The sequence below is a fragment of the Bidens hawaiensis genome, unplaced genomic scaffold (assembly GCF_021521415.1).
Source record: "Bidens hawaiensis isolate Kalapana, Puna unplaced genomic scaffold, B.hawaiensis_p1.1 tig00005663_1, whole genome shotgun sequence".
NCBI classification, from domain to species: Eukaryota; Viridiplantae; Streptophyta; class Magnoliopsida; order Asterales; family Asteraceae; genus Bidens; species Bidens hawaiensis.
In genome coordinates this window covers 77,803-366,160 of record NW_027491369.1, presented here as the reverse complement: position 1 = coordinate 366,160, position 288,358 = coordinate 77,803, and the positions used below count along the sequence as shown (strand labels likewise).

The following is a 288,358-nucleotide window of genomic DNA, read 5'->3' as shown; positions in this document are numbered from 1 at the left end:
CCAGTCACTTTTTCTGCCAACCAATGGGGTTGGTGCGCATGCTTCGCCGAAAGTGACTATTCAGACAGAAGATAAGATATCACAAAAGTAAACGGGCTGGCTAAAACAGAAAAAGACTTAAGGTCTAGCGCAAGAAAGCTGCGCGCGAGAGGCTGCGCGCGCGAGAAGGCTAAGGCGCGCCGCGGGAAGAATTACATTTCTTAGCGCGCCGCGGGAGGAACTACAATTCCTAGCGCGCCGCGGGAAGAACTATAATTCTTCGCGCGTGTTGGGAAGAACTACGATTCTTAGCGCGCTGCGAGAAGAACTACAAATCATTAGCGCGTCGCGGGAAGAACTACCGTTCTTAGCGCGCTGCGAGAAGAATTACAATTCTTAGCGCGCTGCGAGAAAAGTTCGTCTCGCGTATCGCAGGAACAGTCGGTCTTCACGCAGGCTTCCTTGTAAGGAGTCTGGCGCGTGGAGCTGCGCAGACATCCTTAGGCGGGAAGAACCAAAGGACAAGCAAAGAGTTAAGAGAAAAGGAGGTTCAAGGCGTAAGGGTTAAGCAGAGGGGCGGGACGGCAACAAGAGAGAGAAAGAGGCGGGACGGCGACAAGAAAGAGAAAGAGGCGGGACGGCGACAAGAAAGAGACGGGTCGGCGGAAAAGAAATTATTATTATTAGTAAGTAATATAAAAATATATATATATAATTTATTTAATGCTAAATTTACAAAGATTAAAAAAAAACAAATTTTAAATCATAAAAAGATTCGGATTCGAAAACGGTACATGGGTCGGGTCGGATCGGGCAGTTGTCACACACGTTGTGCCCTAACTCTATTACTAGACCCCTATCCACTTCTATCACACTATACTTCTACTTGTCTATAACCCACTTCCTATCAGCACATTATTTACATACTAAGCAAGTAACATCAACAATCGTACACACATAATAACGATGGCACGTACAGGCTTTCCCTATCACGCGCTCACGTTATGCCACTAACACCCTTACTAGACTCTTGCCACTTCTAACACACTCTACCTCTACCTGCCTATATCACACTTCATATCAGTTCGGTATTTACGTAATAAACAAGTCACATCATAACATTCATACACACTATCAACCACTTGGAATTTACTATCCTTGGCGATACGTGCAATATCCGAAGATCGTTCACGTACCGACAAGCATTATAAAATATATACCTCATATAACATCTATAGCATACACTTACCACTTAAGGTAAGTGTATTCACACTTCACATCGAGTATGCACACAGCCCCGAAAACATAGCAAGGAAATGGGGCTAGAAACTCACCTGAATTCTGCTTCTTTTTCTGATAGCTGTAAATCCCTTCTCTATCTGAGCTCGGCTGACTGTACAAGTTACACGTATCAATACTCGTCTGATCTAATCTGGTGACCTAGTATGAGCTTACTTTAACTTATCGCTTTATAATTTATTTTCTAATCAAACTTGGCTTTAGGCGAAGTTAACCCTCGGGCGAACTTAGCTTCAGGCGAAGTTAAACCTTAGGCGAACTTAGCTTCATGCGAAGTTAAACCTTAGGCGAACTTGGCTTCAGGCGAAGTTAAACCTTAGGCGAACTTGGCTTCAGGCGAAGTTAAACCTTAGGCGAACTTGGCTTCAGGCGAAGTTAAACCTTAGGCGAACTTGGCTTCGGGCGAAGTTATCCTTAGGCGAACTTGGCTTCAGGCGAAGTTATCCTTAGGCGAACTTGGCCGTAGGCGAAGTTATCCTTAGGCGAAGTTACGCTTGAAGGCGAAGTTCATCAGGCGAACTTAATCTTGCAGGCGAAGTTATCGCGCTGCAGATCTGTTTGCCCATAACTCCTTCGTTTCTTAGCCAAATAACTCGATTTTGGTACCCACAGAATCGTATGATCGGCGCCTACAAATCCCAACCATTAAATCGGCCTAAAATCGACGTTTTAGGGGTCCGATTTGGGCAGTTTGGGTTTCGGGTCCGGTTAACCCATCCAATCCTAACCATTTTCAGTAATATTAGCTTTGGTGGATTTGTTCTTACCTTACCAACTCAGATCTATCAACAAAATCTCGGGTCTCGGCTTCGAATCTTGATCGGTTAGAATGTGTGTGTTTTGAGTGTGTGAAGAAATAGATGTAAATGAAAGATATTTTGGGTTTAGGGGATATTTATATCCCTGGAATCCCATTCTCATTTAACCCATCTCAATTAATCCAAATCCATAACCAACACTAGCCCGACCCATACCAACTCATATTCTATTACTTATTTCCTAATAACCCGAGTAAACTTTCCCTCTATTATTAAGTAATATAATTAATATTATCTTGAAATTTCGGGATGTTACAAGTCTTCCCTCCTTAAAGAGGTTTCGTCCCCGAAACCTAACTTATTCCCTATAAAAGGAAAACTTCTTATATTTACACGCTTTATTGAATCGCCTTCGCTTTCTGAGTTATCCTTCTTACTCCTGACTTGTAGTCATCGAGCGGTGATCATGTGTTTTAGGTATTACGGTAGCTTGTCCATGAAGCCCTCGATGTACCAAGTCTCGTATCGCCTTCCCGAGGAACCTTGTTTTATATAATAACGCTAACTCCTAAGGCGACGCTTTACCATCACACAACTATTTATTATAACCAACATGCATTCAAGTTAAATTCATAGATCGTTCATACAAAAGCACAAGAAGTCACAAGTACCTCATAACATAAAAGGAAATCATTCAAGCTTGCTAAACAAACATAGGTTCAAATGTAACATAAAACACTCTTTAACTACTAAACATAAAACAACTGTGACATGCCACTTATTCTCCTGCAATCTCCTCAGCAGCTAATAGACCATCCTTTCACGCGTTTCCTCTTCCTTCCCCCACTGCCACGGCTTCTCCACACTCCCTAGCTATGTGACCTGACTTACCACACTTGTAACACTTCTGGTCCTCGGTGAATTCACGGGAGATGTGCCCCTTTCTCCCACATCGGTAGCACTGATTTGGACCAGCCTTGCATTCCCCCAAGTGCATCTTCCCGCACACCTTACATGCTTCCCTTCCTGCCATCTTCTGTGTCTTTCTCCCTGCACGCTCCACGACATCCCCAGCTCTTTTAGTTCCCTTCCCTTTTTCCTCATCTTCCACTTCCACATCATCTGCCGCCAGACTCAAAGGTAACAGGTTTGTTGGCCCTGACCAACATGCGGACCTTCTGGGGAAGTCCTCTAACGTAGCACTTGATCCGTTTCGCCTCGGTGTTCACCATGTCAGGTACCAACCTAGACATGCGGTTGAATTCAGTGGTGTACTCACGATGTGTCATCTTGTCCGCCTTTAGATTCAGAAATTTCATCTCGGCCCTCTCAACCTCAGCATCAGCACAGAACCTTTTCATCACCATGTCCTTTAGGTCATTCCAACTCATCGCCTTGATCTCTTCACGGGTCTTCCTCTGCTCCACACTCTCCCACCAATACATAGCCTCATCTTCAAAAGATTGAGTGGCATAACCGACAGCTTGGTCAGGACGGCACTCGCTAATGCGGATAACCTTATCCATGGCGGTTATCCACTGAAGAGTAGCGATTGCGTCTCCTAAACCAGTCAACTTAGGCGGGTCACAACCTTTGAAGGACTTATAGTTGCAACCGCCTCGGCCCCTCTTCCTATCATCATCTTTCACAGACTTTACCTCACTCGAGTCATCCCTTTCCCTCTCGTCATCCTTTCTATTATTACCACCTGCCCCTTCAACGGTTCGTTCACGGCTTCCAGCAGATCCTTCGGGATTCAGGTTCTTCACAGCAGCAACTACAGCTTGAACAATGGCTGCTTGAACTGCAGGGCTAAGTTGAACTTCTTCGTTGTTGTTCTGGTCTCCTCCAGCGGCGCTCCCTTCATCTTCGGTGTGGGAAGCTTCTTCTACCGAGGGTTGCAGGACAAGACGAGGCTTGCCACGACGTCCAGTGCGACCCCCAGTTCCCACATCTTTTCCAGCTCCAGCCATCAGTATTCTTAAAGGGACAACACAAACATCATCACTCAAGGAACTATCTAGTACAATGATAGCAAGGCTAACAGGTAATAACAGTGGCCAGCTGTGACTAGCTGATCACGTTGCTTTCCGTGTCCTATTCGCTTCCCTTTATGAGTCTATTTGTGCTGGTTCTACTTAAGCAGTTAGTCAAATCAAACAATCAATTATTCCTATCCCTATCGTTCACGTATCTTTTCTTTCTCATTAACATATATCATTTAATCATACACCTTACCCTTACTGATCTTGCTTGAGCAACACATGGCATTCTTGAACTGGCATCTTCTTTCATTTCTTACTTATATAACATACTCTGTTCGAGTCTAAGCATGTAGGATGCTTAAATCTCTCGAACTTTGCTCTGATACCAACTTGTAAGGCCCCGAACCCGGGAACCCTACTTTAGCGTCGGATTTACTCATAAACACAGTTCTTCAAATCAGAGTTTATTAAAACTTTTCGCGGAATATAAAACATCAATCATTTGTTACAAAACATTAAATCTTTTCTTTGATACCATAACGCAAAACTTTATATTTAAAACATCTTTACTTCTTCCTTCAGATGCCAGCCGTTCAATCCATGCCGTGTGCCTTCCTCATGCTAACTCTATAATCAGCTCACCTGCGTGCATACTAAAAGTCAGCTACGCTGAGTGAGTTCTAGTTAATCAAGCAACTTATCATACAACCACTACATGCGTCATATACGTGTCCGAAGACACTTAACCCACTGTCTAATCCGCTACTTCTCAACCACTTAATTATCCCTACAGGTTAGCCAATTAATTACCCCTACAGCTTAACCATTGATGCCACTTATGCCACTTTATGCCACTTGTGCCACTTTATGCCACTTGTGCCACTTTATGCCACTTGTTCCACTTTATGCCACTTATGCCACTTTATGCCACTTATGCCACTTGTGCCACTTTAATAACGAAGACACGCATAGACTCACTCTACCACGTGCTCACGTTATACCCTAACTCTATTACTAGACCCCTATCCACTTCTATCACACTATACTTCTACTTGTCTATAACCCACTTCCTATCAGCACATTATTTACATACTAAGCAAGTAACATCAACAATCGTACACACATAATAACGATGGCACGTACAGGCTTTCCCTATCACGCGCTCACGTTATGCCACTAACACCCTTACTAGACTCTTGCCACTTCTAACACACTCTACCTCTACCTGCCTATATCACACTTCATATCAGTTCGGTATTTACGTAATAAACAAGTCACATCATAACATTCATACACACTATCAACCACTTGGAATTTACTATCCTTGGCGATACGTGCAATATCCGAAGATCGTTCACGTACCGACAAGCATTATAAAATATATACCTCATATAACATCTATAGCATACACTTACCACTTAAGGTAAGTGTATTCACACTTCACATCGAGTATGCACACAGCCCCGAAAACATAGCAAGGAAATGGGGCTAGAAACTCACCTGAATTCTGCTTCTTTTTCTGATAGCTGTAAATCCCTTCTCTATCTGAGCTCGGCTGACTGTACAAGTTACACGTATCAATACTCGTCTGATCTAATCTGGTGGCCTAGTATGAGCTTACTTTAACTTATCGCTTTATAATTTATTTTCTAATCAAACTTGGCTTTAGGCGAAGTTAACCCTCGGGCGAACTTAGCTTCAGGCGAAGTTAAACCTTAGGCGAACTTGGCTTCAGGCGAAGTTAAACCTTAGGCGAACTTGGCTTCAGGCGAAGTTAAACCTTAGGCGAACTTGGCTTCAGGCGAAGTTAAACCTTAGGCGAACTTGGCTTCAGGCGAAGTTATCCTTAGGCGAACTTGGCCGTAGGCGAAGTTATCCTTAGGCGAAGTTACGCTTGAAGGCGAAGTTACGCTTGAAGGCGAAGTTCATCAGGCGAACTTAATCTTGCAGGCGAAGTTATCGCGCTGCAGATCTGTTTGCCCATAACTCCTTCGTTTCTTAGCCAAATAACTCGATTTTGGTACCCACGGAATCGTATGATCGGCGCCTACATATCCCAACCATCAAATCGGCCTAAAATCGACGTTTTAGGGGTCCGATTTGGGCAGTTTGGGTTTCGGGTCCGGTTAACCCATCCAATCCTAACCATTTTCAGTAATATTAGCTTTGGTGGATTTGTTCTTACCTTACCAACTCAGATCTATCAACAAAATCTCGGTCTCGGCTTCGAATCTTGATCGGTTAGAATGTGTGTGTTTTGAGTGTGTGAAGAAATAGATGTAAATGAAAGATATTTTGGGTTTAGGGGATATTTATATCCCTGGAATCCCATTCTCATTTAACCCATCTCAATTAATCCAAATCCATAACCAACACTAGCCCGACCCATACCAACTCATATTCTATTACTTATTTCCTAATAACCCGAGTAAACTTTCCCTCTATTATTAAGTAATATAATTAATATTATCTTGAAATTTCGGGATGTTACATTTTTTACCATAATAACAAGCGTTTTTTTATCTTTAATAATATCATATTGTTATATAAAAATAAAAAAAAGTTAGTGAGTGTTTTTATATTGTGTTATTTGGTTGTCCATTGGGTTTTTTAATTGAGTTTTTTTATGCATTGTATTATAGATTTGGTCATTGTGTTTTTCAATTAGTACTTATATTAAAGATAAAATTAAAACAAAGATTACATCATTGTGTCTTTTTGTTCGTTATTGTGCCTTTATGCTCAACATTTGTCTTTTTACTTATCGTTGTGTTTTATTTATTGTGTTCAACATTCACTTAAGTTGAGAAAAATAGTATTATGTTCATTGTGTATTACGTTAAATTCATTGTGTAATATGTAGATTCCATTATGTTTTACATTTCAGGTAATTGTGTTATATGTATTTATCCATATTCCATTTAAGCAATTGGGCCTAAACTAAATTTAAAATCTAAAAAAAATAAAAATCAAATAACTCGTCAGGGCCTAGGGGCCTTTTTATTTTAGCTCCGCCAAGGACCCAAGGTATTTAAATCCTCAGGACCAGTCGCCCGACCCTGCCCAAACATGCGTGTATGTGTGTATATATTAATTACTAGCTTTAGAGGTCGTATAACACACGAGATTATCCACATTATAAAATTACAAGGACAACAAATAATTACATAATGTATATGGAAAAAAGTATTACATATATGCTTGTATCCATACTATGTGTGCAAAAATTGATTTTATTTATATCACAAAATGATTTTTTTAAACGAACTTAATAATAAAAATGCACGTGCAAAAACGTACAAGAGAACGCTCATCTATTAAAAATTTCATTCTCAGTATCATATATGTATAATTGAAATAGTTTTGGTTATGAACCAATTTCGGGAATAAGACTTCTCATACAATATTACTTCTGACCACTCAGCCAAATACAGAAGATGCGTTACCTTTATTGATATATTTTATCAGTTTACCAACCATAGAAGGAAATGAGAACATTAAATTGTAACGGCGGATGTTCCTCAAAAACTATGTTTTTCTAAGCTACACCATGAAAAAAATTATGATAAGTTTCAGGGGGCTTCTTGACATTACCATGAAGACAACATAAAAATAGCATGTTACCAATTCGATTTTGTGAATATTTTGCTTCATTTGAGCATAGTTTTGCATGACATGCTTCTCATACAACTTTCCGATCAACATTGAAGGAAAAGTTAATGCTGACACAAATTTTTTAAATTTGATAAAAGTTAGTAGCATTGATAAGCATGGGGTGGCATGTTTTAAGTGTTCGCTATATTTTCTTAAATTTTAATAGTCGAGGAAAATAGCCAATTTGCCAAATGTTGAACTTTCATAATATTTCCAAAAAATGCCATTGAAAACAAATTTGAAACCCGAATCATGTCTAAAATTCTAAATTTCATCATTTGATATTTTCAAGTCAACACTTTGAACCCGTAACAAATTTGACGATAAATTTATTTGCATTCTCAAACTTTTAAAAATACTCAGATTTTCCATTTTTAGAACATAACATATTTTGATCCAAATGTAGTTAACTTGTAACAAACAGTCTACTTACCAACTTTTGACCCGTAAAATCAAATTTAAGTTTCTCAAAAAACCCGAGACACCCCTTAATAAAAAAAATTAAAAAATTAAATATGATAAACTTTGTTATATACTATCATTAGATTTTAGCACACGCACGCGCGCACGCACACACACACACACACATATATATATATATTACTAAATTGACCGGAAAAAATAAATGGATAGATTTAAAACATATATTTATAACTTATAAATTTATATGACAATTTACAATAATAATTAATAATAATAAGATAAATGGATTGATTTTTAAAAAAATGGATCAACTTTTAAGCATATATTTATAATTTAATGATTAAAAAAATTGCTTTATAATATGAAAGCACAATCGAGTTTTGTTTTTCTTTACAATCTTACACTACGTTAATGATTACATATGAAGTTATATTCTTTTCAAACTTTAACAAACATGCTTTGTTGTTTATTTTTGAATTTCACCAAGTATTTTGAAATATATAGTAAAATAATATGTTAATATTTGTTTTTATGTTAATGTAGTGATATAATATAAATATAGTGTAAAATGAAAGTGAATAATTATTGATTTTTGACATATATGAATTAAGATGTTAAAATTTTTTATTTTTTTTTGGGAGGGGGGGGGGGGGGGATTGTGACGTTTAACCACAAAACGACGCGTATCACAATTATTTTCTTTTATTAGAATTATAAGTAGATAAATCAATATATTTTTTTAGAGGATTCATTGACCGTTAAAAATATTGTTATAATAAAGTCAATAATACATTTTTAACTATAAAATCATACACATATATTGGTTTTTATTGTTATAATTATTAAAATTAAATAACTTAATAGAAAGTTATGAAACATGGCTATTTTGCAACTTTCTTTCTATTAAGATCTCAACTCTCAAGTTAAAACCTAAAAAGAATAATCACTATTTCGAATTTATTCAATATGGATTGTTAAATATTTTATAAAAAGTTTATAATCATAAAATAATATTGAAAGTGATTTTTTTATCGAAAGAAGTGATCAAAATTAATGGAAAAGTATGAAGTATTATATCAAATTAGGACGTGAGCTCAAAACTCTGTTGATTTTTTTTAATAGTGAATACACGTTTATTTTTTGAAGGTACTTATGTTAATTTTCATCTTTTACAACTCGAATATATGACTACCTAGTAATGTAAATTTTGGAAAAACCTCTCACACCATCCAACAAAAAATTTCTTAAAACAATATGAAAGGTAACCATTACTTTATCTTTTTATTAAGTAAAGAAGCATTACCAACTCAACAAATTCTCTTTAATTCTCCAATGCCCAGTTTATACCAAATTAAATAAATCCAAATAATGAAACAAAAGAAAGTAAAACCATTACCTGTATTTCAAGTCGTGCACATGATTTTATATTTATTTGTTATTGCTGCCTTGCCACCCAAATCTTTGACTTTGTTCTCATTTTCTATATTGTTTATTTGATTTTCAAAGTCCGGATCTCCGGTTCTCCATCTAATTTTTATACTTTTATAGTTTTATTACAATACTTTCGTATTAAAAATAGAATATTATTTATTTAAGTGATATAGAATATAATGCTTTCTAAAATACGATTTTAATTAAGTACATGTAATAACAGTAACCATATATCGAATACTGATTTAAAAAAATCATAATTTGAATTTTATTTTAACTAAATAACTTAATAAAAGATTAATACAATAACAAAACCAATATATTCACCTGTTTGGTATAAAAAAATCAGTGAACTTGTTTAAATACACACACTCACTAAATAAATAACATTATACATTTAAGATTTTAAGCAGCTCAAAAGTTTAGTAAAATTCAAATTATTCAAATATATGCATAATGATTTTTATATATAAGATAATCAGCGTTTTTATATAAATTGATTAAAACTGATAAATCTATACTTCACATAACCAAAAGAGTACATACCCCAACCATATTAACAAAAAGAGAAAATTATGATTTGCCTCCCTGTGTAATATGAGCAGGCGTGATTTAAACCACTAATTCTTTAACTGCGCGTATTGAACCCGTGTCACTTTTTAGAATGCCGTTAGTTGACTGTTTATAATAGCCTAAAATAGTAATAATAATGAATTACTAAAACTAAAAATATATTAAATAAATGGAATTCCACTAAATGATGAAGAGACGATAATAGTTTTTAAATAAAGTATAAATCATAACATATATTTATTAATTTAAACTAACTCATCACTTTTATACATAGATATGTTTTACATATCATAGTTAAACTTAACTATTTGAACATATACATGAAAACTGAACCATGTACAGTCAAAGAAAATTAATTTAGTTGGCTTCTAGGTAATAAAATAACAATTCTAAATATATTACCCACATACATATGTGGAAATGACGATATCTACAAATTAATAACAAATAAAAAATGGATAAGTTACATTTCAAAATGGTGAATCATATGGCTACGTGGAAGTCATACAAATTCCACTAACTTCTTTGAGAAGGAAAAATGACTATAAAATGCCAAATTAGAAAACTTTACAAACTCACATAAATCACCTACCACTCTGCAAGTTTTAGACTTCTTTCTATTCATACTCAATGGCATGAACTCTTAAGCTAAGGGGTGTGGGGGCTCTAATGGGGGCTCCAGTGGGGGCTCCAGCCAATAATATTATGACGTGTGGCAGAGAGAGAAACTGGATAAGGGGGGTGTTGGAGCCCCCGTTGGAGCCCCTGGCCCTGGTGTGGAGGGGCTCCAGCAGGGGCTCCAGCGGATTTTTTATTTTTATTTTTTTATAAATATATTCAAAAAACTCATAAATTATTAAAAAAACACACATTAATGAAAAAACACATTAATATCTAAAAATAAAATAAAAATAAAAGTACTAAAAAAAACATTATTCTTATTCTTCGGCTTGGTCTTCTTCGATCAACATCTTTCGGATACGTTCCTTTTGCTTTTCCATTAGCATTTGATCGACCGGATTTAGGTTACTGAAGTCTCTAGTAAGGAAGTCCAAATCTCTTATTCGACTTTTTTCCTTTTTGTCATTAGAGACCACCTCCATGGTTTTGTTGAATTTATTGAGGGATTCAACAAGATTGGCGATGTTTACGGCTTCCCCCTCAGCCGGTTTTTTCCCCTTGGCGTCCCGTCCCAATGGCCGCCTCCTCGACGGTGAAGACGTTTCCTCCCCCGCAATGTTTAGGTCGAATCCAACGCGGCAATCCGACCCGATTGAAGTGCTATACGCTCCGGACGAACTTGTTTTAGTCCGTTTCGGCCGTACTTCCGCATCAACGTCCGGCGCAACCAACTCAACCCACTTGGAACACCTTTTCAACCTCTCCCACAACTTTACATCGTCCCACGTCTTCACCGTCCCATACCTCCGCAAACACTCCTGCTTCCACTCTTCGACAGTGAAATTGTAAACCGCCAAATCATCACTGCCACTTGGTCTCATACGACCGCTGTTCCTGTTGAAAAGATTAGTAAACAAGCCGACAAATTTTCTGATTTCGGACCACCGACCCGAAATCATATCGGCGTTCCGCTCTGTACTCCCAACGAGCGTATAGAACGTCTCCCTAACCTTTGTCCAAAAAATCTTGCTCTTTTGGTAGTCGGCTGCAAAATGAATAAATAAATTTGTAAGTCATTTAACTTTTTTATTTAACTTTTTTATTAAAAATCATTTTTAAAAACGTTAAAACAATTACCGCAACGCCGATCCTCAGAAATGACTATCCAAGCCCGACACAAGGCTTCCTTCTCATCCGATGACCACGGAGTGGTTTTCCGTTTCGTCCTCGGAGTCGAAGCCGGTCCCGACCCGTCCGTTGCAACTTGTTTTTTCCGGTGGACGCGTCTTCTTTGTCCCGTAGCTTCACCGTGTGATTCTTGTGTCTCCGGAACAACAAAGTTAGGAGACGGTTGTATGTTGGATGGTTGAAAGCCGGATGATTGTTGCGGCTCCGAATAAAACATCGGTTGGTGCGGTGACGACCATAAATCGTCGTCAATATAATCTGAATCTAGGTTTGGGTACCAATTTCCAGCTATGTTTTTTAAAAAAAAGTTTGGAAGATGGGTTGATTTTGGGTTTTTTTTTTAAGTTGTGGTAATTGTTTTATGTGAAATGGGTTATATATAGGAAGAAAAAACTTTTTTTTTTATTAAATAAGAGCCCAACGGCTCATTTATCATGTCCAACGGCTCTTTCTCCCTTCCCAATGTCCCTTTACGCCAACTTGGTCCCGCTAACAGGCTTGCGCCTCTTTGTTTTTCGTGCTCGCGCCCCTCTCGCGCCCCGGTGGTGTGGTGCTCGCGCCTGGGGGCGCGAGCGGAGGGGCTCTCGCGCCCCCGTTGAAGCCCCACACCCCTCAGCCTTAGCAACCAATAACTCACCAACTGTTTTGAAAGGTATATTATTTTTTTACTATTTCAATATTTAATAACTTGGATATTGATTATAACTGAGAATATAATTAAACTTTATAATTATTATTTTCTGTGCCACGGGATTTTAGAAATTCTACTAAAAGTATTGTTATTTTAGATATTAGTTAACTATATTATTGACACCTTCAAGATTTATATATATATGCTTAAAGTTCTACGAAACAAGAATTTAAATGAACTTAAATTTTCATGTCAAAAGTAGAATTTATAGATTGCATGTCAAAAGTATAATTTTATAGTTTGCATGATAATGATTAATAAACTATTATTTTTATAGTCTTGACATATTACTAATAAAGAAATTAATAATAACAATAATAATAATAATAATAATAAAGTAAAATAATAATACGTAAACAATACTCTGCCTTTTTTGTTTTATTTTTTTTATATAAATGATGAATATTATTATATTGTACACACACTGTTTAAATTAAAACATAATCTTATTTCAATATAAAATTTATGAACATCATATATAATTATATACAAAGATAGAACTTTTATATGTTCTAAAAATAATAATAAATAGAATAGTTCTAGATAAATTATTAAATATAAATCAGTTTCCGTTAGGAAAACTTATTAATATACGAATGCCTTTGTTAATTAAAAATAAGTTAGTCTATTTAGTTAGGTTTTATATTAAATTAAAATATAATATTTAAATAGTTTAAATATTACCCTAATAAACACACATAAGTTATATGTAGATAACTAAAACGCTCGTGAACAAGTTATTATTGTCTTGGATAATTAAAGGTATGGATCCTTACCCTCACTCTTCATTGCTTTCATATTTAATTGATATAAACCCATTGAGTTAGTATAAATTTTATAACTCCTCACGTCCTTGAATTATCAATTCACTTGAATGTCCGTTGAATTCCAATTCTGATTAAACATTGAATTTAGCTTCCATGTCATGCGATATTATTATGTTTGATTATACTCATTATCGCATGTTCCGATATATATTACGAAAATATGTTTGCTATGAGTTATATGAATAAGTTCATTTGTATTCCGATACCCTGAGTGTCGCTTCTCGTGGAGTGTCCCACGAGCATGTTGTTGCGGCACCGACAACGTGTGCACCACCCGTGACGGTGAGATAAGTTCACGGCGTCTCTTAAGTACAAGTGGTATATATGATTATTAGGAGGCGTATGGATCGGTCCTAGGATTAATATTAAGGAGATGGATAGCGGGTATGCCAACTCGCCATTTCGTGTGATAAAAATGCAGGAGCAGCTACCTGTATGTTGTCACGTTTTATGTTCGCTCATGGGTACATCCGTATGATACGATTTATTTTATTTAAGTTACTTTGCATCGTATCATTATCATAAGTTCAATCTAAATTGCGTTTCATTGAATCATTTTGAGCCTATTATTCCGTACTGAGCATTCGGCTCATTCCATTGTTATTATTTTTTTTCAGGTACACAGGTTTCTATGGGCAGGGGTTAAGAGAGAAGAATAAAGCATCAGGATCATAATAAAATATCTTTTGATCGTACTAGTTTGTAAAATAAATAGCCTTAAGTTTACCTTATCTAATGTATTATAAGTTTGACAAGTAAATAAATTGAATCATGTCTTTTGTTCAGAAACCATGTTTATTGTGACACGCCAGCCTAATCCGGGCTGGGGTGTTACACTGTTGGTTGACCATTTAGTTTCAAGGTACTTTAGTAATTAGATAAATAATAATAATAATAATAATAATAATAATAATAATAACTGTAAAGGACATTCTAAAAAGGACAACCGGTCAATACTCGCAATTTAAGAATCAGTGGTTCAAACTGTGCCCACCCATATTACACAGAGAGGCTAATCATAATTTTCTCTTAACAAAATTATATACGTAGCTCTAGTCAACGTTTCTTAACAAAAAATCTAACAAGTATACGTATTTTATATTCTTATATGCTTCACTACATTAAAACTAGGTAGAGTTATATTCGAGAATCATGAATTTTTTTTTGTGTCAAAGGTGAAAAAAATTAGGCCTTAGTTGAGTAATTGAGTTTAAACATATAAATAGATATTTTAATATATATATATATATATATATAAAAATTCGGGCCTATTATGGTGTCGGGATGGGGTCAGTTGACAACCCAACCTTGCCTCATAGCCGGCACTGAAACTAGGTTAAGCAATTTGGAAGTTACATGACCACATTTTGCATGATTATGATGTTGATGGGTTGGATTCTGATTTTGGGTGTGATGAATGTTTGCACAAGTCCCTTCATCGTCTTGATCTTGATAGATTCATTAATAAAGGCACCACCCCATAAAGTCTAGATGCTTTGGTTTATCCTTCACTAGATAGTAGTGCTAGAATATCTTTGGGCTCCTCGTATTCAAGATTTATTGACTGTCATCTTGATAGCACATGCAACAGTAGAGAACCAGCCCATTTTCTTAAATATCGTTTAATGATTACTTTGTTTTCAGTTGATGAGCCATCAATTGTTTGCCGTAATTTTGTTTGGATAATTTCGGTGAACATGTGGTTCATTGCAAGGAGCTTTCGGGATTTAAATATAAATATGGTTGGCTGAGGTATGCCCCATGTGATGTGTTAAAATGAGTAGGGATCGCGTCAAGATAAAAGCCTCTTTTGAATTTTCTTTTAGATTCGCTTGAAGAGAGGTATGCTCTCCAGTCCACGAATGTTCTTGTGTTTAGATGGGTGAAAATGAAACACGCTTGTGTAAACCTTACTAGAAGGTTCCCCTTCCCCTTTTGGGCCCAAGGACAAGTTTGTTGCTGAAAATAAACATGTTTTTATTTCCTTTGCTTTGATATATTTTTGTCCCTTGCCCCAAAGCTATTGCAAACATAAATATAGTTTATTGGGTCGTGCGCAGTAATTCATTGATGCTAAAAAACCGTAACATTGTTTTTAGAAGGATCGCTTTTGTTATTCAAAAGAGAATTACGATGTAGTTTGCCGCGCACCTACATTCCTCTTTATCATGGTCGGATCCTTTATAAAATAGATTTAGAATTATGATATTTAAACATCACATTAGATTTTTATAATATTATTATATATTAAAAGGGATGTTAGATTTTTCTTGAAGGTCCAAACAAACAAAAGTTGCATTTTATTATAGTTGGGTGATGATGCATTTATGAATAATCCATCCACACCACCGGTTTCCTACTTCCCAAACCCACCCAACAATTTAAATAAAATAATAAAAGCTTTCAACTCATTATTTCTCTGAAAGTCAATTTAATACTTCCCTCGGTATTTGTTTTGTATTATTATTATTATTATTATTATTATTATTATTATTATTATTATTATTATATCCTTGTATTTGTTCCACTCTTCAAAATATTAAAAACCAGTTTCTCATTTTCTGTATGAATTCATGAAGCATAATCACCTCCCAAATGGGTTTTGTCTTTAACCCCTAAAGCTTACACCTTTATCTCAAATTCTTCTTGTCAATTAGTTACTAACTGCAATGGCTGTTAATGTTAAATCAAACATTTGGGTTCTTGTTATTGTTCTTTTATTCTACCTGCAAGATCCAGCTTTTGTGATTTCACAGAATGTTACATGCAATTCTGATGATCTCAAAGGGTTAAATGGTTTCTTGAATGGTTTAGAATCACCAATTGATGAATGGGGTCTTGTAAATTCATCATCTTTATATTCCAATTGCTGCAATTGGGTTGGAATTAGTGGTGATTCATCTTCAGGTAGGATTATTGGATTACAGTTATCCAAGAAAAGATTAACTGGTAACTTATCTGATTCATTTTCCAGTTTAACCCATCTCAAAACCCTTAATCTTTCACATAATTTCTTGAAAGGCTCTGTTCCAGTTTCTGTGTTAAATCTTGCTAATTTGGAGTTACTTGATTTAAGTAGAAATGGGTTTAGTGGGGTTTTACCAGTTAATATTAATCTGCCTGCACTCCAAGTTTTAGACTTATCTGATAATTTGATTAGTGGTTTCCTTCCATCTGGTTTATGTGTTACATCCACCCGAGTTCGGGTTCTTAGTTTTGCTATTAATTATTTCTCGGGAGTTATTCCGGTTGAGTTTACGAATTGTAGCTTTCTTGAACACCTGTGTTTGTCTTCCAATTTTCTTTCGGGTGGTTTACCGGAATTCGTATTCAGGTTACCGAGAATCCGAGAATTAGCTGTCCAGGATAATAGGCTTACTAGTATTTCTGGATTAGGTAATTCGTCTAGTCGTTTGGTTCGTTTGGATGTTTCATCCAACCGGCTTTCGGGAAACTTACCTGATTTCTTTGATAGTTTTCCGAATTTGAATTTTTTCTCGGCTCATTCGAATAATCTGTCCGGTGTGATCCCTCCATCGTTGTCGAATTCCCGAACCATTTCTTCGGTTAACCTGAGAAACAATTCTTTGAGTGGTGATATCAGTTTTAACTGTTCCATGATGGTTAATCTTACTTCAGTTGATTTGGGCACTAACAACTTTTCGGGAACAATACCGGAAAATCTTGTTTCTTGTAAAAAGTTGAAAGCTTTAAATCTTGCAAGAAACAAACTCGTCGGTCAAGTCCCGGAAGCGTTCAAGAACTTTGAGTCTCTTACTTATTTGTCGCTTTCAAATTGCAGCTTCAATAACCTCTCAGCATCTCTTGATATCCTCCAACACTGTCCGAATTTAACCGTTTTGGTGCTCACCATGAACTTTAAAAGTGAACAGCTTCCGTTTGATGACGGTCTGCAGTTCAAGTCACTCAAAGCTCTCATCATTGCTAATTGCAGGCTCATGGGCCGGATTCCATTGTGGTTAAACGGGTTAACCCAGTTGCAGTTACTGGATTTATCATGGAACAAGTTAACCGGAACGATTCCGGCTTATTTGGGCGATTTCAAGTCGCTGTTTTACTTGGATTTATCCAACAATACATTGTCGGGAGAGATACCGAAGAATCTGACAATGTTACCGAGCCTGATTTCACGGGATATCTCGTTAGAAGAACCAGCTCCGGATTTCCCATTCTTTAAAAAACGAAACACAAGCGGATCAAGGTTGACTTTCCGGTATAATCAGATCATGAGCTTCCCGCCATCGATTGACCTCAGTAGCAACCTTCTAACGGGCCCGATCTGGCCTGAGTTTGGAAACCTGAAAAAGATACATGTCTTGGATCTGAAACATAATAATCTATCGGGTACGATTCCCGGGTCTTTGTCGGGTATGAGGAGCATAGAGAATTTGGATTTGTCATATAATAGTCTGTCGGGAATAGTCCCGCCATCACTGGCGAATCTAAGTTTTCTATCCAAGTTTAGTGTCGCGTATAATAATCTTAGCGGGGCAGTCCCATATGGTGGTCAATTTTCAACGTTTACAAATGCGAGCTATGAAGGAAACCAAGGTTTATGCGGTGGAGGACGAGCAATATACACGTGTGAAAGTACAACAACAGCGTTCCCGGAATCAACAAACGGGAAACCCAAAAAGAAAATCGGAAAAATTGTCGGTATGGCTATCGGGATTTGTTCGGGATGTTATTTCTTCTCGGTTTGATGTTCATGGTGGTTATTCGTGCAACCGGGAGACAAGAAGTCGATCCTGAAATTGAAGACGGTTTTGATGATGATGATGATTACCACAAGAAAAACGATGATTGCGAGTCACAGTTAGTGCTTTTCCATAGCAACAGCGAGTCGTTATTGATAGACGATGTTTTGAAGTCAACCAACAGTTTTGACCAGTCAAACATCATCGGGTGCGGCGGGTTTGGTCTTGTGTTTAAAGCCACATTGCCCGATAACCAGAAGGTCGCCATTAAAAAACTCTCGGGTGATTGTGGTCAAGTTGACCGTGAGTTTCAAGCGGAGGTCGAAACGTTATCAAGAGCTCAACATCCGAACCTAGTCCTCCTTCAAGGGTATTGCAAGTACAAAAAAGAAAGATTACTTATATACTCGTTTATGGAAAACGGTAGCCTAGACTACTGGCTACATGAAAAACCAGACAGGCGGTCCAGACTTGACTGGACCACCCGTCTGCATATAGCTCAAGGAGCTATCAAAGGTCTAGCTTACTTGCACCAATCTTGCGAGCCACATATTCTACACCGTGATATTAAGTCAAGCAATATTCTTCTAGATGAGAATTTCGAAGCACATCTGGCCGATTTTGGTCTTGCGAGGCTTAGGCTGAGGGGTGTGGGGGGCGCGAGAGGGGGCGCGAGAGGGGGCGCCATCCAATAATATTGTGACGTGTGGCAGAGAGAGAAAGTTGAAAAGATGGGTGTTGGTAATGGTGATAGCGCCCCGGGGCATGGTGTGGAGGGGCGCGAGAGGGGGCGCGAGAGGTTTATTTTTTTATTTTTTTATAAATGTATTAAAAAAACGTATTATTAAAAAAACAAGTAATTATTTAAACAAACACACATTAATTAAAAAAACACATTAATATATAAAAAAAATTAAAGTACTAAAAAAAACATTATTCTTATTCTTCGGCTTCGTCTTCTTCGATCAACCTCTTCCGGATACGTTCTTTTTGTTTTTCCATCAGCATTTGGTCGATCGGATTTAGGTGGCTGAAGTCTCTTGCAAGGAAGTCCAAATCTTTCATTCTTTTTTTTTCCTTTTTGTCAACAGAGACCCCCTCCAAGGTTTTGTTGAATTTATTGAGGGATTCAATAAGATCGTTGATGTTTACGGCTTCCCCCTCAGCCGGTTTTTTCCCCCTGGCGTCCCTTCCCAATGGCCGCCTCCTCGGCGGTGAAGGCGTTTCCTCCCCCGCAACGTTTAGGTCGAATCCAACCCGGCAATCCGACCTGGCGGAAGTGCTGTACGCTCCAGACGAACTAGTTTTAGTCCGTTTCGGCCCTACTTCCGCATCAAGGTCCGGCGTCACCAGCTCAACCCACTTGGAACACCTTCTCAACATCTCCCACTCCTTTACACCGTCCCACGTCTTCACCGTCCCATACCTCCGCAGGCACTCCTGCTTCCACTCTTCGACAGTGAAATTATAGACCGCCAAATCGTCACTGCCACTTGGTCTCATACGACCGGCGTTCCTGTTGAACAGATTAGTAAACAAGCCGACAAATTTTCTGATTTCGGTCCACCGACCCGAAATCATATCGGGGTTCCGCTCTGTACTCCCAACGAGCGAATAGAACGTCTCCCTAACCTTTGCCCAAAAGACCTTGCTCTTTTGGTAGTCGGCTGCAAAATGCATAAATAAATTTGTAAGTCTTTTAACTTTTTTATTTAACTTTTTTTAAAAATCATTTTTAATAACGTTAAAACAATTACCGCAACGCCGATCCTCAGAAATGGCTATCCAAGCCCGACACAGGGCTTCCTTCTCATCCGATGACCACGGAGTGATTTTCCGTTTCGCCCTTCCAGTCGAAGCCGAACCCTCCCCCGCAACTTGTTTTTTCCGGTGGACGCGTCTTCTTTGTCCCGCAGCTTCACCTTCTGGTTCTGGTTCTTGTGTCTCCGGAACTACAAAGTTAGGAGACGGTTGCATGTTGGATGGTTGAAAGCCGGTTGATTGTTGCGACCCCGAATAAAACATCGGTTGTTCCGGTGCCGACCATAAATCGTCGTAACCGTAATCCGAATCTAGGTTTGGGTACCAATTTCCAGACATGTTTTTAAAAAAAGGCTTCGAAGATATGACGATTTTCGGTTTTGGGTGTGGTGTGTGAGAATTCTTTTGGGTGTGATATGTGTTATGTATGTGAATATGTATATGTAAATATGTATGTGATATATATAGAGTATATTTAAGTAATAAATTTTTTTTTTTTTTTTTATTCCAACGGCCAAACACCCCCAACGGCTATATTCACGTTTCCCAACCTTCTCTCACGAGCGCAACCTCCCCAGCGCCTGCCTCGGATTCCGCTCTCGCGCCCCTCTCGCGCCCCTTTCGCGCCCCGGTGGTGTGGCTCTCGCGCCCCGGGGCGCTATCGCATGCATTCTCGCGCCACTCCTAGCGCTGCGCACCCCTCGGCCTTATATTACCGTACGACACTCACGTGACAACCGATCTTGTTGGGACACTAGGGTACATTCCCCCTGAATACGGGCAAGCTTCGGTTGCATCATACAAAGGGGACGTTTATAGTTTCGGGGTGGTTCTTTTGGAGCTTTTAACGGGAAGGAGACCGATGGATATGTGCAAGCCGAAAGGCAGTAGAGAGTTGATTTCATGGGTGATGCAAATGAAGGCTGAAAATAGGGAAAATGAGGTCATTGATCCCTTGATTTTTAATAAAGAAGATGCTAGTGAGATGATACGGGTTCTTGAGATCGCGTGTGGTTGTTTAAACGGATCTCCAAAGTTACGGCCTTCGACTCAAGATTTACTGTCGTCGCTCGTTAACGTTGGGGTCCAAACACCGTAACAATTTTTGTTGTTTTTTTGTTTTTGGTGGTGGATGTGTAAATAGGAATTAGAATATTTGTTGTACAAGAAAAATTGCAAGTGAATACATTTGAATTTTGAGAATCTAGTTTTTTTTAGGTTTGTTTGGATTATTATTATTATTATTATTTATTGTTACTAAATGTAATGTGTTAAGATTTTGGTGGTGGGTGAACATAAAGTCCAATGTTGCAACTGGTGTTGTGAACTTGTGACTTGTGATTGAGATTGTGATACAATTTGGGATCACAAAGACAGACATGTTTTTTAATGTAAATCTGATCTCCAGAGGTAGCGGGTCAACGTGATACACCCTGGTTTGGCGGCAACCAACGTCAAAAGTCACATGCAATGCAACTTTCAAATGTCGACTCATATCCGCCTAATAAATATACTACTACTTTTTATTATGATAGCCAATTATTTTATGTGCCTAAAAATATGATTATTGTCAAGTTAGCTTACAAAAGTATAAAAACGTGTAGAGCCCTCATCCTTACAAAAAATGTTGAAAGATGCTACACGGTTTCAATAAAAAAAATATGTCAAAATAACGTAAATATCCCTGATTGGAAAGCTACTAAATTGACTCCTGTTAAGTTATCATCCATCATTTAATAGTACCCACTTTAGAAAGCTTCACACTTTGTCCCTTCATTCACACAAAGGGTTGTCCAAAAAGCTCCCACTTTAAGAAACTTCACACTGTTTAGAGGTGAATAAGTCAGGTATTTTAAGGAACCAGAACTTTTTCGAAAAAAGTTAAAACCGGGTCGGGTATAAACCGGTTACGGGTATAGTCGGGTATTTGATTGAGTTTTCCTGTTTCTTCGAGTTTTGGGTAGGGTTAGGTCGAGTTTTGATCTAGGTGCGACCGGTTCCGGTGGGTCTGGGTCGTTCCGGGTATGGGTCTGGGAAGAAACACAAAATCAGGCAGTACCCGCGGGTCACGTACGGGTAAGAACCAGTTCCAGTCCAAAATCGGGTATTATGTGCACCTCTACACTGTTTAAGTATTTTTAATAGATTTCTTTTTTAAAATGACCCAAACTAGATCGAGCCAGGCCTGAGCTCAGATTTTCAGCTTGGTTTGAAACCCTAGCCCAGACCTACCTTGGCTCGGCTTGGGCCAGCTTGTAAACAACCATACATTCACACACCCTTATTTTTTTCCGAAGGGAAGATATTATTGAACGAAAAAAATATCTAGACTACCAAGTGACTAGACTAGACACAACATAACACCCAAAAGCAATTCATCAAATTACAAGTAAATTAAAACGAAAAAGTGCACCAACTTTCCCAATTCATTTCTACAAGTTTCCCCTTACTCCTCACCAACAGAAAGCTAAGTCGTTTGATGTCTTCCTTGATTCTATTGACCAAAATTCTTTTATTATTAAAAAAGTGCTTCGTTTGTAGCCTTCCAAATACACCAACATGCAGTAAGGATTATCAATTGAAACGTCTTTTGTTTTACCTTATCTACTCCACATTTGAAATGAATCTTTAGGAGCTCTCGTATTTCAAAAGCATAAAACAAGTGTATGTTACACCCACTACTAATGAATTGCCATATTACCGTTGCCACATAGCAATATGTCAGTACATGAACCGTCGATTCCTTTTCGCCTTCACATAGTGGGCACCATTTTATTTTATTCACAACATTCCTTTTGATGAGTGCATCCGATGTCGTAATTCTACCCATCTCCGCCCATCATCCAAAAAGGCTAATCTTCTGGAACATACCTATTCCATTACAAAACCGACCCATCTATGGATTTTTAAATTTGGTCTTAGACTGATTTTGTTGTGAATCCGCCCTCGTTTTCAAATGCCCATTTCCACCTATGTTTCGTTACATCCAAAAAGTTACCAGACAATAATTCGAGACAATCCCAAAACATTAGTAAATAGTAAACGAGAATAACACGGAAGTTTAACAAAAACATTACATAAAAACAATATACTTAAAAATATTGACAACAAAAAAGGAAAAAAGAGGACAAGTAAACTGATCCTCAAAATATTAAAAGAACTATGTGTTGTTTGTTTTTACCCAAAAAAAAGGCTGCTTCGGCCTTTTTACTTTTTTGAAAACTTTGCGTTCTTGGAACCTGGGCCTTTAGATTTTTTTGGACCATGTTTTAGGTTTTCTTTGGGAACTACGTGGGGCCTAGTTGAGTTTTGAGAAATATTTTACTATTTTGGATCAAGTTGACTCGGCTAGAGGGGCCCAAGAAGACTAATCTATATAAAGACTTGCAATTCGAGCTTTTATATCATAACAGACTTTGGGTAATTCAGATTGTAAGTGGAATCAAAGTTTTATTTAGGTAATATTAGAGGTGCAAAGAAATCTGGAATCGGATCTGAAAAATATCCGGAACCGGTATTATTATACCCAGGTTTTTAATACCGAACTCGTACCCGACCCTACCCGTAAGGTATGGATAGGGTATGCATTTCGGTACCAAAATCCGTACCCGGAATCGGGCACGAATTATACCCGGTAATTCCCGAAAACCCGAAGTTACCCGAAAAATACCCGAAAATACCCTCTAAAAGTGCAACCTTTAAATAATCCAATTTATACCCGAAAAATCCCCCACCCCCCCCCCCCCCCCAAAAATATGGTTTTTTAAATACCCGAAATAAGGTATTCAAATACCATGTTCTATACCTGACCCGAACCCGAGGCATAGGGTATGTTTTTTAGAGACAATATTGGACCCGAACCCGACCCGGGTATTGCCAATACCAGGTTTTTTAATGCCCCGTCATACCCGAACCCAGTTCCATACCCGGAACCGGGTATTTGAAAAACCTGATTTTTGCACCTCTAGGTAATATGCCCGGTTTTGATTATGATGTTTTTTAAGTTGATAAACGTCGTTTTAGTCATGCAAAAACATAACTAAACCAATAGCTAGAGTAAGTAGTGTATATCGTATTTATAAGGAGCATGTGGCCAGTATTACACTTTTCGTTTGATTATTTGTTCTAATATTAATCTAAGTGAACAAACGATGTCGAACACTCTTTTAAAGATTTTGATTATTTGAAAAGCAAAAACTTAAATTCAACTTGATTTAAAAACAATTAATAAAAAGATGATCACACCCTGGTTTCAGGTTTACAAGCACAATGCTTAACCTAATTATATATCAAGTTCAAAGCCACATAGATATATTTTGTTCAATGATCAGGTGACGAGTAGTCATAAACTAAGTAATCCGGCCGTGTTGACCTAGCGATACATAACCAAATAAGAACACGTGCTGGGATGTTGTTTAAACAAATACCAGCAATTGCAAAATTAACGAATTTGGGCGAGTTACTTAACGGTACTAAACCGAATAAGGACCCCAGTTGAGATGTTATTTAAACAATTATCAATATAGACTCTATAAATTCACTTAACCTCATGCTTGTTAACGATTAATTTGAAAACCAATAACTGACATCTCGTTAATATAAATCCAGATAAGACGTGTTATTTTTCTAAACCAAAACAACAAACACATAAAGATAACAACTAGGTTGAATACAAATGGCTAACATAAACTAATACGATCAGAGCAGCCTGGCCCATCCAAACCAACTTGAGCCAGGTCCGTCGAATACAAAAATGAGATTAAAAAGCCTTTACGTTCCTTGGAGTAGAAGGAGAATAACCAATTGGATAAAACAATTTATTATTTAAAGTTCTAATCGTTTACTTTTTAAATCTCTATTAACTTTCATATAATAAAAAAATAAAAAATTATAAATAAAAAATATATATTAAAAACAAATAATATAAAACAACCCTCGTAATACGGGGAATAAAAACTAGTTACATGATATGTAGGGACCAAATTATGTTATTGTTTTAATTAACAATCCTACAAACAAATCATAAATCTCTAAACACTTTCTTATACACAACATGTGTATCTAATAATTGATATTTTTATACCGTCTCTGCACTTTTCCCTTGATAATGCAAGTTAACATCAAGAGAAGCCATCCTCGCAAATTATATCAAAAGACTCTGAAATTGAAAAATAAAAATTTAACAATATAGTTAATTTGTGAAAGATTATAAGTATTTAAAACCAATTAAAGTATTTGCAAACTGAAATATAAAGAAAATGTTACTAATCGATGCTCTGCCATTTTAGTGAACTGAAATTTTGTCTATCAATAGTATAGTAACATAATAATATGTGAATTACAAAAAAATAATAACTAGTATGGTTTGTAAAAATAATTATGAAGAATAAATATCAATAACTTACCACAATTCGGTTGATGATATTCATATATTTCTTCAGAAGCTTCATCCTGTTCATTCTTTCATCGTTTTGGTTGAGTTTCCTACGTAAGTTATCATTATAAATGTTAATTGACCAAGTTCACACAGAATGGTCAAACTTTTATATCTCAGGGTACGACTTGAAATACCGATCATGGTTTTACTTTCTTTTGTTTTATAATTTGATAACATTTTTTTATTCTTTACGCAAAATCATTAAACATTAAATAGAGAAACAAGAAAGACAAATCCTAACATTACTAATAACAAATTTAAAAGAGAGAACTTCGGTTTTGATCCCTGTGATTTCTTTAAACTATCAGTTATAGTCCAATAGTTTATTTTAAGCTTTTATGGTACAATAGTTTCATTTTACCATCAATTTTAGTCCAGGCCCTTAACGCCATCCACCGGATCGTTAGTTAACCTCACATGAGGGGCTTCTTTTGTCATTTTAATATATGAAGAGTTTTTTTTTGTCATTTTTACAATATTACTTTTAATAACTTGCAGAATGAATTCTCCTTAAATCATGAACCCTAAATCAATCCCGATTACGATGAAGTAGAACAACCGGTTTTTCAACTTCTTCCCTTGAACGATTCTTCAACTTCGTACACAATGGACACTAATCTATGGATGATACGCAGTGATTGGGAGCATTTTAATCCAATACGAGTATATGGTGAGTTTTTAGGTCGTTTTTTTCACTTTTTTTTTGTATTATGATCTATGATCTGTGTTGTTTCTTTTGCCTTTTAGGTGAAGACCCTACTATATTTTCATTGAAGATCCACCATGGTGGACGGTTTACGAAGGCCCCAGGTAGAAGATATGTTAATGGTCGGGTAAGCTATGTTGATATGATAGATCAAGATAAGTTTTCACTTCAGGTGCTTGATGATATGATACAACAAATTGGTTATTCGAAGGAAGATGTGGTAGATTACCATTTTAGGATTCCTGAGGGTGAAGAAATAGATCTTGATTTTGATTTAAGGGCTTTAGGTAACGACTCAAGCGTGCTTAATATGTTGAAGTATGTTGATAGGTTCAAAGTGATAGACATTTTCATTGAACATGGGGAGACAACATTAACAACTAGTGGTAGAGAAGTGGATGAGGAAGTGAGCATGCTTAATGTTGACAATAATGATGAAGGGACTGATGATGCTTCTGAAGATTCTGATTTCATTGTTGATGAAGATAACATACTTGTAGATTTTGAAGTTGATATGGAGGAATTTAGAGCAGCTGTTGATGTGGATGTTGGGGATGAAGATCTTGATAATGATAGTTTAGATGATGATAGTGACTTTGAATTAGATCTAGATGACTATGATAGTTTAACTGATGAAGATAATGAGTTTTTTTACTAAAATAGGGATGGGGGAAATTTTATTTACCAAAATAGGTGATTTCAAAAGTATTTACTAAATTAGGTTTTTTCCCTCTTTCTTTGTTTTTAATTTTAAACAGTTAAATTTATGGCTCTCTCCTTCAAGAAATCAATCGATGTTCAACTTTCTTTTCCAAATCACTGTTTCAATGGATTGAGTTTTCACTTTCAATTATTCCAATAGTAGCTTGTGATAATTTATTCACTTTCTATTGCAACTTGAATTGAGTTTTCAGAATTCAGAAGTGTAACATATTAAAGTTATTATGTGAAAAAAGAAGCATCTTTTAATATTTGTAGCCATAATTTTTATTTGATTAAGTATGGTTTCTGTCAGAAAAGCTTTTATTGAGTTTTCAAATAAGTAAAAAAAATAGTTTATTTTATCTTTTAAAGTTTTATTTAGATTGTTTTATTTAGTTGTGTTCAATATGATTTGATTATAAGTGGCATAATTGGTGTGATTAAACCAATAAGCTTTTTATGGGTTAATAAGTAGTGTAAAAAATCGGGCAAAATGGTCGGAGTGAACGTGGGAGAGGTGAAATGCATTTAGTTTTAACTCGTTGTAAGGGTGTAATTGGGTGTTAATTGGGGGATAGTTTTAATTCCATTTAAGGTTGTACATTATGCTACTAAGTTCTTGCTAGTATTGTGTGAATATGAATGTTGGTAGTTAAAAAATATGGGTGGATTACAATACGTAGCGACTCAAACAAGAAAAAGTTTGATAAAAAAAATAAAAGGGATAGAATCACTGAATATTATAGAACACAGATCACCGAGCAACCAAATTGATAAATGGTTTGATTTAAAAATATTAAAAGTTTATTAGATATTTGAAAAGTGCTTTATAAATATGTATTGCATATTGTTTCATAAAATGAAAATGTGAAAGATAGTGAAGAGAAAATAATTGGAATAAAAAATTGAAAATAAAAAAATATAGAATGTTATTTAAATTAAAGAGAGAGAAAAAAACTTAATTTGGTAAATACTTTTAAAATCACCTATTTTGATAAATAAAATTTCCTCAATCCCCATTTTGATAAAAAAAAACTCGAAGATAATGACCCTCCTATTAAAAAAGCACTTAAGAGATTTAGAAAGAAGAAAAAGAAAATTGCCAAGGATCCGGTAGCCGAACCCTTTTATGTTTGCCAAAAATTTCCACATAAAGAGGAAATCAAAGCACTTGTAAAGACCTATGCCATTCAAACTAGAAGACAACTGTGCATTGCTAAAAATGATATATCAAGATTTCGTGTGGAGTGTTTAGGTATAAATCAAGTGAGTCAAAAAGTCTCAGGTGGGCCCAAAGGAAAAAGAATCCAAAGCAAGGGTCATTCTGTAAGTTCCCAAAAAAACAACCATGTCAAAGACTTTAATGAGTAAACCAAATAAAAGGAATGAAATGCAAACCTGCCCTTGGGTATTACATGTGTCCAACCACAACTTAGAGTCTTCATGGGTTGTGAAGACATATAAAAACGAGCATACTTGTCTTCAAACTAGAGAAGTAAGGTTGTGTACTATGAGTTTTCTTGCCAGAGAATTTGTACCCAAAGTTGCAGTCGATCCTAACATAACCACAAAAACACTCCAAGATGAAGTCGAAAAGAAATACCAAATACAAGTGTCGGATCAGAAAGTCAGCAGGGCAAAGGCCATGGCGACTAAAAAAATTGAAGGAGATTATAGAGTGCAGTATGAATTACTAAGGGATTATTGTGCAGAGTTGATGAGATCCAACCCGGAAACAACTGTGAAGATTGACGTGGAAAGAGAGTTCAACCCATCAAGTACTACTAGACAGTTCAAGAGAATCTATATATGTCTAGGGGCTTTGAAAACTGGTTTCAAAATGATTGGAAGAGAGATTTTAGGATTGGATGGTTGTTTTATGAAAGGACCCTTTCCTGGGCAAATCTTAACCGCGGTCGGTCTGGATTTGAATAATGGTATCTATCCAGTGGCATATGCCTTGGTTGAAGCTGAAACTAAAGATTCATGGATTTGGTTCTTAGAGTGTCTAGGAGATGACCTAGATCTATATGCTAACTCCAACTTCACATTTATTAGTGATAGGCAAAAGGTAACGAATGTCACATTTATTTCATGTTTATAACAATCTATACTTACTAACTTATCTATCATTGTAGGGCATCATACTAGCTTTAGAAGATGTATTTCCAAGAGCTGAGCATAGATTTTGTTTACGACATATTCAGGAAAATATGAAGTCTAGGTGGAGGGGTCAATTGTTCAAGAACTTGCTTATGAGGTGTGCTTTTGCAACTTCAATTCCATATTTTGAAAAGGCTATGAAAGCGGTATACAATAAGGATAAAAGTTTACATGATTGGTTGAAACAAATTCCACCGAAGCATTGGAGTAGAGCCCATTTTAGTGGTACATCCCCTTTACTTTATGTCACTGTGTTGTATTTATGAATATTCAATATATACTAAATGAGATAATTTAAACTTATGTAGGGAGAGCAAAGAGTGACGTGCTTTTGAACAATGTTTGTGAGGTATTCAACCGTCAATTAGTAGGTGGGCGAGACAAACCCATTATAACATGCTTAGAGTACATTAGGGAGTATTGTATGAAAAGAATTGTGAATGTGCGCAAGTCAATTGCTAAGTGTGATGGACCGCTAACTCCCAATATTACTAAATTTTTGAAGCAATAAAGACCGAAGCCTCACAATATAAAGTGATTTGGAATGGGAGGAACAAGTACCAGGTTAGCGGGCCTTCTTTAAATCAATGTGTAGTTGATGTTGACCAGAAAAATTGTTCGTGTCGAAAGTGGGAATTGACTGGAATCCCATGTAAGCATGCCGTGGCAGTCAATTGGAATATGGTAAAAAATAGTATTGATGTTGGCAGCCCAGAATCTTAGGTATCTGAAGTGTACCTGTTAGAGACTTGGAAAAAGGTATATGAAAATACCATTGACCCAATAAATGGTAAGGAGATGTGGACCCCGTTTGAATGTCCAACAACACTTGTACCTCCAAAACACAACAAACAAATTGGGAGACCAAAGAAACAGAGGAAGAGAAGTGCAGAGGAAATGCAACTTGTCAACAAAGGGAAAATGACTAGGATTGCAAACACGGTGACATGTGGAAAGTGCAAGCTGAAAGGTCATAACCAAAGATCATGCACGAGTCAGGGTGCTATATCACAGCAGGCAACAATTTAAACTTCACAACCATGAACAATTATAGTTTTTTTTTTTTTTTTTTTGGTGGGAATGGTTATGTCTTTGGTTGGGTCATGAACTATGATTTAGGTCTTTTGGTATAATGTCGGATATAATGGTTTATGATATTTTGGTTTATGGTTTAGGTAATGGTTTGAACAATAGTTGAATGATGGTTTTAGTTTACGACTATTTTAGTTTACGACTATTTTAGTTTAATGGTATGGTAATGGTTTAAGTGATGGTTTTCTGTGATTTTTTTGGCATATCTTTATGGACATATAAAAGGCTTTGTTGGTACACTAAGATCTTTTGCTATGCAGTGAGCAATTTATCATGTTATTTATTTTATTGTAGAGAAATGATGGGGTTATAAAATGGTAATATTTGGCGGGTAGTGCTATGCATTTTCATTTTTTTAGCTCACATTTAGTTTCTTATGTATTGCTATAAATACAGATAGTGTATGTAATCTCACATTTAGTTTCTTATGGATATTATTAAACTGGTCATTATGGCTTGGCTATATATCATATACAAAGAAAGCATTTGATTGATTGTAGAAGTGACAACAACATTCATTTAGAACAAAATGACAATAAAATCTTATTAAATCGAAACAAAATTAATGACCTTTACAACATTTTAGGTCATTTTGGTGCGAAATAAGTCGGAATAAACTACTATCAGGTCATAATTTAACAAAGAACAACAAAGTGAAAACCTAACTAAGAACTAAAGCAAACTTCAGCCTTCAATTTGTATCCCCTGCTACATCATTTGTAGGAAATAAAACGCAGCAAACTGCATGTTTGACAGCATCAAAATCCAACAAAAACTGTGCGTTTGACAGCATCAAAATCTCGAACAATCCAACATAAACTGCACGTTTGACAGCATTATCAACACTTTTGACAGCATCAGTCGCGCTCTTGACAACATTAGAATCCAGCAAAATTGAATATAATAATACACACAGAGATCATGACCTACAATTGAATTCCAAATCTGAAATTGAATAAACAAAATGATAATAACCTGAATTCGGGAATCAAACCTTCGAATCAGAAAGAGCACTGCTGGAATCTACAATAAACAAAATCAATCGAAATTGTTTTTGCTTGTAACGTTTAAATCAAGAAACATCCATGCCTAAGTTTCATATGTCGTTTTTGTCTATGGTGATGGATCTACGTGGGAGGTTCGGTAAAGTTAGGGTTTGAAAGATTATTTCTTGTTCTGCTTCATCTGATTGATTTAGGGTTCATGATTTAAGGAGAAATCATTCTGCAGGTTATTAAAAGTAATATTGTAAACATGACAAAAAACATATATTAAAATGACAAAAGAAGCCCCTCATGTGAGGTTAACTAACGATCCGGTGGATGGCGTTAAGGGCCTGGACTAAAATTGATGGTAAAATGAAACTATTGTACCATAACAGCTTAAAATAAACTATTGGACTATAACTGATGGTTTAAAGAAACCACAGGGATCAAAACCGAAGTTCTCTCAAGTTAATAATATACTTATGGTTTGATGATAAATTGTTTCGCAAATAAATGAGATGTTATAACCCGGTTTAAAAGCTATATGAGTTTGATGAGACCCAAGACCCATTTACTTTTTTACTATATAATTGGTTTTTTAATTATAAATAGTATATATATTTTTTAAAATAAATCATATATTAAATTTTAGTATATCCCTACTTTATAGAATTTTTATATTAAATATTTGGTGAGATTGGTTTTTAATTTAATGAGATGTTATAACACATTTAAGAAATATCTGGGTTTGATAAGACCCATACCCGTGAATTCGGGTCAAATGCATGAGAAGCCTTCATTTAAAAATCAAACAAATCTAGTGACTCCAAAAAAAGGGGAAGCGACCACATCGCGACACGTAGGATTTTTATGTTTTCGTTTACGGGGGCTGTTTTACATTACTCTTTTTTAATATATACATACTTTCTAGGTTTAATTTTATCTATTGTAATGAAATTTATAATATACTTAGAGTTTGATGATAAAAAGGTTTCACAAATAACTAAAATGTTATAACCCGGTTTAAAAGTCGCTTATTTTTTTACTATAAAATTGTTTTTTAATTATAAATAATATTTTTTTAAAAAATCATATAATAATTTTTAGTATATCTTATTTTATAGGATTTTCACATCAATAATTTGGTGAGAATAATTTTAATTTAATGAGATGTTATAACCCGTTTAAGGAATATCTGGGTTTGGTAAGACCCATACCCGTGAATTCGGGTCAAATGCATGAGAAGCCTCCATTTAAAAATCAAGCAAATCTGGTTACTCCAAAAAAATGGGGAGCGACCACATCACGACACGTAGGATTTTTGGGTTTTCGTTTATATATATTATAGATACGTTGCTTTATAAAGTCATAACTCCCATAATTAAATGGTCAACTTGTGTTGTACACATGTACCTATCAGATGCTATTACAATTCACGCTCATCTTCTTTTTTGTTAACTAGTGATTGTGTTAAGTAGATTCCAGGACTTTTTCAACTTATCAGAGGTATGCTAATTCTAATTTAGGTATAAACCTCACAAATCACTTATACTACTTATTAAAGATTTCACGAGTCAAATATTTAAGTATTATCATTAATCCAACTTATTTGTATAATTATTTACATCATATAGTTTAACCAGCCCGTGTTACTCACATACATCTAACCAAGTAACATATTAAACCAAAATCAGTTCACGTTCAAACTTAGTTAACACTTTCAAATATTGAATTCATATATTATCAACACAATTGCAATATTTAGGCATCTCTTTATTTATAACCTACAATTATAAAAATAATAAAAGGCAATAAATTTATTAATAATATCGATGCACTTTAATAATAATTAATATGTAAATACGAGTACCTAACATGCACGGAGCACAAATCCCCATCTTAAAGCCTTTTCGTTTTGAAAAAGAATTGCAATGAAATCATAATCAGGAAGTGGCTTTCCAAAACATTTAGGTTACTTAATTAATATAGATTAACAAAAAACCACAATTGCCATCTCCACTTTGGTGGGATGGTAAAGGCTTAGGCCTTTGGGTGAGAGGTTCAGGATTCGATCCCTGGCAATGACGATTTATTGTAAATAGTAGGAGGCAAGCTTAAAACATTCAAAAAAAAAAAAAAAAAACCACAGTTGTCGGTGTTTTTATCCAATTAAGCCCAACCACTAATTTATCAAGCCTCCAATTGTATTAGCGTTTAAGTTTAAATGGATCATTAAATATTTGGGCTTCACACTTAAAGAATTACAAATCCCCTACCCCGTCTCAGGTATGTTTAATAAAGGGTCGAAATAGACTGGCTCAACCTATCACCGTAAGCCAAGAACTCTTGAATAGTAAGAACTAATAGCACTTGGGTGGAATTAGGGTGGATGATTGGTCAAATGAAGGTATTACAAGCATATCCAAAATATTAACGAACTATGCCCCAATAGTGTATCAACCAAGTCACCATCCATGAGGGTAACACGTAGTTTGTCGTCCCTTAATATCCCTAAAATAATTTTTAGTGAACCGGCCACAATAGAGTATCCTTCAAGTCATCATCCCGAAGGAAAACACATAGACTGTCAGCTCACATAGTATTTGCACATTGGCATCTTTTCTACTTTTTGTAATTTTTTTCTTTTGCCTTTTTTTTCCAATTTCACATGTTCTCATTGGCTCTTTTGGCATGCGTGTGCACTTAGGCATCTTTATCACATCCTAACAATATAACAATTTCTAAAGCTCGTGTTTAAAATGGACATGCGGGGCGCCACCATTCCTTATTTACTTTTATAAAACAGAGCGGAGTGCTGGTTTAAGTGCAATGAAGTCTTACCACATCAAAGTTGTCACTACGGTAATACTTTTCATATTCTATTGACTTTCAACTTTACCGGTCATCCTAAAATGAGAACTCACAAAATTTCATGATTTAACTAGGTATAACAAGAATATTTTCAAAAAACTTTTCAAAATCGGTTAGGCTTACCGACACACTACAAATTAATTGTGTTTATTTCTTTCTAATATCTTATATACGATATTAGTTTTGAAAAAACCAATGTCTAATTTTGTATCATTTTCTATTATTTGCAAAATTCTTATTCAGGGGAATGATGTAACTTATGTTTTTTATTAAAAATTACACATGACCTAATACTAAAATGCAAAATGATAAAATTAATCATTTTTAGCATAATTCATAAAAAGGAACGATTTTACTAGCTAGTCATCACGGCAAAATCTTCAATTGTGATGATCAGTCTTCAAAGTTTATCTCAATAACCTGTAAAACTCACGTTACGTAGCACACAAATTTTAAAAATTATGCATTTTTTCATTAAAGCTTTTTAAAAATTTTGAAACTTGAACCAAATAAATAACCCACATCCCCAACTTAAGACATTACATTGTCCCTAATGAAACATCTAAGTTAGAAATTAGAATTCGATCAAAAATAATTAATTTTAAAAATAAGATAAAATGTCTTAAACTCGCTTTTGTAGGAATCATAGTTTCATTTAGCGTATGCAACAAGTCCTTTAAACCCCTCGGTATTCCGGGTAGATGAGCAAGGTCTCGTAAGGGTTTCCAGGGAACTACACCAACAAAGTTCTCTGTGCTGCCTCTCAAATAACACTAAAATTTAGGTCCTCAACCAGACCATACTTGATATCCTTTCAAGGAGGTTGAAGTTAACATTTGCCTACAGAATTTCCCATGTAAGATCGATAGTTAAGGTGTCGAATCCACACCTTTTTACTTGCGGTCGGAGCGTTAACATTTGTTCAGGGGCGAAGTGAGCATTGTCCGACCGAGTTCCCCATATATGCTCGATATTTGACTTGTTGGGTCCACACTTTCTTTCTCATAATCGGGATGTCGGTTAAAGCAATGCGGGGTCGTTTCTTATGAGCTTGCCCAAGATCCTCTTCACTCACCTTCCTCGACCCATCATCCCCAACTTTGTCAATTTAAATAATATATAATAAAGGATGATCGAGATAACCTGACAATGCCCCACACTTTGCTTCTGTCGAAGGTGCTATTTCTTCGGCCGAGCCTAAACATTCAGCTCTTGTTCAAGAAAATCCGTAACCTTTTCTTCCACACAATTCTCATCACTCATAACCGCTGCAATAGTTAGCTCACCAAAACTTGAAGGAACTATTGTGGTACTATTCTCCACAACTTCGTCCCCAACTTGTGAAGAGATCCACATTTGTTTTGCCTGAGATTGTTCAATAACCGAACGACCTTACAAACCATTTCCTATATGTAATATATCATACTTCCAACTCAACATTTCCAAATGATATTGTCTTGAATGATGATGTTGCGCCAAAGCTCATTCGGCATATGATAGGCACACGTTTATTCGTTAGTTCTCAAGATGTTTAGATTGATATGCATTTCGATACGATCTAAGTTACCTATTTGAGCACTGATAAGAGCTTCATGATAATATTTACCATGATGATACTTGCTGTATTTATAAACTTGAGATTCCATATATGTCGGCTGAGGGTATTCATCGTAATAATAATCTTTATCTTCTCGATAACTTGAGAAAGTTGATGTCTCAGAGTCTTCATTCTCATAATCAAATTCATAATTCGATTCATATTCTCTCCTCCGTGCTTTCTCACACATTTTTTAAAGGAAAATTGGATTTTAATAATCCCAACTTAATGCAATTGGCCAATAATAATCTCAACTTTAAAAATAGCTGTCACTAATCCCAACTTTCACACTATTAGTTTTCATTGAACCTCCGTTAAATAAAACTTAACGACGTTAAGTTTTTTCCAAATTTCAAACTGATATTTTAGGACTTTTGACCGGAATTAGGATACGAGTCGATTGATGTAAAACTTACCATCAAACGGTGGTCCAAACGACTAAAGGATGCTTCAATTCCGATGTTTAAACTTTTAATTAACAAAAATCAAACTGTTTAAAGCGCCATTTTGAGTTAAGTTTTACATTTTTCGATTTATATTCTCATTCCGATCAAAAACACTAAAATATCAGTTTGAAATTTAGAAAAAACTTAACGTCGTTAAGTTTTATTTAACGGAGGTTCAATGAAAACAAATAGTGTGAAAGTTAGGATTAGTGACAGCTATTTTTAAAGTTGAGATTATTATCGGCCAACTGCACTAAGTTGGGATTATTATAATCCAATTTTCCTTTTTTAAAAGCTCTCAGCACTCATCACTCGTGTGAAACAAAATTCCACAAACTTGGTATGCTGAATGATCGTCGTTTTAGTTAATCAAAAACCTAATTAAACTATATAGATAGAGTAAGTAGGATATCGTATCCATGAGGAGCATGTGGTAAATATTACGTGTTTTGTGTGATTATTTATTCTAAAACATAATTTAAAACCAAATCCTAAGTGGACAATTGATGTCTAATTGAACTTTGAAAGTTGATTGATTTGATTAATAACTAAAACTAATTTATTGCGAACGAAAAAAAGAAATATGATCATCCGGAGTGTGAAGTTGTGCAAAACACGAATAACTTGGTCGAATGTGTCGAGTAAAATTACATAGACATAAATTGATAAACAATTGTAATGAAGGATAATCACAAGCCAAGGGAATCCGGCCGGGTTGACCTAACGGTCTGCAGCCGAATAGGAACACGTGCTAGGATGTTGTCTTAGTGAAAATCAATTTGAATAATATGAGATCCATAAAACAAATAATGTTAATTCTTTCTTAATAACCACAAACTAATAATTGTCAATAAATTCAACAAAGGCAAATTCTTTCTGCAATATAAAATTATCACAAGAACTAAATTAATCATTATAGACAACAATTTAACAGATTATTGTTCAAACACGATTAAACCAAATTCATGCATGTAATAGCACTAACCCTATGCCCGATTGTGACCACAGAAAAAATAGTCGCTCTTTTTTATTCTTGCTCGATGCCAAAAACCAACAGAGGCTGCCGCCTCTGCTCCTGTGCACCCCCCTACCATACTTATGTTCCAATCTAAAAAAAACTCCTCACAAGTAGGGGTGCACAAGCTAACGGGTTAAACCGATTTCTAACTAGTTAGTAACCGGTCCATCACTAACCGATTTATACCCGGTTCTAACCGTCGGTTAGAAACTGATTTATATTATTGATTTACAAAACCGGTTACAAATCGATTAACCGGACCGGTTAGCTGTTTTTTTTTTTTAAATTATTTTATAAAAAAACCAGTTTTTTTCACTGTTATTCGCCGGTTAACCGGTCTGGTTATACCCGAAATCAGATATACCAGGTAGGGGTTTCTTGTCTCAAACCCAATTAACCGGTTATTTCATGGCAAATAATTAACCGGTTAGAAAATTAACTGGAATGTGCACTTCTCGTCACAATTGCGTCTCCAAAGTTTTCATCCATTGCCGTCGTTATTGGGGTATTGTGGGCCAAGCCCATCAAATTAATTTGGCTCTCCAAGTTGTAACGCTCCACCACGTGAATTAAATTAATTTCACGTTACTATGTTGGATCCTTTTCTTTTAATTATCTCCATTTAATTAATTAAAATTCATTGCATTTTGCTTGTGCTGCGTTATCATACATATTTGCATATGAATTTTAAAGAATATCTTCACATTTCACTTTTGCATTTTAGCTTTAGAATAAACTTCTCAAACGTATAAATTAATCGTTCAAACTCGTTTTCTTCATTTCCTATATAAAAATCACTTAATGTAACTGCATTCTAACAAATATTTAAACTAAAAATGCAATAATCACCCAATGTCACAACCAAACACCCACTCATCAGTGGTGTAATAATAACAACCAATTCAAGACGATTCAAAAGGAAGAAGGAATGCTCTTTATTTCTTTAAACATTTATTAAATACATAAAGAAGAACATGGGAAACATGGCTTACTAAGAAAAAGGATTATGCAAATAAAACAACAGGAAATTGGTGCTTGACTTGGCTTCACTTGTGACTCATTCCAAGAAATGGTTAGGCTTCTTGACTCTGCGTTTGGACCGTATCTCAGCTGCCGGGCCGGGTTTATGGATTTGTCCTTGTCTCACCCTTCCTGGACCATGTTACGAGCGGGGTCTCACTTGACTACTTGCCACATCTGTTTTATGTTTTTGCGAGTTCCATCCAAAACCTGAAGTCCTAAATACCAAACCACTTGTAGCCTAGCAGTATCAAGGTTTACGATAGTATGTTCCTCCCCAAACGGTGAGGTTTTTAGTCTCATTGTAGAAAAAAGATGTAGAATTGGAAGTAAATTTAAAAGTTGTGTGAGTTACCTGATAAAAAAAATCTAAAACTTAAATCAGAATCTCGCTGAAAATAAAACAATCAAGATAATTAGATAATCTTTATAATAATTAGATAATAAGTCACACATCACCCTATTACATCACAAAGTTCTTGAAACAAACACTTTATTCCTAGAAACAGATTCAGCAATCCTACTTTATGTTATCAAAGGTAAAGATATTCTATCGTAGTAGTAGTTAACCGTACACAAGAATACAACACGATAATACCGTCTTATTACACAAGCATCAAAAGTTGTCGTCATCAGCATCCACTTCGTGAACGGCTTGAAGCGGACCCTTTCCCAAAACAGAACCCTCATTCTCAGAAATACCAGCATCCAAAGGCCAGTTTCCATTTAAACATACTTGCGGTTCTAACTGATTTAACCGCCTGTACTCATCGTCTGACAAACTCCAGTTGAAGATATCAAAGTTCTGCTTTATCCTCTCGGGATTCACACTCGACGGTAGCACACTCGTCCCTCTTTGTAGACCCCACCTCAATATAACCTACATAAATAAACCTCAATATATTAAGGTAACGTTTGGTATTGAGTTTTGAAGGCGGTTATAATAAAACAGGTTGTTGTAGAATTACCTGTTCAGGAGTCTTTTTATGTCTGTCGGCTATATCTGCTACGGTTGAGAGCTTAAGCATAGGAGCGTGTACGGATCTTGACCGTCTAAAAGACAAATGCGGGGTTTCGGGTTCATGTTGCTGTTGGTCACTCGATCCATTTTCATATAGTGTGAGTTTAGAACTAGAAGTCGAAGTAGAAGCTGGTACACCTAATGGTGTGTGAGCGGATACATGGATCGATTTTGATTGACAAAATTTAACAAGCTCATCTTGCCTCCAAAAAGGATGCAACTCCACCTACATAATAGTCACTTTATGTTTTAGCAAACTTGTGTAGTGCTTGATGCAATACAAGAAAACTAAGATATCATTAACATGTAAAAAATCAAACAAGCATAATGATTATAATTAGGCTTATAAACGAACAGAACGTTGTGGGAAGTTCGTTTATTAAAGATACCATAACAAACAAAATTTTCCGTTTATTATAACGAACTGGTTCATGAAACAACGAAGTGGAGGGGAGGAGCATAGGCAGAACCAAACTGACATGTGATGAGCGGATTAAGCACAATATGCTAGACTTGCACAACTCTAGTGACATGCTCGGAAACAAGAGTTCATGGAGACGTTGGATAAAGTTTTCTTAGAATTTTCTAAACTTCTAGTTTGTTTAGCCTTAGTTTTGCCTTAACGCACTCATGGCGTATAGATTTGTTAATAGGTACTTCTCAAGGGGATCAACTACTATAGTTTTCTCACAATTTTGTGTTATACTGTTATTCTTTTAGTACTTTTATTATGTTGTTTTGAGTCCCTGTGTCACACTTTAGTTTATCTAGATGCTATAGTTTTATCGAGATACTATACTATACATATGATCAAGAAAAGAGTCGAGGCGATATATTCCTCAAATCATTTGTGTTTGTGTGTGATTAGTATCGAAGGGACCACGTAATCCCACATATAGCATAAACAAATGAACCAATATATGAACACCAAAATCCATTCGTTCGGTTCATTTACAAGCCTAACTATGGTAAAACAAGAACAAAATACGAACCTGATTTACGGCAGGCACGATTTTCGCAAACTTAAGCAATTCATTCATCTGCTGTATATCGAAATTACTCAACCCGATGGCCCGAACAAGGCCCAATTCAACCAACCTCTCCATCGATTTCCACGTGGTACTCAGCTTACCCCAAATCTGCCTATACTCAGTACCCGAATTCGCAGGCGGGTCCGTGGCGTCACCGAAAACCGCACTTTTGGGCCTGTGCATCAAATACAGATCCAGATAGTCAACCCCAAGGTTCTTAAGTGAAACCCTAACATGATTCTCAATCTTATTCAACGAATTCATGGTACAATGCAACTTTGATGTCAGAAACAAATCCTCTCGTTTTAATGAACCGTTAAAAGCTTGAGCTAATGCTTCACCAACTTCAGCTTCGTTTCCGTACAGATGTGCACAGTCTATGTGTCGGTAACCGGCTTCGATGGCGGTCTTGACGGCTTCCACGCAAAACCCACCGCCGCTGTGCCATGTTCCGAGGCCGATGGCCGGGATCTTGCACCGGTGTTTAACCGGAAGTAGGTTTGTGATGGCAAAGACTTACCTTTTTTCATTGTAATGGATCAAGATCTGATATGGGTATTGGAGATCATGAACCGTAGATGCGAATAAATACAAGATTTGAAGTAATCAGGAACAGGGTAATGGATAAAGGTGAAGACTTTTGACTGATTCAAGAAACGAGAAGATGTGCACACCAAGTGTTTGATGAAACGCGGTAATGAGTTGAAAAATGTGGGTTGAAATAAATGACACACCAAAAGCCAACTAAGTGGGGCCCACCAGTCATTAGATTCAGATCCTTCCAAGAAGGTGGAATTGTCAACCAAATGCACCTTATTGAATTTGGCAGCGTGTCACACGTATAAGAAAACTATACTATAAAATATGAGTCAATAAAAATGGGCTTCGAAAGAAAAAATAAATAAGCTGGTCTGTTTTTCATATGATTTGTATTATGGAATAATTTAGTGTATCCTACCTCGTGTGTATACAATACTAGGTTTGAGGAGGGTCTTTGTTAAATAAACACTATATATGAGTAACGTGTCATATGGATAGTAATTAGTATAATAGGACGAAAAAGGTTAACTGCGTCATATGATAATTATATGACATATATAGGTCGTATAATATGAAAAAATGGTCATATAGTTTGTATGGTACCAAACTAAACGGGCTCATATATACTACGGCTAATATGATATGAAACCAAACTGGAGTAGGGTATGGTTTTTTATAACACTTGTGTATTCGATTAGCTAGTTGTGTGCTACGTAAGGAAAGTATTGATTTAATATATTAACAATTAGGTACATGGGTTTGAGTTAACCAAATTTTTAATTGCACCATGAGCATTACCACAATGTCTATGAGAATAAAAATAAAATTTGTGACAAAATAAAAATATACAATATTCTTAAGTGGCATGACTAAAATATTAAATTAGGTCTTACTTTGAGCAAATTTAAAGAATTTTGAATGCATTAAGTTAATATAGGATCATCTGTCAACTTTAAATAGCATTTTGTAAAAGGTTGTATTATTAGGATTCAATAAAGATGGGGAATTTGTTGATGATAATAAGATGCTTAGAATCTTACACTGAGGGTATTTTGTTTTTGTTCCCGTAATGAAAAGACTGCAAAGTAGATGAACATCGTCAAAATAAATTAATAGAGTGAGGTGTCATTAATTGCTGGCTTATGATCATTAGTTTTGTAAAATGGTTAGGGTTTATAATTCATATGATGCAAAATTATAATTCAAAACTATTTGCTTATAATTGTCACACTTAATATTCTTAAAAGGAAAATTGGTTTTAAATACTTCAAACTATCATGTGTTGGCAAATAACGGGCCCAACTTTATATTTGGCTGGTGATGGTCCCAACTAAAAACCTATTTGTTTTTAACATTCCGCGACTAACGGATTCATAACTCTGTTAGTATTATGCTGAGTTGGCCATCCAGCTGTTAAAAACCATCTGACGTGGAATGATTACGTGGCTGTGATCTCTTTATAAACTCAGATGACGTAGTTGATCAAAATCATAACCCTAAAATACCCAATTGAGTAACCTGAAGAACCCTAAAACACCAAATTGATGGAATTGAGCTCCCAATCGTCTCTTCATCTCGTTGGAAGAAAAACCCTAAAAGGTTATGCGACTAATGGATGGCTAAAATTCAGGTCAATTTTAGTTCTAGGTTTTCAATGGTGGGTTTTTTCATTAGAAGTCTAGAAACGGGCTCCAATTCGAATCCATAATTCGTGCTAGTTGATTACAGGTTGCAATTAAAATCTTAGGGCTTTTATTTGGTTGATAAAAACGAGTTGAATGATATATTTATTACCTCGAATGGTGTTCGAATTGATATCCCGAAGAGCCTAGCTGGAATTCAAACAACCCACCGCAAAACGATTGTTGATTTTTTTGGATTCAAACTACCCACTGGTGGTGGTGGCGATTTGTTTATTCGCCGGAAAAACGTGGGTGCGGGTAGGTATATGCAGTGGGAGGGAGGAGCCGGAAAAACGTGATGCAGTGGTGATTTGTTTTCCGGCGATTGTTGTAGGTGATGGCGATGGTGGTGGCTGCTAGTGGCGATGGTGGTGGCTGCTAGAGAATTAAACACGGAAGAGGATGGCAAGTAGACAACACATGTATACATATATATATATTACTTATTATATATTATATAATACTTTGATTGCCACATAAGCTGCCACATATGCAATATTTGACAACTAGGCGTGCCAACTCAGCAACCGACTAACGGAGTTAGTCATCCGTTAGTCACGGACCGTTAAAAACAAATACCCTTTTAGTTGGGACCGCCACCTGCCAAGTACAAAGTTAGACCTGTTATTTGCCAATAAAGTATAGGTGAGAGTATTTAAAACCAATTTTCCTTCTTAAAAAAAGTGTCTCTGTAATTACAGTGCTTCAATTTCCTGAGAATGCGTGCATAAAAACGTTAACAAAAATTGTTTGTGAGTTTCACATATTTATATGACGTCTAAAAGTATTTGTTCCTTGGACAACGAGTCGACCAAAGTTGTCTTACGTAGACAATTTCCTCAAACTGTTACCATGAGTGTTGTGATCAAGACTTAACAACGTTTCTATGATCGTCTCTCTTAATGTTCTAATGAAAAAAAACATCAAAGACAACTATGGACAAATATCACACGCTAGAACTCCAATCTAAATTAGTGTGACTAACCATGGATGAGGTGTGTTACTTCCGAATAGTACTTTCACATTGATTATGCTAGTGAATTAGAGTCAACCCCATTTCCAAAGACACTGTTTCCGGTGACGTGCAAGGTAAATGAAGGGGTAACACTTTGTGGATGGAGTTTACCAGTTTGGAGTCTGGTCTGTAACATTTGACTTTTCTCTATTAGTTTTCCATTTTTATTTTATTCTCACGGTTAAATTTGTTTCAATTGTTTTCGTTCATTGTTTTGTTAAATACTAGGTTATTAACCCGTGTATTACACGGTTGGAAATATTGAAATTTTCGAACAAACACATGCCATTTGAAAGGACATCATAAGTTGTTATATGTTATTCAAGACAAAAACATACTTTAAGTTGTAAATAACATTTGTACGAATACAAATGATTGTGAAATACAAAGATAAACCCAAATAACATTCAAATTACAGTCTTTGAAAACATAATCAAAAGTTAAAAATGTAAAATTCATAAGCTATTAAAAATACTTTCTTATAAACCATATTGATTCTTTATTTGTAACTTTATCTTCCTTTTTTAATAAGAATTTTAACACCACTCTTCGCTTTTGATAAAGCTACATAGAGTTGTCTATGTGTAAATACCGGGTATCCGAGATATATGCCAACTTTTGCTAGAGATTGACCTTGACTTCTATTAATGGTCATTACAAAACAGACTACAACTGAAAAAAACTACATTTTCTTCAATTTAAACGAAAGTTTCATATCTGAAAGTGTTACACCACAACGAATTATATAAGTGCAATAACCAGTATTAGTACCTGAAATAACATTTACTTCAACAAAAACACCTTTCCCAACTTAATTACTCGCAATCTAGTTCCATTACACAAACCGTTCTTCTGTTTCATGTTCCTTAGTAACATTATTGGCACGTCGACTTTTAGAACCAATCTATGAGTCAAAATAATTTTGGTCTTTTTGATTTTATTTAGCATAATGTGTTTTTGAAAATTTTAGTTCAAATTAAAATCTAAAAAAATAATTGGTATGATCTTATTAAAACCCAAAAAATTAATTTTTTTATATGGAGCACAACTAAATTTGTTAATTTTGTTGCCAATTATGGAAACAATATAAATTGAGTAAACTAGATATAAGTAAAAAATAAGGAATAATATCTTTGCGCCTCTAATTAACATAATTTATTCGTATACACATCTTAATTATAACATATATTTTAATTGGTTTTTAAGAAAATAAAATAGTATGGATAAATGAAAATTATGTTTTGTATCAATTCTAAAAAGAAAATAGAAAAAAGAAATATGTAAACATACATTCAATGTTATTAAAGATTTGTTTATCAAAAAGGTATAATGTATTAACAATAAAAATATTAAAAATCGTTTATAATTTTCTGTTACAAGTGCCTAATTTTTAGGTAATAACATATTAATTTTTATTTACTATATTTTAGTTAATAAAAAAAACTATACTTTAATACAATATAGTGTATTAACGCGTTTAAAATAAAATGTAACCATTCAAAATGTTAATAAGTAGTTCTCTTGGCGTTGAAGCTGCACGTTTACAAAAAAAAATGCATACTTAAAAATTTTAAAGGGTAACTAAAAAATATGAAAATAACTAACCGTTTGAAATCTTCTTATTGGAAGGCGTTGATTGACCAAAAATTACGTTTTCTTTAATTTTGAAGACATCTATAATAAAATATAATATGGTTAGCATATGAAAAAGATGAACAACATAAATATAAAAACAGAATTTTATAGAGCATGATGTGATGGTTGGGTATTTTGTATTTATATATATTAGTGTATTAATTATGTAGTTTTATTGAGTATACTGTTAGAATTTTGGTACTTCATACGTGCTTTTGTATTTCAGGTCATTGATCGTTAAAGATGCTAAATGAGAGACCTGTACGAGCATGGAATGATATCTCGGGAAGACCGAAGCATGATTTGATGTCTTGGGAAGTGTTACAAGGATTCGGGAAGAGTATGGATGAGAAATCATAAGCCGATGCTAAAACTGAACAAGATGGGTTGTCAAAATGCGACCCTGAAGTAAAACGAGCATATCCTTAGCTAGAAAATGAGTTACGAGCAAGTTCTAACTCTGTAAAACATACCGGTTTCCCTCAATCAATGGTGAGACATGTTTTATATCTATTATATAATATATGTATTAAGTATAGGGGGTCATCTCACAATATGTCTGGAATATTGGGATGCCGATATGAAACATGTATACTCGTCCCCTTGACTCGTTATCCCCGCCTAAACGACCCCATTTTCAACCTCTCTTTTTGAAAACATTTGTAAATAAGACTATCGAGAAGCTGAAAAACCAACCATGACCAGAAACCTATAACTTGGCATTAATGACAATAATTAACAGTTAACAACTTTTGTTTCCGAACACTCTTCGAGGTATTATCGGGCTAAAATTTTCAAATTCTCCCCATCCCCACACTTAAGGTTTACATTGTCCTCAATGTTAAAATATTTAAACAATTAATGAACATTTGAGGGACGGGGTTGAAATTGATTGTTTAACAATTTAAAAACTCGGGGCAAAATGTGATGGTTAAACTAAACAATTATATAATTACACTTTTAACATTGAAACTAATTAAAACAAAATAGATTATGAAACTGAAATCACCTGATATCATTGACAATAGAATGGAATAATCGGCTCGCAAACTCTTGTAAACACTCGTACACACTCGTCTCAACCAATTACCAAAACTGACAACCGAACCTGCAAAATCATGAGATGTGTAGAAGCAAGCTTCTCACAAGTGTAAGATATAGGTCTTTTAAGAGTTATGAACATGAATTTCTGTTAATTTTATTAAAACAATTACCGAGCCGAATTAAGTCGTTTCATAATAAATGTTGTTAAACAAGTTAAAAACGTTAAAAGACCTAACTCACTTTCGTAGGAATCACGATTGCATTTAGCGTATGCAACAAGCCCTTTAACTCCCCCCCCCCCCCGGTAGCCCGGGTGGACGAGTGAGGTCTCGTGAGGGTTTATAGTGAACTACACCCAAAAAGTTCCAAATACAACACAATGTACAATAAATCAAAATACAGCAGATAATAACTCAAATAAAAACAAATTGGAAAGATATTTACAAACCCCGGGTTGCCTCCCAGTTAGCGCTGAATTGATGTCTACAGCTCGACAATACCTGAATTCCTCACGGTGGTCGAAGTGCACACTTACCCACCGTGTTTCCAATATGCGCTCGATAGCTTACATGCCAAGTCCATAACCGCTTTACAGTGATTGGCATGCTACTTGAATGATTTTTGTGAGGCCGCTTATTAATTGTTTGCCCAATATCTTGCAAGCTTACATTCTTTTCATTCTTTACCAAGCCTTCATCCCCACACTTGTTGTTTTGAATAATAAGGATGGTTGGGTATTTTGTATATATATTAGTGTATTAATTATGTAGTTTTATTGAGTATACTGTTAGAATTTTGGTACTTCAAACGTGCTTTTGTATTTCAGGTCATTGATCGTTAAAGATGCTAAATGAGAGACCTGTACGAGCATGGAATGATATCTCGGGAAGACCGAAGCATGATTTGATGTCTTGGGAAGTGTTACAAGGATTCGGGAAGAGTATGGATGAGAAATCATAAGCCGATGCTAAAACTGAACAAAATGGGTTGTCAAAATGCGACCCTGAAGTAAAACGAGCATATCCTGGGCTAGAAAATGAGTTACGAGAGCCATAATATATGAATTTTGCGTTTCTCGACTAGAGGAATCTGAATATGAGGTTTTCTTAGGTCGCGATACGCGATGAGATGGTCATATGGCCATCGCGTATCGCGACGGACATAAAAAACGGGAAAATTAGGTTTATAACATCTTTTTCATCATAAAGAACCCTAACTCGTTTTGGATGAAGAGAGGCGACTTCCAGCAGTTCCTAAAGGCGATTTCATCATTGTAGCTCGTGTCAAGACCATATCTATGATCCATATTATCTATACTGACGATTTGATGATGTCGCGGCTCGGCTAATCTCCTAGAATCGCACCCGGTATGTATAGTTTGTAACCTTTTACAGTTTTTCTCATGTTATTAAGAATACTATTGTGTTATTATTGATGATTGATATATGATTATTGATGTTTGGTATTTCTGAGTGTTCGGTCGGTTTAGGCTTACGTTGGTCTGAACGATCTGTTACCAATTGCTAGATAATTAGTCATATAACTGTTTGGTTAGATTGAATACGATAAAACGTACAATTACCCTTAAGTGAGTCACACTGGCAAGGACTGTTTGATAACCAGTGCCGTGTGTAAAGTAATTGTTGATGTCTAAGGTTTTGTCTGATTGATCAGTTTCCAGTTAATCGTTAATAATTAATCTGTTAGGTTGCATGAGGTACTGTTGGTTGCTTACTTGAATTCTCGGGTGTGATTTTCTTTGTTAACAGCTTACAACTCGTTTATTTGTTCGTTGCTTAGTTCTCCACTTTTACTAAAATTGCTTGTGTGATCAGCACTAAAATTTAGTTACTTCATAATTAGAAATCTGTTACACGAATACGTTGACCACATACTCCTTGTGATACGATACCCTACTTGCTCTAACTATTTAGAATAATTAGGTTTTTGATTGACTCAAACGACGGTCATCATGATGTTTCAATTTTTCTTACATAATGAATGATTTTAAAACATAAAACAAAAAATTTAGAAAACCAGGAAACCAAATACTATTAACTTTAGTGACAATTGTAGGTTATTTATATTTGGTGTTCATAAATATATTAAAGACATGAAAATTAGAAATATTACACAAGAAACAACAATAACACAACTTACTCTACTGGATATGAAGACTATCAGCTAACTTGAATCCACATAGATGATAAGAAATTCATTTACGTAAAAGTATCTAACCCACCAATATATTTCTCTAGAATAGTAGCCCATGTTACACATGAGTTGAAAACATATAAACAACCATATACATATAGACAACCATAAAATTTCATAACTAAAATATTAAACCAATAAAAATATTTAACATAAGTTTGTAACCAAAATATTAAACATTTAGACTGTATACATAAAAAAGTTAATACTTACACAAACTTACTATATACCTAAATTAAAAAACCAAATGAAGATACGAACATGTTATAATCATATTAGCCCACCATTAACTTCTTCGATATTTTACAAAAAAAATTCGTTTTGCTTCACAATCTAAAAAACAAAATAAACCATAACAGCCTAATTAAATATACAGCTAAAGTTTTTAAGGTATTATAAGTTTCATTTCAACATTAATAAATAAATAAAGGTATATTTTATTATAAATTATTTTATAATTAAAATTTTGTTTTATTTCAATTCAAAGACCATTTAGTTAAATGTATTAAGTTAAATTGAAGTAATATAGTTTTATTCTACTAATTTCACTAATTAAGTCTAATTAAAATAATATAGAGATAATTAAAATTAAATCAGTTAATTTTAATTTTATTACATAGAAGTCATTCCCTAATTAAAATTTTGTTAAATTGACTGCAATCTAAAGTAAATTATGTTTCAAACTCTTTAACATCATTACTTTATTTAAAATCAATTTCATTATATAATTCTTTTTTCAATTGTATACATTAATCTGGACATTTACGTCTAATTAAAATTGTTCAAATATAAAAGATGGAAACTTTGTTGAGATTGGAGACTATTAAAAACTACAAAAGAGTTGTCAAATTCGTTTATTAAAGATGATGATTATTTAGCATAAATAAGCAATTATAGTGAACATCAGATTTTTTAAATATAAATTTGAAATAAGTAATTAACAACATATTAAATTGCTCAAAATTATGTGTATTTAATATAACACATATTAACTTTTCAGTATAAATCAAAAGTAAATTATTTAAATTTCATGTATTCATTAAATTTATTATTTATGCTAATTAAAAATTGGTCAAATATAAAAGATCGAAGTTTTTTGACATTGAAAACTATTAAAAACGTCAAAAGATTGTTGCAAGAGTGGTCAATTTCGGTTTTGAAAAACAAAAATAAATAAATGTAAATATTATTATAAAAAACTTTCCATTTTATTATAAGTTTACTAACTAAACAATATAATATTACTTATTTTAATTATCACGAAATTATTGTCAAAACTCTAGCATCATTAACTTATTTAACAATAAATTCATTAGATAATTCTATTTTCTATTTTATACATTAATCTTGACATTTATGCCTAATGAAAAATTAGTCAAATATAAAAGATGGAAAGTTTTTATTTTCTATTTAGTTTATTAGTTTATTTTTTAATTTCACCAGAATAATTTAGACGAATCGGTAATTCTTGACATTTATGCCTAATTAAAAATTGGTCAAACATAAAAGATGTAAAGTTTATTGAGATTGGAGAATATTAAAACTAAAAAAGAGTGGTTAAATTCGGTTCTTAAAAATAGAAATAAATTAATGTATAAATGATTAGAATGTATCATTAAATTAAAAATGATGAATATTTTAAAATAAATAATCAATTATAGTAAATATATAGGATTTTCTAAATATACATTTGAAATAAGTAATACACCATATATTAAATTGGTCAAATAAATTAATTTTTTTAATACAAAACTTATTAACTTTCAAGTATTATCAAAAGTAAATTATTTAAAATTTCCGGTATATATTAAATATGTCATTTATGCTAATTAAAATTTGGTAAAATATAAAAGAAGGAAAGTTTGTTGAGATTGAATACTACTAAAAACTAAAAAAAGATTGTTGCAATAATGGTCAATTTTGAATTTTGAAAACAAAAATAAATAATTGTAAATATTATTATAATAAACGTTCGATTTTTTGGAAGTTCAATAAATATTTGTTAAAACTTTCAAGATAAGATTCAAAAACTTTAACACGGAAAAAATAAAGATTGTTATTCATATAAAAATGAAATAATTTACATGAATTGTCTAAGCTACATAAAATAAAAAATGATAGAAAATTAATAACTAAAATACATTAGTAATGACCAAAACAAACATAATCAAACTACTCTCCATCAAATATTTTTTCCATGCAATTAGCCAATCTACCAATTTGGGCCGCCATAAACTGAAATTATTTAAAATAAATTAATGTTAGATATACTAAACTATTAAAAAACAAATTAGTAAGAATTATCAATGGATGTAATCGGAATAATTAACATAATAATTTCGATAAGAAAATAAATCAACAATATTTTCGTATATCTCAAAACCTTGGGAATGCAAGGCTTCCTTATATAGGCTTTCATTCTGTTGCCCTGCAAATTATTATTAAGATTAGTAAAAAGTTGTATAAATAATATAGTAAATTAATGAATGTGTTAACAATACCATTTCGTCTTGAACAATCATTTCGATGGACCAATCTTACCCGGACTTTGAGTTGTCCTTCAGCCGCCAAAGTTTCAAAATACGCACCTTTAGGATACACTCACTGTCAAGAACATCCAATTTGTTCAATATGGTGATATTTGTTGGCTCCATCTTGCTAGTGGTGAAAAAAATTAAAAAAACAAAAAAATCACTTAGGAACAATAACACTTTTAAGCAAAAATCTAAAAGATGAAAATGGAAGATATATAAACAACAAAAAGTAAAAACCTTGGCACAAAGCTAATCGTTTTTACTAAAGAGGTTTTGATGGTGTAAGAATTAGCCTCTCAAATGTACGTATTTATACGAAATGAATTAGGGTAGACTGAATTATAGAAGGAATGTATACATGTAATTGATTAGAAATATAAATTTAGGGAATTTCAAAAATTTTCAAAAAAGTTATAGTAAGAACGAATAAAAGGGAAATTGTAATTAATGGATTTTCAAATTTTGAATGTTCTAAAATGCAATGTTACATAATTAGATTAGAAATACAAATAATATATTTCCAAATTTTTGAATTTTCTAAAATGCCTAATTTCCTAAAATGCAATGTTACATAATGTAAAAATATAAGTTACTAATTATATTATTTACAATAATATAATTAATCATAAATTATAACACCATATATTATGTAATGTAATTCATATAATATATGTAACTCAATTGTTAATTAGTAAATCGTAATTATAAGTCAATGTTTACAATAATAAGTCAATGGGTCAACAACGGATTTGTAACTCAATTGTTATTGTTAAACAATAATAAGTCAATGAACTTGTATTATAAATGTTAAAGCTTAATTAATGACCGTAATTAAGTCAGTGGGTCAATGGGTCAATGAGTCAAATGAATTAATTATAGTAAAACTTAATGATTATTAATTAATTCAAATTTACATTCAAATTTACACCATAATTTGTACAATAATTAATTCAAAATTACAAATTAATTACATTCAAAGAATATATAATAATTAATTCAAATTTACAAATTCCGTAATTAAACCATTTTCTTAATCAAATGAGCCATCCTTTCCTAAATTTAACATGAATGGTACAAACCTTTACAACTTTATGAATTTGATAAATTTAAATAAATATAATATTTTAACAAAATTTTAATATTTTAAATCGGTAATCTCTCTATATTATATATATATATATTATCTGTAATCTATATATTAATTCCGTACTCTCTTCTATTGATGAAATATCAAATAATTATCTAAATTATATATTATATATTATCTAAAAAATTAACAAAGGTGGTGAATGAAATCAACCAAAAATAATAAAATATTCAAAATGAAATTTTGAATATTTGGTTTTCGAAACTATAGCTACGATTTTAAAATATTACATTAATTAGAATATTCAAAATGAAAAATTAGACATTAAATGAAAGAGGAAAGATAATACTTTAATAGCATTGATGAATCTTATTTTAATATATTATTGATTTATTTTATTAAGTTGAAAATTAGAGAAGGCATTGATATACATGGAAAGTATGAGAATCAACCAATAGGAAGGGATAATATGGATTTAAAGCCTATTGCTTTAATAGTATAGTTAAATTTTTCTTTTAAAAGTGTATTGTCGCACTAGACTTATTTTGTTCGTTCTCCACCGTCACATATTTCTTTCATTTATAGTTATTAGATATACATCTACATAACTTAATTTATGCATTTACTTTCTTTAGTATTATTTTAGTCTAAAATATTTTTTCACCAACGCTCATATATATATGTGTGTGAGAGAGAGAGAGTGTGTGTGTGTGAAAACCATCTCATGACCCCACCACACCTCCCCCATACCACCCTGGGGCGGTGTTCCTCGCCTATAATGTCCCCTTTAAAGCCCCCATACAACCCACAACATATAGTCTTAGTGAGTGTGACACTGCCTTTGTGGAGGTGACATGGCAAAGACCATTACACATTGCCCAATGGGACGTTTGATAAATATTTGTCTTTGGTAACTTCTTTTTTCTGGGCTTTTGATTCCACGGGAAACCGTTGCAAAAAAGTAACCTTGATATAGATAAAGTCATGTAATAATTTTGGAAGAAGCTATGATCATAAATGGTTTATGCTTTCAAGAATTCTGTTATTTTGTTTAGTTGAAATAAAATAAAATAGTAAATACTTTATTTTTAAAATAATGAAAGGTAAAATAAATGTCTGGTCTGGAACAACAGTCTGTTCTGTTTAACATGATTTTACAAGAAGCGTTATGACGTGAACAAGTTTCGATCAACCACATTTGCCAACAACAGATATAGTTGTACTTGTTATTTTTAGTTATTTGATACCTTTTAAAAAAGCCCATCTTGACATGTATCAATTTTGACCAAACTAGTTATAGTTATATAACCTGAGCCAAAATGACCGTAAACCCGTTACCCCGCCCTTTCTGCTATGTATAACACACACTTGATATTGCAGAAATGTAATTAAATAATAATTATCCCATTTGACAGTTGAAATATATGCATTTGCTAAAAAAGAAACGCATGATTGCCATTGATTGAATTGCTGAGTAGAGAATGGCAGAATAGAAAATGTAAAAATCTAGGAAAATTCGAATATAATTTTTATTAAGAAGATGCATTTATTTTGTTTGAGTAGAGAACACAAAGATCCCATTATTCTTCATCAGCCGATGAATCCTGTGAGCTCTCACTGAACACAAACTCCATAATGTTATATAAGAAAACATGATGGTTATACATAAGTTAAAAAGATCCCAACTGAAGAAACACGGATCTACTCCCCTTAACGGGTCCTAGATCCAATGAGTCCACATGGTAGGATACAGTTAACTGCCGATACGATATGAACTCAATTCTCAAAGTCCAGTGACGTGAACCTGCAAAACAGACACCGTTAGCTCGTTACGGGAAGGACAAGAGGGGGGTCTTCCCGTAACCACCCTCCGGCGTGAGAATAAGTACAATTCTGATGAAGATAATGCACTTAAGTAAATAGTGATAGTACAGTGGGAGTGAATGAGTACCTCATGAAGACTCATGAAGATTGAGACAGGTATTTATAGCCGAAGGGTGTGGGAAGGTGATTGGGCCAGCTGTCCCTTTGGAAGATGCTCTCGTAACCATCTGGACACGTGTCCTCATACGATAGGTTCAATTTATACGTTGCATGTGCATGTATAACAACCTGGACACGTGTCTTCATATGATAGGGTGGTAGACAACCCTGGCCATGTGCACGGTTATAACGGCCTTGCCAGGTGTTCTTTACTGATTGGACAAGAGGTCACGTATTGCTCAAGAAAGCATCTTGGTAGATCTTCTAGAATGTTATTGGTTAATGACAGCTGTCCCAGGGCATTACCTCACGGTCATTTATGTGGACAAGTATTCCGTCTTGCGGATAACTTCTGAGGGTGTCAGGATGCTTCCGCATGTCTTGTGAGGGTGCTTCTTCCTCACATAATTATGTGGGTGGTTCATATGTCCCGCGGGTGCCTTATGAAGGACTTCTGATTGCCCTGCGGGTGATACTTAAGGGTATTTGGGTCTTTTCAGTACCATACCTCTATAAGTCCCCCCAGTCCAGTGTTTCTTCCGCGTGAAGTACTTTATGCGGGTGAATTTTTGGACTTAATGCGTATTTGGGGATTTTTTTTTCTTGCAAGTTGGTAGAAAATATCTTCTTTTGTTGTGGATAATCATGAAAAAAGGACAAGTTGGCCACTCGCAGGCGCGTGGGCAGGTGACAGGACGTGTATGACGGCTGTCACTGTACCCGACTGTACACCTTTTTTGGCCACTCGCAGGCGCGTGGGCAGGTGACAGGACGTGTATGACGGCTGTCACTGTACCCGACTATACACCTTTTTCCCTTTTTCGAATTTCCCGCGTGACGTGGCGGCTGCCCATTGGGTAACCTTTCCTCTCTTCACTGTTCATATCCCATCACATTAATTGCGATGGGTATAAATAGGGGGAGTTAGCTTCTTTTCAAAGATTTATCGCCTTTGAATTCTAATTATTATCTTGCTTTTTTCTCTGAAATTTCTGATTAACCGTCCAAGTTTTTCTTGAAACCACTCGATATTTCATCAGAACTTATTGTAATGACGAGTATTCAGTCTGAAATAGATGAAGTGGAGGTTCAATGGGACCAATCTGAATATCAAAAACTCATTGAGACTTATGGTATTCAACTGGATTGGGGACCGGAATTCCCCTCTGCCGGATCTATAGCCAGTTTCCCACCTCCTGGAAAGATGGCTGTTTACTCAGACTTCTTTGTCTACGGAAACTTCCGTTTTCCTGTGACAAAGTTTTTTATGAGGATATTGGCTGCCTTTGGGATACATTTGTCGCAGTTGCACCCTCATGCTGTCATGCGAATTCGTCACTATGAATTCGTGTGTATAGCTCACGAAATGGTGCCCCGTCTTGACCGGTTCGTTTTTTTTGTATCGAATGGTCAACCGAAACGGGTGGTTTACCTGTCAGGCGATAACTGACAGGAGGATCGGTCAGGAGGTTGAGGGAGGCTCTAAAGATTGGAGGAACAAGTTCTTTTGGATTTCGGAGGATGTGATACCGGATACTATGGTACGCCGTCCGGTTAATGAGGCACTCCCCAACATTGCCCCAGCTGCTCATGAGGGGCAGGACTGGTTTAGAATATTTACTTCCTCGCCGACTCCGATGCGGGCACTTCCTGAGGAGGCCCTCGTATGGGCAGGCATGAGCCGTTTATGGCCGTCTGTTTACTTGGAACCTGTTTTTATTGGGCTGGATGATCGAAGTTGCTTCTTTTGTTTCTTTGTTTTGGAGCTTTATTTTTGACTTTCCGTATTTACTTCCAGGCCCGGGATCAATGCTGAATGCTCTGTATGACGACAGAGGCTGTGTGAGGAAGAGTATTCGTGATGCGAGGGACACGCCCGTCCTCGAGAAGACCGCGAAATACTTCCTCTTCCCGGTTAAGGTGCGCGCAGAACCTGTTGTTTTGGACGCCACCTTTGAATCAGGTGCGTATGTTTTGAACCCTCCTCCTCTTAATGCGCTGACTTCCGACGGGGTAATCGTCATTCTGTCGTCGAGTGACAATTCTGCCACCCACGAAGGTGAAAACTCTGATGATGCTACTGAGTTTCCATCTATCTCACATTTAATAGCAGAATTATACTGGAAAAGGTCTTTTCGTGCTTCCCAAGCAAGTGATGCAGGTGCTAGCACTGCGGGTGTCGGGAAAGAGCCTAAGGCCAAGAAGCAGCGGACAGGTCGTCCGATAAGCCGCAGGCCAGTCTTGCAGAACGTATGGGGACGGTTACTGGTACGTATTCCATTCTCTAACTTTTACTTCTTTAACATGTAGTTGAGTGAAGTCTTCTTTGTGCAGACCCGTCAATTTTTGGAGATGATGTAACTGAAAGGCTACCAACACCAACTCCTGTTTTTGAGAAACAACCATCTCCTCCTCCGGAGAAGGAGGCAGAAAACAAGCCTGCTACTCCTCCCGCTGACTCAAATGTGGAGGGGTCAAATGTTCAGCTGGAAGCTAATGAATCTTTGGATTACCTGTTTCAGGCTGGAGGGGCCACTGGTTATGATGGCAATAACCCAGCCGTGAATGAGGCTGGTTTCAGGACTCAAGAATCCCCGTCCCGATCTCCTCCTCAATTTTATTCTACCTCCTCACCCTTAACTATGGGTGCAGGGGTAGCTTCCAATTTGGACTATTTGTCCATGAGGTCGGAGGGGGTTCAACGCAAGGTGCCCCGCAACAATCCTTCTTGATCCCCGTTCGTCTCGAAACTTCAGGCTCCCAGTACTTCGGGGATGCAATTTTAGGAGGGGATTATTACTTGTTTGTCCCTCATTGGGACATTGTCAATGGGTCCCGGTTTTCTGACCCTGGGACCTGTGTGAGTTTTGTCAAGCATTGTGTGCCGCCTGCAGAGATGGCGTATCTTCGTGACCGTTCCTGCCATGATATTCACACTGACTTATCCGTTTCCTTGGCTAACAGTTTAGCTTGTAGCCAGGAAATCTTACGCGAGTGGCGTAAAATGGATGGGAAACTGGGTGAGGCCTCTCGGGCCGTTGATGCTGCAAAGAAAGAAGCTGAGGAGCATCGTAAAGCAGCAAGTGCAGCAAGGTGGAAACAATCTGACGCCGAGGCTGCACTTCAAAAGGAAAAAGATCGAAATCTTGATGCTGCTTAATGATGGAAAGAAGTCTGTGAGAAACAAAACTCCGTTCTGGAGTCTACTTGTGCTGAAACCCAGAGGAAAAAGGATGATTTAGCTCGTGCTCAGGAAGCGAATTCAGCTTTAGAAGGCTAAGTGACCCTTCAGGGCAATCGAATCCAAGAGCTTGAGGCCGAATTGAAACTGCAGAAGGAACAGTCGGATCTTAAGGACAAAACTGCCACTGAAATGCAGTCTTCCTAAGACTCTTTGCTGCAATCTTGCACGGAAGCGGAAACTCGTGCCTCTGAAGCTTCCAATGATAAACAAAAACTAGCCGATGAGCTTCAAGAGCTTCGGAGCAGGGCAGAGCGTGCCGATAGGAATCGCCAGTGGTTCCTCAATCGAGGGCTTGACTCTGTGAGTTTCCGTTTACTTGTCTTTATTTACAAACTTGATGTTATTGGTACTAACGAACCATTCTTTGTTATTAGGTCGTCCGTCATATCAAAGGAAGTCCGGAGTTGATTGAGAGCTTTGCTAACTTGATGAATGCTTCCTCACAACTTGGCCGCATGAACGATTTTAATGAAGGGATGGAATATGCTCAAGCTGGTCGAACCATTGAGAGTCATCCGCTTCATGGCCTTGCTGTGAAACAAGAATATGATATACGGATTAAAGAGCATGACGGCCTAGTCTTCCCTCTTCAGAACATGCTTCCAGAGTTTGCCTCCGCTGAAGATGGCGTGAAGCAGCTACGGGCCTATTTGGATGATGAGTCTGAGGATGACTCGTCTGAGGACACCTCTCCAAACGTTCTGGAAGATATGCCAGCCTCCAACCCGTAGGATAGGATTAAGTTTTAAGACTTGTAATTGTTTTCCATATTTTGTAATCATCTTTCAAATATTAATGGAAATAATTACTTTGCCTTATGATCGTTATACTTGTTCTTGAAATAATATCTTTTGCAAGATATTTTTGAATTTTATGCAAGTTGGATGATACTGATGACGTGGCGGAGAGAGGAATTTTAAGTGGTGACTGATAAGACGTGTATGACGCCACTTGACAGCCTGTATGCACTTTCTCGAACGTCTCGCCTGACGTGTCAATCATCCAATGGCCCGCATTTTCTCTTTCTTCTGTCAGTCAGACGGTCGCATTTATTGCGATGAGTATAAATGAGTCTCTTGTGGCCTCCAATCCATTTTTATCACTTTCAAACGTTTTCTTTCAATAACCAACAGATCCGAGATCTCCAAAACTTTGCTTTCTGTTTCTTTACTCATATTACATTACAATGGCCGGTGATAAGAAGAATCCTCCTGCCATCCATGAGGTTGGATGTAACATCAAGGAGAAGGACTTCAATGATGTAAAAAATGTGTACGGTCTGGCACTGGAATGGGAGGTCGAGCGCCCGGCTGATGGTGCAGTTGCCACTACTCTGCCGTCAAAGAAAATGGCTGTCTATTTAGACCATTTTACGATGGGGAACTTTCGAATACCGGTGATGAGGTTTGTCCGATCCGTCTTCACAACATATGGGATCCATATATACCAGATTCATCCATTTAGGATGTTAAGAATTCAACATTTCGAATTCTGTTGTCAAGCCCATAACTACGAACCATCCGTTGGCATGTTTGCCGTTTTTTACAAGATGAGTTTTTGTGATGGATGGTACGGTTTTGCCACCACCCGAAAGGGTCCCACTGGCTTTGAATGGATCCTCATTATATACGGATGGAAATCAAAGGTCTTTTGGGTCCGAGAGGACGTCATTCCGTTCTCGATGGCTCGTCGGAAGCCGGAAGATGCGCCCCCCGAAATCCCCGCCATTGAATATGAGGGTCATCGGTGGTTTATTACTTTAACCAAGACCCCGACGCCTATGCGTCCCATTCACGAGGGGGCGATGGTAAGTGCAAAGATGAGTCGGCTATGGCCATTCCCCAAGTTGGAGCCTTATTACGATAACTCTGACAAACGTAATATGTTATTAACTTTTATTCTCAATATCCTTCCTCACTCTTAACTTTTATTTCTTTCTTGTATAGATGAGGGTTCCGTGTTCAGTACCCTCTTGGATCGCGAGGGGGAATGATGGTGCGTCGTCCAATCGACCCAAAGGACGCGCCCATCTTGGAGCGTACCCGCGGTAATTTCCTCTTCTCCACCACCCTTAGCCCGGAACCTGTAGTTTCCGAGGCAATGTATGCCAAAGGTGAGGAGTTCGTCATGAAAGGTGAGGGCATTTTACAACCCCGACCCATTACTGCTGCTACTTCCAGCGGAGTGATAGCACTTCTTTCATCGAGTGAGGAGTCGTCACTCTGCGAGGGAGGGTTTACAGTTGATGCTACTAATCCGTCGCGTTCAACTGTAGGTCTAACCCGTAAGAATGATTTGAAGGCCACCGCCAACCCGTCGTCGGGTGATGAGGGTGATCATCAGGCAACTGGTGACACCAATGTTGAGGAGGAGCCTCAAGTCGTTGGTGCGTCGAAGGCAGCCGACAAACGTAAAGCTCAACCCACTAAGGCTGCTCCGTCCAAGAAAAAGAAGAAGACGAAGGTTACCATCTTGGAGTCACGCCTTCACCAACGTGATTCTGAGGACATCTCTTTAGGTGATTTTAACACTCTTTTTTTTTATCTATCGTCTTTTAATCAGTGGCGTGTCTGATATATGATTATCGTTTATCAGTGGGCTTGAAAGACTTCTCTGAAGATATTTCAAGTTTAAAGAGTTCAACTGCTCCGCCCCCTCCGCCGTCTCCACCACCCAACAGTGCTCAAGATCCGATCACTTTGACGGATGTTTCTCCTCTTAAGGAGCAGGAGATTGGTGAGCCTGTCGTTCTCCGCATGTCTCCGTCCTTCAACGTTCATCAATTCAGATATCAGGGCTGCGTTCGTGCTTTTAATTATGGGGGTCAGACCTCTCCGCCTCCCGCGGAAGAAGACACTGCCCCACACAATCCACACTGTTCTTTATGTCGAAATTCGACGTTGAACGACATGGATGTGTGCTTTGAGTATTTGCGGGAAAGTCTTCCTCCCGCAGAAAGGGAGCGACAACGTCACCGTATTCTCCAGGAGTTGCCGAACTCAAACTCTTACCACCTGGCGAATACTATCTCTACCAGTCAAGAGATAGCCCGAGACTGGTTGGCGATGAACGAAGAGTGGGATGACCTGGAGCTTAAATTGCTTGAAGCCAAGAAAGAGGTCCCCAAGGCTCTAACCGAGGCCCAGGAGAATCATCAAGCTTTGGAAGCTGAAAAAACCAATTACCTTGCTGCTGAGGAAGCCAAGACTGTTCTCCAGAGGCAACTAGACGAACAAGCTGAGCTGATAAAAACCCTCCAAGCTGACTCAGTAGCTAAGGACAAGCGATTGACCGACCTTGCCACCAAAAACCGGGAACAAGCTTTAGAGTGTGCTTATCACAAAATGGAGCTTGTCCGAACTAATGCGGACAAGAAATGGCTATTGGCGGAGGCAATTCCCAAGGTATCCTGTCTTATTTGTATAAGTAAAATTGCTCATAGTTACTCATTTTTAGTTATGTCAACAGGCTATTTTCGATGTCCGAGGTAGTGACGAGCTTGGAAATTGTGTTGCCGTTCTTTTGAAAGCGTCCAAGCAAGCTGGCCGTCAGATGGGTTTCGAGGAAGGTTATAAATTCGCCTCAGAGGGCAAGCTTCCGGAATAACATCTTGTACGGCCAAGATACTATTGTCGTACTAATCCAGAAGACAAAAACTTTTGATTCTTTAAAGTTTTCTCTTGCGGAGCAGATATCAGAGCTTGCGGATGAGGAAGACAGCATGGATAAGCTGAAGGATCTCCTTGATCTTGCTGAGGAAGATGAAGAAGATCAAAATAAGGCGGATAATAATAATGCCGAAGGCGAAGATGCCGCCTTATAAATGTAGATGATCTTGTATTCTTCTATTTTTTTGTAATCTTTTTTGACCAGTAAACAAGAAGTTTGTTTCCTCCGGTACACTTTGTCTTATGTATTATAATATAAGTGTTTTGCCGGATCTTCGTTTTTGTCAATAAAAGATTACAACATAACATAAGACTAACATAAAATTTCCACGGATCGGGCATAAGCCATAATACAAAAATTGAAACTACATACTTCAGCTAGTCTATGTGGGCGCGCAGGCCAAAGTAAAAACGGACAAAACCGCTAAATGTAACATTTTTTCAATTGTGCTACGTTCCAAGTTCGAGGGACCTCAGTCCCATAAAACTTTTCTAACTTGTAAGCACCCTTAGATAAAACTTGTTTTATTATAAGGGCCTTCCCAAGTTGGGGCTAGCTTGCCCGGAGGCTCTTGGCCGGAAGCCTCGTTATTGCGAAAGACGAAGTCTCCCGCATCGAATTCACATTTCTGGACCCGCGAGTTGTAATACTTCTGAAGCTGTCGCTTGTAATTGTGCTCGCGGATCGATGCGAGTTCTCTTCTTTCCTCAAGTAGATCAAGATTCAGCCAGAGTTCATGATTATTGTCATTAATCAGCAAAACTCTTGCGGATGGAATCCCTATTTCAGCTGGGATCATGGCTTCAGTGCCATAGGTTAGAATAAACGGCGTCTCGGAATTTCTAGAATTCTTTTGGGTGCGAAAGGCCCAAAGTACATGGGGCAATTCATCGACCCAACCCTTCCGTTTAGTCCCTAACCTTGCCTTGATCCCTTCTTTGATAGTTCGGTTGGTTCTTTCGACCTGACCGTTTGCTTGCGGATGAGATACAGATGTGAAACTTTGAATAACTTGAAGTTCCTTCAACCATTCCTGTAGTCCGCTATCAGCAAATTGGGTCCCATTGTCACTTACCAGTTCTTGCGGAAGACCAAACCGGCAAATGATGAATTCCCAAAGGAATTTCTTAACGTTTGACGCTGTTATCGATGCAGCCGGTTTGGCTTCCACCCATTTAGTGAAGTAATCAATGGCCACTATCAAGAACTTGACTCGTCCCGGGGCTTCTGGGAATGGTCCCATAATGTCAATAACCCACTTCTGGAACGTCTAGGCAGTGTTACGGGGATCAGTTCGTTCTTTGGGCGCAGGGTGTTGGGAGCATGGCGTTGGCAAGAATCACACTTTCTGATTTCTTGCACATCGTCCAAATGCATGTCAGGCCAGTAATACCCCGCGTTCATGATCTTTGCAACTGTCATCCTCGGACACGCGTGTAAGCCACAAATGCCTTCGTGAACTTCTCGGATTAGGTAATTTGCATCTTCCGCGTCTACACAACGTAACAGCGGACCGAGGAATGATCTCCGGTATAATACGCCATCATTCAACTGATAATTTAAAGCTTTGTGCCTAATCTTTCGGGCCTCAACTTTTTCTGTTGGGAGGGCTCCGGAAGTAAGCCTTAATCGGTGTCATCCATGATTCGACGCCCGTTTGAATTACCAGAACTTGACTTTGTGGAACGGACGGGTGATCCAAGACTTCGATGCGAATATCTTTAGCAAAGTGCTCGAAATTTGTCGAAGCGAGCTTGCTAAGAGCATCTACAGATTTGTTCTCGCTCCTCTTAATGTGAATAACATTGAAGGAAGAGAATTGTTGAATTAAGTCTTTTGCTTGCGAGAGATAGGAAGCCATGACATCATTTTTTGCTTCATATGTTCCATTAATCTGCCCCGTAATTAGCATGGAATTCACCTGTGCCTCCAAATGCTTCACCCCAAGCTTTTTGGCTATCCGCAGGCCTGCCAGGAAGGCTTCATATTCCGCCTCATTGTTGGTGCTTTTAAAGTCCAATTTTATGGCGTATGTGAATTCATGTCCCTTGGGATTGATGAGCCTAAGGCCTACACTGGATCCTTCGCTACTTGAAGCTCCATCCGTGAACAATGACCAAAATGTCCTTGTTCCGGAGGTACTTGGGGTTGTTGTTCAATCAAACATTCTTTCCCTTTGTGCTGCGGGACTTCGGTAACGAAGTCCACAAGCACTTGTCCCTTGATTGCTGGTCTGGGTTTGTATTCGATCGCATGTTCACCCAACTCGATGGCCCGCTTTGCCAATCTTCCAGACAATTCAGGTTTACTCAGCACATTCTTGAGTTTGTACCCAGTTAACATATTGATGGGATGACCTTGAAAATATCTGCGGAGACGCCTAGCAGCATAAACCAGTGCTAAGACTAGTTTTTCAAGCATCGAATATCTGGTCTCCGGGTCTGAAAACGTCCCACTGACATAATAAATTGGAGTTTGAACATTCTTCATGTATGTCAGCAGTACGGCTCCGTTAGCCATGTCAGAGGCAGATAGGTATAGTGTCAGAGGTTCACCCGCATATGGTGTTGTTAGAGTAGGCAACTCCATTAAGCATTTCTTAACCTCTAAGAATGCTTGTTCAGCCTCTGCGGTCCACTTGAAATGTGCCTTTTTGAGGCAATTTCTAAGTGTTGACACGAATGGGTGAGACTTGGCCGCGTGATTTGCTAAGAAACGATTTAGCGCCACGAGTCTTCCATTAAGTGTCTGGACCTCTTTGAGGGAAGAATGAGAAGGCATGTGGGCTATAGCCTGAACCTTGTCGGGGTTGGCTTTGAAGCCCGCATCCTTTACTATGACTCCAAGAAACTTTCATTCTTCCATCCCAAACGAACATTTGGCTGGATTCAGCTTCATGTTGATGCTTCTCAATGTTTCGAAGGATTCTTCAATGTCTCTCAACATCTGATCTTCTTCAACGCTTTTTATCATAATTCGTCCATGTAGACCTCCAGGTTTCGACTTATCAGATCCTTGAAAGCTTGATCCATTAACCGCTGATATGTGGCACCCGCGTTTTTTAATCCGAAGGGCATCATTTTATAACAAAATGTCCCCTGGTCTGTGCGGAATGCTGTCTTATCCTCATCACCAGCCGTCATGCGAATTTGATGATAGCCTTTGTAGGCATCGAGGAAACATTTAAGCTTGAACGGGGCCACAACATCTACCTTGAGATCGATTTCAGGTAGTGGGTAGCAATCTTTCGGGCATGCTTTGTTCAGATCCTTGAAATCGATGCACATATGCCACGTTCCGTTGCTCTTTGGAACGATGACCGGATTAGCCTCCCACGTTTGGTACTTGATTTCCCGGATTATCCCGGTGTGAAGAAGATCTTGCACTTGCTCATTCATAGCTTTCGTTTGTTCCGGACCCATCTTTCGCTTTTTCTACACAACCGGGGTAAATAACGTTTGTTCCGGGCCCATCTTTCATTTGTTCCGGGCCCATCTTTCGCTTTCGTTTGTTCCGGACCCTTAATTTGTGTTCCGCAATGTTCCGCGAGACTTCGGCGATATCCGCGGGTTGCCAAGCGAAGATGTCCATATTTTTAGTTAATAGCTGCTTCAAAAAGGTCCTCACTATTTCCGAAATAGCAGGCCCAGTTGTAACTGTTTGATCAGGGAATTTCTTGTCCAATACCCATTTTCCGGTTCGGTCCTCCGAGCTTTCTTTGGGACCTTTCTAGGTCTTGAACTCTCAGTTGCAAAGCAATGTCGGTTGACATGAATTATTGCCACACCGGTGCGAGTTGGGACTCCTATTGCACCGTTGGTTGTGGACGGATGGGCGTTGAAGTCACCAATCGCTTCTCGTCCCAGAATGATGTCATGTTTAGAAGTTGCTGGTAAGACCAAAAATTCAACTTCCTCAGTTTTTGAATGAACTCCGTCGCTGAGTGTTACCGGAAAAGATATTACACCCCTTGGGTGCATCACTTCACCCCTGAAGCCAGATACGGGTGCATGAATTGGTTTCAGTCTCTTTTTATCATCTTCATCAAGTTGTTCGAATCATTGTTTGTACCTGATGTTAGGGGTGTTCAAGAAATCCGAAATCCGAAAAAACCGAAATCCGAAGCTAAATCGAAACCCAAATAAACCGATCCAAATTCTTATTCGGATATTCGGATCGGATCAATCCGAATATCCGAATAACTAATTCGTATTCGGATCGGATTTGGATATGGAAATTTAAAAAATTCGGATTGTTCGGGTTATTCGGATATCCGTTTAATCCGAATAAAAAACATGATTTTAGTGCTATTTTCCGGTTTGGTATATTTATTAGACTATTATTTGAAGTTTAAACTTAAAGTTTGTGTTAAGAGTAATTCGTATTTTCCGGTTTATATGTTTATTGTGATTCTAAACTATTAAATGTTATGAAAAAAAAATAGGAAAATTTTTTAGGTTTATTTCGGATAATTTCGGATTATTCGGATATATCCGAATCCGATCCGAATTGAATTCGGATAGATTCGGATCGGATAGGAATATTCCTAATTTGGATCGGATCAGATTTCTGATAGGGTCCAAAAATTTTCAAATCCGAATAACCCGAACCGAATAAACCGAATAATCCGTTATCCAATCCGATGAATACCCCTACCTGATGTCGGACGTACTACCAGTGTCAAAGAACACATATTGCGATCGATAGTGACCGAAAAGAGCGGTGATTATCAACGGATTGTTGTTACATGGTCTGCCCCTGATTCGAGGAAAAATCATGGGCTCATTTTTCCATTCTTCATCTAAATACTCCCTCCTTTTTCCTCCAACCCATTGTCCACCCTGAATCATGTGTCCACCCTGAATCATGTGAACGTTCAAATCCTTAACTTGCATTTTGGCTGGGCCCTGGCTATCCCTTGTGGGAGGCTTGCCAGTCCCTGGTCGTGTACTTTTGACCAAATGCTCAAGTTTACCATTTTTGGCAGCTGCTTCAAATTTCATTTCTAAGGGCCACACACTCGTTCGTGTTGTGTCCAATGTCATTATGATATGAACAGTGTTTTTTGTTATCGAGGAATGACTTCCTCGGTATTGGTTGAGGTTTTCTGAAAGTCAAGTTCTCAGTGGTGAGAATATCTAAGGGAGTCTTCGATAATGGGATCCAACTGTTAGGGGGCCTAGCTGAAAAATTATGCTTGTCCTTATTACCGATCAAGGACCTTGCATCGAACTGCTTTGGTGGTTCCAAAGTTGGATGTAACCTTGACCAGATTGTTCCCTTAGCTTGTCTGTTTGGTCTCGGAGTTTGGAACTCAACCCTTGGTAATTGCTTTTGACTACTGGAACCCAAAGTTTTTTCAGTTCTCGCAAACAACTTTGCCGCTTTCATGATTTCGTCCCAAGACTCGGGCATTCCGTCTCTTCCTGTGAGAGTGCGGATCAAAGCATCACTATGAACATTCTTGCGGAATGCTCCTCTCAGCATATCTTCGCTAACCCCACCGATGTTAAGACTCTCGTTGTTAAAACGAGTAATGAAGTCCTCAATAAACTCATTATTTCGCCTTGCAACATCCAATATTTTTGAGGGGTCGGGGTATGTTTCTTCTGCTGACTGAAGTGCTGAGAAAATTTTGCTACGAAGTCATTCCAACTTTTAATCTATCTGCCCGGTAACTTTTCAAACCACTCTCGAGCAGCTCCCATGAATGTTAACGCGAACATGTGGCACCAATATGGAAGAGTCCAACCGCTGACTCCTCCAACTGCCACAAATCTCAGCAAATGATCGTTGGGATCTATCATTCCATTATATGTTCCAACAGATGTTGGAATCTTTGCGTTTATTGGAAATGGAGTTGTCGCGATGCTTGAGATAAATTTTGACTTTTCTGTAAAAGATTCTGGACGGTATGGTTTAGAAATATCATGCTCAGCATTACTGTAATACTCCGCATGGCGGACAACTGGTCACAGGTAACTAGCCCCTCCATATGAAGGGAGGCCGCTATCCCCGCTGTAATAACTACCCTCGGGACGATTCGTCGAATCGTGTCCGTCCAGTTCATCTTCATCAGATGGTACCCGCATATCGATGCGAGGATGTGGACGTAGCCTTCGGATCTCACCCAAATTTTGCTCCATTGGTTAACTGTACTGAATGTGACTTCCCCTTATGGGAGGAGAAACAGATCTCCTGGGAGGGTCGTCATACGTCAGGGTACGACCGTGGAAACGTTCGTTTCGCACCCTACGTTCATACTCAGCTTTCAAATTATCTTGTTGGATACGAAGCCATTCGTCCGGAGACAAAAGTCCTTCGGATCTGGAGCTGTGATGACGAACTCTTCTCGGGTTAGAATCACCGGAATCTTCTTCCAGGCCTAACTCCGAGTGAGTTCGGTGAGCGTCTCTCATAATTCGTTCCAGGTCTCCAAGATTGGAACCTCCTGGGGCTGTAACATGCCCCAGGTCAGTAGGAGTAGGACCAGTTGGTGTAGTGACATTTCCTGTGTCTACCGGAGTAGCGCCTACTTGTTGAGTAAAGTGTCCCCGAGCCGTTGAACCACCTAAGGTAAAGCCTACAGGGTTTACGACATCGGTTCGTGCAGTAGGGGTCGTGATTCGAGCAAAAACAGATGTTGCTCCTTCACGTGCTTCTGGATTGAAATCACGTGAAGACTGCACTTGGTTCTCCGTCGGCCCTTTAGGTAACTGATTCATATCGTAAACGAACGGAAATTTTTTTTTGCTATTCTAACAAAAATACGGATGGCGCCAATAAAGAAACATGGATCTACTCCCCTTAACGGGTCCTAGATCCAATGAGTCCACAGGGTTGGATACGGTTAACTGCCGATACGATATGAACTCAATTCCCAAAGTCCAGTGACGTGAACCTGCAAAACAGACACCGTGAGCTCGTTACGGGAAGGACAAGAGGGGGGGTCTTCTCGTAACCACCCTCCGGCGTGAGAATAAGTACAATTCTGATGAAGATAATGCACTTAAGTAAATAGTGATAGTACAGTGGGAGTGAATGAATACCTCATGGAGATTGAGATAGGTATTTATAGTCGAAGGGTGTGGGAAGATGATTGGGCCAGCTGTCCCTTTGGAAGATGCTCTCGTAACCACCTGGAAACGTGTCCTCATACGATAGGTTCAATTTATACGTTGCATGTGCATGTATAACAACCTGGACACGTGTCTTCATATGATAGGGTGGTAGACAACCCTGGCCATGTGCACGGTTATAACGGCCTTGCCAGGTGTTCTTTACTGATTGGACGAGAGCTCACGTATTGCTCAAGAAAGCATCTTGGTAGATCTTCTAGAATGTTATTAGTTAATGACAGCTGTCCCGGGGCATTACCTCACGGTCATTTATGCGGACAAGTATTCCGTCTTGCGGATAACTTCTGAGGGTGCCAGGATGCTTCCGCATGTCTTGTGAGGGTGCTTCTTCCTCACATAATTATGCGGGTGATCCATATGTCCCGCGGGTGCCTTATGAGGGACTTCTGATTGACCCGCGGGTGATACTTAAGGGTATTTGGGTCTTTTCAGTACTCTACCTCTATACCAACTTTCCTCCATGGTTAAAAACCGAAGCCTGTGAACCGGGCTGTCTGGTTTGATGTGTAAGGCCATGTTCATAAGCCGACTAGTTACTAAAAATTCCGCTTCCAAGATTGTCATCGGGGAAATAGATCCTTATATCATTCCAGGCCTATACACTCCAATGTTCATTATTTTAGCTTCAATAACAATCGAAAGAGAGTTACAAAGACTAATCAGCAAATCCCTCTTTTGATATGTTTGAGAAGCCGAAACCCAACCACGAATATAAACTAAAGATAATTGAGAGGAGAATACGAAATATGAAAGTTGTGATTAAAATTTACAAATGATAATACATAATACATCATCTATGCATACTAGAGATCACAAGAGTAACCATGTAACTAACTAACTATTGTTACTAAGCAAAAATCAAATATACCAACATACCAAGTCGATAGAGCAAAAATAATGTTTGATCTAGATGCAAGTAATCGATTAAAAAGAAGAAGTTGTAGACGTGCCCGAATTTCTAATTTCGATCCTAGAAATAAACAAATTCGCCATGGAATCTGTATAGCATAACTTTGAATTTAATAAAGTGTCTCCAGATTAGCTAATCGATTACCCTAGGGTTTTGTTTTGTTTTGTTAAATACCAATTTTCCTGTCGTTACCTCCTTTCACGAGTTGTGTTGCGGGCTAGTAAAATGACACATGGTTCGTTGGCACTCTCGATACTGTACCGCTTTAAATAAATAAAGCGAACGCCAATGAGGCTTTTTCGTTTCTTTGTTACTGTGTTGGCGCATGCGGCTAAATCATGTCAGGTCAACCGTCCACCCTTAATTAAAGGTGAGAATCAAATTGAATAACGTAATTAATTTTCGAATTTTTTAGTCTAAATAAGACAAGCTGACAAACTTTTCGTAGTCCCCTCCGCATCAATCAAATATGATTTCTTTATTTTAACGGGTCAAGCATTGTCTTTGGTTTCATTGCTTGTTGTTTTGTTTAGTTCAATAATACTGCTTATCCTGGTGAGTTTAATGGACCCACTGTATAACAAACCATAAAATGAAAGTAAAGAGATAAGTGAAGGAAATTCCATCACACATTGGTGGAGGAAAGAAATGGAGAAGGAACCACCATAGTATAAATAGGTTTGTAAACTCTTGTCCCATATCGCTAGATTAACAAACTAGTGAGCTCTTTATAAGAAAGAAAATTTCTATGTTAATGTTCTTATAAGGCATATCACACCTAGTGGTCCTAGCAGAGGGTGCGAAGCACCCGAAAGCGCACGCGCTCGGGCACGGGCACGGGCTTGGGCGAAGTGCGATGGGCGCAACGTGGCGCTTTAATGGCGCACTTTGCACTTCGCTCGCATTAAGGGCCACCTTAGTATTTTTGTTGCAAATTAAAATAAAATAAAAATCCTTCCATCGCGTACCGCGACGGGTTTGGGTTACCCATCGCGTACCGCGACGTGGGGGTTACGCAGACGAGACACGTGGCGTGCCACGTAGCAGGCCTAGGGCTGACTCAGCGAAGCTATAATATGCTTTGCGGTACGCGACGACTTTCTATTTATGGCCATCGCGTACCGCGATGGGGTCCGAAACTTACTATAAATAGAAAGGCAACGGGACTTCATTTCTTCGCCCAAAATCTTTCTTTCTCTCTGAAAACACACACACACATAAGTATTTTATAAAGTATAATACCCAAGTTATCGTAGCGATATCCTATCCGATCGAAAGAAACATACACGAATCCAAAAGCCCTGCCTGTTAAGGTAAGACATTGTGCCATCGTGTAAAGTTTCTACTCTCTTGATTATCGTTATGATTGTTGATTTTATACTAATCTAGTTATACTACATTGTGTTTATCCTAGGTGCTTAATACCAGGAGGTGTTCTTTAATTATAAACTTACAAGGTGAGACATTCGAGTTTTTGCATCACTCACATTTGCGTGGGACAACTATTTTTCCGACATTGTCATGATGATTTCAAAACCTATAAAACTCATGGCAAATGGTCTAAATGTTTTCAAATATATTTTTAAAATATTTTAAATACATTACAGTGATTAAGTCTCTGTAGACTTACGGGATGGTTACTACTGGTATTGTGGGGTTTTGTATACAAGGCTTGCCTACTGGGCTATTATACGTTACTTATTGGACAAGTGTTAGCCAATAAGTAATATGACCACAGTCATAGATACGGTCGAGTGACAAGTACCTTTCGGTAATTTGTAAGCAAGCAGATGTAAAAACATCTTAATGCTGTAACTGTAAAATGTGTCATTTACTAATGAATGTACTCACCAGTATTTCTTGCTGATCAAATATTTTAAACATGTTTCAGGTGACTTGTTAGAGACAAAGGAATAATGCCTGCGGGCTTCCAGCTTAAATAAATGGCTTGTCACATGAATAAAGAAACGTGTTTTGTAAATAAGGGTTTAACCCTATAAAACTTATGTTTGTATCAAAAAGGGATTTACTTCCCGGTTTATTATAATAATAATCATGGTGTTTTTTATAACTCTGATCATTTTTTCCTAACTACGGTTCTGATGAAATATTCCGCTGCAAAATATTTTAATAAACACCGATAACACCAATCAATGTTCACGGCTTCCCTCCCAGGGTATAGGGGTTGGGGGCTGTGACAGCTGAAGTGGTATCAGAGCCACTGGTTTAAGCAATATAGGTATTTTAATAATACCTAATCTTAGAAATTAATGTTAGGAAATACATGCATTAACATATGTGTTAATCATAAAAATAAGGTTTTAACCGCACGTGAAAATAAATACTATTTTCTTTTGGAGTTCGTTGTTTTATAATTTTTGATTAACAGCATGAGTGAGCTAGTTGATGCTTTTGAACACATATCCGTTAACTCCACGGATATAGAAGGAGAAGCTAGTCAACAACAACCTGAACCCATGATCTTTCAAGCCCTACCTGTAGAAAAACCAAAGCCTAAAAGAAGAAGAAGGCTCAAAGACTGGCAACGAGGATTGAGAAGAAATAAGAAAGGAAAAACCGCAGTTAAACGACCAACTCAACCACAACTCGAACAACCAACTCAACCACAACCTGAACAACCAACTCAACAACAACCACAACCAATTGAACCACCACCAACTTTACCACCACCCATGTCAACAATACCAATGGAGGAGCGACTAGGCAGATGCCTAGATGAATGTGAAATTTTTCAACCAATATTCAACGATATGGGTGCAGCAAGTTCCAGCAACCCTAATATGCCATCCCAGGACCCACATAACACACTGCTCCCTGATGATATCATTAGCCAAGCTCAAATGGAAGAATGGTGGACGAATGATTGGCAATATCAAACAATGATGTCAAATCCTTATGCACCATTCCAGGCTGAAACCGCAAACTACCCCACCATGACACCGGAGATGACGACAGAGCTCCGTAACTATGGGGATGAATTGGTGGATACCGCCAATAGACTGAGGGATATTGGGGAGACCCTACGCTAGAAATACTATGACCGAGAGCCTTATATATACAGCCATATATATATAATATTTATATGTTCGTTATCGTAATTTTTTTGATAAAAAAAAAGAGTGTATGTATGTAAGAAAGGTGTGTAGTGACGCATAAATATAGTGTGTAGATGTAAAATATAGTGATGCATATAATATATAAAAAGAGTAAATGTCGCAAAGATCGACGATTTTGACATATTATGTGCCTATGTGTTATTAATATTTTGCTTATCTTATTATTTGATTACAATATTAATAATTCTTTTCTTATATATAATTCAGATGTCGAATGCGCATAATCAAGAAAATGAGCACAATCATGAAAATGAGCACAATCACGAAAACGAGCACAATCACGAAAACGAGTATAATCATGAAATTCATAATCAAGAAAATCGTCTGAATATGAATGCTATTGAAAATATGATAGCTCAGAAAATCACTGAAGCAATTCCTTTAATTGCTGATGCTATTAAGCAACCCGTGTCTATAATTAGGCATAATACAGAAAGTAATAAGCGAAAGTCTAACACTGTGGCTAGTAACAGTGTGAATGGAGGAGGTAGAAACCCATTACCCAAAAAGCAAAAAGTTCACGGTTGTACCTACAAGGATTTCTTGGCTTGTAAGCCAACCGAATTCTCTGGAAATGAAGGATCAATTGCAGCATTACGCTGGTTAGAGAAAACGGAAGCCATTATAAGAATCAGCAAGTGTGCTGAAGAGATAAAATATTATATGCTTCTAATCTCTTCGTTAATGAAGCAATTGAATAGTGGAACACAATCCTCCAGTCAAAGGGAAACAACGTTGTTTATACTATGACCTGGGAAGAGTTTAAAGAAATAGTAGAAAGGAAATTTTGTCTACCTCATGAAAGAGAAAAGATTGCTACTATGTTCTTAAACCACAAGATGGAAGGGGTGAAGTGTCGTGAGTATACAGCAAAATTCTTTGAAAATGAAAAAATGGTACCGGCTTTGGCTTCGCCAGAATCAGTACTAATTTCTTTTTATATTTGGGGATTAGTAAGTGAAATCCGTGATCTGGTAAAGTCAGCTAGACCTCAGACTATTGAAGAAACAGTTGAGCTAGCAAATCCTGACAGACGGATTAGTCCGAACTCAAGAAGAAAACAAAAAGAAAGATCTAGCTCAAAAGATTACCCAAGAATTCCGGAAGAAAGGAACAGGGCAATCTTATGCTCATCCTTTCTGTAAAACTTGCAGAAAAAGGCATTCAGGGAGATGCACTTTTAAGAAAACTAAGTATTGCAATTATTGCAAAATGGCTGGACATACGGATGAAGAATGTAGAAGAAAGGAAAGTCGTGTTTGCTACAACTGCGGAGAACCTGGCCACATCCGTCCAGAATGTCCAAAGCTGATAAAGGTGCTTGACAACAAAACAAAGAACACAGATGGACCTAAGAAGAATGCACGAGCTTTTCAGCTTACTGCACAAGAAGCGGCAATGATTCCGGACGTCATTGCGGGTACGTTCCTTATCAATAACGTTTACGCTAAAGTATTGTTTGATTCTGGAGCAAACCAAAGGTTTATAAACACAAAGTTTTGCCAAGCCTTAAATCAACCATTAACCAAACTCCATCAAGTCTGCACGGTAGAGACGTCAGATGGAAATTCCATTCATATTCATGAAGTACTCCAAGAAGAAAACATAAAATTACTAGGCCACCAGTTTAAAGCAAATTTACTCCCAATGAATCTGCCTGGATTCGATGTTATATTAGGAATGGACTGGTTAGCAGCCAACAGGAGAAATTATTACAATTCAAGGAGATAAGATGCTCAAGCCTAGAAAGTTTATATCAGTAATGAAAGAGGCAAGCTATCTAAGGAAACAAGGCGTAGTATATATGATTTCTGTAATCATTAACGCCAAAGGAAAAGAGCTAAAAGAAATTCCGGTAGTATCGGAATATCCTGATGTCTTTCCAGAAGAGTTACCTGGACAACCGCCTGATCGTGAAGTTGAATTTAGAATCCATATAATACCAGGAATAGCGCCAGTTGCAAAAACACCATACCGATTAGCGCCAACAGAGATGTTAGAATTAAAGAAGCAATTAGATGAATTGCTAGAAAAAGGTTTCATACGACCTAGCTCATCACCCTGGGGAGCACCAGTACTGTTTGTCAAAAAGAAAGATGGTTCGATACGTATGTGTATCGATTATAGAGAATTAAATAAAGTCACAATTAAGAATCAGTATCCCTTACCGAGAATTGATGATTTATTTGATCAACTCCAAGGAGCTCGATATTTTTCTAAAATCGATTTACGCTCAGGATACCATCAATTAAAAGTGCAAGAAGAAGATGTTCCTAAAACAGCTTTTTGGACAAGATATGGTCATTATGAGTTTACAGTCATGCCATTTGGTTTAACCAATGCACCAGCTGCATTTATGGATATGATGAACCAAATATGTAAACCATATTTGGATAAATTTGTAATCGTTTTTATAGACGATATACTTATTTATTCCAAAACCAGAGAAGATCATGTCAACCATCTTCATACACTTTTGACGCTATTGAGAAAAGAGAAGCTTTACGCTAAATTCTCAAAGTGTAAATTCTGGTTACAAGAAGTACAGTTTCTAGGACACTTGATTAACCATGAAGGTATTCACGTGGACCCTTCCAAAATAGAAGCTATTACTAATTGGGAAATTCCTAAAACTCCTACGGAAATTCGAAGTTTCTTGGGATTAGCAGGATATTATAGACGCTTCATTCAAAAGTTTTCCCGAATAGCAGTTCCGTTAACCAAGTTAACTTGTAAAAATGTCAAGTTTGAATGGGGACCTAAGCAAGAAGAAGCTTTTATAACTTTGAAGCAGAAGTTAACAAATGCCCCAATACTTGCGCTACCAGAAGGAACTGAAGATTTCACAGTTTGTTGTGATGCTTCTAAATCAGGATTGGGATGTGTACTAATGCAACGTGAGAAAGTTATTGCTTACGCATCTAGACAATTAAAGAAGCATGAAGAGAATTACACAACACATGATTTAGAATTGGGAGCAATAATTTTTGCCTTAAATATCTGGAGACACTATCTATATGGTAGTAAATTTACTGTATTTATAGATCATAAAAGTTTAAAATATATCTTTGGGCAAAAAGAGCTTAACATGAGGCAAAGACACTAGATGGAAATTCTTAGCGATTATGATTGTGAAATCCTATACCGTGAAGGTAAGACAAATATAGTAGCCGATGCATTAAGCAGAAAAGAGCATGAGAAACCTAAAAGAGTATGAGCTCTAAGGTTAGAACTTCAAATCAATTTAATTGATGAAGTAAAGAATGCTCAGAAACAAGCAATAGAAGAAAATAATATTGCTGATGAGAAAAGAAATGGTACAATTGATCTACTTGTCAAAGGAAATGATAAAATTCTCCGAATGGGGAACATGATTTGGATAGCAATCATAGGAGGCTTAAGAGAAAAGATTCTCGAAGAATCCCATAACTTCAAATACACAATGCATCCTGGAAGAGATAAAATGTAACATCCTAATTTATCAGGTGATTTAAAAATTTATTTTTAAATCTATAAATATATATACCTTAAACTAAGATAATATCTTTTAAACGTTTTAAAAGATACTGAGTAATGAGGATTTGTCTTTCACAAATTATGTGTGTTTAGAAATATCCCCAACTTGTATTACAAAGTGTGTTAAAGTTAGATTAAAATTTTACGAGAGTCATTCTGGTTATATAAGCAAACTAGAATTTGAAAGGGGTGTTTTAAGCAATTAAACAAAACAAAACAAAACAAAAATAAAAAGATGGATCAGATGAAAACCAAGGGCGATGCCCCTGGTCTCACTCAACGAGTAGAGAGAGAGAGAGAGACGAGGAAGGGAGACTGAAATCATTCACCAGGTATCGAGACCACGGAATTCAGCTCGACCATGTTGTCTACCTTCGATTTCTATGGTTTCTAGTAAGTGATCTTCCTGTTAGGATAATAAAAATTCATGAGTTAGGGGTTCTTATGGTCTATGGTCCTAAACCCGTGAATTAGGTTTTTGGTTGCTCGATTTGGTTATAGAAACTGTAAATGTCTTGGTTTAGATGATTAAAGTTGTTTTTGAATCATGGGCTCAATTGCATGTTGAGGTTCTTGGTTGTTCATGTGGGTTAAAGTAATTAAATTTGATTGTTTAGGAGCTTAATACATCTAATGACTTTAGATGATTCATTTGGATGAGTTGGTTCTCGTATGTTGTTAATTTAAGAAAATGATAGAATTAATAAACAAAGCTTATATCATGTTTACATTAAAGCTTGATGCATGCCAAGTGTTTGTGAAAATGCTTACGTCAAACACCATGTGAATACTAGATAAAGTCGGTTAGCTTTCATATATCATGAACTTCACCACAAGTAAATGCATAAATGAACCGAGTAAGTTTGGAGACAATATAGATTCTCATGTAAAATGTTAAGATCAATTGACCCGTATGTATTCGAAATGGTTAATGTCATAGGGAATCTCCTTTGGTGACAAGGATTGGGTATGGCATAAGGGACTTGAAGATTATCAAGGAAATTAAGACCAACCAAAGCAAAGTAATGAAATACAAGGTAAGTCGTCTATACCCCGGATGTATATAACTTAACTATTTACATTGTCATATTATAGTAGTTAACTTACAAACATATGTTTTATGAGATTGAATTGTGATTTTTGGTAGAAGAGTGTATTGCTATCCACAGTACATAGTTACGGGTCGAGGGTTACTTCGGGTACTAAACAGTGTCGGTTTTATATGAAATTTGGATTCGATATTCTTCAAACATTTGTCTATGCCCTATAGAAGGTTTCAAGTCAAATGGGTTCGGTTAAGATGGCCAATCAAGTTTGTAAAACTGATTTATGCTTGCTGTCCGAACTAGGTCAGCCTAATTGCGGGTGTTGTTTCAGGGCCTTAATCATTTTATTTTCATATGATTTTTGGTCAGATGATAGTTAATATCGTAATTGAGTTTATGTAATTTTTATAGATTTTTCTGAAATCGTTTGTGGTGGTTTTAGGAATTGTTTATTAGTAAAATAAGGATTTCCAGCACTCAGGTCAGCGCACTTGCGAGTGCCATTTCGGGGTCTAAATCATTGTATTTCGACATGATTTTTAGTAGGAAATTAGTTAACATCATAAGTTATTTTATGGAATTTTTGGAGAATTTTCTGAAATGGTTTGATATGATTTATGCGTGTTTCGTTAATAAAATCGTGATTTACAGCAAAGTGTATTATTGTCATAACCGGTCAAGGTGTATACGTGACTAACCAAATGTTAGCGGGTCAAGCGGGTGGATATGTAATCTTTTACTTTTATATAGTATGTTATGTTTCACAAAGAAATTATATATGCGTATGAGATGTAGGGAATGAAAAGTGGCGATAAAGTATAGATTGATTTTGACCCGTTTGTACGAATTTGGTTTATTATAACACGGCGGTAATGGTATCCAATTAGGAATCATATTGAGATATTTGTACATATTATCAATTAATTTTATTTAGTTGTGAATATCATGATTAGAAACAGGTATGTGAAGCTCTGAATGGAGGAGTGTATTAAGGATAAAGAAAATAAAACATGGTGTTGCACGGGGCGTACCGTATGCCCCTTGGGGCATCACCTATGCCAAGCATGTGTTGATTTACAGCACATGAGCTGTAGAGGGCGTAGGCTACACCCGATCTTTTACTCCGAACAGTTTGATGCGTTATGGTTTGGTTTTAAGGAATACCTTTATACTACGATTTTATGTTGTAATACTAACTTGTGCGGGTGTTTGTCTTAGGAAATGTTCAAGGACATGGTGTTAGATGACGTTCAAGGGCACGGACGGAACTAGAACACACATCTACAAGTTGAAACTTCACTTTTACTTGAAAAGTTGTATGATTTTATATTGATTAAATGTCGTATTGGATAACATATCAGTTTAGATTGTTTTAGTTATGTCAAATGTTGAAACATATATTATTTTGTGGTTGTAAAAAAAAAAACAAACCTGGGACCGTATTTTCCGCGTTAAGAATATTATAAAGAAGTTTTTAAATTTTTGGGTGTTTCATAAAATGTATCAAGATTTGAAGAAAATCTATTGGTGGATAGGAATGAAAAAGGACATAACTAGTTATGTTTCAAAATGCTTAACTTGTTCACAAGTTAAAGAAGAACATCAAAAGCCATCAGGATTACTTCAACAATTAGAAATGCGGAATTAATAACAATGGATTTTGTTACCAAATTACCTACCACAAGAAGAGGTAATGACACGATCTGGGTGATTGTGGATAGATTAACAAAATCAGCTCATTTGAATGAAACTTTCAAAATGGAACAATTAGCTAAGTTGTATGTAGACAAAGTTGTCTCATTACATGGAGTTCCTTTATCCATTGTATCGGATCGGGATAGTCGTTTACTTCTCATTTTTGGAAAAGTTTCCAAGTAGCTATGGGAACAAAATTAAACTTGAGCACAACATATCATCCACAGACTGATGGTCAAAGTGAAAGGACCATACAAACGTTGGAAGACATGCTAAGAGCATGAGTAATAGATTTTGGTGGAAATTGGGATGACCATTTACCACTAATAGAATTCTCCTATAATAACAGTTATCATACAAGTATTAATGCTGCCCCATTTGAAGCCCTTTATGGACGAAGGTGTAAAACACCAGTATGTTGGGCAGAAATAGGAGGAAAACAATTATCAGGTCATGAAATCATACAAGAAAGTACTGATAAGATAAATCAAGTTAAGGAAAGATTAAAGACCGCACGAGATCGTCAGAAAATTTATGTGGATCATCGACGCAAACCATTGGAATTCCAAGTTGGAGACAAAGTGCTACTAAAAGTGTCTCCATGGAAAGGAGTAATCCGATTCGGTAAGAGAGGAAAGTTAAGTCCAAGATTTGTTGGACCATTTCAAATTATCAAACGAATTGGACAAGTAGCATATCAGCTAGAATTACTAGAGGAAATGTCAGGTATACATGATGTATTTCATGTAAGTAACTTAAGAAAATGTTTAGCTGATAAAACACTAGAAGTACCCCTTCAAGATATAAAGGTAAATGAAAAGTTGAAATTCGTTGAGAAACCTTTGCAAATTGAAGATAGAAAGATCAAGAATCTCAAGCATAAAAGAATAGTTCTGGTCAAAGTGAAGTGGGATTTAAAACGTGGACCAGAATATACTTGAGAATTGGAATCTGAAATGAAACGAAAGTACTCACACTTATTCCAATCAAATCTCGAGGACGAGATTCAAAATAACGAGGGGAGACTATAACAAACCATAAAATGAAAGTAAAGAGATAAGTGAAGGAAATTCCATCCCACATTGGTGGAGGAAAGAAATGGAGAAGGAACCACCATAGTATAAATAGATTTGTAAACTCTTGTCCCACATCGCTAGATTAACAAACTAGTGAGCTCTTTATAAGAAAGAAAATTTCTATGTTAATGTTCTTATAAGGCATATCACACCCAGTGGTCCTAGCGGAGGGTGCAAAGCACCTGAATGCGCACGGGCTCGGGCGAAGTGCGATGGGCGCAATGTGGCGCTTTGATGGCGCACTTTGCACTTCGCACGCATTAAGGGCCGCCTTAGTATTTTTGTTGGAAATTAAAATAAAATAAAAATCCTTCCATCGCGTACCGCGACGGTTTTGGGTTACCCATCGTGTACCGCGACGTAGGTGTTACGCAGACGAAACACATAGCCTACCACGTGGCGTGCCACGTGGCAGGCCTAGGGCTGACTCAGCGAAGCTATAAGATGCTTCGCGGTACACGAAGGCTTTCTATTTATGGCCATCGCGTACCGCGATGGGGTCCGAAACTATTATAAATAGAAAGGCAACGGGACTTCATTTCTTCGCTCAAAATCTTTTTCATTCTCTCTGAAAACACACACACACATAAGTATTTTATAAAGTATAATACCCAAGTTATCGTAGCGATATCCTATCTGATCGAAAGAAACATACACGAATCCAAAAGTTCTGCCTGTTAAGGTAAGACATTGTGCCATCGTGTAAGTTTCTACTCTCGTGATTATCGTTATGATTGTTGGTTTTATACTAATCTAGTTATACTACATTGTGTTTATCTAGGTGCTTAATTATAAACTTACAAGGTGAGACATTCGAGTTTTTGTATCACTCACATTTGCGTGGGACAACTATTTTTCCGACATTGTCATGATGATTTCAAAACCTATAAAACTCATGGCAAATTGTCTAAATGTTTTCAAATATATTTTTAAAATATTTTAAATACATTACAGTGATTAAGTCTCTGTAGACTTACGTGATGGTTACTACTGGTATTGTGGGGTTTTGTATACAAGGCTTGCCTATTGGGCTATTATACGTTATTTATTGGACAAGTGTTAGCCAATAAGTAATATGACCACAGTCATAGATACGGTCGAGTGACAAGTACCTTTCGGTAATTTGCAAGCAAGCAGATGTAAAAACATCTTAATGATGTAACTGTAAAATGTGTCATTTACTAATGAATGTACTCACTAGTATTTCTTACTGATCAAATATTTTAAACATGTTTCAGGTGACTTGTTAGAGACAAAGGAATAATGCCTGCGGGCTTCCAGCTTAAATAAGTGGCTTGTCACCGGAATAAAGAAACGTGTTTTGTAAATAAGGGTTTAACCCTATAAAACTTATGTTTGTATCAAAAAGGGATTTACTTCCCGGTTTATTATAATAATAATCATGGTGTTTTTTTATAACTCTGATCATTTTTCCTAACTACGGTTCTTATGAAATATTCCGCTGCAATATAATTTAATAAACATCGATACCACCAATCAATGTTCACGGTTACCCTCCCAGGGTATAAGGGTCGGGGGCTGTGACACACTGGACCAGAAACTTCTCAAGCTCAAGCATTTACTTTTCTAGTTAGAGACTAACGTCTCTAACGTGGGATCCGCTCAAGGGCCTACCAGTTTAGGTAAATATTTAATGCGTTCCTCGACCGGAGAAATCATTTTTGGAGGAGAAACTTTGCGTTTTTTGGGATTTGCGTGCTCCTTGGTTAGAACCTTTAAGGGGTCCAAATGGGTTGGACTTGAGTCGGCTGAAAAAAGATATACAACCTTGGCAAGAACGTCGTTCCGCAGAATATATGACTCATGCTTCTTTAGGTTCTTTAAATTCCAAAGGTGAACTCATAATTCGTTAGATACTTTTCATGAATATCAATTAAGTCTCGTAAGTAAATTGCTCTCAGTTGTTCAATCATTTGATAACCAGAATCATTATTTAATAAATGAGCATTATGAGTCAGACTCAATAAATTTTTTCTGTCGTTAAGGTGAAGAACTGACAAAAATTCTCTTTTTTCATCATCAGTCGAATCACTTTTCTCTTTGTTCCCTTCCACGAGAACTGTTTGTTTGGCAAAAAGAAGGCATTCAAGACACAATAAAAATTTCATCAACGTGTATAGTCCAACAAAAACATTGCCTAATAAATCATAATCCAGCTAAAACTCTCCTAGTCAACCCGAGTCTGACGAAATACTCGCCTTGCCATGTAATATTCAATGATCGGTCCAAATTCTTCTCATACCACGTATATCACCCGACCGAATTTGTGTCGCTCAAACCAGTTTAGTATAAATTTATTATATTTTTCAACAACCCCTTTTTCTTTAAAGCCTTTATCTTCCCCCTTCCCTCACCCACTCCACTCCCAAACCTGTCAAAACCCTAAAAACCTCAAACCTGCATCAATGGAGTCAACTCTCTCATCTACACTAAAACCCACAACTTTCAACCCACCCATTTTAAACCTCACCAAACCAAACACCTCTTATCCCTTATCAAAACCCTTGAAGCAATCCACACTCAAAATCACCGCCTCTACAACCACCAAACTCCCAATTAACCCAATCATCCAAACCCTCAAACTCACCGCCCGCACCATAATATTCTCCGCTTCCGCCGCAGCCGCAATCTCCAAATTCCAACAATACCCCGCCTTAGCCCAACCAATTGCCCCAACCACCACAACAGAATCCGAAACAACCGAAACCGTGTTACCCGAGTTTCTAGAATCCAATTCAGAAGCAATTGAGGCAATGAAAACATTACTAGAAAAGAAATTAGAAGCAGGGGAGGATGAGGAAAGCTTAAACATTTTAAAGAAACTCGTCTCGGCCCAACCCGAAAACCAGGATTTCAAATTCTTGATGGCGCGATTACTCAACGAAATGGGCGAAGTTGAACCGGCCCGAGAGGCGTTGGAACAGATTTTGGCTGTGAATCCGCTTTCGTTCGAGGCGTTGTTTGAAAACGCGTTGATAATGGACAGCTTGGGGTTAGGTGAAGAGGTGATCAAGAGGTTAGAACAAGCGTTAGTGGTTGCGGTAGAAGAGAATAAGGAGAAGGAAGCAAGGGATGTGAGGTTTATTATTGCGCAGTTTCAGTTTTTGCAGAAGAATATCGATGAAGCGTTGAGGAGTTATGACGAGCTTTTGAACGAGGATCCGAAGGATTTTAGACCGTATTTTTGTAAAGGGATGATTTATAGTTTGATCGATAAGAATGACGAGGCGAAGCTGCAGTTTGCTAAGTATCGGGAGCTTTCGCCTAAGAAGTATGATGTGGAAGGGTACATTCGGACTCCGTTGTCAAGGATGAAGCTTTTTGGGACTGATGAGCAGAACTGATTAATAAAGAGGTGGCACGAGCGGTCGGTATGTTTCTTGTTATGATTGAGTCTTTGTTAGTTACAGATTCGGCAAATGTTTGTTGTTAATTGCTGCAAAATAAGCGTATGATAATATTGTTATTGATGGTTCAAGATGAACTTTATGGTGTTGCAGTGTTTTTGAATGTAGCTTCTTTTTTACAGTTTGTTTGTTTCGTAAGTAGAAATATAGTTCTGGGTCAAGTCACGCCATGTTAAGGGACCAGCGAATGAATGCAGAATGCGTATATGAGGTATTTAAGTGGTTTGTCAATTTTGCATAAGTTAGATATAAATGTGACTGCCTACTTGATACTTAATGCATATAGATGGATGGGTCCATAGTTAACAGTAGGGATGTCAATAATGTCGAGGTGAATTGATGAATCGACTTAGGGGTGGGGTTTTTTAACCGTAACCTGAAAAAATTATAACCCAATCTTAGTGAAACGATTCAGTTTTCGGGTATAGTTTTGGGAGATTTGGGCAACCCGAAAATCTCTACACATTTGGTTTCCGTTGTTTTATAGGTCGACATCTGATATTACAGTCTCCCTACGCATTCGACCGTCGAGTTCTCCTATTCCATTATCTCTTATTCGACATGTTCTTATTTGTAATCTCTAATTCAACTTCGATCTCCTATAATCCTATTCCATAATCTCTGATTCCAATACAAGAATCAAGAAGCAATTGAAAACAAGGTTTGGTAATTCTTTCTTAATCTACTGTTTATTGTTCAAATATTTTGTTCGTGTTCATTGCTCCTTGATCTTGTTTTTATCGATCATGGTGTGTCGCTGTCTAATCATGATAATCGTTTATTTGTTCCTTTTTTTCTTTTCTTTTTTTTTTGGGGGGGGGGGGCAGGGGGGTGCACCTTGCAGCCTATAACTTATATTTGTTGCAGCCCAAATTAGTTCAATGCTAGTTAGTTAGTTACAACCCAAAACTGATTTTGTTGTAGAAAAATTATACTCTAGCAGCCAAAAATCTGAACCTGAAAGCCCGATGTGTCCGGCCTGAAAAAAACCCAAACATGATAACACCAAATAGAGATTAAGGTTGATTTTGGATATGGTTTAAAATTCTGCAACCTGAAAAACCGGAAGAAAACTCTTAAACCGACTCTATACATCCTTGTCAAAGAAATCAACCCAAACCTGCACTCTTAAAGTCGTGTATTTATCTAAACGAGGCAAACACGCTAACGGGTTAGTTGTTGGACTAAATTATTTTTTAGTTTTGTATCTGAAGATATTAATACCAAGATTACAGTGTTTGATGGTTGTTAACATAAAGGACCACTCTTGTAAAAACATGTAAAGTTGAGGGTATAAGTTGCAGGTTTTTATGTTACACACACCTATCAGTATCTATGATACTTGGCGAATAAACAACCAACCACTTTATTTGTGTATATAATAATTATAAATTTAATAAAAGAAAATTCCAACAAGGATGATAAGGTATATGTACCACTCCTTTTTTTCTTCTTTCTTCTTCCTTTCAATATCCATGCCTTATCTCATTCATCAACAATGGCTATCTCTCCTTCCTCTTCAGACTTCCCTTTAGCTTCCATTAACACAAATTTCACCTTCAATTCTTCAAAAACGTCACCGATTCGCATCTCTCTTTCGCATCTTGCTTCATCTTCTTCAAGAATCTTGACCCTTAACTCATCCAGCAGCAGTTATCCACCGCCCATTTTAGAAGATGGGTCATTTCAAGATTCTCAAGATTCTTCGATACCTGAGTCTGAGAATGTTAACATTTCGATCTGCAATCTCTTTAAAGATTCACAAACCGAAGAAACGGGAGTTGAATCTTACCTGAAAGCAAAACGAAACCCGGATTTTGTACCCGAAAGATCAACTTTGCATCATATTATCAGGTACGCGATACGTGTGGAGAATTGGAATTTAGTTTGGTCGGTTTCTGAAGATATTCGAAAGTTTAGCGTCTACCCGGATGCTCCATACTGTTGTAGGGTAATCACTAGCTGCATTAAAGCTAGAAGATTCAAACTCGCTAATAGTGTACTTGATGTTTTGAAATTTGAAAACGAAGTTGCGAATCAAACATTCAATTCCGCCATGAAAGCATACAACAAGCTTCATATGTACAGTAGCACGGTTACCGTGTTTGAAGTTATGAAATCTTCAGGTGTTGAACTAAATGGAGAATGTTATAGCCACACAATGGAAGCTCATCTTAAAATGGGCAAGAACGAGAATGTCGTTTCACTGTTCCAAGAATTACAATCGAGTTCAGTCGATTCGACGTCTTTTGGCACCCAAATTTATAGACTTTTATGTGAGTCGTTGGGGAAGTCGGGTCGACCCGTTGACGCTCTTGAATATTTCAGGGAAATGACGAAAAAGGGCTTCCCGGAGGACCCGTCCTTTTACTCTTCGCTCGTCTCTTCATTTGTGAGTATAAAAGATGTACAATCAGTAGAAGAGCTTTTGAAAGAAGCCAAAGATAAAAAGATGTTACGGGACCCTTCCGTTTTCTTAAAGCTCGTGTTAATGTACATTGACCTAAATTCACTCGAGAAGACACTCGGCACTGTTTCTTACATGAAAGAAATGAATATTCGGGTTTCAGATTGCATCTTTTGTACTATTGTAAACGCGTTTTCAAAGAAAAAAGGGCCGAGTGTTGCGGCCGAAGTGTATGAAGATTTGGTCTCACAAGGCTGCGTACCGGGCCAAGTGACATATGCTTCGGCCCTTAACGTGTATAGTAGAACGGGCCTTTACAAAAAAGCCGAAGGGGTATTTTGGGAAATGGAAAGCAAAGGGTTCGACAAATGTGTGGTGGCATACTCTAGCATGATAGCAATGTACGGGAAAACCAATAGGATCCGAGACGCAATGAGGCTCGTGGCTAAAATGAAAGAAAAAGGGGTCGAACCAAACGTGTGGATATACAACTCGCTCCTCGATATGCATGGGAAAGTGTTGAACTTGAGGCAAGTAGAGAAGATATGGAAAGAGATGAAAAGAAGGAAAGTGAGTCCTGATAAAGTCAGTTACACGAGTGTTATAAGCGCGTATAACAAGGCACGCGAGTTTGAAACATGCATAAACTATTATAATGAGTATAGGCTCAATGGTGGCAGGATTGATAGGGCGTTGGGCGGGATAATGGTGGGTGTTTACTCGAAAATGAGTCGTGTTGATGAATTGGTGAAGCTTTTACAGGATATGAAAGCCGAGGGTGCGCGTTTAGACATGAGGCTTTATCGATCTTCGTTGAATGCTTTACGTGATGCGGGTGTGCAAATTCAGCCTATGTGGTTGGAAGAAAGCTTAGACCGGGTTTGAGTTTTTGTATAAATACAAGTTTTTAGGGTTGTAATGATTTTTGTTTATAATCTTAAAAATTGCTTAAATCAATGATTCTTAGTGGTGGATAAGTTTGTGTGTAAACCAAATAGATAGAATAGAAAATGATAACAAACCTTAGCTGGTTCTTTACCAATCACATGTTTTTTTTTTTGTTTTTTTAAATGGATATTCAATTGGTACACTTGTTTTTCTAAATTATATGTGGATAATGTTTTACTATTATAAAAAATATCAAAAAAAATTATTTTATTTATTAATTTAAAATAATGTTTTGGGTAAATTCCATTTGTCTTCTGTATGTTAAAGGTTACAAAAATGGTTTATTTACAATTTAACTTAATTCATCATTATGAACTTCAAATGATCGGAGATGAGACCCTAATTTTTCGTCGGGTAATGATTTTTCGTCGAATGGTAATGAATATTTGCTTTAGAATCATGTAAGAACACGTGTCTTCCCGTTGTTAACGTACAAGTAACGTAACGTCATTTAGTGATATTGTTTCTAACGCTATGCAGAACCATATATAGTGTTGGTAGCTGAATGCATGTTGGCCCATCCATGGCTTTGTGACTTGATGATAATCTTTGCTAGTGTCATCAAAAAATTAACACGGTGTTTCCTATCTAGTGCTTAAGTTAAATACTAAGGTTTCGTGAATGCCATTGTCGAGCATGCATGGCTACATAACCTTCTTCTGGCAATGTGGAATGTCATATTTGGACATGTGCGTAATTCATAAATTTGTGGTTCACTTTTCTCCCTTTCTGTAGCGTTAGAGACGCTAGCAAGAGGTTTTTGAGAAGCAACTGTAAGTTTTCAAGTTGAACACATAATTTATGATTTGTTCAGCAACATCCAAAGTCCAAACGTAGGAGTGTATATATGGATTACACATTCTTTACAATATATAAGTGCATATACTCAAATACGGATCTAGGCAATTAACGTCATTTTGTGAATATTTAGTATCATATTTACACGATGCACCGATGTTTATTAACCCTCATAATCGTAAGTTAAGCTTACACACTTTTGTAAGAATTCTATATGTTGGTTATTTTAGTGTTATTGGATTAACTTGTCGGTATAGGAAATAACGTTAGAGATTAAACGAGTTAGGTGACGCGGGAGTGCGGTCTTGTTTAACAATGATGTTATTTGGGCTTTGTTATTTGGTTTTATACTTGGGCTTAAATATAATGATAAGTGGGCTTATGATTAATTATTTGGGCTAATGTGAGATATGGAAATTGGTTTATATATGCCGATGTTTTCATTCTCTAAAGATCTCTCCATCAATCGACACACATTCTCTTGTTCTTCATCACATTCACAGAATCATCAAAATCCAATTCCAACTACAGAAAATCTCTGTCTTATCCGATAAATCATTGCGTGTAACCCGCAAATAGGTTTATCTGAAAGTGATTCACGATTCATAAATTAATCAAGGCAATTGTTCAATAAACCAAGATTGAAATCATGATTACAGGTTAGCATCATTGATCGAATTCATCATCCAGGTACGCAATATATACAACAAAGATAAACCTATTAGGGTTTGATCGGGTTATTGATTCTTAATTTTACGGAATCATTAATATGGCTGTCTACCGGAAATTTTGTGGAAACCCTAATTCGATCCATTAATTTTACCAACCAAAAAATACAATTGTGTCTGGTTGCAGTAATCAAAATCAAAAGAAAAGACCTAATCTATATATATATATATATATCCGTATATGAATCCATATGATATAATTAATTAATATTGGGCATGAAAACATAATTGAATCATCGTTGTTTCGTGGTCTGCGTTTTATTAATTTACCCGAAGTCGGTGGTTCAATATCGTATGCACGTATGAATAAATTGCATATGATATTACTAACAATTTCTTGGGAATTAAAATCTTGTGATTTCATGGATTAAGGCCACGTGCAAGACTGATTATAATAAAAGAAGAATTAATAATAAACAACTTTCATATAATAATGGATTTGTTGTATAATGCTTTCTGTTGCATACGATATTGAACCAAATATTTGCATGAAATGATTGTTAATAAATTGATTCATACTCTTATGAATGAAAAAAATAAATAATTTGGATGTTTGAATATTAATCATCATAAGAAAATATGTCATGTGTTTCTGTTTATTAGAAAAGTATGCATAGTAATACTTTAATTGAATTGATGAAGAAACTTGGAGACTGTGCTACATATATGTCAAGTTTCAGATTAAAATGTTAAATCAATTAATTGATGATTAAATCGGGACAAATCAAGAAAGATTGTCGAATGAAGATGACAAATAGAAACAAGTTTAACATGGTGGGTTCAAGTGGGTCTAAAGACTCAAATGCTTATAAGGTACGCTTGGTGTTTTAATTTAAATTTGACAAAACCTATGAGTTTGTAATTGATTCAATTAGTCACTTCGGACATATTAATTATTTTTCAAAACACACAACAAAAATGGTTTCAAAGAAACAAAAATGGTTTCATAGTTTGAATGAAATAAAAATGGTATTAAAATATTTGTCCATATGGTACACACATGGGGTTGACGGGCCACGGCCTGGGTAATAATTAACCATTAGAGGTATACAAGTCAGGAAAGCCCGTTGGGTGTGAAATAAACCGAACCCGGTTTCGGGTTTGTTATTGGACTTAAATGTTCAATGGTTTCTAATAATAATTCAGTTGAGAATTATTTGTCGTTTATTTGTTAATCCTATTATGTACAGGATGACATGCTTGCATGGTGGGTAGACTTGGGTCATACGAGTAATATATGCAAGGATCTGAAATGGTTTGAAGAATTTGAACCGGTTGAAGACTTGTATTTACTTGTGAAAAACATTTGTTTTGGATTATGTGTTGTATGTTTCAGGGATTAAAAAGAACCTCTTGTCTGGGTTGTTTTAAATAACTTTTGGTTTTAAGCAGGTTATTGAGTCATATAAATTTGTTTTATCTTGACTTGGAACTTTTGTTGGACTCGGATATTCATGTATTGGATTATTTAAAGTAAATATTAATGTTCTATTTGTTATTTAATCTGCTTGAATGTCATAATCATTTCAAAGAAGGATAGACTATATGTGTATATATTTGATATGCCAGATTAGGTCATGTGAATTATTTTGGAGTGTAAAGAAAAATAGAATCTTGAAGGAGATTGGTTCCTTGTTATCTTACTCGGGTTTGAGTGATTGATTATACGAAGAAATTATTATATTCTAGTTTTGATATAAAGGATCTGGGGGAGGTTGATGTTATCCTATGTATAATAATAATAATAAAAGAGAGTAACAATGGTATAGATGATTCGATTTCATTATATTGAGAAAGTATTGAAGAAACTCAATCCGTTTGATTGTTCTTCGGTTAGCACTCCTATATATAGATCCTAATATCAAGTTTGTGCCTAATCAAGGTGATTCTATTTCACAATTAGATTATTCAAAGTTAACTGGATATTTGATGTATGCTATGATTGCACAAAGACTTACATAGTGTATGTTATGGCCAATTTGAGCAGATATACTAGTAATCCTAGTGCTCAACAAGCAAGTAGTATACAAACTGCTTAACTATGGATGTGTATTCTCTTTTGGAGAATGTTTCATTTATTAGGTAATTAAGGAATGAATTTGCATCATTTAACAATGGAATTCGAGTTTATAGCATTTGTAACAATTGATAAAAGTGGTTGAATGGCTAAGAAACCGTGATTACAAAATTCCATTATGGTCGAACCGATATCACCAAAATCTATCAGGTGAGATAGTGATGACTATGTCAAACGTATAATGGAAAGTCTAGACGGTTATATGTTATACAATACAGTGTGTGATATCAGTTGGTTTGTTATATATGAGTATAATTTGGCTGATGATCTAACTAAAAGGTTAGGAAGAGATCTCGTGAACATATCAGTCATGGGGATGTGTTTAAAGTCCATACGTTAATATCATATGTCAAGACACCCAATTCCCATCTAATACAACGTTAGATGCTGAATTCAATGTGGAAAGCTTGTCATATAGATATTGGAACACAATATCATAAACATCCCAAGGTTTGTGTTCGGACCGCGAGATAAAGTAGGTTGAAGTATAGCTTCTTAATAGTTCATTGATAAATTTCAATGCGGGTGCGAGAATAATGAACTACCTATAAGAATATGAAGTTTAGCCGCTTCAAGAAGCTTTGGAATTGAGCTTTGATATATTCTTTGAAGGATTAGGACACAGGCTAGTAAAATATTGTGTCGAGTGGAATTTGGATTTATAAACATATGTGTATTTTACCTTGAAGTATTCAAATGGATAGCAAGGTTTCAATCCATAGGACACCCCGATATTCGAATATTTTGATCGTGTAATTTACTAAGATGAAAATTCAATCCGTAGGACATTTTCATTTATGCATGCGTTTGTGTTTCTGTGACGATGGTTAAGTTATCATGGATATCACTAAAATAGTGGAAGATTGTTGGTTATTTTAGTGTTATTGGATTAACTTGTCGATGGAGGAAATAACGTTAGAGATTAAACGAGTTAGGTGATGCTGGAGTGCGGGCTTGTTTAATAATGTTATTTGGTTTTATACTTGGGCTTAAGTATAATGATAAGTGGGCTTATGATTAATTATTTGGGCTCATGTGAGATATGGAAATTGGTTTATATATGTCGATGTATTCATTCTCTAAAGATCTCTCCATCAATCGACACACATAGAACAGAGAGATGACGGTTACTTCTTCTCTTGTTCTTCATCACATTAACAGAATCATCAAAATCCAATTCCAACTACAGAAAATCTCTGTCTTATCCGATAAATCATTGCGTGTAACCCGCAAATAGGTTTATCTGAAAGCAGTGTTGCAAAAATCCCGACTAGTCACCGATTAATCCCCGATTAATCGCTAGTCCCCACTTCACTGATTAATTTTGAGCTAGTCGGCCAATTAATCGGTTAACGGTCAAATCCGGCCAAAATCGACGACTTTCGGAGAGATTCCGACCAAAATCAGTGGTTTCCGCGCGAGATTTCGACCCATATCAACTATTTTGACGAGATTACAGCAAAAACTAGTGGTTTCCAGCGAGATTCCAGCCAATTTCCGGCCAAAATATGTTTGTGTATGTATAAAACTGAAAATTACATATAGAAATGTGTATGTGTATGTATAAAACTGAAAAACATACATTAAAGTCCGATCCGATTAATCCCGATTAATCTCGACTAATCCCGATTAATCGCTAGTCCCCACCCCACCGCCCGACCACCGACTAGCGATTTTTGCAACACTGTCTGAAAGTGATTCACGATTCAGAAATTAATCCAGGCAATTGTTCAATAAATCAAGATTGAAATCATGATTACAGGTTTGCAATATTAATCGAATTCATCCTTCAGGTACGCAATATATACAACACTATATCTCACTTGAGATTTATAGATCTTAATACGAATATTCACCCTTCGTATTTCCTTTCTTGTGTGAATTTCTTTGACTTCATAGTGAATGCCACCATTCTTGAACAAGTTATATACCACTTTAACATCAAATGGTGCAATTCATGCTCTCACCCATCAAGTGTTGCACCATAATTATGCTCCTAACATGTCTCGTATATTGTGAGTTTACCACAAAAATTAATTTGGATTACTTCACCGAAATGCAAGTTAAGTACCATTGTAAAGGTAGGGTATTAAACCCACCATTTAACCAAGTATAACACCAAGTTAATACGCTGGGCGGAGCACTGGGCGCCCGGTTATCACTTACGCCAATGGGGATTGAACAACACACAAAGGATGGTACAAACAGCGCACGTCCTTGTCAAAAGGCCATGATGCCCACCAACTTCCACCAACCACCATGACCGCACGGGTGGAGAATATTATTGGTGGAAAATCTGACATGGTAGTTGACCATACTCTCTCTCCTCCGACTATAAATACCAATGGACCTCCAAATGGTAAAGCATATGCATTCTCATACTATTACTATCAATATCTTATATCTCGTACAACAAAGTACTGATTCTCACGCCGGAGGGTGGTCACGAGAGAATCCCCCCATTCCTCGTGACGAGCTCACGGTGTTCTGTTTTGCAGGATACACTCGTCTGTGCCAAGAAGGTTTTATAACCCATCGTGTAGAATACTTAACCATAACCCTCGGACTAACGTGTTAGACCTTGAGGGGTGGATTTGTGTTTCTTCATTGGCGGCATCCATGCATATAGCTAGAACAATTACTAAACTCTCACTCCGTTCTTGACTCAGATGAGTGGCAAAACCACACCAAAAGAGGTTGACCAAAACCCAAAGGCCAACCAAGAAGGAAATACAGAAAATCTGGACATCATTGATACCGGTGAAGGTTTCCTTAACACGTCCACCATTCATCCTACCGTCAGAGACAAAGACAAAACAAAACACGTCCCAAAACAACCATGCCGCCAGATGTCATGGCTTGGTTAGAAGCAGAACAACAAAAACTGCGGGACAAAGTACAAGAGAAAATGGCATCCGTTGTGAAACCTAGAACGTTGTTCGATACAACCTCTAGTAGCAACGAAGAAGAAGAGTACGAACAAAACTCAACGCCAATTCGTACGAAGAAGTCACCACTGGCTCAACAAAACAGCAAAGATAAACAACAGTCGCATCAAGAAGCAGACTCGCGACTAGACGACCCAGACTATGAAGAAAGCTGGAAGGGGTTAGACGCCAAAAAATTGGTAAAATACCACCCAGAAGCGGCGGTAGATTTTTCCAAACCATACCGGCCAACAACGTCAGCGGGGAAATCGAAGTTTGTGGTAAGATTAGCTGAAGCAGAGCTGCCAGAAAATTCCATAAAACCCCCAACGATAGGCCAATATGATAGCATCTCAGATCCAGACGATCATTTGCAAACCTTTACAGCTGCTGGGTTAGTATCAGGATGGACTATGCCATTGTGGTGCCACATCTTTACATTAACACTAGTCGGAGCCGCCAGAGCATGGTTCGAAAGATTGCCGGATGGGCAAATCACAAGCTGGGAAGACTTAGCGAAAAAGTTCACCCAATAGTTTAGTCAGCAACGACGACACATCAGTGACCCAACAGACATTCTGAATGTCGTCAGAAAAGATAATGAAACGCTAGAAGATTTCATCACCAGATTCAACCAGGAAGGTTTCAACATCGGCGGCGTAGGTGAAGAACTGTTGCCGGTAGCCTTTCGCCAAAACGTAAAGTGTGACGACCTCATTCGTAACCTTACGGGTAGAGATGGCATGCCCCGACGATGGGACGATGTTATGACCGCGGCCAAAAGGTACGCGCGAATGGAGAAGAGCCTGGGGAAAGAACTGGCAAAGAATGACGCCAGAAATGACATCAATAGAACCCGCCAAGGCAAAAGAATGTCCTCCGTATGGTCAAGGTTAAACAGCGACAGAGAGTCCGCCACATTCGAACCTTTTAAAGCAAAACAGAAAGGTCAGACGAATGCATCTAGGTGGACCCCGCTGACAAAAAGCTCAACCCACATCATGTATACTGAAGGAATCCAGCTGAAAAAGCCGGCACCAATCAAACAAGGGCCAAATACAGATATGAAAAGTTATTGTGACTTCCATGAACAACATAGCCTTACGACAAATCAGTGTGTCAATTTGAAAGATGCAATCGAAGAATATGTCAAAAACGGTAAGTTGGATCATCTGGTCAGGAACATCAAAGGAAAATACAGGCGCCCACATCCGAGAGATGTCGGAAAACCAGAAAAGAATATCAAAGATCTCCACGCCAACATGATCTCAGGCAATGTTCAAACCAAGAAGAGAAGACAAACAGAGTGGGCGACATGGAAGGAAGAACAAGTCATCTTCCCAAAAGTAAGAGGAGGGGCAAACAAGAAAGCACCCTTAGTGATCACAACCGTATTTGGTAACTACAGGACACCGCGTTTCTTTGTTGACGCAACAGCAACGCCCAACATCATGTACCGCCAGTGTTTCGACTTGGTGGAATAGGAAGACAAGCATCGGTTAACAACTGTCAATGCTCCAATCGCGGGTTTCAATAAGAGCATTGAATACCCGCTAGGGCAGCTGACATTCCCAGTCGAGCTAGGTGACGGGCTCCACTCACGAACAGAAGACGTTGACTTCCTGGTGATGGAGACTCCACACCCACAGTATGATATTATCCTGGGAAGAGAAGCTATTGGTGATTTCAATGCTACCCCGTCATCAGCGCATGGAATATTGGGGGTACCAACCCCAACGGGGGTAGCAATGATCCACGCCAACAGAGAATGTAACATGGCAGAAAGAAAAACACCACCACAAAAGATTCCAAAAAACCACCAAGCCTAGAGAAGTGGAAAAATGGGTACTCAACAAAGAATTCCCAGAACAGAGCGTAACCATTGGACCAACTATCTCTGAAGAAGCGCGAGCAACACTCAAAAGACTTTTAGCCAAAAACATCGATATTTTCGCTTGGACCCCGGCAGACATGACAGGGGTCCCAAGAAGCAAAACGGAACACGAATTAAAAGTTAACCCAGCTTTCGTCCCGGTGGTACAAAAAAGAAGAAAGATGGGACCAGAACAGGCACAGGCTTGCGACGAACAAGTCCAGCAGTTAATAGATGCAGGCATACTCCGGGAAATTCAGTACCAAACATGGGTAGCCAACCCAGTAATGGTACCCACGGCAAACGGCCAATGGCGCATGTTTATTGACTTTAAAGACCTCAACATAGCGTGCCCAAAGGACAACTACCCATTGCCAGAAATCGACCTCAAGGTAGACGCATCGGTACCATTTAAGTTTAAATGTTTTCTGGACGCATACAAAGGGGTATCACCAGATCCATATGGCGGTAAAAGATTAAGACAAAATAGCATTCCGAACAAACAGCGGAACATATTGTTACAAGATGATGCCATTCGGCCTTAAAAATGTTGGGTCTACATACCAGCGATTGATGGACAAAGATTTCAAGTCCCAAGTTGGAAGAAATCTGGAAGTCTACATGGACGATCTAGTCGTCAAAAGTAAGACAGAGACAACAATGTTGAAAGATATTGAAGAAACCTTCGGAACGTTAAGATTAATCAGCATGAAACTTAACCCAGGAAAGTGTTCCTTCGGAATGCAAGAAGGAAAATTCCTAGGATTAATCATCACAAATGGTGGCTTCAAAGCCAATCCAGAAAAATTGAGGCGGTGTTAAAAATGCCTTCAACCAAAATCCGTCAAACAAGTACAAACACTTAACGGCTGATTAGTCGCGCTGAACAGGTTTTTGTTAAGTCATGCGGAGAAGTCTTTTCCGTTCGTTTCGACCTTGAGAAATTGCCTCAAAAAATCGCAATTCCAGTGGACAGAGGAGGCAGAGACATCGTTCCAGCAAATCAAGACGCGGTTTACTTGGCAGCATCAGAAAGAACCATTGACGGTTTACTTGGCAGCATCAGAAAGAACAATCAGTGTTGTCCTAATGGTGGACAGAAGTGGCGTCCAGACACCCATTTATTACATAAGTCTGACCCTTGCGGATGCAGAAACCAGATACTCCACCTTAGAAAAGCTAGTCCTATCCTTAGTCCAGACGGCGCGACGATTACGAAGATACTTTCAATGCCATCCAATACATATTCTCACTAACTTTCGCCTACAAAATGTACTAAGCAAACCAGAATTGTCTGGAAGGCTTGCAAAATGGGCTATAGAATTGGGAGAACATGCCATCGAATACAAACCAAGGCCAGCAATTAAGGGACAAGTTTTGGCGGATTTCATCGCGGAAATTCCTTGAGAAAAAGAAGAGGAATGCACAAGAGAGATCGAAGTTCCCGTCGATCAACAAAAAGACGAAGTCTGGAAGCTGTTGACAGACGGGGCCTCTAATGATGAGGGTGCAGGCGCGGGACTAAAAATAACCAACCCGGAGGGACAACACTTCACATACGCAATCCGCCTAGAATTCAAAAGCACAAACAATGACGCGGAGTACGAGGCGTTACTGGCAGGGTTGAGAATCGCAAAAAGACTGGGGGCCCGCCACTTAGAGGCACACGTAGACTCAATGTTAGTGGCAAACCAAATTGAAGGATCATACGATGCAAAATACGACAAGATGGCGTCGTACTTAGCGCAAGCTAAAATGTTGATGACAACCTTTACCACATGCAAAGTAAAACACATCAACAGAAGCGAGAACAAGCAGGCTGATGCTTTAAGCAAATTGGCATCGGTTGGTTTTGAACACCTTGCAAAAGACGTCCGCATCAAAGTCTTAACAACACCTTCAATAATGAACAAAGAACATTTCGTGTGCACAGAGGCAGAAAAAAATTGGATGATACCAATCATCAATTACCTCGCAAGAGGTATTTTGCCAGAAAAAAAGCAGAAGCGCGGAAGATCCGCCACAAAGCATTGGATTACACAATCCAAGGTGACATTCTCTACAGACGATCGTACTTAGGTCCACTTCTCAGATGCGTAGACCCACAAGACGCAAATTACCTGCTAAGAGAAATTCACGAAGGAATATGTGGCGTACATGCAGGCCCGAGAATGGTGGTCTCCAAAATCATGAATACAGGGTATTATTGGCCAGACATGCACGTAGACGCTAAAAAAGAATTAAGGTGATGCAGTGCTTGTCAACGCGCGCCAAATACCCTGCGCCCAAAAAATGCCATGATACCAGTATCAGCTTCTTGGCCATTCCAAAAATGGACAGTTGAGATAACAGGACCATTTCCAGAAGCGCCGGGGCATGTGAAATTTCTAATTGTAGCAATTGATTACTTCACGAAGTGGGTCGAAGCAAAGCCGGTAGCAACAATCAACGCAGCCAACGTCATAAAGTTTATATGGGAATTTATAATCTGTCGCTTTGGGTTGCCCATGAATCTGGTCAGTGACAACGGAACACAATTTGCTAACCAACACATCCAAAGATGTTTAAAGGAGCTCAATATCACACAGACATTCACTTCCGTCGCTCACCCACAAGGAAATGGTGAAGTAGAACGCGCCAACAGAACAATCGTAGGTGGTATCAAGAATAGGCTGGCAAAACACAAGTCAGGATGGGACGATCAGCTACCTCACGTCTTATGGGCTATAAGAACGCACAAAAACACAAGTAACGCAGAAACACCGTTTAGCTTAACTTATGGTACGGAAGCAATGATCCCCGCCGAAGTCGGCGTCCCTTCGCCAAGAATCACATTACCAAATGATAACAACACAGAAAGGCGTTTAGATTTAATGCTTCTCGAAGAACGTCGAGAGTTGGCTATAAGGGAACAAAACTACAAGCGCCAACTACAGAAGTATTACAACACAAAAGTGAAAATATGCGAGTTCAATGCTGGAGATTACGTCCTTCGCAACAACGAGGCATCAAGAGCACATGCACAAGGAAAACTGGCGCCGTCTTGGAAAGGCCCATATCAAATCAAGGAAGTATTGGGAAAAGGCGCCTATACTCTAATGCAGCTCGATGGCTCGCCAATTCCTAGAGCATGGAACTCGGCACAGCTGCGAAGGTGTTACATGTAAATCGATTCCAATTGTAAAAATGGGCCAATGGTCTAATTTGAATAGAAACGATACTCCGCATTTCACAAGTTAAAAGAAACAATGATTTCACTTATACACAAGTAATTACAAGCGAGTACTTACACCCGCACATACAAAAAAAAAAGAATACAACTATACAAATCGAGGAGATAGCCTAGTCAACGTCATTCACACTCTTTCCAGATTCAACAGCTGCGCTATCTCCTAGGCCGCTAACAGGAGCGGTATAAGGACCAGCCTATGAAGGCTCGAGCAAACCCCTCAACAGCTGCACGCCATTCTCCTCCTTAGCATACTGAGCAACTTGAGCGTAAGAGAATCGTATTCCGTCTCAGCGTCGGTATATTCCTTTTCCACATCAATGGCGTGAAGAACATAGACCTCAGGTGGAAGGTTGTCACGCAGATGCGTAACAGCTTCCTGAAAGCCAGTCTTGTGGCCAAGCTGCTGAGAAGCAGTAACAAGGGCTCCAATGCAACACGTTAAATCATCGTCGGTAATGATGCGTTGGGCAACCTGCATAATAAAAAATGTCAGCAAAACGAATAGGAAGACAAACAAAAGGGGGCAGAATACCTTGCAAATGGCATGTTTCAACTGCCAATCGCGGTCAGCAATGGCAGCGGCACGCTTAGAAGTCAAAACTTTAATGGTTTCCTCATTAGAAACCAGCGCGTCAGCCAGCTTGCCCGCATCCGCCTTCCTCAGCGCAGCTTCCGCCTCCAACTCTTCAATACGCTTGCAACAAGCAGCGTTTCCATTCTCGAGTCGAGCGGAAGCCTCTTTGGCAGCAAGAGCGCGATTGCGTGCATCCGCAAGATCGGCATTAGATTTCTTGCAGGCAACCTCAAACTCTTTTTAGTGAGCAACACGCTCGTGGGCAGACTCTGCCAAGTCTGCCTCAATTTTCGCCAATTATGCCTCAACATCGCTCAGAGCTTGGCGATGCTCAGACGACTCTTTACCAGCCTTCCAGGCACCAGCCTCAGCATCCTTCACCAACTGTTCCATCTCCCCCATACGAGTACCTGCATCAATCTTCTCTTCATGAAGAGCACGGTTCTCGAGCAACAATTCCGCAAAACAGGAGAAAGCCTAGACTTGGTGAAAAGCTGCATCGGAATACAAACTATTCCGGGGCTGGATTTTGCGAGCAATGCGCTCGCCAGGAGGAACAACATGTTCCAAAAATTCCGAGCAAGTGGTCGGGTCCTCAAAATTGGCACCGCAAGTAACCTTCATCGGGGGAGAAAAACTTGGTTCGCGTCTATAGAGTTGCGGGGGTCCATATCTACATTCAATACCCCACCACTCAAACGGCCACTAAACCCGCGACTGCTGCCGCCTCGGAAGTCAAAAAATTTACCTTGCACCGTCGCACCCATAACAATAGGTGGCGGCGGTACAACCTCGTCACCATCAAGAATAAAATCCTTGTCTGGTGAGGGCTGTCTTAATTTCATGAGATCGGCGAAAGAAATGCCCGCCGACTCAAGACCAACCTTAGACGATTCGTCCACAATCGCCTTCATCGGTTCAGCAGACGACGATGGATAAGATACAACCGGAATAGACCCGATCGACGCACGCACAGTCGTCACAATGGTTTCGGCCTCAGACGGGCCAACCATACCCGTCATCATTGGCAAACTCAGTAGAGCGCCGCCTCCGACAAGCTGCCAACACTTGTCATCATTGGCAAACTGGCAAAAACAGCCACCATAGAGGATGCAACACTAGAAGACACAAGAGAAACAGTCGATGAAGAAATCGCCAATGTGCCTAGAACACAAAAGAAACAAAATTAGAAAGCATCGGGTTGCGTCAAAAGGACATTTATTAAACACTATACCTGACGATTTAACAAGACTGCGCTTGACAAACCCGCCAAGCCGAGGTTTCTTGAAAACGCGGGGTATCTCTTCATCATCTTCATTAATCACAGGGGCAGAACCTGAATCATGTGGAGCAGTGAACGCTCCGCTCACTGCGGAAGAAGAGGAAGAAGAAGGTGGACCGGTAGACACGGAATTCGTATCGATAACGGTTCCAGGAGCCGCGGCTGCACGAGACGCAACGTCAGTCGCCACCAAAATTGGAGTGACAACCGTTGTGTTCAGCGCAGACACAGCAACCACAGGCTGAGAGATTGTTGGCGAGGAGAAGCCAACAAAAACCTGTGCGGAGGTGGTTGGGGAAGACGCCATGCTGACACTCAAACCGAGTGCTTCAAGCAATGAAGCGGGCGAAGACACCGGAACCCCGAAAGGAACGGTGGAGATCATGAAGACATCGTCATCATCATCCACGACGTTTCTCGTGGAGGTATCTATCGGAGACGCAACCGTCTCCCCACCACTGCGTTGTGCGCCGCTACTACTGCACCTAGGAAGGCGCACAACGTTAGATCGTTTACCTGAAAAGAAAAACAAAACGTTAGCAAAAGAAGCAAGCAGAAGAAAAATAAAACAGCAGCGAATAGCTCAACTTACCACCCTGAGGGTTAACAGAACTGGGAGGTGGCAGCAGTTTCGGAGCAGCTGATTGCCCCATAGGAAGTGGAAACACAAAGTTCCAGGTGGTCCGCGTAAGGATCGGCTCCTCACGAGGACCCAACTCCCTTCGCCTCAGTAGTTTAACGCCCTCAGGCGCAGGTTGCAGAAGGAGCATGAGATCGTCCACCTCTGAATAATAAAATCGGGTTATTACCAAATACAAGAACATCAAAGCAAAAGTAGAAAAGAGGATACTAACCCTGACCGCCGTTATGAATAACCGACACCATCGCCGCATTCTCCCATATGCGACTCATATCAAGCAGCACCAACGCGCACTACGGATAGTGACGGAGTGGGGAAAGGCTAGCCTGCAAAAGGGTAAACCAATCTGAACCGGTTAAGGAGCCACTTTCGGCTCAACAAGCTCCTTCACATCCGTAAAATGCATGGAGTGCGGAACCATGCGCGCAGAAACGTAGAAGAATACACTCTTCCACTCTTGCAAACTCTGCGGTGCATCCAAAGCAATGGACTTGGAACCGGGATGAATGAACAAGGTATACCACCCCTGGGTGAAACGCCACCGGTAAAAAGCCGATAACCTGCCAACCGTCGGAGTAATGCCGAGGCAATGACAGGTATACTCAAAATGGCGAAGACGAGCCATCTCGAGTGGATGAATCTGGATAAGATGAAGCCCAAACACATCCAGAATCTCCAACAAAAAACGGGTAATGGGCAATCGGAAATTATCCATGAAGAAATACTCCCGATACACGGCAATCTTGCCGATGGGAGCCTCTCGAGCCGTCTTGCCCGGTGCAGGCAACTCAGGCTCATACTCAGGGCCAAGATTATAAACCCTAACCACATTATTGAAGTCGTCGGCAGCCATGCGACAACCGATGAACTCCATAGTATTGTTCTTCTTAACCTTTGATGATTGAGATGATTCAGCCATAAAACACAGAGAATTGAAGGGAAAGAAAGTAGGAAGGAATGAAAACAAAGAGGAGAAATGATGATTAAAGTGGTGTAACCTCCCTATTTATACTAATCGCAATTAATGAAAGGCGGGAGATACAAAAAGAATAAATGACACGCGGCCCAATTGGAGAATGCCACGATAATAAGATGGCAGTGGATGTGTGTTACAGTTGGGCGCGTCACCGGGATTCTCGCCCACTCGCCTGACACAGGCAGAAAGCCTGCAGAGCAGAGCAACCCTCGTCAAACTGTCACATCCAGCAGTCGTTTCACTGAATTGCATTTAATTCACCCATCCACGCCAAAAAACACGTCAGCAACATAAAAGAAAGGATAAGTGTTGGCCAAAATAGGCAACGCAAGGGTTGATTATAAAAAATCACCCGCCAAAAAAAGGCGACAGATAGGGATGGTTATCAAAAATCACCCGCCAAAAATAGGCTACGCCAAGGGATGATTATCAAAAATCACCCACAAAAAAAGGCGACAGATAAGGATGGTTATCAAAAATCACCCGCCAAAAATAGGCTACGCCAAGGGATCATTATCAAACATCACCGGCCAAAAAAGGCGACAGATAGGAATGGTTATCAAAAATCACCAGCCAAATTAGGCTGCGCCAAAAGACGATTTATCAAAAATCACCCGCCAAAAATAGGCTACGCCAAGGGATGATTATCAAAAATCACCCATCCAAAAACGGCGACAGATAGGGATGGTTATCAAAAATCACCCGCTAAAAATAGGCTATGCCAAGGGATGATTATCAAACATCACCCGCCAAAAAAGGCGACAGATAGGGATGGTTATCAAAAATCACCCGCCAAATTAGGCTGCGCCAAAAGACGATTTATCAAAAATCACCCATCAAATTAGGCTGCGCCAAAGGATGATTTATCAAAAATCACACGCCAAAAAAGGCGACACGAAGGGATGATTATCAAAAGTCACCCACCAAAATAGGCTACGCCAAGGGATGATTAACAAAAATCACCACCCAAAAATAGTAACGTAAAGGATGATTTAACAAAAATCACCTACCAAAAATAGGCCACACAAAGGGATGATTAACAAAAATCACCCGCCAAAGGCTAGGCCAAGAGATGATTGACAAAAATCATCCGCCAGGGAAGGCCCGGCAAAGGATGATTATCATAAATCACTCGCCAAACAACGGAATGATTTCCAAAATTAGAAACCAAAACAAGGATATGAGATTTCCTAAATACATTGCTGAAAAACCAATTGGCCAGGAATAATGGTTTTCATTAACCAAATACTCAAATAAGCTAAATTGGTAAAAGACAAATAAAATGCAAACGGACAAAAAGATGCATAACCAAAGGCCCATGATAAGTCCACAGCCCCCCCCCCCCCCAACTTTTTCAAAGAGGGGTGACTATGGACTAGGGGGACTTGTAGAGGTAGGGTATTAAACCCACCATTTAACCAAGTATAACACCAAGTTAATACGCTGGGCAGAGCACTAGGCGCCCGGTTATCACTTACGCCAGGCGTAGTGCATGACACCAAGAGTGTAGTCCAATATAATAAACTTTTCCTAACACCTTGGGAATAGTAACGCAAAGGTCCCACCAGCATGGGACAAAAGGGTGCAACCTACATGGGGATAAACACCCAACCAATGGAGATTGAACAACACACAAAGGATGGTACAAACAGTACAAGCACGTCCTTGTCAAAAGGCCATGATGCCCACCAACTTCCACCAACCACCATGACCGCACTGGTGGAGAATATTATTGATGGAAAATCTGACATGGTAGTTGACTATACTCTCTCTCCTCCGGCTATAAATACCAATGGACCTCCAAATGGTAAAACATATACATTCTCATACTATTACTATCAATATCTTATATCTCGTACAACAAAGTACTGATTCTCACGCCGGAAGGTGGTCATGAGAGAATCCCCCCATTCCTCGTGACGAGCTCACGGTGTTCTGTTTTGCAGGATACACTTGTCTACGCCAAGAAGGTTTTATAACCCATCGTGTAGAATACTTAACCATAACCCTCGAACTAACGTGTTAGACATTGAGGGGTGGATTTGTGTTTCTTCAACCATGCAAACATGTAGCTGTACATAATGACTTAATCATATATTTTCGCTATGTTTTTTTCCTCATATGGAAGATAAACATCAAATTGAACTTTAAAGGATTGTATAAACTCACATTTACATCTTGAGCTTTCTAATACTCACTCTTTAGTCTTTTCTAAGGATCATTAACTTTCAAAAGTTTAACCACATAGCAAGTAATCCGATTATTTCACTTGTTGATGATGCGTGTGCGCGTGTAGTAGTATAAAATATGATGGGTGGGACTAAACACACACAAAATAGGCAAGTGTACCTATCGTATATGTAGAATAGTATTGGTAAGAACCAAGTATCGATCCATGGACACAAATGTTTCTAATAATAAATCGTTGTTTTACTTCAATCGGAGGTTTTAGTCATTTTGGGGTTAATTTTTGAACTTTTTATAAAATGTAAATACTTATATATATATAATATATAGGTGACCAAGACAAGAAATTCCAAACGGGTTGTTCAATTATGCGAAGGTTACCATCTAAGATCAAAAATTCAATATTCTGGGTGACTATTAAAGATATTTTCATATATTATCCCATCAATTATTGTGATTGTGTGGCGTAATCGCATAAACTAATATTAGGCATAAGTTATCTACATATCCTTTGACTTATTCACTTACTAAACCATACGATCTTATGGCTCTTATACGATCGTATAAGATTGTAGCTTTTGTCATATTCTCGCAGCCTTTATCTGCTGTCAGGAACATTCCATACGATAATATGGACACATACGATCGTATAGCTTGTTTTTAAAGGAAAATTGGTTTTTATTGGTTCCAACTATTGTCTTTTGGTCATTGTCGGTCCCAACTAACAAATGGGTCACTGATGGTCCCAACTTTTAATGTATTTGTTCCTAACGGTCCGCGACTAACAGAATCCTATCGCCGTTAGTTTCAGGTCACCGGAAAAACGTTTTTGGCCGGGAAAGTCATTTTTTTTCCGGAAAACACCACCTGAACACTGCCACCAAGTGATGTATGTATATGAACACTCTTAGTTAAAATGCAAACTGTGATAAATAAGCTTGTAACAAGTTCAAATCTCCACCATTTGAAGGGTTGCATAGATCAGAAGGTAAAAAGGGGTTCCGGTTTAGTGTGAGCAGGGATTGGTATTTTGTGGCGGTTCAAGGTTTAATGGTAAATACAACTTCCGCTGTTTGTCGGGAATTTTTAGATGTCTTCAATGGTTAGCTCTTTTTCTTCGAGAGTTTTTTTTTTTACATACCTAATGACTCTTTTAAGGTCAGATCGTCAAGACAGGTTTTATCGAGGATGTTGATTAATTCTTCCTCAATCCTATTCTGAATATAACTTCCAACTCTAATGGATCGTTCGGCTTTGAGCCTAATAGCCCCCACCCTCATTAGCTCGGTATATTCATGCTGAGACTGAGTTTGACTTTTTCTACATCTTCCTTCGTGGGACCAGTTTCCGCAACCTAAGCATCGTTCATATCTTTTTGCTCTTCTCTTCATTGCGTTTTTGGAAATTCCACAGAATGGTGGCCATTGTTCGTTTTGGCGCCACTTTTTCCTCACCTCATTGCTAAAGAGAAAGATTCTCTCCCTAACTTCTGGAGGCAACCTAGGTTTTGTGAAATGTATGCAGCAAAGGAAATTGAAGTCGAAAGAATGCATTTCTAGTTCTTTAGGTCTGCCGGTAAAAGACCAGTGTTGTATTTTACCGGTGAAAGTGGGAAAGGTGATCGGATTTTTGTGTTTTGTAATTTGATAATGGGTTTGATGGAATTGTTTAGATATTACCTTCTTCTTTATACAACGCTTCATGCGGTCTTGAAATGAATAATTGCGACAAGTTCTAAATCACATGAAACATATGACTCACTCAAAGCTTCCGAAAAAATTATTTATATGGCATGAGGTTTATCTCACAGTAACGGAGGAATTGGGTATTAACGCCATATTTTGCATCAATTTATTCTCAATATTACAAAACTTCTTCTTTCTTTTTCACTTTTATGTAATGATTGGTTGTTTGCAAAAAATTTTCTTGGTTTTCTCTTTAGGTTTTTAAGTAATCTTTGTTTGCTGCAAAAATATTTGTTTTAGAGAATTTTTATAATTAGTTGGACAAAAAATTGGTCAAGTAATTCCCCTCCCCACACTTGAATCTCACATTGTCCTCAATGTGACAAGATTCATGAAAATATAAAAATTCTAATTAAGTATTCTGGGTAAAAATGGAGAGTTACTTCCCTACGGGTTAAAGAAATTTCGACAGAGCGTCCCTTGTATTTTGTCCGTTTTCCTGTTTTTGTACCTGTATAATATAAAACTGCAAACATCCACAAACAACCAAGCATAAACTGCTGAAAATTGGGCATGGAATCATCCATCCCTTGCCCTATCGGGCTAAATTAGTCCTAACATAATATCTTTGGCACTCACGGCCATAAAAGTATCCAAACCAACATAAAATAAATAAGTACGACGAAAAGTAAATTGTTTAAACACACATACTAAGTTCATAAAATACTTCCAACCTGTGTCCATGCCCAAACTACCTGTGCCGCCAGTCATCAGTTACCCGTGTCCGGGTCAAATAGCCCCACTGCCTGTCCATGCGATAGCCCAAACGATCAATCTCTCGCCTCGTCTCTGCATATTCGGCTGCTCGCTGTGCATCTGATGCAGCCATCTGCTCTGTAATCCTGTTAAATGAGGCGGTAGTGTTAGCTGAGAACTGATCAATAAGTCCATAAATACCCTCAAAAGAGTATCGGCTATCGTGTGACGAACTTGGGCCGGCCCCTGATGAAGATGGGCCTCCTCTCTGATGGTAAGTTCGGCGGCATTGTTGTGTAGGCGGTGATTGTCTTCTCTCATGCACATCCTGTATCATCATCTCTGACGGGTTTTCTGGGTCCCAAACCTGGTTGTTCTTGTCACAAAATCTCCACACACCCGGGCTGATTTGCTGAACCATCTGCATGCTCTCACAGTAATCAAGGTTAAGAGCTATCGAGTCTGGGCTCGGGGTTCCTTCTGTGTTTGCACCATAGGCCCTGTAGAGGTTGTAGATCCAGGGACCACCAAAAATTGGGGAATTTCCTCGGGCAGTGGCATTTGACATGAAAAGCTTGCCGAATAGCATAGTGATATTGCATGGTGTTTCGTTTTTCATGCAATACAATGCCCAAAGATCCTTTAGGTTGACAACCCCTTCGCTCCGTCCTCGAGCTGTGACGGTATGACTCAGCAGACGGTGGATGTACCTCATGAGCGGGTCACGCAGTGCTGTGCTTTTAGAGACGCTTGGCCTATATCTTGTTGTTCCATAACTCAATTGTTCCTAAGCTTCTTCCCTAATGGCACCTGCTACAGATTCATCATCTTCACCCTCATCTGTAAAGGTTGTTTTGGCCTCGAACCAAATGTTTATGTCAGTTTCCTCGGCCGTGTAAATACCCAAATCAACTCCCAGTTGGGTGACGGAAGTTGTATGCCAAACACCCCCACATCGAAACTCGATTGCCTTGGTATCCCACAGGTCGAACTTTTTCTTCTTCATGTTGAATGAGGCTAGGAACTCCTTTGTAAGTTCTGTCACTGAATCCCCCGTTTGGCTAAAAACCCGTCTCCAAAGTCCCGTGACAATGTTCTGATAGCGGTCCCATTGGTTAACTTGTCTGAGGGTTTCTTCGCATGCATGGAAGTGAGCTTCAGGATATCTGTTATTGAGGTAAGTTAATCTTTCATTTGCAGATTGGTCCCTTGTCTTCTGGTTTCCGAAGACTAGGAATGCATGAAACTCTTCCCCATACTCAGCCATCTTAGGTTTAGAATTGATGAATTGATGAAGAAATTAGCAAAACAATTGAAGGTCGGCGGTTTTCGGTTCGAATGCAGTGAAAATTAGGGTTGGTTGTGTGAAAAAGTTATTTTATTAAGTAAAAACTCGTAACTGCTGTTTGACCAAAAACACGGCCCCGTGCTTTTAGAAGCACGGTATCGTGCTGCTAGGTGCAGACAGTACTGTTTTGTTTATTTATCGAGCTGGTCTGTTTTTAACTGAGTTTTTATTTTCTGGTTATTTTAAACTTGGTAAAAACATCCTAAATTTCATTAAAAACATAAAAGTAAAGACATAATTAAAGATAGACGAAATGAAAAGTACAACAACAATTCTCGGGTCCTAACACGTAGTACTAGCAAAAACAACTTAAACATGAAACAAAGTCAGAACTTCAACGGCCACCACTCCCGAACAAGTCCTGGATGTGTGGTGGTGCTCGTTTGGCTTCCAAAAGTTCGTCAAGCTTTTTGTTGAGCGTGACGATTTCTCGGTTGAGAAAGTTAAGTTTGGAAGTCACATCCTTGTGGTGGCCATCCACAACATGGAAGTTCTCGAACCTAAGAAGGTCGACTTTGTTAATCAACTCGACTACTCGAGCCTCGGTTTGCATGTTGCTCTCAACTTGATCTCTTACGATGCATTGGATTTTCATGATTTGTTCCTCGAGGAAGGAAGATTCATGTTGTTTCCTCATCTTCACTGGCCTCCATTCAACCTGTTTTCCTTCTATTTAGGTAGTTTTTGTTTGGTGTGAATGGAATAATGAATTTATGCATGCATTATATAGAGACTGGAAAGTTGAACACGACACTGTGTTTTTGGAAGCACGGCCCCGTGCTGCTAGAAGAATAAATGTTTCTGAGTCAGAGAATTGTACGGAGTCAGCGCGTATCATGCTGAAGATTCTGGGGTGACCACGGCCTCGTGCTTAGGAAAGCACGGCCCGTGCATTTTGTCACAGTGATTTTTTTCTTTTAAATTTTCAAAACGATTTAAGATCCGGAATTTTAGAATGACGTTTATTGTGATAATTTGGAAGTTTGGTCATCTAAAAATTACTTTTCATTAAATAAAGATACTAGAACAATTTCGGGATAAGCCCAGGTTTCCTAAGAAAAGAAAAATAATCGGGTTAAGCCCGAAGTCCTAACACATTGTGTTTAATGCACTTGTTTACACATAAAAACATAAAATTAAATTTCCTAGAGTTCCCCGAAAGGCTCTCCTCCTCCGAATGGTCCTGGTGGTGGAAAATACGTGAAACCGGGAACTTGAAACTGGAGTTGCTCGTTGATGTCTCGAAGTTCCATTTTTCATGTTTTCTATTGATTCGGCGAGTTGCACGAGACGCATCTCCGCAAGGAGATTCATTTCGGTGAGTTCTTTCACGAGTTCTTGAAGTTTCAAGAGAAGCTCGGTTTTGGAAACATGGCGGGCATCGTTTCTCGGATGTCGGGAAACGGGAATTGCTTCATTCATCTCAGTTGGCATGCTGAATTTTCAGAGGTTTTTGGTTTTGGTTTTGGTTTGTGCAAGAAATGCAATGACACAAGGTGCCTTTTATAACCAAACAGGAAACCGAGCACGGTACCGTGCTTTTGGAAGCACGCCCGTGTTTTTGTTCTGACAATTCTGTTATAAGCCAGTCTGACTGAGATTTTTGCACCGAATATGCCAGCCCGCATTTTTAGGCACAGGACCGTGCTTTTGGAAGCACGCCCCCGTGTTTTTAAATTCTTTTTTTTTTTTAGGTTTAAAAATTTAACTATTTACAGGGCCTAGTTTTGCAAAGGTCTTGGCCAGACCTTATTTCCTTAATTTCTTAATCAAGAAATTTGGAGGGTTAATACCTCCAACACTTCTTTAAGTGGACTGTCGATATATGGCTTTAATCGATGTCCATTTACCTTGAACTTCTGGCCGTTTGAATTTGAAATTTCGATGGTTCCATAGTCAAAAACTGTTTCAACCACGTATGGACCTGTCCATCGGGATTTCAGTTTTCCTGGGAAAAGACGTAAACGAGCGTTGTATAACAATACACGATCGCCGGCTTGAAATTTTTTGTTTCCTTTTAAATGAACGTCGTGTATGCGTTTAATCTTTTCCTTGTATGACCATGAATTTTCATAGGCCATTGTTCTCAGTTCCTCGAGCTCACGAATTTGATCTTCCCGGTTTGCTCCGGCGGACGTTAGATCAAAATTCACTGCTCTAAGGGCCTAGTAGGCTTTGTGTTTTAATTCTACTGGTAGATGACATGCCTTCCCGTAAACGAGCTTGAAGGGTGTCGTTATTATGGGAGTTTTGTAGGCCGTCCTAAGGGCCCACAATGCGTCATCTAACTTTTTTGCCCAATTTTTGCGATTCATCACCACACTTCTTTCCAGAATTCTCTTAATTCCTCGATTCGAGACTTCCACCTGTCCACTGGTCTGCGGGTGATATGGTGTTGCCAGTCGGTGGTGAACCCCGTATCGTGCTAAGACCTTGTCCATCAGGGTGTTACAGAAGTGAGTACCTCTGTCGCTGATGAGGGCTTTTGGCGTTCCAAATTTTGAGAATAACTTTTTCAGAAATCGTACAACTACTCGAGCATCGTTGGTGGGAAGAGCTTGTGCTTCTACCCATTTAGATACGTAGTCGACTGCTACAAGGATGTATTTATTTCCGAATGAGTTAGGAAATGGCCCCATGAAACCTATCCCCCATACATCAAAGATTTCACAAATTTGAATGCCTTTTTGAGCCATCTCATTTTTGGCTGAGATGTTTCCGGATCTTTGACAAGCATCGCATGCTTGGATCAAAGTATGTGTATCTTTGTATATAGTGGGCCAGAAAAATCCTGCATCAAACACTTTTTTGACCGTGGTGGCGGTACTGTGGTGTCCGCCTGTTGGTCCTTCATGGCAGTGTTTGAGAATGTCTAAGGCTTCCTTGCCTGCTAAGCACCTATGAATGACTTGATCCGCACCTATCTTAAACACGTATGGATCTTCCCAGAAGTAAAACTTAAAATCGGAGAAGAATTTCTTCCGATGTTGACGGGTGAGTCCTTTTCTGAGGATCCTACAAGCTAAGTAATTTGCGAAATCGGCATACCAAGGACTTTCGTCCTTTTCTTCTATCACTTCTTGAATGTGCATGAGGACTTCATGTGGGAAATTATCATTGATAATTTCTTTGTGAAGTTCTTTGAAAGTTGGACATTCTAAACGTGAAAGATGGTTTGCGGCTACATTTCTGCTCCTTTCTTGTCTTTAACTTCGATGTCGAATTCTTGGAGTAGTAGGATCCATCGGATGAGTCTAGGTTTGGCATCTTTTTGTTGAATAGGTATCGTATTGCGGCATGATCGGTGTAAATTATGGTTTTGGAAAGAACTAAGTAGGATCTAAATTTTTCAAAGGCAAATACTACTGCTAGTAACTCTTTTTCTGTTGTGGTATAATTTTCTTGTGCATCGTTAAGAGTTTTACTAGCATAGTAAATTAGGTGAAAGTGTTTTTCTTTGCGTTGTCCGAGTACGGCTCCAACTACAAAGTCACTTGCATCGCACATGATTTCGAAGGGAAGGATCCAATCGGGTGTGGTCATGATTGGTGCGTTGACAAGTTTGTCTTTTAATGTATTAAATGATTCAATACATTCCTCGGAGAAGACAAACGGTGCATCTTTCTCCAGAAGTTTGGTCATAGGTCTTGAAATTTTTGAGAAGTATTTTATAAGCGGCGGTAGAAGCGTGCGTGACCTAGAAAACTTCTAATGGATTTGACTGAAGTTGGCGACGGAAGTTTGGATATGAATTATATTTTGGCCCTATCAACTTCTAGTCCGTTTTGAGAAATCTTGTGACCAAGAACAATGCCTTCTTTTACCATAAAGTGGCATTTTTCCCAGTTGAGCACTAGATTTACTTCTTCACACCTAGCCAACTTTGTCTAGGTTTTTCAGACAATGATCAAAGGAGTTTCCAAAGACTGAGAAGTCGTCCATAAAAACTTCCATAGAGTTTTCGATCATTTCATGAAAGATGGCCACCATGCAACGTTGGAAGGTGGCTGGAGCATTACATAGTCCAAATGGCATTCTTCGGTAAGCGAAGGTTCCGTACGGACATGTAAAAGTAGTTTTCTCCTGATCTTCAGGAGCAATGGGAATCTGAAAGTATCCGGAGAATTCATCAAGAAAACAGTATAACATTTTTGTAATCTTGATCCCAATCTAGTCTAGGTCTTCCTGGTCATATCCGAGCCACAATTTATAAACAATCATTATTTTGGTTTTCTCTAGTGTGACACGAAAAATAATTTTCAAGCAAAATCGGTCATGCTTGAATAATTCCCTTTCATTCTAGTTTGAACCCCTTTGGTATCTATCATGGGGCCTGATAATGTATGTGTAAATCTATATACCACTAATGAGTTTGTTGAAAGTTAACCTTAAAAGTTTCTTAGTTTCTTGTCTATAAAAATGTTCTATATTTACTTACTAAATAAATGAGAAAACGTAACCCTTACAAATTGTATAAACACAAGTCAATCACAAAAAAACAAAAGACAATGTAAAAGTGATTCACATACCTTACACGTCTAATACACATCCACATCTTGACCATTGTGTGGCATAAACTAAGGTTTCATTTGTAGAATTCAATATTCCGGGTGACTACTAAAGATATTTTTATATATTATCCCATCAATTATTGTGATTGTGTGGCGTAATCGCATAAACTAATATTAGGCATAGGTTATCTACATATCCTTTGACTTATTCACTTACTAAACCATACGATCGTATGGCTTTTATACGATCGTATAAGATTGTAGCTTTTGTCAGATTCTCGCAGCCTTTATCTGTGTCAGGAACATTCCATACGATAATATGGACACATACGATCGTATAGCTTGTTTTTTTAAAGGAAAATTGGTTTTTATTGGTTCCAACTATTGCCTTTTGGTCATTGTCGGTCTCAACTAACGAATTGGTCACTGATGGTCCCAACTTTTAATGTTGTTGGTGCATAATGTCAGTAGTTCAGTATCTTGTGTTTTGTATGTGTCTGTAATCGTGTTAGATTGTTTGTGTTGGTTTTGAATATTGATTTACACAAGTTCGCCTGGGATGTAGGCGAACTTGGAGACAAGCGAAGTTGTGACAACTTCGCCTAGTATGTTAGGCGAAGTTGTCGAGGTTATTTAAACCTCACTTCAGCTTGGTTTTAGTTAAGTCTTTCCAGAACGTGTATTTGTGATAATCGATATCACGTGTTGAAGTGTTGCAATACAATCGTGTTTATTAGTATTGTAACGTGTGTTTGCTTATTGGTTCAACGTATCATATATCTTACGCTCGTATCGTATTACGTGGGGATTCCGCACCCTCGTGTTACGAGATACTCCTGTGTAGATCCGGCTAGGAACCTACAAATGTATTTGTTCCTAATGGTCCGCGACTAACAGAATCCTAACGCCGTTAGTTTCAGGTCACCGGAAAAACGTTTTTGGCCGGGAAAGTCATTTTTTTTTTGCCGGAAAACACCACCTGAACACTGCCACCACCACCAATTGACTCACCTCCAACCAACCACCATCACTTAAGCACCATCAACTGATTCCGACGTTGGTTCTAGGGTTCCGGCGACCTCAATAATTGGGGCTGTTAGTAGAAAAATGTTCTTAAAGGTACGATACAAAGTTACCATTATGTTTATGACAACAATGTTGAGTTTTCGGGAAAAAATGTGCATTTTCCGGCAAAAAACGTTTTTTCGGCGACCTGAAACTAACGACGTTAGAATTCTGTTAGTCGCGGACCGTTAGGAACAAATACGTTAAAAGTTGGGACCGTCAGCAGCCAATTCGTTAGTTGGGACCGGCAGCGACCAAAAGACAATTGTTGGGACCAATAAAAACCACTTTTCCTTTTTTTAACAATCTGTAACTTTTGTGAGTTTTTTAAACAGGCAACTATACGATCTTTTTTAACAATCTCCTTCATGTTTATATATTAAAACCGGTAGAATATTATATCACGTCCGGAATATTGTGTCGTATCAAATAATAAACTGAATATTATATCACGTCGGAATATTGTATTGTGCCGTTGCGTAAAACGAGGGTAAGTACGTACGGGATATCATATCATATATCATGCAGAATTCATTTCAATGTATATCACGTTTGGTTTTATTCGTAATTTATTTATTATTAAATTCTTTTAATTTTAATTGCTTTATGTTGATAATTTTTGTTAATTTAGGTTTTCGTGGCTGAATGTCATTTATGCGTTAACATTTTGTGCTTGTGATTTTAGGGTTAGGAAACTAGTTATAGTAATTAGTGACACTGTAACAACTGCATGTTAGTTTCATGTTGTGGTGAAATTGAATTCGGTTTATTTGGTTTTACTTGGCCTGTTATATTCATATGTTTTGTTTACGCGGTGAACGAGTGATTTGTTTGGTTTTGATTAGGCCAATTGATTTGATGTAATTTTTTTAGCAATGTAAGGATAGGAGGATTCGCCTAAATCTTGTTGAGTCGTTTTCATAAGCAGCGTTATGTGTTCGGTTTGAGAAATTAATTTTCATAAATAGTAAGAGAATTTGTCCATCTTCCATATGTTGTGTCTGATATGGAAGAAAATCTGAATAAGAACCATGTGCTTCCGAAATTGATATTCAAAGCGGCATTAGTTGTGTTTGTTTGGTTTTTTGTCGAATAATCAAAAATGGAAAATCAGATATGTTCATTCACCATTTCACCAAGCCTCCATCTATCTCTTAACCATTGCAAACTGCCCCCATGTCTCTTCTTTATAAAGTTAATAACTCTGCAGTCCATTCAGTTAAACTCGAGAGTCAATAGCTTGGGGACGGTGTAATTCTTCAAGTGTTGGTGCAGAAAGCCAGTTGAGGTAGTTTTTCCCTTGATGGGCAGGAAATTTATTAGATATCTGCACCGGTGGTGCTTTCTTCACGTTGTTTGTCTTTTTTTTTCATTGAGGGCGTACTTGATTTTGTGATCTATTACTTTTACCTTAGGTTTAACCACTTTTTCGTGGTATCTTAATTAGATGGATGTGGGCCTATTCAAGAACCAAGAAACCGTGCATTGGATACCTTCATTTCTCTTGGACGCGTGGAATTCTCTCACTCATGAACTTTTATTATATTACATTTGATTGTTTTTGTGATGACTGGTTGCAGCTGTTCAACGTTTGGTTGGATTATGTTGTTGCTGATTTCAACTCACGTGCTGCTGTGTGAGAGAAAGCCACATTGTCACTGGATGGACAACTAGATATGTCTTCTATAGACCTAGGATATTTTGCTTAATGTGTTCTTAAATGCAGGTGCTTTCTGCTGTATTAGTTGTTAATTTGATCCTAGTCTGAATGGAGGATCATACAAGTTTGCACCTTCAAGGAAGCAACACAGAATCTGCAACACACGCTTTTGCTGTCACAGAGGAACCAAAGCTAGAAAATCACCATATTCATGGAGATGGTGAGCCTGATGTTGCAGAATCCGTGAACTCAGATGTTGTTGATGATGAATCCCTTGAATATGGGTACTCTTTCTGTGACTTGTATTCTGTTATTTGTAGTAAATATATATCTAGCACGGGTCAATAAACTGTTTCTGTTTCTTGACAGATGTGCTCACTACCGTTGAAGATGCAGAATACGGGCCCCATGTTGTAATGAGATATTTGACTGTCGTCATTGCCATAATGAGGCGAAGGTATGTAAGAAAAAGTAAAAGAAAATAACAATGTTACACTTTACGTGGATACTGAAAATGGTATTTTGGACTGTTGGTTTTTTTGGTACAGAATGACATTAATGTCAATCAAGAAGAGGCATACCATCCCTCGCCATGAGGTCCAACAGGTAGCTTACTTTTAAAAGTTAAACGTGTTCTCAAAAATACTTTCTTTTGCTGGGCACATGAAGCATATTTGGTGTTGTCTTACTTTCAGGTTATATGCACTCTTTGTGGCACAGAACAAGAAGTGAGTGTTTTTAGTGTTGCTGTTTTTTTCATGTGCAAGTGATCCGGAATGCTGGACCTGAGCTTTCTCAAAAAATCATTTATTAACCGTGTTGCTGCTTGTCCTTTTAGGTTCGACAAATGTGTGTCAACTGTGGCGTGTGCATGGGCAAATACTTTTGTGGGCATGCAAGCTTTTTGATGATGATGTAAGTCCTCATTTTGTACTTTTTCTTTATCAGAGGAAGCTTCTGTAAACAGGTTTTGATGTAGCCTCATGTTTTCCATGAAGCCGTTTTCTTGATTTGGCATAAGAGTATCTAATTTCTTGCTCTCTGCTTTGCAGATATCCAAGAGACAGTATCACTGTGATGGTTGTGGTATTTGCAGGTACTAATTTCACGCTATTTACAGTTGGATATTCCTATGTGTTGACCAAAGTAGAGTTAATACCGGAAAGATATTAATCTCAATCTCTTATGGGAACTACTGGTATACAGATACCGGTTTTGTTGACCTAGGATACATAACTCTTGGATATGTAATCTTCCAGTTATTCAAGATACACAAATATAGTAACAATAATTACTGTAGATTGTCAATATAGCTAAATGTTTTAATACAACCTACAGATCCTTATAATCTGATATAATGTGTGCTTTTAGTATTGTAAATAGCCTTTCTTCGGTATGTTTTGATAATATGGTGAATTTAATGACACCTCCTGACTTGCATATGTTTTTCTGTTTTGATCAGAATTGGTGGACAGGAGAACTTTTTTCACTGTGACAAATGCCGTAAGTCCTCTCTCTCTATGATGCAATCTAGTATGAGTAGTTAAATTTTCATGTTTTTCTGGTTAGATCAGAATCGTCAACTGTTAATATCTAATGCTAGTCAAAACAAGTAACTTTTTAGTGCTAACCTAAACAAGTTGGGCCGAATTGGTTGAACCTGCAAACAGCGTTTTGTTTTATGTTCCAAATGGTTATGATGTTAAAAGGATTCTGAACCAATATTATCACATCAATCTATTGGACTCATTCTTGTGTATCTATCTTGTTGGGATACAGGATGTTGCTACTCAAATATTCTGAAGGACAGTCACCCGTGTGTTGAAGGAGCAATGCACCATGACTGCCCTGTAAGCTTCGAGGTTTGCATCTTCACCTTACTTAATCCCACTTGTATGCATCTTCTGGAAACACACTAAAATGGCACATATATTTGGTGGTTTTGCAGTATTTGTTTGACTCCTTAGATGATGTTGCAGCCATGCCCTGTGGACATACCATTCATAAGAAGTGTTTAAAGGAAATGCAGAAACATATGCAGTAAGTAAATCTAATACATCAGCAGATTTCAAGAAATTGAAGATGATTTTATAAAAGTTAATAAATTGGTGGTTGACTAATTTTGGCAGATACGCGTGCCCGCTCTGCTTTAAGTCGGTCTGGGATATGTCAAAGATTTGGGAGAAACTTGACATGGAAATCGCAGCTACCCCGATGCCCGAATTCTATCAGAACAAATCGGTAGGCCATCTTTCTTTGTCCTTGCATTTCAACTTTCTGGAGTTCTGTTTCTATAATTTATGTTTTGCTTTCTCGTTTTTGAAGATATGGATTCTGTGCAATGACTGTGGAGCGAATTCAGAAGTGCCTTTTCATATTGTGGCTCATAAGTGTCCAAATTGCAAGTCTTACAACACTCGCCAAACATGAGGTTGAGATCGGGTGGTATTTTGTTCTTTCTGGTTCTATATGTTCACAATGGGATTGGTCTCTGATGGGTTATCGTGGCTAGTGGTTCAGTGTTGATAAATGTTGGGTTTTGTTTCTAGAGATTTTGTTATGGTCCTTTGGGCACCTTGGCATTGTAAATTCTGCAAATCTTATCCTGGTGTATAATATGATGTATGATTTTTAATCGTGATTGCATGGCTTGAAAACTTATATAAGAAACATGTTAGATAACAAAATTCATTTCGAGTACATAAATAGGTGTAGGCATATATTAGAATTATATTTTATATTTGGTAAACTTATCGTCCATTAACTGCTAATTATATTTATGTTTTGTGGTAGTTGTGACTAGACGTGCACAAATCGGGTACAGTTGAAAAACCCGAACCGGTTCAGAACCGGTTTTTTTCACACCGGGTAGGAAATGGCACCGGTTTCAGTCAGGAACCAGTTCGGTTCCCGACCCGAACCGATGCCTCAAAATGCCAACTTTTAGGAACCGGGTAGGGTAGGAACCGGGACCGGTTATTACGTAAAAACCGGTTCTGCCGGTTTTTTTTGAAATTCAAATAAAAGAGCCGTTATAAACCGGTTCCAACGGCTATATAGCCGTTTTTGACCGTTGGAACCGGTTTTTTTTACTATAATTAGGTTATTTACATTTTATAAATAGCAAGTTGATGATATGTGCAACACATCGAACATGAAAAAAATCCCCTAAACAAGGTGATGAATATTTAATGATAAATTTTTCGGCCGCCTTAGTATTGTTTGAAGCGTTGTCAAACGAAATCGAAAATATTTTATTTCTCAAGTTGTAAGTCGTTATAACTTCATCAAGTAATTCAAACAATTTTTCGGCGGTATGTGGGAACGGGAAGTTTTCAAAAGCGATGGTGCGTTTCATCAATTGCCATGTCACCGGATCAACCCAATGAGCGGTGACACATATGTATGATTCGGGCAACCCGTGTGGTGCCGACCAAACATCGGTAGTTAAACTAACCATCGCTTGTAAAGAATGAAAAAGCTCGATTAACTCTTTTTTAGCACACTCCCACAACTTGATACAGTGACGTCTTAAGGTAGTACGACTTACATGTGTGTATCGCGGTTGTAGAGTTTCTCGAATCAACGACGTCAAATCCAGGTCATCAAAGTGGTTAAACGGCAAACCTCGTTGAATAACGAACTTTGCCATTCTACCTTGAACTTGAGTCATGTTGTAACGAAATAGTGTACCATCTTTACCCAAGTCAACTTGATCGGTCACGCCAATCCCATTCAACGCCTTGCAATATGGCTTCTCGATGTGCTTTCTCAAAGTCGAGTTGGAATCGTGCTTTAATTGTGTTCCACATAGTTTGCAACGAGCCTTTTGATAACCTTCAGCATTCACAACCAAATCCCAATTCTTCCATATGTCTTGGTTGAGGTTATGGGTGACGACCGCAAGAACATTTGGGTCCTCCATAGGAGGAACGGGTTTAATAAAAACACTTTTCTTAGCCTTCTTGTTAGTTTTTTTTATGGGTGCCATAATAATATTTAGTTGGATGGTCGGGTTTGCTAAAGGAGACGTATTTTAATTTGTTTTTGAGTTTGGTGGTGAAACAAGTAATGGAAAACAACTTATATATAGGTTTTGGGCTACAAGAACCGGTTCCAATGGCTATATTACCGTTGGAACCGGTTACAACGGCTCTTTTGAGGTTCCAACGGCTCTTTTGTTTCTCAAAAACCGGTTCCAACGGCTATATTACCGTTGGAACCGGTTCCAACGGCTCTTTTGTTTCTCAAAAACCGGTTCCAACGGCTAGTTTGACCTGTGTTTGACCTTTTAAAAAAAAACCCCGCCGGAACCGGTTTTTTCGGGTAGAAACCGGACCGGGTACAATTAGGAACTGGGTAGGAACCGGGTTGGAACCGATTGGGAAATACAAATAGGGGAACCGGGTATGATTTTCGGGTACAAAAATACCCAAACCGGATATTTGGTCCATCAGGTAGGAACTGGAACCGGTTCCGGGTCAGTTCCACCGGTTCGGTTCCAAAACTGGTTTTTTTGTGCACGTCTAGTTGTGACCTTTTAAGTTGAACCCTAAATTAAATTTTTTCTCCAAATTTTGCAACTGACTACGTCTAAAAGTTAAAATACTATTTCCAATTAACACTTCAATTTCTATTTTATTTAACGATTTAAGGTATTAATTTTTGCTTATACATATACAATATCGGACCAGATGAAAGCTTGACTCGAGATTGATTTGACAAAAGCTTAATTCCCGCTCTTGAACTCGACTTGAACTTGACAAAAGCGTGACTCGAATTAGAAAGATTTAAATTGTCAACCAAAGTGAACCCACTTTAAAGATTTGGCCCTCTCATAATTACGGATCTAGCCTTGTCTTTGGCTATGTCCTTTTATCCCTTTTTTCTAACTTACAACAACTACCACCACTACCACCTTCAACCAAAATGGTAGGGTCTCATACATGCATTATTGTTTTTGTACCCTGTCTCTTAGAAAACAACATTTTTAAAAGTATAAAACGATTTAAAATTTTTAATTTTTACTAGGTGTAAACTAAGCTGGCTAATCTTCGCTAAATTCGAGTTTGGTTCCTTTTGAATTCTATGTTTAAAGCATAAACTTGACTTGGGAGTAACTTTATAAACTCGATCGGACACGAATAGTTTATAACTTTCATTTATGTTTAATTGTTTTCATGTATTTATAATTTTATGTATAGCTTTTAGTGATTAAATATCTTAAACTTAATTCGACTCGTCTCAAGCTTTAAGTGTGCCATTTCAAATAACTCGTGAGTGACACCGAGGATTGCTATCTAGTTTATGATTCTTTTACACCACAATTTATAAACGGCATTACAGTGTGAAGTTACTTTTCGGGTGGGGTAACTCTAGTGTAACTAAATTGACCGGCACAACACCTTAGTGATTTAGGGTCCCCTAAAGTAACTCGTTCAAGCCATTATCTTTCAAGGATGCCCATCCATTCACCCAATCATGAGTTACAAAAATACACAAATAAAGAATTTTGCGATTGAGAATGTTACCCATGGTCGGTTTAGTGGTTATACCGATTGTCAATTTTATTTATGAAAAAGCGAATAACCTTTTTGAAAGGTTTTTCTTAGTTTGTCAGGATTTGAATCCAAGATCAAAGGCCATTTGGTCTAACGGTACCAAAGCTTTAGATAACGTTTTGTACTTTTATATGGTGATGATTCCAATCCTGTGGTTGTCAAAAATTGTATAATTTAGTAGTATAGTTAAAGAGTGTATAAGTTATCGTTTTAGAAAAAGGATTTGAATTTGAATATGAGATTTCTCATTCAAGTAATCTCTTAAAAATATATTGATATTGTTAATGCACTCCGTATTCTTTCTTAGATGTAACTGTGAGTGTTTAATATAATAGTTAAAACATTTCTAAATTAGTTATATTTATTATATTACACTTTCAATTTAATATAGTATTTGTTTTTTATGTAATAGTTAAAACATTTCTAAATTAATTATGACATAATTTGGTTCTTCAATCCAGTCGACATGTCCAACAAGTGAACCACTAAGGCAGCTAGTTCGATAACCAGTCCGGTTACGAAAACAATGCACTTGAGTGTTTATATATTTACTGTATTCTGTTTTAAGAGGCAGGCAACATAATAAGCATGGGCCTAGAAAGATAAAGTTAAAGTCTTTACAAGAAAGATGCATTTGATGCAATGACATTGATGCACACATGGGTGAGGGTCCAACACTAACAAGCTCTTCATGGAAGGACCAATCATGTATACAAAAGGGTAAACCACATCAATGCATCAACTACTTGTACCTTACAACCCAAAAATCAATCTCATTCATGTCTCATGAGTCAAGATTTTCGAAACCTATGTCAGAAATGTAAAAAATCACAAAGTTGTACAATAAAATATGCTTTAGGATGCTTGTAGAGGTGTAAACAAGCTTAACCGAGACTAGACTCGAGCTCAACTTGTTTCGAGTTCTTTTTTTAAAGGCTCAAGCTTTAGTGTCAATTTCCAAGCTAGGGCTCAGCTTGCTATTAATATATTAACTAATTTATAGACGCTTTTAACTGTTTTTATAATATTGAGAAAAAGTGAAAAACCTTAAACGAGCCTAAGCCCGGCTCAAACTCGTGTAGTACCTTAAACAAGCCAAAAGCTCGGTTTGTGCTCAACTGTGAAGTGTGAAATTAATACATAGAAATCCAAAAGAGGTAAAAACTTAAAAAACACACGAGGCTCGACGAGCCTAAACGAACTTTATTTGAGGCTCAGCTCGGCTCACTTTGGGTTTTTTATTGATCTGATCTCAAGTAGCTGGTAAGTGGCTTGACTTGTTTGCACCCCTAGTTACTTTCTTGCTAACACTATGAAGACTTGTACCGTACAACCCATAGTCCGTTACATCAAAATCCCATGTTTTTCCAAACCCATGTCAGAATGGAAAGAAATGAGGTACAGTCGTACAGAAAATAATAATGCATTTGAATGCGTACAGATTACAAATACCAATGCAATTGTGATGTTGAGGTTCAGCATCAAGACTTGCTTAAATGGTGTAAAAAGTAAAAACATCCATCATTTATATCCGACTAGAGTTTTGATTCAAGCAATTACATCTCAAGATTTACGGGACAATGAGTTTTAGCTTATACTGTATTGAATGAGAAATGAAGATTTGGGATGAAGCCTGCAATGGGCCTTTGAGCGGCAGGTTTTCCCCGAAACAAGATTTGGTGTGCTTTATTCGTTGGTCATTAAAAAATATCTAAGATTTACCAAATCGTACCAGATTGTATGTATTGGTTACCTAAAAAGTAACAAAAAATTGTGACCGTCACCTATGTACGAGTGTTCTCACTAACTTTCCCTCAAACACGTGTGTAGTGGGTTTAATTAAAATCACAAGTATTTTTAAACCATTTTTATTAAAAAAAAAATGTAAGTTGGGTGGTTTGATTGGTTAGAAAAGAATTTGGCCTTCACACTTGTTAAGAAACCTCTGGCACCCAAACCCCTTGTTGACGCCTGTTACGCGTTCTAGTGTTTAACTCCCCAGCCATGTGATGTGGCATGGGGTGCTATTCCAAATTTTCAATACACTTGGTCTGAGAATGCCAAGAATTCACAAAGAAATGATGAATTAGAAATGCTTGTGGTGTACAACTATCAATGCAAGATAAAGACTTGCTTGACAACATTGTAAAAAGATCATTTACAAATTATAACAAAATCAGAATCTTGATTCTTGATTCAGGCAATTATGGTCCAAGATTTTCCCAACCCAAATCACAAAAAGAAAATGTACACATCATGCATTTAGGATGCTTGTACAGTACAACCATTAATGCAATTGTGATGTTAGGGTCAAGATCAAGACTTTTGCTAACATTAATACCAATTTATATCCCATCATAATTCTAATTTTAAGCTGTTACATCCCAAGATCTTCCAAACCCATATCAGAATGCCAAGAATTAATGCTAAAAATAGGCTCATACCGTACAACTACCGACGCAACTGTGATGTCGAGGTTCAAGATCAGGACTTTCTTGTAACATTCATCAAGATTTTCCAAACCCATATCATAATTACCAAGAAATTACAAAACTTGACAAGAAATAATGCATTATTGTAGAACTACCAATGCAAACGTAACCTTTCAGTTCAAGTTCAAAACTTGCATGCTAACATTATGTAAAAAGATCATTTATATTCATTCAAAGACTTGATTTAGGAGGCTTATACATCAACTCCTTATAATTAGTCCAAGTAAGATGGTCTTGGTGTTACCATTTCATTCTCATATTAAGACTCTTAACTAAAAGAAGCCTCAAGAGTAGAGATATCTATCATCAATGTCAAAATATTGCAGAAAATAAAGATACAAAACTAGCTGGTTCAGCAGTTACCAATCAGCCACTAAAACCATGAAATATGAAACACATTCAGCAACATATGACAAGAGACCACACACTTCAAAACAAGATCATCCATGGCCGCCATAAAAAAACAAACACAGCTCTTATCAAACGGGTAATCATAATCATTAACGTGTGGTTTCTTCTCATACGTCATTGAATCGAGTTTCATCGTTCATAGGCTTAATAGTAGATTGAACAGCTAACAAAAACACAAAAATACCAGCTTTCTTGTTAAATCCGTTTATGCAGCAGCGATGAACATTGAGGTCTCAAAACGTTTCTCAGTTTGTGAAGACGAACCCGCGTCGTTGTTCTTCTCCATCTCTTCCTCAATCAATATCTCCTCTGATCTGCAATCCAAACTGCAAAATGCTTTCTCACCTCTAAAACACAGACAAAAAGATCAACTTTCGGTCAAAAAGTCAAAACACGTGCAAAATCGAGCATGATTCAAAGTATAGAGACCAAACCTGTACATATAGATATCTTCGCCCTCGAGTTTCTTCTTGCAAGAGTAGCAAAAGCTCAAGAAATCATCAGAGGGGTAAAAATTCACAGCTTCACACGGTTTAACCTCGTGTTCTTCAGATTTAGCAATAAACTCATTCTCGCGACGTTCTAAAATACAGTCACCAAAAATATGAGTTGTTTTCGGGTTCGGACCGTGTTTTCTAACACAAGTATAATCCTCAGATAGCTCAATCTCACTTGCTGAGAGTGAAGCCACTAAATCTTGTCCCGGGTTCAGATGGGTCGGGCCAGTTGTTAAACGGGTCGAGTTTGACCCGATGTTTGCAGAATCCAAAGAATTAGACCAGAACTTAGCAGACGGTTCTTGAACTATAGGATTAATCAGTTTAGGGTTGGACTTTGTAAGATTACTGGAAAAAACTGCACAATTCTTAGGAAGTGAGTATGAAAAGGAGTCAAACGGGTCAAAATTAGCGGGTTTCAAACTCCGGTTGTTCAATATTTGGGGTCCAAAAAGAACGCTCTTGCTGTCAGATGAACGGAGTATTTTACCGGATGACGGTTTCGTCTCATCATCAAGAGCTTCTATAATGCCTAAACCTACTTTGTGACAATCCCAACTCTTGTGAGTCGACTCGGTCGGTTTGGATGAAGCCCTAATAGTTAAATTCCCAAAATTTGGTTTTGAAAAAACCTTGAAATCCAAAGGGGAAGTGGGACTTCTAACGGAATCAGATTCCGAGTTTTTCGGGTTTAGCCCTCCTACAAAGAGACCAGGAAGAGTGAAAAAGGAATTGGTTTTCGGTTTCTGTTTCAAGAAAGCATCAGAATTTGCATAACAAGACTCATTAGAATAATAAGCATCAGGTATCAGATTTTGAGTCTGACCCATGTTTTGTTGATCTTTCTGGTCTGATCTGCTTCTCTTCCTCAACATATCTCACACAACCTGTTTTGGCAAAATTACATAAAAACCCTTGCTTTAATCTTCAAGAAAAAAAATAATATCATCAAATCCAAAAATCAGTAACCAGTGATATAAACCCTAATAATATCTAGTTCTACCAATGTGCATTGTGCATAAACAGTGTCATCATATTAATTATTATTATTATTAAATGAAACAAAGAGTAAAAAGCAACCAGATGATCAATTCCAGAAACCCCTTTAGATCAAATAGTCAAGAAAAAAAGTCAAAATAGTCAAACATCAAGAAACAATGAAAACCCTAAAGATTATTAATTTATTAACAGTTTGAACCCAGAAAAGAAGCTGTAATCATCAAGTATTGAAGATGAGAAAGGGGGAAACAGGAGGTTCAACAACAATAATAATAATAATAATAAGTCTTAAGAAGGAAGCAAAAAAGGATGAAAGAAATTTGGTGAAAAATAAACAGACCTCACTCACAAAGAGATGATGATATGAAATGATTTGATGTTGAGAGCCTGTAAATGCATAAATTGTTTTCTCCTCTATGCTTTTGCTTTGTGTGAAACAAACTTGTACTCTTTTACTTTCTCTCTCATGCATCAAAATCAGAGAACAAATACAAATACATATACATACCTCTCTCTTTCTGTAGTGGGGTGATTTCATGTATGTATACGTGTGTGAGTGTATATATAATTATTTGCAGTGATTTTGTTTGTATTTAATTTCTTTTCTTAATAATAATAAAAGAACTATAGTTGGATTAAATGATTGGATGTTATATTAGATTTTTACTAATTAAACCGAGTAAACAAATGTGTAAGTATTAATTAACAACCAAAATAAAACATTCATGGTAAAATAATTACTAAAAATGGTTTTCTTGCTTAATGATTTTTTTGTTTACTCGTTAATAATGGCGTACGTGGGAATTTATGTTAAGGGCACAATAATTTTTTTACAGTCAATTGTTTATCGTTAAGTATTGATTTTTTTCATATTTGTTCAGGTCGGTTCACCTAATAAAAAAGGAAAAACATAAATTTTCCGGGTGCAACTTTAATAGTGAGATATGGCTCCATCACGGTATTTAAAAATAATGGTATTTAAATTTCATATTTCCAGACGGTTTTTTAAAATCGAGTTTTTGATTTTTGGTTTGTTTTGAGCCAATACAAACTCATGCGCACCCTACAACCGGCGTCAGTAAGCTTCTCAGAAGTATAGTCGATTCATTTTTAAGTTTAAAAAAATCCACCCGTGGGTGGGGTTGGTTAATAAAAAATAAAATCTACTGTTATAATAAACAAAAACATTGTTGTGCCACATGACACTTAATTGTTTTATTTTTGTGACAAGTGGCATCATTATTGTCTAACATTGAAGTCAAAACTATCTAATTAAAACAATTAATAAATATTTTAAAATTTTCATATTAATGATTTATCTGTGATTTAATAGTAGTAAATAAAGTAAAAAATAAATAAATAAAATAATGTATGTAGAACTTTTGAAACTCATTTTAGTGTGTGTAAATTCGTGTTGTATGTTTTTAGTTTATTAATTACCAATTCAGAAGGTGTCACTATTTGTCTTTACTCTAAGCAATACGAGAAAATGGTTCATCTCACTTGATTATTTTTTTACTTTTAATTCTATATAATAAACTTTTTTATATGTATTGATAACATTTGTTACAGTGACATAATTCAACACTCAAGGAGAATAATTTATTGATGATGGAGCATATTAGTGCCTTTTCTTTTATATCTAATTATTATGTGAATTTTTTATGTCACATGTTAACTAATAGTGAAATTCATTATGCTTATTATACTTCATTTGCAGGTAAGGTATTATAGAAACTTGCATCAACAAGAGAGTTTCGGGCCAAACTGATATAAAAATAGAGTTGTTTTGATCCCCGTAATACAGTGGTACCATAGTGAGTTTTTGTTTATATTCATGACACAAAATTCATATCTTCTTTGATGACTATCATTGTGTTGTCTATTACTGGAACAACACTCATTTTTTTTTAAATTTAAAATCTTGTAAGTTGAGACCATAAAGTATAATTGACTACTATAAATGATAAGGAAATTGTTGTAATTATTGGTGTTGCATACTGATTCTATACAAAATCATTGTGAGATTACAAAATCATTGTGAGATCATGATTAGGGCGTTTGAAATAATAATTTGTTTCTTTTAAATTGGTTGTTTAATATTATGAATTATTTGTGTTGTATTCTTTATACAAGAATCTCGAAATTGTTTGATATAAGGGAGGAATGATGGTTTGGATTTTAGTGAGATGCTTATTTGTTGTGAATAAACCATTTGCAACATTTTTTTTTGTCACAACAAGTTCCACTTGAAACAGACCCACTATTCGTATGACTTAGAACATGTTGGGGAAGTTCAACTTGTATTTAACCATTTAAGTAAACAGGTCAAATTTGCTACTTGTGTTCTCTTATAGCTAGCAAATAGGCGCCTCGTGTCAGCCGGCGCAACGTATAAGAACTGATTTGGTTAGTACACAATTATTTTTTTTACTATTACACACAAATATAAAACTCACTATAACCGTTAAGTTTCTTGTATATTGTTGGAGTTGAGTAAAATGTGTTAAGATCATCATCTGAAGTTATAAGTTTAGTAAGACGACATGTTTGAAATTGAAAAAAATTGTTATAAAATGCCTATCACTTTATTGGTATTACACTTTCTTTGCCGATATTACCAAATATGTAGTTGCCATACTTACAAGTCTATAAATTATAACATAAGGCATGAATTAGAAAAAAAGACATGAAGTAAGCCACACAAGTTTATTTTTTATTAGTTATGAATGCTTAATAATTAATATCATTAAACCCCAAATTTGAATGTTTTGGTAATTTTTTTTACCAATAGAAACTATTGTAGTTATTAGTTCAGTAGAAAGATATGTGAGACTAAACGTACCACCCCCTCCTCTACTTGTCATACACCTTCATTAAGACTTTTTATTCTTTTAACAATTTTATTTGACATATTACTCCTCTATAACATTTTTTTTTTTGCATTCTATAGTTTTCTATTAAAATATCAAACCAAAAACCATAAAATTTTTATTTTTATATTTATTTTTTTGTATGTCACTCTTTTGTGCTTATTTTTCTTGATCATAATAATATTTTATTATTATTAGTGTCCATGTATATGTATATATATATATATATATATTGATATATATTTGGTCATATTCATGTACATTAAAAAGCTATATTAGAAAACTTTCATAATATGAAATTTGTTTTAAAAAAAATACAAACTATCTCTAAAAACTATTAAAAAAACAACTACCTCGATGTGACATGAGCGTAAAGAGGGTTCAAGAATTGATTTTCTTTTTATAAAGAAATAAAACAATTATAGAAAAAAACATATTTTTAAATAATAAAAATGTTTATTATAAATAAGAAAAAGTGATATTTTGTTATTTAAAAAATAATTTCTAAATATTAATAATAATAATAATAATAATAATAATAATAAACAAAATGAAAAACAAAACAAAAAAAGTTTGAATTGTATTAATGAAATACTTGAGAGTTATATTTAGTAAAAATGAGGGAGGTATGGTACGTTTAGCGGCACCCTTTGCAATATAAAGAGCATAATTCATATAATAAGATAACGAATGAGATATATTTTTTCAAACACGTGTAATACACGGGTTCCTAGCCTAGTTCATTATAAAGTAGGTATTCCCATGCTCGTCTTTGGCCAACTGGTTAAGAGTTTAATCTTGTTACGAACAATAATACTTTTAATTTATAGGTATAATAAGGAGAAAGGCAAATAAGTTGGTACAATTTCATTTTATTATCAAACTTGAAGAAAATTTAAATCAATATTAGTTAGGGTGATGTTAGAGACACCACCCAAAAATTAAAACACCCACCCACTACGCGACTTATCGACCGATCCGCAGAGGATCACACCTTTTTGTCCTATTATGTCAATAGGTTTTGTCTTATTATGTTTGTACCAAATGCGCGGCTGATTGAGCAATCCGCCGCTTATCGAGTACACATCAACATCGGCATATCAAATCCGTCATAAACCGTACCTAATACGCCGAGGATCGATTGATCCATCGCTGATCATGTCAATAATTTAATTTTGGCACATCCGTCTCCCTTTCTCTACATATATCATGCTCATTTCTCATATATCATCAAAATATTGTAGACAATATTTTTCATTGATTAGATATAGAAAGTATTTGTGTTTTGTGTTTGTTAAACTATAATGGATTTATATGATATTTTGTTTGGTGACGGGAACGACGAGCAGTCGGGCTACGCATACAACGATCAGCCGGAGCAGTCGGGCTTGCCAGATTTGAATGAACTTCCCGACTTGAACCATGAGCTGGGGTATGGAAATATCGAGCAATATGACTTACCAAATCCTGACCAGGTTATTTAGTGTGTTTATATAGTACAACAACGCGTTAGTTATTTTTTAAATATTATACGTTGTCTTGCCAAAATAATTTTTATCAGGGGTATATCATATACGGCGGTAGTCACCCTTCGTGGCCGGAGGATAATAGGACATCGTCTAATACATATGAGGCCAGATTCGAGGAGTCTTATGGTCAATCTTCGCAACAGTTACATGTAGACGGTCCGTATTACGGAACTCAGAATTCGTACCAGTTACCTTTAAGAGAGCAACCATACATGTCAAGACCAGTCACGAGCAACGTCGTTGATGGCATTCAAGAGGGTCACCGCGAAGGAGGCGATGACGATGTTGTTGTTGACGATGATGATGATGATGATGATGGTGGTGGTGGTGGTGGTGGTGGTGGTGGTGATCGTTTCATACGGGAGACGTCATTTTCTTATGTAACTAATAATGTATGGCCTATTTTTTTTTTAAAAAAATATTATTATTCTTTTTCAACACGTTACTAAATATTACTTTATTTACATTACTTGATATCAGTATTTTGATTCTGTTGCTGAGTTGGTGGATTGGGTTAAGAAGACAGGACGTGAGCATGGTTGTGTTATCTCAGTCCAACGTTCAAGGGAGAGAAGTGTTGAACTTGTATGCAATCGAGGTGGGGAACACTCAAGGGAACGGTGAGGCATACCGGGGGTATTAAAAGGGGTTGTCCATTTAAACTTGTCGGGAGGTACAACGCGCCAGGTGATTGTTGGAAGGTAGAGGTTGTCAACGAGACGCACAACCACGATTCAGTTTTGTTTGAGGAGGGGAACCCGACACTAAGGAAACTGACCGACGAGGAAATTGATATGGTTGCGACGTTGCATAGGCAGGGTCTGAAGCCTGCTAAAATTAAGTCTGCCCTAAAAAAAAGCTTTCCCGGTAACAAATGTATTACTAGGGATATAAACAACGTCATGAAGGTTCTTCGTGACCAAGATAAAATTGGTGACACCCCCATTCGGTACTTGTTGTCAGAATATTATTATTTTGTAAGTGTCTTTTTAATATATATTATTTTGAATATATATTGTTTTGTTTTATCATATATAAAAAATATATATTCTGTAAGATTTAATAAGAATATTATTAATAATATCATTTTATTATAATAATCATGTTTAATAAGAATATTTGTAATATTTATTAATTTTTTGTAAACCCAACGTAGGTACTTGAAAACTTTCTTCAAACCCATGGGTTTACCTTTTACACATGGGAGAATCCTTCCACCAATAGGACGGAGAATGTTTTCTTTTCTCACGAGAAGTCGCATACCATGTGGCGTGCGTTCCCAGATTTGCTGCTGATTGACACGACGTACAACACCAACATGTACAAGTGGCCGTTCGTTCAGTTTGTTGGTGTGACGTCGACATCAAAGTCTTTCTCTATTGCGCTCGCAGTTATCTTTAGGGAGCAAGAGTGTAACTTCACATGGGCCCTTGAACGCCTTAAAGACATGCTCGTCGACTGCAGGGAGCCGCGTGTCATCCTGACTGACAGGGACCAAGCCTTGATGAATGCCTGTGAAACAGTCTTTCCCAATGCTACCAAAAACCTTTGTAGGTGGCACATCATGAAGAACATACAGAGAAAACATAAGAGTCTTTTCCAGGATGATATCTCTAAATCATTCAATTACTGGTGGAAAGTATTGTATGAGTCGCCAACAAAATCTATGTACGACTACAACTGCGGTCAAATGGAAGCCGCGTTAGCTGGACACGGCAGACGTGGTAAGTCTTTGTCCTTTATGTAAACATGATTTTAGATTCTAGTTGTACATTGCCTAAATTGTTTTTTTTTATTATTTGTTTGTAGAGGCTTGGTATTATATTCATGACAACTGGTTGGTACCCTACAAAGAGAAGTTCATGTCGTGCTGGATTGACGACCGACTAAACTTCGGCGAGCATACAACAAACAGAGTAGAGGGCCAACACGCAAACTTGAAGAGACACCTTTCGGGGCCGAACAACTCGCTAGACTCTATTGCGGCGTTTGCCCTTGAAGTCGTGAATTCTCAAATGAAAGAAATCAGTGCGACCCTTGAAGACTCCCTTGTTAGGATCAAGAAGTACCATCAGTTGACTTTGTTTGAAAAGCTACATAACAGGGTGTCACTTTTTGCTATCGCTAAACTTGACAAAGAGCTGACCTTGCTTGACACATTGCTAGATACGAGGGCGGAGTGCGACCACCAGTTACAAACATCATGGGGCTTGTCGTGTGCTTGTAAGCTTAACTGGCACACTATTAACGATATACGCATTCCATTAAAAGACATAGACCCCTTTTGGAGGAAGCTCGATTTCAGTCCGGCGTCTGTTGGACACGAAGAACCAGACTATGAAGCGGAACTGGAACATGTGAAAAAACAAGTTCTAGGACTAAACAACCGAATGCAAAAAAAAAGTCTATTCTCAAAGATAATGGAAATCAAACAAGGAGGAGCCTGAGAAACGAGACGACCCTAGGGGGCATCCAAATCTAAACCAACAAGCCAAGAAAAGAGATACCCCTAGACAGAGCTCGTACTCCCCGTCCCCGTTAACTGATACCCACAGACACAGGTCGTACTCCCCGTCCCCGTCAACTGATCCCCACAAACACAGCTCCTACACCCCCTCCCCGTCATTTGATCCCCACAGGCACAGCTCCTACGCTACCTCCCCGTCATTTGATCCCCACAGGCACAGCTCCTACGCTACCTCCCCGTCATTTGATCCCCACAGGCACAGCTCCTACGCTACCTCCCCGTCATTTGATCCCACAGGCACAGCTCCTACGCTACCTCCCCGTCATTTGATTCCCACAAGCACAGCTCCTACGCTACCTCCCCGTCATTTGATCCCCACAGGCACAGCTCCTACGCTACCTCCCCGTCATTTGATCCCCACAGGCACAGCTCCTACGCTACCTCCCCGTCATTTGATCCCCACAGGCACAGCTCCTACGCTACCTCTCCGTCAATTGATCCCCACAGACACAGCTCCTACGCACCCTTTATGTCACAGCAACCAACACCCGAAGCCCCCACCCAATATTTTTCGCGTTCCCAGTCTCAGTCACATGCCCGATTTAAGATACCTAAACCACCGAAACGCTCATCTAAAAAGCATGAGACTCCAACCGACCTTCGTTTTCCATTACTGCGTGACCCTAAGGGCGTCCCAATCGTAGAAAGTTATAGGCACCTCATTCCCACCTGGGCATACCCGTTCATTTCAGGAATAAAAGATGTAAAGCCAGATGATAATTGCGGTTTTAGAGCAATCGCTGTCAGCTTAGGCATGCGTCAACAGAACTGGAAGGAGGTCAGAGCAAGCATGAGGAATGAGATGGTCACTAACAAATCCTGGTGGAGCCAAAGGTTGAACTACGAGGTAACCGGTAATTATGACACGGTTCGTGATTCGCTGGACTGCTCAACGTCTGCTTTATTCCAGCAAAAGAGTAGGTGGTTTAAGTTACCTGGGCACGGACACGTAGTGGCTCAGACGTATGACTGTGTTTTAATCAACCTCCATCTGACCTCCAGTGAGAGTTACTTCCCAATGAGAATGAGTCCGGAACCACTATCTCAGATTCCGGTAATAGTAGTGTTAAATGTTAAGGATAATCATTGGCTCAACATACAATTAGAAGGGAATTTCCCCGTGCCGCTACCAGCACGTCAATGGGAAGGATACGCCAACGAAGTGGCGCACGAATGGAGGTTTTTGTACGAAGATCGTATAAAAGAGTATATGCAAATAAGGGAAACTTGGCGAGTGCAAGCTGAAGAGCCAGTTTATTTAGGATGATTTGTAAAATGTTTGTGTTATTAAATAAAAATAACTTGATAAAATATATAACTTTAAAAGGTGATTGTGTAGATGTTATTTTGAAAACGTGAGCGATCGATTTACCATGAGGTTTTCTGTGTTAACAAAGATGGCGCCGATGCCTGTATTGGGTTTCCTGTATCAACAAAGATGGCACCCATGGTAAATCGCGAGAGCTTCCACAACGGTACCTGTATAGGGTACCTTATTTAAAGTTATCCCGTGTATACTGGCGGATTTGATAACCAGGTGGCTGGAGTGCTCCGACCAACAGAGATACGCGGGCTTAAAGATTCTACCCCATTTACAGTGGGGCAAAGAGATGATGTGTTGATGCTGTTTTGGAGTGCTTATCCAGAAGAACTGATAATAAACCAGAAGATGATTAGGAATTAGTCGTTGTATAGAATTTGATGTAATATCCAGTGTAATTTACTATTGGTTTAATATAAAATTTGTGTTTTTATTTGTATAAATCTGTTTATTTAAAACATGATAAAAAATTATTTAAAAATATAAGAAATGATATTTAAAAAATACTATATTTTGTTAATATGTTCATTTAAAAAAATAACATATTTTTTAAACAAATATATTTTATGATATATTTGTTTAAAAATATAAAACATGATAACATGTATAACTTAAATATAATATATTTTTAAAATAATATTTTCGAGAATAAATTTAAAATAAAAAATTATTTTAAAATATAAAACATGATATTTGATGATATATTTGTTTAAAAATATAAAACATGATAACATGTATAACTTAAATATAATATATTTTTTAAAATAATATTTTCGAGAAAATAAAAAATTATTTCAAAATATGAAACATGATATTTAAAAATATAAAACGTTATAAAAAATCTAACTTATAAATAATTTATTTTTAAAAAAATCTAACTTATAAAATATAACTTTTATGAAAAATTAAAAAATTTCATTAAAAAAACGTTAATTAGAAAAAAAAATATAACAGAACCATAAATATTAAAATAATAATAAATATCTTCAAAAAGTAAATCGGATCCGTCACTTAGGGGTCGATCCGCGGTGGATTATGCTCTAAATCGGATCCGCGGCTTAGTGGTCGATCCGCGGCTTATCGAATTTATTTTTTGAAGATGTTAAATACCCACAGTTTCTAACCGTTCAAATCGCCAAAATCAAAATAAACGCTCAACCTTTCACTCAAAACATCCCCCAGATTATACCACCAAAACCACCACCGCCACCAGAAAATAATGACAACGGGGGTTCGAAAATAGCATCTACACAGCCATAATAATTTTCTTTCAGAAATAGTGGTGGCTGTGTGAATGTTATTTTGGAGTCCGTTATTATTACAAAATAAAGGCCCAGATAAAACCACATTTTGGCAGAAAATAATGACGACGGAGTCCGAAAATAGCTTCTATGCAGCCATAATAATTTCGTTCTGAGATAGTGGTGGCTGCATAGATGTTATTTTGGAGTCCGTTATTATTACAAAATAGATTTTAAAAATATATATATAAATATATATTTATTAATAATATATACAAAATAGATTTTAAAAATATATATTTATTAATAATATATATAAAATAGATTTTAAAAATATATATAAAAATATATATTTATTAATAATATATATAAAATAGATTTTAAAAATATATATTTTTCAACCTTGTTTTTTTGCATTCGGTTGTTTACATATATTTTAAAAATAATAGTGATGACTATGTAGATGCTATTTTGAACTTTTGAGCTACCAGTGCAACTGCCGTGAGCAGGCGGAACACTTTAGTAGTCCCCCTTCATATATCCCGACAGTGTCCTTTACTTGGGATTTTGGTGATTGTGTCGGGAAGCATTGGTAGCTCTGTAATAATAAAGTCCCTTATCACCTCCATGGGGTGGGTTCCCAAATGTAACAAGGAAGATGGCACCGATCTTTGATGAATTCGGTGTCCCCACAAACAGTCGCCTTGCATGATAAATCGCAAGGGCCAGCTGATGGAGGAAATATGTGGCATAACGGTACCTGTTTACGGTACTAGTTCCGGTGTATCTAGGAGTGCTCCGGAATTGACATTCCAGGTGGCTGGGGAGCTGCTGTCGGCCGGCCGAGATACCCGGGCGTAATGATTATCCACCATTTCTAGTGGGGGAAACCTGTAGCCGTGGGCCGACAAAGAGCTGCTGTGTTGATGCTATTTTAAACTTGTATTTATTCAAATTTGATGTATAGAATTTGATATAATATCCAGTGCCTTTTGATGTATTTATTCAAATTTGTAATTTATTATTGGTTAATATAAAATTTGTGTTGTTAATTGTTATTAGTTTCAATTCGTTTATATATTCAAATTTGTAATTTAGTATTGGTTCCATATCAAATTTGTGTTTTTATTAGTATAAATCCGTTTATGTATTATGAATATATAATATTATTTTATATAAAATTTATTTATACCTTAGATAGTTAAATTAAATATATATATATATATATATATATATATATAAACTACTAAGTGGCGGATAGAGCGATGTGCCGCGGATCGACGTTAAACACAACCCAAACCCGCCTCCCCCATCAGTTTACACATTCCATCTCAAACAAACACCACATTTGACACTAAAACCCTAATTCGCCGTCCCCCAATAGTCCCGAACTTCGTCACCAACTCCGACACGGCAACAATAAGGTAACTATGGTTTACTCTATTTTGATATAGGTGTTCATCAAACTGGTTGATTTAAGGGTTTGGATTAAGGGATGGATAGAAAACGGGTTTGGGTTACGGGTATGATGTTTAACGGGTTTGGGTTTGTGATAAACGGGTTTGGGTTACCTTGTTCGATTGCTCTTGATTTAATTAGTAGATCCGTAATTAGAGACTCTGTTATTGTTTATTTTTATAATTTTGGTTTCGGTTTGAGTTCAGATCAAATTTAGAGTGAATTAGATTATGATACGAATTGATAATTGGATAGTGTTTGTGTGGATTGTGGTTTGGATTTGGATTTAGCCGAAACAGAGGAATGGTTTGGCTTAATTGGGTTTGATAATAATCGGGTTTGGGTTACAGTTTGACCCGGAAACGGGTTTGGGTTACGGGTTTGACAAGGAAACGGGTTTGGCTTACGGGTTTGACAATAACCAGTTATATTTATGTGTTAACATAGATGGCGGATACATACATTTTTGGGGACGAAGTACTTGATGATTACGAGCATTTGAGGTTTGACCCGCAGTCCGATTATCAAATCCAGTTTACGCAGCTTCGGAAAATGGAGCCACAACCTTCCTCGACCTTGTCTACGGAGTTTATAAATATGGTTCGGGCGGAAGAGAGGATAGAAAGAATTGTTGGGAAGAATACACCGTCGGAGAGATTGTTTATCGCAGAGTAGGGAGCGTACCGGGCTCTCACGTTAGAGTTTTACTCTACGTTCGTTTTCAGGTATTTATTTTTCCTTTTCAATTAACTTTTAAATAAAGTAGATTTCACCAACATGTAAATATTGTTTCAGGCCACGCCCGGCGGGAGATTTGCAGGCCCCGATGCTGGTTGAGGGTGCGGATACCAGTAAGGCGGAGGTTCGGTTCTGTATTTTCGGGAATTGGCGTTATATGTCGATGGAGGAGTTTGCCAGGGCGCTGGGCTTGTACACCCTGGTTGAGGGTGCGGATACCAGTAAGGCGGAGGTTCGGTTCCGTATTTTCGGGAATTGGCGTTATCTGTCGATGGAGGAGTTTGCCAGGGCGCTGGGCTTGTACACAATTGAGGATATAATCGCCCATGTTTACACGCAGAGCATACACGAATCACCAGATGACGTGTTGAGACGTTTTCGGACGGCGATTAGCAATACACCTTGGCCTACTACCCCCTTAGGAGAATACAAGCCAGACGCCAAAGCCTCAGCCATCAGGGACCCGTTGCACAGGTTTGTACACGTATATGTATGATATTATATTATATTATATCATATTAGTATTATATTATATTATAATATTATATTCTATTATAATATAATATAATATAATAATATTAAATTTTATTGTTTTTTTGTACAGGTACCTACACAGGCTTATTACACATACCGTACAGGGTCGTCACGGGAGGGGGGGGGGGGGCAGATCACTGCAACCTCCGTGACCTCTTTTTTTTGCGATGCCTGCTTACGGGGAGACACTGCAACCTTGCTCGCTGTTTCGGCGACTACTTCGCCATTTACTCGCACAGGAAGGGCCGCGGGAAATTGGTCGGTGGCACGTACGTTATGCGGATTGCGTTGTCTTTGGGCTACGGGAACCTACTGGAAGACCAACCCATTAAGCCGCCGCTTCTGCCGCGAGAGCTGGACCGTGGACGGGCACAGGGCATGCAAATCGTCAAGAAGATTAGGCGCCAGTATCACCTGGTCACTAATTTCAATTCTGGCCCATACGTAGAGGTCCTGCTTGTTGAGCCTCCGCCAATCGAGGAGCCGGAGGTGGATATTCAGGGGGCCGAGGTTGACGGTGATCTGGTAAGTTATATTTTATCGTTGATTTTTTTTGTATCTTCGTCTTATTAACGTTAATTTATCGTGTTCATAACAGCCACCACATCAGCACCCGCAGCGCGTTCTGCGTACACATCGCGCCGTGCGTTTGGATGCGGCCACTAACTCCCGCCTACAGAGACTAGAGCGTCAAGTGAACTGGATGGTTGGTTATTTGTCTGCCCAGCAGCATGGAGCTCAGTACACAGTACCAGCGCCACGTTTCGACGAGATGGGGGGCGATGACGACGCGGGTGGTGCCGCATTTTAGATTTCTTTTTTGTATGCTGTTACTTTTAGCCCGAACTCGTTTGGTTTTTTTTTTCGAACTCGTAATGTATTAATTATTATTATTTTATAAACCTGGTTATGCGTTATGCTTATTTTGTTCGTTTTCAATCTTAAAATTGTTGTTTCGTTATTAGTTTAAAACAGACAAAAAAATCTGTTACACCCGACATACAAAAAAAGAAAACAAACATAAGTCGTTATGTACTAATTATTATTATATAAAAGTCGTTCGTTTTATTTTGTTTGTTATTAATTTTAAAATTGTTTTCTCGTTGTGACCTTCGAAAACCGATCAAAATGACCTTCCAAAACCGATAAAAAAAGGTTACTTGAGCCAAAAAAATGCAAAGAAACAAAATAAAATTAAAAGACAACAAAAAGACAAAAATATAATAAAACAAAAAATAAACAACAAAATGACAAAATAACACAACTTTCCAAAACACCCAACCATTAAGCGGCTTAGGCTGAGGGGTGTGGAGCGCGAGAAAGGGCGCGTGAGGCCATCCGCTCGCGCCCCGGGGCGCGAGCACCACACCACCGAGGCGCGAGAGGGGCGCGAGAGGGGCGCGAGCGCGGATTTCCAGGCGGGCGCAAGGGTGATCGCGGGAGAAGAGAGAGGAAAAGCTGGTGGGCCCACCCAAAAGAGCCGTTGAGCTCGGGTTTTTTTTTAAAAAAACCTTTACAAAATCCTATATAATACCCCTAAATCAACCTATTTTAACCATATCAAACACAACTTCAATCTCCAAACTCATATATAATATCCCAAACTCCTTTATAAAACCCAAAATTTTTTTCCTATATATAACCCATTTCATATCAATCAATTACCACAACTTCAAAAAAAAATCCAAAAACAACCCATCGTCCCAATTTTTTTTTTTAAAAATAATGTCGTCGTACTCGTCTGATTCCGACTCCTCCGAAGAGGATGATTTGCTTCTTCATGTAGGGGGAGTTTTGACCGCAACCGTGGTCAATCTCTTGCAAAATCAAGCCCATCAACCCCGACTCCCGAGGGTTAGAGCACCACCTCGTGATCAAAGCTATATGCCAAAACTACACAACATGACGTTAGAAGACGAGGGCAAAGCTATATGCCAAAACTACCAAGGTGACATTCCGCCACAACCGTCCACAATCAGTGATCAACAAAAACTTCATAACATAGCAAATATCAAGAGCCATGAGATACACGGGGAGCTTCACAATCAGTGATCTTGTATTAGATTAGTTTTATTATTAAATATTATTGTTTGTTTAATTTTTAGTATGTTTTTTTTTTATTATGAATTTTCAAAAAAATGTGTGTTTTTTTAAATAATTTCTTGTTTTTTTAATAATACGTTTTTTTAATACATTTATAAAAAAATAAAAAAATAAACCGCTCGCGCCCCCTCTCGCGCCCCTCCACACCAGGGCCAGGGGCGCGAGCACCACAACCAACACCCATCTTATCAAGTTTCTCTCTCTGCCACACGTCACAATATTATTGGCTGGAGCCCCCACTCGCGCCCCCTCTCGCGCCCCCCACATCCCTCAGCCTTATCGCAAGATCCGCGGTTTAATGGGAGGGTGTAATAATGTAGGACTGCATAGAATAAGATGTCATGTTATGTTATTATATATCCAACGTCATATGATAAATTGCCGGACCAGGGGGGAACCGGAAACAAGTTGGTTAAAAAAGATGAGTAAAAAATAAGTCTATGCCGTGTACAAAATGCTTGTAACTTGTAATGTATATATTTTAGGTTTACATACATAAAAATTGTTATTATATTAGAGTCTAAAAATCACAAGCAAAAATATTTTAGTCAAAAAGATTTTTAAAAGTTGTATTTTTGTATAAACTTTTTAAAAAGCTCAATTACCTATGGTAATGATTATGGTGGACGGAAAGTTGTATTGTCTTTCTTAAAGTTGGACGTATAAGAACTTCATGGGTATTTAATATTAAAAAAAAAAGATTAAGAATAACAATGTTTTATTAAAAACAAGCTAGTAAGAAGTTAGACTATGGAAAGCTAGAAATGATTATATGTCTGAAGGTAAAACAGGTGAAGATCTAAAATATAATTGAAGATATAAAGTCAAATGGGTTTCTTTAGTACAAAAATAGATCAAAAAATAGATATATTAATTGGTTCATGTGGTGTAAATTTTTGATCATGTAGTATCTTGTTTTGTTTTGTTGGTGGCTGCGCACCTTTTGTGGAGGTAGACAAAAGGTAGCATTTTTTTGATGTTCTCGTTTGTTTATAAAAATTTACATTTAAAAAAAAAAAGAAGTTAAACTATTAGACATGTAATACAACCATCAAACCAAGACAACAATCATTGGACCATCCACCCAATAAATGTATTAAAACTACACTCGTCCTCTCAAGAGACATCAAAAATTCTTGATATACTCCTAACCTAAAGGAAATCAATAGCTTTAATTTGTTACACTACAATAGCTAAAATAATCGAGTTCTGTTTAAACACCAAATTATTCTAAGCCTTCCATAAACACCACACTGCAACCAATTAAACACACGGCATGAAACATTTTAACCTTCCTCTTCGGGAACCTCGAGAACTTATACATTTCAAGCAAACGTCGAAACTGAAAAACGGAAAAAAACTGGCACCTTGCACCATTGAAAGATAATATGAAATTACAATAACATTGTAAGTGGGTTCACTAGTATGAAGTGGCAAATCACATTGCTACGCATGCCTTAAAAAAAGATCTAATACTAGCATGTTTCAAATGTCGTATATATGATCTTCAGATGGCTTATATAAAATTCAAACTGTGTAAAAATAAAGCGGCATTGTGATAAGAAGGCGCAAAATGAATTTTGTATATCAAGTTTTAAACAGTTTATAACATAAACAAATTAGAGCATTCATATTAGAGTCTTTACCCGTATCCTTATAATATAATCAAATAACTAAAATACACATTATTTTATAAATTTAAAACTTTGCAAATTTTTTCCAAACATCTTTATTGTTTTTTTTCTTTCCACTTAAAATTATAACTACTTACTATTTTGTCTTATATTATTTTGTCTTAGACTTGTTTTTTTAATAAATTTTGTTTTTTTTCCTCTTATTTTTCCTCTTCTTGTCACCATTGCCTTCATCCAACTTAAACTTCCCACACACACCAAGAGATCATTACATTAGTAATCAGTTTTGTAAAAGTAACGTCATTCGAACCCATAACGCAAAAAGATAAAATGTGCCTTTGTTTAAACAGTTAAAACAATTGATATTAGAAACCATAAATAAACTGCCTTAACTAGTCCATCTAGTTATATAGGGCATACGACATATTTTCATAGAAACAATCCAACACAAATGAAGAAACACGGATCTACTCCTCAAGTATGGGTCCTAGATCCAATGAGTCAACAGGGTAGGATACGGTTAACTGCCTAACGATATGAACCCAATTGCCTAAAGTCCAATGACGAACACCTGCAAAACAGACACCGTGAGCTCGTTACGGGAAGGACAAGAGGGGGGATCTTCCCGTAACCACCCTCCGACGTGAGAATAAGTACTGTTCTGTAGAAGCTAAGCACTTAAGTAAATTGAGAGAATACAGTGGGAGTGAATGAATACTTCATGATGATCGAGAGGGTATTTATAGCCGAAGGGGGGGGGGGTAGGAAAGTGGTTGCGCCATCTGTCTCTTAAGAAAATACCTGCATAACCATCTGGACGCGTGTCCTTATGTGATTGGTTCAGTTTATACGTTGCATGTGCATGTATAACAACCTGGACACGTGTCTCTTTATCATTGGTTAATGGGTGAATATTGGCCATGTGCACGGTTTTAACGACCTTGCCATGTGTTATTGGCTGATTGGCCGAAGGATCATGTATTGCCCAAGAAAGCATTTCGGTAAATCTTCTAGAAGGTAATTAGTTATTGACAGCTGTCCCGGAGCATTACCTCGTGGTCATTTACGCGGAAGGGTATTCCTTCTTGCGGATGACTTTTGAGGGTGCTATGATGCTTCCGCATGTGCTATGGAAGTGTTTCTTCCTCAAATGATTATGCGGATGACTTGTATGCCCCACGGGTGTCTTATGAGGGACTCCTGAGTGACCCGCGGGTAGTCCTTAAGGGTATTTGGGTCTTTTTGGTACCCTACCTCTATAAGTCCCCCCAGTCCAGTGTTTCTTCCGTGTGAAGTATTTTATGCGGGTGAAATTCTGGACTTAATGTTGATTTGGGGGGTTTTTATATCTGCAAGTTGGTAGAAAATATCTTCTGTTATTGTGGATAATCATGAAATAGGACAAGTTGCCCACTCGCAGGCGCGTGTGCAGGTGACAGGACGTTTATGACGGCTGTAATTGTACCCGACTGTTCAACTTTTTCGCTTTTTTGAATTTCCCGCGTGACGTGGCGATTAGTTACTGGACGGTTTTTTCTCTCTCTACGGTTCATATCTCATCGCATTAATTGCGGTGGGTATATATAGAGTTAACTTCTTTTTGAAGTTTTATCACCTTTGCCTTCGGAATATTAACCTTTTTTCTTTCTTTGAAACCTTTGATTTTTCCTTTGACTTACTTCAATACTGTAACGAGTTTTCTTGTAATGGCATCTGTAGAATCCGAAGTTGACGAAATAGAGGTCTGCTGGGACCAAGGGGAATACCATAAACTTATCACGACTTATGGTATTCCGCCAGAGTGGGAACCGAAATTTCCTTCTGCTGGTTCCATAGCCAGCTTTCCACCTCCAGGAAAGATGGCTTTATACGCCGATTATTTTGATTATGGGAATTTCCGCCTTCCTGTCACAAAGTTCTTTCAACGGGTGATTAAGGCGTTTGGGATTCACTTATCCCATCTTCATCCACTTTCCGTCATGCGAATTCGACATTTCGAGTTTGTGTGTATGGAATATGACTTAGTGCCCCGGTTGGACCGATTCGCTGTATTCTACAAGATGGCGAATCGAAATGGATGGTTTACTTGCCATAGCTTGCCAGATAGGACTATTGGCAATGTCACCGAAGCGACCTCCAAGGATTGGAAGAGAAAATTTTTCTGGATCTCCGAGGATGTGATACCGGAATCCATGGTTCGCCGTTCTCCGAATGACGCTCTTATCAACATCACACCAGCTGCTCATGAGAAGAGCGACTGGTTTCGAAAACTTACTACCCCACCTGCACCAATGCGAGCGCTTCCGGAATAAGCCCTTGTGTGGGCTGGTATGAGTCGTTTGTGTCCTTCTCCTTTTATGGAGCCTGTTTTTATCTAGCTGGATGGCAGTGGGTTTTTACTACCTTATTCTTACTTCCTTTTTTCTGAGTTTCTATTATCTGATACTTGTCTGTTACTTGCAGGTTTTGGGTCGATGTTGGAAGCCTTAGACGATGGCAAGGGATGTGTGGGAAAAACTATTCGTGATGCTAAGAATGTGCCTATCCTTGAAAGGACTGCTGAACACTTCCTTTTCCCAACCAAGTTGCGTGTCGAACCAGTTGTTTCAGAGGCTATTTTTGAAATAGGTGCGTACATTCTAAACCCTCCGCCTCTTAATATGTTGACCTCTGATGGGGTGATCGTCGTTTCGAGTGACGACTCTGATATTCTTGAGGAGGAAAGCTCAGATGATGCCACTGAAGTCTCATCTGTCTCTCATCTGTTAGCAGAACTCTATCGGAAGAGGTCCTTCCACGTATCGCAGGCGAGTGACGCGGGTCCTCGTGCTTCGGACGGCCGGAAGGAGCCGAAGACGAAGAAAAGCCGGACACATCGTCCGCGGAAACCACTACCGCCCAGCCTTGCGGATCGATTGGGGACTGTGATTGGTGAGTTTGTATGAGTTAACGTTTTGTTATACAAGACAATGGGATCTGACTTTGATTGTGCTATGCAGATCCGTCCATTATTAAGGGTTACACATTTGGTAGGCTATCAACGCCGAAACCAAATGTTGAAAAGCAACCATCGCCTCCTCTGGAGAAAGAGGCAGAGAAGTCTGTTACCCCTCCTGTTGTAACGGCTGTGGAGGGGTCTAGCGTTCAACCGACGACTGTTAGGCCCTTGGATTATCTTTTTGAAGGAGGGGATGGCACTGGTTCTCAACAAAATAACCCTGAAGTCACTACAAAAGGCTTAAGGGCTGATGAACCCCTTATGCAACCTGCCCAGCCATTTTACTCTACTTCTTCGCCCTTTGTGTCGGGCGGGGGGGGGGTGAGTTTTTCTTTGGACCATCTGTCCATGATGTTGGGGGAGGTTCATCACGGGGTGACCCTCAACAATCTTCTTCTACTCCTGTTCGTCTTGAGACTTCTAGCTCCCAGTACTTCGAGAACGTTCAGTTGGGAGGAGACTATGATTTGTTTATCCCGTCTTGGGACATTGTCAATGGATCTCGGGTTTCTAACCCCAAGACCCGTATGAGTTTTGTTGAACATTGTATGCCACCTGCTGAAATAGCGTATCAACAAACTCGCTCCCGCCAAGAACTTCATACTGATTTAGCTGTTTCTTTGACTAATAGCTTAGCTTGTAGTCAAGAAATCTTGCGGGAGTGGCGAACTATGGGTGGGAAACTGGGTGCAGCTTCCGAGGCTGTGAAGATTGTGAGAGAGAAGCTGAGGAACAGCGGAAGGAAGCGGTCGCGGCAAAATGGAAACAAGTCTATGCCGAAGCTGCTCTTAAGTTGGAGCAAGACCGGAGTGCTGAAGCTGCTAAGAGTTGGAAAGAGGCCTGTGAAAGGTCTAACGCCACTCTTGCAGCTTCTTGAGCTGAAACTCAAAAGAATAAGGACGAGTTAGCGAGGGCACAGGACGAGGTGTCTCGTCAGGACGCCAAAGAGCTCGAGGAAGCGTTGAGATTGCAAGGGGAGTAGTCCGAGCTTAAGGATAAGACTATTGTTGAAATGCAATCTGCATACGACTCCCTTTTGCAGTCTCACACTGAAACAAACAACCAAGCCTCCGCCGAGTTACAGGGGCTCCGTGATAGGGCGGAACGTGCCGAACGGGAGAGGCAGTACTTCCTCAACCGTGGCCTTGACTCGGTAAGATTTTCTTCGTATGCTGCTTTGTCTATGCATTTTGGGTTTCGTGCTAACATGTTCTTTACGCTTTTTGTTATCAGGTCATTCGTCATATCAAGAGGAGCACGGAGCTTACCGATTGCTTCGTGAACCTAACTACTGCTTCGGAGGGCGTTGGCCGGGTGAAAGGTTTTGACGAAGGATTGGCGTTTGCCCAATCCGGACGACCTATTGAGAGTCACCCGCTCTATGGCCTCGACGCAAAGCAAGAGTTGGATACGCGGGTTTAACAGTATGATGACCTTGTCTTCCCGCTTCAAAATATGTTTCCGGAATTTGCTTCATCTGAAGATGGTGTGAATCAATTGCGGGTATATATTGATGACGAATCTGATGATGATGAGTCCGATGATGACAAGGCGGAAGATGTGGTTCATACTGCTCCGGAAAATACAATGCCTCCTAACCCATAGGATAGGTGTAGGTGTTTAAAATTTTGGCTTGCAATTTATTTTCATGTTTTTTGTGATCACCATTTTGAATGAAAAGAAACTTTATGTAGGCGACGGTTGTCTTTTTGAATATCTTTTCTTTTGTGAAATATCTTGTCTTTTTGAATTTTTTTGTACTTATGTAATTTGGATTGAGCTGATGACGTGGCAGAAAGAGGGTATAGGCGACGGTTGACGAGACGTGTAAATCTTCCACTTGACAGCCTGTATACACTTTTTCGAATCTCTTGCCTGACGTGTCAGCCATCCTGTGGCCCGGATTTTTCTCTTTCCTCTGTTAGTCAGACGGTCGCATTAACTGCGATGGGTATAAATAGGCCTTGAAATCTTCAATCCATTATTGTCACTTACATATTTTTTCTCTTACTTATACCAAAGAACTTCTTCTCTCGTATATCCGTCTCATATCATTTACCATAAAATGGTTACCCAGAAGAAAAATCCTCCCACTAATACTGAAGTCGGGTGTGATATTAAAGAGAAAGACTTCGAGGACGTTAAAAACGTGTACGACTTTCCTCCTGAATGGGAGGCTGAACGTCCGTCAATCGGAGCCATTGCAACGGCGCCTCCAGCGAGGAAGATGGCTGTTTACTTGGACCATTTCACCAACGGGAACTTCCGGTTGCCCGAAACCAAGTCCGTGCGATCGGTCTTGACAGCGTATGGGATTCATTTATCCCAAATTCACCCTTTTGGGATGCTCAGGATTCGCCACTTCGAATTCTGCTGCCAAGCACATAACTATGATCCTTCCATCGGCATGTTTGCCGTTTTCTACAAAATGACTTTCCAGGAAGGTTGGTATAGTTTTGCTACCACCGGGAAGGGGGTTATTGGCTTTAAATGGCTTCGCAGCATTCATGGGTGGAAATCCCAAGTTTTCTGGATCCGGGAAGATGTTATCCCGTTTACAATGATCCATCGGAAGCCAAAGGACAAATTGCCAGAGATCCCGTCTTCTGAATACAAAGGGCTTGCTTGGTACCTTACTTTGACCAAGGTTTCGACGCCCATGCGCCCAATTCATGAGGGGGCGATGGTGCACGCCAAGATGAGCCGTTTGTGGCCATTCCCTACCTTGGAACCTTACTATGAGAATTCCGATGGGAGTAAGTTTGCATTTATATCCTTCCGGTTGTTCAACTTACATTGTTTGACACGTTCTCTTTTTCAGGCGAGGGTTCAATTCTTTCCACTCTTATGGACAAGGTGGGTGGCATGATGGTACGCCGCCCCATTGCCCAACATGACGTACCATTTTTGGACCGCACGGAAAGGAATTTCCTTTTTTCTACCACCCTTACTCCGGAACCGATTGTCTCCGAAGCAATGTATGCCCAAGGTGAGGAGTTTGTCAGAAAATGCGAAGGTATTTTTCAACCTCGCCCTGTAGCCGTCGTCACCTCGAGCGGGGTGATAGTTCTTCTGTCATCCAGCGAAGGGTCATCACTCTGTGAAGGGGATTTGCCGATAGGTGCTACTAACCCTTCATCTTCCACTGTAGGTTTGACCCGTAAGCACGACCTAGAGACCCCCACCGATCCGCCAACAGATGAGGAAGGTGGTCCTCAATCCGTCGAGGGTGAGCCTCAAGTTTTGGATGCGGGTCCTTCTAAGGCTGCTAGCAAGCGGAAAGCGCAGCCTTCCGATGCTGCGCCTAAGAAAAAGAAGAAGAAGGGGGAAAATACCCGGGTTCTTGACTTGGGTGCTCGCCTTCGAGAGCTGTCTTCCCGAGATGCTTCCAAAGGTTAGGTTTTAAACCATTATGGCTATATTTTGACCTTGTCACTTACTGATAGCCAATAAAGTTTTGCCTTGAAAATTTCAGGTTTCAAGGATTCAATTACTGTACCACTTCCGACTCCGCCAACCTCTCCATTCAACACTGTTCAAGAGCCGATCAACCTATCAGACTCTTCTCCGATCAGGGAAAAAGCGGTTGGTGAGTTTGAGCAGCCTCCCACATCTCCACCCCCTGATGAACACAATCTCCAAGATCAGGGTGGGGTTAATGTGTCTAGACACAGAGGGAAAACTTCCTCTTCTCAAATGGGTGAAGATACTGCTCCGTATCATCCCCGATGGACGTTACGATGGAACTCGGTACTGAATGATGCGGATGTTTGCATGAATATCTCGATGAAAGTCTTCCTTCTGGAGAGAAGGAACGACAACGCCGTCGCGTTAGCAAAGATCTGTTTGACTCCAACTCTTATCATGTAGCAACGCTGTGTCTACCAATCAAGAACTTCGCCGGGATTGGTAAGCTATGAATGATGAGTTGGAGGAAACCGAGCGGAACTTGGTTGATGCCAAGAAGGAGGCTCTCAAGGCATTAACTGATGCTCGAGACAGTCATCGAGCTATGGAAGTGGCGAAAGCCGCACAGCTTGCTGCTGAGGAAGCTAAGGTCGCTCTTCAGAAACAGCTAGACGACCAAGCTGAGCTGATTAAGACCCTTCAAGCCAACTCAGTAGCCAAGGACAAACGTTTATCCAACCTTAATGCTAAGAGTCGAGACCAAGCGCTGGAGTGTGCTAATCATAAGATGGATCTTATCCGAGCTCAGGCGGACAAGAAATGGCTTCTGTCGACGGCAATTCCCAAGGTACTAAATCTTTTGCTGCCATAATTCATTTACACGTGTATGTGTTCATACAGAGATTTATGACTTCAACAGGTTATTACTGATGTTCGGAATAGTGACGACCTCTGGAACTGTGTAGCAATACTCCTCCGTGCTTCCGAACAAGCAGGCTGGCAAATGGGTTTTGAGAAAGGTTATAATTTTGCTTCCGAAGGTAAAGTTCTGGAGGAGTATGTCTTGGCTGGTGTGGATACCGCTTCCATCCTTATCGAGAAAACCAAGGATTATGATACTCTGAAATTCTCCCTCTCTGATCATATATCGGAGCTTGTAGATAAGGATGATGCCATTGAGCAACTAAAGGAGTTGCTAGATCTTGAGGAAGAAGAAAACGAAAGAGCCGAAGATACAGCGGGAGGCGAAAATGTCGCCCCATAAATGTACTTTCCATTGTAAATCTTTCTTCCTATTTTGTAATCTCTTTTGATCAATAATAAGAAGTCTTTGTGTTTCTCCCGGTGCACTTTGTCTTATGCATTATAGTATAAGTGCCTATCCGGAACTTCGGTTTTGTCAATAAAAGATTACAACTTAACAAAATAACATGGAATTGACTGGACATTTCTCATATATTGGGCATAAGCCTTCTTAGAAAAAGAAATTACATGATTACTGTACTACGTGGGCGTGCAGGCCGAAAATAAAAGACAAATAGGAGCACTACATGTAGCATTTCTTTAGTTGTGCTGCATTCCATGTCCGAGGAATCTCAGTCCCGTCTAATTTCTCCAGCTTGTAGGCACCTTTGGTTAATACTTGTTTGATTCTGTAAGGCCCTTCCCAAGTTGGGGCTAACTTTCCGGGAGGCTCCTGTCCGGATGCCTCGTTGTTGCGGAAGACAAAGTCTTCCGCATCGAATTTGCATTATTGAACTCGCGAATTATAGTATTTCTGAAGCTGTCTTTTGTAATTGTGCTCGCTGATCGATGCTAATTCTCGTCTTTCTTCGAGCAAATCGAGATTCATCCGGAGTTCGCAATCGTTATCGTTGATTAACAGAACCCTCGCGGATGGGATCCCGATTTCTTCCGGGATCATGGCTTTAGTGCCGTAAGTTAGGCTAAACGGCGTTTCTGAATTACTAGAGTTTTTCTGGGTGCGGAAGGCCCAGAGTACATGGGGTAACTTGTCAACCCAACCGGTCCGTTTAGTACCCAACCTCGCTTTAATTCCTTCCTTGATAGTTCTGTTGGTCCTTTCGACTTGACCATTTGCTTGCGGGTGAGCTACATATGTGAAAACTTGGGTTACCTGAAGTTCTCTTAACCATTCCTGTAATCCGCTATCAGCAAATTGGGTCCCATTGTCACTTACCAACTGTTGCGGGAGACCAAACCGACAGATGATGAATTCCCAAAGGAATTTCTTAACACTCGATGCCGTTATTGAGGCGACTGGTTTGGCTTCTACCCATTTGGTGAAGTAATCAATGGCAACTATCAGGAACTTGACTCGTCCCGGGGCTTCTAGGAAAGGTCCCATAATGTCGATAGCCCACTTCTGGAACGGCCAGGCAGATGTTACCGGAATCAGTTCGTTCTTTGGACGCAAGGTATTTGGGGCATGACGCTGGCAAGAATCGCACTTTCTGATTTCTTGCACAGCGTCTAAATTCATTCCAGGCCAGTAATACCATGCGTTCATGATTTTTTCAACTGTCATTCTTGGACCCGCATGAAGTCCACAGATACCTTCATGAATTTCCCGGATGAGGTAATTTGCGTCTTCCGCGTTCACACAACGTAACAGCGGACCAAGAAATGATCTTCGGTACAAGATACCATCAGTCAACTGGTAATTCAAAGCTTTGTGTTTGATTTTCCGAGCTTCAGCTTTCCCAGCTGGAAGCGCTCCGGAAGATAGATAAGCTTTAATTAGCGTCATCCATGATTCAACGCCTATTTGAATTACCAAGACTTGATTCTGGGGAACGGATGGATAGTCTAAGACTTCTACACAAATATCTTTGATAAAATGCTCAAAATTTGTTGAAGCTAACTTGCTAAGAGCGTCCGCCGATTTGTTCTCAATCCTTTTAATGTGAATAACGTTGAAGGAGGTAAATTGGCGAATCAAGACCCTCGCTTGTGACAAATAAGAAGCCATGACATCATTTTTGGCTTCATATGTTCCATTTATTTGTCCCGCAATTAGCATAGAATCCACGCGTGCTTCCAAGTGTCTCACCCTAAGCTTTTTCGCTATCCGCATGTCTGCCAAGAAGGCTTAATACTCCGCCTCGTTGTTGGTACTTTTTAAGTCCAACTTGATGGCATATGTAAATTCATGCCCCTCGGGGTTGACTAGCCTTAAACCTGCACCTGATCCTTCACTGCTTGAAGCTCCATCCGTAAACAATGACCAAACTTGTCCTTGTTCCGGAGGTGCTTGAGGTTATTGTTCGTCCTTGTTCCGGACAAAGTCCGCCAGCACTTGTCCTTTGATTGCCGGTCTTGGTTTATACTCGATTGAGTGTTCCCCCAATTCTATGGCCCACTTTGCCAGTCGACCGGACAATTCAGGCTTACTCAGCACATTCTTGAGTTTGTACCCGGTTAACACGTTGATGGGATGACCCTGGAAATATCTGCGGAGTCGTCTGGCGGCATAGACCAGTGCCAAAACCAGCTTTTCCAACATCGAATATCTTGTTTCCGGGTCCGATAGTGTTCTACTGACGTAATAAATCGGAGTTTGGACACTTTTTCTATCCGTCAATAGGACAGCCCCCACGACAATGTCGGATGCCGACAAATATAGTGTTAATGATTCACCCGCGTGTGGAGCAGTTAACGTGGGTAATTCCATTAAACACTTATTGACTTCTTGGAATGCTTGCTCGGCTTCCGGAATCCATCTGAATTGTGCTTTTTTAAGGCAATTCCTTAATGTTGAGATGAACGGGTAAGATTTAGCAGCGTGGTTTGCCAGGAACCTATTTAATGCTACCAATCTCCCGTTGAGTGTTTGGACTTCTTTGAGGGATGCGGGGGATAGCATGCGAGCTACAGCTTGTACCTTGTCTGGATTAGCTTTGAAACCCGTACCTGTAACGATTACCCCGAGGAACTTCCCTTCCTCCATCCCGAAGGAACACTTTGCTGGGTTGAGTTTCATGTTGATACTTCTTAGTGTTTCGAAAGTTTCCTCTATGTCCCTCAGCATTTGATCTTCTTTGATGCTTTTGATCACTAAATCGTCCATGTAAACTTCGAGGTTTCGACTTATCTGACATTTGAAGGCTTGATCCATCAGCCTTTGATACGTGGCCCCCGCGTTTTTTAACCCAAAAGGCATCATTCTGTAGCAGAATGTGCCCTGGTCAGTGCGGAACGCTGTCTTATCCTCATCACCAGCCGCCATATGAATCTGGTGATACCCTTTGTAGGCATCGAGGAAGCACTTGAATTTGAATGGGGCCACAACATCCACCTTTAACTCAATTTCCGGAAGTGGGTAACAATCTTTCGGACATGCCTTGTTTAGATCTTTGTAATCTATACACATTCTCCATGTTCCATTACTTTTTGGGACCATCACCGGGTTAGCCACCCATGTTTGGTATTTGATTTCTCGAATGATTCCGGGGTGAAGAAGGTCTTGCACTTGCTCGTTCATGGCTTTTGTCTGTTCGGGGCCCATTTTTCGCTTCTTTTGCACAATTGGGGTGATCAACGGATTCACCTTCAACTTTTGCTCTGAAATGTTCCGCGGGACACCTGTCATGTCCGCGGGTTTCCATGCAAAAATGTCGATATTCATTGTCAATAATTGTTTCAGAAAAGTTCGGACGATTTCAGAGATTCCCGGACCAATTACTACGGTTTGATCGGGAAATTTCTTGTTGAGAACCCATTTCTCCGGTTCAGTCCTCTGGTTTTGTTTGGAAACTTTGTTCAGCCTTGAACTTTCAGTTGTGTAGCAATGTCGGTTAACATTGATTATTGCCACGCCAGTGCGGGTCGGGACCCCTACTGCTCCATGAGCTGTGGATGGATGGGCATTGAAGTCACCAATTGCCTCTCGTCCGAGGATAATATCATGTTTAGAGGTTGCCGGTAAAACTAAGAATTCAACCTCTTCAATTCTTGAGTGAACTCCATCACTAAGTGTGACCGGGAAAGTAATGACACCCCGCGGGTGCATTATTTCCCCACCAAACCCTATAAAAGCGAACTTGTGAGCTAACTTCGCTTAATACAAAATACTAATCCAACTAACTCGATTACAGACACTGTATACTGAACTACTGACATCATGCACCAACAGACTCCCCCTTGGCAGTAGCTTCATATCTTTATCTTCAAACACGTGTCTTGTAATCTTCAACAATCTTGGATCTTTCGTCTTCAAGCATGAACTCCTTCTCGTACACAAACCGAAACAACTCTTTGATATTTCCTCGCTTCGTCTTTCCAAGCAGGAATATAAAATATCTTCTTCTCATTCAGCACCTGCAGATCAGCTTGAGACAAGTTCACTAGATGCATTGGATCATATACTCTCAGCAGCTCTTGTTCATCTTCGTCCTCCATTACTGCTTCAGCTGTTTCACAATCTACATACCACCACTTCAGATCTTTCAGCACATCCTTGGGCATTTGTTTCATCGGCACTTCTTTCAAACACCGGATCGGCTTATACTTCATGATCATCCAAGGCTTGCCATCTGCTCTCATCCCCCTATCTTTGTCTTCAATAAGTTTTCCCTTTTGTGGTTTCAACAGCTCGAACTTCTTCTCTTTTATACTTTCCTTCCAAACAATCTTTCCAATGACTCTAGCCATGTTATCATCACTCCTGTTTATCAACCCCAATCTGGCTAAGTCTTTCACTTCACACTCTGGCAATGTATTCAATGATCTCAACAGCCTTTTGAAGTACTGAACACCATCATATCTTTTAATCACAAAGAGCCTCAACTGCTCATCATATATCCAGCATATAATCCCCTTTCATGATTCAGCATAGCCTCTAAGGTTGTAACTCTTCTTAAACATAGTAGGGACCGCCGGTTTCATCGTTTTTACGAACCACTGAGCGTAGCCTTCTTTCCATCTTGGCTGCTCTTCCCATTCTGTCTCATCATTTCCCATATCTTTACTCATATCTGCCTTATCAACATCCGGAATCTCATGCTCAATATTCTATTCTATAATCTCTCCCTCTTCAATATCATTATCAATAACAATCTCTGCACCAATCTTCTCTATCTCTTCAACTGGTAATACATCATCATCACCTATAAAATCATCATCCACCTCAGCATCCACGACCACCACATCATCACCTGTACCACCCGCTGCACTTGTTGACTCCCCCTGAGATGTGGAAGTCCCAAGAGCTTGTTCAGTTCTTGGCAACTCTCCACCTGCACCTTTCGATGCATTAGGATCATCGTCTCAATCATCTCGCTTCTTAGTCCTCAGCTCATCGCCTTTACAGCTCGTCTCCCCCTGAGATGCCAAGAACTCCTTCAAAGCATCAATGATTTTGCCATGTTCTATCAGCAGGGACGACTGTATCTGTTTCTCTGCAACGAGGCGCTGAATAGCATGGGTCTGGATAATATTTACCCTTGATTGTTCTGCCACGACCCGTTCAAGTGCTGCTATTCACTCCGTGTCGGATAAGGTTGCATCGAAATCAAACCTCAGATGTGATATATCTTGAGTGTACTGAGGAGGGATTTCCAATGTAACTGGGACCTCAGAAGTAGGCGTAAACATAACCGCAGGTGGTATCGTCACTGACAACCCGGCAGTCGCTACAACCGTCGACTCAATAAATCTTGCCACGACCTCCGTTGGAGTAAGAGTTGGAGGTGGAAAAGATACAATCTCCGGAGTCGATAGCTGGAAGGTAGTATCGATCTGTTTTCAAGCGCTTCCCACATTAATCTTGGATGCACGTATCAGCACATCCTTGGGCATTTGTTTCATCGGCACTTCTTTTTGACACCGGATCGGCTTATACTTCATGATCATCCAAGGCTTGCCATCTGCTCTCAACCCTCTATCTTTGTCTTCAATAAGTTTTCCTTTCTGTGGTTTCAACAGCTCGAACTTCTTCTCTTTTATACTTTCCTTCCAAACAATCTTTCCAATGACTCTAGCCATGTTATCATCACTCCTGTTTATCAATCCCAATCTGGCTAAGTCCTTCACTTCACACTCAGGCAACGTGTTCAACGATCTCAACATCCTCTTGAAGTACTGAACACCATCATACCTTTTAATCACAAAGAGCCTCAACTGCTCATCATATATCCAGCATATAATCCCCTTTCTCGATTCAGCATAACCTCTAATGTTGTAACTTTTCTTAAACATAGTAGGGACTGCCGGTTTCTTCGTTTTTACGAACCACTGAGCGTAGCCTTCTTTCCATCTTGGCTGCTCTTCCCATTCCGTTTCATCACTTCCCATATCTTTACTCATATCTGCCTTATCAACATCCGGAATCTCATGCTCCACATTCTCCTCCACAATCTCTCCCTCTTCTATCTCATTATCAATAACAATCTCCGCACCAATCTTCTCTATCTCTTCAACTGGTAATACATCATCATCACCTATAAACTCATCATCCATCTCCTCAACATCCACGACCACCACATCATCACCCGAACCGCCAACTGCACTTGTTGACTCCCCCTGGGATGTGGAAGTCCCAAGAGCTTGTTCAGTTCTTGGCAACTCTCCACCTGCACCTTTCGATGCATTGGGATCATCGTCTCGATCATTACGCTTCTTAGTCCTCAGCTCATGCGAAGTTTCGGATAACTTCGCCTAAACTGTAACTTCGCCGAATATGAATCGGCAACAGTTCAGTTTTTCAAATGATGTGATTTGGTCAATTTGGAGATCGCAGACTGTTAAACACATGTTTTTGAGATGATCTAGACTATTAATATGATTACGACCACGTGAAAAAGGTTTGAAAATCGGGTGGTTAGGTTTCGAAATACGAGGTCGCGAATCGAGTCGAAACGACCTTTGATTAACGTTAAGGACAGTGATTAGATGATACTATCGACACTACACACCTATAACTCTGATTAGAAACTGAGAAAGAAAACACAGACTGATCGATGCTATATGTTCGCTTAGGGTTACGATAAGTTCGCCGGGTTACAGGAAGACAAGTTCGCTTGGTTTGAAAATAATGAAAAGTTTGACCAGAAAAATATCTTTATATAGGGTCAGAGTTATACAGGCAAAGTTATGGATAACTTCGCCTATCGCAGGCGAAGTTATGGATAACTTCGCCGATATTAAAATTTACAAAACAAACCCCATAATTTGAACAATTTGCAATTAAGTTTTAAAACATCCTTTAAAGCGTTAAATGATACGATCAAGACCAAGTAACCAGGTATAAAATTAAACAACTACATAAGTAGAAAAATATTTTAACTATAAAGTACACGGGATCAAATTTCAGTCTCGACAGGGACTACCATGTTTTAGAAAAGATCCGAACAGGAATCATACTAATTAAGTGACTGTCACACAAATCCATGTTCAGCTGTATTATGACATAAAGAAACAGGTTGTAAGCAGGTAAATAACTTAAAATGGTTTTCATCGTTTCTGTGATACGGGTTAGGTTCAATTAAGCTCAAACTTAAATGGGCAACAACTCAGAGATTATGATGCCTCCTATCTATTCTCAAAGCGTATTTGGCTTTCCCCAAGTCACCCCAAGTTGACCTCGACCCATAGTGTCTGATTAAGTAGTAAGTACTCTTCGATCTTCAGACTCTTCTTCCCGTTCTCCTTCTTACATCTTGATTGAGAAGTATTAACATTATGAACTCTTGAATGTCTAAATAACACACATTTTTTTTTTAAGTATTTACACAACTTCAGAGTAGTAAACAACTGCAAGTCCCGAATCTGGATCACTGCAGTTTCTTGACACGCTATCTTCACGGGAATCAAAACACTCACGGGCTCGTCTATGACTGGGTAATCGCTTTTCTGCCTATCATTCGGAAAGATATATATGGAGACATGCACAACTCTTAAGGAGTTTCCACGTAAAATCGAGTAGATTTAGTTAGTATCACTTCTACTTTTACGCACCATAAAAAGCTACCATGACATACAATGACTGTTCTAAAGTCTTTTAGGCCTAATAACTTCACTAGTTAAGCACACAGAATCAGTATATCTATCACTTTCCAAGGTTGGATCAATTTTCTGTTATACATAGTAAAGGAACTTCTTACGAAGTAGTAGACTTGAAAAATAATTTCATCTCCCGAAAAAAATTGTAACGTCAATCGCCCCGATCAAATTGAAGTTTTCAGGTAAACGGCTATCCTGAAGATCCAATGGATCAGCTAGACCGACCACATACAAGTATGTGTCCCTCTAACTAAGTATGAACGACTAATTTTCAGCGAAAGAATTAAAACACATCATAAACCGCCCCGGTCACTTTCAGTCATCTGGTTAATGGCTATCCTCATATTCTACAAGTAGAAATGAGGACCAAACATATCCGAAGACATGTCCTTCAAACTGAGGCAACCGATATAATTCTAAGCGATAGTGACGTTTTTTTTTTTTTTTTTTTTAAACAAAAACACAAAACACGGTTACTCGGGATTGATCATCCCATTCAGCTCAACAAGGTTTTGAAAACGATTTTTGTCAAACGCTTTAGTAAACAAGTCAGCTAAATTATCTAACGTATCAACCTTTTCGAGCACAATCAGTTTCTTCTCAGCACAATCCCGTATAAAATGATGACGGATGTCAATATGTTTAGTTTTGCTATGCTTTACGGGATTGTTAGTTACTGAGATAGCAGCAGTGTTATCTATGCAAATAAGAGTATGAGTGAAATTCAGACCATAATCGCGCAATTGCTGTTGTATCCAAAGAACCTGGGAGCAGCAGTTGGATGCTGCCATGTATTCTGCTTCACGTGTTGAAATGGCGACTGAGGTCTGCTTCTTGCATTGCCATGACACTAATCTGCCTCCAAGAAACTGACATCCACCTGTTGTTGACTTCCGATTCTGATTGCAACCTCCATAATCAGAATCCGTGTAGGCGACCAACTCCAAGTCTCCTCCTCTCGTGTACCACAACCCCAGCTTAGGTTTGCTTTTGAGATAGCGCAATATCCTCTTCGCACCCTTCAAGTGAGATTCTTTTGGGTTTGCCTGAAAGCGTGCACAAAGACAAACTGCAAACATAATATCAGGTCTAGAAGCAGTTAAGTACATTAAAGAACCTATTATTGCCCGATATTGGGTTGGGTCCACGTCTGCATCGTTGTCTGAATCAGCAACCAATTTATGGTTGACGCAGACTGGAGTATCAAATGGAGTGCTGTCCTCCATCTTGAAGCGTTTGAGAACATCATGGACATACTTAGTCTGATGAATGAACATCCCATCTTTCTTCTGATCAACCTGCAGTCCTAAAAAGAAAGTTAGTTCACCCATAGCACTCATTTCAAACCTCTTTTTCATGACGGCCTCAATCTCCTGACACATGGCGACTTTTGATGCAGCAAAGATGATGTCGTCCACGTAGACTTGCACCAGAAGAAAGTCGCTTCCTTTTCTCTTAAAGAACAGTGTGCTATCAATTTTTCCCCTTTCAAACTCATTCTCAAGCAAGTAATCGGATAAAGTTGAGTACCAGGCACGAGGGGCCTGATGTAGCCCATACAGTGCTTTACTTAGCTTGTACACGTGATCAGGAAAGTCTGGGTCAGGAAAACCCGGAGGTTGCTCAACGTACACAACCTCATCGACTTTACCGTTAAGGAACGCACTCTTCACGTCTAACTGAAATACATTCATCTCCTTGTGTGCAGCAAATGCCAAAAACAATCGAATGGCTTCCAATCTCGCCACAGGAGCAAACACGTCATTGTAATCGATCCCCTCTTGCTGATTAAAACCTTTTACAACCAGCCTCGCCTTGTTCCTGATGATTATCCCTTTTTCATCTCTCTTGCATTTGAAAACCCATTTGGTGCCAATCGCATGCACATTCTTCGGTTTTGCAACCAAATTCCATACCTCCATCTTCTTGAACTGGGCTAACTCTTCTTGCATGGCTTCGACCCACGAGCTGTCCTTGAGAGCCATTTGATAGTTCTTTGGTTCAATCTGGCTGATGAAGCAGGTGTACAAGCATTCGTTGATTATGCCTGTATCTTTAATGCTTGTGTAAACACAGGTGTGCTCATTCAAGCTTTGTCTTGTTTGTACACCGTAGGACAGATCACCTATCACATTCTCCAAAGGGTGATTTTTGTGAACTCGCGTAGTCGGAACCGAACTGACTTGCAGATTATCTTCCAGGTTCGAAGGTAGCTCATCAATGGGTGATTGTTGTTGAGAGTGAAACGGATTGAAGAATTCCTCTTCTGTAGAGGCAGCAGGGGTATCGACAGCATTTGACGAGGAAGGCTGACATTCATCGTACATCGGTCTTTGCACAACTTCGCCTTCCTCACAAGTTCGCTTATCTCAAGCGAAATTATCCACAACTTCGCCTACCTCACAAGTTCGCTTATCTCAAGCGAAGTTATCCACAACTTCGCCAAATCAGGCGAATTTAAAAAAGAGAGCGAAGTTACGAATTCAAGCGAAGTTCAGACTTAAGCGAAGTTAACTTCAACTTCGCCTACAGTACTGTTAAGAATAAAATTTTTATTTTTCGGGTTTCTTTGTGTTTCGTGAAAGATGTCTTCAATAAATATTACGGAACTGGTGAAGATGGAAGTGGAAGCGGGCTCAGCTACTAAGGCACCGAAGATGCTTAAGGGAACCGATTTTGTAGCGTGGAAAGATCGGTTTGAGTAATATGTCAAATACCAAGATGCTAAGATGTGGGTGTGCATTCAAGATGGATACATTCCACCAACTGCTGAGTATGAGGGTCGTGATCAGATTAAGAAATACAATAAGATGGAAGAAGAAGAAAAGAAAATGTATGAGGCTGAAAGCAAAGCTCATGCAGCGATAACAATGGCTCTTCCACAAGAGATTCTTCACACCTTCAGGAAGTATAAAACAGCTAGAGAGCTATGGGAAGCGCTTGAAAACCGATTTGAGGGTAATGTGGGGATACGTGCATCCAAGATTAAACTACTCAATAAATCTTGCCACGACCTCCGTTGGAGTAAGAGTTGGAGGTGGCTCTGATACCACTTGTAAGTCCCGTCGGGGAGTCGCCGATCGATACGAGATCCGCACGAGGTCTAGCAGTGCGGAATCCTCCTAGAATCGTTTAATGGTGTAGAAGACGAAGAACACAATTACACACAAACACATACACGAACAAACACGCGAATGGGATAAACACATCTGCAGATCTTTTATATAATAACCATAACTCGTTACATACCAAACACGAAAACAAATGACGGCCGACCCGAGGTGAGCTCTACCTCGGGCCGTCCCACACGACTCTCACTCTCGGTTTTTCTCTAGCTACTTGAACTGGACACACAATACTCTAATTTTCTGGATCCTCAAACCTAACCAAGACACACATATATATATATAAACAACTTCACGGGCTTGGGCCTGTAGGCGAAGTTGTTACAACTTCGCCTATGGCGAAGTTGTTATAACTTCGCCTATGGCGAAGTTGTTCTAACTTCGTACTTCGTTTCCGCTGAACAAAATTGCATAGCGACGGTCACAAAATGCACCAACAGACTCCCCTTTGACCGTAGCTCTCAATTCTAACAAACACAAAAGATCATCTGTTACAAAACATGCACCAACAGACTCCCTCTTAACTGATGATCTTCTGTTAGCTCTTCAACCAGCCGTGTCTGAAACTGTCTTGTAGCTTCACAAATCTACCAATCACGCAGCGTCTTCCATATCAGATCTCCCCTTCAGTGTAAGCTTCTCCGACTATATAGATTGAGGTCTTTGAAATGCATGCATCCCCGTGCCTAATTGATCATCTCAACCAATCACGTGAGTCCTTCGGACTTCACAACACGTGAAGTTGGGCTCCCTCCACAACTTCACCAACACGTCGGCATACGATAAGGTTTAATCTTCAACTACTCAACATCAAGTGATCAATTTCATCACAAAACCACCTTGACAGAATCTAACACACATGACCATTAATGAATCCGAAGCATCTTCAATCACCATGGATAACGATCAAGAACATAAACACTTTAATTCCCGATTAAATCCAACTTGTTCCAGAATTTTCACTTTAATAAATAAGCATCACGTTTCAGGATCCAATTCTCCAACGCCTTGAAAATAACATACATAATATGCTCTGACCGCAATCCAGTAATGACGAAAACCTTCAGTTCAATTTGACTTTCTTCAGTTGGTCAACCTCGAACAACAACTATTTCATTGCCCACAAACACCCAAATATGTGTCAATATCCAGTTTCAATCAATATCCCATTCACAACCTCAACTCCATATCCAGAGTTGACACGTATTTGTTCACACGTAAGACCAAGAGATAACAAGTTTCACCCGTTGACGGAACAACGTCTTCGGTCTCACAATAATCGTGTACACCTGGCCATACAGAAGAAAACTCCAAACAAATTTTTTTTTTTAAGTATTTAAATTTTTTTTTTTTTAACTTCGCCTAAAGTCAACTTCGCCTAAAAGTCAACTTCGCCCCTCCTTAACTTCGCCTGTCCATAACTTCGCCTGTCCATAACTTCGCCTGTCCATAACTTCGCTTAACCTTATATCTTCGCCTAAACCCTACAAACAGTAGCGGCAACTTCGCCTGATGAACACGATGATTTTGCAGGTTTGATTTCTGGATTTTGCGAGGTATGCGAAGGTGTTATGGGTTGTTTTTGATGGTGGGAGGTGAGTAGGACACAAAAACTCGGTAAACTCGTCCCGCGAATAGTCGAACGGAACGATTTCTACACCCGCGTGATAATCCCGAACCACACAATCACAAGCAAAAGTTCTGATACCAATTGTAGGTTCCCAGCCGGATTTACACGGAATATATCGTTTTACGTAGGTGCGGAATCCCTATGTAAGACGTTACGAGCGTAGAAAACGATACGAGCTAACACGATTAAACACACGTTACAATAAACAAAGACACGTTGTATTGCAACTGGAAACACGTGATATCAATCACCGATTACAGAACTCGTAAACTCGATACAATGAATAACTCTTGAACTCAGCCGTAACCTAATGTTTATATAACACGACAACTTCGCCTGGCATGTTCAGGCGAAGTTGTCACTAACTTCGCTTACTCTACAAGTTCGCCTATAAAAGCGAACTTGTGAGCTAACTTCGCTTAATACAAAATACTAATCCAACTAACTCGATTACAGACACTGTATACTGAACTACTGACATCATGCACCAACAAGTACGAATCAGAGCGTCACTATTTACATTATTTCGGAACGCTCCCCTCAGCATGTCTTCACTAACCCCGCCAATATTAAGGCTCTCATTATTGAAACGGGTAATGAAATCCTCAATGGATTCATTATTTCGCCTTACTACAACAAGTATTTCAGACGGGTCACGAGTGTGTTTCTTTTGTTGACTAAAGTGTTGGGAAAACTTTGCTACGAAGTCTTTCCAACTCTTAATGTGTCCGCAAGGCAATTTTTCAAACCATTCTCGTGCAGCTCCAGTAAATGTCAATGCGAACATATGACACCAGTATGGAAGAGTCCAACCACTGACTCCTCCAACCCCTTCGAACCTCAGCAAGTGATCACTGGGGTCCGTCATCCCGTTATATGTCCCAACGGATGTTGGTATTTTTGCGTTATCGGGAACGGAGCTGTCGCGATGGCCGGAATAAACTTTGATTTTTCTGCAAATGATTCCGGACGATATGGTTTGGAGAAATCGTGTTCCGCGTTGCTATAATATTCTGCGTGGCGAATAGCCGATCGCGGATAACTAGCCTCTCCAAATGGAAGAAAACGGCTGTCCCCGCTGTAATAACTACCTCCTGGATGATATGTTGAGTCGTGTCCGTCTAGTTCTTCTTCATAAGACGGTACTCTCATATTTACGCGGGAACGAGGACGTAACCTTGGAATTTCTTTCTGGTATTGTTCTTCTGGGTGACTGTACTGAATATGACTTCCTCTTATCGGAGGAGAAACAGATCTCCTAGGAGGGTCATCATAGCTCAGGGTACGGGTATGAAATCGTTCATTCCGTACCCTTCGTCCATATTCAGCGGCCAGACTCTCTTGTTGGATACGGTACCATTCATCTGGAGACAAAAGTTCTTCAGATCTATGGCTTGCTGTATGAGTTTTTTCCGGGGCTGAGTCACCTGAATTTTCCTCGAAGTTCAATTGTAGGTGATTCCGGTGATTATTTCTCATAACTCGCCCAAGATCTCCCAAATTGGAACCTCTCTGAGCTGTGACTCCTCCTAGATCATTGGGAGGGGTACCAGCTGGTGTTACTACATTTCTCGTACCCACTGGAGCGGCGTCTGCCAGTGGGGTAAAATGCTTTCGAGTTGATGAACCACCCAAAGTAAAACCTCCGGGTGTCACAACATCATCTTGCTCATCAGGAGTAAGATTTTGAGCGAACAATGACGTTACTCTTTCACGTGTTTCTAGATTAGTAACACGTGGAGTTTGCTCTGAGGTCCCCGTCGGCCCTTTAGGAATTTGGCTCATATCGTAACTTCGAAAACAAAAATTGTTGTTCTAACAAAAAAAACACGGATGGCGTCAATGAAGAAACACGGATCTACTCCCCAAGTATGGGTCCTAGATCCAATGAGTCAACAGGGTAGGATACGGTTAACTGCCAAACGATATGAACCCAATAGCCTAAAGTCCAATGACGAACACCTGCAAAACAGACACCGTGAGCTCGTTACGGGAAGGACAAGAGGGGGGATCTTCCCGTAACCACCCTCCGGCGTGAGAATAAGTACTGTTCTGTAGAAGCTAAGCACTTAAGTAAATTGAGAGAATACAGTGGGAGTGAATGAATACCTCATGATGATCGAGAGGGTATTTATAGTCGAGGGGGGGGGTAGGAAAGTGGTTGGGCCATCTGTCTCTTAAGAAGATACTTGCATAACCGTCTGGACGTGTGTCCTTATGTGATTGGTTCAGTTTATACGTTGCATGTGCATGTATAACAACCTGGACACGTGTCTCTTTATCATTGGGAGAATATTGGTCATGTGCATGGTTATAACGACCTTGCCAAGTGTTATTGGCTGATTGGCCGAAGGATCATGTATTGCCCAAGAAAGCATTTCGGTAAATCTTCTAGAAGGTAATTAGTTATTGACAGCTGTCCCAGAGCATTACCTTGTGGTCATTTACGCGGAAGGGTATTCCTTCTTGCGGATGACTTTTGAGGATGCTATGATGCTTCCGCATGTGCTATGGAAGTGTTTCTTCCTCAAATGATTATGCAGATGACTTGTATGCCCCGCGGGTGTCTTATGAGGGACTCCTGAGTGACCCGCGGGTAGTCCTTAAGGGTTTTGGGTATTTTTGGTACCCTACCTCTGTAACAAATTATTTGTTTGTAATCTATTTTGTAACATGAAACCCGCCAATGATGGCTCATCTAGATATCATGCCATATTCAAATGTATAGACGACGATAAAATTTAGGTTTCAGTTTTAATAAATCAAAGCCTAGTATACAATTTGTTGACCTGAATAGGTTTTTAATTATGGACTAATTATTTGAGGACATGATAGAAATTAGAAAAAGGTATGAGTTACGGAACTCAAGCTGAATACTAAATCAAGTTCCCAACACATTTAAATGGAACATAGCCATTTTTTCTTCATAAATAAATTTTAGATTGCCAATCAATAAGCACAGTATGTATAAACAAAGGATCATATTCTTTTCCTCATAAGTCTTACGGGAACAAATTAGCAGTAACAATGGCTGGTTAGTAATGCCGGCCATTTGCTGTGAGACAGGATATCAGGGACGCAAGGACGGCGATACGCTGACGTCAGAGAAAGTGTGGGTGGGGGGGGGATGATTGGTGAGGGAAAAATCAAGATACATTTTAGTAAAAGTGAATACTTACTAGGCTAATTTTAGATAACCCATTGGTTAAATAAACTAATTTTGGAATTTTATGTAGACAAAGCAAAATAATGGGTTTATTTGATTATTTTATCAGAAAACGACAAGAACAGGCCAGCCCAATTAAAAATTAGCCGGGGCCACAAACCAGACTAACTTTCGGTAATAAAATCACTAACGGACAAAACGTTTAACCGTTCAAGTTATTAACCATGGTTGCTTTATATATGTTAACAAGGGTAAGTATCATTCAACTATTAAAACTTTGAAAGGAGTGGCTAAATTTTTGTATTATGGATAATATCTTATTGATGGTAGAAACTTTTATGTGCTTACTCTTTATGTGATTCGGTGATTCAATGTTATAATCGTGTGTAACTTCCCAATGTTTTGAGTTGTAATGAATTTTAATGCACGTGATTATAATGGTGCATCAAACTTGTTACAATGGTTTGCTAAATTTTCAAATTCAATTCAAGGGGTTAAATGAATTTTTACAATTCATATATACTTTTAACTTTAGCACTCGAAAAATGTATAAACGAGTGCTACATACTATAACTAAGCAGAAATAAGATTATGTAGCATTTCATGTTACCTTTTTCAAAAGCAAGCTCAAAAGCTTCATGTTAAATCTAAATAATATAACAATAATGATTATAAAAACATATATTCACTTTGTGTGTTAATATACTTTGCCTTTACATATAAAAGTAAGGAATAGATGCGCTAAGCATAAAATATTCCTACATATTGCAAATAAAGTTTTCATTTAATCTTCATATAGGTGCGCTTAATACATAATCAGTTTTAAATGAAAAATCGTACAAACATTTATAGTTATGATCAGATAACCAGTTGTAGCGGAAGAGAGTAAAAGGTGGTTACATAACCTTGTTATAAATGTTCAGACGGTTCTTCTATTTATATAACAACCATGTAAAAAACTTAACTATATTAGCATGCGAATTTTATGGGTTTATTAGTAATTCGTCTTTGCATTATTTTTTTATAGCGTGTTAAACGGGTTGCCTCCTAGTAGGGGGCTGCTCATGAGCTCATACATTGACTTGTCTTTACTCTTTAGAGATACACTAATATCACGGGCTTGTTCTCATATTTATTTAACTAAACCTGTTTTATTTAACTTATTTTTGTATTTACGATCAAAGCTTTTAATCTTGTAAGGGTTACTAACAAAATCTTTTTTTTTGGACTCAAGCTCCTAATCTCTTCAAGAAGAAAACCCCTAGAAAAAATCTCTATAACCACTCATGCGGTACCTTTTTTTTTTGAACGATCAATGAATTCTTCAAATGTGCTACTTGCTAAATTCACCACATCAGGATGTACTTACCTTTCGATATGAGAAAAATCTTTACCTAAGGCCAACGCCCGTGAACACTCGTCCAAAGGCACGACAGTGCCGGTAAGATAAAAAAAACCTTTCAGTTCAAAGATCCAACTAGTGAACGCGTCACCTGACACCTACTTGCCTAGTCTTCCTAGTTAATATGGTGTCGCATGAAACTAAATTATGGATGCAAGAATAAAACATGGGTCACAACTTACATGAAACACCGAATCTCTTTCTTACCACTCCACCATAAACTCATTGAAATCCCATGCGGTACCTGTTTTTTTTTCGAACGACAAATTTCATTAAAAACAGCACAACTAGCAAGGAGCCAGAGGTCAAAACAACACAACTTAAAAGGAAAAACAACACCAATCTTTCCAAGACACAAATTTAAATGATGATCTATATTTAATCCAAAGATAGGCCAATAACTTGATCTTCTCTATAACATTTGGGAACTTATACAAGACACCTGAGAAAACGGTATCGTTCATCGTCTTCCAAATACACCAACAAGCCGTAATAATGATACCGAGCATAACTTTTTTTTTCTTTTAGCAACACAACGGCGCCGTGATATGTAGATTAAAAAGATCCCGGACATAATAAGCATATATCAGATCTGGCACCATGCGATACCTGTTAAGGTATTTTTATTTCCTTCGTAGTTGTAAGTATTTAACAATTAAAAAAGTTAAATATAGAATTTACAGACGTACAATCATCTTCCAAAAAGAGCAAAAGGCGCAATTCCCAAAGTCATGTCGCTCATGGAATATGCTTTAAAGGTCGAGAGGTGTCTACTCTATTTTGGAAAAGAATCTAGGAATAGTCTTTCCATTTAGCCACTAGTTAATTAATTAATTAATAATTGATAATCATGTTATAAAATATTACTAACTATTAGTTACTTATTTGAAAAGGTACGTACTTAAACACATTACTTCTGAAATAATTGATCCGATTACTGTATCGGATTTATCTAAAACGAGTATTAAACCTGCAAACGTATAGGCGCGCGCTAAAAAGTTGAATTGTGTCAAAAGTTAACATAAACCCGCCCCGGGGTGTTGAATCGTGTAAAAGTTGACATCGAATATGTTTACAACTTCAATGATGTGTACATAAATGCTTAAATGACTAAATACATTATAACGCGTATTAAAAAGTGAACAATTATTAGGGATAAGCGTACATTTTAGTTAATTTATATGAAGGGGATGAAGATCCATTTTGAATGTGTTTTTATTTATTTTTTTTATCCATATATCTATTATCTATATATATGTGGCTCAATGGTAGAGCACTCACTTTACTAGTGAAAGGTAGAGGGTTCAAACTTCACTATCACCAATTTATATGGGAGATATGAGGGATGACCCTGGCTTACCAGGGTTCGAGTCCTGATCTCACTCGGTTTTACCGGCTCCTCGCTGTCGTGCCATTAGGCGGGCTGGGGGTCGGGTTTTATCCGGTGAATCCCTCAATAGGGTGGACCGGTAGGGGCTCCGTCCGTCCGGAATAGTGGCCGGCTCGGCCGCTCGGGCTAACTTTGAACAATAGGGGCCGCGTACGAAATACCCGACGTTACTTAGTTGGTCGTTCAAAAAAAATCTGTCTTCAATTAGTCTCCAAAATTTAAAGATCGGTGAATCTCCATGTATGAGATTCACCATTTATATCCCTAAAATTTAAAGATGCATTTTGGTTTTTACCATAAGGATTATGGTTTGTACCGTAAGTATGGAGGAAAGAGAATATATTTTGAAAAAACATATATATAGAAATATAGATGGAGAATAGATATGGGAGACTTTATAAAATGAGTGATAAATCTAAAGAATGATGAATGTTAATTAGTTATATTGGAGTCAACAAATAAAACCATAATCTTAAAAAAAATTATCTTTCATCGTTTTACCCTTCCATATCACATTCTCCACATCGATCTCTATATTATTTTTGTTATTTTTCTTCTCTTTAATCCATGTCTAAGGTACAAGCCGAAATATTTAACGGACAATCTCTAAGTTTTAGAGATGTGAAAAGTGAATCTATGTGTATAGCGATTCGATATAACAAAATCTCTAAACTTAAGAGATAGAGATGAAGATAGAGATTCGTACAGAGAGAAAAATATAATTGACCTTTAAAAGTTTGAAATGAAGAAAGAAATGAAGACTTCAAAGTGAGTGCTCTAACTAATTCACTTTGTAAACCAGTAAATTATACTTGAATAATTGAATATGACTAAACAGTGATTTAAGGTGTTGGTTCAAGACATCTTTGACAAGATCAAAAGATTGTTGTATTTGTGAGAATGTGATTGAACTTTTGAAAGTATCATATACCGGTTAGCTTTGCAACAAAGAGGAGAATGTTTTTATGTGATCCGATTCATACATGAAATAATATTATAAGCTTAAAAAAAACAAATCAACAATATAAGTGTAAATGAGAGTAATATGGTGCTAACCCCTTTACACGAGCTCATAGACTAATACATAATAATGTCATCTACATAAAACAAAGTGCAATAATCTAAACCAACAATTAAAATATATAGTGTTTTTTACACAAATCACAAAAAATAATAAAGAAAGTCACTCTCACAGTCTCACCCATCGTTGAAGGTTTTGGGTGACCAGCAACCACGGTGTTGTCACTTCCACAAATGTCTCAATTCACCATATATCCTACCCTATCAATATAACCCTACTTAATAATTGTCTAAAAAGTCTCTAAAAGTTTATTTGTGTAATAAAGGCAATTGAACTATATCATAAATTCGCTTTGCTCAAATATGCGTAATTGACCAGACTCTAATGTAACTAAATATTGATTTAAACTTATAACAATAATAATGATACTAATATATGCGTGTGTATACATGGTTCCACACATTTTGTTTGTAAAAGACCACCTTGTTGTCACTCCCACCACACATGTAATTTCATAAGTGGATTTAATCCCTAACTAAAATTTGAACTATATGTATCAATAAAATAATGTATTTCTTGAATTAGTATTAAAATGAATAAAAGCACTTTGTCAAGCCTTCTATAATCTTTACACTCTAATTTAGGTATTTAAATATAAATTAAGGTAATCAAACAAAATCCTGATTATTCCTGCCTGGGAATGATTGTGTTCTTGGCTGCAGGCAAAATTCATGCAATCAAGGGTTGTACCACGTGATGTGCATCATTGTATTCTTGCTGAGTACCCCCCCCCCCCCCCCCCACCCCATAACAAGTTTAAATTAACTATACATTTAATAATCATATTATTATAATGTTTACTAGAGTTTTTATTTAAAGGGATTTGCCATTTTGCCCTACTGCTAAAGTTTGAGTATTTTGTAGAACAGGTCGAAATTTTAGAGGGTTATAAATATGAGTTATTTACAATCAAGTTAACCACATCAATAATACAAACAAGAATTAGATTCATAATTTCTGATTATCACTTTTAGTTTTGTTATTCGAAAATGACTAACGGCGCAACTTGTTACTCATTTCTCTTCTATATCGATGTAAACACTACTTTTAAATTAATCTGACCTAGTAAAATGACATAATACTTATGAAAAACTAAAATTGTTTTCTCTATTTTCAATTAACATTTATTAGGAGACCGTGACACAAAAGCAACATTGGAATATTTATGGTGGAAAAGAATTCGTATTTTATATGAAAACACGGTTTCTGGCTGAATAGACGTTCAAAGTCAAAACTTCATCGATTCCATGTGTGGAAGCTACAAGGTAATTTACATGAACATGAACATGAACATCATCTTAACATGTTAACTTGAATAAAATATAAATCTACCTGTTATTATTAATTGAATAAATGTAAATTGTATTTAGACATAACTTTTTGGAAAACCAATGTATCTATTTTATTTTGATATACACTATAACACACCGAATTCAAGCCAATCATTTGTAGGAGAGATACAAAATACATAAGAAATGTTCTGCTCACATCACCAAAACGTTTTCTGCGCACCGGTTGTTTGGGTATCAAAGGGCTTCTAACTTAGCGGAGTCAAAATGTATACATAATAACTTTACAGAATTCCTCTTCAAGTGGAACCATGGTTCTAGTCACATGGTGGACAAATGCATAGATCAATGGACCATCAAAAAGTTAGTGGGCGTGTGAATTAGCCGTTCTATATAACGACTTTCTTATTGAAGCCTTTTGTGTTTGTATTAATTTATGCACAAACGGAATCTCCATAACCAATTTTCCATTTTTGATTGTGAAATTAAAAGGCGTTGCATTTGGTACTACTCTTATTTGACACGATTCAGGAACATCCATAACGTTGGCGAAGTGTTTGTGTATGAGCAATATTGTCAAAGGACCATCATAAAGTTCTTTCTATATCTACTACAACTAAAGACTCAACCTCTTACTTTTTAATTTACAAAAAAAGCTTATTTTATAAAAAAAATAATTCTGAAATTAAAAGATCTTACAATGAAGACCTTTTTAAGGATCTTCGACTAGAACAAGTAAAGATAATTAGTTAAGCTAATTGTTGATAAATCAAATGCCATTGGTTGTTAATTCGCTATAAATGAAGTAATGAACTACGTTAGATATACATTTACTTTGATGGATAATTTTTCTATTCTGATACCTTTTCTAGGACGAGAGTACTAGCAAAGTCGTCTCCAAGGTAGTGGTGAATCGGGTCAAGGCATTCATGGGTTCAATTGTATTAGAATTTAAATCGGCTTCCTTCTCTATTCGGAACATTTTAGATGGGCCCCTAATTATCAATGAAATTATTTTTTGGCTTAAGAAACTTAAGTCTAAGGCGCACTCTTTAAAAACCCACTTTGAAAAAGTCTTTGAGGCTATTAATTGGGATTTTGCATACACGTTTTTGCTCAAATGAACTTTTCAGCCTTTGGAGAACACAGATTCGTGATGTTTTATCTTCATCTCAAGCTTTCGTTTTAGACTTTAGTAGACGGGTCGAGTCTCCTACCAAGGAATGCCATTGTCAATGTTTTCGTCAGTACGTCAAGGCTTTTTTATTATAGATTAACATATGACAAAGTAATCTAATAATATATAGTATATTATATATAAAAGTTAAAATTATAAATATGTACAGGAAGTAATTAAAAAGTTATATAAATAAAATAATTAAATAACTAATAAATAATCAATAAATAATAAATAAGTCGAGCTTAACCTTAGCAAACTACTCACAAGCCAAGCTCAAGCTTTAGAATTCGAGCTCTGAATGACTTGGCCTCAAGCACAAGCCCTCTATAATTAAGACGCGCCGAGCTTGGGCTTGACTTGTTTTGTTCCCAGTATTTTTGTTTTTGATATGCTCGTGACATTATTTCTTTTGAATGACCAATGAATAAAATTTGGCTACTAGGGTAACTTAATACTAAAAGGCGACCCCATACGTAGCCCAAACCCACCATCTTCTGCTCTAGAAAAACTCGGTGTCCGAAAGCCCACTATGATGAAACCCGGTTAAAATTGAATTCGAAGTTAAGACCTTACGATCTCCAGCTAAAATCTTTACTTTCTCTTCAATGACATTTGAGTTGAAGCTTATTCGTGCTTTATAACATTATATATCAAAGCTTACAAAAAAAAATAGTTGAGTGGTTTTTTTTGAAGACAAATAAAAGTATACACAAGGCAAACTAACCGGAGTTAAAAGTATGGTAAACTTCAATCATGAATGCTCTTGTTGTACTCCTTTAATCCACTATTAAGTCTGCAAAACTCTACCCTTTTTTGTCAGTACTTATTTAGTTATTTCTCCTGCATCTTTTAATAAAAAAAAAAACTGCATTCACACCTTCATTTCTCTCTTTCAAATTTTGAATAATATTTTTCTATCTTTTACGCTCAGCTTGCGGTGCGCATATAACATATATATGTGTGAACCCTCGGATGGACAAAAGTGAAATTACACTAATTTTGACGTTATTTTACTAATCTCGTGAAAATAACGTTAAAAGTGGCGGAAGGTTAATCAGGCATCATGGGGTGGCGTTGATAGCCGAAAGTCAAAGGCACATGCACCAATCAGTCGGTGTCTCGATGATTGAGTGCTATGTGCCTTATGTTCAAGGCTTGATGCAAAACTACTATCGAGCCGGAGGTCTCACCGGAAGCAACCTCTTTATTTCTATGGGGTAGAGGTAAGGCTGTCTACATCTTACCCTCCTCAGACCCCACCATAGCTTTGCTATTGGTGGAATATACCGAGTACGATGATGATGATGATGATTTTTCCATCTTTTACAAACTAGTTACTTGTTACGGCAAGAATACGATCGGTATCAACACAGTTCATTATTAAATTAATATGGTACTGTCACATTGTCACTAGTTTGGTATAACAACTGAAAGAGAAAATCAAAACAATTGTCGATCATATATCATAAAAACTATTGAATAAGTTGTTAAACATAAAAGGGTACACGACCAAGTGATGCATAGCCACATAGGTCTAGAGGTGGGCAAATAAACCAGTTAACTGAATCGACCGGAAATCGAACGAAACCGAACCTGTTTGAAACTAATATGTAGAAACCGATTGAAACCTAGGTTTGAAACCAGTTTGTAATTTTTTTCACAAAACCGGTTACCAAACCGAAACTAATCAAAATATGAACTAATCCTTTATGAAACAACGGTTCTTATTCACAGATTCTCCCACTCGTCCAACGGTTCTCCTTCTCAGATTCTTTTTCTATTTTCATACAACTGTAGTTACTTTACTTGCACCACTATCTATGTCCTGTGGGCCCTACCGCACGCTTGAATGTAACGTGCTAATTAATATTACTTGTATTATAATTAAGGTTGAATTAACCAATGTTCTTTATCAAATATAAATTAGCTGTCCACGAGATCTAGTAACATTGCAAAAACTGTTTTATATATGTTATAAAAAGGTTCGCCCATACATAATATATGCTACAAATATACACACAAATTTATGATGGGAGAGATCTATATATGCAATATATTAGATGGAAGATTTTATGTGCATGTGATACATATATCCAAGTTTTTGGAAAATAGTTGTAACAAAATGTAAAACAATTTCATCATGTAACATTAGTCCATATAGTGACCCAAAATATAAGTGTGTTACATCTTTTTTTAATACAATTATTCAAAAGAGCTGCATATATATATCTATGTCAAAATATAAACAAATGATCATTGTCTCTTAAAGCATCAAGATCTTCCACTTGAGACCCATCCTCCATGAGAATTACAGTTACGCTTTTCCCCAGTTTCTTCTCTGCAAATACGCATCACCAACGGGTTAAAAGCTAATTAATATATACCATATACTATATGTAAATATGTTTGTTAGGATTTGTTATAATACTTTACCATAACTAGTAGTCTGTAGATATGGGTTGGATAGATTTCCTTTGTAATTATCCTTACCGTATAATGTATTCGTATTTGATCAATAATACACGATACCTGAAAAGACTTTCTGATGCAGGAGCATCTTCTAATTTTAAATTCTGATTTTTATTGTCTTTTAATATTTTGTGTTTATCTTTTTTTCCAAGTTTATCTCATTTTCTTTTATCATAAGTTAGGGTTTAAGGTTATGTATTATTCAGTTTTTGTTTTGAGTTTAATATAAAGAACATTGTTCTTTGAACATTTGGTTCGTTTTATCGTCTTTGATTAATCATGAGTCTCTCGAGCCACTGATCGCTTCCGAAACTGCATCACTTTCATTGTTATATGTTTTAATCCATATTATACCTGCTAACTCCAATAGCTCGGCCATTGATTCGGGCAGTTGGACTACTTTTCCGGTGTCTATTCTTTCCTCATTTGGATTATGTCCATGGATTATCACTCTTAATGGAAATGATCTTGAAGGCGTTGTTACTGCAAATCATAACACTAATTTGTTCTTAATAATGTTTATACTTTCAACAAGCCAATGGCATTGTATTGTAGTCTTGTAGATCACAAACCTTGATTACATTCTTGATCATTATTCCATGTTTCATGGTTTTCTGATTCATTAAACGTTGTCACTTGCTGCGAGTTTTCAACATTAACCGTTTGAAACGTAACAGAAGATTCATATTAATTAATTACATATGTTTAACGGATGAAGAATAATAAACCTCGATATTCAAGTCACGAAGATGGTCGGTTAAGAACGTTATCTCGTCTTGTACCTCCTTATTCAAGTGCTTCAAGTACTGAAAAACCGGAAAACATGTTTAGTTGGATATTTGCAAGAATTTTATCAAAAAAAATGTTAAGAAGCAAAAACCTGAATTAAATTGGACATGATTGTCTTTCCGTCACGGTTAAGTGGCTGCACCAGTTCCTTGAAGTGATTATGGCTTATTCGAACTACCTGAGAAAGTTTCTTGCTTCTTATCGTGAACGGTTGTGGAATGTTGAAGAATACACCGATTTCACCAAACATGTCCTTCGGTCCTAGACTTGTCAAGAACTAAAGAAACAAAACAAAACTTTAATAAGGACGCCTTTTTTAGACAAAAATAAATAAATAAGTTTGACCGTCTATGGCATGATCCTTAGCGGAATGATGAATAGTAGTACATAATAATCAAGTTTAAAATCACCAAAATATCTTCTTTAAGAAGATTTAACCATTTGAGTTTTTATTTTTTGAAATTATTTTCTAAACAGTGAAGACATACATAACTTTCTAGTGTCATTCATAAGTTAGTCCATATGTTATACTACCATGTGATAGATTTATTTGTTTATCTCTATTTATTGCTTATTAAGAATCTTATGTAAATAAGACAGTTTTATACATATGCTGATGGTATAATAGTTCATATAACTTTCTACTTTTATAGCATTATTGAACTTAATGCTCATTGTGCAAAATATCTAAGGGGGTGTAATGATATCTATTCTATGTAATTTTGGACACCACAGGTAATCGATCGGCATGAGACCGAACATATGTAATCAACGTCATAGATTAACTTCAGAAGGACGAAATTCGTACATGTTCCATTGAGTTCCGATGTGTTAGGACCTCCTGCATCAGTACACCATTAGAATAGAATCAAGAACACACGCACAGAAGACGAATTCAAGAAAATAATATTCAAATATGGTTACCATGGATCCAGAAACTATAATATAGAAATCAGTTGGTATCTCATTTTGCAGTATAACTTCAACTTTAGGTGGAAAGTATTCAGCTTTCAAATCCGTAACAAGTTGGCTGCTTAGATCATCTGAAATCCCTTTAAAAAGATACGTTTTCTCCACGCAAGTTCTAAAAAGATGTTGAGCGATGCTCGATCTGATCGCCTTAGGTAAATCCTCAAGTACTTCTTCTTGTTGCAACTCAGCTGTCTTGAACTTAAGTTGCATATGTGCCAGCATTTGTTGTTTTAAACCTTCTGGTAATCTGTTCTTGCTTGCATATCTCAAGATCTCATTGATCGAATCCCTCTTTTTGTACGAAAAAATCGAATTAAAAACGCGTGAATATTAATAGAATTAGAAACCATAGATAATTAGTATGGAATTTAGTCATTTACCATCACAAAGGTTCTAACGGCGCTATGAACGATTAAGTTGGTCATGTTTCCGATGAGATAGGATGTGAGACCGATGTTGAAAATCATGTAGAAGATGCTAAACACTTTTTCTCCCGTGTTGACAGCATGTAAGTCGCCATAGCCGACAGTTGTAAGGGTGACAATAGACCAATACAATGAGTATGTGTAGCCTAACCAAATGCTTCTATTTTCAAAATCTTGAATGATTGATCCAATCCATGTGTCCGCCGTGTGGTGGTGATGGGTGGCGATCCAGTAGTAAAAGCATCCGGCTGAGTGCACCGCGAATAACGTAACCTATAGATTGAAAATGAAGAGTCATTTTAATTCATGTTCTAATGTTCATATAGGCAAGCGAACTCTAAAAATATTTTTTTAGAGTTCGCTGGTGTGGCAAGCGAACTCTACAAGTTCCTCTGGATGAAAAGGAACTCCATAGAGTTTTTCACCAAATTTAACGTGTCACTTATTGTTTTACACCAAATTACTCTATGCAGTTCGCTTGACATCCAAGCGAACTTGCTAAGAGTGCTTAACTAACTCCTAAACCATTTACTAATCCAAAAGATAAGTAAAGCCGACACGTACACATATTAATTTAATGTAACGTGTCCAAAAATAGCTGAATCTAGTATCTTTCTCTAATCTCGAGAAAAGTGCGCTAACACGTCGTAGCCTCCACAATCGAAGTAGATTGAGGAACCCAAAGATCTGTCCTTTGTGGAGTTTTCCAGTGAAGAGGCGGTAAATGGATTGAAATGGCAACGTGGAAGCGATATCCATCGGGAACATCATGTGTGTGACATACCTAAAATGTAAACATCATTTAAATTAATGGTTTTTATGAGACATAGAATTAATCAATGTGTGGAGTTAATATTACCGTGTGGCGATCTTTTTGTGGTCGTCGACTAGGAGATATGTTGTCTTGTCTAAGTATGCGACGAAGAACGTTAAGATGATATCGATGGTGAAGAACAAGTCGACTACTAGATCAATGTACATGAGAAGTCCTGTCGCGCCTTTTTTGAAAGCTAGCTCGAAAGGCGATGACCATGCCGAGTATATTACTAATAAGACTAGAAAAGCGTGCCACCACCTGCATGCAACAGTTTTAGACTAAGTTTGAACTCTTGGTGTGGTATTTTAATTTGGCTCGAATCAGATTGGTAGGTGATTTGGTTATTGGACGTGTAATATTTATAACGCTATATTTATATCATATATGGACTGTTAGTTTCTTATAAAATATCATGATCCAAAAATTCTTATATAGTGAGAGTATACATGTTTCCATGATCATAGATGCATAAATTAAACTAACTTGTAAAGTTTTGTTTTGACTTTTGGTACATATTATTTCTCATTTTGTTAGCATTTGAGAGACTTAAATTTGTTATTTTTTTGGACAACATGCCTAAACCATAAAGCCAAATGTTATTAACGGTTTAGTTTGGTTTTTATAGTCAACGATTTGATTTTTGTTTACCATTGAAAACCACTACTAATGGTTTGGCCTAAAAAGTGTCCAAATTGAACTATAAACACCCCTAAATTATATTAAAGACAAACTAATAAAATAGACATATAAAAGGCTCAAAATATAGCAAATTAAGATTTGAGCTTTATAGCCCTAAATTCCACGTGCTATACGATGACAGTATTACTACTTATTAGATATTATAATTAGGGTTGGTAATTGTGACCTATTTGGTTGAATGAGTTGTATTGAAATGAATATAATGAGTTACAAATTTAGAATGGGTTAAACTAAAAAAATGATTGAAACGGGTCAAAACGGGTTGGCATTTCTTGAAGGTTTTGAACGACAAAACGGAGGAAACTTTTTAGTACTTTTACTTTTTTAGTTTTTGATTTATATTTAAAGTTATAATTTTTTAATTATTTTTTTAAATTTTTTAATGAGTGATTTTTGAAATGGGTCAAAATGGGTTGAGATTTCAAAAACCCCTCATTCAAAAATTCAAAAAAAATATATAAATAGAAAATTATAACTTGAAATATAAATCAAAAACTAAAAAAAATTACTAAAAAGTTTTCTCAGTTTTTCTCATTCCATAAAAAAAATTAAAGAAAATAAAAACTCGAGACATGTCAAGCTGTTTTGACCCGTTTCACTCATTTTCTTTTTTTAGTTAGACCAATTCTAACCCATTATATACATTTTAATACAACATATTCAACCCATGAGTCACATTTGCCACCTCTATTATTATTATTATTATTTATTTTTTTTCACCAAGCATATTTAATCTCGGATAGTCGGATGTAATTCGGCTCACCAAACTTTTATTATGTGAAAACCAATCACTAGGCCCATTTACTCTGGGCCAATAACAGACAAAGGCGACTACTTTGGTCCACCTAAAAACAATTGGGCTCATCAAAAGTACCCAAAACAGTTTAATAGAACTAAAGTACTCTGGGCCGAACTCCACAAGAGTTCGGGACCTCCACAAGTATTTTACGATTCAAATAGAAGCATAAGAAGAGGCTCACAAGTCACAATATCAATTGTAATATGAATAGAACTAAAGATTCGGTTCTCATTTTTCAACCATCAAAAATATGTTTATTCAAAATTCAACGGGACGGTCAATATCCTACTAATAAACGAGATCAGTTAAATCGTAGCTTATCCTTGATAGGGGTCTTCAAGAGGTTAACTAGAAAACAAGTGGAAGCAAGAGTAAATCCCGAATCTCCAGCTTTAAGTGAGTCGGGTGCTTGCCACTATACCACCCCTTATGGATCACAAGTTTTGTAGCCGCTAATACAACGAATCTTTTTGGCCCAATTTAAATCAAATCTCATCTATGCATTCCTTTTTATTTATTTATTTATTATTGTTTTACTTAATAAAATTGCCTTTTCCGTTAATAAAAAATCTTACACAGTTTTTGAAAACGTACCGATATCTACGGTCATAAGGTGCAATGACATATTTGTTAAGATGCGGAGAATCTTCGCCAACGAGTGTTCCAAATGCCGGCAAAAGGCTACTCGAGACAGAAGCCAAGTTCTTCAACACATCCCTGCTTGAATGACGCCTATACAACAACGGCATCGGTGATCGAGTCTCCGATAACATCTCTCCCATCTCTAGATAGTAGTTGGAACTTGGTAGTTTTGTTAAAGTTTGTTATGATATATATAGTTGTTTAACTATATTTATAAAATGGATTATAAAATGTATTTGAAAGAAGCACCACGTTAGGGAAGATAATATAGTTAACAGTGGAAGATTTGACTTTCTGTTTTTGGAAATACAAGATTTAAACTGTTGCTTACTTCATGGGGCATAATTTAAATGATTTTTATGTCCTTCCAGAAATATTAATTAATTTTCAGCTTGACCAATCTTTTCCATACATGGATGACCAATTAACTGTTCTTTTTTTTCTAAGTCATTTTAAACCTGTAACCGAATCGAATCATCGATCTATGCGCACAGTCGGTTTATTATTCAAGATTATGTTTGACATGATGGTTAATATGAGAAATACAATTAAATGAATGATCCGACACGTTTAACAGGATTATTGACACGACTTATTCAACAAGGTTAAGACATTATAAGGCACGCTTAACGTCATAAGTTAAAGCTTACAAAAGTTACAAACTATATTTAATTATAATACACATAATTATTTACAAAACATAAAAATTGCAGTCATAAACGTGACATGTCGACTTATAACCTATTTAACAGGACAGCTTAAATGTTTTATACGTGTCATAAACAGGTTAAGCGGGTTGACCTCATATAGACGCTTACCCTTGGATACAAACATGTATAACTCCACATCAAGTCAAGTCAGATTTGTGGAAAAAGAAGCCATTACAATTTGCAGGGCATCAGGGGGCACAATTTGGTCTTTTTATGCACGGTCCACCACAACAGGAGTAAAACGATATATTTCGTCTTCTAGCTTCTTCATTTAATTTTAGTTTGTTGGTATTGGTTTACTGTGTTTGTTTGTTAATGTGTTTTGACTGTTTCTAATTTTTAGTCGGCATGTCTTGACCCAACCTATTTTAGCTTAACCAGTTCCTTTCTTCATAAAAGTTTCTAATTCCATCACCAAATCAGAGTCGAATTAACAAGCTTGTGTTACAAAGTCGAGGCTGCTACTAGGCATTTGGGAACTTTGTTTTAAATGCGATATGAAATAATATTTTTTTAAGAATACTTATTGCACTCCTATTAATCACCTCTAACACCAACAGATTTGCACATTGTAAGATTCAACTCCATAAAACGATTTATGGGAGCTGTGGTTAGTGATGGACCAATGAATTCCTAATTACATATTTTTATATTCGATTGTGATAGTACTATTTTTCAGTCCAAACAAACGTATCAAGTATAATCTCACTCACAGCATTAGCTCTGCCCTAGGGGTAGAGAGCTTACTCTCATTGAGACTTTCTGCTCTAAAAGCACATTTTTACGTGCATAGTTCGGCATAACATATTATAGTACTCTATAATAGCATAACAAATAGCTTAGGTTGGTAACTAGATATGTTGATTATTTAGTTATAGTATTAAATACTACATACTTTATAGGCATAAAAAATATAAAAACTTGTATACGAGACTAAAACATTTTAATTCTACATAAGAATTTAGGGGAAGGTTAATTAATAATTGCATCAGTATTGGTTTTTTTGCTGGTAAACTTTTTGTGTCACAATTAAAAACCTAAAAAGTATCACTCGGTAACTTGGTCGTGTATATAGTATATAGAAAAGAATTTTCAGGTGTCAAGCGGCAGCATAGCACGAAGGCTAGGCTATATCATATGGTGCTTGAAGTTAAGATAATTATACATTGGTTTCAGTATTTGATAGAACGTATAGCATGATGCTCCAAAAAACGATAATTAGATACACTTTTGCATTCTGCAATTGAATAATTTCCAATACATAAAACTTAAAAATGATTATCATAAGATTACTACATATTTTACAAGCAAGTTGTTTCTTTCTCCAGCAGTTAACATATCAATAATGTCTTAATTGTCAACCCTTATCAACGTTGACACTGAATTTCTAGGTGTTGAACAATTTTCTTTAATTAAAATTTATTTCTCAATTATTGTAGATTTTTTTAATACATGTGTAACCATGCGTGGATTATATTGTTCCCAAAAGTCTATTTACTTTTCATGGAAAATCAATAATCACGCAATAAAAAGCACAAGCATCATAAAGTCTAGTTTCTAGACACATGTTTGACCTCAAGAAAGTCATGTAAAAAATTCAATTTTAAGCCAGCCACAGATAGTTTCTGTAAATGAATGTTTACCAAAGCAAAACAACTTTTATTTTTTCAAAATGTAGTAAATTTTGACACCAAAAAGTCAAAATATTATCTACCCTTCACCTACAGATCAAAATGAAGGCAAAACTTAAATCATGGTGTTGAAAATTCACAAACAGTCCGAATGATATATACACCTCTTCTAGCTTCTCTTCTGCACAAACACAAACCTTTTTTCCCTTGATTGCCAAATGCTATAAAATGTGCACTGGACTTTACAAACCTAATAAAACCGGCTTTCGGGGTTGGTGGGCCACACTTCACATGTACTGAGCCAACCATTGTTTGCACATATCAAGCACTGGAAGTGCATTTGCATGTAACGCCTGCAACATTCATCCGTGTTATTAGCTTAGTTTAACATGCATATTTTCATGCAAATTTATAAAAATTGTTACCAAACATTAACATGATATATGCATACCTGATGTGCAACATACTTAACATCAGCCACGCTTCCACTTCTAGAAGCAATCTGGAAAGCACTTTTAAGGCGACCACACACCACACAAGCCAAAACCTTCCTGAATACCAATAATGTATTAGATTCGTAGAACAAGATTTATTATTAAGTAAATGGTGTTGTGTGTGAAAATTTAACCTGTGGCTGCTAGTTAGCATGTCAATAAGACGATCAGGGCGTTCCTTATGTTTGTTGGCGTATACATTAATAGCCGCTCCCAAAACCTGCATCCAAACATCAATTTATGTTCTCTTAATTATGTGAGCTGTTATAAGATTAGACTTATGATTAATTACCTGGTCCCAATCTTCATCTTCAATTGTGCCCTTAATATTTCTAAAAAACTCAGTTAACTGACCACCTCTCTTTCTATCAGCAAGTGATGCCGCCACACCAGCATATATATCAACAGCTGGAATTGCACATTAATTCAGAGAATAAGAATATTGTAACTAATTTATTTAAAATAGTAGTAAGACTAAATTGAATGGTATGACTCATGATGCAGTTGTTACCAGAAAGATTGAACTCATAAATCACTTGGAAAGCTAGATCAAAGTTCTTCTCAACAAGAGTTTCTGCTACCACACATCTCCTCTTAAAAGTTTCTGGATCATTTGGATTTCCGAAAAGAGAGTATTTCCATTGGGGTCCATCTGTAACATTAAAGGTTTTTATAACATCCACCTGCAATCAAGAACATGTTAGCATGTATCAAAATGCATAAGTGGCAAGACACAAAATCGTGCGACAAACCACCTGCATGGCAACTCGGGCAGAAAACTTCACTAATCCTTCTTCTGTAAGTTTTTGCGATGCGCTTTTTCCACGAATACCCTTGGTGACAACTTTAGTTGAGCCACCAGTTTTAGATCTTGCTGTCAATGCTTCATCAAAATGCATCTTCACACGCAAAAGTAAGGTAATTAAGCACACAGGATGTAATTAATTATTCGAAAAAGTGTCAGTTACCTTTGCATTTTCCAAGTGTTTTATAGCTTCATCCAGGGCAGATGAATTCACAAGTAACTGGATACAACAAAGTCCAGCAGCCACATGATCCTGACCTATCACCTGAATCATTAATATACAATTAAAGATTATATTAGTAGGGAATTATATGTTTTGACAGATTGAACTCAACAGAACATAGGAATTACTTGGAATCTGTAAAGGTAGTTGAAATGCTTATAAGTTTCACAGAACACACAAATGCGGTTAAGTGCAGCTGATGTGTACTGCTTCACCGCCACATCAACTGTTTCTGTGGATGACATTCTAGAAGCCATAACTTCCTCTAAAACAGACATGGCTCCATAACCAATGCACAGATCGCACAAATCATCAATTGTTCCATAATCAGTTGCAAGTGGATCTGGTTTCTGTGGGGCCGATGATGACATGGCAGGTTGCGGTTGTTGAGGTGGCGAAGGAACGTCGTTTTCAGGAAAAAACAGCATGCAGGCATCCTTGTAATGGCCATGCTTAAACATAAAATCAAGCAAGTCCCTGCGTGTAAATTCTTGCAAATAGTTAACACATTCAAGGTATCTAATGGAATCCAGGTTGCTGCGTGGAACGTCTTCAAATTCTGAAATATTAACAGAATTACCATCTGAAGCTTGTAATCTTCTGGATCTCTCAGATCGTGGAAATGTAGATGGCATGTATAAGACATTAAGATACGAATCAGCAGAAAGAGAATCATCCAAAATTGCAGGTGCACTTTTAGCCAAATGCTCATACCTTCAGCATAAATTGAAGTTAGTAATACAATCTTAATAATATGATCTTAATAGCATTAAGTTGGTAGCCTTTCTTACATGGAACGGACAGATGACACGTCAGCTGGCGGACCTCCTTCAATTGTATTAATAATATCTTGAATAACTGGTGCAGGGTCATCTTTATACAATTGAAGTGCTTGCCTGTGAACAATCATAAGCAATTTATAATCAAAGAACTTGATACAGAAAGGTTTTACAAGTATAGATCTGTGAAAAAATCTGAGGCTAACATACTTAAATTTGACACGAGCTTGAGCATAGTGTTCCATTCGAATTAAAGCAAGTCCCCACGCATTCCATACAGCAAATGCATCAATCTTACAAAAAATTATTGCATTAGATAACAGAAAAACTGAAATTAAAATTGAAATATGGGTATATATGATACATACCTTACACTTTTTACAAGTATACACAGCCATGCTATATCGTTCTTCAAGAATTAATCGATCACGCAATCGTGCAGATGATTCTTTGTCAGCAATATCATCAAGAGAAGCAGCAATTCCATATCCCAAAAGACTTTGCAACAGCTCAGCTCGCCTGAGCCACATGTCAGCTTGTGAAAGGACTTCAGACAGCTCATCAGTTGACTGACTACCAACACTAGAGCTGCCTGCGTCAGAGGATGTGTCCTCAATGTCTTTATTTCTGTCAGTATAACCAGAAACCTCAAGCTTTCTAAGTTGAGATTTAGCATATAGAAGCCCATGTATACACCAAACAAGCTTGCTATTAGTTCATATATAGCTATGTATAATCATTTAATCATTAAAAGAAACCATGGATACCTGAACAAATGTCTCAGTAGCATGATAAGCTCGACCAATAGTTTCCATAGATGCGTTTTCAGGCAAGTGTTGATGGCTTAACACATTTCTCATTTGATTAACACATAAATCCAAAGCACCTTTTGCTGATGAACTCTCATCTGAGCATAGAGAAAGCAGTTCCTATATAATGTATAAAATTCCATTAGTGAACCGTTACATGTTAATAAGTTATTTTATATATTAAATTATGTGTACCTTGAAGAGAATGATATCGGGTGCACTTTCATAGTGATGAGAAGACCGAACAGCTTCATCTTTATTTATATCACCAGTGAGCATCCACCAATCAGCAGTAGAAACTGAAGGAAGACGATCTTGACCGTCCATTGTGTATGATGAAACGTGATCTTCTTGAATCCCAGCCATTGCTTCCCAAGTAGCTTTATCCGTTTGTGCAAGTCCCGACCCTTTTCTTTTCCTCTGAACTTCTTTAGGAGTGGTTTTCTCTGCACTATTTCTTGGATTCCAAGAGAGCCCTGCGAGCCTCCTTTTGAAAGTTACTTAAACTATTAGAAAAAGACGAGCGTGTAGGGGTTCCTGATTTTTGCTTTGTTTTGGGGCCTGAAACTTGTATCCGTGACTCACGTCGAGGCGGGCTTATGGTAACTGAAATTGCTTTAGCAGCATATGTGAGGATTTTATTGTTGTCTCTTAGTGATGGGAATTCTTTAAGTATCTGAAAACAAATTAATTAACACCAAATGTTATGTAACATTGGTATGTGATTATTAGATTATAAAGAGAGATCTTGTTGTTCAAGGTACCATAGAAGCAGATTGCAGTTGTTTACGCATCAGCAAAACTTCAACAATCAGTTGAGGATGCTCGTGCAATGAAGAGCATCTTTGTTGCCATGGTAAAGGCAGGACCGCCAACACACGAAGACCTAGGGCCCACAAATTAAGGCGGGAAAGCTCAGGTTCGGTTAAGTTGTTGTCTTTTCTTTTCAAGAAAAAATGAACCTTCAAACAGAGACAAACATATACTTAGTAACTGAAAATTAAAGAAAGTATAAACCCAAACCGAGTTGTTTGTCCAGCTTTAAAACTGCTGTTTTGACCTGACCCAGTTGTGATCCATTACCCAATCCAACCCACCCATTTTGCACCATCTACTTACAAGCAATTGTTTGGATCGAAGGTTGGGCAATTGCTGCATTGCTCCCATCGCAACTGGGAGAGCATCTTTTGAATCACGCAGAGAAGACAGAAACCTTGAAGCTTCAGCAGGCCCACCACCAGTTATTGGGTCGGCTGTTAGAAGTTTTACAAGTTGACGACCCTGAAGTTCTCTACGAAGTTCTATTGATAACCCTGCACTTTCAGCAACTTCTAAAGCAGCAGAAACAGCTCCCTTTTCAGCTAACCTAAGGGCTAGACCCTCAGGATCTTCCTTACACTCAGCCTCAACCTAATGAATAAAAAAAGTGGATTACAAATGGTAGTTAGCAATTAACAAGAATAGTTATTAACAGTTTAACATATCGTAGATTTTTTTATTAAGAAAGTATTTAACCTCTTGCCAGCTATTGTAACGCTCATCTGCAGATAGTATATGACTGTATCGCATTAAAGCTTGTCTCCTTTGAACAACCTGTACAAAGTACACATAACACGCATGTGTGAGAGTTTTTGTCCATTTTATTAAAATCTTTTATAAGTAACTAACGCTTTTTTCAATAAAAATCTAAATCTTTGAATAAATTGGTTTAGGAGGATGTTAGATGTATGCATTAAAATAAACTTTGGGTGACTTTCAATCCATTCCCCTTTTAGCTATATTTTTTATTTGACCCATTGGAGATAAAACACAACCCCAGTAAACCTATTATTCATAATTGCCATCTTTACAACTTATATAGCATGAGTTGGTAATAAAAACCTCATTTTTAAAAGAATCATTTTCCAGCAAGTGACAGTGGCACATGGTGAGAACATCCAAAGCAGCATCTAACTCCCATCTATGCAAATATCTGCAATGCAAGAAAATATTTACGAATCAGAAACTTTCTCTAGTTCTAATATCAATTACTTTTCAAGAATAAGAATTAAAAAACAATTCCAGTATACATACTTGAGGGCAAGTTTTGCTGCAAGTTGTTTATCTTTCAACCTTAGGCAATACTGCCAGCTATAACTTGGTATCCTAAAAGTCGAATGACCAGATCGATTATAAACAGTATGATCTTCCTCGTCACGTTCAATTAATAATTTGAGTAAATGATCCGAAGCACCATCGCGTAAGCATCGATCAGAAAGAGCAAGAGCATCCATTAACTTTCCTTCTTCAATCAATCTAAAATTTTCATAAATGATATGGAGTGAGCAACACCAAGAAGTTTAGACAATGCTACAGAATTAATATAAAAACATACACCAAAAAAAAATATCTGTACCTTTCAACAGCCTTTTCATATGGCTTTTCGTTTTCCCATCCAAAAGAAAGGAAGACTGTTGTATCAGTTTCAACACTTTCTGACTTGGGAGAATCTTGCCAGATCCCACTTTCATTTGTGGTTTCAGGAAGAACAGATATGGTGGGGCCTACTGCCAGATCATCATGTTCTAAATCAGAATCACTATCGTGCTCACGAAAACGCTTTACAGAAGTTTTTGCTTCACTTCCATCATTAAACGTGTGTTCAGCAGTTACAGCAACCTCTGAAACTCGGTGAAGATTAGTTTGCATTTGTATCCATCGATTCAAGGTTGGAAATCTGCTCGTTAAGAAGGCCAAATGTCATTACATAAAAACACTAACAAACTAAATGAATTCAGTATAAATGAATAAACATGTAACCTCTCTGATTGATCCAGTGCAAACTCAAAGAATAATCTGTCAGCATCGCGCTTCATCACTGAGCCCTCATTTAAAGTGTTTGATATGGTTGAGTCACTCCCACCGTATAATATACAACTCCCGAAAACACATGCTAACACAACCCTAACAGGGGAGAGTTTCACAAGATGCTTTACAACATCTAACTGTAGAGGGTACAGGGGAACTCCAGGTGTGGCAGAGGACGGACAATAAGAACTCGGTTTGGCTTCTTTTGAAGTAGGTGAAAGAACTTTACATTCTGAATTACTTTTAGGGCATGTGGGAATTACTGCAATGTCTGCCCAGCCATGACCAGACCTAGGTGTATAAATGGGGGGCACACATGCAGAAATCACTTCATGTACAAAATCAGCAGACATAATTTCTGCCACCTTTGCAGCTGCATCAGTGCTACCCCGGTCAAACACTAAATGAGTCAACAGCTGTAAACAAACAATAAAAAAAGGAAACATATATTGGAAAAATCAACAAGAATTAGAAAGAGACGAAAAGACAGGGAAAGGTAACAATACATCTTTAGGCCATTCATAGATGAGAGAGAAATAATTGAAGTCATGAGTAGTATCGGTGCCATCAACAATGTCACCAATTGCTGCGATATGGAGGATAAATTGGGAAAGATATGTTGTAGCTTTAGAAGTCAACGGGCCATATATTCTTTTTTCAGCATCTTTAACATCATATGATGTTGAAGCAACTGACTTTTCACCACCTGATGATGGTTGACTCACAGGTCTCAATCCAAGCCCTAGAACACCATTTTTGTCATGATTCAAACCATCTTTATCATAATACAAACTATCTGCCCTCCTGGATTCTCTATCATTTTCTTCGTCAGCAATAGCTCTCGCAAGATTATGAAGCTTACCTAAAAATGATCAAAGAATCAAACTATGTAACTCCTATTAAAAAGTTACACCATAGTTACCTAAATCGCGGTACGCTCCGGTACGAGAACGAAATACGGGTACGCAATTCGCTCAACGTGACGTATTCGGTACGAAGGGGGGTAGGTTCATTTCGGTACGAACCGGTACGGTGTACCATAGTATCCGGTTCGGTGTACGCAATTTAAAACAAAAATTACCAAAACAATAATTCCATAACATATTATCCAAAAGAGATTATCCATAGATCCATAACATATTACAATATTATACAATTTAAAACAAAAATTACCCAATTTTTTGACCAAACGCTAAAAAACACTGAACCCTAATCGATGGGAACGTTAAAATAACGATCCAATTCACGAATTTCACATCACGGAAACACGATTTCATTACCGAATTGATTGATTAAATTACCGTATTGGATCGACGTACCATCGGATTTGGTACGCGATTTCATTAGTGTTTGGTACGCAATCGTATTGCGTTTCGGCACAGTGCGTACCAATACGCAATTCGCGCTACTTGGAGCGTATTCGGTAACTATGAGTTACACTACTTGGTACAAAGAGGTTACCACTAAGAAACTGCCGTTTTCCCATGTGAGCATCTTCAATCATTTGATGTAGCATAGCAAGAGCACGCTCCCTATGTCCTTGCCTTTGGAAATCTTTTGATGAAGTATTTATTAGGTCTCCTGTTAAAAGTGTTGGAATACCGTATGCCCGAGACACATAATTAGGTTAATGTGGCTAGCCGTGTTTGATCCAAGTCGGGTCATACCCAATAACGAGTTAGACACACACCAATTATGTATTTGTTGAGATATGATCTATAAAACAAATACAGAACACAACACATTCAGAAATCGGGTTTCTGAATAATTACTTGAGAGTGTTAAATAAATTAATTGGTTAATTTATTTATTCAAATAATTATTATTGGAATGATTATTTAAACATGTGTTCTTTTATAAAATGGTTTATAAAAGATGGGATGTTTATATATTTTATAAGGTATAAAATATATATTATTTAGACATGTATGCCTTACACCCCATACACTTGGTCAAAGTTGGTAAGGACTTGATGGAGGTTGAGTAACTTTTACTTGACCAAAAACCTAACTTAAGATATGAATGAGATATGATCTCATTTATATAAAGATCAACATACTTTCAAGATATAATAAGTAACCATACCACTCTCTTTCCTTTTTGTTTTTGGTTCGGCCGAAGTCAAGAAAAGAAAAGGTTCGGGTCTCGGTTTCTCGTGTTCAAGCTCCCTAACATAGCTTGGTGTGTATTGGAGGCTCGGGGTACGAACCATTTGAGGTTTTCTCCTTGAAAGCTAGCCAAGAAACATCATCATCTTCTTCAACTTCAACTACACTCTTAAAGGGTTAAGAATGTAAGTGTTTATAGCTTTGATAGTTTAGTTTTTTTCCGTATTATTTGATCCTTGCCTCGGGTTTCTAATATATAGATTATTGGTAATCTTATGACATGAATAAACTAGGTTGTTCATGAACACATATCATATAAACTAGTAATATATATATATATATACATATGGATACATATGTTTAAGTTTGTGATTTTCACGCTTCCGCCTTAATTAATGACTAGTTAAATGGTTAACTAAGTTTAAAATATCCATAGAAACCCAACAAATGGCATCAAGAGCCGGGTTACGGGAAACTAAGCTTCGGGTTTTCGGTTTTATATTTTCCCTTTGAAAGATTTTATACAAAAAATTAACATGCTTGATTTTTTTGTATTTAATCTTGTTATATTTTTGGCTTTGTTCAAAAAAAAATAAATAAATAAATAAAACCGAGCAAATGGGCCGAAGCCCAATTCGGGAGTTATTGGGCCGAAGCCCACCTCATTTGGTTAATGGGTTAACCGGTAAAGGGGAAGAAAGTTAAGTGGGCCGAAGCCCATGAGACTTTCTTTTGGGCCGAAGCCCAAGAACAAGTTATTGGGTCAAGCCCAAATGGGTTGGGCTAGGCCCGATAAGGTCAAAGGGTTTTGGAACGGGATCCTAAAACATAACGGGTTATGTTTGTTATTTATTAAAACTAGACCGAGCCGTAGACCAAAATGGATGTTTGTTTGTGGTTGATGATTGTAATTGTAATTAATTATTCAAGTTTCGGTTTGTAATAATTAATTAGGGGCAGTTTTGTAATTTTGTAATTATTTATTCATATGGGTATGTAATAAATAGATTATTTGTAATATCTTTATTTTATAGAATAAAAAATGTATTAGGACATTTGGTTTTGTAAAATTAAAGAAGATTGCAAAATTGGAAGTTTGGGCCTTATTGGGCCGGGTATGGTGATAATGGGCCTCACAAGCCCATTAAGGGGATTCAAGCCCAAAAGGACCTAAGCCCACCAATTGAGCCCAAATGGAAGCTTATGGAAGCTAAGGCCCAAGTTCAAGCCCAATGGATTACAACGGGGTTGAAGAAGATGCTTGACGCATTTGGATGCGGGATCAAGTGGGAGCTACAACATCCATGTGTCGTGTGTCCCTTAGGATCGGACCTAAGACACACACTTGTTTCGGCTAACAAGTGTGGTCTAACTTAGTGGCTCGTGTCTAGTATAATTGTGTATGCTTCTTAATTGATTGTTTGATTATGTGGTTGTTAGATATTAGGATATCAACTTCGTCACATAGAATTAATTAATAAAGCATAAAACGGGTTCTAACAATTATCAGTAATCACGTGACACGTAGTTTAATAAAATGGATTTATTAACTAGCCGTCTCACGCCCATAATAAAATGGTTTTATTATAAATTAGAATTTTGAAAATGGTTTCAAAATAATCATGTTACTAAATGCATGTTAAAACATGATTTAAAGTTTTACAACTAGAATTATTAAAACTAAAAATCCCTTTTAAAATTAAGGATAACAAGTTAAACACCATCCTTTTGTATAACGCTTAACATATTAGTAAGCTCTTAGTAGGAAAAAGGTCACCTAACCGCGTAGAGTAAATTAATATGTTGAGGTAATATTGGCATATAAATGGGAAAAAGGTCACCTAACCATTTGTATGTTGATATTACAAGTTGATACAAGTAGGACGACTTAAATTAGAACCATGTGAAGAGGGTCACCCAAGCATGGGGTCTAATAGGTGTTGATGGGATAAACATGCCGACACGAAATATGATTTCGAACCGGTCCCATAAACTCTAGAAGTTGCAAAAGGGTTTGCAATTGTTATGAATAACTACCTTGATAAACCGACAATGGGAAAAAGGTCACCTAACCGGAGTCGGGTTTATCGTTGGATTCTAGATTTTAATTATTAATTATATTTGGTATATATAAAAGGGTATTAATAATTAAAATAAGTAAAACACTAAAATGAACTTAATTAAAATTCTGCAGATGGCCGCACACGTCGACGACAACATAATCCCTAACGTCCAAAATGTATCTCTCCGATCTATTCTCGCTAAAGACCGTCTTAATCACAATAACTTTTCGGATTGGTTCCGAAATTTAAGGATTGTTCTAAAACAAGAAAAATTATATCATGTTTTGGAAACACCTATCCCCAACGAACCGGAAGAGGGAAGTGAGGTCGAATACATGAATTGGGTCCAACACACGGAAGATTCCATTCAAGTGTCATGCCTCATGTTGGCGACTATGGTTCCCTAAATCCAAAAGGATTTCAAAAACCATAATGCGTACGACATGATTACTCAACTTAAGGAAATGTTCCTTAAGCAATCGAGGGTTGAAAGGTTCGAAACGGTTCGAGCCTTGCATGAATGTAGAATGGATGATAATCAACCAGTTTCAACTTATGTACTTAAGATGAAAAGTTACATTGATCGCCTCGCCAAGCTCAATTGTCCCATCTCAAAAGAGTTAGCAACGGATTTGATCCTTAACTCTTTGTCGAAAAGGTTCGACACTTTCGTGTTAAATTATAACATGAACGGGTGGGACAAAAACATTGGAGAACTTCACTCAATGCTTAAAACAGCCGAGGCGAGCATGGGTAAAAGGGTTTTACCCGTGTTTGCGATCAATGAAGGTGGATCCAAGAATCGATCTCAACCCAATCCTAAGGCTAAGGTAGCAAAAAGAAAGGGTCCTCCTGTGCATCTTAAGGGTAAGGGCAAGGCACCGGTTATGGCAAAGAAACAAAAGGTTGTGGAACCGAGGGGTCATAAGGATGATCCTTGTTTTGGTTGTGGGGAGACCGGACATTGGAAACGCAATTGCCCGGTCTACCTAAAGGAGCTAAGAGACAAGAGGAATGCGGGGCATGCCTCGGGTAATGTCTTTATGATTAATATTGAGCTAAATCTTATTTCTTCTAACACATGGGTATTGGATACCGGATGTGGAACTCATATTTGCAATTGGTTGCAGGGGTTCAAAAGGAATGAAGACTTAAAGAAGGGCGAAGTGAGTCTTTTCATGGGCAACGGTGCAAGGGTGCACGTGGTCGCTAGAGGAGACTTCACTTTATCGCTTCCAAGTGGTTTGGAAGTTGTTTTGAGGAATGTTTTGTATGCTCCTAGTTTGACTAGGAACATTATTTCAGTGCACCTTCTTAGACAATGTAATTTTGACTTTAAATTTGTAAAATCAGAAATGCATGTATCATCTAATGGTATCTTTTATTTTAAAGCTGTACCAAACAACGGTATTTATGAATTGGTTCATGATAATACCTCAAATAGCTCATTATATCAAACTTCCACCAAAAGACTCAAAAAGGATTTGAGTGATTCCTACATTTGGCATTGTCGCCTTGGACACATAAACAAGAATCGTGTAAATACTCTCCAAAAGAATGGTCTTTTGAAAACAAACGAGTTAGGTTCGTTTGATGAGTGTGAATCTTGTATTCAAGGCAAGATGACCAAAGAGCCTTTCAAAGGTACAAATGAAAGGGCTAAGGACTTGTTAGGTATCATACATACGGATGTATGCGGACCTCTCAAGCCCACTAGTAGGAATAGTGAAAGGTACTTCATTACCTTTACCGACGATTTTAGTCGATATGGGTATGTGTATCTAATGAAACACAAACATGAAGCCTTTGAAATGTTCAAGGAATTTCAAAATGAAGTACAAAATCAGCTCGACCGAACAATCAAGGTACTCCGCTCCGATAGAGGAGGCGAATACCTAAGTGATGCTTTTCAAAGTCATCTTAGAGATTGTGGAATTGTTTCACAGCTCACTCCTCCTGGTACTCATCAACATAACGGAGTATCCGAGAGGAGGAATCGAACACTGTTAGACATGGTTCGATCAATGATGGCACGAAGCTCACTACCACCATCATTTTGGGGATATGCACTACTTACAGCAGCTCGTATTTTGAATATGGCCCCGACCAAAAAGGTGGATCGAACACCCTATGAAGTGTGGCATGGAAAGGTTCCATCCCTTTCATATTTAAGGGTATGGGGATGCAAAGTTTATGTTAAACGTGACACCCCAAATAAGCTTGAGGCTCGATCCATCAAGTGTATCTTCATAGGATACCCAAAGGATGATATAGGATATATATTCTATGATCCTAGTGAACAAAGAGTGTTTGTTTCACGCAAAGGATACTTCTTAGAAACTAAGTTCCTTATGGAAGGACCTAGTGAAAAGAGAGTGGAACTTGAAGAGGTTCAAGAATCACTGGATGATACACAGTTGGTCGATACTAGCTTTCAACACGAGGATGTTGAAGGTGATCAAATGGTTGATCATACACACGTTGCTCGCAGATCTAGTAGGGTTAGTCAACCTCCCGAGAGATATGGATTTCTCGTGGATGATTGCTACTTGGTCGATTCGGATGAACCGATCTCCTACAAAGATGCTATGTCACAACCTGATTGTGAAAAATGGCTTGAAGCCATGAGCGCCGAGATGCAATCCATGCACGATAACCAAGTTTGGGAATTGGTTGATCGTCCACTTAACTCCAAACTGGTTGGATGTAAGTGGGTCTTCAAGAAGAAGACCGATATGCATGGAAATCTAGATACTTACAAAGCACGACTTGTAGCAAAAGGTTTCACACAAACTCAAGGGATTGATTATGATGAAACCTTCTCGCCGGTCGCGATGCTTAAGTCGATCAGGATATTATTTGCCATTGCAGCTCATTTTGATTATGAAATATGGCAGATGGATGTCAAGACCGCTTTTCTTAATGGATATCTTGAGGAAGATGTCCATATGGTTCAGCCTGAAGGTTTTGTCGATCCATCTAATCCTGACAAAGTATGTAAGTTAAGGAAATCAATCTACGGGTTGAAACAAGCATCACGGATGTGGAATCATCGTTTCAATGAAGAAATCAAAGCGTTTGGTTTCGTCCAAAACGGTGATGAGGCGTGTGTGTATAAATGGGCTAGTGGGAGTATAATCATGTTCCTTATTTTGTATGTCGATGATATACTTTTATTTGGAAATGATATACCAAGTATGGAAAGCGTTAAAGCGTGGTTAAGTAGTCGTTTCTCAATTAAGGATCTTGGAGAAGCGACATATATCTTGGGAATAAAGGTCTATAGGGATAGACAAAGGAAATTGATCGGACTCAATCAAAGTGCATACATTGATAAAATCCTGAAAAGGTTCAGGATGGAAAACTCTAAGAAAGGTTTGGTACCTATTCCTAGAGGAACCGTGTTAAGCTCATCCCAAAGTCCTAGCTCTAAGGAAGAGCAGGATAGGATGAAGCATGTTCCTTATGCTTCGGCAATAGGATCTATTATGTATGCAATGATGTGCACTAGACCGGACGTCTCGTATGCTTTGAGCATAACGAGTAGATACCAGCACAACCCAGGTGACAGTCATTGGATGGCTGTCAAGAATATATTAAAATACCTTAGAAGGACTAAGGATATGTTTTTAATATATGGGTCTGGTGAGGAGGAACTCGTCGTAAAGGGTTACGTGGATGCGAGTTTCCAAACTGACCGAGATGATTCTCGGTCACAGTCGGGATATGTCTTCATTTTGAATGGAGGCGCTGTCTCTTGGAAGAGTTCGAAGCAGGATGTTGTCGCGTTATCCACTACAGAATCTGAGTACATCGCCGCTTCAATGGCAGCCCAAGAGGCTGCATGGATGAAAAAGTTCATCATGGATCTAGGGATTATCTCTACCATTCAGGAGCCCCTAGAGATATTCTGTGACAATGAGGGTGCTATTGCACAGATCAAGGAGCCTCGTGCTCATCAGAAAACGAGGCACATTGAGCGCAGATTCAACTACATAAGGGATGAAGTTGAAAAGGGAAAGATATGTATTCATAAAGTTCATACCGATCAAAATATTGCGGACCCACTCACGAAGCTCCTCGATAGGCCAAAGCATGAGGGTCATGTTTGTGCATTAGGACTTCGGTATTCTAGTGAGTGGATTTAATCTGTGTTTAGTGTTTGTATAAGAACGAATGTAATGGGTATCTCATGAAAATTAATTATGTTTTAATTATTCAATGAGTTATGTTCTATATTTGCATGTTTAATCCATGAATGACTTATGTTGTTCTAAACGTCCGTCGTCGATCATACTTGTGGGAACAAGTATGAAGGTAAGACTATTATGAACCCGGATTGGTTGATATTCATGTGATGAATATAGGGCATAGGTTTGCCACCAAAGTTCATAGATATTTGTGGGATACAAATATTGGACTGACCCGCTCTCAAGGATCACTGCATGGAGTTAGTGTAACTGATCATAAGTAATCCTTGAGTAAAGGCGAGTATCATTGTGTCCTTTGACCTGAGATGCATATTGGATCTGGTTTTTCATCAAGTCTGATAACTTGACTCTCTTCTTTGTTATTTCGGTAACACGATAACGTGTAAGAAAGAGCTCAGATATCATACGAGATGTCAACAAGGGTGTATGCAGTCAAGATGGGATTTGTTCCTCTTATGTGTTGAGAGTTTAGATGTCTAAGGCCTGTTAAGTTAAATCATTGAGAGAATGATCACTCTGTGTCTCTTCGATTTGACAGGACATCTAGTAACAATGGGATGTAGTGATAAGACCTACCTATATCATATCAAGTATGGACTTGAAGGGGATGATGTTATTGAATGGCACTTAGTCAAACACACTAGGGATGGTGACCTGTTGTTAGGCGGTATTCACCATTAGCATTAACTTCCTATGAGTCACGTGCAAGTGGGAGATTGTTGGAATACCGTATGCCCGAGACACATAATTAGGTTAATGTGGCTAGCCGTGTTTGATCCAAGTCGGGTCATACCCAATAACGAGTTAGACACACACCAATTATGTATTTGTTGAGATATGATCTATAAAACAAATACAGAATACAACACATTCAGAAATCGGGTTTCTGAATAATTACTTGAGAGTGTTAAATAAATTAATTGGTTAATTTATTTATTCAAATAATTATTATTGGAATGATTATTTAAACATGTGTTCTTTTATAAAATGGTTTATAAAAGATGGGATGTTTATATATTTTATAAGGTATAAAATATATATTATTTAGACATGTATGCCTTACACCCCATACACTTGGTCAAAGTTGGTAAGGACTTGATGGAGGTTGAGTAACTTTTACTTGACCAAAAACCTAACTTAAGATATGAATGAGATATGATCTCATTTATATAAAGATCAACATACTTTCAAGATATAATAAGTAACCATACCACTCTCTTTCCTTTTTGTTTTTGGTTCGGCCAAAGTCAAGAAAAGAAAAGGTTCGGGTCTCGGTTTCTCGTGTTCAAGCTCCCTAACATAGCTTGGTGTGTATTGGAGGCTCGGGGTACGAACCATTTGAGGTTTTCTCCTTGAAAGCTAGCCAAGAAACATCATCATCTTCTTCAACTTCAACTACACTCTTAAAGGGTTAAGAATGTAAGTGTTTATAGCTTTGATAGTTTAGTTTTTTTCCGTATTATTTGATCCTTGCCTCGGGTTTCTAATATATAGATTATTGGTAATCTTATGACATGAATAAACTAGGTTGTTCATGAACACATATCATATAAACTTGTAATATATATATATATATATATACATATGGATACATATGTTTAAGTTTGTGATTTTCACGCTTCCGCCTTAATTAATGACTAGTTAAATGGTTAACTAAGTTTAAAATATCCATAGAAACCCAACAAAAAGAGCCTGAAGTACCGGAAACTTCTCCTAAAAATGTAATCATATCATGTAAATAAGGTATTACTTATACTAAAAGGTCTGTATATAAATCATGTTGCTTAACATTAAACTATAAAACAATATAACAAACATCTTGTGATTAAGAAAACATATAGAGAATACCGACCTGTTCCAACAATTCTTGAAGACGTTTAAGAAGACGTTTGGCAACTGAAATAATTGAAATTTCATAAATTTGATCCCAATAAGTAGCACCCATCTTAGGAGCACGACCAGGATAGATCTCTGCCAGCATAACTTGAGCCTGTACCATCACATTTATTAATTCAATGTATCATTGCTAAACCTATGCATTGCTGTCATTGATTACGACAAGCATCATATGATTCTAGTAAGCATTTAAAAGAAAGCAGAAGTAATAAATGTGTTTTAAGAGTAGTAGGTTGGATTATAATGCCTACAACTATTCTTTTGTGGAATGGAAGGAGTAATTTTCACTTGCCTGATCTAGAAGCTTCTGGGACAAAGTTGAAGATCTTGAAGACGCTACAGCTACATCGATACATAAAAGAGTCTGGCAAGAAACATAAAAATGTAAGCTCTCGCATGGCATTTAACGAAATGAATCCACTTTAAAACAAAGAAACAGAAAATGAGATAGAGATGACAGAAGGAAAATATCATACCGCACTTAGAGGACCTAACTGAGCACGAAGAGTAGAAAAATCTAATTCTTGGACCACAGAAGTTCCATCTGCAGCCCGAGAAACAGCATCTGCAGCCTAGCAAATCACAAGTATATAGCCTTTTTGCATAAACAAGCTTAAAAACTTAAAAACAGTGGCGACTAATATCCACGAAGAGGTTAGGTACATACAGATGCTTTCTTAAAGGCTCCATCCACCCATTCGGCAAGTTCAAGAGTTGCTTTATCTTCTGGAGGTAGGGAAAAACGGTTAACGGCCTCTTCGCCAATGTCATACTTTGCCCTCTGCATGCAACTGAATAATAATAAAACAATAAACTATGGTCAACCTTGTATATAAAATGGTATAAACAATCTCTCAATTATCTATACACGAACTCACATATTCAGCAGCTTGGATGGGGCGGCGCGTAACACAGTTGATGCCTCTTCCCACTTTCACTGGCGGTCGGACAATGGAAGAAGACTTTGCAAGATAGATAACCGCCATTCCCAATCTTCAATGAAAGACTTTGCCTTTGAAATTCTCCATTCTAGAGCTTGTTTTCCATCAGTAGGGACATTTCCATCATTTGCAATCTCCTGATCAGTAACAGATGATGGTAAATGTTGCCTCAATATATTAAGAAGCCGCCCTGTGAATGATATGACCATATTATTGCTGACTTCATTAGTACAGGGACCACCATTTTCCTCACTAGTGTCAGGATGTGTGGTGGGTGATGGAAATGATGATACGTTTCGAGAGAGATCGTCCATATGCAGAAGTGAGATGATTATGTTCACCATCATTATCTGCAGCATTAAAAATCGGTTATGATTAGCCTGGGTTGTGAAAATTAGAGATGGCAGATGTGTGGGCTGGGTCACAGGTCAGCTTGGGTTGAAACATATTCAGTATGCAGAATATAGTCAAGTTGGATTGGCCTGCAATATTGCCGTTTTTCAATTAAACCGAAAAGGGAAAAAATATATAACCTTGCGTGGAATATTGTTGATAGCCTCCAAGTGAATCTTGAGGTCTTTCAAGTAACAAAGTGCCATTTGGTAGCTTTTCACTTCATTATTCTTGCTATTATCCATAGATCCAAGAGCAAGAACAGCAGACTCCATGGCATAACGCATGTGCATTAGTTCAACATCTTTCACCCTATGAATGAAAAGCAAAACCATAAAGCAAACAAATATACCATAGGCTTCGAATGTAGAGATTGAGCATACACTATATCACTATGATTCAACTACCATATACACAAATAGTTAACTGAAATAACAAGTATATTGTATGAGAATCATACTCCCTAAAATGTTGAGGCAGACACTCAGTTTACTAAACCATATAAGAAATTGGATGCTACCTCTTCCAGGCTGCTAAATTAGATGTTATTGGTTGCATGCTAAATAACTCGATAGCATCTTGAAATCTTATGTCTGGAACTACATCAAACAAAACCTGTACAGAAAAGATAAGTAAACTAACACCTCATCAAACAATTACAATAAGAGTTTTAAATTATTAGACTGGATATATCCGAAAGCTCACAAGTAATTTTGACCTAATGTGAGAGCGAAAAGAATAGCTCGTTGCATATTCATGTATACATATAATTTCATGGAGAAAAATGTAATTTCAGGAAAAAAGAAGTGCTAAAAAAACAATAAAGTTTACAAACTTACTCAAAGGGGACTATGGATCGATAATCTTTCTAAAACTAGGTTTTCAACAAACGGGTCCAACTGCAAATCTTGGTTTTCAAGCTCTGTATGCCCTTTTCCAGACAAGAGTAATGATGATTTCAGACTCCATGATTGTCCAGAATTGACACATGCAACAAAAGAAGCCAGATCAAGCTGGTAACATAGGAAGTCACAAAGATGTTCAACTGAGGACACCTGTCAAACTTTAACAAGTTATACTCGATACCAACTATTCCATATCAAAGCAAGAATATATCTATATACATATATATAAATATATATGTTTGTGTGATTAAATTTAGAAATGAAAACAATACCTCATCTGATTTATTACCATAGAGAGAAGATTCTTCGAGCCTGAGATTTTGTGACTTACTAGTCCACAAAAGCTGCATCAACTTCCTTCTCATATCTGTTTTGCCAGGCAAAAGATCCCAGCCCATAACAGCCACAAGAGGTTGAAGTTGTGGGTACAATGAAAGAATCTATATAAAAATACAATGCCATAAAACCAGATTAGAATGATTTGATCTTAACACTAACTATAAGTTTGAAGAATTTTGCATACATTGCTAGCTTCTTGAAGTTGTTCCCTCTTTACAGCAGAAAGAGCAACATCCATGACACATTGAAGTACATGCAGTCCTGAGATACGAGCATAATGATACATGTCTCTCACGCATGCAGAGACTGCCAACTTCAATGATGATGTTTGGTCACCAGGTGTCATTTGTTGAATTAAAAGCCGTGCAAGAGGAGGTGGAATCCGATTGCCATTTGAAACTTTATGTGACTCTATCTCATCAGAGAGCAATTCCTCCTGAATGGACTGCAAAAGGCACATGATGTAATTACACCTCATTTATGTGCATGACTTGTATGCTATTGCAAACAAATGTATTGTAGAAATGCGTGTGTGATTATTTAAACCAAGCCTGTAACACATAGATGTAGAAACCAGCCTCATACCTGTATCATGTGAACAAGACTAGAGGATTTTGATGCAAGTGCTTTCTCATATACTGACAAGAGTTTACTTCGAGTAGCAAGCCAAGTGTCGTCATAGGCTACCATTCCTGAGAAAACCCTCTTAAGGAGATCTTGCAAAACCATGCTATTTCAACATCACAAGACAATAAAAAATAAATAACCAACAAAAAAGTAAGTTGATAAAGACTACTACTTATTTAAGTTATCATTGATGTGAAATGGAAGAAAAAGAACTGAGCCAGTAAGATATATCAGCACACTAAGAACTATGAACTAATTGAGGTCCTATCCAAGTTTCAGTTAACTAAGGTTTCATATATAAATGGTGAGTCGATATAACTTATAGCTCAGTGAGATACAAATATTTGACCATGTTTAGCATTTTTACAGAGTGCAGTGTCATAAATAAGAAGAGTATGCAAACATCTAGCAAGGTGCATAATTCCAAATTGTATTGACGTACATAAAAACTGTAAATCTGGAGGTCAATCTTAAAATAAACTGCCTCATGGCTCATGCATACCGGTAATCAGCTTCATCCACCCCATAGTCGAAACGAAGAAACTGAATATGAGACAGGGCTCCATCAACGTCATCCTCCTTCAAGCACTCCTTCACGGCATCCAAATGCACCATCTGAACACATCTTTGTATCAATTTAAAAACCTTAAAATCCTCATCTCTACCCTCTTCTCGAACAGCAGGAGACCCAACCAAACCCGAATCATCATCACCACCACCACCATCATCCCCTCGAACCCATCCAACCTGTTTCGCTATATTCTCACACAACGCCTCAAAAATAACATCATTTCCCAAAATCACTCCTCTTAAACACATCATTTCACCTTCTTCAATATCCACACCACCACCAGAACTCCCCTCTCCCTCACTCTCTCTCGTTTCCGATTCAATCAAATCTGGCCTCAACCTCTCGAAACCTAGTTCCGAAATCTTATCCAACACTCTTAAACACTCCTCAACAGCATTAACACCTAACTCACTATCCCCCTTACTTTCCAAAACCCTAGACACAACAATCTGAACATACAACACAAATTCGGCACGCAAACGCAACACAGCAGAATCAAAGCTCCAAACTCTGGATGTACAATCACTAAACTGAAGTAATTCTAGAGTACACATATAAGTTAACAAAGCCGGAGAACAATTAGTACCAAACAGGATAGTATCGTAACGGCCGCCATTAGAAACAACTGTTTGAAGAATTGAGCGAGCTAGGTCAGGGTTTCGAGATCGTAGAGCGATGATTGAAGCTCTGAACGGTTCGATTTGACCTAGAAATAGATGATTAGCTGCCAGACGAGATAGCAGGTCCGATTCCATACCTGCGAGTGAGTCCATGGAGCTATGGATTCATCTACAAGTTGTTAACTGAATTGATTGATTGATTGATGGTGTATATAATTGGATATGTAAGGATTAGCGATACAGTTGAAGAAGAAGAATATTGAATTGGGGTTATATAGTTAGCGATACTAGTAGTTACTGCATCAAATATGGATACATTATAGTAGTAAAATATGTAACCTAATAATAATATTACTCATGAAAACTTGCAATGTAATAAGTAATAACAACCTTTGCTTTGTTTTATATGTTGGTTAAATTAGAAAAAAAAAGAGTCGAGTATTAAGTGTTTTGATAACTAGTTATGTTAGAAAGGTATGAATTCATGTAATCGTGTACATTTTAATTGTAATTTCTTTAAGACGATAAATTGATAAATTATATGAATTTGAAGTTTTTGAAAAATGAAAATTGCATGTTTTTACTTAAATGATTCATTAATGCCAACACGTTTGGAGATGATATTTACGTGTTCAGTATCCAATATACTTTTATACGCGTGTGACTATTGTTTGTAACACGTGTGGAGACGGTATTTATTCTTGGTGATTATTATTTTGTAACACATATGTCATTATACCCTTTTATTATAACTTTAAATTGAGTATATAAAGAAATTGTAAAAAGAATGGTTACGACTTGAATATTACAATGCAGCTTAGCGAGTGTTTAAATTTAAGAATTTATATACAAAAATTTTCAACTCGAATGAAAGTGGTTAATAATAAGATGGTTCAATTAGTGATGTGAGATATATAACATCAGAGTAGACATTCAAAATCAATAAACCTAAATGATACATACTTGACTTTTTAAAACAAAAGAAAAATACGACATAAGATATATCCACCATAAGACCAAGATACCTAAAAGTCTCATTTTTCTTTAGAACCATATCACACTTATCAACATAAGCATCACAAAGATATGATAATCCATTGTAGGGCTATAGTGTTGATGTTATATCCATGCACGACCTAAATCTAAAACATAAGTTAATTTCCCAATTTTCACAACTTAGCAAGTTACTTCACATGCTCATATCAAAATGTTTAAAATAGGTGTGTAAGGTTAACTACAATGTTTAATGAGTGTCATTTAATCATGTAATTATATATGATATGGTATCACTCTTGAACTAATTGCTCTACTACATCCAACGTATCAACTCATCAAGTTTAAACTTAAGCAATTAGTTCAAAAGTGATACCATATCATGTCACCATCTTTCATATAATTTTCTTATTTCAAAACACATATACTTAATCTTGTGTGTGATTGTGTGAACTTGTGGATGAGATGTGCTCACAATTTTAAATCTAGATCACCATATTAAAGTTCTTATTTTTTTACAAAAATCATTAAAACGAAGTTTGATCACCTCCTAATCCAAATTCTAGAGTTCATATTCACTTTTGAACTTAACTTAATAAAATATTATTGGTGAGTTAACAAAATGTTTACTCTTACGTTAAAAACTTATAATAAAACTAGTAGTATATCCATGTTTGACTTTTGAATTCAAAATTTTAAATTCCGTTCAAACCGAATAATAAACATTGGTTATTTAAGTTTTATCATTCAATACATCCGACCAATGATTACCATTCGGTTTTTTCATTAGGAAAATAATAAAAATAAAGAAAAAAACCGAAACCAAATAAAACTTGATTTCGGTTTCTGTTTCAGTTTTAAACTACCTGTTGGATAAGCTCGAGATGGTACTGGTACCAATCCCGAAAATCATGATCCTGAAATTCAGAAATATTTGATATCAGTAAAACATGTTCAATTTGATACCGATATTTTTTTATAAAATTCAGGATATACCGGTACCGTACCGACTACCCATCAAAAACTCAAAACTTGGTATGATTTACCGAATTCGGTACACTTGTACCTTGACATCCCTACTACTAAACACCCCATACGAACATTGATGTTCTCCTTTTTAAATTATTACCAACAGTTTGATTTTATGAAAGGCTATTTTCACAATGAACGAGAGGCAAAGGTTTGCTCAGCTCTTAAGAATCTGCTCAAAGAGCCTGCTTCTATATCAAGGCTTGCAGGTCCACACTGCAGCACTGAAAATGGGTTACATGTTTGACATGATGATAAACAACGATCTCATAGACATGTACGGAAAATGCGGCAGGTGCGAGACTGCACACAAGGTGTTCGACGGAATGCTTCAAAGAAACGTTGTTACTTGGACGTCTCTTATGTGTGGGTATTTGAATATGGGTGATGCCAAAACCTCGTTAATGCTGTTATGTAGAATGGCAAGGTCTGTTGTTAAACCAAATGAGTTCACTTTCTCTACCAGTTTCAAAGCTTGTGGCTTTTTGGGTGTTTGTGTTAATGGTATGCAGATTCATGGGTGGTGTTGTAAAAGTGGGTTTGAATGCTTTAATGTGGTGGGGAATTCGATGATTGATATGTATTCGAAATGTGGGAGAGTTGATGATGCGGGCCAGGTGTTCGATGAAATGCCTGAGAGGAGCTTGATAGCTTGGAATGCGATGATAGCAGCGTATGCGGGTAGACATGGTGGTAATAAATCTTTGGTTTTGTTTAAAGAAATGCGGACAGAAGGGAAATTTCCGGATGAGTTTACTTATACGAGCAGTTTAAAAGCTTGTGCGGGTATAGGGGAACTGTGGGCCGGGAGGCAAATACATGGTTTTTTGATTTCTACGGGGTTTCAGTTGTCAAAGCAAACAATTGTTTCGGGTTCGCTTATAGATTTGTATGCAAAAGGTGGGTGTTTATTTGAGGCACAAAAGGTGTTTGATTTAGTAGAAAGGAAGAGTGTGATATCTTGGACAACACTGGTTGTCGCCTATGCTCAAAACGAAAATTTATCAAAGGCTATGGAGTCGTACGCGGCGCTTAGAAAGAGCGACATCCCGGTTGACGGGTTTGTTCTCTCAAGTGTGATGGCGGTTTTTGCTGATTTTGCTCTTCTGGAACAAGGGAAGCAAATACACGCTTACATGAAAAAGGTCCCGTTTGGTCTAGACACATCGGTGTCAAATTCAGTCATGGATATGTATCTTAAGTGTGGTTTGATGGAAGACGCGAATAAGGTGTTCTACGAAATGCCCAAATGGAATGTGATATCTTGGACGGTCATGATAGCCGGATATGGAAAACATGGATTGGGGAAAGAAGCGGTTAACATCTTTGAGAACATGTTGTTGGAGAATCTTGCCCCCGATGAAGTGACTTACTTGGCTGTACTCTCGGCTTGTAGTCACTCTGGGTTAGTTGACGAGAGTAACAAATATTTCTCTAGATTATGCAACGACCCTACTATCAAACCGAATGTGGAACATTATGCTTGCATGGTTGACCTCCTCGGTAGATCGGGTCGTTTGAAAGAAGCTAGAGATCTTATCAAGAACATGCCCGTGAAGGCTAATTCAGGGATTTTGCAAACTTTGCTTAGTGCTTGCAAAGTACACGGGGATTTAGAGATGGGGCGTGAAGTAGGTGAAATACTTTTGAAAATGGATGATGTAAGTGTTGTAAACTATGTGATGATGTCAAGTATATATGCGAATGCCGGCTTCTGGAAAGAGAGTGAACGTGTTAGAAAGTCAGTCAAAGTCAAAGGGTTAAAGAAAGTAGGTGGTCAAACTTGGGTAGAGATTGATAAAGCGATCCACTTTTTCTACAACGGAGATGAAAGACATCCATTGACACCAAGAATACATGAAAAGTTGAAGGAAATTGAGAAAAGATTGAAGGAAGAAGTGCATTACGCTTATGAAGTGCGGTTTTCATTGCATGATGTGGAGGAGGAATCAAGGGAAGAGAGCTTGAGGGTTCATAGTGAAAAGTTGGCGATCGGGCTCGTTTTGGTTCATGACAAGAAAGACGAGAGGAGGTTGATTCGGATTTTTAAAAACCTAAGAGTGTGCGGAGATTGTCACGAGTTTATAAAGGGTTTGTCAAAGATATCAAAGAAAGTGTTTTTGGTTAGAGATGCTAATAGATTTCATAAATTTGAAAATGGGGAGTGTTCTTGTGGTGATTATTGGTGATGAAACCGACACAGATGATGTGGGCAAAAGGCTTGCAGGATCAAGATGTCAGGTGTCTCGTTATCTGCCCTGCAACGCTCGACACCATTGAATATACATGGGCAAGTTTGTTGATAGCTTGTTCATGAGACCGGCAAAAATAATGGCATAAAGGTGATAGAATGTGGTGTTGAATCATTAATCAGTTTGAATTTTATTACTGGATTTGCATTGTGAGGGTATCATTGTCATTTCGCTTTAAGCTGTCTTCTTCATGGGGATACTTATCACTGCATTATGATACATTTAGCAGCCTTCAGAATGGATAAGGGCAAAAGTCATCATCTGCATTTGACGATTTCAATCCAATTTATTTTCTTTATTGGTTCGGTTAGCTTAAGGAATACAGAATGGATCAAGCCCTGTTTGATTTAAGATTATACATAAATAAATGTTGAGTTCCCTGTACTTTGTGTTTTTATATTTTGATACACCATTGTAAATTATTTGACACGTAGTACCGGCCTAACCTTTTTGGAGGCCTAAAGCGAATGAAAATCGGGGCCTCTTTTTTTACTTAGCTTCGTTATTGCCTTGGCGTGCAAAAAAGTGTTATTTTTTATACTGTATATGGTTGTGTGTGTCAATAGAAAACTTTAATTGGATTGTTAGACGTTTAAAATTGCTAACATATTGTGATTGATACAAAATACGATTTATCATAATAACAATTTCATCTGCAAGTGTAGCCTTTGTAGTAGCCACTTAAGTATCATCTGCAAGTGTAGCCTTTGTAGTAGCCACTTAAGTATTAGCGACTCAGTGTAATGGTTTTAGAAATCAAAGTTAGTTGTTACCATAGATATGTTTACTATATATAAAAGAACACAAAGGGACTGAAAGCTATCCATGGTATGGTAAAACTAAAAATGAGCATTCACACTAAAGATGAAAAAAAATTCTAAAAAAAAAAGAAAGATGATTATGGATATTGATTTTGGAATAGTCACGTCCCAAAAATAAGTAAAAAGAAAAACATATCAAAGAAAAACATATCATTTCCGATGAAAATTCCATCTGTATGGTCTAAACATGTTTATTAATTCACAGCCCATAAAATAGAAGCCCAGATATATATGACTTTTTTTTTTAATTTTGGGGCCTTAGAAAATAGGTGGCCCAAAGCCTTGCTTAGGCTGCCTCTACTGTTGGCCGACCCTGTCGACACGCCGATGCGTTTCATCTTGTTTGTGGTTTGGTTAGTTAAAATGATATGTCACAACCACGTAGGCAGTAGTGGGCTTTAACTAACCAATCTTTTAACAAGAGTGTTGCGGTTTAACTAAATATTAAAAAAATAGATGATTGACTAAAATGAGGGTGGATCCCACTTTTTGAGCGTCTTGGACGTTACTGACTTACTGTAGAGGCCTTGTGGGTTAATGGGTGATGTGGTAGGTGGGTGGAGCCCCTTCCTCAGCCGCAACACTTAGTCTTAAACTTATTTTTTTTTTAAATAATGTAATAAAACGCGTATCACAATGATAAAGTTTGTTTTTAATGGTATAATTTAAAAAAATAATAATAAAGCTACTTTTTAATTTAAAAGAAAAATCAAACGTTTGTTTATATGTCAGATTAAGTCACGTCAATAAAAGGTATAAGTATAATGAGTATAAAGGGTACGTTTAGTCAATGCTTAGATTAAATACGATTTATATAGTACGAACCATCTTTTATAGACTTTAAACATCAAATCACTTACTAAAAACATCATTAGTTGAAACTTATAATGTCATATCCTTGTAATACTTTTAGTTTGATTATGCAATGATCGTCAACATAATAATCTTTCTTCCTTTTTTTCATTCCTTTTTAGTTTTGTTCAAAGTAGTATGAAAATAAATAATTGGTAAATCCCAATAATATAATATTGCTTTAAACGTACGTTTAAATCTAATCCTCCCTTTTTAAACTAATTTTCAAACCATGCATACTCCATAAACAAAAGGCAAACATAATTTAAACAAGACCTTTGATAGTTTATACAAAGGGGTTCACCAAATCGGTTCTTAAAAAAGATTCTAAGTGATCAAAGATATTAAAATAAAGATATTAATGAAACACATATATACATTATATTTCCCAACTAGTCGAAGATAACACAAAAAGGAAGAAAATAAATATATATACATTGGTGAAGCATATATGGTCCCTTTCTAGTTGCTACTACTAATAGTTATTAAAAATGGAATAGGGTGAGGAAACCATGTATTCTAACTACACTAATTGATCACAACCTTGGATAATTTCTTCGTCATGTAGATAATCTTAGGACTGACTTTGCCTGTAATCCTAGGAGTTCTTGTTAGCAAGGCCATCACAGCACGATTCACAGGGTGAATTTTGTTTGGGGAAACCGGATATACATGAAATGTCCTGTAAGCTTTAGAGAATGAATGTTTTCTACCCTTCACATATGTTATATGATGGTTATATTTATGAAGTACATAGGTTTAAAACTTACAAGTGTTGGCCATAGTAAATTAGGCGATGGGCAATGCTCTTTTATCCCATGATGCTTTTGAATTTGTGTAGTACATGAAATTATATGGTCTACACTAAAACTAAGACATACAAGACGCATGCATGTTAGGGGTCTCAAAGCTAATGAATGATAAATATAATGACAGTTAAATAAGGAAAGATGAATAACTTAATCTACGATATATTCACCCATAGAAATATGTGGTGTAAAGTGGTGTCACATTAGGCGTGAAACCATGTGCCTAATGACTGACCAACTACTTTTGATACGTTTGATTTAATCAAGTAAGGATATGTTGACCCGAAAACTTCCCTCACCAGACTTGAAAAACTTGAAATTTAATTTGAATTAGGTTCTCATCCGAACTGAATTCAATATTCGGTTTTAAAATTTCTTTATTGATTTGAATTTACTCGAAAACTTTCGCGGTTTTGAACATTTTGAATACATTTTATGATAACAAAAAATTTAAGTTAAAAAATAAATAAAATACAAGGAAAAGTTGAAATATTAATTATATTAAATACTAAATGAAAAATCAAAATAAAGATTGCTTTTTTAAGAAATATATTCCATTTAAATATATAAGAAACTAATAGTATAGTTTTATAAGTATTTAAAGTATCTATCAATATTCAAATGGATGGTTGAAATAGTACGAGCCTAATAGGCCCACCATCATGCTTAACTTGGGTGTGTGAAGCCTTCAACGCTATTTATGCTCTTGAACACGTGGAAGACTGGACCATTTAGAACTCTAAACCAAAGCTACCTTAGTCAACAAAACGTCGTTGAACGATGCCATCTCGAGCATCTAAGAATCTAAGATTGCACGAACTCTAAAACCGTTACCCTTTTTCTTTTGGAAAGAAAAAAGGTTTCACATAAAATCTTTAACATATAAATTTGAACCTATTATGTTAATTATGAATAAAAAAAAATATTATTTAATTAAAATAGTGATAATATATATATATATAGAGAGAGAGAGAGAGAGAGAGTAAAGCCATCAAATTCTATTCGCCGGCCTTCTCAACCAATTCAAATAAAGAAGGTTCAGATAGACTCAAACATACCATTATATAGATGGTTAGAATCGTTCGACCAACGTGTCTAATTCCAAAAAAAATATAATAGCTTTGATGGCTCTACATTGTATCTTAAAAATTTTACTTAGCGGGAGATTTACTTGCAAAATACATATAAAATTTCTAAGAAGTCCATCCAAATTTGGATTTCTTAAGCATAATATTTTGAAGAATGAATTATTAGGCAAAGCCTTGAACTCTGATAACAGTTTTGACACACAGGGTTTCTCTTGATCAATCTCTAGATAAACATTCTCGATCAACTTGAATGTACAAAATAAACATTGTTAGCTTCACCATAGGAAGTGGGTTCTCTTTGTGACTACCACCCGATGCCAGAATAAGTACTAGGGTTTTGAGAGAAAATGAATGGATCAATTGCTAAGTACGAGTGAGTGTGTCAATGAGTGAGTGAATGTATTACCTCATGGTGAAGTACTTATACGAGGGGAATTAAGATTTGATGACACCATCGCATGGGTGGTCCCTAGTTCTAGTACACCCGACATCTTTAACTTTGTTGAAGGAAATTAACATTCTTTTTGTCATGTTGTGCCATCTTTGCCACGTAGACATACGATTTCATAAATTGGTTTACCTTGCACATTCCGGGTGTGTAGGGGTATGGTACTAAACCCGGTTTTACCATCCTAAATTTATTATGCTTGGCTTATTTTATTATATGGACTAATACAATGTTATTGGGCCGAGGGGGTTTTGTGGAGGTAACCCTAACTGGGCCAGGCCCATTAGGGTACCATGATGGCGGCCATGAGACTCTCTATATAAGGAGGTCTCCACCTCCTTATCAGGGGGTCATGCTCAATAGGAGCCACCACCACTTTTTTGTGTCTGTAAACAAGAGATCTTAGGATTTCTTAGCAGTCACCTCCACACCCCTAAAAAGCCATCGCAGGTCACCAGCAGCTGAAGAAGAAGATCAAGACGTGGTTTGTTCATCTCGAAAATCCGTGGAAACATCGTCATGGATCAGGTCAGATTCATTTCATGCTTCGACATTGGCCATCCGTGGGACGGCAACGAACTACCCTTCGATCTTCATCTCGGCTGTCAGATCTCTCCCAGGAAAAACCCAGATCTGGAAGTTTACAGAAAAAGGCTTCAAGGCTTGTTCTATTAAAGCTCAAAAAGATCCATAGATCTAAAAAGAGGCTTCCAGATCTGTGCAAAAAGAAACGGCCTGATTCGAATGATCAGGTCTCCGGATCTGTGATGGTTTTAAATCTGCTCCGAGCTTCAGATCTATCTAGGTCTGATTTACAGATCTAGGTCTAGATTACAGACCTGGATTTTAGGTCTAAAGTTGCAGATCTGACTCTAAAATTGCAGATCCAGAAATTACCAGACTTCCGCCGCCATGTACGCGCGTCCGCGGATTCTCACTCCGCAGCCGTGCGTGTGCCGCCGCGGAAACCACCATCTGGGTTTTGCGCAAGAGACCTCCGCCATGCACGCGCACTCACGAGTCACAACTCCATCGCCGTGCATGCGCGCATCAGGCCACGCGCCAAACTTGAAGGTTGAGAATCCTCATAATATCCCATATGGCTACGCGCCAAACTTCAAGGTTGGGAATCCTCATAATATCCCATATGGCTACGCGCCAAACTTCAAGGTTGCGAATCCTCATAATATCCCATATGGCTACGCGCCAAACTTCAAGGTTGGGAATCCTCATAATATCCCATATGGCTACGCGCCAAACTTAAAGGTTGGGAATCCTCATAATATCCCATATGGCTACGCGCCGAACTTAAAGGTTGGGAATCCTCATAATATCCCATATGGCTACGCGCCAAACTTCAAGGTTGGGAATCCTCATAATATCCCATATGGCTACGCGCCAAACTTCAAGGTTGGGAATCCTCATAATATCCCATATGGACACGCGCCAAACTTAAGGGTTGGGAATCCTCATACCACATGCTCATGCACCACTTATGCTCACGCATCACATATGCTCACGCATATTACACATGCTCACGCATCACATGCTCACACATATCACAGTCTACGCGCACGCGCATGCAACATCTGCGCGCGGCGCGGGACATAAAGCCTACGCGCACGCGCATGCAACATCTGCGCGTGGCGCATAACACAAAACCAAAGTCTATGCGCACGCGCATGCAACATCTGCGCGTGGCGCGGGACATAAAGTAGCTCGTAAGCCGCCTCACGCGCAAGCTCCACTATTATTACAGCTCATAAGACGCCTCGCGCGCAAGCTTTTATTATTCATACAGCTCATAAGACGCCTCGCGCGCAAGCTGCTATTATTCTTATAGCTCGTAAGACGCCTCGCGCGCAAGCTTTTATTATTCTTACAGCCCGTAAGTCGCCTCACGCGCAGGCTTTATTATTCATACAGCTCATAAGACGCTTCGCGTGCAAGCTGTTATTATTCTTATAGCTCGTAAGACGCCTCGCGCGCAAGCTTTTATTATTCATACAGCTCATAAGACGCCTCGCGCGCAAGCTGTTATTATTCTTATAGCTCGTAAGTCGCCTCACGCGCAAGCTTTATTATTCTTATAGCTCGTAAGTCGCCTCACGCGCAAGCTTCATTATTATTATAGCTCATAAGCCGCAACTCGCGCAAGCTCTATTATTATAGCTCGTAAGCCGCCTCACGCGCAAGCTTCATTATTCTTACAGCCCGTAAGTCGCCTCACGCGCAGGCTTTATTATTCATACAGCTCATAAGACGCTTCGCGCGCAAGCTGTTATTATTCTTATAGCTCGTAAGACGCCTCGCGCGCAAGCTTTTATTATTCATACAGCTCATAAGACGCCTCGCGCGCAAGCTGTTATTATTCTTATAGCTCGTAAGTCGCCTCACGCGCAAGTTTTATTATTCTTATAGCTCGTAAGTCGCCTCACGCGCAAGCTTCATTATTATTATAGCTCATAAGCCGCAACTCGCGCAAGCTCTATTATTATAGCTCGTAAGCCGCCTCACGCGCAAGCTTCATTATTCTTACAGCCCGTAAGTCGCCTCACGCGCAGGCTTTATTATTCATACAGCTCATAAGACGCTTCGCGCGCAAGCTGTTATTATTCTTATAGCTCGTAAGACGCCTCGCGCGCAAGCTTTTATTATTCATACAGCTCATAAGACGCCTCGCGCGCAAGCTGTTATTATCCTTATAGCTCGTAAGTCGCCTCAGGCGCAAGCTTTATTATTCTTATAGCTCGTAAGTCGCCTCACGCGCAAGCTTCATTATTCTTATAGCTCATAAGCTGCCTCGCGCGCAGTTTTTATTACTCATAGACCCGTAAGTCGCCTCACGCGCAGGCTTTATTATTCATACGGCTCATAAGACGCCTCGCGCGCAAGCTGTTATTATTCTTATAGCTCGTAAGACGCCTCGCGCGCAAGCTTTTATTATTCATACAGCTCATAAGACGCCTCGCGCGCAAGCTGTTATTATTCTTTTAGCTCTAAGACGCCTCGCGCGCAAGGTCTATTATTATAGCTCGTAAGCCGCCTCACGCGCAAGCTTCATTATTCTTACAGCCCGTAAGTCGCTTCACGCGCAGGCTTTATTATTCATACGGCTCATATGACGCCTCGCGCGCAAGCTGTTATTATTCATACAGCTCGTAAGACGCCTCGCGCGCAAGCTTTTATTATTCATACAGCTCGTAAGACACCTCGCGCGCAAGCTGTTATTATTCTTGCAAGCTCTATTATTATAGCTCGTAAGCCGCCTCACGCGCAAGCTTCATTATTCTTACAGCCCGTAAGTCGCCTCACGTGCAGGCTTTATTATTCATACGGCTCATAAGACGCCTCGCGCGCAAGCTGTTATTATTCTTATAGCTCGTAAGACGCCTCGCGCGCAAGCTTTTATTATTCATACAGCTCATAAGACGCCTCGCGCGCAAGCTGTTATTATCCTTATAGCTCGTAAGTCGCCTCACGCGCAAGCTTTATTATTCTTATAGCTCGTAAGTCGCCTCACGCGCAAGCTTCATTATTCTTATAGCTCATAAGCTGCCTCGCGCGCAGTTTTTATTACTCATAGATTCGTAAGTCGCCTCGTGCGCAGGCTTATTATTCTCACAGATCCGTAAGTCGCCTTGCGCGCAGGCTTTATTATTCTCATAACTCATAAGCTGCCTCGCGCGCAAGTTATGTTACATTATTATCAAGATGCGCGCCCCATCTTTTATCAGGCTTCGCGCCACTATGATGCGTGTCATATCTTATTTAAGCCAGGGCACCATCATCATCATAAGGACCGCAACATGTCACCATCATGAAGAAAACCTCCTAAAACTCAAAGACAATAAAGACAAGGCCAAAGAAAAGGGAAGAAACCGCCTCATAGCCTAACACACCTCATAAAGTCCAGCGCTCCACCTAGACGCTTGCGCGCCCAGGAGCAACGCTGGACTTGGGGGGGCTTGTAGGGGTATGGTACTAAACTCGGTTTTACGATCCTAAATTTATTATGTTTGGCTTATTTTATTATATGGACTAATACAATGTTATTGGGCCGAGGGGGTTTTGTGGAGGTAACCCTAACTGGGCCAGGCCCATTAGGGTACCATGATGGTGGCCATGAGACTCTCTATATAAGGAGGTCTCCACCTCCTTATCAGGGGGTCATGCTCAATAGGAGCCACCACCACTTTTTTGTGTCTGTAAACAAGAGATCTTAGGATTTCTTAGCAGTCACCTCCACACCCCTAAAAAGCCATCGCAGGTCACCAGCAGCTGAAGAAGAAGATCAAGACGTGGTTTGTTCATCTCGAAAATCCGTCGAAACATCGTCATGGATCATGTCAGATTCATTTCATCCTTCGACAGGGTGAAATAATTGGGCCTTTTAAGTTTTGTAGAATAAATCCAGGCCGTAACCTCTTCATATTACTTTAATCATACTTTAAATACATATTGACTGATAATAATTTATACTATTAATGCAATGAATAACACTCTTAAATTTCATTTTTTTCCATGCATGGGCGATCCCCTCTGTTAGACAAGTAACCTCAATTGCTTTTAATGAACAATTTATTGATTTGTATCCTAAATAGAACGTTACAAATTGTTTAAAACAACATAAACGAAAGTTACCCGGTTTCCTCTCGGATTCTTGGTCCGAAAGTATAATATAGTTTGAATTGTTAAAACTAATTTTTTTTAATAATACATAAATGAAAAAATTTATATCATTCGGTAGTAGATGCATGTACGTAGAGGTCTTGAATTCAAGTCTTTTGAACGATAGAAATTTGTAATAGATACTATATATATATATATAATGAGGGAAAGATGGGCAAATTAAGACGTTTGTTTTTAAGTAAAATACAAAATTTAATACATAACTTACAACCCAACAAAGCATGTGTAAAAGGACAATATAGTCTTTTAAAGGATGAATATCACGTGCAACTTCAAATCATTAAACATATTTACAGTTTTGCTCCTTTAACTTTAAGCATCTTTTGTAAATTTAAACATTTATTATAACTTTGACCCTTAATCTTTTACCTATATACATATTTTATTTTCACTTTTAACCTAACTTTCCCCACTGAATTTAAACGGTCATAACTTTTTTATACGTTAATATTATTTATAACGGATTGCACCATAAAAACGAGCATTTTATTATCTTTAACTTGAGTATCATATTGTTATAGTTTTTTCAGTTAAAAAAACAACATTTTACGCATGGGTGTTTGCGGTATGGTTTTGATGGTTTTTAAATTACACTGTGAGCCAAACTAAGTAACATTTTTTTGTCGTCGAAAACCGAAACCACTCCGTTGAAAATTGAAATCGGCTGGCCAAAAGTTAAAGAAAAAAATCAATCATGAAATTAAACCAATGTCTGGTTTTAACGGTTTCACACCGAACAATGAACACACGTAAATTTGTAATGAGATTACCAAAGTTTGGGTTTCCTGCTGCATCGCGCGGGCACCCGTCTAGTAAGTATATAAGTAGACACTTCCATAAGTTGTTCTCCACCACTTGCCTTGATCTCCTCTCTCATATACACATACACTGACCGAATTTAATTCACTCTTTTCCTGCAAAAAGAACGCATATTCATACATCACTATCCGTCGTCAGTATTGAAACTTGATCCATCAAACGATCTTCACTCCGATTATAACTCACTTCAAATACCCATCTAGCTTAAATTATAACTGGATCACCTTAATTATCCAAACACATTCATTTTCTTTTATCCTAGCCTTATAATAATAATAATTATTATTATTATTCTCCCAAAGATTCAGGAACCCTAATCACGTTTCTTTTGACTGAACGCCTTTTATTCGAATCTCACACAATAACCACCACTCATATTAATCCATAATCCATTATAAATACATATCCAGAATATTCTTCCATTCTTAGATACATACAAATTAATTCATTCACTAAACATGACATGTTTAAGGGAATTACAAGGTAAAATGGCTAATGATCACGCCTTTGATCACGCCTCCCGACGTTGCGTATTTGTTCCTGGACCGGTCATAGTCGGTGCTGGACCGTCTGGGCTAGCGGCGGCTGCTTGTTTGAAGGATAAAGGGGTTCCAAGTGTCGTGTTGGAGCGATCAAACTGCATCGCGTCGCTTTGGCAATTCAAGACGTATGATCGCCTCCGGTTACACCTTCCCAAGAACTTTTGTGAGCTTCCCATGATGCCCTTCCCGGATGCGTATCCAACGTACCCTTCGAAGCAGCAGTTTGTGGAGTATCTGGAGAATTATGCAAGGCGGTTCGGGATAGAGCCGGTTTTTGAGCAGGAGGTGGAGAGTGCTGAGTATGATGAGAGTGTAGGGTTGTGGAGAGTGGTGAGTGTGGGGTTGAAAGGGGAGGAGGTGGAGTATGTTTGCCGGTGGCTGGTGGTGGCTACCGGGGAGAATGCGGAGGCGGTGGTGCCGGAGATTGAAGGGATGGAGAGGTTTGGTGGGGAGGTGGTGCACACTGCTGAGTATAAGAGTGGGAGTGAGTTTAGAGGGAAGAAAGTGTTGGTGGTTGGTTGTGGGAACTCAGGAATGGAAGTGTGTTTAGATCTTTGTAATCACAATGCTCACCCTTCTCTTGTTGTTAGAGATTCTGTGAGTTTTCATATCCTAAATTATTTTTATGATTATTGTCAATACTATTTCTGTTTATTATATCTTAGGTTATGAAAATTAAAACATAGGTAGATATAAATCTTCTCATATACACTTTTAGCTAAACTAGCCTAATTAGCTTCATTAATATGATGTTGATTATGGAAATTAAGGCATTGTTATAGGGTTCAGTTTATTATAGATTGAGAATAGTTAATTGCATGGTAAGTTTTCTATTCAATATTATCTATGCTATATATTGCTATCTACTCTTTATCATTGCAATATTCTACATATCATACATTTGCATTCCTATTCAATATTTCAAGCTATTTAATTACCAATTTGTGATTTGTAATCTAGCAAGTTGCTAGGTTATTTATGTTTAATACAATACAATTCGTCAATGTTTAAGAAAAGGAAAATTCGTATATCGATGTCCTTGGTGGTCTATTATAGTGATACTAGTACTACTACACAAGAACAGAAAGAGCTCTAACACATACATCTAAGTTCCCACTTTGTTTACCTTGTATCATTTTTATAATATCGAACATAAGTTTTTTACTGACTGATATGCGTGATTAATAATAGGTCCATGTCCTACCACGGGAGATGTTGGGAAGGTCGACGTTTGGGTTGTCCATGTGGCTGCTCAAGTGGCTACCCATACGACTTGTTGATCGGTTTCTACTGATCATGTCATGGCTTATTTTTGGAAGCACGGCCAGTTTTGGATTAGATCGGCCCAATGTAGGACCCCTCGAGCTAAAAAGCAAGACTGGGAAAACACCTGTTTTGGATGTGGGAACCTTAGCAAAGATCAAAAATGGAAACATCAAGGTAAACCAAATTACTATATGTATCTATATGAGCTTTTGTGCTACTTTTAATTCTTTTCAATTCCTTAGACATGTTCTCATATCTTTGTGTTTTTCTTCTAGTTAGGACCCTCCTTTATATTTTTGCTAATATAGAGTCACTACATTAAATCTACTTGTAATTAGATAATAAAACACACTTCATGTATAAGTTAACATGTGTTTTTACTTCCTTTTATTATAATATATGATCAAAACGTCTATAAATTTAAAAAGTTTAAAGATTTTATTAAGAATTGTGTTTGAAAAGCAGGTGTTTTTAATTTATTATGAACTTAGTACAATATACCCTTAAAACTAATATTTATAATTAATATGTATTTTAACATGCATAGATACATCCAAGCATTCAAAGTGTTGACAACCATAGTGTACAATTTGTCAATGGAAGAGTAGAGATTTTTGATGCAATCATTTTAGCAACAGGGTACAAAAGCAATACTCCCTCTTGGCTAAAGGTACCTTATATCCTCTTCTTTCACTTTTATTCTTACAAAATAAATTTAGAATTTAGTTTTATTCTCCAATTCATTCACATTCAAAACCATGTGTATGTGTCTATAGGAGAAGGGGATGTTCTCTGAAAAAGACGGGATGCCTCGGAATCCATTTCCTCAAGGTTGGAAAGGCGATTTTGGGCTATATGCGGTAGGGTTCACTAAACGTGGTTTGTTTGGTTCATCTATGGATGCAAAACATGTAGCGGAAGACATAGAAAAGTTTTGGAAAGCCGAAGCCAAGAATCTTTCTATGACCATTGGGCGATCATTCACACTCCAACCGTCGTTTTTTCCCGTGTTCTCTTGCTATGACTTAAAGAACACAAGTTTTATTTAACTACAAAAGATAACGACTCTAAAACCAACCAAGAAGTTGTTCATCCAATTGTAGATAATTAAGAAAAAATTGTGGTGGAGCTACTTCTAGCAACCAATTAGTTAGGTATATTTTTTTATATATATTTTTTATTATTTTGAAAGGGGACCTCTATCATAATCTAGGATAGTGTATGTATGCATTTTGTACATTGCAACATTTATTTCTTTGACATAGAGAGGAGGGATAGGGGTAAAGCTTGCAGAGTTTTATTATTATTTTTTATTGTGTCTCGTTTCAATTTTATTTACATGGTTAAGAGCTTTATTAGCTCATAGCTAGTTTACTAACTACATAACTTTCTTGTGTATTTATCATAAGTGAAATTAAAGAATAAAACAAAATCCTTTTTCTTTGCTATGAATGTACATAATATGAAAGTGATGCTTTCGTATCGAAAATCCAAATGATCACTAGCTAAGACATTTATAAAGTTTTAATATTTTGTAGCTTTATTGTTGTAATAATTTCATCGTCAACTAATTTCTAGGACCACCGGTTTCAATCAATAAATTAATGAGTACACGCCCGTTTTCAATAAAAATGTGTAATTGGATGATTTCGTTGTTGTGCATAATGTGGTATTGAGGAGATTGATGTGCTACTAGCTACAAATGGTTTCTTGATGAGTTGGAGCCCTCAATCTCTTTCAAATGATATATATAATTCCTTGATCAATATACATTTGGTTTTAACAATTATGGAAAATGATTGAACATTCATGATAACCAAATTTTCAACTACTTTCATCTAAGAAGCGGAATCACGTGTTGTTAGTTTCTTATTCTTACGAACGAATAATTCCAAACATATATGTTGACCGAGTGTTAGAACTTAGAAGAGTTACACATGTAACAAATACATTACACAAACGAAATACACATGCATATATATGATATAGATCGATCCGGTAGGAAGCTCTAAAGACATCAAGTGATACAATTTTTATAAATTTAATTCATAATTTAACATGTTGAGGAATCAAAAAAAATTATGAATCGAAGTTACAATCTATAACTTTGGTTCATAAATTTGTAAGTTTGTTGACTTATTCATTTTTATAATTTTGATTAGTTCATAAAGTTTCACACATTATATAGGTTACGTACTGGTTGATCTTCTTACATGTAAATAAATGCATTATATTAGCAAATTTGATTATGTTTACGTCCAAATTAGATTCAATTATTCTCATTTAACAAATATGCCACTTAAAAATATAACAATTAGATGTAAAGTCATTAGTTCATATTGTTTCAATTATGCGTTTTTGAAAACTAACCAATTTAATTATTAGGTTTAAAAATTGTGCTAAATTGGTCGATTTGTTGACCTAAACTGGCTTAGAATAACAAACTCAAACATTTAAATAATTAACCATTTTGAAATTAAATATGGTTTTTTGTTGCCTAAAATGTAAGAAATTGACCATACATTACACAACACAGTTCTTATCTTAAAATGCTTTGCTTTGAAGCTATATGGTGGTTGTACGTGTGTGTGATGATTTTATTAAAATTCAAATGTTAATTACTTAATTTCATTCCATCAGTTTCTATAAACCTTGTTTTACGTTTCCTGTTCTATTTTCATATATGCTAGCTTCTATATTCAACTCTTATAAGCAATGATGATAATTAAACAAACCCGACATTGACAAACAAACCTGAATCGGATGAGCAAAGTTTATATTTTGAAGACGGGTAACAGATTAGCTTTAATTTCTTTTTGTGGTATGAAACGGGTATGGTTGACGATATCCGGCTGGATAGATTACCCAACACATACATACTCGTTTACATGCATTTCACGAACCATACCTATAATCGGTTTTCTTTTCTTTGGGTAGTAAAGAAATCTACTAGTTCATTATTATAGCTTTTATATATCAAATTTCTATTAATATTAAAAATCATATAAAAATAGTAAAAAGTGTGTTTGGAAATTTTAATTGGCGTATATATCCTATACCTGGCTAGTAATTACTAGACATGTATGGAACACAATTTTACAATCAGTTATAAAGCTAAGATTAGCAAAATACCCACTTAAATATCACTGATGTTTATTGGCAAATTGAAAATAAATAACCCCAACTTTAAAAATCACTACCAACGGACCCAACTTTCAACTATTTTGTCTTATTGTACCTCCGTTAAAAAACACTTAATGTCGTTAATCCGAGTTTCAAACCGATGTTTTAGGGCTTTTGATCGGAAGAACGATACGATTCGACTGATGTAAAACTTATCTTGTAACGGTGACTTAAATGACTTGATTTTTGTTAATTGGAAATTCAAGAAAAGTTAAGATTAATTATTTCCAATTTGCCTTGACATTTTATTCTAAAAAAGTTTATAGGACTAGCCCTTTTGGTTATACCCATTTAAAAGTGAGGAGGATATGTATAAGTTGTGTCAACTAAAAGCCTCATATCAAATAAAATGAGAGTATCAAATAAAATGAGAGGGTGTAAGTTTAGTGATCCATGTTTGAGTTGGATAAGTTTATAAACAAAAAATGTGTATGTTTCTGGGTTAGGGTTTGGGTTTCTAGTACTAGAGCCCTACCAAACAAAAATACAACTCAGATTTCTTATTACTTTTAACTGTTCACAAGGATTCAACAATGATCATGGCAGGGTAGTCCCTGATAACCCTTTTCTAGGGGTCGTGGCGAGCTTTCGTTTTAAAGTAATTAAATTAATATAGAATTAAGTAGTTATGGGCTTCTGTGGAGAGCGGGTCTTAGGCGGTTGCCTACCTAGCTTGCCCCTCCCTCCGGCCCGACTCTATCATTGGGTTCCATCAAGAGAATGAAACTCACCCTTTAGACTCTTAAAGATGATGAACTATAGCTAATACATGACTTCTAAACCAAGATGATGTTGCAATGCATTGACATAAGTGGCTTATTTTTAACTCTAACAAGACCAAGACTTGTAGGAGCTTATGAGGCAACTCTAGTTACCTGAAATCTTTACAATTAGTATTGCTTAGCTTTCAATTGCTTTCGCTCTAACTGTAAAAAGAAATGTTTTTTTTTGGTAAATATTTTGTAGAGCGAGATCTCCATTATTATATACACGCCAAGATGATAGAGAATGGATAGAGATGGATACATTAGTATGTACTTGAATGAAAGTAGAATAAATTTATAACGAATAAGACTATATTAACCCTTATCAGTCGTTTTAAGCCAACTAATCGGCCAAATAACATTAATGAAGTATGTACATACGAACCACTACAAACGTTAAACGTATGACCTCTTTCCCATATATATATATATATATATATATATATATATATATATATATATAGATAGATAGATAGATAGAAACACATCTGAGCCACTAAATCTCTTTACATGATTAACTAGTGAGGTCATTCAGAATCACCCTTAGCTTATAGTACGTGCTACTACTTTCATGATATCAACTTGACACGTTTAAGCTCACATATGTATTGTACACATCCTGTTTTAATACGTTTCTGTGCTATCATGTATAGCAGTACCTCCTAACAGCTATCTAAAAGAAAATCCACTAATGGATTTAGAAAACATTATCAAGAACAACTATCATAATTTATATAAGGGGTAAGGTTGAAGTGTAAATAAACATAAAAGTTTATTCGTTAGTTTTGGAATAGTAAATAAAAATAATTGCATTGACCGGTTAACGTTATCACGATTTCTAAAAGACCCGTTACAATAAAAGATACGAACTTTTTATAAACTATTTAAAAAAAATGAAACTATGCCTAATTTATATAGTTGCATTCACGACATTGATGTATGATTATGATGGGGTATATCATTAATCATATGTGGTCTGAAGAAACACTAATCAGCCCCGGGCAGATTACGGATAATCTGGGGGTTAAATAGATGTTTCCCACGAGGGGTTAGATCCGGCAAAGATGGTTCTTCTGATAACCTGCAAAACAGACACCGTGAGCTCGTCACTGAGAAGGGGGGGGGGGTTCCTCCTAGTGACCACCCTCCGGCGTGAGAATCAGACTAGATTGCTCTTGAATATAAGTGTATATTAAGAGATTGCTAGAGCAGATATCAGGTATAAGATGTAAGATACAAGATAAGATGAGATGATCATACCATTTGGGGTATTTATAGCCGAAGGTAGGTTTCCAAGAAGGTATAGCCGGCTGAATAGTATTCCTGTTCTACCAACTGTGGCCTACGCACGTGCCATGCTGGTAGTTGGTGGGTAGGCAGCGGCTGACAGTGACCAGGCCTGCTGTGTACTATTCCTTTTCCACCAACTGCCGGCTATGCACGTGGTATGACAGGAGTTGGTGAGTAGGCAGCGGCTAATAGTGACATACAGTACAAGAGCATGCTGCTCGCCATACTGTTGTCAATGAGCTGTCGTATCTCTGGTCAGATCTTTTGCCCATACCTCGTCAGGTACAGTACAAAAGATCCTCCACTATCGTACGGACTGGCTTATTTGGGCGGGAGTATTCCCCCTCCCGCCTTTGTGCGGGATTGTTCCCGGCTTTGCTCATTCCTTCAGGTGACTACTGAATTATTGAGAACTAAGTGCCTTGTGCGTGTAGCCTTGCTGTGCGGGTGGCCTTCCCTGATGGCTTGTATCCGCAGTTGCGGGAACAGGCGGAGTACTTCACCATTGGGAGGCATTTCCTGCGGGAACAGCTTGCGTACTGCGCGTAAGGACGTCACGTCTCTGAGCATGGTGGGTCATGCGGATCCAGTTGGTTTCTGCGCAGACGTTTCTCTTCAAGGTGAGTCCTGCGGGTCCAACTGGGCTCTGCTGGGACCTACCTCTTCAAGTCCCCCCAGTCCAATGTTCTTCTCATGAATGTTTAATAAAGTGAGGTGAACTTTTGGACTTAAGCAAAGGGTTTTGAAAAGGGTTTAGTTTTAAGGTTTTCCATGGGGATTCTTCCCGCGGAAGTCCTAATGTCACTTGCAGAAATTCCCGACTTTCCTGCTTGATCTTTGGGTATGATGCGGGTAGGTCTGTAACCTCCTCGCAAGTCAGGAGCGTTGAGTCCCACTTGTGTGGATTCTCCATGAGGTTTTGGTAGTTTTGAACATAGTGATCAATTATGTTAAAACCACCAATTCCATCTTGGAGCTTCAAACAATGTAGTTCTCGACGTTCCCGCTATGTGGGGATGTTATTCCCGTTTCCGCAAGCATTGCCCAGAAGATCCTTCTTGGTTTCAATTCCCTGCGGAGCGCTAGGTATGTGAAGGGTTTTGCCTTGACACTGTACCCGCACTCGTCTTACGGTTACTTTACTTCCAAGGTATTCCTGGCGTCAATTCCCTGCGGGTGCTAAGTATGTGAAGGGTTTTGCCTTGACACAGTACCCGCACCCGTCTTATAGTTACTTGGTCGCCGAGGTATTCTTGGCTTCAATTCCCTGCAGGTGCTAAGTATGTGAAGGGTTTTGCCTTAACACTGTACTCGCACCTGTCTTACAGTTACTTGGTTGCCAAGGTAAGGGGTATTTTCCCGCTTACTTTTGAATCTTTTTGAATTTTTGAAATTCGAAGAGTTGGTGAAAGGATAAGAACAGTCCAAACTGTTGAAACGTCGTCCGACGGTTTCTTCTGACTGTGTCAGGACGTGCAGGAAGTTATGGTGACGTGACAGTATATGGTCATTCCAGACGCTTTTTCAGGCGCGTGGGCGCGATTTTTCGGGCGCGTGGCCGCGAAATTAATGGCACGCGTCCTTTCAACAGCTGTTGCCAGCTTGCTTTTTGCCACGTGTCATAGTTTCATTGCACCTTCGATTTCTCTCTCTTCCGCATTAAATTCATCGCATTGATTGCGATTAGTATATAAAGGGGGAGAGGGTCCTTTGTAATCCACACTTTCACTTTTCTCTTCATCTTCAAAACGATTTCCGGCGAATACTCACCTTTTCAGTCGAGCATTCTCTTGAAATCGTTCTCTTCTTTCATACCTGCAAGATGTCTTCTGCTCACGATCTTGAGGCTACAGCCCAGGAGGCTGAGGTGTACGCCGAGAACCCGTCATCCACGTCCGACAAGGATGACAAGAGTACTGCTGGCGAGTGCCAGTGTGCTCTGCCTGTCGATCTATATCAGTACATCGTCAGGAAGTTCATTCTCGAGTCTTTCGAGCCTGAGTTTCTTGAACCTCATCAGACGGTGTATGATGCCCCCAGAGGCAAGATCGGGGTATATGCCGCATTCTTTGTCTATGGGAATCTTAGGTTCCCCTTGACGAAGTTTGTGTACCGTGTTCTGGAGAGGCACGGTGTACACCTGACCGAGGTACACCCGATGGCGATCGCAAAGATTCGCCACTTCGAGTGGGTGTGCCGGATTCTAGGCGTTGAGCCCTTCGTCGACCGCCTGATGACCTTCTACTCTTGGAGGTGCATCCAGGGGTGGTATACTCTGATAACCCGGATCAAGGGTTTAAAGATTTGCGCAACCGAGCGCAGTCTTCGTTCATGGAAGCGGGAGTTCTTTTATATCTCCGCTCGCACCATCCCCCTTGCCATGAAGTTTAAGAATGGGCAAGCACTCCCCAGCCTTCACGCCTCCAACTACCAGGAGGCGGAATGGTTCTTAAAGATTTCCCGAGTCCAATCTCCGGTTTACCGCTTTGCGGAGTCCGGGATGGTGATGCTCGGGATGAGCCGGGTGTGGAAGGATGCAGAGGCGCAAAAGATCCCGATCGTCCTTGAATACGGTTTGAACTCTGCCCCTTACGGTATGCTCTGTCTTCTTTGTTTATATAGGTTTGTCTTCTAACTGTTTTTCTTTTTTTTTTTCAGAGAGGAACGACTTGCAGTCGCTCCTGCATCCGCGGGAGGCTGATAGTCCCGCTCGGATGGGTACTCGTGCTCTAGATGAGAACGAGTTGCCCATCCTTGAACAGACGGCGGATCGGTTCATGGAGGTCTACCCGCCAGGCCACGAGATCCTGAGCGCCAGGCGGCCAGGTAAGGCGTTATTCAACCCTCGACCCCTCAATGCTGAAACCTCTGCTGGAATTCCTCTAATCTTGTGTTCTGATGAGGAATCCGCAGATGGTCTTTTTTTGGTGCGAAAGAAGAAGGCTGCCGGCGGGAAGGGGAAGGCGAAGGTGGCCTCCACTGCCGATCCAGTGCCTCGGTCTGATTCAGAGACCGAGAGCGAGGAGGTGGCGGGGAACCCTGGTGGTGATAAGACCACTGCTCCGGAGGCTGCGATGACTGTCACCTCCGGAGAGCCCAGGATGACGACGGTGAGCGGCGTAAAGAGGCCGGCTCCATCGGGTTCGTCCCCGCCTGTCCGCACTTTTAGGCTCAAGAAAACCCGTAAGTACAAACTTCCTTTATTTTTGACTTCATAGCTTTCCATCATTAATACTTATCTTCCTTGTGCAGGCGTGGATGCTACCGCATTCCGGGGTGGAGCGGGGAGGAGTACCTCCGGACCCATGACGGTAGGCTTGGTCAGCATACCTGAGGCGACGACCCAGGCGGCTGCGCCTGCTTCAGTTGGTTCAGTTGCCCACCCAGTTGAGCCAACTGTTCTAACTGTGATGACATCACCGCCGGCTGTCAGTGCCATATTTACTGAATCTTTCACTGAGCCGGCGGTTACTTTTTCTGCGGGTACTTCCGCAGCGGCAACCACGGTTGTGAGTTCACCTCCGGTGAGTTCACCTCCGTTGGTTTCTACCGCGGCGGCCTCCATGCCTCCGACGTCGGCAGCTACAGTCGATCCTTCAGGTATGCTTGGGGCTTCTCGCCAACCTCTGCTTCCTTCCCATCTGCCTGACCTCTTGGATGGATTTCCCTTGGGTTCAGGTGATGGGTTTGGCGGCTATCGGCCTGTTGTCGACCCTACAGGTGCGTAGGGTTCTTTTGGCCTTTTTTTTTTTTTATATATCATCTTTTCCTAACTGCTTTTTGTTTTTTGCAGTGTCGGATTCCAATGAAGTGTATGTTCCACGCTGGAACATCCGCCGAGGAACAACCCTTCGCACGCCTGTGGAGTGCGTGGAGTGGGCTCGTCACGCAGCTCCTAGTGGTGCGTTGGGGGAAGCAATGGCTAGCTACCAGGAGGGTAGGCTAACCAATGAGCTGCGGATTCTCCTGGCCCGGATGCAGCCGCGCGTCGAGCTGCTTTGTCGTGAAAACGACAAGTTAAAAGCAGCTCGCATCCAAGAAGTAGCTCAGGCGCGGGCTGTCCGGGAGGAGAACAAGAGGCTTACCGCAGTGGCTGCGGAAAAGGAGAAGGCCTTCAAGGCCCTCGAGGTTGAAGTTCAGGCCCGTCTCGAGGCCCGTTCCAAGGCTGCCCAAGCTGTTAACGAACAGCTTCGGCTGGCTAAGGAAACTGCACGGAACGCAACTGAGAGGGCCACCAAGGCTGAAGCTGTTGCTGAGCCTTTACGCCTCGAGAATGAGGAACTTAAAGCCAAACTAGAGGCGCTCCAACAGGCTCATGATGCCTTGGCGATGGAAGATGCCAAGAAGCTCCAAGAGATCTTGGACCAGAGGGGGGTGCTTGACCACACTGAGCGGAAGCTAAAGGGCGTTGAAGAGGCTGCGGCTAAAGAAGTGTTGCTTGCCAACCTCAACAAAAGTGAAGCCGAACGCGCCCGTAACCAAGCTCAAGCTGCCCTCCAGGAGGCTCTGGTTGCCAAGGAATGGCTTCTTCGAGAAGCGTTGTCTCAGGTAAGCTTAGCTTCATAATGTCTTCACGCTTTTCTTTGTAAATAGAAAAGGTTTTGATACTTGTATATTTTTTTTTTGTAGGTTGTGCATCGAGTCTTCACGGACACATCATACGACGATGCCATGAGCGCAGCCCTCAACGCTTCTCATGAGGATGGGGAAAAGGCCGTCTTCCTGGTTGGTCTAGGGTTCGTTGAGAAAGGCATCCCGCCTTCCAACTTCCCTTTGTATGATGTGGATACTGAAGCTGTTTATGACCAAGCAGTGAATCAGTATGCCGCCTTCCCGCATCCGGTGGTGGAGAAGGTGAACGAAGTTGCTGCTGCTGATGATGGGCTAGCTATCCTTAAAGCTTTCCTTGAACCGCCACGCTCTACTGATGGTGCTGGTCCAAGTGGAAGTGGTCCTGAAGCTTGATCCTGAAGATCCCTTCCCACTGTTAGGATAGGTTTAGCTTATAGATTTATATTCTTGTAGGCGGGTAGTTACCCGGCCATGCTTGTAATGAATATTATGAAATATAAATCTTTGTGCGGGTAAGACCGCTACTTTCACTGGATGACTTGCTTTATAAACGTTATATGACTTGCTCATGCATACTTTAGTTTAAATTAGCAATTTTTCAAGTGTTTAGAATAAGTTAACCTTTGAACGTGGTAGATAATAGGTTGAAGTTTCGCTTCCTCTTTCGTGATTGTGCGGGTAGGACCGTCACTTGCACTTAGTAGGATGGCTAAACTTTACCTATATCTGACCTGCGTGGAGGTTTTCCTCATCTTTTTAGAAATTTTCTAAGTGTTTAGAATAAGTTAACCTTTGAACGTGGTAGATAATAGGTTGAAGTTTTGCTTCCTCTTTCGTGATTGTGCGGGTAGGACCGTCACTTGCACTTAGTAGGATGGCTAAACTTTACCTACATCTAACCTGCGTGGAGGTTTTCCTCATCCTTCTGTTAGAAATTTTCTAAAGTATTTTGAATAAGTTAACCGTTCGACGCGCGGTTGTCAATAGGTTCGGTTTCCTCTCATGATTTGTGCGGTTAGGACCGGCACTTTCATTTAGTTGGATGACCAAAGTTTACCTATGACTGACCTGCGTGAAGGTTTGCCGTTTTTTGGGTTTATGCGGGTTTTGCCGCCTTCCCCACGCAACGACTTTCCACGTAATTATGCGGTGAAAACCGGCATATTAGTGTTGAGTAAATTAACCGTTCGACGCGCGGTTGTTAATAGGTTAGTGTTTCCTCTATCATGATTCGTGCGGATAGACCGGCACTTTCATTTAGTGGGATGACTGAACTTTACCTTTAACTGACCTGCGTGAATGTTTGCCGTTTTTTGGGTTTATGCGGGCTTTGCCGCCTTCCCCACGCAACGACTTTCACACTTATGTATGCGGTGAAGACCGGTATATCCGTGTGGAAAGTTCATAAATGTAAAATATCAGCGTCGATGTTCTAAGGAGAATCATTTCCATTAGAAGTGGCTCTGGGCCTTTTCTTTACAAATTTGGAATTGATCTACATGCAAACTGTGTAATTGAGCTCCCTTCCATGTTGTTGGGATGGGAGTGCCATCGAGCCGATATGCACCTGGTTCGTGATCTCGTTGTTTACGCAGTATGTAGTCTCCAACATTGAAGCTGCAATTTTATTCGTGTTTTCCCCAACTGGGGTTCTACACGCATCAGCCTGCTCAGCGTTCATCGCGCCCCGAGGTGCGCGAGCGTCCCATCTCTGACAAATGCTTTGACCATGTCCTTTACGTCTGCGCATTCTTCAGTGTTGTGGCCTTTTGTCCTGTGAAAGTCACAGTATTTGCTCCGATCAGCATTGTGACGATGTCAGATTATTGGAGCCTTTGGCCATGGGAGCTCCTCAGTGGCGAATATCTCGGTGACGCTTTTGGTGAGTGGCGTCTATCTGGAGTTCTGGTTCGACTGTACGTTATCCCTTCCGCCTAACCGATGTTGCAAGCTGGATGAGGTGTCAAAGTTTACCCTTGACTGCCAAATGCCTAGCTTCCGCTTTTTGTTTAGTCGGGCGGTAAGGACGTTGTCTTCTCTTGTTTTCTGGGTGTAGAGGTTTGTGCTCTGGGGGAGATCTCTACCCAGTTGCTTCTCCGTTTCCGCAAAACGTTTAGCTGCTGTCATGATGGCATCCCATGTGGATGGCATGCCATCTTTACCCGTTAAGGTGCGGATGAGCTCTGGGTCGTTCGCGCCCTGGATAAAGGCAGCGCGAACAAGATCTTCGCTGATATTACCCAGACTTAGCTTCTTTGAGTTGAAGCGAGTGATGAAGTCTGGCAAAGATTCATCTTTTTCTCGAATGCAATTGAGGATTGTCCATTGCTCCTCGGTATACTTTCTATGTTGGCTGAAGTGTTGGCTAAACTTCTGCTGGAAGTCTTCCCAATCGTAGATGTGGTGGACCGGTAGACGATCGAACCACGCTCTAGCTGCCCCAACAAGCGTCATTTGGAACATGTAACACCACGTAGGTTCCGTCCAACTACTGACGGTTGCCCCCGCTATGAACCTGTTCAAATGATCGTCTGGATCAGATATACCATCGTAAGTGCCGATGTTGGACATCTGTTTGGCACTTTTCGGGACGATTGCTTCCGCAATGTCCCTTGCAAATTTGGACGTTCCCGCCTTTGCAGCAGTTGGTGTAAATGTTTTGGAGAAGTCACGTGGGTTTCCACCCGCGTTTTTTGGTTTGAAGGTTTCTCCAAAATGCCTTCTCGGTTGGGAGTCCGTTTTCTTACGCTTCCCTTTCACCCTATGACGAGGGTTTGCGTCACTATCGGATTCCTCCTAATCATCGTCAAAGTACTCTACGAATTCATCAGCCTGTTGGAGTAAACGTAAGCGTTCATCCAACTCAGCTTGGAATTCTTTTTGACGTGCTTCCGCCCACGCTTTTACTTCATCGAGTGTTTGGCGGGGGAGCCCCGTTCGTTGTCTCTCTAACTGGGTATCGGTGAATCCCAGTGAGCGATTATTTACTGCACTTGCCCCAGCTTGGGTAACTGGGGTAGTGTTCGTAAAATTTACTGCACTTGCCCCGGCTTGGGTAACCGGGGTAGTGTTCGTAAAAACTGTGTAGTCGCCGGTATTCCCCCCAGTAGCTGGGGTTGTGGTTACCGGAGTTTCTTTAACCATCTTTCCAGAAGTTTGAAAAAACTGAAAAGAAATGAAGTTCTAGCTTTTATGCACGGATGGCGCCAATGAGCAATTATTGGAAAGATGGGGTTGTGGTTACCGGAGTTTCTTTATCAAGAACAACTATCATAATTTATATAAGGGGTAAGGTTGAAGTGTAAATAAACATAAAAGTTTATTCGTTAGTTTTGGAATAGTAAATAAAAATAATTGCATTGACCGGTTAACGTTATCACGATTTCTAAAAGACCCGTTACAATAAAAGATACGAACTTTTTATAAACTATTTAAAAAAAATGAAACTATGCCTAATTTATATAGTTGCATTCACGACATTGATGTATGATTATGATGGGGTATATCATTAATCATATGTGGTCCTAAACTTAGGTTATGGAGGAAAGTTAGCTAACTGTTTTGTAATTATTGATTCATAAAGACAAAAAGGAGGGACCATTTGGTCAAATACACTCGTTAAGTCTTAACCCACGGGTTCACAAGTTCGGTGCATAGGTTCCTTTGACCTCGTGCCTAAAGGCACCCAAATTCACGAGATGGTCAACTACAAAATCTTCTAATGTAATGGGAAAAATAAGTAAGGATTAAAACAAGTTAAGTTTGGTTTTATTTCCTTTAAATACTTATGTACTAAATCATTTACTTTATTTAATAACTGCATTTTTTCACTAACACACCTAATATCTAGTTTATAGAATCGAATATGCATCGGTTTTGTAGTTGAACATCATGTGCCGATGTCCGCTAGGCCAAAGACTATTGCTAATGGTTTTGTGTACGAGTTGCACAAGTTTATATGATTTGATATTTTGATGTATATTATTATTAAAATTATTTATGATTCTTATTTTTTACCTTCATGGGTGAAATTTTAGTTTTTATAAAAAAAAACAAATAAAAATGACAGTGTATCAAATAAGGTTTCCTATATTAGAGTTTTATAACTTTATTTGATATTATAGTATAATACATTCATATAAAGACTTTGCTTTCTGCAGTTATGTATATAACTAATCTAATAGTTTAGGACTAATTTTATATCATATGTTTTAAAGTTTGTATTTGTTAGATATTACAGTGTAATTGATTGAATTGTTGACTAAGGTAAATCGTGATATACATTAACAACTCAAGAAGTGCGAAGTGCCCACTTGTATTTAGTTATTACGATGTTAAGAGCAAAGCCTCTAAAAATGGGTATTCCAAGGGGGTAGCAACCCCCCCCCCCCCTTTTCTCGGTAAGGATTTAGGGGCAACACTGTTAGTGGTAAGGACCAAGAGGCGACAATCTTTGCCTAGTCCAAGAATGACTGAGGTCGAGCTGTCAGGTTAGCCTTAAAATTTTTAATTATTTTAAATATTGTTACTTTGTTGAAAATGAATTTTCAGATTTGTCAGACGACTATCATAAGTCAAAACAACGGGTGAACTTTATGATGTATTTAAATTTCAAAATGGTAATTGCCTCAAACCCTAAACTGCATATTTGTTTATTGTGTCGAACTTTCATCCTCTAGATCACATAATTCACTCTCACATTCATATACTTGTACGTAATCTCTTTACGAGATTTATCCGATTAAAATATTTAGAAAACTACCAAATAGTTATAATCCAAATGCTCATACTACTCTTAGAAAATTCAAGTTTCTTATCCCGAAAGCATTTAAAGTCTTGTCTTAAGATTATATAAAAAAAATTGAAAATGAGGTTTTTTTTGTGATAATAATAATAATAATAATAACGGTGACGATGAGATGACGGTAACGGTAATTGTGCTACCAAACGGCGCTGAAAGAAAGAAACTCACGGCTCCTGTAAACAAAATAATATCATTTCTACTTGGTGAGAGAAGAAGAATCATTATTTTCCATCCATAGTGTGTGTGAAGAAAGTAAAGCAAGCAAATATGGTGAACTTCATGCTATACATCACCGCAGAGCTGGAAAACCTGACAAACTTTCAGCCTAAGGGCGGTGTCGATGATCCTAACTTCACCTACTACTTCAAGGTCTACTTTCTCATCCATCCTTATTATTATTATTATTATTCTTTCATTCCGACTGTAGATGTTATTTCATTTGATTTGTATACATAACCTATCAATCCTATAGTTCAAGTCATAATAATCTCGATCGATTCTGTTTTAGAATAATTAGGGCTTATCTGTTGTTTAAATGATTTGACGCCGTAAATTGTTCGTTTACATTCTCTATTGCAATTTCACAAATAGTACTGTTGATTTGTCACGGTAACCCTAACTCAAATGTATGTTGTCACGTCATACTTTATTAGCAGCTTTGGTTATACGCAATATGTAATATGTATTTACTATTTAGGTATATAATATCATCGATGCCGGCCTGTTTCGTTATTACTTTCAAACTTCACCATAGATGTGGAATAATATTGTAACTTAAGTGCAATCTAATAATAAAACAAACATTTACTACAATATATCTCCGATTGATGGTTTTGCGTCTAATTGGTTTACTTACTTCTCTAACATGCCATTTTGTTGCAAATCTAATATTATATGCATTTACATCTGTTGGTTGTAATCTACTTACTATAGCTGTGAGTTTTTAACAACTGACTGCGGTGCTGTTTTATCAAGTAATGTGCATGTTCCTTTAGTTTTGACTTTTAGATTTTAGATCTATATTTATATACAGTCAGTTTTCAGTTCCATCATTTGTGGTGGCTGCTCGTTTCTCTCATCTTTGTAACACAATCACATGTGCTGCAATCTTTAGTGATCTATATTATGATAGATGGATTCTAACTAACCAATGGATTTATAATCGTTGCATTCTTATGTTTATCTCAGTGTTTGTTTCTGACTGAAGGTTAATACGCAGATGGGTACCTGTATTAAGCATATATACTTCACTTGTGTGCATGGGCATTTATATAGTTAAGGCATCATTGCATATTAAGAGTCAGATTTTGTCCACTTCTTTCTAAATTTTATCACAGGAAACTGTTACACCAAAAATATGTATTTATATGCATCTTTTTTACATTGCCGCATGCAATTTATATTCATCATTAGGGAACTTCCTGATGAACTTTTCCACATCAATATTTTCATTATCATATGCTTTTTGTGTTTCAAGTCTCAATTAAGACTTAAGAGTTAAGACTCTTAGGATGTGCTTTATCGTGCACTAACATTCACTGTTATAGCTTCCTCTTTTCAAAGTAATGTTGTTTGGATTCCATATTCATGTATTGTTTTTTAGATATCTAGAGGATTTTCTGATGTGTTTATACTGCATCTCGGAGAAAACGATTTGTTATATAATCCAATATCATGCTAATAAGTACCCATTTAGTTATCACTTTAACTACTGTTGTGATTTCTGTTGCTTGGTATTTCAGTTAACTTTTGTAATATTTACTTACATATCTTGTGATCACACCTGTTGTATAGTTGAAATGTGAAAACTGTGGTGAGGTGACTGATAAAGAGACATGTGTGAGTCTGAGTGAGGAACTTCCTCTACCAAAAAAGGGCAAAACCCATCTTATCCAAAAGGTTATCATCCCTTGAACTCTTTAATAAAAGCATATGCTGTGTTTATAACTGATCACATTAATATATAAAGTTATGTGTTTGTGGCTGTATCAGTGTAAGTTCTGTAAAAGGGAAGGGACTGTAACTATGATCCCGGGCCGAGGCGCTCCACTTACTCATGAACACAGTGAGACTGGAAAGCATGCTCCATTAATGGTATTCGACTGCAGGGGCTTTGAGCCGTTGGATTTTGCATTCAGCACTGGCTGGAAAGCTGAATCTGTAAGTCATAATCCACATCAAATAATGATTTACGTTTTAATATGATCTCAGAAATGGCTTCTTAACCAAGTAGTTAGTCTTAAGTACATAAATGAACATATCATTGAGGCAGGGGTAGGAGTGTAAATGAGCCGAGTTCGTGAGTTACTTGAGATAGCTTGCTAAAAGGTTTAATCGATCTGACCTTAAACGAGCCCAACACGAACCTAAATTTTAGCTCATTTAATAAACGAGCTCCGGTCTTAGCTTGACTAGGCTCGCAAGTTGTTTATATAAATATAACAGATTAACAGTTACCTAATATAAGAAATATATATATATATACATGATAAATATATTTTAATATACATTTTTTTAATAATAATGACTTAAAACAATATATATGATGCTGTATGTAAAATTGTAATATATATAAAAGTAACTATATTTGCATATAAATAAAATAATTAAATAATATTACAGTTGTTTTTTCACTTGTTAACTTAAAAAAGTAGTGCTTGCATTGATACAAAAGGCAACCGGGCAACAATCTTCGCTGACAATCCTTTTTGAATAAAGTCATTCAAATAAGTAAAAAATAATAAGCGAGCAGAGTTCAAGCTATAGAAATAAAGCTCACATAAACCAAGATGGTTCTTTTTGTGTAAGACCTAGGCAGATGTGAGGCTATGAGCAGACAAATTATAATGAAGAACATGATGGGACATAATTGTAAATTACTTGTTTTTATTTTTAGCTTGAAGGAACCAAGTTTGAAGATATTAATCTGGATGGAGGGGACTTTTCAGAGTATGATGAGAAGGGTGAGTGTGGGGTGATGATCTCTAACGTGCGCTCCATGTTCAAAGTAGTTGACTTGAGCAAGAAAAATTTATAAATAAGCAATCTAGAGAGCGTATGCTTCGGAAATTATGTTTGCTGCCTCGTGAATACTCTGCTGTTGACTTGAGACTTGCAGTTTTCATTTTGTGATGCAAAAAAAGTTGGCAACTATTGCACGGGTTTTATGTGTGATGAATGGTCTGTTTATGGTCAAATTGCTTTGCTTAGCTTGCCTTGCTTGATCATAACTCATACATGCCTATATGATTTGACATTGTGCTCAGGCCTGGGTTCTTAACAAGTTAGTCTTGCTAGGGGTCATGGTTAGGACTCGGTGCAGGATTTTCAAACCATATTTATTTTGTCTGTTTAATCAAAGGCTGATCAATATCTATTTATAAAGAAGCACAAATTGCGAGACCAGGAACCGGGTCCTATACGGGTTTTTTTAGTTTGGCATTTAATGCCTAGAATCGTTTTCTATCGATAATATGTCCATTTTTGACTGTTTGATACCGGTTTTTGACCATTTTAATTACCTTAACTTGGTATAATAGGTATTGAAGGTTTAGGTCTGATTGCACCACTTGTTTAACTCTCAAACATACTCTAGTCTAAACTCAAAACCACTCACTAAACCTCTCAAGTGTTCAAAGGGGCCTGGGCCTGGGCCTGAAAAGTCCAAAGCTTGTCTTGGCAAAAACTTATCATAGGCGGGCCTGCAGGCCTGGTAAAAATCCAGGTGAATATATGTATGTATAAAGCTTATTTTAGTATTTTAAAACCCTTATGTGTGATTATTACTTGTTTGTATAGTTTATGTAATACTTGAAATTAGACGTGCACAAATCGGGTTCACTTGGAAAACCCGAACCGGTTCTGAACCGGTTTTTTACACCGGGTAGGAAATGACACCGATTCCAGTCAGGAACCTGTTCGGTTCCCGACCCGAACTGATGCCCAGAAATGCTAACTTTTAGGAACCGGGTAGGGTAGGAACCGGGACCGGTTATTACGTAAAAACCGGTTCCACCGGTTTTTTTTGAAATTCAAATATTCTAGCCGTTAGAAACCGGTTCCAACGGCTATATAGCCGTTTTTGGCCGTTGGAACCGGTTTTTTTTTACTATATTTAGCTTATTTTCATTCTATAAATAGCAAGGTATGGATGTGTACTTGTTAAACCACTTCCAAAACTATAAAACACACTCCAAAACACAATTAAGCTTAAACCGACAACAAATGACAACTAATGACGACGTTTTTATGGTGATCGAAACAACAAGATGCCCCGATGTTTGAGTTCATTACGATTTGTGTCTCATGACCGACTCATAGGAGATGGCTCGTTGCAAATATTGCTCGAAGTTTCTTAAAGCAGGGTCCAACTCGACATTATGAAAACATACGATTAAGTATTGTCGAGAGAAAAAAAGTTTGGATGCTAAAAAAGCGGAAGTGGGAGACTCGTCCGGCTCTACAACCCAAGCATCTACCACCGGTGACAACGCTTAATCGTTGTAGAACGCCGGATTAAAACGACGGACTTTGTTTTTTTAGTTTTAGTTGTTATGTTTAGTATCGTTTATGTTTTAATAATGTTTGTAATAGTTATTGTTTAAATAAATAAAATGTTCGTCGTTATTAAAAAAGTAACAAAAAATTAATCATGACTAACAAAAGTAGTTATAATTAAACAAATCAAGACTAAATATTACTTGAACTTTTTACAAATAATTTTACTAAAACAAATAAAAAACACAAATTACAACTCTTCTTCGTCTTCATTCTCGTCTTCACTCTCGTCTTCGTTATCGGAAGAAACCCCGTCCTCCGCCTCCTCATCATGAATAGGACGCTCTATTGGTATTTCGTCTTCAAAGTTCGCCTTGTGTTGTACACGATCCACCACATCCAAATAGTCCTTTAGGCAAATACAAACCTCTTGAGACTCGGGAGTTAATTTTGTTCTTCGCATAAATAACACCCTCCCACTAAGAGAAAAAACCGATTCAGAAGCAACCGTTGAGGCTTGTACGGCAAGCAAATCACGAGCCATGGCGGATAGAATGGGAAATTCGTTTTGTTTTCCTTTCCACCAAGCCAACAAATCAATAGAGCGAATTTCGTCGACCGTTGCGCCCTCAACATAGTTTGCTCCACTATATCGACCAAGTTCGCTAGTTGGTGTGTTTCCTCTTTGCCTCTTAGATGCCGATTCACGAACCGCATTCATCAAGTTTATAAGTGGGTCATTGCACGGCCTACTAGTTGTTGTTTTTTTCACAAAAGACGATCTCGTGTTTGGACCATACATTTGAAAATAATGGTCATATAGGTCTTGAAGGTTTTTGTTGAACTTTTCCTTCGCTTCCGTCGACAACTTCGGGTCGATCTCGTGCATACCCAAGTTGTCGAATATTTCCTCAATCGTTGGAACCGGTTCCAACGGCTCTTTTGTTTCTCAAAAACCGGTTCCAACGGCTATATTACCGTTGGAACCGGTTCCAATGGTTAGTTTGACCTGTGTTTGACTTTAAAAAAAAAACCGCCGGAACCGGTTTTTCGGGTAGGATCCGAACCGGGTACAAATAGGAACCGGGTTGGAACCGATGGGAAAATACAAATAGGGGAACCGGGTATGATTTTCGGATACAAAAATACCCAAACTGGGTATTGGGTCCATCGGGTAGGAACTGGAACCGGTTCCGGGTCGGTTCCGGAACCAGTATTTTTGTGCACGTCTACTTGAAATTAGCTTTATAAATTATATGATAATGTCACACCAGTTTTTAAACTTGTATATATAACGTAATTTAATTCATTAATCATATCTGATTAATATGGAAAAGAAGTTTATTATAAAAAGTGAGCCTGGGAATAGTCAAGTGTTTGTGTGTGATTTTATTTACTTTAAAAAATATTAATTACTAATTGTTTGTTTTAGGTCTTCATGACACTTACATGCCAACCCTACTTAACTTATTGAGCTGACCCTTCACCAACTTAAGATCTCAGGTTCTTAATTTGTATCCACAAAAGATTTTTATGGTGTTTTCGTTTATATAATTTTAAAAGGATTTTTTATTTTAATGCTTATTCTTTATATTGTATAATTATTAATAAGAGAAATTTTAAAATAAACAAAGATGATTAGTCAATATTAAGTGTATTGTGGGGCGATGTTCCCGCCCTCCAGCATCACCCTTCGCACTTTCACTCATGTACACCGGCTTTTCTTCTTTGCTACCTCTTTAAGTTGAGATGGTCATTCACTTTAGTTGTGAATATGTTGTACCGAGAGTTGGGGTTGGTGTTTCCACGCGGTACCACTCTAGCTGAAACTACTGCTCTGCTTGTTCTTTCTTCCATCCCGTGTGGCCATAAAGAAGTTTGAAGATATGAATTTTCAATATTAATATGTTATTGAATAAATTGCTAATTTTGTAAGTTTTTAGTCTAAAGAAGATATATTCTTGATGTAAAATATACCTTTATAAACAATAATTACTTGTACTTCATCCTTGCATCAATCATAGAACAACATCCTTTCCATCATCAAAAGTGTAAAATGTTATTTCTTTCTCTTTCTATATCAAAATCTACCACCTTCATAAAAAGCCAAAGATTTTATTGTCTAGCCATTATTAATATTGTTTTATCTATATTATGCAATTTGATATAAAAAGAAAACATTTAAATTTACAAAGTTTTAGTAAATATAGCCTTTAGATGTATGGTTAATTAGTTAAACCGACACTACTTATACCAACTTTTTAACTATCACATATTACAAGCAGTTCGATAAATTTTAGTGTTTATAACCGTCAACCACCTCATGGTGATTATATAAAGTTTTACTGATCATAGACTTAAAGACTATGTTTATAAAAACTATAGCCGACTACAAAATGTAAAGTGCTATATACAAGTTTGAAAATTATACGAACATTCCAGTAGTATATAGTTTTGATACGTATATTTGCTATCATTTATAAGAAACGTCTACTACAACCCATCATCACCATTTACTTCACTTTCTTGTCGATTGTGTGTCTTGGGTAGTTGGGTTTGCCTTTGCCGGTGTGTGTCTTGGGTAGTTGGGTTTGCCTTTGCCTTTGCTTTTGTAAATCTTTTAGGCATCTGATAGGTTACTAACACATTTGATGCTAGTGTTTAGATGTGTTAGAAATCATATTTATAGATTTATTTACAACATGGGAGTTGCTGGTAGACAGTGATGTGGATCGGTGGTTGAGATCCGACACACAACAAAAGATTAGTTCAAGCTAATTAATTAATGGATCAATGTTTTAAGCATTAATTATATTTTAAATAGAATTAAAGCACAAAAATAAAGAAATATGTAGGAAAAGGCAATCATGTAATCAGTGTCCAAAACAAATAATTTTCAAACAAAAACTAACATTTGAGAACTAAATGTATAATTTTGAATAATCAAAATCTAAACATACAATATACAGAACATTTTTTTTTGAACGACCAACTAAGTAACGTGGGGTACTTCGTACGCGGCCCCCGTTGGCTAAAGGTAGCCCGAGCCGGCCGCTAGTACGGACGGACGAAGCCCCTAGCGGTCCACCTATTGAGGGATTCACCGGATAAAACCCGACCCCCACGCCCTCCAAATGGCACGACAATGAGGAGCCGGTAAAACCGGGTGAGATCAGGACTCGAACCATGGCAAACCATGGTCATCCCTCATATCTCCCATATAAATGGTGGTAGTGAGATTTGAACCCCCTACCTCTCACTAGTAAAATTAGTGCTCTATCATTAAGCCACAACCAATTTATACAATATACAGAACATATGTCTATGAATTTTTACGTTGAATATTCAATTATAAACGTCACAAAACCACCATTTGCTTTAAGTATAAGAACTAAATAAAATACACATGTTAACGAGATATTGGATTACACATGCCTTATGCATGCGTCCTTTGACTAGATTTAGCATTTAATGTATTTTTTTGTATAAACAAACACTAGAATTAAAATTATATGGACAATATTATAATTTTTTGCAAAAATATTATAACTTGAGAGCAACGGCGGATCTAGAACCAAATATCATGGATAACGTGATTTTTTTTTAATCGTATTTCATGTAGTGTAAACTAAACAAAAATAGAAGTACGATGATAAATAAATTTAAACATATGGGTTGCATATTTCTCTCATTCGGTTTTTGAAAACTTGAAATTGAGCCATTACATCATCTTCTTTTACTCTATTAAATATCAGGGATAATGTTTAAATTTTTTTTTAACCGTATTTCATGTAGTGTAAACTAAACAAAAATAGAAGTACGATGATAAATAAATTTAAACACATGAGCTGCATATTTCTTCCATTCGGTTTTTGAAAGCTTGAAATCGAGTCATTACATCATCTTCTTTTACTCTATTAAGAGTTTCTCTTTCGGCCACACAAATTAAAGCATTGTTCAAATACTCGTAATCCATTCGATTGCGCAAATCTGTCTCGATAAGCTTCATTTTAGAAAAACATCTTTTAACGGTTACGGTTGCAGCCGGTAAAACAAACGCTAGCGTCAATATACGATAAATCAAAGGAAAAGTGACGCGTTTTCCGGTTTCCACCATTACACGAGCAAAGTCACATATTTCACATAATTTTGCAAATTTATCATATTAATTTAAAGTGTGATAAAATGTCGTGAGATCACCCGCCATACACCATCTTTCTTCGTTACTAAAGTCATTCGGATACATATTAGAAAATGCCTTTATCTTTGATATGTCAAACGTATAAAATGAATCACAAGGATTTTAACCGGACATGTTTTCTATCAATCTAGTTGAGACCTCACTAAATTTATTTCCAAGTTCTTGAATTTGCATATCAAAAACGGTATTAAAAACTTCAACCTCAATGATGTCGATTAGTAATGATATTCTTTCGGTTTCGTTGATTACCATAACTTTTCGTTATATCTAACATCTTAATCTTGTTTTTTTCACAAAAAAATGTCACTCTAGCCAACATCTTGTCAACGTCGTTTTGTTTTAGATTATTCAATGTTCGGTTTGTCCCGCTTATCATAGACGCTTCTAACAAGTCTTGATTTTTTTTAAGACGCTTTGATAGAACATTTGTATTTGTGAGGCCTAAAATATTGTATAGCAAGCGTATAATATATTATTTTAAGTGTAAGATATATTATTTTAAGGGTTAGTGAGTTTTATTGGTTGGGCTTTACATCTTTGTTTGGGCTTTAGTTGGGTTGAATTTAAATTGGTTGAGCTTAAAACACATAGTGGTAACATTATTTTTTGTCAGGGGTAATGAAACACGAAAACCGACCTAAATTTTATTTTTTTTACACTACCACCGAGAAGTTGAGGGGGGCAGCGAAGGCTACCCCTAACATTAACCTACATGCGCTATTACTTGGTAGATATTTCACCCTGTGTTACTTTACCTTGATTATTTGGCAGTATGTTAGCAATTCCTCCCATATTTTCTTTCTCAGCTCCGGGACCTTTTAAATGTTCGCGAAACATACAATTTGGGCATTAATGAAAACTAGGTAACAACTTTGCCGCGTTGCGACAGCGCATCGACACGAACTCAGTCGGTATCAGTTAAATTCGTCACAACACCGGCACTACAAGTTTTCAAAACGATTTCAGCACACGTATAACTTATGATTAAAAATGACATTAATCGGTATCGGTTTGGTTTGTTATGGTACCTAGTAGAGGCCGATAACAGTAGCAAGCTTATGATACAAAAAATTAACATATTTAAAACAATGTTTATTTGATGGGCAAAACTTTTGTCCGACATTGCGGCTGGAATTGATATGAATTCGGTCGGTTTCGGAATAAACCCAAAATAGCAATTTCGTTCTATTAAATTATTTAAAACAAAAAAAATACAAAAAAATATATAACATAAAAAAAGAAAAAAAAAAGCAAGTGCAATACTAAAAGGAAAAATTCTATAAATTCTTGCACCAAAAAAGGGAAGCCTTAAACCAAATACAGGACTCGAACCTGTGTTGATTGAATGGTTGTGTTTTAACACACATTATAGCTACCAACACACCAAATAATCACATTTTGTATTGGCATCACAATGATCTAATAAAACTTTGTGGCACCGACATTTTAATATTTATCTATATAGATAATATATAGATAATAAGGTTTTTTATAGGATAATCCCCAGACATTTTGATGCATTTGAAAGACCAGAAATGATGTCAACTTTCAAAACAAGGCGACCATCGTGTCTAAAACAACGGAAGATATAAAATATTTAAGCTTTATTTGGATTAAGAATCTTTCATTTTTTCATAGTTTATTATCCATTACACATAGTCTTAGAAACTGATGTAATTTTTCTTTATAGTTTGTTTCTTATTTCTTTTCTAGACACTTGCTAGTTATTTTATGAAATCAATCGTTTAAAAAATAAAATAGGAAATTCATTTAATAATATGCATAAATATTTATGGGGTATATTCATTCATATGATTAAAGAGTGTTAAATATACATATAATATTAATAAATAAACAGTAAAAGAGTCAAAATAGGTAACAAAAATAATATTAATAATTGTAAAACCTCTCCTGCGTGTCTCACACACAGATCGTGCGGTGTGCTGTAAGCAATTCTAATTCTAATTCTAATTCTAATTCTAAAACACAATCTCAGCAGACACACAAATTCCATTCTATTAGAATTCAATTCCATAGATCTCTTTCTGTCTGTTTATTTCGTTATAATTCATACCATTCGCATTCTCCCCTTCCAAAACTACTGGACACATTCTATCAATCAATCAATCAATCAATCAGTTAACATCAGCTTCAACAGTACCGACTCACTCATATTATTATTATTATTATTATTAATCGTCCTTTGATCCCATTCACTTGACGCTACGGACGGTATGCCGTTGTTTTAATTTCCCCTTTTCATTTTTATTTTATTTAGTTGATCACTAGACCTAAACTAGTTACTTATTTAGATCCTCCAATTCAGGATTTTTTTCATCTTATTATTCATCGATCACACATATGTTTTAATTGATAATAATTGATTGTTATCTAATCTACTTCTTCTATACACGCTTCATGCTTGATTCATGTCTCTTGTTCATTTTTAAAATCACTAGATTCATAATCTTATTATTGTTATTATTATGAAACTTTTACTTTTTGTTTACTGTATTTTGAAATCTTAGGGTTTTGATTAAACCTATTATTCCAAAACCCTTTTTATTGCTCTAATCCTGCTTAAATTTCAAACGCTTTCGTATGCAAGCTGCGAGGTTTTTATTTCTATCATAGGTTTTTAGCATCATTTACCTATAAATAAACATTACGTATGATTTAATATAAGAATAAACATGTTGTACAACATTTCGATGCATAAAAAACCACCCGTGTACGAAAAGACGCGCGCCTCAGGTCGCTTTTTTTTCCATAAAAATCACGCTTTTTTTAAACCAAGGCTGTAGTTTGCAAACAGCTTGATTTTAGGTCTTAAATTTGAATTAAAACATATGTAATTGTTGTATATTAATTTAATTATCAATACTAGACTTGTAACTCTATCCCGTATTATGATTTTAATTTCAGGGTTGAAGATTAAGGTTCACAAATGACTTGCTAGATTATTGTTATTATTGTTATTGTTATAATTGCCAATGGAAGAAGGCAAAGATCCTGCTACTACCACTACAATTATAACAACTCGATCAAACCAATCTAGGGCTTTGCCACAAAGACTTATACAACTACTCACCTTATTCCTCGTCTTATGTTTTACCATTTCTTTATTTAGTATATACATGATCCGTAAAACTGGAGTCATTACCACAGTAACGTCATCAATCCCAATTTTACAACCGTGTATCCAAGAACAACCAAGCAACAATCTTGACCACTGGATCAGACCACCTTCGAATCTTATCCACACGATGAGTGACAAAGAGCTGTTTTGGAGAGCGTCTTTTGTACCACAAGTGAAAAAGTATCCCTTTGCAAGAGTTCCAAAGATTGCTTTTATGTTCTTGACTAAAGGCCCACTGCCATTGGCTCCTTTATGGGAACGGTTTTTTAAGGGGCATGAAAGTCTTTTTTCTATATACATTCATTCACTTCCGTCATATGAACCACGGTTTCCATCCGAGTCTGTTTTCTATAACAGACAGATACCGAGTCAGGTGCATTTGTACCCTTCTGGTTTCATCTTATCTTAATCATTAATGTATATATTATGTAACTGTTTTGATTTGATTTTATATATTGATGAAAATGTCTAGTTGTCTCGTATGATCGTATATACTGGGATTTTACTTGTCAGTTTCATGACAGGACAAAAGGTTTTCAAACATTGTTATAATCGTTATAACACGAATTTCTATTGCAAAGATTAAAGAAACATGTCCTCACAGATGTTTTTGAAAGTTTTGACCTTTGTACTTTAAGAAATCGTAATTTGTTGTTGGTTAGTAATAGTTTAGATGCTACATATTTTTTCATTTGCAAAATCTTGATTTTTTGGATTGTCAGTAATCATCTGTTAAGGTTTTGTCATTTCTGAATTTCAAAGTTAGTAATTTGTTGGTTAGTAATAGTTTAGATTCTACATATTCGCTCATTATGTTCATATGGGTGCACAAGATTCTGAATTTAGCAAAGGGCATTTCAGACATTTGACTAATATTCAACAAAATAAGAATATAGTTATATAACTGTTATGAGATGATTATATTTGCAGATTGCTGAATGGGGTAGAATGAGCATTTGTGATGCAGAAAAAAGACTATTAGCAAACGCGCTTCTCGATATCTCAAACGAATACTTTATTCTCGTCTCGGAATCATGCATTCCCATCTACAATTTCACAACAATTTACAATTACATATCTCAATCCAAATACAGTTTCATGGGAGCATTTGATGACCCGGGCCCATTTGGTCGTGGTAGATACAACCCAAACATGTTACCGGAAGTCAACATTTCTCAATGGAGAAAAGGGTCTCAATGGTTTGAAGTCAACCGAAAACTTGCGTCAATAATAATATCTGATGTGGCATATTACCCAAAGTTCTTGGAGTTTTGTCGGCCTGCTTGTTATGTGGATGAACACTATTTCCCAACTATGTTAACGATTCGGGCACCAAATCTGCTAGCAAACCGGAGTTTAACTTGGGTTGACTGGTCTAGAGGTGGGGCCCACCCTGCAACATTTGGGGCACCAGATATTACAGAGGGGTTTATGATGAAACTTCATGAAGGGCGCGAATGTGTTTATAATGACAAGCCGGCTTCCATGTGTTATTTGTTTGCTAGGAAGTTTGCTCCTAGTACTTTACAACGGCTGCTGCTTTATGCATCTGATTTTTTGGGGTACTAATTTGGCCTGAAATTGGTAAGTTTGAAGACAGTTTATTTACGCATACAGATTATGATATGAACAGTTTTTTCTGTATATTTTTAGCTTAAACTGTTTCCTTTTTGTTAATTAGTTTATATTATGTTGGGAAACCTTAATTTTCAGTTTTGTTTGCAAAAGCTTGAAGTTATTTCAAAATTTTAGCTTATATGAATTTGTTATGACTGTTAAAATAAAAATGGCCTAACTGCAACAATTATATAACTTGGTTATTATTTAGCTGTACTTTAGGTAAAACTTGTAAGGGAAAGTTAACGTACAAATGAAATTAATGTGTTAATTGTGAGAATCAAGTAAAGTAATTATGTAATTACATTCTAGAGTAATTACATAATTACTCTATGATGTAATTACATAATTACTCTACTTGTAAATATAATTACTTTACTTGATTCTCACGTTTAATCACGTGAATTTACAATTGCACAATGTTAAAACATGAGTGACTTTTGTAATTAAAAATAACCGAGTGACTAGAAACCTTGGAAGAACTTTGTTACCATTTGGTGAAATTTTCCATCATAAACTACATACAATTCACTTTCAACTTTGATGAGCTATGTAAGAAATTTACCATAACCATTATGGATTATAGTTGCTTATTTACACAAAGCAAAATGCATCTATCAACATTCAACACTGTATTATAAGATATTGTCTTCTCCCAAGTGAGTCAATACAAAATATTCTATTAAGAAAATTCATAAGTCAACAAGTTAATAGGTCAAAATATCAACCCTTGAATCTTCTGCTTACACATTTAGTCAACATTGAACATACCACACTATATACAATCATAATAATAATAAAAAAAATACATCACAGTGTCAATTCAATGCAGTATACAAATCATCAATCAACCCATTTTTGTTCCTTGACTTCCAGCTCTATACCTTGCAAGTTACAATTACACCCATGAAATTTCAACACTTTACAGGTTCTACACAACTTTAAAACAGAAAATGACTTACCAGCCCAAGGCTTCTTCTTTAGGAAGATTTCGGTTGTACAAAGGAAGCTCAAATAGGAAAACAGCTTTGAACCAAGGGGGCAAGTTGCCATAAACCGCTGTAGGCAGCGGAATCAAAGGACTGAAAGCCACGGAAAAATTCGAATATTTCTTTCCCATTTTCTAAATATCAGAGGCCCTGCTTGCGGTGCGCGCATATAATGTATATATGTGTGAACCCTCGGGTGGGCAAAAGTAAAATTGCACTAATTTTGACGTTATTTTACTAATCTCGTGAAAATAACGTTAAAAGTGGCGGAAGGTTAATCAGGCATCATGTGGTGGCGTTGATAGCCGAAAGACAAGGGCACATGCACCGATCAGCCGGTGTCCCGATGATTGAGTGCTATGTGCCTTATGTCCAAGGCTTGATGCAAAACTACTATCGAGCCGGGGGTCTCACCGGAAGCAGCCTCTCTATCCCTATGGGATAGAGGTAAGGCTGTCTACATCTTACCCTCCTCAGACCCTACCATAGCATTGCTATTGGTGGGATATACTGAGTACGATGATGATGATGATTTCTAAATATCAGAAAAATAATTTCTTTAATGTTTGGAAGTGAAGGACATCCTTAACAAACCTTGTTGTCTTTTTATACTGTCAATATGCAGCCACGTTTCCATACTTCTTATCTCCAGACTCCTAAATTCGTTTTTTAACAGCTTAAAGCAATGATAATAATATTAAATTATATATAACAAAGAACTATAAGAAACCGAACCTCAAGCAGCGGTATCCCACTAACAAAAAGAAGCAATAATGTTAAAAATAATGGCCCAAGCACAACGAGCCATTCAGCACCATCCAATACAGGAGTCGAAGCCACAAAAACTCCCCACCAAAGTAAAATCTGCAAGCAGATATATATTATAACTCAAACTGAATACAGAAAAGCCGGTGCTGACGTGGCGGTAACTGACATGAAATGACTCAACAGATTCAACCACTAACCTCGCCGAAGTAGTTTGGATGACGAGTATATCCCCATAGTCCAGCGTTACACCATTTCCCCCCATTTTTGGGTGCATTTTTGAAATTTAATTTTTGTTGGTCAGCAGATGCCTCAATTGTGAGACCGACAGCCCACATAATCCACCCGATTATGTCACGTGCTTCGATATCTGGATCCGAGTCACTAGCGTTGACAACTGTTACAGGTAAACTTACTGTCCAGACCCATACAGCCTGCCATAAAAATAAACAATAATCACTAAATAATTAGCAAGATTGTAAAGAAAAATAAACCCCAAAAGAAGCGAAAAATGAAACCTGAAAAATCCAGAAAACAGCTAATTTTCCCAAATTAGTCCGCATTTCATCAAACCGTCGATCTTCTCCCCAGTTTAAGATTCTGCAAAAAATAAGAAAGATTAAAATTAAAAACATAAACCAGAATGAAGGTTAAAGAACAATGAACTAATTATATATTATTATGATATTTACGAATGATCGGGCGTCTATACCTCATTAGTAGAAACAATGCAAGGCGAAGACCCCATACTACAACAAGGAAGGTCAAAACCGTCTGAAATGAACAAAATAATAATATGAAATATGAATACACATAGGGTAAATAAGCATAAGTGCATCTAGGATTAAATTCCAAATTATGATATTATTATTTGGTTCCAAATTTTACCTGTCTCAAATGCCATGAACCTTTGAGAATCAAGGTTAATAGAGAGATTATAACAAAATTTGTGCTTCCTGTAGAAAATGAAGTGAATGCCAGCATCAGAATGAGTCAACTATAACAAAGTTGCTTATTTCAAAAATCAAATGCAGATAAGTGATTTTAATAAGCAATTAGCATCTGTTCAAAACATTATGATTCTACCAAATCTTAGGTACGGGTGTGCATGAAACTGAAAAATCTAATCCGAAACCGAAATATCCAAACTTTTGGTTTGGTTTGGTTTGGTTCGGTTCGGTTTTGCGTGTAACTAAAACCAAAAGACCAAACTGAACTTATAGATTTTTATTTTTTATTTTACATTTTTAGAAATCTATATTATTTATAATAATTTAATATACAGCTTAACCCAAATATTTTAGCCCGTATGTATAATAAATTAACAATTAAATGATTATACATTACAAACAAAATTTAGGCCCAAATTCATTATTTTTGGCTAACACAATTTTTGTTTCGCCCCAACATTTTCACGCGCAAATGGCAAAACCGAAACCGAGCCAACCCAACCCAACCCATGCACACCTATAGGTACCTACAATAAACTTAATAACAAAATCTAGCACAATTTGAGAACCAGATCTAAACATACATAAAGTAGTAGCTAGAAACAACATCATAAAGTGAAACTGAAGGTAATGAAAAAGTGATTATTCTAAACGTGCGTATCAGCAAAATCAGTAACTTTATGGAATTTGAGAAGTGCTGTGATTATGAAGAACAGCAACTGGTAACCAATCTATAACAATAATTAGAAGATGATAGAATTATTATATTATGATTAGAATAGGGCAGAGATATAGATAGATAATTAATATTAATAATTACAGTGACGATTGCCGTGAGCGCCAAGAAATGAGAGTCGATGACGGTACCCATGATATGATAATAGCTAACAACGAGTTTAAGTTTGATAAATTTGAACTATAACCAGTGGCGGACCCAGGATTTTTTGACAACGGGGTCCTATTTTTACGGTGTTCAAATTTTCGGGCCGATCGTCAGTCGAGTCGGGTCGGGTCGAGTCAAGGCGAGAAACATAATAATAAAACACACACAAACAATCCTTGCATAATTAGCTCTAATATTCAAGTTTTTACAAAACTACGTCACAATCTAACAACAATTTGATAATAAAACATACAAAATAATTCTTGTGTTAATTACCAATATAAAATCAATCAATATTAGCCCTAAAATGATCTTTTGTATGAGACAAAGTCAGAGGGCGGACGAGATGGATAAGAGATAAGTGGGGTGGAGGCTAGCCGAGAGGAACCGATGTTGGTTGGAGACTCGGTGAGGTGGCGTGATTGTGTTAGTGTTGGTTGAGGCCTGAGAATCTGAGATGTGTGTGAGTTACGGTGTTGGAATGGTGTTGAGTTCCAACATGTTAATCGTTGTACAAAAAAATTTAGGGAGGAACTAAATAAAAGAACATTAACTTAATTCTCCTACCTTTTTAAAGGCTTGCAAACTAAGAGGTAGGATAACATGAACTTAATGGGTTACAAAATTACTTACAAACTTACGTAAACAAGAATAACAATTAACTATACAGGCTAGGAATTAGGAAATGAATAAGGACACATGCTGAATTAAATTGTGTAGAATCAGGAGATTGGGATTTTAATCAGTACATATCAAATGGCTGCAGAGGGAGTTAAACCTAACTAAATGACAAATAATAAAAATAAAACAGAAAAACAACAAAAAACAGAGCAAGGATTGAACCGGCGACCTTTGGAAGGTAAACACAAGGGACTTTCCACTAGACCACATCAATGAAAATAACATGGGTTCCAAATATTGATTCTTATGGGGTCCTTAATAAATTCAATATAGCGCTTCAAAGAAATTTCGAAAAAAACACTGGTGTCCCGGGACCCCGATCCATACTACGTGGGTCCGCCCTTGACTATAACTAACACAGTCGCTTGTGTTTACTTGTGAGCCTTTTAATTATTGGATATGTGGATGAGAACTTGACGCGACTGAATACCCAATGCCGCATATATATATATATATATATATATATATATATATATATATATATATATATATATATATATATATATATATATGTACGTACTTGACCCAATCAACTAACCAAATACCGTGGCGCCGGTTTCAACAGAATGTATTATAAAAGTAAACGGTTCCACCCCCCGCCAACGACTCATTTGCTGTAATTTTTTATACCAAGTAAAAGAAAAGTAAATATTAATTTAGATCAAATGTTTTACAAGAAAACCAAATATTATTATTATTATTATTATTATAAAAGAGATTTTTTAAAATTTTATGATTTGATTTTTGGGAAGAAAAATGAAAGCAAGTAGAAGCAAAATAAAAGAGAATAACTAAAACAAAAAAGGAGCTAAAGTATAATAGAAGACGAGATAGTCAGGTAGGGGTTTCTAAATAACCGAGTTATGAAACTTTTTAAAGTCAAGCCAAGGTTGATCTATTTTTCGGCTTGTGAGCAAACCTACATGAGGAGAGAGGAGCAACTATCAACCTAGTGTATCAACTATGTCCAACACGAGCGTGCAATAGACTCTCTCTGATAAAAGGCTACAAGTTTTGTCACTTGCCACTCCTACATTAAACCTTACCCTTTTTAACAAATTTAAAATAGTAAAATAATAGTTACCATTATTAAAATTTATGCTTCAAAATTTGTTAATTTAATACTTACTTTATATTGTTTTTCAAACATTTGATATATATTATTATCCTTTAGTTTAAAATTGTTTTAAAGACTATTGTACAACGACTGTATTTATAGTGTTTAACGGGTTTATTGTTTCTTGTATACTGATTATTTATTAAATATCGTATTTTCAAGAACTACACGTGTAGTACACGGGCCTCAAACTAGTTTCTAAATATTTTTCATCAAGTAACCTAATAAGATTAACCAAGCAATATTAGGAGTGAGAAATAAAAAGATTTTAAGAATTAACTCATTTAATAAATACTTTTAAAATCACCCATTTTGGTAAGTACTTTTTCTTCTCAACCTATTTTTAGTGAACTTTTATTTTGGCACGTTGGATGCTATTGTATGCTTATAAAATCGGCGAGTGAATTAAGCTAGAACTCACTTGACGTGTAGATAGATGTCTTTTGTATCCACATCAACCAATTACAATTACAACAACCTTAGCAGATCCTATAAGTTCATTTACAGTTCATTTATGACCATTTACTTTTAAGAATCCAATTACAACAATAAGATATAATATTATTCAAATAGGATATAATATTATTTACATAGAATATAATATTATGTTAGTACACATTATAAATACCATCTATTCACGGTCATAATTTTACTATGTGGTGTTTGTACTCAAAGTTTGGAAATGGAGAAAAATATTTTGTATGTTGTCTCTCTTTATATGATATTTTCAAATGTTATAAGTTATATGGCTAAACCTGAAGAAGAATGTAGGAAGTACGGTAATACTTTTTTGAAAGCTAATTTCTTAGTATATCATACATTTAATATATTTTAATGGCTTAATTCAATATTAATTTAATTAACACTCTTGCATATTTTACAAGCAGGTAATGATAAGTGTGGTTTTTCTTCTGATGTAACGAAGCATTGTTCCGAGCCCTCGTGTATAGATGATTGCTTGAATGTCGTTCCCTATTGGCAAGATATAACAAACTCATTTTGTCATGGAGAAATTTGTATTTGTTGTTCCGTTGGACAGGGATGTCCCAACATTTAATTAGTTCTTAATTAAAGGTCTTAATAAAATATTTCAATAATGTTATTATGAACAAGATAAGTTTTAAGACACTCGCATTAAATGAAAATTAACATATAAATAAATTGAAAAAACTAACATAACTAATTTAGGCCACACTTGAAAGGTGCTCACACCTTGTTGCGGGGAATGTAAACTCTTTAGTCACGAAACATATTATAAAATATGAATAGGAAACACTGTAGCAATACCATCTAAGTGTTTGTATTGTAAGCCTTGTTGTGTCAGTTTGTGGTTAATTCTTACAATTTTTTCTATCCAAAACTAATATATGTCATAGATTAATAATTATTCATTTTCCATTTACACTTCGTTTATATTATATCTATAACATAGTTAAATTATTCACTTTTCTACAAACTCTAATTATGTTATATCTATAAACTTTTATAAAAATAAATATTTACATATTATACTACCATACATTGTTGGAATACATTTCACAACATATTTGGTGAAATCAAAAAATCAACAACAAACTGTGCTTGTTAAATATTAAAAAGAATATAAATTTAAATGTTAGTATTAACACATTATACTGTGTATATTGTTGAAGAATGTAATAAAAAATACAACAAAAAACACTATAATATGCTTTTAATTTACGAAGTAATTTTTTTAATCATTAAATTATAAATATATGCTTAAAACTTGTTTCATTTTTTAAATATAAATTCATTTATCTATTGATTTCTTTTATACATTGTCATATAAATTTATAAATTATAAATATATGATTTAAATCTATCCATTTATTTTTCAGTTAATTTAGTAAACTATACATATATGTGTTAAATTCTAAGGATAGTATATATCAATCACTTTTAAATATAATAAAGTTTATCATATTTAGTTTATTGGGTTTTCTTATCAAGGATTGCGTTGAGTTTTTTATGGAACTTAAATTTGATTGTTACGGGTTAAAAGTTGTTAAATAGATCGTTTAGTACAAACTAACTACATTTGGCTCAAATTTGTTACGGGTAAAAGAGGGGCAATCTGAATATTTTTAAAATTTTGAGAATGCAAATAGATTTATCGTCAAATTTATTACGGGTTCAAAGTTTTGACTTGAAAATGTAAAACAAATGAAAGTTAGAATTATAAATGTGATTGGGTTTCTATAACAACTCGGTTTTTTTCCCAATCTATATTACCCGACCCGTTTTATGTTCGAGTAATTTTATCAATTAAAATGTGTCACGTTTATCGAGTGAATATGATATATTTTTTATTTGTTTATTATATATATTTAACTTTGAAAAATATACATTTATAACCCCAAACTAAACTTTAAACTATTTCTGTTTCCCTCTTCATTCCCCAAGTACTAAAGTGCAATTTCTATATATTTTAAACCACCAACCCGTTTACCCATGATCCAAACCCAAACCCACGACCCGTATAACAAACCTGTGTACCAAAACGGTTAACTTGGACCTAAATTCTCGTTGCAAGCTTGGAATTGATCTAGGGAAATCTTTTATCGTGTTATAATCGGTTTACCGACTTAGTTAATTTGGGAACAAACGATCAAATGAGATACGAATTTCTTAATATACGAACCATCTTTAACCCGTTAATCAATATGTAGCATTACGATGATCATAACTCAATTAAGCATATCCACACCATCTTTATACTAGCGCCATCATACCCCTAAAGTTAATTGGATTATCTCAGCGATCTTGTATCCGTTCTTGTTCTTGCTATAGCCAGCCATTAGTGAGCAAATTAACCTCCGTATACTCGTCATTTAAGGTAATTAACTTCTCAGTCTTGTTCGTCGTCCATGACAGTACATTAACCCCATGTTTAATCAAACAAACATGATCGGAATTAATTGATACGATTTGCTAGGGTTCTTGGAGCACTGGTTCAATGTCTGGTTAAGATTTATTATGCCTGTTTGGAGTTTATAACAAAAGATATGATAGTGCAGTTTGTTTACGTGTGTGTCTTGTGTTTGTGCCGGCTGTGCTGCGCGGGTTTGAGTCTCAGCAACACTGATTTTGATTTTTTATTATTTATTTAATTAAAATTATATAATGATATTTATTTAATTTAAATTAGGTTATTAATATTATAAATATAATAGTTAATCCGTATTTATAGAGGTAGGGTACCAAAAAGACCCAAATACCCTTAAGTATTACTTGCGGGTCAACCAGAAGTCCTTCATAAGACACCCGCGGGACATATAAACCACCCGCATAATTATTGGCGGGAGAAACACACCCACAAGGCATGCGGAAGCATCCTGGCACCCTCAAAAGTCATCCGCAGGATGGAACATTCGTCCGCGTAAATAACTACGAGGTAATGCCCCGAGACAACTGTCATTAATTAGTAACATTCTAGAAGATCTACCAAGATGCTTTCTTGAGCAATACGTGATCTCTCAACCAACCAGAAAAGAACACCTGGCAAGGCCGTCATAACCGTGCACATGGTCAGGGTTGTCCACCACCCTATCATGAGAAGACACGTGTCTAGGTTGTTATACATGCACATGCAACGTATAAGCTGAACCTATCATATGAGGACACGTGTCCAGTTGGTTACAAGAGCATCTTCTATAGAGACAGCTGGCCCAATCACCTTCCCACACTCTTCGGCTATAAATACCCTCTCAATCATCATGAGGTATTCATTCACTCCCACTGTACTCTCTCAATATACTTAAGTACTTTATCTTCATCGGAATTGTACTTATTCTCACGCCGGAGGGTGGTTACGGGAAGGCCCCCCTTCTTGTCCTTCCCGTAACGAGCTCACGGTGTCTGTTTTGCAGGTTCACGTCACTGGACTTTGGGAATTGAGTTCATATCGTATTGGAAGTTAACCGTACCTTACCCTGTTGACTCATTGGATCTAGGACCAGTCAAGGGGAGTAGATCCGTGTTTCTTCATAGGCGCCATCCGTGCTTTTGTTAGAACAACAAGAATTTTTTCCGTTCTCTTTACGATATGAATCAGTTGCCTAAAGGGCCGACGGAGAACCAGCCACAGTCTTCACGCGATCTCAACCTTGAAACACGTGAAGGAGCAACGTCTGTGTTTGCTCGAACCTCGACCCCTGTTACAAGAACCGATGCTGTAAACCCTGGAAGTTTTTCCTTGGGTGGTTCGACGGCTCGGGGACTGTTTGCTCAACAAGTAGGTGTTACTCCGGTAGGAACCGGAAACGTTGTTACCCCAACTACTGACTTTGGGCATGTTACAGCTCCAGGGGGTTCCTATCTTGGAGATCTGGAACGAATAATGAGAGATGCTCACCGAACTCACTCAGATTTAGGCTTGGAAGAGAATTCCGATGACTCTACTCTAAGAAGAGTTCGGCATCATAACTCTAGATCCAAAGGACTCTTGTCTCCGGACGAGTGGCTTCGTATCCAACAAGACAATCTAAAAGCTGAGTATGAACGTAGGATACGGAACGAGCGTTTTCACGCTCGTACCCTGACGTATGATGACTCTCCTAGGAGATCGGTTTCTCCTCCCATACGGGGAAGTCACATTCAGTACAGTCAGCCACTAGAGCAAAATCTGGGTGAGATCCGGAGGTTACGTCCTCGTCCCCGCATAGATATGCGGGTACGAGGACGAACTTGACGGACATGATTCAACGTATCGTCCGGAAGGTAGTTATTACAGCGGGGACAGTCGTCTTCCTTCATACGGAGGGGCTAGTTATCCGCGACCAGTTGTCCGCCATGCGGAATACTACAGTAATGCTGAGCACGATTTTTCCAAATCTTATCATCCAGAATCTTTCGCTGAGAAGTCAAAGTTCATTGCAAGCATCGCGACAGCTCCGTTTCCGATGAATGCAAAATCCCGACATCTGTTGGGACATATAATGGAATGACGGATCCCAGCGATCATTTGTTAAGGTTTGTAGCAGTTGGAAGAGTCGGTGGTTGGACTCTTCCATATTGGTGTCACATGTTTGCATTGACGTTTACTGGAGCCGCTCGGGAATGGTTCGAAAAATTGCCCGGCGGACAGATCAAGAGCTGGAATGACTTCGTAGCAAAATTCTCTCAACATTTCAGTCAACAAAGAAAGCATACTTGTGATCCTTCGAAAATATTGGATGTTGAAAGGCGGAATAATGAGTCCATTGAGGACTTCATTACTCGTTTTAACAACGAGAGCCTTAACATCGGAGGAGTTAGTGAAGATATGCTGAGGGGAGCATTCCGCAAGAATGTCCATAGCGACGGCTTGATTCGCACGCTAATAGGGAAAGACGGAATGCCCGAATCTTGGGATGAAATTATAAAGGCAGCTAAGCTATTTTCAAGAACCGAAAAAACATTAGGTTCCAGTAGCTAGAAGCAATTACCAAAGGTCGAGTTTCATACTCCAAGACCGAATTGACAAGCCAAGGGAACAATTTGGTCGAGATTACAGTCGACTACGGAACAGCCAAAGCAATTTGATGCAAGATCTCTGATTGGTAATAAGAACAAACATAATATCTCAGCCCGGTCCTCCAACAAGAGTTGGACCCCGTTATCAAAGACTCCCTCAGAAATCCTCACTACTGAGAACTTGACTTTCAGAAAGCCTCAACCAATACCGAGGAAGTCATTTCTCGATAACAAAAAGCGTTGCTCATACCATAACGATATCGGACACAACACGAACGAGTGTGTGGCCTTAGAAATGAAATTGAAGTAGTCGTTAAAAATGGTAAACTTGAACATTTGGTCAAAGACACACGACCAGGGACTGGCAAGCCTCCCGCAAAGGGATAGCCACGGCCTAGCTAAAAGGCAAGTGAAGGATTTGAATGTCCACATGATTTAGGGTGGACAATGGGTTGGAGGAAAACAGAGGGAATATTTTGATGAAGAATGGAAAAATGAGCCCGTGATTTTTCCTCGAATCAGAGGCGGATCATGTAACAAGAATCTGTTGATAATCACCGCTCTTTTTGGTCACTATCGATCGCAATATGTGTTCTTTGATACTGGCAGTACGTCCGACATCATGTACGAACAGTGTTTCGAACAATTAGAGGAGGAAGACAAAGAAAGATTAAAACCGATTCATGCCCCGTTTATGGTTTTGGAGGAGAGATAATGCATCCGCGAGGGGTGATATCGTTTCCGGTAACACTCAGCGACGGAATTCATTCAAGAACGGAGGAAGTGGAATTTTTGATCCTGCCAGCAACTTCTAAGCATGACATCATTTTAGGACGGGAGACGATTGGTGACTTCAACGCCCACCCGTCCACAGCCCACGGTGCAGTAGGAGTCCCGACTCGCACCAGTGTGGCAATAATTCATGTCAACCGACATTGCTTTGCAACTGAGAGTTCAAGGCCCGGCAAGGTCCCAAAGAAAACCTTAAGGACTGAGCCGGAAAAGTGGGTTTTGAACAAGAAATTCCCTAATCAAACAATTGTCATTGGACATGCTATTTCCGAGATAGTAAGGACTTTTTTAAAGCAATTGTTGACTAAGAACGTGGACATCTTTGCCTGGCAGCCCACAGACATGACTGGGGTCCCGAGGAGCATTGCTGAGCATAAATTAAGGGTGAACCTGATGTTTACCCCAATTGTCCAGAAAAAGCGAAAGATGGGCCCAGAACAAACGAAAGCTATGAATGAGCAAGTGCAAGATCTTCTTCATGCTGGGATTATCCGAGAAAGCAAGTATCAGACATGGGTAGCTAATCCAGTCATTGTTCCGAAGAACAACGGAACGTGGCGGATGTGTATTGATTTTAAAGATCTAAACAAAGCATGCCCAAAGGATTGCTACCCATTGCCAGAAATAGATCTCAAAGTAGATGCTATGTCCCCGTTTAAGTTCAAATGTTTCCTCGACGCCTATAAGGGCTATCACCAAATTCGCATGGCAGCTGGTGATGAGGATAAGAAGGCATTTCGCACAGATCAAGGAACATTTTGTTATAAAATGATGCCCTTCGGCTTGAAAAATGCGTGTGCCAAATATCAACGGTTGATGGATCAAGCGTTCAAAGATCAGATAGGTCGAAATCTGAAAGTTTATATGGACGACTTAGTAATCAAAATCATTGAAGAAGATCAAATGCTAAGAGATATTGAGGAAACTTTCAAAACATTGAGAAGTGTCAACATGTAGTTGAATCCAGCCAAGTGTTCGTTTGGGATGGAAGAAGGAAAGTTCCTTGGAGTCATAGTTACGGATGCGGGCTTCAAAGCTAACCCTGACAAAGTCCAAGCTATAGCCCGCATGCCTTCTCCTTCTTCCCTCAAAGAGGTTCAGACACTTAATGGAAGACTCGTGGTGCTAAACCGATTCTTAGCAAATCACGTGGCCAAGTCTTACCCATTTGTGTCAACACTTAGAAACTACCTCAAGAAGGCACATTTCAAGTGGACCGAGGAAGCTGAACAAGCATTCTTAGAGGTTAAAAATGCTTAATGGAGTTGCCTACTCTAACAGCACCATACGCGGGTGAACCCTTGACACTGTATTTATCCGCTTCTGATATTGCCGTCGGGGCTGTGCTACTGACAGATAGAAAGAACGTCCAAACTCCAATTTATTATGTCAGCAGAACGTTGTCAGATCCAGAGACCAGACACTCAATGTTAGAAAAACTTGTAATGGCACTGGTTTATGCAGCCTGATGACTCCGCAGATATTTCCAAGGGCGCCCCATAAATGTCCTGATCGGATACAAACTCAAGAATGTGTTGAGTAAACCAGAGTTGTCCGGACGGTTGGCCAAATGGGCTATTGAGTTGGGTGAACATGCGATCGAATACAAACCCATACCAACAATCGAGGGACAAGTGCTGGCGGACTTCGTTACTGAAGTTCTGCAGCACAAAGAAAAAGAATGTTTGATTGAACAACAACCCCTAGCACCTCCAGAACAAGGATAAGTTTGGTCATTGTTCACGGATGGAGCTTCAAGCAGCGAAGGATCCGGTGCAGGCCTCAGGCTAGTCAATCCTGAGGGACATGAATTCACATACGCCATAAAATTGGACTTTAAAAGTACCAACAATGAGGCGAAATGAAAAGCCTTCCTATCAGGCATGCGGATAGCCAAAAAGCTTGGGGTGAAGTTTTTGGAGGCACGGGTGGATTCCATGCTAATTGTGGGACAGGTTAACGGAACGTATGAAGCAAAAAATGACGTTATGGCTTCTTATCTCACTCAAGCAAAGGACTTAATACGACAGTTCTCTTCCTTCAATATTATTCATATAAAGAGAAGCGAGAACAAGTGTGCGGATGCTCTTAGCAAGCTGGCTTCGACAAACTTCGAACACATTGCTAAAGATATCCGCGTTGAAGTCCTGGACCACCCGTCCGTCCCACAAAGTCAAGTTTTGGTAATACAAACGGGCGTCGAATCATGGATGACACCGATTAAAGCTTACTTATCATTTGGAGCTCTCCCAGCAGAAAAAGGTGAGGCTCGGAAAATTAGACACAAAGCTTTAAATTACCAGTTGAACGATGGCATATTATACCGGAGATCATTCCTCGGTTCGCTGTTACGTTGTGTAGACGCGGAAGACGCAAACTACTTAATTAGAGAGGTTCACGAAGGCATTTGTGGTTTACACGGGGTCCGAGGATGACGGTTTCAAAGATTATGAATGTGGGGTATTACTGGCCTGGCATGCACTTGGACGATGTGCAAGAAATCAGAAAGTGTGATTCTTGCCAACGTCATGCCCCCCAATACCCTACGTCCCAAGAATGAATTGATCCCGGTAACATCCGCCTGGCCATTCCAGAAGTGGGCTATACATTCCCGGAAGCCCTTGGACGAGTCAAGTTCTTGATAGTGGCCATTGATTACTTCACCAAATGGGTGGAAGCCAAACCGGTTGCATCAATAACGGCATCAAGCGTGAAAAAATTCCTTTGGGAATTCATCATTTGCCGGTTTGGTCTTTCGCAGGAATTGGTAAGTGACAATGGGACCCAATTTGCTGATAGCGGACTACAGGAATGGTTGAAAGAACTGCAAGTTATTCAAAATTTCACATCTGTAGCTCATCCGCAAGCAAATGGTCAGGTCGAAAGAACCAACCGAACTATCAAGGAAGGGATTAAGGCAAGGTTAGGGACTAAGCGGACGGGCTGGGTGGACGAATTTCCCCATGTACTGTGGGCCTTTCGCACCCAAAGGAATTCCAACAATTCAAAAACACCGTTTAGTCTAACCTACTGCACTGAGGCAATGATCCAAGCTGAAATTGGGATTCCATCCGCAAGAGTTCTGCTGATAGATGACAACGATCATGAACTCCGGATGAATCTTGATCTACTTGAGGAAAGAAGAGAATTAGCATTGATCCGCGAGCACAATTATAAGCGACAGCTTCAGAAATACTACAACTCGCGGGTCCAGAAATGTGAGTTCGATGCGGGAGACTTTGTCCTCCCCAATAATGAGGCTTCCAGCCAGGAGCCTCTGGGCAAGTTGGCCCCAACTTGGGGGGGGACATTATAAAGTCAAACAAGTATTAACCAAAGGTGCCTACAAGTTAGAAAAATTGGACGGGACTGAAATCCATCGAACATGGAACGCAGCACAGTTGAAGAAATACTATATGTAGCAGTCTTGATTGCTCTTTTACTTTGGCCTGCGTGCCCAGTTAGACTAGCAGAAATCTTGAAGTTTCATTTTTTGTAATAGGGCTTATGCCTGATTTATGGAAACCTTTTGTTAGTCTCATAATTATTTTGTTTGTAATCTTTTATTGACAAAAATGAAGTTCCGGAAAGACACTTATATTATAACACATAAGACAATGTGCACCGGAAGAAAGCAAGACTTCTTATTATTAATCAAAAGAGATTACAAAAGGGAAATATTTACAAGGAGGATATATGTACATTTATGGGGCGACATTTTCGCCCCCTACATTATCATCATTATTGTCATCTTGATCTTTTTCATCAAGGTCAAGGAGCTCTTTCAGCTGCTCCATTTCATCCTCTTTATCCGCATGCTCAGATATATGTTCAGAAAGGGAAAAATTTAATGTATCAAAAGCCTTGGTTTTTTCAATAAGAATGGCAGCAGTGTTCTGGCCGTGCAAGATATACTCTTCTGGAAGCTTGTTTTCCGAAGCAAATTTGTAGCCTTCCTCAAAGCCTATCTAGCGGCCAGCTTGTTTGGATGCGTTCAGCAAAATGGCAACGCAATTTCCAAGATCATCACTGTTCCGAACATCAGTGATAACCTGTTAAGACGTACAAATATGAATGAATACGGATAAGTTCAATCATTTGCGTCAAACAAAAGACTAAATACCTTGGGAATTGATGTTGTCAAGAGCCACTTCTTGTCCGCCTTCGCTCGGACAAGTTCCAACTTGTGACCAGCGCACTCCAAGGCTTGGCCCCGGTTTTTGGCGTTAAGGTCGGACAAGCGCTTGTCCTTAGCTGCTGAGTCAGCCTGAAGGGTCTTTATTAGCTCAGCCTGCTCATCCAGTTGCTTCTGGAGAACAGCCTTGGCTTCCTCAGTGGCAAGGCGGTTGGTTTTCTCAGTTTCCAAAGCTTGGTGATTCCCTCGAGCTTCGGTCAGAGCCTTGAGGGCTTCCTTCTTGGCGTCAATTAAATTAAGATCCAGCTCATCCAATTCCTCATTCATCGCCAGCCAATCCCGGCATATCTCCTGATTGGTGAAGACAGTATTCGCCATCTGATAGGAATTTGAGTTCAATAATTCCTGGTGAATACGGCGACGTTGTCGCTCCTTCTCTGCGGGAGGAAGACTCTCCCGCAAGTACTCAAATCACACATCCACATCACTTAAGGTCGAGTTCCGGCGCAACGACCAGTGTGGATTGTGCGGGGCAGTGTCTTCTTCCGCTCGAGGAGAAGAAGGCTGACCTCCATATTTAAAAGCTCTGACGCCGCCCTGATCTCTGAATTGATGGACGTTAAAGTTTGGAGACATATGGAAGGCGCCAGGCTCACTAACATCTCTCTCCTTAAAAGGAGAAGTATCCGTCAAATTGATCGGATTTTGAAGAGTGTTTAGTGGAGAAGATGGTGGGGTTGGAAGTTTTGGAGCACTTGAGCTCTTCAACCCTGAAACGTCTTTCGAAAAATCTTTCAATGCCACTGAGAAATAATATCCGTATTATCAATATACATACCTACAAGGTTCAGTAATAAGTAATTGTACCTGAAGAAACGTCTTTGGTAGCAAGTTCTTGAAGACGAGTACCCAAGTATACAATCTTTGTCTTCTTCTTCTTCTTCTTCTTCTTGGGATGGGCAGTCTTGATAGGTTGCGTTTTACGCTTTCCAACAACCTTGGATGGCTCCTCGTTAACAGCTTGATCTTCGCCCTTAGGAATGGCGTCATCAGTGACATCAGCATCGTCACCACCTTCGGAAGTTTTCTCTGCGGGAACCTGATGTACATAAAAATATACATCTTTTCGACATCAAATAATCTCTAAAAACTGCAATTTCTATCTAATAACATAGCATAAAAGGCTACTTATCATAATAAAACATAATTTCAGGTGAAACCAAGCCCCAAACGAAGAAATAAACAAAAAGACGAAGAAAAACAGAAGAAAACAAAGAAACACGCCCCCATGCTTCTGACACAAGAAAAGACAAAATCTGGAAGCAAAAGCACGGGGCCATGGACGAGAATGCAGAAAAAGACAAAGAAGAATTGAGCACATGTCACTAAAAACCACGGGGCCGTGCCTACCAACCACGGGGCCGTTGCCACTTCACAGAAAAAACAAAACAAATCTGGCACATGTCTTAAAAATGCACGGGGGCGTGCTCATCAAGCACGGGGCCGTGCCTCACCATCCAGATTGCCTATAAATAGTGGCTCATGTTGCACTCATTTGGTGTGCCTTGAAAAGAGTTCTATCCAGTTTTCACTTATAAAAACACACACTAACACTCACATAGAAGGTTTAGTGAAGAGTTTGAAGGCTTGGAGGTCATCACCATAACCATCATCATCAACCATCATCAACATCATTAAGAAGGAAGATTCATCTACATTTGGTTAGATCATTCCAAGTTTAATCATGTATTTGTTATCATCATTCATCTTAATGTTTATCATCATGCTCATTATGAGCTAAACTCCTTTTACCATCTAAAATCTAAGAAGAAGCTTTGTTTTACTTGATAATTATATAAAACATATGGTGTAGTATAGTAAAGTACATGGTTATATTACAATTATCTTTTGATGAGAAATGTTTTACCATCTTAAATCACTAATTCAAAGTTGGTGGTTGTCAATTCCATTGGTAATCGTTTATGATCGATTCATGTTCTTGAAAGATAGAAATACTTTGATACATTATCGAAACACAGATCCTTATATTGTCTTAGAAATGATGAGATATAAGTTGTGATGTATTTCTCGAAGTCTTGGTAATCCGAAAATGGCTTTGCCTAGGATATCATGCTAGTTAATGAAATCATATGTTAATAGAATGTGTAATTATAACCTACATAAATCAACCAAGGGGAGGTTGTGTGAGTTAACTACAACCACCCGAAGTTGTTAGAATTGGTATTTGAGAAATCGAAGTCAATCCTAATCTTTTTACTTTACGAAACTACTTGCCAACTTAAATTGACATCATTGAGATGGCATGACAATAGGAAAGGATGGACTTTAAAATGCGCATGTTGTCTCCTTAGTGCCAAAGATGCTCACTTAAGGTTTAAGGAGCTATCTATCATATATTGCTACGGCAAGTTTACCACATGTTTAAATATTAATTATCAAGGCTAAAATGGAGTGGATTATTGATCTTAGATGGTACCTTCACATAATTGAATTACTCGTTTAGAATCTCTTATCTTGGTCACCTATATATTATATATAAGGTATTTATATTTTATAAAAAGTTCAAAAATTAACCCCAAAATGATTAAAACCTCCGATTAAAGTAAAACAACGATTTACCATTAGAAACATTTGTGTCCACGGATCGATACTTGGTTCTTACCAATACTATTCTACATATACGATAGGTACACTTGCCTATTTTGTGTGTGTTTAGTCTTTGTAGAAATCGCTTTTATAAATTTAAAACACGATCTTGTGCAAAATCAAATCATTCCATCCATCATATTTATACCACACGCATGCACGCATCAAGTTTTTGGTGCCGTTGCCGGGGACACGGTACGTTTCTAAGAACGATCCAAGTTTTAATTTAATCATTGTCTATAATTGTACAAATTTTTAACTTCTATTTTATTTTATTTTATCTTTATTTTCTTTTTACTAAATACCAAACTATATAATTTTACGGCTAGCCAAATTTTTTAACTGTTATTTACCTTACCTTACTCTAGACCTTAATTTAGTTTAGTTTAAAATAGCGTAGCATAACTCGTAGTTTAATATTAGACTAACCTTTAGGTACTAAATTTTAATTTAGTGTTTAATTTTGATTTAATCCCATGTATGTCCTCTACTTTTGAGCCTGAGCTTGTTTCTCCAATTTCTGAACCGGAACGACTCTTTCGTCGACGAGCACGTAAACGGACAGCAGAAACCGCCGAAGCAATCAAAGACGAATCAGTAGACGCCACCACATCAGGAGAAAATCAAACTGAAGAAATGATGCCGGCCCAGAACAATGAGCCGAACATGAGCCAGTATGCCAAGCCAACTCTCGAAGGCTATGGCAATGTAGTGGACCTACCCGAAATCACCGAAAATTTTGAAATCAAATCAAGCACCATTCATATGGTGGAAAATTCAGTTCAATTTCGTGGTCTCCACGACGAAGACCCTCTTTCTCACATATCTCGATTCCTACGAATCTGCGGAACCTTTAAAATCCAAAACTGTTCATACGATCAAATCAAACTCAAACTCTTTCCTTTATCTCTCAAGGGTCAAGCCCTAGAATGGATAGAATCTATATCCTCTGGTTCCATCACCACTTGGGACCAGATGGTTGAACAGTTTCTCCTCAAATATTTTCTGCTCGATAAAACTGCCAAATACCGAGCCAGCATTACCGGATTCCGGACCGATGATGATGAATCGCTACACGCAGCATGGGAAAGATACAAAAGTCTTCTTAGAAGATGCCCACATCATGGACTGAGCGTATGGTTACAAGTTCAAACTTTCTTTGACGCACAATCCAGTCAAAACAAACAGGCCATCGACCAAATCGCTGGTGGAGACCTGGGATCCAAATCACCTAACGAAGCATTTGAAGTCCTGGAGAAGGCCGCAAAGAAGAGTTTCGCTTACAACCCACCAAGATCTACACCTACCCATAAAGGAATACACCACGTTGATTCCAACACTCTTGTCACGGCACAGCTTGAAGCCCTATCTAAAAAATTCGAACAACTTCAAGCCGAGCTATCGAAAACCAGACTCACTTGTGACACTTTTGGAGGAAATCATAAGACGAGCGACTGTAAACAAGTCATCATGGCCATGGAAGAAGTCGATTTCATCGCTCGACAGAACAACGCTTTCAGCAATAACTACAATCCAGGATGGAGAAACCACCCGAATTTCAGCTGGAAAGACGGAGGTAATACTCAACCTTTACCCGGATAATAAAAAAGACTGATGAATCAACCCTTCCAGCCTAAACCTCAATTTCAAGATCAAAGTTCTAGTAGCCATCAAAACCCAAGCTACTCTAAGATCGAAGAAATTTTAATCCAACTAATGACCAAAACAAATGAAGCAGAGAAGAAAGCCGACTCAAGAGCTGTTGATATCAGCGGAGTATTATTAAAACATGAAGCCGATCTCAAAAGTCAACAAGCATCACTTCAAAACCTAGAAACCCAAATCAGACAAATTGCCCGACAATTATCCGAAAGACCACCTGGCACTCTTCCAAGCAACACAATCACCAACCCGAATGCAACAGCTAACGCCGTTACACTCAGGAGCGGTACAACCACTATTGTCTCACCAATTTCAGAACCAGTTATGGAGAAGAAGTCTGCTAATGAAACACATGAAAGGCTGACCCCAACAAGCACAGTACAGCCTAAGGAGCCAGTCCGAACCTATGTTCCACCTATTCCATACCCTGGAAGACTGAAGCAGGAGCGATTGGAAGCCCAGTATGGGAAGTTTCTAGAACTCTTTAAGAAACTCCATATCAACATCCCTTTTGTCGAGGCTATTGCTCAGATGCCAAAATATGCCAAGTTTCTCAAAGAAGTGCTGATAAACAAAAGGAAGCTGGAGGAGCTCTCGCATGTCACCCTAAGTGAAGAATGTTCAGCTGTCCTCCAAAGCAAGCTACCGACAAAGATGACTGATCCAGGGAGCTTTACTATCCCTTGTCTCATAGGAAATTTATCTGTTAGCAATTCCCTGGCTGACCTAAGAGCCAGTATTAATTTAATGCCTTATGCGGTTTTTGCAAAACTAGGGATAGGAGAACCAAAGCCCACCCGCATGAGCATTCAGTTAGCTAACCAATCCGTTAAATATCCTCGGGGCATTGTTGAAAACATGCTTGCCAAAATTGACAAGTTTGTTTTCCAAGTAGATTTTTGATTCTAGACATGGAGGAAGACAAAAGTGTACCTCTAATTTTAGGAAGACCCTTTTTAGCCACCGCAAAGGCTATCATTGATGTTTGCACCGGTAAACTCACTCTCAGGGTTAATGACCAGGCAATCACTTTTGACATAGGAAAATTTATGCAATATCCGCAACAGCACGATGACACCTTATATTGTGTTGACATCATAGACTCCATCGTAAGTTGCTATATGCGAGATTCCTCCATCAATACTCCTTTAGAAACACAAGTCTTAGACAAAACACTCAACAAACCCATTTTAGAAAACGAAAATCTCAACAATAACTACCACGAAGAATCAGAAATGATATACGAAATCATTGAAAACAATGAAAAATCAAAACCATCAATCGAAGAACCACCAGCCTTAGAATTAAAAGAACTACCAAAACATCTCGAATACGCCTTTCTAGAAAAAGATTCTCAACTCCCAGTAATTATTTCATCTCACCTTTCTAAAGAAGAGAAAGACGAACTTCTTAACGTTCTTAAAAACCATAAGAAGGCTATCGCATGGAAGATCATGGATATCAAGGGCATCAGTCCTTTCTGTACTCACAAAATCCTCATGGCGGAAGAATACAAACCCGTGGTCCAACATCAAAGACGTCTCAATCCCAACATGCAAGATGTGGTGAAGAAGAAAGTAATCAAACTGCTTGATGCCGGATTAATCTACCCGATCTCGGATTCACCTTGGGTTAGTCCCATTCAAGTAGTACCCAATAAGGGAGGAATGACGGTCGTAACGAACGAAAAGGACAAACTAATACCAATGAGAACCATCACAGGCTGGCAAGTTTGCATTGATTACCGGAAGCTTAATGATGCCACAAGAAAAGATCATTTTCCACTTCCTTTCATAAACCAAATGCTCGAACGATTATCTGGAAAAATGTTCTACTGTTTTCTTGATAGATTTTCCGGATACATTCAGATTCCCATTGCTCCTGAGGATCAGGAGAAAACTACTTTTACATGTCCATACGGAACCTTCGCCTACCGAAGAATGCCATTTGGATTATGTAATGCTCCAGCCACCTTCCAACGTTGCAGGGTGGCCATCTTTCATAAAATGATGGAAACTCTATGGAAGTCTTCATGGACGACTTCTCAGTCTTTGGAGACTCTTTTGATCACTGTATGAAAAACCTAGACAAAATGTTAGCTAGGTGTGAAGAAGTTAATCTAGTGATCAACTGGGAAAAATGCCACTTTATGGTAAAGGAAGGCATTGTTCTAGGTCACAAGATTTCTCAAAACGGACTAGAAGTTGATAGGGCCAAAATAGAAACCATATCCAAACTTCCGCCACCAACTTCAGTCAAAGCCATTAGAAGTTTTCTAGGTCACGCAGTTTTCTACCGCCGCTTCATAAAAGACTTCTCTAAAATATCAAGACCTATGACCAAACTTCTGGAAAAAGACGCACCATTCGTCTTCTCTGAGGAGTGTGTTGAGTCATTCAATACACTAAAAGACAAACTTGTCAACGCACCAATCATGACCATACCCGATTGGACCCTTCCATTCGAAATCATGTGCGATGCAAGTGACTTTGCAGTTGGAGCCGTACTCGGACAACGCAAAGAAAAACACTTTCACCCAATTTACTATGCCAGTAAAACTCTTAACGATGCACAAGAAAATTACACAACAACTGAAAAAGAGTTACTAGCAGTAGTATTTGCCTTTGAAAAATTTAGATCATACCTAGTTCTTTCCAAGGCCATAGTTTACACCGATCATGCCGCAATACGTTACCTATTCAACAAACAAGATGCCAAACCCAGACTCATCCGATGTATCCTACTACTCCAAGAATTTGACATCGAGGTTAAGGACAAAAAGGGAGCAGAAAATGTAGCCGCAGACCATCTTTCACGCTTAGAATGTCCAACTCCTGAAGAACTGCACAAAGAAATTATCAATGATAATTTCCCACATGAAATTCTCATACGCATTCAAGAAGTCATAGAAGAAAAAGACGAATGTCCTTGGTATGCCGACTTCGCAAATTACTTAGCTTCTAGAATCCTTAGAAAAGGGCTTACCCACCAATAGCGGAAGAAATTCTTCTCCGACCTTAAGTTCTGCTTCTGGGAAGATCCATACGTATTTAGAATAGGTGCGGATCAATTCATTCGTAGGTGCGTAGCAGGCAAGGAGGCCTTAGACATTCTCAAACACTGCCATGAAGGACCAACAGGTGGACTCCATGGTACCACCACCACGGTCAGGAAAGTGTTTGATGCAGGATTTTTCTGGCCCACTATATACAAAGATACACATACTTTGATCCAAGCATGCGATGCTTGTCAAAGAGCCGGAAACATCTCATCAAAAAATGAGATGGCTCAAAAGAGCATTCAAATTTGTGAAATCTTTGATGTATGGGGAATAGATTTCATGGGGCCATTTCCTAACTCATTCGGAAATAAATGCATCCTTGTAGCAGTAGACTACGTGTCTAAATGGGTAGAAGCACAAGCTCTTCCCACTAACGATGCTCGAGTAGTTGTACGGTTTCTGAAAAAGTTATTTTCAAGATTCGGTACTCCGAAAGCCCTAATCAACGACAGAGGTACCCACTTCTGTAATACCCTGATGGACAAGGTCTTAGCACGGTATGGGGTCCATCACCAACTGGCAACACCATATCACCCTCAGACCAGTGGGCAGGTAGAGGTATCGAATCGAGGAATTAAGAGAATTTTGGAAAGAAGTGTGGGGATGAATCGCAAATATTAGGCAGAAAAGTTAGATGACGCGTAGTGGGCCCTCAGGACGGCTTACAAAAATCCCATAGGAACGACACCCTTCAAGCTCGTTTACGGGAAGGCATGTCATCTGCAAGTAGAGTTAAAACACAAAGCCTACTGGGCCCTAAGAGCAGTGAATTTTGATCTAACGTCTGCCGGAGCAAACCGGGAAGATCAAATTCGTGAGCTCGAGGAGCCGAGAACACTGGCCTACGAAAATTCCTGGTCCTACAAGGAAAAGATTAAGCGCATACACGACGCTCATTTAAAAGGAAACAAAAAATTTCGAACCGGCGATCGTGTACTGTTATACAACGCTCATTTACGTCTTTTCCCAGGAAAACTGAAATCCCGGTGGATAGGTCCATACGTAGTTGAATCAGTTTTTGACTATGGGACAATCGAAATTTCAAATTCAAACGGCCAGAAGTTCAAAGTAAATGGACATCGATTAAAACCATACATCGACGGTCCACTTAAAGAAGTTTTGGAGGTATTAACCCTCCAAACTTTTTAAATAAGAAATTAAGGAAACAAGGTCTAGCCAAGACCTTCACAAAACTAGGCCCTGTATTTATTTATTTAAAAAAAAAAAATAAATAATAATAATAATAATAATATATTTAGAAAACCACGGGGGCGTGCCTTCCATAAGCGCGGTCCCGTGTCTAAAAATGCGGGCCGGCATCTACGCTGCAAAAATCTCAGTCAGACTGGTTTGTACAGAATTGTCAGAGAAAAAACACGGGGGCGTGCTTCCATGAGCACGGTACCGTGCTCGGTTTCCTGTTTGGTTATAAAAGGCACCTTGTGTCATTGTATCTCTTACACAAACCAAAAGCAAAACTAAAAACCTCTGAAAATTCAGCATGCCAACTGAGATGAGTGAAGCAATCCCCGTTTCCCGACATCTGAGAAACGATTCCCGCCATGTTTCCAAAACCGAGCTTCTCTTGAAACTTCAAGAAATCGTGAAAGAACTCACCGAAATGAATCTCCTTGCGGAGATGCGTCTCGTGCAACTCACCGAATCAGTGGAAAACATGAAAATGGAACTCCGAGACATCAACGAGCAACTCTAGTTTCAAGTTCTCGGTTTCACGTATTTTCCACCACCAGGACCATTCGGAGGAGGAGAGCCTTTCGGGGAACTCTATGAAACTTAACTTTCTGTTTTCATGTGTAAACAAGTGCATTAAGCACAATGTGTTAGGATTTCGGGCTTAACCCGACTATTTTCTTTTCTTAGGAAAACCAGGCTTATCCCGTAATTGTTCTAGGACCTTTATTTAATGAAAAGTAATATTTAGATGACCAAACTTCCAAATTATCACAATAAACGTCATTCTAAAAATTCCGGATCGTGAATCGTGTTGAAAACTAAAAGGAAATTCACTGTGATAAAAAGCACGGGCCGTGCTTTCCTAAGCACGAGGCCGTGGTCACCCCAGAATCTTCAGCATGATACGCGCTGACTCCGTACCATTCTCTGACTCAGAAACATTTATTCCTCTAGCAGCACGGGGCCGTGCTTTTAAAAGCACGGGACTGTGTTCAACTTTTCAGTCTCTATATAATGCATGCATAAATTCACTATTCCATTCACACCATACACAAACTACCTAAATGGAAGGAAAACGGGTTGAATGGAGGTCAGTGAAAAAGGGGAAACAACATGAATCCTCCTACCTTAAGGAGGAAATCATGAGACTCCAATGCATCGTAAGAGATCAAGTTGAAAGCAACATGCAAACCGAGGCTCGAGTAGTCGAGTTAATCAACAAAGTCAACCTGCTTAGGTTCGAAAACTTCCATGTTGTGGATGGCCACCACAAATATGTGACTTCCGAACTTAACTTTTTCAACCGAGAAATCGTTATGCTCAACAAAAATCTTGACGAACTTTTGGAAGCCAAACGAGCACCACCACACATCCAGGACTTGTTCGGAAGTGGTGGCCGTTGAAGTTCTAACTTTGTTTCGTGTTGAAGTTGTTCCCGCTAGTACTATGTGTTAGGATCCGAGAGTTGTTGTACTTTTCATTTTATCTATCTTTAATTATGTCTTTAGTTTTATGTTTTAATGAAATCTAGGATTTTTAATTACCATGTTAAAGTAACCAGAAAAATAAAAACCCAGTTAAAAAAAAACAAACCAGCTCGACAAATAAACAAAATTTAAACAACACTGTCTGCACCAAGCAGCACGGTACCGTGCTTCTAAAAGCACGGGGCCGTGTTTTTGGTCACAGGGCAGTTACGAGTTTTAACTTAATAAAATAACTTTCTCCAATCACCAACCCTAATATTCACTGCGTTCTGAATCGGAAAACCGCCGACTATCCAACATTTTGCTAATTTCTTCATCAAATCTTCGATTCAAAACCTAAGATGGCTGAGTATGGAGAAGAAGTTCATGCATGCCTAGTCTTAGGAAACCGCAAGACAAAGGACCGATAGGCAAACACAAGATTAACTTACCTCAACAAATGATATCCGGAAGCCAATTTCTATGCATGTGAAGAAACTCTGAGGCACGTGAACCAATGGGACCGTTATCAGAACATTGTGAAGGGACCTTGGAGATGGGTTTTGGGCCAAACGGGGGATTTAGTAACATAACTTACAAAGGAATTCCTGGCCTCGTTCAATATGAAGAAGAAAAAGTTTGACATGTGGGATAACTAGTCAATCGAATTCCGATGTGGGGGTGTATGGCATAAAACTTCTGTCCCCCAACTGGGAGTTGATTTGGAAATTTACACGACCGAGGAAACCAACTCAGACATCTGGTTCGAGGCTAAAACAACGTTTACAGATGAAGGTGATGATGATGAAGCTGAAGCAGGTGCCATAAGGGAAGAAGCTTGGGAGGAGTTGAGTTATGGAACAACAGAGTATAGATCGAGCGTTTCAAAAAGCACAACACTGCGTGACCTGCTCATAAGGTACATCCACCTTTTGCTGAGCCACACCGTCACAGCTCGAGGACAGAGTGAAGGGATTGTCAACCTAAGGGATCTTTGGGCATTGTACTGCATGAAAAACGAACTACCATGCAATATCACTATGCTATTTTGCAAACTTTTCATGTCAAATGCTACTGCCCGAGGAAATACCCCAATCTTCGGTGGTCCCTGGATCTACAACCTCTACAGGGCTTATGGTGCAGACACAGAAGGAACTCCAAGCCCAGACCCGATATCTCTCAACCTTGATTACTTTGAAAGCATGCAAATGATTCAGCAAATCAGCCCGGGTGTGTGGAGGTTTTGTGATAAGAACAACCAAGTTTGGGACCCAGAAGACCCGACATAGATGATGATACAGGATGTGCATGAGAGACGACAATCACCACCCAGACAATACCGCCGCCGAACGTACCATCAGAGAGAAGGCCCATCTTCATCAGGGGCCGGCCCCAGTTCGTCACACGATAGCCGATGCTCTTTTGAGGGTATATATGGACTTATTGATCAATTTTCAGCTAACACTACCACCTCATTTAACAGGATTACAGAGAAGATGGCTGCCTCAGATGCACAGCGAGCAGCCGAATATGCAGAGACGAGGCGAGAGATTGATCGTTTGGGCTATCGCATGGACATGCAGTGGGGACCATTTGACCCGGACACGGCTAACTGATGACTGTCGGCACTGGTAGGTCGGGCACGGGCATGGGTTGGTAGTATTTTATGAACTTATTATGTGTGTTTTAAACAATTTACTTTCCGTTGTACTTGTTTGTTTGTTTTTATGTTGATTTGGATACTTTTATGGCCGTGGGTGCCAAAGACATTATGTTAGGTACTAATTTGGCATGATAGGGCAAGGGATGGATGATTCCATACCCAATTTTCAGCAGTTTATGCTTGGTTGTTTGTGGATGTTTGCAGTTTTATATTATACAGGTACAAAAACAGGAAAACGGACGACAGGGGACGCTCTGTCGAAATTTCGTTAAGCCGTAGGGAAGTAACTCTCCATTTTTACCCAGAAGACTCAATTAGAATTTTTATATTTTCATGAATCTTGTCACATTGAGGACAATGTGAGATTCAAGTGTGGGGAGGGGAATTACTTGACTAATTGTTTGTCAAACTAATTATAAAAATTCTCTAAAACATCTTTTTGCAGCAAACAAAGATTATTCTAAACCTAAAAAGAAACCAAGATTTTTTTTTTTCGCAAATAACCAATAATTAAATAAAAGTGAAAAAGTAAGATAAAGTTTTGTAATATTGAGAATAAATTTATGCAAAATATGGCGTTAATACCCAATTCCTCCGTTACTGTGAGATAAACCTCATGCCATATAAATATTTTTTTCGGAAGCTTTGAGTGAATCATATGTTTCATGTGATTTAGAACTTGTCGCAATTATTCATTTCAAGACCACACGAAGCGTTGTATAAGGAAGAAGGTAATAATTACATAATTCCATCAAACCCATTATCAAATTACAAAACCCAAAAACCCGATTACTTTATCCACTTTCACCGGTAAAATACAACACTGGTCTTTTACCGGCAGACTCTAAAGAACTGAAAATGCATTCTTTCAATTTCAATTTCCTTTGCTGCATACACTTCACAAAACCTAGGTTGCCTACAGAACTTAGGGAGAGAATCTTTCTCTTTAGCAATGAGGTGAGGAAAAAGTGGAGCCAAGACGAACAAAGGCCACCGTTCTGTGGAATTTCCAAAAACGCAATGAAGAGAAGAGCAAAAAGATATGAACGATGCTTAGGTTGCGGAAAGTGGTCCCACGAAGGAAGATGTAGAAAAAGTCAAACTCAGTCTCAGCATGAATATACCGAACTAATGAGGGTGGGGGCTATTAGGCTCAAAGCCGAACGATCCATTAGAGTTGGAAGTTATATTCAGAACATGATTGAGGAAAAATTGATCCACATCCTCGATAAAACTGGTCTTGACGATCTGACCTTAAAAGAGTCATTAGGAATATTGAAAAAAAAGGAGTTAACCATTGAAGACATCTTAAGACTCCCGACAATTAGTGGAAGTTGTATTTACCATCCTCATTAACCCTTGAACCGCCACAAAATACCAATCCCTACTCACACTAAACCAAAACCCTTTTTACCTTCTGATCTATGCAACCCTTCAAAAGGTGGAGATTTGAACTTGTTACAAGCTTATTTATCACAAGTTGCATTTTGGCTAAAGAGTGTTCACATACATATATCACAGGTATGATCAGATATAAAACCGGGTGTGAGTGAACATTGTGAGAACGTGACGTTTTGCATAAACGGAAGCTCATAAAAACAAAAGTTCCCTCTTATTTATCACTAACATAAAGATTGGTTATTTTGTTTCATCTTCTTGGAGCTCACTTAAGGGGATAGCTATAATCTAAATTTGCTGTTTTTAGAGGATATTTATAAGAAGATTGCTTGAGGACAAGCAATGTTCAAGTGTGGGGATGTTTGATGTACATAAAAATATACATCTTTTCGACATCAAATAATCTCTAAAAACTGCAATTTCTATCTAATAACATAGCATAAAAGGCTACTTATCATAATAAAACATAATTTCAGGTGAAACCAAGCCCCAAACGAAGAAACAAGCAAAAAGACGAAGAAAAACAAAAGAAAACACAAGAAAATAAAGAAACACGCCCCCATGCCTCAAGAAACACACCCTTATGCTTCTGACACAAGAAAAGACAAAATCTGGAAGCAAAAGCACGGGGAAGTGCTCATCATGCACGGGGCCGTGGATGAGAATGCAGAAAAGACAAAGAAGAAATGAGCACATGTCACTAAAAAACACGGGGCCGTGCCTACCAACCACGGGGCCGTTGCCACCTCACAGAAAAGACAAAACAAATCTGGCACATGTCATAAAAATGCACGGGGGCGTGCTCATCAAGCACGGGGCCGTGCCTCACCATCCAGATTGCCTATAAATAGTGGCTCATGTTGCACTCATTTGGTGTGCCTTGAAAAGAGTTCTATCCGGTTTTCACTTATAAAAACACACACTAACACTCACATAGAAGGTTTAGTGAAGAGTTTGAAGGCTTGGAGGTCATCACCATCAACCATCATCATCAATCATCATCAACATCATTATGAAGGAAGATTCATCTACATTTGGTTAGATCATTCCAAGTTTAATCATGTATTTGTTATCGTCATTCATCTTAATGTTTATCATCATGCTCATTATGAGCTAAACTCTTTTTTGTTGGGTTTTATACAAGATTATCAAAGTTCAAGTTAACCATATTTAACATGAAAACGCAACGGAAGCTAAGATTTTAAAACTTGTTATGAACATACCATTATGTTAAAACTAAAACCCAAAGAACAAGGATCAATATTACAAGAACAAGATGCTCACAAAAGTAAATTGTACCTTCTTATACCTTATGAGAAGATGTAGGTGGATGAAGAAGATGATGTCTTCAAATGGCAAGGTTGCAAAGGAGAAACCCTCAAGCTTTGTATACCCCAAGCTTTGAGCAACAACACCAACTAGTTGCTAGGATTTTTGAACACTTGAACTAGCTCACAAAACTCCCAAAAATTGCCCAAGTGAGCCGTGGGTTTTGGAGAGAAAGAGAGAGAGTTATTTTTGCTTGTTTCAACACTTGAAAAACCAAAATTAAAAGATATGAATGCATGTCTTGTAATTGGAGATGTATTAAATGGTCATCACATGGAGACAAGGCCATTTGATTGGGTAAAACCACCACCCCACATGGGTGGCCGGTTTTGTTTGTTATTTATTTATTTATTTTTTTTTTGTTTTGTTTTAACAATTAAAACATCTCCATCTCCATCTTATACTTTATAAAACTAATTTTATAAATCATGCATGCTATCTTAATTATTTAACCAATTAAATAATTAATTTATATAAATAAATTATCCAGATAATTTATTTAAATTATCAAGTGTGTTTGTTTAGAAAACCAATTTTCTAAACACGTAGTGTTCGGTATTCGTTTAAATGATCAAATCATTAAAAGAATACATTTGGTGTCGTCTAGCTTGTTATTGGGTATGACCCGACTTGGATCAAACACAGTTAGCCACATTAATATAAGTATGTGTCTCGGGCATACGTAATTCCAACAATCTCCCACTTGCACGAGATACATAGAAAGTTAATGCAAGTGGTGAATACTGCCTAACAACAGTTCACCACCCCTAATGTGTTTGACGAAGTGCCATTCAATAACATCATCCCTTCAAGTCCCTTACTTGATATGATTTAGGTGAATCTATCATTATATCCCTTTGTTACTAGATGTCATGTTGGATCTAAGAGACATAGGTGATCATTCTCTTTACAATTCAACTTAATCAGGCCTTAGACATCTAAACTCTCAACACATAAGAGGAACAAATTCCATCTTGACTGTATACGCCTCTCACTATCACTTTATACTCCACCTGAGCTCATCCTTATGTACCATCTTTTACGAATAGCGAAGGGGAGAGTCAAAGTGTAATACTTGGTGAAAATCAAGACCCAGTATACATCTCAGGTCTAAGGATAATATGAAATTCTCCTTTACTCAAAATTACTAATGATCAGGTCCATTGACTCCATGTAGTAATATTGAGAGCGGGTCAGTCCAATATTCGTATCCCACAAATATCTATGAACCTTGGCAGCAAACCTATGCTCCATATTCATTCCTTATGAATATCCACCAATCCTAGTTCATAATAGTCTTGCTTCATATTTGTTCCCACAAATGTGATCGACTACGGACTTTTAGAATAAGATAACTTATTCATGGATTAAACATGCAAAATTAGAATTTAACTCAAGATTCCATAATCATATAAAAGAGTTAAATTACAAAAGTCTTTTAAACGTAAATACAAAATAGATCAAATCCAATTACTAGAATATCGAAGTCCTAAGCCACTCGCATGACGCTCATGTTTCGGTCTTTCTAGGAGCTTCGTGAATGGATCCGCAAGATTTTGATCAGTTCCAACTTTGCGAATACATATCTTTCCCTTTTCAACTTCATCCCTCATGTAGTTGAATCTCCGCTCTATGTGCCTTGTCTTTTGGTGCGAACGAGGTTCCTTGATTTGTGCAATCGCACCCTCGTTGTCACAAAAGATTTCTAGGGGGTCTTGAATGGAAGAGACCACCCCTAGATCAGTAATGAATTTCTTCAACCATGCAGCTTCCTGAGCTGCCAATGAAGCGGCGATGTATTCTGATTCTGTAGTGGACAATGCTACCACTTCCTGTTTTGAGCTCTTCCAAGAGACAGCTCCTCCATTAAGAGTGAACACATACCCAGACTGTGATCGAGAATCATCTCGATCAGTTTGGAAGCTCGCATCCGTGTAACCTTTTATAGCGAGTTCCTCCTCACCAGATCCATATATCAGAAACATATCCTTAGTTCTCCTAAGGTATTTCAATATGTTCTTAACAGCCATCCAATGACTGTTTCCTGGATTCTGTTGGTATCTGCTTGTCATGCTCAAAGCGCATGACACATCCGGTCTAGTACATATCATCGCATACATAATGGATCCTATAGCAGAAGCATATGGGATTTGTTTCATCATCTCTTGCTCATCCTTTGAGCTTGGACATTGAGCTAAACTCAATATGGTCCCTCTTTGAATAGGTACAAAACCTTTCTTGGAGTTTTCCATCTTGAACCTTTTCAAGATCTTATCAATGTATGTACTTTGGTTCAGACCTATCAAGCGCCTTGACCTATCCCTATAGATCTTTATTCCCAAAATATAGGCAGCTTCACCAAGATCCTTGATGGAAAATCTACTTCCAAGCCAAGCCTTAACGCTTTCCATGGTTGGAATGTCATTTCCAAATAGTAGAATGTCATCGACATACAATACTAAGAAGGTAATTATACTCCCACTAGCTTTCTTATACACACAAGCCTCATCAGCGTTTTTGATGAACCCAAAACTTTTGATTTCTTCATCAAAACGATGATTCCAAGTTCTAGATGCTTGTTTCAATCCATAGATTGATTTCTTTAACTTGCATACTTTATTAGGATGTTTCGGATCGACAAAACCTTCAGGCTGAACCATATAGACATCTTCCTCAAGATATCCATTTAGGAAAGCGGTCTTGACATCCATTTGCCAAATTTCATAATCATAATATGCAGCTATGGCAAATAATATCCTAATAGACTTTAGCATTGCCACAGGCGAAAAAGTTTCATCATAATCAACCCCTTGAGTTTGAGTGAAACCTTTAGCTACAAGTCTTGCTTTATAAGTATCCAAGTTTCCATGCATATCAGTTTTTCTTTTGAAAACCCACTTACTTCCAACAGCTTTGGAGTTGAGTGGTAGTTCAACCAATTCCCAAACTTGGTTGTCATACATGGATTGCATCTCAACGTTCATGGCTTCAAGCCATTTGTCACAATCATTCTTGGACATTGCATCACGGTATGTGGTTGGTTCATCAGAATCTACCACGTAGCAACCTTCTACAAAAAATCCATATCTTTCAGGTGGATTGCTAACTCTACCAGATCTGCGAACGTTTTGTGTGTTTTGATCAACCACTTGATCACTTTCAACAACCTCTTGTTGAGTGCTAGTATCAACCAATTGTGTATCATCTTGTGATTCTTGATCCTCATCAAATTTCACTGTTCTACTATTAGTTCCTTCCTCAAGGAACTTAGTTTCCAAGAACTTACCCTTTCGAGCAATAATAACATTTTGCTCACTAGGGTCGTAAAAGTAATATCCTATATCATCTTTAGGATAACCTATAAAGATACATTTAGTGGATCGGACTTCTAATTTGTTTGGGGTGTATTGCTTTACATAAGTTTCACAACCCCAAACTCTTAAGAATGATAGCGATGGAGCCTTTCCATGCCATATTTCAAAAGGTGTCTTCTCCACTTTCTTGGTTGGAGCCATATTCAATATGCGAACAGCGGAAAGTAAAGCATAGCCCCAAAATGATAGAGGTAAACTGCTTCTAGCCATCATCGATCGAACCATATCTAATAGGGTACGATTTCTCCTTTCAGACACACCATTATGTTGTGGTGTTCCAGGTGGAGTAAGTTGTGAAATAATTCCACAACTCTTAAGATGATCTTGAAAAACATCACTTAGGTATTCACCTCCTCTGTCACTACGAAGTACTTTGATTGTGGTCTTGAGTTGTCTTTCTACTTCAGCTTTGAAGTCTTTGAACATTTCAAAAGCTTCATCTTTGTGTTTCATTAAGTACACATAACCATATCGACTATAATCGTCAATAAAGGTAATGAAGTATCTTTCACCATTCCTAGTCATTGGTCTAAAAGGACCACATACATCCGAATGTATGATACCCAATAATTCTTTTGACCTTTCAAAAGTTTTATTAAAGGGTTGCTTTGTCATTTTGCCTTGTAAACAAGATTCACATACATCAAATGAATCATACTCATTTGTTTCTAGAATACCACTCTTGCGAAGAGTTTGCATGCGATTCTTGCTTATATGTCCAAGGCGACAATGCCAAAGATAGGGATCACCCAAGTCCTTCTTGAGTTTCTTGGTGTTGACATTGTACATTGAACTACTATGTGACATACCACTTTGATCTATTTCATATATACCATTCATGGGTATAGCTTTAAAATAAAATATGCCATTCATCAAAACATGAATATCATAATCCATAAATTTAAAATCAAAGCCACATTGTTTTAAAAGGGACACGGAAATAATGTTTCTCCTTAACTTAGGAGCATACAAAACATTCTTCAAAATTACTTCCAAACCACTTGGAAGCTTTAACATGTAGTCTCCTTGAGCTTGGACTTCAACTTTTGCTCCATTGCCCATAAAGAGACTAATGTCCCCTTTGTTGAGTTGTTTACTTCTTTTGAACCCCTGCAACAAATTGCAAATGTGAGTTCCACATCCGGTATCAAGTACCCATGTATTTGAAGAAATAACATTCAGTTCAACATATATAGTAAAGATAATACCTGAGGTATGCCCCGCATCCCTCTTATCTTTTAATGCATTGAGATAGGTCGGACAATTCCTTTTCCAATGACCTATCTCTCCACACTCAAAGCATGGATCTTGCGTCGCAACCTTTTGCTTCTTTTCCTTCGGTTTGTAGGGCGTGATGGCTTTCCTCTTTCCCTTTCCTTGGACGTGGCCCTTGCCCTTAGCAACACTTGCTTTGGGTTTGGAGTTATGTCCCCTTTTCCCTTCATCGATTGTTAGAACGGGTAAAACCTTTTTACCCATTCCCGCTTCGGCCGTTCTTAGCATTGCGTGAAGCTCACCAATGCTTTTGTCCCATCCATTCATGTTATAATTCATGACAAAGGTTTCAAACCTTTTGGTCAAAGAGTTGAGGATCAAATCCGTAGCCAACTCATTAGACACGGGACAATTCAACCTACGAAGCTTTTCGATGTAGCTTTTCATCTTTAGGACATAAGATGAGACGCTTTGGGTTTCCTCCATACGACATGCATGAAACGCTCGAACCGTTTCGAAACGTTCGGCTCTAGCTTGTTGAAGGAACATTTCCTTCAATTGAGTTATCATGTCGTATGCCCCATGATGCTCGAAATCCTTTTGGATTTCGGGAATCATAGTCGCTAACATGAGGCAAGAGGCTTGCACCGAATCTTTGGTGTAGTTGACCCAATCGTTATAAGCCTCCTCATCTTCCACGTTAGGCTCGTCGGGAATGGGATCGTCTAAGACATATGATATCTCTTCTTGTTTGAGAACTATTCTCAAGTTGCGATACCAATCCATAAAGTTATTATGGTTTAGACGATCCTTTTCAAGGATGGTTCTTAAGGATAGGTTACGGGTGTTATGGGTAGAGGTGTTTGCATTGTTAGCGGCCATCTACAAAATTTAACAAAGTTTTATTTTAGTATTATAAACAATTTAATTATTAATACCCTTTTATTCCAAATTTTAAAATAATAATTAAATTCTAGAATCCAATGATAAATCAAATTTCGGTTAGGTGACCTTTATCCCGTTATTTGATTTAACAAGGTAGTCAATCTTGACAATTGCAACCCTTTGCAACTTCTAGAGGTATGGGACCATTCGAAATCCTTATTTCGTGTTGGCATGTTTATCCCATCAACACCATTAGATCCCATGCTTAGGTGACCTTTATCACATGGTTTCTAATTCAAGTCGTCCTACTTGTATAAACATGTAAGATTAACATACAAGTGGTTAGGTGACCTTTATCCCACAAATATGTTAATATTACCCTAAGTATATTAGTTTGCTCAAAATGGTTAGGTGACCTTTATCCCATTAAAAGTTTCCTAATACGTTAAGTGTCATACAAAAGGATGGTGTTAGACTTGTTTCCTTGGTAATTATGAAAAAGGGATTTTTAAGTTTTCCAATATTCTAGTTTGAAAAACATTATGCCATATCCTAACATGCATTTAGAAATATGGCGATTTTGAAAACCAATTTTCAAGGTTCAAGTTATAATAAAACCAATTTTATTATATGTGAGTAATCGCTTAGTTTTAATAAACCCATTTAATTAAACTAATTGACGCGATATTACCAAATATATATTAGAACCCGTTTCATGCTTGTTGTCGTTCCTATGTGACGGTTTGGATATCCTAATATCTATCAACCACACATTACATAAAGTAAAACAAACAACCAAGCATACATATGCAAAATATAGTCATAACCGAGAACCGCTAAGTTTGACCATACTTGTTAGCCGAAACAAGTATAGGTCATAAGTCACACCTAAGGGACAAAACATGACACAAGGATGGAATGTTGACTCCCACTTGAACTTGCATCCAAATGCTTCAAGTATCCTTTCCAAGTTGTTGTGTTCTTGTTGGGCTTGTTAATGGGCTCCAAACTTCCAAAAGTCTTCTTGGGCCCAAGAGTGAAATTTATGGGCCTAATGGGCTTGAATCCCATGATGGGCCGGTGAGGCCCAACAAGCCCAAAATTTCGGTCCAAGGCCCAAATCCACCAATTCTTGCATCTTCAATTTTTACAAAATGTATCCTAATACATATTTTTCTAAAAAAAAAGAAAATGCAACTAATCTATTTATTACAAACCAACTTATGAATAAATAAATTACACAAGCCTAAGATTATGAATTATTACAACCATATTGAATAATAAACATAATCAACATACACAAACAACAATCAACACATCCAAGGTCTAGGTTTCGGTTATGACACATCCAAACATACCAAATGTTCTAAGCATGCAACCTAAGCAACCAATGCCCAAAATCACCAAATAAAATCGGCCCCCCCCCCCAAGAGGCTACGGCCCAAAATTTTTTATTATTTTTTTTTATTTTCAACATCCAAATGTTAATAATGGTTTCCTAAGATCTTTCCATGCATGTCAAGATCTTACAAATCCATGAGGGGTAAAATCCACCAAAATTTCGGACCCCTTTTTCACCCATGAAAAACCCGAAATCTATGAACATGTAAGAAGCATAAGTCCTTGTAACCGGCTCTTGATGCCATTGTTGGGTTTTATACAAGATTATCAAAGTTCAAGTTAACCATATTTAACATGAAAACGCAACGGAAGCTAAGATTTTAAAACTTGTTATGAACATACCATTATGTTAAAACTAAAACCCAAAGAACAAGGATCAATATTACAAGAACAAGATGCTCACAAAAGTAAATTGTACCTTCTTATACCTTATGAGAAGATGTAGGTGGATGAAGAAGATGATGTCTTCAAATGGCAAGGTTGCAAAGGAGAAACCCTCAAGCTTTGTATACCCCAAGCTTTGAGCAACAACACCAACTAGTTGCTAGGATTTTTGAACACTTGAACTAGCTCACAAAACTCCCAAAAATTGCCCAAGTGAGCCGTGGGTTTTGGAGAGAAAGAGAGAGAGTTATTTTTGCTTGTTTCAACACTTGAAAAACCAAAATTAAAAGATATGAATGCATGTCTTGTAATTGGAGATGTATTAAATGGTCATCACATGGAGACAAGGCCATTTGATTGGGTAAAACCACCACCCCACATGGGTGGCCGGTTTTGTTTGTTATTTATTTATTTTTTTTTTTTGTTTTGTTTTAACAATTAAAACATCTCCATCTCCATCTTATACTTTATAAAACTAATTTTATAAATCATGCATGCTATCTTAATTATTTAACCAATTAAATAATTAATTTATATAAATAAATTATCCAGATAATTTATTTAAATTATCAAGTGTGTTTGTTTAGAAAACCAATTTTCTAAACACGTAGTGTTCGGTATTCGTTTAAATGATCAAATCATTAAAAGAATACATTTGGTGTCGTCTAGCTTGTTATTGGGTATGACCCGACTTGGATCAAACACAGTTAGCCACATTAATATAAGTATGTGTCTCGGGCATACGTAATTCCAACATTTTTATCATCTAAAATCTATGAAAAAGCTTTGTTTTACTTGATAATTATATAAAACATATGGTGTAGTCTAGTAAAGTACATGGTTATATTACAATTATCTTTTGATGAGAAATGTTTCACCATCTTAAATCACTAATTCAAAGTTGGTGGTTGTCAATTCTATTGGCAATCGTTTATGATCGATTCATGTTCTTGAAAGATAGAAATACTTTGATACATTATCAAAACACGGATCCTTATATTGTACTTAGAAATGATGAGATATAAGTTAGATGTATTTCTCTAAGTCTTGGTAATCCGAAAATGGCTTTGCCTAGGATATCATGCTAGTTAAAGAAATCATATGTTAATGGAATGTGTAATTATAACCTACATAAATCAACCAAGGGGAGGTTGTGTGAGTTAACTACAACCACCCGAAGTTGTTAGAATTGGTATTTGAGAAATCGAAGTCAATCCTAATCTTTCTACTTTACGAAACTACTTGCCAACTTAAATTGACATAATTGAGATGGCATGACATTAGGAAAGGATGGACTTTAAAATGCGCATGTTATCTTAAGGTTTAAGGAGCTATCTATCAAATATTGCTACGGCAAGTTTACCACATGTTTAAATATTAATTATCAAGGCTAAAATGGAGTGGATTCTTGATCTTAGATGGTAACCTTCACATAATTGAATTACTTGTTTAGAATCTCTTATCTTGGTCACCTATATATTATATATAAGTATTTATATTTTATAAAAAGTTCAAAAATTAACCCCAAAATGATTAAAACCTCCGATTAAAGTAAAACAACGATTTACCATTAGAAACATTTGTGTCCACGGATCGATACTTGGTTCTTACCAATACTATTCTACATATACGATAGGTACACTTGCCTATTTTGTGTGTGTTTAGTCTTTGTAGAAATCGCTTTTATAAATTTAAAACACGATCTTGTGCAAAAGAAAATCATTCCATCCATCATATTTATAACATACGCACGCACGCATTAGAACCTTACCAAGTTTGCGGGTCAAACCTGTTGTCGAAGGCAAAATATGGGCAGGATCAGTGGTATCAGTACATATTCTTTCATCAAGGGGTGATGACTCCTCATTAGAAGATAGAAGTACAATCACCCCGCTAGAAGTCATAGCAGTAAGAGGTTGAGGTTTTAGAACTTCCTCACCTTCGGCAATCTTCTTCTCACCTTTCGCGAACATAGCCTCAGAAACAATAGGCTCCGCGTGGAGGGTGGAAAATAAGAAGTTGTACTGAGTACGTTCAAGGAAAGGTAGATCGTGCACAGTAATGGGCCGACGTACCATCATGCCTCCTACCTTGTCCAAAAGAGTGGAAAGAATAGAACCTTCACCCGCAATTGACAAAAAATGTCAAGAAAGAAAACCAAGAATCCGGAATGTTACAAGTAAAAACTTACTTCCATCAGAATTTTCATAGTAAGGCTCCAAGGTAGGGAACGGCCATAAGCAGCTCATCTTCGCGTGCACCAACGCCCCCTCAGGAATTGCCCGCATAGGCGTAGGCGTCTTGGTTAGCGAAGTATACCATGGAAGGTTAATCTCCGTGGTAGCAGTAATGGAAGGGGAGGTGTCAGTAGCCTTACGGTGATTCATTGTAAATGGAATAACATCCTCCCGAATCCAGAAGAACTTGGGTTTCCACTCATACAAGCTTCGGTAGCACTCAGTACCGATAGGGCCTTTCTTGGTGGTAGACCACCCAAACCACCCGTCGCGGTGCGTCAGCTTATAGAATACTGCAAATCGAGCAACTGTTGGATCGGTAACATGAGCCTGGCAACAAAACTCAAAATGACGAACTCGAAGCAACCCAAAAGGGTGAATCTGAGATATATGAAGGCCATAAGAAGTCAAGATGTCCCTCATAAACTTCGTTATGGGCAACCGAAAAATGCTCGTCGTAAAAAACTCGGTATATACGGACATTTTGCCTTCCGGAGGGTTAGTCGCAATAGAACCGTCCGCCGGCCGTTCTGGACCCCATTCCGGCGCTAATCCGTAGATGTTAACGACGTCTTCATATTCTTTTTCCTTAAGATGCACCGCAACTTCGTGAATCGACGGGGTATTTTTATTCTTAACAGCCATGGGATAAACGAATACAAGAGTTTCTCAAATAATATGGAAGTTTCAGATATGTTGCCTTTGAGAGAAAAGTTTGGAAAGCGATAAGATTGAATTGGAAACACTAAGGAAATATTTATATCTATCGCAATTAATGCGACCATCTGACTGACAGAGGAAAGAGAAAGTGCAGACCATGGGATGATTGACACGTCAGGCGGGAGATTCGAAAAAGCGTTTACAGGCTGTCAAAAAGGCGTTTTACAAGTCTTGTCAACCACCGCTTAAAATCCTCTCTCCGCCACGTCATTAGTATCATCTAACTTTCATAAGTTCAAAATTTAAAAATATCTTGCACATATATATTATTTCACAACCAAAAATATTGTTCACAAGGCAAAAAGTTCTTTATATTAACATTCAAAAAGTGATTACAAAATATGAGGAACAATTACAAGCCCTACAAACTAAACTTATGGGTTAGGGGCTGATGTGCCTTCCGGAGCATTTGGAGAAGTATCCTCAGACTCGTCGTCCTCAGATTCATCATCTAAGTATACTCGCAGCTGCTTCACGCCGTCTTCAGCTAAGGCGAACTCCAGAAGCATATTCTATAGCTGGAAGACTAGGTCATCATACTCCTTGACCCGCATATCATACTCTTGCTTCGCGTCGAGGCCATGAAGCGATGGCTTTCAAAAGATTGTCCAGATTGAGAAAATGCCACCCCTTCATTAAAACCTTTCATCCGGCCAACTCCTTCCGAAGCAGTCATCAAATTCACAAAACAATCAGTAAGCTCCGTGATTTTCTTGACATGGTGGATGTCCTGACGGCGGAGTATAAGAAGTATATTAGCATGGAAAACATAAAGAACACAAGTAAACAACGTATGGGAAAAACTTATAGAGTCAAGTCCTCGGTTGAGGAACCACTGTCGTTCCCGTTCAGCACGCTCCGCCCGGCCACGAAGCTTCTGTAGTTCGTCGGAGGCGCGGTTCTCTGCTTCAGTACGGGATTGCAGTAAGGAATAATAAGCGGACTGCATCTCAGCAGCAGTCTTACCTTTAAGCTCGGATTGCTCCTTCTGCAGCTTCAGTTCAGCCTCGAGTTCTTGAATTCAATTGCCTTGAAGAGTTACTTGGCTTTCGAAGGCTGCGTTTGCTTCTTGGGCCCGAGCCAAGTCATCTTTTTTCCTCTGGTTTTCAGCCCGGGTAGCCTCAAGAACAGAATTCTGCTTCTCGCAAGCTTCCTTCCAGCGTTGGGCAGCAACAGAATTTCGATCTTTTTCTTGTTTGAGTGCGGCCTCGGCATCAGTTTGTTTCCACCTAGCCGCACTCGCAGCATTACGATGCTCTTCGGCTTCTTTTTTCGCAGCCTCAACGGCTCGCGAAGCCTCACCTAGTTTCCCGCCCATGGTACGCCATTCACGTAAGATTTCCTGGCTACATGCCAAATGTAGGTTCCCTGGACGGATCACACGAGATATCCCGATATACACAGGTGCGGAATCCCTGTGTAGATCGTTACGGACGTAGAACACAAGCTCACAAACACACGAACACGTTACGAACAAAACCACATTATATTAATAACTCGAACCGTGATACTTACAGACTCTCGACCTCACGTCACTTGACTCACTGAATTACACGTAAATTAACCAACTCGATCAACACCAAAACCGTAATCTGTAAACTATATAAATACACGACAACTTCGCCTCAGGCGAAGTTGTTCATAACTTCGCTCGTTCAACAAGTTCGCCTAGGCGAACTTGTCAACAACTTCGCTTGGTTAACAAGTTCGCCTAAGCGAACTTGTCAACAACTTCGCTTTAACAAACAAATACACAAACAATATTACAGACTCGATTACAGACATTAGACATATGAACTACTGACATCTATGCACCAACACCAAACTATTAGCCAAAGAAACAGATAAGTCCGCGTGAAGATCGTGGCGGGAACGGTCACGCAGGTGCGCCATCTTTGCAGGCGGCACACAATGCGTGACAAAATTAACACAGGTACCGGGTCTGAAAATCGGGACCCATTGACAATGTCCCATGGCGGGACAAACAAGTCGTAATCCCCTCCCAAAGGTGCATCCCCGAAATACTGGGAGCTTGAAGTTTCTAGACGAACAGGGATTGAGGACGATTGTTGCGGGGCACTGATGACCGTCGTTTGAGTCAATCAAAAACCTAATTATTCTAAATAGTTAGAGCAAGTAGGGTATCGTATCACAAGGAGTATGTGGTTAATGAATTCGTGTAACAGATTTACTATTATGAAGTAACTAGTTTTTAGTGCTGATCACACAAGCAAATTTAGTGAAAGTAGAGAACTAAGCAACGAACAGATAAACGAGTTGTAAACACTTAACAAAGCAAATCACACCAGGGAATTCAAGTAAGCAACCAACAGTATCTCATGCAACCTAACAGATTGATTATTAACGATTAACTGAAAACTGATCAATTAGACAAAACCTTAGACATCAACAATTACTTTACACACGACAGTGGTTATCAAACAGTCCTTGCCAGTGTGACTCAGTTAAGGGTAATTGTACGTTTTATCTTATTCAATCTAACCAAACAGTTATATGACTAACTATCTAGAAACTGGTAATAGATCGTTCAGACCAACGTAAACCTAAACCGACCGAACACACAATAATACTAAATATCAATAATCATATATCAATCATCAATAACAATACACAAGTATTCTTAATCACATGAGAAAAACGGTTAAAGGTTACAAACTATAAATCCCGGGTGTGATTCTAGGAGATTAGCCGAGCCGTGACATCATCAAATCTTCGATACGGATGATATGGATCATGTGGAAGGTCTTAGCATAAGCTATAATGGTGGAAATCGCCTCTTGGAGCTGCTGGAATCGCCTATGGTTCGTCAAAACGGAGTTAGGGTTATCTGTTGATGAAAAAGATGATATAAACCTAAAATTCCCGTTTGCACACCCGTCGCGGTACGCGACGGGCCTTCTGTGAGTCTATCGCGTACCGCGATTGACCACAAGTCAAACTTCATTAACATCCCATCGCATACCGCGATGGGATCTTCAACACACCCATCGCGTACCGCGATGGGTTCTGCTACAGCAATCTTCAACAAATGTCATCGTTTTGCGTGCTGGACATCTCGGGTCTTCATTTCGTGTCACAACAGGTCCATATTGAATACTTTAACGCCTGTGACCTGAAATCCAATAATACACGTATGAATTATCGATAGTTTTAAAATAAACAGTTAAAACTAAATAATAAACGAACTAAAACATATACAAATTAACCGACCATCACATCCCCACACTTATCTTTGGCTTGCCTCAAGCAAAACTCTAAAGCAAACATCGACCTCCATCATAGGTATGTAGATTATCGCCATTAATACTTGTAAGGTTTAAGGTCATACCCAGTTTCCCAGACTGACACTATTTTTAGATTTACATCTCACAAATACGATTAAATGCTATAATAAAAACAATAGAGCCGCCCAGACAGGTGTACTTTGTTTTCGGTTAAGGCACACATGCTCATACCACTCATAATATAACATCTCTCTTCTCGGTTTAATATATGGACTAGCAAAAGATGTGCCAGTATCACTCTGCTCTCAGTATCACTCATAAACAGGTATTAATCCATCAAGCTGCTTTGGCATAAATGCAAATCAAGAGGTCTTTAAAAGAATTGTAACGGGGCCAGGTGTAAGGGTATGGAAGGGAAATATTTAAGTAGCTTAAACGATCCGACCCGTCTTATTACAAAACATCTAAATAAACGAAACTACTATACAACTAACTGACTGATTATATACATCTAACCAAGCAAACTAACAACAT

General features: G+C 37.9%; 9 protein-coding genes and 7 pseudogenes across 15 annotated transcripts; 11 read left to right on the top strand and 5 right to left on the bottom strand.

Moving 5' to 3' along the window:
• The first annotated feature begins 16,031 nt into the window (after positions 1-16,031).
• LOC143630443 (phytosulfokine receptor 1-like) lies at positions 16,032-21,409 on the top strand (annotated as a pseudogene).
• A 6,854-nt stretch (positions 21,410-28,263) lies between these two features.
• LOC143630419 (uncharacterized) lies at positions 28,264-29,945 on the top strand. The gene is made up of 5 exons (XM_077099438.1): positions 28,264-28,824; positions 28,892-29,141; positions 29,225-29,338; positions 29,422-29,600; positions 29,712-29,945. The coding sequence occupies exons 1-5, from the start codon at positions 28,264-28,266 to the stop codon at positions 29,943-29,945; spliced, it is 1,338 nt and encodes a 445-aa protein (XP_076955553.1).
• An 8,400-nt stretch (positions 29,946-38,345) lies between these two features.
• LOC143630441 (aldo-keto reductase family 4 member C10-like) lies at positions 38,346-40,692 on the bottom strand (annotated as a pseudogene). The gene is made up of 3 exons (XR_013153166.1): positions 39,960-40,692; positions 38,915-39,193; positions 38,346-38,826 (listed from the first exon to the last, which is right to left on the bottom strand). The product of XR_013153166.1 is annotated as an aldo-keto reductase family 4 member C10-like (transcript).
• An 11,753-nt stretch (positions 40,693-52,445) lies between these two features.
• Positions 52,446-233,879, top strand: LOC143630386 (uncharacterized). Its single transcript, XM_077099419.1, has 5 exons — positions 52,446-52,467; positions 230,950-231,051; positions 232,477-232,581; positions 232,675-232,842; positions 233,579-233,879. Exons 2-5 carry the CDS (start codon positions 230,950-230,952, stop codon positions 233,717-233,719), a joined length of 516 nt encoding a protein of 171 aa, XP_076955534.1. The 5' UTR covers positions 52,446-52,467; the 3' UTR covers positions 233,720-233,879.
• Positions 81,536-82,713, top strand: LOC143630385 (protein SLOW GREEN 1, chloroplastic pseudogene; annotated as a pseudogene).
• On the top strand, positions 84,005-85,896 carry LOC143630440 (pentatricopeptide repeat-containing protein At5g13770, chloroplastic-like). Its single transcript, XM_077099451.1, has one exon. It carries the CDS (start codon positions 84,091-84,093, stop codon positions 85,882-85,884), a length of 1,794 nt encoding a protein of 597 aa, XP_076955566.1. The 5' UTR covers positions 84,005-84,090; the 3' UTR covers positions 85,885-85,896.
• Positions 113,226-116,907, top strand: LOC143630439 (putative E3 ubiquitin-protein ligase RZFP34; annotated as a pseudogene). The gene is made up of 11 exons (XR_013153165.1): positions 113,226-114,550; positions 114,636-114,723; positions 114,815-114,872; positions 114,962-114,994; positions 115,105-115,181; positions 115,319-115,362; positions 115,729-115,769; positions 116,046-116,128; positions 116,215-116,306; positions 116,396-116,507; positions 116,592-116,907. The product of XR_013153165.1 is annotated as a putative E3 ubiquitin-protein ligase RZFP34 (transcript).
• LOC143630438 (FCS-Like Zinc finger 10-like) lies at positions 122,171-124,698 on the bottom strand. Of its 3 annotated transcripts, none has more exons than XR_013153164.1 (3): positions 123,165-124,213; positions 122,412-123,077; positions 122,171-122,380 (listed from the first exon to the last, which is right to left on the bottom strand). XR_013153164.1 is itself a non-coding variant. In XM_077099449.1 (3 exons), the coding sequence occupies exons 2-3, from the start codon at positions 124,100-124,102 to the stop codon at positions 122,936-122,938; spliced, it is 1,080 nt and encodes a 359-aa protein (XP_076955564.1). In that variant the 5' UTR covers positions 124,103-124,114; positions 124,567-124,698; the 3' UTR covers positions 122,171-122,935. The 3 variants fall into 3 exon arrangements, 2 of the variants coding, with proteins under 2 accessions (XP_076955564.1, XP_076955565.1); XM_077099449.1 differs by adding an exon at positions 124,567-124,698 and having other exon boundaries at positions 122,171-123,077; positions 123,165-124,114; XM_077099450.1 differs by adding an exon at positions 124,576-124,686 and having other exon boundaries at positions 122,171-123,077; positions 123,165-124,114.
• LOC143630418 (uncharacterized) lies at positions 131,625-132,422 on the top strand. Its single transcript, XM_077099437.1, has one exon. The coding sequence runs from the start codon at positions 131,625-131,627 to the stop codon at positions 132,420-132,422; it is 798 nt and encodes a 265-aa protein (XP_076955552.1).
• On the bottom strand, positions 172,621-177,908 carry LOC143630416 (potassium channel KAT3-like). The gene is made up of 9 exons (XM_077099436.1): positions 177,439-177,908; positions 175,389-175,604; positions 175,094-175,313; positions 174,485-174,802; positions 173,988-174,395; positions 173,224-173,409; positions 173,072-173,149; positions 172,916-172,982; positions 172,621-172,826 (listed from the first exon to the last, which is right to left on the bottom strand). The coding sequence occupies exons 1-9, from the start codon at positions 177,624-177,626 to the stop codon at positions 172,621-172,623; spliced, it is 1,887 nt and encodes a 628-aa protein (XP_076955551.1). The 5' UTR covers positions 177,627-177,908.
• On the bottom strand, positions 179,241-200,731 carry LOC143630437 (uncharacterized; annotated as a pseudogene). The gene is made up of 36 exons (XR_013153163.1): positions 199,770-200,731; positions 199,226-199,370; positions 198,825-199,085; positions 198,574-198,741; positions 198,236-198,451; positions 197,917-198,011; positions 197,537-197,708; positions 196,941-197,353; positions 196,730-196,853; positions 196,539-196,634; positions 196,355-196,426; positions 196,019-196,156; positions 195,850-195,879; positions 195,378-195,381; positions 187,246-187,365; positions 186,291-186,646; positions 185,737-186,200; positions 185,333-185,653; positions 185,011-185,232; positions 184,819-184,909; positions 184,453-184,530; positions 184,057-184,347; positions 183,702-183,899; positions 183,133-183,613; positions 182,896-183,057; positions 182,497-182,832; positions 182,339-182,421; positions 182,141-182,245; positions 181,478-182,063; positions 181,290-181,391; positions 181,077-181,220; positions 180,833-181,004; positions 180,614-180,729; positions 180,456-180,541; positions 180,279-180,378; positions 179,241-180,180 (listed from the first exon to the last, which is right to left on the bottom strand). The product of XR_013153163.1 is annotated as an uncharacterized LOC143630437 (transcript).
• LOC143630384 (putative pentatricopeptide repeat-containing protein At3g15130 pseudogene) lies at positions 202,553-204,669 on the top strand (annotated as a pseudogene).
• On the top strand, positions 214,264-217,342 carry LOC143630383 (indole-3-pyruvate monooxygenase YUCCA6-like). The gene is made up of 4 exons (XM_077099418.1): positions 214,264-215,400; positions 215,995-216,243; positions 216,617-216,739; positions 216,846-217,342. Exons 1-4 carry the CDS (start codon positions 214,720-214,722, stop codon positions 217,116-217,118), a joined length of 1,326 nt encoding a protein of 441 aa, XP_076955533.1. The 5' UTR covers positions 214,264-214,719; the 3' UTR covers positions 217,119-217,342.
• An 8,337-nt stretch (positions 233,880-242,216) lies between the features above and the next one.
• LOC143630436 (glycosyltransferase BC10-like) lies at positions 242,217-244,125 on the top strand. Its single transcript, XM_077099448.1, has 2 exons — positions 242,217-242,892; positions 243,450-244,125. The coding sequence occupies exons 1-2, from the start codon at positions 242,374-242,376 to the stop codon at positions 244,086-244,088; spliced, it is 1,158 nt and encodes a 385-aa protein (XP_076955563.1). The 5' UTR covers positions 242,217-242,373; the 3' UTR covers positions 244,089-244,125.
• Positions 244,126-244,796: 671 nt separating this feature from the next.
• LOC143630381 (uncharacterized) lies at positions 244,797-247,749 on the bottom strand (annotated as a pseudogene). The gene is made up of 10 exons (XR_013153151.1): positions 247,661-247,749; positions 247,498-247,571; positions 246,779-246,842; positions 246,603-246,664; positions 246,409-246,490; positions 246,091-246,324; positions 245,861-245,989; positions 245,720-245,781; positions 245,099-245,218; positions 244,797-245,020 (listed from the first exon to the last, which is right to left on the bottom strand). The product of XR_013153151.1 is annotated as an uncharacterized LOC143630381 (transcript).
• Positions 247,750-257,671: 9,922 nt separating this feature from the next.
• Positions 257,672-258,223, top strand: LOC143630415 (uncharacterized). The gene has a single exon (XM_077099435.1). The coding sequence runs from the start codon at positions 257,672-257,674 to the stop codon at positions 258,221-258,223; it is 552 nt and encodes a 183-aa protein (XP_076955550.1).
• Positions 258,224-288,358: the final 30,135 nt, after the last annotated feature.

What these genes read in the sequence shown, in the direction of transcription:
- LOC143630419 (XM_077099438.1), top strand. Translation starts at nt 28,264, where the DNA reads ATGAGTTTTCTTGCCAGAGAATTTGTACCCAAAGTTGCAGTCGATCCT. An exon ending in TTATTAGTGATAGGCAAAAG is followed by an intron (nt 28,825 to 28,891) that starts GTAACGAATGTC and finishes CTATCATTGTAG; the next exon opens with GGCATCATACTAGCTTTAGA. An exon ending in GAGTAGAGCCCATTTTAGTG is followed by an intron (nt 29,142 to 29,224) that starts GTACATCCCCTT and finishes AAACTTATGTAG; the next exon opens with GGAGAGCAAAGAGTGACGTG.
- LOC143630440 (XM_077099451.1), top strand. Translation starts at nt 84,091, where the DNA reads ATGGCTATCTCTCCTTCCTCTTCAGACTTCCCTTTAGCTTCCATTAAC.
- LOC143630438 (XM_077099449.1), bottom strand. Translation starts at nt 124,102, where the DNA reads ATGTTGAGGAAGAGAAGCAGATCAGACCAGAAAGATCAACAAAACATG. An exon ending in GAAGATATCTATATGTACAG is followed by an intron (nt 123,078 to 123,164) that starts GTTTGGTCTCTA and finishes TCTGTGTTTTAG; the next exon opens with AGGTGAGAAAGCATTTTGCA.
- LOC143630418 (XM_077099437.1), top strand. Translation starts at nt 131,625, where the DNA reads ATGTCACAGCAACCAACACCCGAAGCCCCCACCCAATATTTTTCGCGT.
- LOC143630416 (XM_077099436.1), bottom strand. Translation starts at nt 177,626, where the DNA reads ATGGGAGAGATGTTATCGGAGACTCGATCACCGATGCCGTTGTTGTAT. An exon ending in GTTACATTAAATTAATATGT is followed by an intron (nt 174,803 to 175,093) that starts GTACGTGTCGGC and finishes TTCAATCTATAG; the next exon opens with GTTACGTTATTCGCGGTGCA. An exon ending in TCATGTCCAATTTAATTCAG is followed by an intron (nt 173,150 to 173,223) that starts GTTTTTGCTTCT and finishes CCGGTTTTTCAG; the next exon opens with TACTTGAAGCACTTGAATAA.
- LOC143630383 (XM_077099418.1), top strand. Translation starts at nt 214,720, where the DNA reads ATGACATGTTTAAGGGAATTACAAGGTAAAATGGCTAATGATCACGCC. An exon ending in CTCTTGTTGTTAGAGATTCT is followed by an intron (nt 215,401 to 215,994) that starts GTGAGTTTTCAT and finishes GATTAATAATAG; the next exon opens with GTCCATGTCCTACCACGGGA. An exon ending in TCAAAAATGGAAACATCAAG is followed by an intron (nt 216,244 to 216,616) that starts GTAAACCAAATT and finishes TAACATGCATAG; the next exon opens with ATACATCCAAGCATTCAAAG.
- LOC143630386 (XM_077099419.1), top strand. Translation starts at nt 230,950, where the DNA reads ATGGTGAACTTCATGCTATACATCACCGCAGAGCTGGAAAACCTGACA. An exon ending in AAACCCATCTTATCCAAAAG is followed by an intron (nt 232,582 to 232,674) that starts GTTATCATCCCT and finishes TGGCTGTATCAG; the next exon opens with TGTAAGTTCTGTAAAAGGGA. An exon ending in CTGGCTGGAAAGCTGAATCT is followed by an intron (nt 232,843 to 233,578) that starts GTAAGTCATAAT and finishes TTTTATTTTTAG; the next exon opens with CTTGAAGGAACCAAGTTTGA.
- LOC143630436 (XM_077099448.1), top strand. Translation starts at nt 242,374, where the DNA reads ATGGAAGAAGGCAAAGATCCTGCTACTACCACTACAATTATAACAACT. An exon ending in ACAGACAGATACCGAGTCAG is followed by an intron (nt 242,893 to 243,449) that starts GTGCATTTGTAC and finishes TTATATTTGCAG; the next exon opens with ATTGCTGAATGGGGTAGAAT.
- LOC143630415 (XM_077099435.1), top strand. Translation starts at nt 257,672, where the DNA reads ATGCGGATAGCCAAAAAGCTTGGGGTGAAGTTTTTGGAGGCACGGGTG.